Source organism: Podarcis raffonei, chromosome 2 (assembly GCF_027172205.1).
Source record: "Podarcis raffonei isolate rPodRaf1 chromosome 2, rPodRaf1.pri, whole genome shotgun sequence".
Classification (NCBI taxonomy): Eukaryota; Metazoa; Chordata; class Lepidosauria; order Squamata; family Lacertidae; genus Podarcis; species Podarcis raffonei.
The window spans coordinates 72289537-72506489 of NC_070603.1; the positions used below are offsets into that span (position 1 = coordinate 72289537).

General features: G+C 41.8%; 1 protein-coding gene across 2 annotated transcripts; it reads left to right on the forward strand.

The window, feature by feature from the left end:
- Positions 1-3114: 3114 nt before the first annotated feature.
- On the forward strand, positions 3115-213143 carry BSN (bassoon presynaptic cytomatrix protein). 2 transcript variants are annotated; one of them, XM_053377413.1, is made up of 13 exons: positions 3115-3449; positions 27845-28244; positions 52598-53434; positions 175359-175787; positions 180578-187423; positions 203352-205506; positions 205882-206717; positions 207311-207407; positions 208124-208264; positions 209110-209164; positions 209570-209668; positions 211732-211796; positions 212264-213143. In XM_053377413.1, exons 1-10 carry the CDS (start codon positions 3259-3261, stop codon positions 209148-209150), a joined length of 11973 nt encoding a protein of 3990 aa, XP_053233388.1. In that variant the 5' UTR covers positions 3115-3258; the 3' UTR covers positions 209151-209164; positions 209570-209668; positions 211732-211796; positions 212264-213143. The 2 variants fall into 2 exon arrangements, with proteins under 2 accessions (XP_053233388.1, XP_053233387.1); XM_053377412.1 differs by lacking the exon at positions 211732-211796.
- Positions 213144-216953: the final 3810 nt, after the last annotated feature.

Genomic DNA, 216953 nt, shown 5'->3' on the forward strand with positions numbered 1-216953 from the left:
AATGAAAATGCAACAAACTAAAAGCAATCGATACCGTGAAGCTGTACCAGCACAAAAATCAGCACAAACAGCTCTGCATTAAACTACACAAAGCATCTTCATTTGTAGTGGAGCTGTATTATCCTTGGTGAACAATCTTTCCCTCTGGATCATCAGTCTTCCAGATTTTCTATTTTTGCTAAAAATAAAAACACCGTAATGAACTGGATGAGAAAAGAGAGCAGCTAGATGGATCAATTCACACAGAAGGAGTGTTCGAGTACAGAGAAGCATCCAGTTTTCTGACACTGAATGCATACAGGTAGCGAAAATTTAGAGAAAAGACAAAATGATTGATAATAGTGGCATTAGGTATACTCAGCTGGCAGTTTTCATCCCGGGAGATTGGAAGAATAGTTTGTTGGCAAGATATTTAGATGTGGTGAAAATGTGGCTTTCTCCTGATTAATGATGTTAGTCACTGAATCACCAGGTTTCCAAATTAATTAATTGATTATCAAATACTAGGGCTGTCATCCCATTAAAGAAATCTTAACTGATTAAACATGAGAGTTTTAACTGACTGATTAGTGAATTAAATCTGCATATATCTGCATTTGAAAATGATAAAGGATTATTTACTGCTGCTTAGATAATGTTCAGTTGGCAGTTGTCACCCATTGACAATCACAGCAGGCCCTTGTGTATGAGGGAGAAGAAAAGAACTCCTGCTTAGATTCCCTCATCATAGCTCAGTTGGTTAGAACGTGGTGCCAATAACACCAAGATCACAGGTTTGATCCCCATATGGGACAGCTGCATATTCCTGCATTGCAGGGGGTTGGACTAGATGATCCTCAGGGTCCCTTCCAACTCTACAGTTCTATGCTTCTATCTACCCAACTATTAAAGGTACAGAGTCCTGCCATATTTTTACCTGGCCACCCTAGAGAGGCATGTACACCTCTTCTAAGCATTAGGCTACAAGTGTGTCTTTGCATCTAAAATACAGTACAGGTTTTTGACATGTGTATTCCATCAGCTGGCAGGGGGCTGATAATTTACAGGATTGGAACAGGCATGGGTTCCCTGCTTGCAGTACTTAGGAAAATCCTTCATCGGAAGTTAGTAGGGGATTCTAGGGTGGTGAAAATCCGCCATTGTGGAAGATGGTGAAGTGTTAGCAGGCAACAGAGAGAAGCCGAAACTACTCAGCTTTTATTTGGCCTTGGTTGGGTTTCTTCCTTCAAGGGAGATTGTATTTGGCCTGGAAAAAGGTGGAAGCAGAAATTTGAAATCCAGGATATGCCAGGATATGATTAGAGAATACCTAGCCTACTTTAAATGCATTAAAGACTTGGAGACAGCTTAATTACACCCAAAGGTGCTTGCAGCCATTATATCAGTGCTGTTGCCAATATATAATCTTTGAAAATTCTTGGAGAACTGCTGAGGTACTGGAAGACTGGAGATGGGCAAATATTACTCTTATCTTCAAAAAGAGGAGAAAGGCAGATCTGATAAAATATGGACTGGTCAGCCTGATGTCAGTACCAACCAAAGTTCTATGTAAAACATATTAATAAGCTGTCTAGGAGCATCTAAAAAGAAAAGTGTTATTGTTACTGTAATTATACCCTGCCCATCTGAATGGGTTGCCCCAGCCATTCTAAGCAGCTTTCAACAGAATATGAACAGGAGCCTGCACAGATTAATAAAGAAAAAAAGTTAGGACAGACCAGCAGTATCTTCTTTTTGATCATGGGAATGTTCTGGGTATCATATATCTTGATTTCAACAAAGCATTTGATAATTTCCTTCATTATATTGTTAAAACATGCTCTGCTAAAATATAGGTCTATGATATATGGCTGATATATGGCCGCTTCTTTAATACTTCCCAAACTTTTGAGTTTCCCCCGTTTTTTGCTTAGCTCCATTGATTGGTGTTAGTCTCTTAAAATGGAGACATTTAGGATTTCTGAAAATAGGTTAGTGTTGCATGATGAATGGGATGGTTATTTGTCACTGATGTCAGAAACTTACTTCATAAGAGTTATCAATATTTCTTAGCCATTAGCAGTTATTGGCAACTAGTAATTTTGGATAATGGTAATCCTAGTGGAGTCATCTAGAACTGGTGTCAAAAGTTTCTGATAGTTATTGACAGAAAGGTATCAATTCTATGTACCAGTAAGAATACCCAGTGCTTACTTACTATTAATAAACAATTACAGACCAGTAATTCAGAGGTTGCAATGAAAGTGAAATTCTCTGGAATGCTTTGTTCTATATAGCTCAAAAGTTGGTATATAATCATTTCCTTTCTTGCTAATTGGATGTGGGCATGCATAGTTGGCCTGAAGAAATATATTGAAATAATCATAGAAATAATGATGCTACTACCTACTTTTATTGATTATTTGTGCTGGGGAGTGACACAAGTCTGTGTCTCAACACACATAAGATGGGCACATGCCTTTGCCCAGCCCTACTAAGAATGCATTGGCTGGGCAAAGGGGCCAGGCTTCAGGATAAGGAGGCTGCCTTTGATATCCTTGCAGCTGCAGTTCCAATGCACTGGTCAGGCCAAGGGCAAAAATAGCAGGTGTACCCTCCCATTGGTCAGCTCGGGAGCGGAGGGAGGGAAAAGGCGGCGAAGCTGGCGATGGAGAGCAACCTTCAGGGCGGGGCAAGGGAAGCTGGCCTCCCATTAGGCGAGCCGTGCATGTGCGGAAGGATGGAGTAAGGAAGAGCGTGCTCCTATTGGCCAGTTAAACGGTGGAGGGAATGGGCGCAAATTCCCATTGGTCGGGAAATAAAGGGACGGCGAGGCGTTCCGTTCGGGGCTTTGCGCCTTCTGAAGGGGAAGGTTTTTCTCTCGGCCGCCTCGCCTGGACCGCAAAAGGGTTGCTCGTCGCCGGGTTTTCGTCGTCCGGCCCTGCTCGTGCACGCGCCTGGGTGGAAGGGGGGAGGGAAACGAGCAGGGCTCGCTCGCTTCCATTGGTCGGGCCGCGCACGTGCTCGCGGTGGGCGGGCTTGAACTCTGCGCGAGCCTCCATTGGCCTCGGGGTGCGCGCCCCCGCGCGCGCCCACACGGAGCGCGCTCCTTCCCTCAGCTGTGGGAGGGGCGGGCGCCTGGCTCGCGCCCCGGCGAGCGCATGCCCAGTGCGGATGGGGCAGGCGGCGATGGTGGAGCTAGGCTGATGGCGGCGCAGGAGGCGCTGCGCTGAGGACGCTCCGGGAGCCCGTCCCCATCCCGGCCGCCGCCGCCTCGCCATGGGCAACGAGGCCAGCCTGGAGGGCGGTGGAGCCGAGGGGCAGCTGCCCCCCGGCCCCGCCGCCGGCCCCTCCACGTCGCCCGGGGCTGCCAAGCCGCCTTCAGCACCAGGCAGCGGAGGACAGCTCCCTCCGGGCAGGGCTCCAGCCGCCGCACCGGGCCCCGCGCAGCCGCACGGACCCTCCGCCAGGTGGGAAGCGCAGACCGGCTGAGCCGGGCTGGAGGGGAGGGGTCGCTCGAGGGCAACTTGGTCTGTCAGGGCCGAGGAGGAGGAGCAGGGCTGGAGGGAGTGGGGATTAAGGGCGAAGTGCAGCTGGGGAACCCTCTGCTGCGGGGTGCCCGGTGGGGCTGGGCATGAGCTGGGAGTGCGAGAGAGGAATGGGGCAGCAGAGGGCAAGGCTCAGCCTCTGGAGACGGCCAAGAGAGATGGGAGAAAAAGATCGGGTGCAATCCGGAGGGGTCGCCAGCTCTTGTGGGGGAAGGCTCTGGACATGAGTCCTCTGTCGGAATGAGTGGATGTGGAGAAACAGAAATATGGTTGGGCCTGGCTGGTAGCTTTGCCATGTGTGCATTATGTTAAGGGAAGCCCCTTGTTTTCAGAGGCACTCTTTCGATCCCAGAGAACGCTGCATACTGATACCCCTTATTTTGGGAATGCTGATCTCTGACCAAGCTCTGTGATATAGTTTTGGTGGTGTCTGAAGTGGAGGAAAGGCTGTGTTGGGTGCCATTTGAGACTCATCTTTTAAAAGAGAGTATGCAGGAATCTGCACATATTTGATGCAGCGAATGAGATCCATCTAGCTGGATGGTGCTGCAAAAGGCATCGGATGGAGGACCAGATGGCACATGGGCACATACATGCATAGGATGCAGACACTTCCACAGAGTGTCGTAGTGCAGGCTAGTATCAGGGAGAGGGGAGCAGAGAAACATGAATGGGATGTTGATTACACAGAGGATGGGAAAAGTGACATGCAAAACAGAAGATCATGGTTTGTGGGTAAAGAACTAAGCAAGCACCCTTTTTCAATGTGTGTGTTGTCAAGACTTCTGGCTTAAGTCATCTACAACATCTACAGACAAACAGGTCGCCCTTCTCACAACTAAATCATCTTGGCCAGTTACATTGCCCTCATGCTTGTTTATAATGATACAATTGATGGTGCTTAAGGCCATTATGTTGAGTATAGTTTATATACCCTGCATGTGGTTGTCCTAATTGCAGACTGTTTGAAATATATATAAAAAGAAAAATAATAATAATAGTAGTTATGTAATCTCTACATCAGTGTACAGAAATAATAGAACAAAAACATCAGTGCTCTGTGTAGTTTCTCCTAAAAAGGAAAACAAAACGTGATAGGGTGAGGGTGGAGAGTAGTATAATGATTAGTTATCATGCAGCAGAACACTACATTTAGAAGAAATTTTAAAAAATAACATTTGCTACCAATAAATGTAGAACTTTAGTGTTAGAAAGCAGATAAAAATAAAAAGTTAGTAAAAAAATGAGAGTAATCTTTTCAATGTTTTGTAGCAAGATATTGGATATATATCTGTGTATGTGCTAATAGGTACTGAGCCATTTTTGTTGAAAAGCTGAGTAGAATACACTAAGAAGTGTATCACCCTTGTTCATATGTTTAAAAAGGGCTTGCGCTGTTAAATGCGCCATTATTACAAGGAGAATGCAATAGTAGATTCTGGAAGAAATCAAATTGCTTGTTTTTCTGTATTAAGGCTATGTTGAAGCAGGAACCTTCTTTATTGCCCTTTAATGCCAAAAGTAGTAGGTCCTGCCTGAACTTGGATGTTTCTTATCATTGGATTTTTGTCATGAGTTTGTAGAAGAAATCTATTAAACTATGCTGATTGATGTTCTGTATTGATCCCTTTACATTTTTTAAAGGCAACAATTATCCATCACCTATCTTCAAATTGGTATAGATATGTTTTAATAGTATCTTTAATCCTAAATCTCTTCTGAAAATGTACATAATCTGTTTGTAGAATTGTCATTTGCATGTAGAGGAAATGGTGTCGGAATTGTGATGTGGCAGTTCTTTCCCTCTTGCAGGGTAGCCTTTGCACATTACTCCTCAGCTGAGTTTAGGGGGGATGTAGGCAAAGCAGTGGTGCATATGCAAGTTGTATATACAGGCATGAGAGTTAATGGATGTTGAAATAATTAGGCAGAATGAACTTGTGTAAGATTTGGAAGGAGTGTGTGTAGTCTGTAGCTAAGCTAGCTAGCTAGTTGTTATGAAAAGGAAAGAAGTGTGTTTATGTTGGGACCTGTAGCAGGATTATTTAGTTTCTGTGGCCTGGAAGGTTTCTTTAAGTCTGCAGTTCAGGTTCAATTATGCACCATAAAAGTGTTACTGATGGAGAGCTGAGTGTTTTGAAGCATCTGCGCATTGAGGCTTTTCCGTGACACTCCTGCCATGGTGTGTCGAAGAACAGAACTGGGAAGCTATCCAAGTACTAATACATCTGTGCAAACGTACTAGACACTCTTCCAAACCCACACAACCAGCACAACCCTGTTCTCTCAAAACAAGCATCCTATCATATCCCTGTCACGACTAATAGATGCTTATTCTGTCAGCCTTATAGTCCTTTGCTTAGGGAATGCGCAGGAGTAATCACGAATATGGGCAGTTTCCAGAGTGGTAGCCATGTTAGTCTGTTGCAGCAAAAACAACAAAGGCTAAGGATGTTAATTAAAAGCACCTTATCCAATATTAGAAATTTCTCTGTGCAAAAAAAAGGTGTTTGTACCTGACTTCAGTTTTAGAAAGGTTGTTTTGCTTAATGAATAATAGAGCCTATTAGGTCAACTTACTGCACAGTATAATTAAGATTCCACATGTTTGCTACCTATAAGTGTTTCAGAAGCAGGTGAGCCAAATCCATATAAAACATAGGAATGGGAAAATATACTATTTCAAAATTATTAATGTTGGGTAATATCCCTGTGGATGGTATCAGTACCAGGCTAGGGCCATAGCTCAGTACTAGAGCACATGCTTTCCGTGCCAGAGGTCCCAGGGCTTAATCCAATAAGGGCTGGGAATAAATCTTGTCTGAAAACCTAGAGAATCACTGGAAGCCAGTGTAGCCAATACTAGATAGAGCAATAGTCTTACTTGGTGCAAGACAGATTCCTATATTACCTCCTATATTGCCATGTGCATGATGCATCTTGGTGTACCTGTTTGAAGTTTCACACTGGTCCTTGGGTTGAAATCCAGTGTGTATTTACTTGGAGGTACAGGTATTTACTTGAAGTTGCTTGATCCCTGCTCCTGCCAACCTAGCAGTTTGAAAGCACGTCAAAGTGCAAGTAGATAAATAGGTACCGCTCCGGCGGGAAGGTAAACAGGGTTTCCATGCGCTGCTCTGGTTCGCCAGAAGCGGCTTAGTCATGCTGGCCACATGAACCTGAAGCTGTACGCTGCCTCCCTTGGCCAATAAAGCGAGATGAGCACCGCAACCCCAGAGTCATCCATGACTGGACCTAATGGTCAGGGGTCCATTTACCTTTAAGCACCATGATTGAACTCAGTAGGACTTACTTCTGAGGAAACTTGCATAGAATTGCACCATAAAGCTTTCAGTTAGGTTCTTTGTGAGTTCCGAATTGTACTAATTCTCCCCTCCCAAATATTCAATATGTTTAGAACCATGGATTCAGCTATATCTGTTTCCCTTTTGATAGGACTATAGGCCAAGATCTTCTGAACGATTCTCAAATTCAGCATCTTAACAAAATATAGCAGCGGTTAATGTGGGGCAAAATGTAGCCACATGTAAATATTTATTATTAATCTCCTCCCATGCATGTCTCAAGGTGATGTACAAAATAAAATCAGGGAGCAAGCTAGTCACATACAGTATAAACCTTTAAAGGTCTTACTGACTTTCTTTTAACTCAAGTGCTTTCCAGATGTTTCCTTTATCTCTTAGCTGCCTTTACTTTATCTAAAAGGCACCTTGAGTCCCAGTCTGGGGAAAATGTGGAGCCTAAATAAATATATAATAATACTTTTTATCAGTGAAGCTTTCGAAATATATATATTTCCCCACTCTCAGTATACAATCTGGAAAGACACAACACAAAAGGAAAAGGGTTGAGGAGGGAAGAATGAAAAGAGGCAAACTCGGGCACCAAATTCTTACTATCACAAGGTTATTATAATAACCAACTTGAATGCAAACAGGATGCTCATGGTTCAAAAACAGGCCTTGGCATGCCTCTGATAATAGTCTGGTGACCCAAGCTTCTTAGAAGTGGCTGTACAGTGGTACCTCGGGTTAAGTACTTAATTCATTCCGGAGGTCCGTTCTTAACCTGATACTGTTCTTAACCTGAAGCACCACTTTAGTTAATGGGGCCTCGCGCGGCCGCTGCACAATTTCTGTTCTCATCCTGAAGCAAAGTTCTTAACCTGAGGTACTATTTCTGGGTTAGCAGAGTCTGTAACCTGAAGCGTATGTAACCTGAAGTGTATCTAACCCAAGGTACCACTGTAATGCATAACTGGAAGTTGTTTGTCCTTACAGGTGCGGCCTTGACCTTCTGGAAGCTGCAGCCTTCTTGTCACTCCTGCTGTAGCAGCTAAGGCTGTTTGTATATCTATCTATCCATCTATCAATTGTTTCATAATGGGCTAAACATGTCTTTCCCCTGCCTCTTGGCAATGACACTCCCCAGCTTGAGCTGGTGCCATGGAATGGGGGCGTGAGGGCAGATGGCTGGAGGAAGAGAAACACAGAATTCATTGGGCTGAGAGGGAGGGGTTTGAGGAAAGGATGAATTGAGGTGGCTGCAAGAGAGATGGAAGTTAAGAACAGTAGGAGCCAAAGGGGGAGTGGGAGAAGAGCTGAGTAACATGCTCCTGTTACAAGCTCCCGGGAATAGGCGGGGAAAGGAGCCAGCGAGTCAGAGGAGACTGATGGGATTGTGTGGTGCCTATTTAATATTTTGATTTGAATAAACCAGGTTGGTTGCAAATCTCTAGTTAGTATCTAATTCAGGAGTCAAAAATAGTTGATGCATATCACTTCACAATGAAATGGATACAGCACATGTTTGGGTCATAGTCTTGCCTGTTTCTGAAATCTCAGTTATAGATCACTTGTAAGACATACAACTGCACTTTATGTATAAAACTCAAGTGTGTCACTGGGATTAAAATGCATTTTCCAGTTTCTTAATGCGTTTTACTGTTAAGCTGTCTTTTCCCACATGATCAAACCTATCATCTCAGTAGTGTTCAGCAGTAATCTTTAACCAAATGCTTTTCTGCCCTCTTTCTTTTTTAGGCATTAGTTTTTATTGAACTTTTCACTATAAAAATACAACTAATAACAGCAACAAAAGTGCAGATAAAACAAAGAAATAAACCGTCAAATATAAAAAACCTAAACCCTCTTACTTTTTATAGGTAGCAGGGGAGAAGTGCAGTGTAAAATGTTAGATGAACATGGGAAGTCTTGTTGAAATCCCTGCTTACCAGGGTTAATGCGTGATTTTTGATCATTCACTAACTACAGTGGTACCTCAGGTTACATACGCTTCAGGTTACATACGCTTCAGGTTACACACTCCCCTAACCCAGAAATAGTGCTTCAGGATAAGAACAGAAATCGGGCTCTGGCGGCGCTGCGGCAGCAGGAGGCCCCATTAGCTAAAGTGCTGCTTCAGGTTAAGAACAGTTTCAGGTTAAGAACGGACCTCCGGAACGAATTAAGTACTTAACCCGAGGTACCACTGTATCTCTTACTGTACCTAACATAACAAAATAGTGGAAACCCCAGTACTTTCTTGGTGGAAGAACAGAAATGTAATGGATAAATTGGAACATACTTATTTTGAAATGCAGGTATAAAATATACAAGGCTGTGATGATGATTAACAAGCATAAACTGCATATCATGTGTTTAAAGCACTTCTTAGTGAAAACAGCCCTATAAGATGGGTTGGTAGAATTAGCTGCATATAAAATGTTGAGTTACCAGTTCGTGAATATGTTTTTATAAACTTTTGAAACAGTTTTTTGGGGGAAAGTATTTGGAAGATGGTTGGAAGAGAGACATCGTGGAAGAAGGAATTTGGCATATTATAGAGGACTCATTCAACTTTGTGCGCTGCAGTTTTAGTCTTTATAGCTAAAACAGCAAATAGAAAGCAGATAACTTTCTAAGTGATGCTGGACACAATTCAGCCATAGGTAAAGGTAAGGGGACCCCTGACCATTAGGTCCAGTCGTGGCCGACTCTGGGGTTGTGGTGCTCATCTCGCTTTATCGGCCGAGGGAGCCGGTGTACAGCTTCCGGGTCATGTGGCCAGCATGACTAAGCCGCTTGTGGTGAACCAGAGCAGCGCACAGAAATGCTGTTTACCTTCCCACTGGAGTGATACCTATTTAACTGCTTGCACTTTGAGGTGCTTTCAAACTGCTAGGTTGGCAGGAGCAGGGACCGAGCAACATACATGTGCATTTAAAGGCACATTGGTTTTAATGACAGGAAAAGATTTAAGAGCTGGGTAAAAGACTTAAGAACAAAGTGCTCTGTGTCAAGAGTGTTGCATTACCAATAAGAAATGTGAATTTACATAACCCCAATAATCTTTGTAACTTTTTGAAGGCTATTAATTTCATTTTCTTCATGGCTAGTGACTTTGTAGAATATGTGTGTTTTTAAAATGCCAATTATGGTTATATTTGACAAACTGTCTGGTAAAGAAGAGATTGGAGGGAGACATAGGGTAAAATTCAACCTCATTGGAGGGAGACATAGGGTAAAATTCAACCTCACACTATGTTGAACGTTCCATCTGTGCAAGCATTTTGACTTGCCAGATGGAATAGTCACCCTTCCCTTGAGTGTTGTTCTGTAGATTCTCCTGAACCTCCCATAGCCAATTGTGGGGCGTGTGCAGGGGATGGGGGTGGGGGGAGGAAGTCATGTTGTGCAAGCAGAAGCCCCTCGACAGGGCTTCTCCTGACTGAGTTCATTAGTTAAGTTCTGTCCAGCATCTTTAAGCTGCTGTTTTCAAGTTCCAAATCAGCGTTATTGAGATCTGAGATGTTTAAAACAATGCAGCTACATGCACATCTTTTGGAAGATCATTTATGCTTTGAGAAGCAGAGTTTAGGCATATTTGCGGAACAAATACTTAACAGGTAGGTGTTAAGCATGATGCTTCAGGCATCCATGCTAATACCTAGACTGAAACTGGCAGTAGTTGAAAATGGATGCCTGCTTCATCACAAACCTGGATCTGGCCCTTGTAGAATATGTGGTTTATGAAGTTCTGCTGTGATACAGGATGCTTTTCACTGTTTGCCTCAGAGATCCTGCTCCCTAAAAGTGGAGCTTGTCTTTTGTTCTAGTTCCAGAGAGCCCCTTTATAACCTTAGGCAACCTCCCTCCAAACAGAAAGTAATTTTGCAACTTGGAGAGCTTGTGCCATATATATCATATATCACAATGGGGGAGGAAATATGCACTGGTCTGGACCAAGAGTAGTCAATGTGGGTCCATCTAGGTGTTGTGGACTGCAACTCCCATCAACCCTAGCCAGCTTGGTCTGTGGTCTGTGGTTATGGGAATTGTAGTCCACAGATTTCTGGAGGGCAGTCTTCTCTAGAGAACCACTCTGCTGGTGACTTTCCTGGAAAGGGACAGCTTGGTTACTGTGACACATATCTAGACTACTGCAGTGTACTCTGCGTGGGGTTTTTCTTATTTCTGATCCAGAGGTTGCAGCTGGTGCAGTAGCGCTCCTTATCAGGCACATAACATACCAATGTTGAGGTTGCCTATTAGCTATCAGGCCAGCTTTATGTTACTTACATATAAAACCCTAAACAACTCTGGGTCAAGTTTCCTGAAATACCAAGTTCCCCTCCCTTGCCCTATAAGGGCAGTAAGATAAGCAAATGGAACCCGATTAGCCTTGCTGCTGCCCAGTAATTATTACCTTGTGGTAACATGAAGACAAGCTTTTTCATTGATTGTACCTGGTCTGTGGAGCTCTCCCTGTTGAAATTTGAGAGGCCCCCATCTGTATTGGCACCACTTTACACAGGCATTTTTCACTTGGTGTGGGTCTAGATCTCCTGTTTTTACTGTTGTATTGCTTTTTGATGCTAGTTACAGATTTTAATTGGTTTTGTATATTTTGCTTTCATGTTTTGTGAACTGCTTAGAACATTTGGACACTGAGCAGTATACAGGCCAATAAAGAATAATAAAAGTGGGTTTTGTTCCTCCTTCCATGGACACAGTGAATGACATGACCATTTTGGAGCCAGCTTCCCTTTGCACATCAAGCTAACACTTTCTCTTTCGCACCTTAATATCTAAGGCCATTTAATGCTCTTTACATGGCAGGGTATTTTGCCATATTTGTGCCATGGTTTGGAGCAGCAGATTGGAGCAGCTCACTGACTAAAGTACTCTGTACTGTATGTCTGTTGTGGATTCACAAACACACATTCAGCTTCACGTTTTACAGGGTCTGCTGATCCAAATACCATTGCATATGCAGCAACATTCTTAATGTGTAAACTCTCAGTGCCTTTCCTAGAAAACTGCTTTCTCTTGTTTTTTCCTGAGCATTCTGCTGCCAGGTCCATTCCCTTTCACATCACTAAGATTGCAAACCCTCTGGACAGGGGCCATGTCACTTCTGTGTTCTGTGTGGTAGCACTAAATAAATGTAAAATAGTTGCTGCTGCAGCACTACTTCAGTAGCAGGCAGAAATAGAGGTGGTTGCAGAAAGTACAAGGTGGCAGTAGAAGAATCAGTCAGGTCCAGATGGCTGACCAGATTAAAACGAATCTGCAATTAATCTATGATCAAGTAATGAATCAGGTAATTGCACAGATTAGTCGATTAATGTTGTTAGTCCAAGGAAACACAATAATTGCTGCTCATCTTCCTATTAGTTGTATTATCTTCATTTTCTTCAAATCCTAGGCGCTGACATTCTTTTCACTTTAGAAATTAATTGGGTGTTGCCATGCATGGTTCCTGTCTTCCTTCTTTTCTAAAGGCTTGTTTTTCCTTCCACTCCATAATACCATTGGGTCGCTTGCATTAATCAGGGCCTTCTTGAAGGATTACCTCGGGCCCTTGTAGCAGGAGAAGACAAGCTTTGATAAAGTTTGTGACAGTGTTTTAAATACGGATCTTTAGAAACTTGCTTGATGTGCAGGTTGAGCACAGCTCTGAACAGTTTACACTGACTCAAAGAAGTAGCTTCTTGTTGTACAGTTAATTTCCCAGTCTACAACTTCAAAGTCTACCTGGAGATTCAAGCCCTCCACCTGCCACCTGGAGGCAGGCAGGCAAACCTGCAGACTCCAGGTCAGCCCTGGAGGTCTGGCAACCCTTTTACTAGTACAGTGGTACCTTGGGTTACAAACGCTTTGGGTTACAAACTCTGCTAACCCGGAAGGAGTACCTCGAGTTCAGAACTTTGCCCGAGGATGAGAACGGAAATCGCATGCCAGCGGCAGCGGGAAGCCCCATTAGCAAAAGCGTGCCTCAGGTTAAGAACGGTTTTGGGTTAAGAACCGACCTCTAGAACAAATTAAGTTCGTAACCCAAGGTGCCACTGTACTAGTAATAGGGTTGCCAGACCTCCAGGGCTGACCTGGAGTCTGCAGGTTTGCCTGCCTGCCTCCAGGTGGCAGGTGGAGGGCTTGAATCTCCAGGTAGACTTTGAAGTTGTAGACTGGGAAATTAACTGTACAACAAGAAGCTACTTCTTTGAGTCAGTGTAAACTGTTCAGAGCTGTGCTCAACCTGCACATCAAGCAAGTTTCTAAAGTGTGAACTCAACAGCAAAATGTTGCAGTGTATTTGCAGTCCCTAATGAGTGTTCTTGTTCAGGGCTTCACCCAATCTGAGAAGAAAAGGATTGTTCTACCATTATTTGGACCTGCCAAGGTGAGGTGGTGCTTTATAGCACTAAAGAGATCCAGTATTTATTTTATTATTTACTGAACAACCAGGTTTGGGCAGGGGCACACTACAGTGTGGGAAAATATGCCATTTCCCCTATCCTGAAACCTTGTCTAATACCATTGTTAGCATGTTTGTTTGCTGTTTTATTCCCTATAATTTATACACCGCTTGATTGTTTAATAAAAAAACCTCAAAGTGGTTTACAAACAGATAAAACAATAAAACAAAGAAAAAATTACAACCCTACTTTAAAACATACAGTACAAAGGTAAAAAAAAAGGGAATAAAATTACTCCAACTTTCTAAGCCTCTGGTTAGGCTTGTCTAAACAAGAATGTTTTTAGCATATGTTTTGTCTCCTTTAGTATAGACATAATGACTTTATGTATTATTTAAAAATTCTTATTTAGCAGAATTATATTTAGAGTACAACAAATGTGATGGTTTAAAGAAGCCATTGGGCTAGAAGGCTTTAGTTTTGAGCTCTTTGGTGTGTATGTAAAACATACGGCTTCCCCCAAAGAATCCTGGGAACTATACTGCACCTCCGCAGAGCTACAATTCCGCTTAAGAAACTACACACCCCAGGATTATTGGAGGGACGCCATGTATGGTGTGCATGATATGAGCCACTGCTCACAAATCACTGGAATACAGTGTGCCTGTGCATGCAGTTGAGGTTCTCTCATTGTCCGCTTTCCCTTGGAAGGCCTTGCCTTCTATGTCCTTGCATATTCCATTTCTTGTGTGGAGTCCATAACCTTCTTTGACCAGTGTCTGTTGAGTGTTTGTGTTTCACCAAACCGATCGACTGCCTGCAAAATAAGCACACACATGTATTAAAACTAGAGTTGATGTGATAAATGACCATCTTAATCTAATTTGAGCTTCTTGTCCTAAGGGACCAACGTGTAAATGGTGCATGGATTTTCTAGCTGTGGGTATTTCTTTTAATTGAGGTTTTAAAGACTGATTTTCTTATTGTGGTGTCAGCAACCCTGAGCCCCTTGGGGGTAGTCAGGTTAAAAAAGAAGAAGCAGAGGAGGGCTCAGAAACATAGGTTGTGTGTCAAGTAACAATTGATCCTGGGAGTGAACAATGCAAGATGTTGGAGCATTGCCCTGCTTCTACTGGAGTCTGCAGTTCCTCTGGTTCTTACCTGGAATGTAATGGCCATGGAGACTTGGGGGATGTTGTGCACCTTCATGGGGGCTAGTTGTTATTTGGGAGGAGCAACAGCTGCTGTAGCAAATTGGCATTTTAGAAGGATTTTTAATATGCAACTATCAAGCCCTGCTACAATTGTCCAGCTTCGCCATCTTGAGGTACATTCGTTTTTGTAGTGCAAATGCACATCCCTTACAGCAGCCCCAACAAGCATAGCCAATGACCAGGGGTGATGGGACTTTTAGTTCAGCAGCATCCGGAGGGCCAAATGTTCCCCACACCTGCCCTACAACAGCTGCTATTTCTCCTTCTCCCCCCACCATGTTTTTTTTTGCTATCCTATTTATATAAAAAGCATTTATAAACCACTTAATTTTTAAAGAATCTCTAAGCTACTCTATTTTCACAGTCAGGTTACTCTAATTCTTACAGAAAACTGCCAGAGGGCATTGATAATTAATCTGTGAGTGCATCTAAAAATTACTCGAGAAAAGAAGGCCCATGAGCTTGAATCTGACTTTTACTAAGGCTTTATTTATGAAGATGTAGCAAATTATTCACATAGGGCAGAACAGCACGAGCTTGGTAATTTGTGTAGAAAGCAAAATGTGGACCCTTTTGCCAGCACAGCCTTCTGTTTGAAATGGGTCTTCCTGGGTGTAGTTCCACATGTGAGAGCTCTTTGAGAAGTTTTTCCCACCCTGCTGTAGTGGTGACAATATAGGAAGGGGTGGAGGAGCCCCTGGAGCTGAAGTTCTGAAGTTCTGAAAAGGTGTTAGAAATTTAGGAGTTTATGTACTATGTATGTGAGCAACTAGTGGATGTACATGTGACCTAGACTTTTTATGTTTTTAAGCTTCATGATATGAGGAGAAAATGGCTCACCCCATAATTGTTGTGCACTGCAATAATAGTCCTGCTACAATACCATGGTGCATGAAATTTTACTCTCAAAATACACATGGCAGAAATCACAGAACTCTATGAGCCAAAAATTGGAGAGAAAAAAATAGCTGTATTCTAGTTATGTGCTCTACTTTGCACAGCAGCCATAATCTGCAGCTACTGCAAGCTGATGCGGTTTTTAAAATTTTACTGCTACTCTTTATTCTCTGAGAAAGGCAGCATAGCTGTCAATTGTTGTCAGTCATTACGTGGCATTTTGCTATATTGGTAGTAGTTTACTTGTACCCTTTGAAAGATGTCTATGTTTAATGTAGACTAGTAAGAAATACATGATGGGTGGTGGTGGGGAAATCAAGCATTATTTAACTCTTTCCTGAGTTACATTCTGCACTAGGATTTTTTGTTTTATGCTTTTGCTCCCATTAAAAGAGGATTATTATTTTTTAATGACATTAGTAAAACTATTCTGTTCTATAGATCTGTAAATATTTGTCTGGCTCATTCAAACTAACATCAGCCAGTGCACCCTGGACTACAGTTCTGCAGCCTCCCATCTTGTCAACACCATAGTGCTCCTCCTGTCCCCAGGCATCATGTGCAGTTTTTTATAGCCCAGATCTTTCTGCTTAGATCTCAATCTCATTTTCTCATCTCCTTGCCTCCATAGATTCCTTCCTCTCCACGCACCATACTTCTGCATTCACCATCCTCAGTTCTTTATAGTTTCCTGTTGTTTTTTTCAGGCCACTGACTACTGTGTCCTACTTTCCTCAAACATCAGGATTCTCAGCTCCCTTCACATTTGGCTCTCTGCTCCTTTTGTTTCCCTGCTTTCCTTGTTCTCCTCAATATGTAACACTCCAGTGTTGCTTCTTCCTGCCAGCAGCATAGAGAGAGCTTCTCCTCTACTTTCCAACTTCGTTAGAGTGTTTTTCTCCTTTTCTTTCTCAGTAATTCATTTCCTTAGCTCCCTATCTCCCCTGTGGCTGATTTCCTCAGGCCCTAAGGCAAGTGAGAAAGACAGTACTGGATCAGACCAAAGGCCTGTTTGGCGCAGCATCCTGTTTTTCTTGATTGTCAGTCAGATGCCTGATCGTTTGGGTGGCCCTTTACTACAGCTTTTCAAAATCCACGATACCTCTTTTGAGATGTAACCAGAATTTACACAGTAATCCAAATGTGGAATACTGATATTTGTGAACACTCATCCTTCACCTCTTTCTCAGCCCTCTGCCTGCCTTGTCTTCTGCACACCGCTGTTCCCTAACATGACAACAGCTCTGCTAGTGACGGGGTTGGGGGCAGGCTGCTTGTGTGCACACCTGACAGTTTCCCAGCTATCCATCCAGATACAGAGTAGTTGGATGGGTGGTTTCCATAAAACAGGAAGTACAATATTATTGATACCATGTACTCCAAGCTATTGATGCCCGAACTTCTCCAGGCCTTCCTTCAGACAGGGATTTGAATCCTTGGCACAATCAGCAACAATTATGAGTGACAGTGGTCTCCAAAGAATAGCAGTGCAGCAGCAGCCAGACCAGAGTAAGAGCAAATCATCTGCAGTCTTTTCTCTGGGAGCCTGCGGACTCACCTGCACACACATCCTTGTTGAATTGCACTAAGCCAAGGTTTGATTTAGTGTTGTATATGAACTGAGGGCTTATCCACACTTCCTCTTGTCCCACTGCTTCTCCCCCACCCGGGGGAGGGGGGAACTGCTCTTTAACACCCAGTCTGGGATTTCCCGGATTGCCATTTGTTCCAATCTGTTGCTAAAGAGGGGGTTTTTTACCCTTGGAAAGGAGTGGGGCAAGGGGGACACCGCTCAGACCCGTGCTTTCTAGGCATGGCACAAACGGAAGTATGGACAAGCTCTGAGTCAGTGTATCCCTCCATGAATACTGTTGATGTGAAAAACAAGATGAAGAGGGGCATTCCATAAGCTGGATAAAATAAACATAGAGACCTAGTTGAAACAGGCACGAACAGATTTAGTTGTGGAGCAGGTTCTATCAGCATTACAAAGGAATGGGATTGCGAGGCTTTTTGTTCTCCTTACAAGAAAGGAGATTCTGACGAAACTTAGGAAGAACTTTCTGATGGTAAGAGCTGGTTGGAAGGTGGTGGACTCTCCTTTAAAGAATGGTTGGGTGGCCATCTGTCAGGGCTTCTTTAACTGCAATTCCTGCATTCAGGTAGGTAGCCGTGTTGGTCTGACGCAGTCGAAATATATATTAAAAAATTAAAATTGTCCAGTAGCACCTTAGGGACCAACTAAGTTTGTTCTTGGTATAAGCTTTCACGTGCATGCACACTTCAGATAGGGTCTGGTGACTTCTGTTTCAGTGCATCTGAAGAAGTGTGCATGCACACAAAAGCTTATACCAAGAACAAACTTAGTTGGTCTCTAAGGTGCTACTGGACAATTTTTTTTAATTTTTTTATATATTTCGACTGTGATTCCTGCAGTGCAGGGACTTGAACTAGATGACTCTTGAGGCTCCTTCCAGCTCTGCAGTTCTGCAATGCTTTGCCTTAGAGGACTAGCAGGTATGGCTCTCACCACTACTGTACACCACTTGCGGCACATGACTAAACACACTACATTTTTGCCTGTCATGTTGTCTGGAAAGGCTCAGGAGCCCTGGCTTCTGCTGGTCACTACTGCTAACTCTAACCCTTGTCTTTGTGCATGTTGAATGGCTGCCTGGTGGCCTGCGGAGAGACATGAAGACAGTGATAAATAATAGATAGCAGCTGCAACGGATAGTGCCTGTAACTAAGTGATCATTAGGGTTTTTTGGGGGGGGAAGTGGCTGATAAAGTGATGTGGATGTTGGGAAGTGATGTAGATGCTCTTCTATTCCACAGCTCCACCCCCCACTAGCTCCTTGGCAAATATACCTATTTGGAGAGGTTGCATTCTGTTTGTGTTGTGTCATGTGCCTTGACTAGCATGTTACACTGGAAGCAGGGCAAAAGTAACCTCTAAGCAAACATAGGACTCTCAGACTACACCTAAGCTCACCTTAGCAGTTTCAATCACAGCAAGGTCATTAATCCCCAATGAAGTTCCAGTCACATTTGCACACTGTTGTAACCACATCAGAAAGGGACAAGCATGCATGAACTGTTTGGTTTACTGAATCCCAAAACCACCCAGAAACACACGTGCACTCGTACTCATCTGTGCATCCATGGCAGCTGCTTCAAATGTAGACATCTGATTTAAGTATGAAGTGAATGCAACTTAAGTTTTCTAATTGGATTGAAGCTGGTTTAAGAAAAAAAAGACACATCAAGCAACAGTATTTCTCAAGAAATTACAGGATCAATCTCGCTAGCATTGTGTGTACGCAGCTTGAAAAAGTAGAAGTGGGAGTGCACCGGTGCAGAGTAAGTGGTAATGTGTACACCTCCTTAGCTTCACTCTTCTCTGCCATGCCTCCCAACTCTGTATATCATTGCACCTTCTGCTGACACTGTCATGACCTCACAGCAGCTACATTAGCATGAGATAACCCTGGCACAGCCATAGGGCAATGCCAGCCAGCATGAATTGACTAGGCTTGCTTACCTTCTGTACAAAGGGGCTTAGGAGCAACCCGATTCTCTTCCAGTGGACATAACGTATGATACGATTGCACTGTTAAAATAACTGCATACTGCCCAAAGTCTTGTCACCTTACTCTCTCTCTCAAGGCAGTACCAACCCTTTGAGCAGAACAAGAAAGAGTGTTGCCAGCTTACCATCTTCCCTTAAACACAGTTCATTTTGGAAGGCTCAAATGGTTCATTTATTGACTTCAAGAGCCACCTTAGGAGTTAGTGGAAAAGAACTTGGGCATTCGTCCAAAACTCAGCGAGTACTTCACCTGTGTTTGTAATATGTCTTTGACTCTTTATTAATAATTGATAGGAAACTTCACTCTTAATTGGCTGCAATATTAATAATTCCTTTGTTAAGAATTTTAAGCGTTCATGTATCTGTTTTAAAGGAATTCTACTTATTCCTTTGGTCTCCATTTTGTTCGTGACAGTATATCTCAAATACATTTAAAGTTTAAAAAAGATTAATCATTGCAGTTTTCTTTGTTCATTAGTTTCCATGACACATAGTTTCAAGAACTTCACCTTACTTTGCTGAAGAAAATAGACTTCTGGAGTATGGATAAAATAGTGAAATTAATCTGATATACTTTGTTTTGTCCTGGTGTGAATATGAGGCTCTTCCATGTTTTACACTGAAGTACCCATAAACAGCTCTTGAGGGTTCTGGTGATGGGACAGGATGAATCATGCTCTTGGTTTTTAAAAAAGGAGGGGAAGGTTTTATTTGATTTTTAAAATAATAATAATAATAATAATAATAATAATAATAATAATATGCATCTCTTCTGATTTTTTTTTTTAAACCTGGCATGTGACTCAGTATCATATACATTGAGTTAAATACTACTGTCCTCTGTAAACAATGAAGCATGGGTAAAATATTTGCCTCCTTGCGAAACAAGCATTAGAAATATGACACAATAGAAAATTAGTTTGATGCTGTGAGCCAGGGACTGGCAGAACTTCAGATCTGTTGGGACCTTTCTCCTAGCTTAAGAAGATGCCAAATTGTATCTTGCCAGGACCAGTCACTCAGCCCACCAAAATGTTTTTTCATTCCCATTTTATGCCCTCTAACTATTTAAATGCTGCAGTTTCCCCAGTTTTCAGATGAATATTTATACCAAACAAACAACAAACATGTTCTTCAATCATCAAGAGTTATCAGCACATACAAGCAGCCTTTTCCACACATTGCTGCTGGGGATGTACATCTGGATATGCAATCACCCTTGCATTGCAATACTCATACAAACTATTTGGATTGTCTGGATATATCTTTGGATGCAGTATTTGTATTCACCTGTCTGGTTGTCCATAACTTCAGCAGGATTAGAACCATTAAGGCTTGCTTCCAATTTTCCACCCAGTGATAACTAGCAATGGCTGGGCATTTGACCTGGACGTAAATGCTTCTGTAAGGGTTCTTGCATGGAAGGTAAACAGAAATTATGTTTGAGAGAAGGAAACCCACACTTCATTCTTTCTTGAAACTGATTTCAAACAAATGCCTTAATGCTGCTTGATGTAAATCATATGCAAAGAGTTAAGCTATTTATTAGATGTGTTGTGTATTATTTCCTAAGAGAGTAGAATATTGTTATAGATTTAATAAATAATATGTAGTTAAGTATACCAGCCTACGCTGTAAATTACTATAAATGCTATATTTACTTGTGAATCAAGACAGTGCCTTTAGGAACTACCTGAAAAGGGGGAATATATTTTGGTGATCTTTTATGGCACAGGTAATTTTGGACATATTACTGGAAATGCATGGATACTACAAAAAAATGCAACTTTGTGTCTCCTCATTCTCTCTGCCCAGCAGGTCAGGGGAGTAGCTTGGAGTAAACAAACCAGCTGGCATGACTAATGATCCAGAAGTTTTGGTACTACAGTAGCTTAGCAGCAAAGCGCTTGTTTTTCATGCGGAAGGTCCACACTCTAACAAACTGAGCTATCCAGGCTGAGCTGCTATCAATGGCCAAGCTTCAGTTTCTGGCATCTCCAGGGAAGGTTGAATAAGATCCTGTTTAAAATTCTGGAGTAAAACTGCTGCCAGTAAGTGTAAAACTAAGTTAGATGGGCTACTGGTCTTACTTTTTATAAGGCAGCTTCCTATGTAGTCTGACCCTTCTCTTCTCACATGGAGATGCTTTGAAAATGAGACTGCTTGATGTGTGGAAGTGTCTTCAGAAGCCAGCACTGGACCAAAGACAATCACAAGTGCTCTGTCAAGCATTGCTCATATGCTTATCAAAATGTGAGCACGTTTGTGGACAATGAGTGTTCTGCAAGTAGCAGCCAGTAGAGTAGAGTGGAGATGGGGAAACTTGGGGAGCCATGGCATCACATCCTGTGTTTATGTTTGACAAATTACGAGAGGAGGTAGAGATGCAGGGCTGCTGTTTTCAGTTGCAGCCATGTAACTCCAGTAAAATGAAGCTGTAGGCTTACGTTGCATTAATTTTAATTAGTCCCTCAGTCTTCTAGGACAGTCTCTACTATCATCGGGAAAACCTATTGGTGTTCTCCTTATACTTCAGTGAATTCAGTTTTATGTTGATTTTTAAGGTCTTGACAGCACAATTCTATATATGTCGACTAGAAATAAGCCCAAATGAGTTCAATGGAAATTACTTCCAGGTAAGTGAGTGCAGCATTGCAGCCTGAATTATTTAAATCTCAGTCCCAAACATTTTCACAGGCAAATTTGTTTAAAGTTCCAGAGCACTTTTCCTGCTATGCTGTTGAAATGTTATGGGTTGTGACATTGTGCTGCCATATAGACCCTTTGCTTAACACTTATTTTGTTGTGTAGCCAGTCCTGAAATCAAGTGATTAGTAATTAACTAATATATTCTTTCCTATTTCTGCTTCCATATTTTTTTGTGCATATTTTTATGCCTATGACTAGATACATATAATTAAGGCTGGAAGAAATCCCAGATACCTAATCATCCAGGCACCTAGAAGCTTAATATTGGTGCTTTAAGAGTTTGAATATTTTTAAGCCTTGTTATTAGATAGTAATCCTGCTGGGTTGGATTGTTGTAAATTTATGTTCCTCGCAAAGTGCTTAGTTCATGTTAAGCACTCTTGATAATAAGTTATCAATGATGACGATTCCTAGAAATGCGATGAAGTAATTTTGAAATATGTCATGTTTATTCCCCCAAATTCTTTGAAGAGTCTAGGCTTGTCCTATTGACCTCAGTATGTCTGGTGAGCTCCACTAGAGCTCTTGCAAGCTCACTTTGAATTACCTTGTGCATTATCCAAAATCTTCAGAAAACATTTGGAAGCTGTCACATAATTTCTCCGAGTCTTCTAAGGGCATGGAAGAATGCCCTTGTAGTCCTCAAACATCTCTCCATCAATCTTCCCAAACCACTCACTAACCTACTGCAATAGCAGCAATGATGGCGTGCCTGGGGAGAGGAGTCAGTTTCCTCCCTTTTCTGTTGCTCTAACATGGTGGGTAGTAGTGTGCTGGTGCCAAATCCCAGGGGATCATGGGAGATGTAGTTCTCCCATGGGCCTTTGCAGTTGCAGTGGAGCACCATAAAAGGAGGGAGGGAAAGGGGGAAATAGTCTCCGCTCCCCATGCCCCATCGCCCTGCTCCTATCACTGCTTGAAAGGTGAATGCAGCAGATGGAAGGAGGAGTGCATTTGGGAGAGTGGAGGCCAGCTGGGAGGGCTTCCAGGGATCACAAGGACTGGCAGAGATGTGTGTGAATCTCTTCTTCAGCTTGGATTTTAATCCTAGCCAGATGATAATGTCTAGGGTAGTAAAGTTTGCCTCTCCTTTGAGGTGTTTGTTTGTTTTAACAAGGCCTCAGAGGTTTATTTTTGAGCCAGAGGTCAGAGAACTTTGCTGACACCCCAATATATTGAGTCCTAAAAGTTGGCTTATGGAAGAACAGAGTTCTTCTTTTGCAATCCTCTTGTGTTCTTTTATCCCCTGCTTTGAGCCATACCTTCCTGCTAGAGCATTCCCATGAAACTCAGCTTCGTTGCCCTTGTCACGTCTGGCTTATATTGCAACTATTACTTCTGGGCAGTCTTCAGAGAGCTTCCCCTCAGAGCTGTTGTTCCATTTTGCTTCCCTTTCATGCTCTGCTGTGTTCAGAACATCTGGGTGTGATGAGGTCCCTTTGAAACTTGGTTTCCACAGAAAACATTTCCTCATTTTTATATAATAAAACTGATTTTAAATCAGTGTAACCCCTTGAGATAATACAGTTCGTGCCAATTCACAGTTTATGCCAATACTGAAATGCTTATGGAAATGCAGTTTTGGCGCACTCTTGAATTAAGTGTGGTGGATCTATAGTAGCTGGTGTGATATAATTAAATCTGAAAAATACCCTTGTTGAGAAGAAGCACTACATTACCTTCTTAATGATAGTTGGCAAACTGAAGATAAGTAATCAAGACTTTAAAGTGCTTCTCTACAGTGTATTAGAACCATTCAGTGGTTGCATGAACACTGATAATAAGAACATAATTTAATCCAAATTCCAATTTAATACCTAAAATATATAAGGGTTAGATAGGCCAAACTGGAGGAAGCATTAATGTTTAAGGTGGAGTATGGAAGTGTTCCCCTACTACCTGTGTGACTCTTAAACGGCTAGAGGGAAACATGTTTTCAAAAATTATTATTTTAAAGTGCAATTCAGTACACATTTGGGGTGTAATCCCTCCTTGAATTTAGTAAACATACATAAATTGTAACTTTGAATTTCTTGCAATTGATGGGCAAATTTTTATTTTGAGTTCATTAATTTATGTTGCATTTTTTGTTCAGATTTGAATGTTAATGTGCTTTTGATAATATTATAAAGCATATTACTTTAATCATACCAATAATTTCATATACTTCTATTATGTCCTTCCCTTTGCTTATATTTTTCAGAGCTAAAACATTTCCTCACATAAAAGTTATGCCAGCCCCCAGATCATATTGGTTGTAATATGCAGGGTCATGTTTCTTTCACACATTTTTATGGACATGCACATGATGCCATCTCCCAATCACTGACATCTTCTATTGCCCACCTCGTTCTTCTGTCTTTACTCAGACCCCAGAAAGCCTGACTTTTTCTAGAAGAACAGAACAATAGGGTCATCTCCACAAGTATAGATGCCTTTGGTGTGCCTCTTCTGTCTTTTAAAAAGGGTTAAAAAGGGTTTTGATTTGGAAAGTGGAATGTAGGAAAGTACTGTACTTGTTAAATTCTGTACTTGTTAAATTGCTTTTTGAACTGGTTTAGAAGCACAAGTCTGTATAGACACTTCTCATTAAAATCCTCCATTATTCAGGACTAGCCCTTCTATTAGGCAAACTGAAATTCTTGTCTAAGGCAAGAGATTTATTACACTTTATCAGGTGTTTTTTTTTAATGAAAGAGATATAGTTCTATAGCAACATACCGTATTTTTTGCACCATAACACTCACTTTTTTCCTCCTAGAAAGTAAGGGGAAATGTCTGTGCGTGTTATGGAGGAAATGCCTATGGGTGGCATGCCTACGGATTTTCCTCCTCTAAAAACTACGTACGTGTTATGGTCGGGTGCGTGTTATAGAGCGAAAAATACGGTAACCCAGTAGTTCTATAACTATACTACAGTAATATTGTAGCATTATGCAATTATAGTGCTGTTCCTCTCTCTTATAGACATAAAAATATTTTAGTGATAATTAAGGATCAATTAAAATAGCAAAAATAGTGCCTTAAAATGGCACCTGCTACAAGTGTTATAATGAATATGTTCTGAGCTGTGATAGATTCACTTTGAAAGTGGCTAGAGAGAAGCTTTTCTCCCTCTGTCAAAATGCTAGAAACAGGCGATCCAATTAAGCTGAAAGTACTTCTTGACTTGCATCATTAAAACCATGGAATTTTCTATCACAAAATTAAACAATAGCCATCAACTTGGAGAGTTTAAAAGGAGTTTAGACAAATTTATGGAGGATAAGGCTGTTGCTGGTCATAATGCCTGTATACTATCTCCAGTATCAGAGACAATATGTCTCTGAATATCAGTGGCTGGGGATCGCAGTCAGTATGTTTCCAAGCACAATTCAAAGTGTTGATGCTGACCTTTAAAGCCCTAAATGGCCTCGGTCCTGTATACCTGAAGGAGCATCTCCACCTCCATCGTTCAATCCGGACACTGAGGTCCAGCGCCGAGGGCCTTCTGGTGGTTCCCTCACTGCGAGAAGCAAAGCTACAGGGAACCAGGCAGAGGGCCTTCTCGGTAGTGACCATTTTACAACATAATAAAACAGAGGGTTATCATATGTTCTAACATCTTTTGCACAAGCACACACATACACCACACAAACAATTTTAAAGATAACTTGTCATTTTCATCATCAGTTCCTAATTATTATTATTATTATTATTATTATTATTATTATTATTATTATTAATATATCTTACTGGGTTGACCCAGCCACTTTGGGCTGTTCCCAACAAAAAGTAGTAAAAACACAACACAGCATCACACACTAAAAACTTCCCTGAATAGGACTGCCTTCAGATGTCTTTTAAAAATCGCATAGCTGTATGTTTGACATCTGCTGGGAGGGAGTTCCATAGGGCAGGAGCCACTACCCAAAAGGCCCTCTGTCTCTACCCCACCACTGAGCCTTTCTGGTAAGCGGCAGTGACACTGCTGCTGTGAGGATGGCAGTGTGCTGCTGCTCTGTCTCCCTGCCAGCCACTATCACTCAGAAGTCTTTGTGAACGATCCTTCAGATTATCGGGGAAGACATGAGGCTGCCTTTTCTTATGTTTCTTACAATGTGTAGTTCTGCTGTGAGAGTCACAAGGAATTGTATGGTCGGAACAGCATGCATGCATTAAAGCAATCTACTTGAACAGTATGAAACAGTGTCATTGATGTATTCTAAAGATTTATAGTGCTTATTAAACATTCATGAAGACTTTGGCCTTGTCAATGCCAAATCTATGCTAGGAGCAAATAATATATTTTTGCCTTTGGACACAAACCACTGCATATCTGTGGGTTGGATAAGGTGATATTCCTACTCTGATAATAGCTTCCCTACAGAAAAACAATTCATACTGCAGGAACATGCAACATGGACAGTAGCTTGTTTTACCATAGGTATGCCTGGCAGGAATCCATAGGCAGTGACAACTTCCTGTACAAATGGTGGACAAAGGTGGTGTGTGTGTCACTGTGGTGTTTTTGCAAGGTTTTATTTTGATTTCTCTGTAGGTATCTTCAAATATGCTGAGTAGCCATGTGGTTTTGCTCCTTTCCTTACTTGTCCTCTAGCCATGGATAAGAGAGAGCACCCAGGCATAAATCGTTGGATACTTGACTCAGAGAAGATCAAGCCTGATTCAAACGTTACAGTTGCAATGGTGGCTGATGTTCCTATAGTTGGTTCACATATCATTTGGGCAGCATATGAGTTGTCCAGATAACACATCGTTCCTATCCTGCTTCCCCTTGATCAAAACCACTAATGCTTACATGGGAAACACCCACATTATTTTGTCAAACCATACTCAGATGCTACCAGTGCAATGGGGAGCTGACTAGAGGGAAACGGCAGATGACTCAGATGCAACTTGAGCTGTATCAAAATTCAAAGTATATTTAAATGAAAGAATGATTGAGCCTGAGGATGGGTAAATGTGTTTCAGCTAAGAGAGTCACCTTCCCTTGTGGCCATCACACTCTTATGATGGGATTATGGAAAGTATGTTCAAAACCAGTCAAAACAAAATATTGTTTGGCACACACATATTACTGCATTATTTATTTTTGTTTTTGATGTAGTTCTGGTTACACAGGAATTCAAAAAAGTATTTGGGACAAAGCCAACATATTTGATCTACAGGACTGAGCACTGAATGAATAGTGCAGAGTTTTCTGTCAGTGTATGATAGGGAGTTTATAAATATTACTCAGACATGAGAGAATATGAAATTGCAATATAATATCCTGGTGAACCTCAGAAGGTTAAATTCCCAAAAGACCAGGACTATGTTTGATCCTGCCCTAGAAACTTGGAAGAGGATGGGTGAATTTAGATATTCTGGTTTGGAATATTCCTTAATAAGGGAAGCCGGAATGAATGACAATATATATACATGCTTGTGTGCTAAAGAAGAGATGTTCTTGCAGTCGGCTGACCTATTTTTAAGTTAGAATAGAGAACAAGCAGCAGCTCTTGAAGTCTATTTTAAACGCCTTTCCATTTTTGGCAAAATAGAAAAACTGCTTTTTATAATGCCATGTAGCAGTTGAATTGTCTACCTATCCTCTATCATAGAAACAGCATAATTGGATGGGATTTGTTTCTTCTAGCTGGCTATGAGTTCCTTTGCTTGCATGAAGACTTGAGAGTGGTATTGCAAATGACCACACAGCCTTCTCCAGTAGTGGGAATATATCCAGCTGGAACTGAGTATGCCTGATTTCTGTTGGTTCTAATTTTTGTTTATTTTTATTTGTATAAAAATGTATGCCTCACCCTCCATGTCCATTACGCACTGCTCACTTGACATATAGCCCCACCCCTTTCAGATTATAGCCTTTGGGGAAAAGAAAGGACACGTTTTTAGTTGTTTTGACTTTAAATACAATTGAATCTTGTATTTACAACTTGTTAGATTGCATCTTGAAGAAATATCCATGTCTTGTGGTTTTAAGAAATTGGTGGAGGTAAAGATGGCAATCATTTTCTCTAAACATCTATTTACACTTATTTTCTTCCCTTTAACTTTGAATCTTGGGGATTCTCAAATGCATTTCAAAGTATATCTTGAGGAAATAGTCAAGGCATTTTTGCCTATTATCTTACCTCAATTCTCTGCAACCTGGTTGACATCTGCATTTAATGTGTTTCAGCACACCAAGAAGACCAGATCAATCGGACCCCTCCTTTGGACAGAGAGCAGCTTCCCCATCCCTAAAACCGGCTGCTCAGACCAGCGAAAGCACAAGAGAGATGAGGAGCCATGGGCAGACCCCCCAACAGGCTGATGGGCCAAGGAGGACACTCCAAGTGGACAGCAGGAGCCAGAGAACAGGGCGTTCACCGTCTGTGTCACCGGATCGAGGCAGCACCCCTACCTCACCTTATTCTGTCCCACAAATTGCACCCCTTCCTAGCAGCACACTCTGTCCTATATGCAAGACAACAGAACTCACCTCCTCTCCCAACCAGCCAAACTTCAACACCTGTACACAGTGTCACAACAAGGTCTGCAACCAATGTGGATTCAACCCCAACCCTCACCTGACTGAGGTAATACATAAACTGAACATTTTGATCAAGTTACTCAATTTCTGTTAATATGTCATAACTCAGGTGAGGGCCTCCTTGCACTGTGTGATATGAAAAGGGGAGTTTGGAATTCAACCTTTGAGGATAGTTATTGAGATCTGAAACACTGAGTGATGCGTGTATGTGATGAAGTTGGGATGAGAATGGTTTAGAGGACTGGGGAACTATAGTGCTTGTAGTAATGTCATGTCATCAAATAGAGCATAGGTGCATATGCAATTTTGTTGAGAGCTTGGTTGTGTACACCTGGCTAAACTGCAACTAACTTTTCTAAATGAATTCTGTCAACCAAAACATTTTAGCTCCTTCATCTGATACTCTTCTTGAATCTCTTTTTAAGTTTTCTTACGGTGAATCTTTTTCTACCTTTTGCAATAAGAATAAAAGAAAGAGTGAAAGTATGAAAGGGAAGGGAGAAAATGTGATACAGTTTTGCTTCAGTCAACAGGCTTGTTACTAGCTAAAGATTGCTAACACTTGCATGAAGCCTGATATACTCAGATTTTTGTGTGTGAATGGGGCTCAGATAGCTTTGAGGCTTGATGGTTGTGAAATTCAGGAGCAACAGAAGAGAATCTTTCCATTGGCTGTTGAGTAGAACAGGGAATAAAACTAAGCATCTGAAGAGCTCAGATGTCATGTTATGGTTGATTTGGTCCTCTGATGTGACATTTTTAGAGAGTGGTTTTAAATTATGCTTTATTGTGAAATAAATCTGGAGTTGTTACTTATTCATGGTGAGGGATCCATAGATCCTTTCTGAGGTTATCTCTTCTGCTGCAGTGATATCACATTTTCCTAGCATTCATTCTGCAATATTTGGTACTGGGGAAAATTGGTTACAATCTCTTGTGTTGACAAACCTCCCCTGAAATACCTTTGATTTTCTCCTTGTTAGGTATGTGGCACTCAAAAGACTTGTCTTCAGCTTGCAGACAGGCTAACCAACTGTAGCAGTTCCCAAATAGTTCTTGGCCACATTCCCTGGACACCAGTCCTTTGATTTGTATGAAAAATACATCAGGGTTGCATAACCAGACTTTGGGCCAAGCTAGACAGTATGTGAACGACATGATTGTAATTCATGTTCCTTAATTCTAACCCCTTAAATTTGATAAGATTAAGTTAGGGTACTCTTAAACTGGGGTACTTCTTACTCTTCTATACTTTAAAACCAATTAAGTATTTCTCTTTGTTCAGGTCTCTAGCACCTAAATGTGTGGGATAGGATATAGGGTTGGTGAGAGTGCCCTTTAATTTTCTAGCCTGGGGAGGTTCTCCTCTGACTCTTATCATCATAATTATTTATTAAATCAACGTGGTGCTTTTGTTATTAAATGGTTTTGCTTACTGACTGATATATGGTATTTTATTGTATTCTGTTGCATGTACTACATTAATGCGCTGCTCACTGCTTGGCGGACATTTGCATTGAAAAGCAGCATATAAATAAACTGCATCATCATTTTTATGTTATTATTTTCCTATTGTGTGATAGGAGAGAGGCCACAAGTATTAAAACTATGGCATGCAGGAAGCATGCGGGTAGTTAACCCCTTTGCTGCACTTCCAACAAATCTAGCATCTCCTGTGCCAAATAGCAGGTTTTTTAGGGTAGTGGGCTTTGACATGGGCAAGGACATGGGTCCCACCCTTCACATTGTCTTGATTGCCTCCGTGGCTGCTATTTAATTAAAAAATACCTAAATATATGAAGAGCAGTCACACAAACATAGGTGTATTTCCTTGATACAGTGGTACCTCGGGTTACATACGCTTCAGGTTACATACGCTTCAGGTTACAGACTCCGCTAACCCAGAAATAGTACTTCAGGTTAAGAACTTTGCTTCAGGATGAGAACAGAAATCGTGCTCCGGTGGCGCAGCAGCAGCAGGAGGCCCCATTAGCTAATGTGGTGCTTCAGGTTAAGAACAGTTTCAGGTTAAGTACGGACCTCCGGAACGAATTAAGTACTTAACCCGAGGTACAACTGAATATTATTGTGTGAAGCCCACAGAGCAAATCATTCCATTGCTTTGAATCCTTCAATAGGTGCAAGGGATAATAGAGTGGGCAGAGAATGTGAGGTAAGTTGATCGAGGCAGGGTGGAGTACGCCATTTTGTTAAACTAGTTCAGTATGGTTCGCCCACTGGTCTGAACATGAGTACGATAGCCCAGCTAACAAGATTCTCTAGTTATACAAGTTCCTTATATAATGTTAACTCACTTGAGCATCTCTCAAGCAGAGAGATAACATAATACATTATCCTTCATCTCACAGCCTTTCATTTGTGATTTAAACTGGATGAATTATTTGTTGCAATGTTTTGCTATCTGCCCTTTTTCATTTCAAAATTGTTTACATATAATTAAAGATGCATTACCCTAACCACTGTTACTGCTCAACCTCCATTTATTTCAATGGAGTTTGAAATTAATGGAGTTTGTGCAGCAGCTGCGCTTGAATTATGTCCCGATTTTGTTAATGCATATTTGCCTGAGTACTTTATGTGAAATATATTTTGCAATGAATGTTCATTATACTTTTCCATTTAGATAAATGAAACTGACTTTTCTGAATAGTATTAAACAGTATGGAAAGGTTGGGAATACACAAAAGGATCTATAAATCAAATGACATACCGTACTTTTCTGTCTATAAGACGCCCCCCCCCCATGTGTAAGAAGCCCCCTATTTTGGGGGACTCTAAGAGAATGTGGGGAAATGGCACAGAGTTGTTAAGCTCTTTTTGTGGAGGATACCCCTGAGTTGTTGAGCTTTTTTTGCAGAGGGTTTTAGGGGGGTTGCTCACCTGCACGTCTTGTAAAATCCGCCTCCCGTCTGTCCCCTCGCCGGCAGAAGCTGCCAATTGCCTGCCTAATTGCCGCAGTGTCAGCAAATCAACAGCACCCATTGACACAGCAACCAATAACATGCACAATAGCGGCTAACAGCCGCAGCAGCAATCAGTCAAACGTTCACCCTATGCACTACCCATGTATAAGACCCCCCCCCCATTTTGGGGGCATTATTTTTAAAGAAAAAAAACCTAGTTTTATACATGGAAAAGTACAGTATTTGTCGGCATATTTCATAATTTGCCCATTTTACTTTTTGTTCTAGCAAGGCACAAAACAAATCAGCTTGGAAAACTTCTGCTTCCTTTCTTTGTCATTTAGGAGGATTTATATCAGGGGTGAAAAATCTCTGGCCCTCCAGGTTCTGACCATTGGGCTTTCTCACTGGGGCTGATGAGAGTTGCTGCAGCAACCTCTGGAGAATCACAGGTTCACCCGTTTAAATGAAAATTAGCAAAAAAAACCCAAAAAACCCCCCAGCAAATCCAGGCTGGTGAACTATATGAGTGACTATTTTAGATAAGGAAGTAATCCTAATTGTGGAATATGATGCTTGTGAATTTGAAAGAGACCAATTTGAAGGGCTTTATTATTGTTTATCATGTGAAGTGTTGATGCCACAGAGGATGTTTTGAGCAGCCACACTGAGCAGGCCTCTGATTCCATATTTTGACTGTACAAGCAAATAAGTATGTTAAGCTGCCTTTATCATAAAATGCTTCAAACCTGTTTGTTTGTTTGTTTGTTTGTTTAACAAATATACCGTCTTTTACCCACAGGTCTCAGGGCAGTTCACAGAATAAAACTAGAAAATACATAATAAAAACAACAACAACCCAATAACCCCCCCTCCAAAAAAAACCTCCACATGTCAAAAAAGGCATCAGCACTGTAGGGATGTTGAACTGACATCATGTCAGCACATGTGTTTATTATTGTAGTTTTAAAGCCACAAAGTAATTTATAGGGCAAACCAGAGACAATATATTGTTATGAATGCAATTTTTACACACACACACACACACACACACACATGCGCACAAAAACACAGTCACCGACGGAGGATCTATTAACAATGGTCTCTTCTGGTTTACTACCCTGTAGAGTTGCGATACTTTGAAGAGCAAAAAAAGAGGATGCTATGGCGACTCTCATTTTAAATACCCCTTCTATATGTAGGCTATAGAAGCTGTGATACATTGCTGAGGGGGGCCAGGAGAAGAGAAGATGAAAGCAAGTCTTCAGCCACCAGTTATGTCTATGTCTCATCCAGAAAGTATATCCAGAGACATTTTGGCAAATTTAAAAAATCCACCCAGACAGAAAAAGAGGACATGTCCTGGAAAAAGAGGACACATGGCAACCCTACTACTCTGTCACTTTACAAGGTGGAAGAATATTAACTGTTAATATCCAGGGACAGAATGCAAGGGCTAACAATGAAGGAGAAATCATTTTCTGAACAGTAATATATTTCTGTGGTTTCTGTTATATAATGTATTTGGGGCAAATCTTCTTCAGATGCCTCTTATAATTCTCGCCTTTGCAAATGAATGACTTGGTGTTAAGCCAGAAGGCTATTTTCAGGAAATTCTTTTCCTTAAACGTCATTTGTTGAACGTTAGTAGTGCTATCATTCCTTTAGCTTTCTGATTGACTGACAGGACGAAAGCTTTGCTTCTTGAATTTATTGCTGCCTTTTTTTGTAGTGGAGATAATCTGTAGGCTCTTTTGCTTTTTAGATTCCAGTGAACATTTAGGTGGATAAAACAAAGTTGCTAATTTACAGAATTAGTCCCCCGCCTCCCTCAACATATATCTCAATAGATTTCATTTGCTTATCTGCTTAAGTCATCATCTGCAGTATATGTTTAAAGCAGTACCATACCACTGCTTGTTAGGGGTGCTGAGAATCATTAGAAGACCCCTATTCCCCTTGGAAAGCTGCAGTTCTCAATAGTGGTTTTAACAACCAATCTCTCTCCCTTGGGAACTCTGGGAATTGTAGCTCTGTGAGGGCAAGAAGGATCTCCTAACAACTCTCTGAACTACAGTAACTGCAGTTCCCAGGATTATTTGGGGGAAGTCATGGTTTTTCAATGTGGTATTGTTGTTGTTTAGTCGTTTAGTCGTGTCCGACTCTTCGTGACCCCATGGACCAGCGCACGCCAGGCACCTCTGTCCTCCACTACCTCCCGCAGTTTGGTCAGACTCATGTTTGTGGCTTCGAGAACACTATCCAACCATCTCATCCTCTGTCGCCCCCTTCTCCTTGTGCCCTCCATCTTTCCCAGCATCAGTGTCTTCTCCAGGGAGTCTTCTCTTCTCATGAGGTGGCCAAAGTACTGGAGCCTCAGCTTCACGATCTGTCCTTCCAGTGAGCACTCAGGGCTGATTTCATTAAGAATGGATGCGTTTGATCTTCTTGCAGTCCATGGGACTCTCAAGAGTCTTCTCCAGCACCATAATTCAAAAGCATCAATTCTTCGGCGATCAGCCTTCTTTATGGTCCAGCTCTCACTTCCATACATCACTACTGGGAAAACCATGGCTTTAACTATACGGACCTTTGTTGGCAAGGTGACGTCTCTACTTCTCAAGATGCTGTCTAGGCTTGTCATTGCCCTTCTCCCAAGAAGCAGGCGTCTTTTAATTTCGTGGCTGCTGTCACCATCTGCAGTGATCATGGAGCCCAAGAAAGTAAAATCTCTCACTGCCTCCATTTCTTCCCCTTCTATTTGCCAGGAGGTGATGGGACCAGTGGCCATGATCTTCGTTTTTTTGATGTTGAGCCTCAGACCATATTTTGCGCTCTCCTCTTTCACCCTCATTAAAAGGTTCTTTAATTCCTCCTCACTTTCTGCCATCAAGGTTGTGTCATCTGCATATCTGAGGTTGTTGATATTTCTTCCGGCAATCTTAATTCCAGCTTGGGATTCATCCAGCCCAGCCTTTCGCATGATGTATTCTGCGTATAAATTAAATAAGCAGGGAGACAAAATACAGCCTTGTCGTACGCCTTTCCCAATTTTGAACCAATCAGTTGTTCCATATCCAGTTCTAACTGTAGCTTCTTGTCCCACATAGAGATTTCTCAGGAGACAGATGAGGTGATCAGGCACTCCCATTTCTTTAAGAACTTGCCATAGTTTGCTGTGGTCGACACAGTCAAAGGCTTTTGCATAGTCAATGAAGCAGAAGTAGATGTCTTTCTGAAACTCTCTAGCTTTCTGCATAATCCAGCGCATGTTTGCAATTTGGTCTCTGGTTCCTCTGCCTCTTCTAAATCCAGCTTGCACTTCTGGGAGTTCTCGATCCACATACTGTTTGAGCCTTCCTTGTAGAATTTTAAGCATAACCTTGCTAGCATGTGAAATGAGTGCAATTGTGCGGTAGTTGGAGCATTCTTTGGCACTGCCCTTCTTTGGGATTGGGATGTAGACTGATCTTCTCCAATCTTCTGGCCACTGCTGAGTTTTCCAAATTTGCTGGCATATTGAGTGTAGCACCTTAACAGCATCATCTTTTAAAATTTCAAATAGTTCAGCTGGAATACCATCACTTCCACTGGCCTTGTTATTTGCAGTGCTTTCTAAGGCCCATTTGACTTCACTTTCCAGGATGTCTGGCTCAAGGTCAGCAACCACACTACCTGGGGTGTACGAGACATCCATATCTTTCTGGTATAATTCCTCTGTGTATTCTTGCCACCTCTTCTTGATGTCTTCTGCTTCTGTTAGGTCCTTACCACTTTTGTCCTTTATTATGGTAATCTTTGTACGAAATGTTCCTTTCATATCTCCAATTTTCTTGAACAGATCTCTGGCTCTTCCTATTCTGTTGTTTTCCTCTATTTGTTTGCATTGCTCGTTTAAGAAGGCCTTCTTGTCTCTCCTTGCTATTCTTTGGAAATCTGCATTCAATTTCCTGTATCTTTCACTATCTCCCTCGCATTTTGCTTGCCTTCTCTCCTCCGCTATTTGTAAGGCCTCGTTGGACAGCCACTTTGCTTTCTTGCATTTCCTTTTCATTGGGATGGTTTTCGTTGCTGCCTCCTGTACAATGTTACGAGCCTCCATCCATAGTTCTTCAGGCACTCTGTCCACCAAATCTAAATCCTTAAACCTGTTCGTCACTTCCACTGTGTATTCATAAGGGATTTGACTTAGATTGTATCTTACCGGCCCAGTGGTTTTTCCTACTTTCTTCAGTTTAAGCTTGAATTTTGCTATAAGAAGCTGATGATCTGAGCCACAGTCAGCTCCAGGTCTTGTTTTTGCTGACTGTATAGAGCTTCTCCATCTTTGGCTGCAGAGAATATAATCAATCTGATTTCGATACTGCCCATCTGGTGATGTCCATGTGTAGAGTCGTCTCTTGTGTTGTTGGAAAAGCGTGTTTGTGATGACTAACTTGTTCTCTTGACAGAACTCTATTAGCCTTTGCCCTGCTTCGTTTTGATCTCCAAGGCCAAACTTGCCAGTTGTTCCTTTTATCTCTTGATTCCCTACTTTAGCATTCCAATCCCCTATAATGAGAAGAACATCCTTCTTTGGTGTCACTTCTATAAGGTCTTGTAAGTCTTCATAGAATTGGTCTATTTCAGTTTCTTCAGCACCAGTGGTTGGTGCATAAACTTGGATTACTGTGATGTTAAAAGGTCTGCCTTGGATTCGTATCGAGATCATTCTATCATTTTTGAGATTGCATCCCAGTACAGCTTTCGCCACTCTTTTGTTGACTATGAGGGCCACTCCATTTCTTTTACGGGTTTCTTGCCCACAGTAGTAGATGTGATGGTCATCCGAACTGAATTCGCCCATTCCCGTCCATTTTAGTTCACTGATGCCCAGGATGTCAATATTTATTCTTGCCATCTCATTTTTGACCACCTCCAACTTACCCAGGTTCATGGTTCTTACATTCCAGGTTCCTATGCAATATTTTTCTTTACAGCATTGGACTTTCCTTTCGCTTCCAGGCATATCCGCAACTGAGCGTCCTTTCGGCTTTGGCCCAGCCGCTTCATCAGCTCTGGATCTACTTGTACTTGCCCTCCGCTCTTCCCCAGTAGCATGTTGGACGCCTTCCGACCTGAGGGGCTCATCTTCCAGCGTCATAACTTTTATATGCCTGTTGTCTTTGTCCATGGAGTTTTCTTGGCAAGGATACTGGAGTGGCTTGCCGGTTCCTCCTCCAGGTGGATCACGTTTGGTCAAAACTCTCCACTATGACCTGTTCATCTTGTGTGCCCTGCTCGGCGTAGTTCAATGTGGTATAGCAGTGCTTTAAATGTGTAGTGTTGATGAGACCATAATAACCAGTACATTTTTTCTTGCTCTGAATCATTTATGCATTGTTATGCTTGATGATCCCAGTTATGCTTTTATAAAGTCAGTTTGGATCTCTTTGATTATAATATACTTTTAAAAATACACATGTTGGTCCAGATTCTTGAGTGCAGAAGTTTTGTATTCTACTTTGTTTCTCCCCAAAAAGGCTCTAGTGTGGTTCTAATACCATAATTTGTATTTCCTTTGCCCCCTCATCTTCAGTCTTCTGGTGAAAATAATTCTAAATAAAGTACGAGCCTTTCATGTGTGTTAGTTTATACATTTGCAGAATGAGTTTGCAGAAGTAACAAGGAGTAATTGTAAAATTTAGCATTAATTAGGCCACACTGGATTAACACGTCCAATTTAAGAAGCATGCTAACAAGCCGAAGAAAACGGCACTGTGGAAAAGATTTAGAAACATTTAGGGATCAAGACTATTTAGGCTGTGAGAAAAGGCAGTTAAATGACTACTTGATCCTTAAAGGTGACCATAAAGATGATAAAGAACAGTTGTTATCCACTGCTACAATCCACAGAGTTAGAGGCATGGATTTTTGTGGCAACTTTGCTTCAGTTAGGTGGTTAATTGAAAGAACAAGTTTCCTAGATACTTTTGGAACCACCTAAAGGCCAAACTAGAAGCATCTCATGGCCAAACAGACAACGGTGCCCCTAAATGCAGGGTTTTAAAACATAAGTTGCCAGCGTAGAGCCCCCAATCCAGAACATGGGGCATAAAGTTTTAAATTATTTCTGCCAGGGAAGAAATAATTCAGATGGGAGTGAGTTTTACTGGTGGTTTTCATGGGTGGGTGGGTGGGTGGGTGGGAGAAGCTCCATCTAAAGCAAATAGGAGTCTCTTTGAAGAGGAGATGAGGTTTGAGAAATCATCCTCTACTTTTTCAGCTGATGGTAGGACTAGAAAATTATTGGGATCCTTCCCAAACTTGATTCACTGCTTGTTTGAATAGCTCAGATTCTGTATTCCAGTCTGTGTTAAACACAGTTTAGCAAACTTTTTTGCATCCATGGAAGTATGATGAGTTGATTTAAATTGTTCCACAAGTGCATGCTTTAAGTGCTGTGTTTACCAGGTTCTCCAATGCCTGATAATTAATCATGATGCTTGAGCATGGATTTGCTTAGGAGTGTTAGCAAGGTTATGAACATCCTTTGACATTACTTTGCTACTTGGAATGTTGATAATTTAGGGAACTACAAATTAAGTGCAATCTTCAAGGTATTTACACCCACTTGGCATTTAATTTTTCTTTGCATGAGAGGAACCATATTTTCTTTCATTGCTCTGTGCTTAGAGAGTTGATTAATCAAGCTATTGCTCATTCTGAACCCAGGTAGAATCTGTTTTCCCAACTATGGTAGCATCACTTTTGAATCATGTCAGGCTTAATTGTTTTACTTTTGAGAAGAATGCTGCTGACTCTTATATCTGTTCAGTTGAGGCTAGGACCCGAACCAATAGGTTCAAGTTACAGGAAAGGAGATTCTGACTAAATATCAGGAAGAGCATTCTGACAGTAAGAGCTGTTTGACAGTGGAACAGACTCCTCTGAGTGGTGGTGGACTGTCCTTCCTTGGAGGTTTTTAAGCAGAGGTTGGATGGCCACCTGTCATGGAGGATTTAGTTGAGATTCCTGCATTGCGGGGGGTTGGACTAATGACCCCCGGGGCCCTTCCAACTCTATGATTCTATAGCTAGCCATACTAGTTAGTGAATGAAACATCAGCCTTAGATGCAGCCACAGAATGTAAAAAAGGAAGAGAACAAAAAGTGACATTTTTGGTTCAGTATAAAGAGGGCTTTTAAATTTTATCTGAACGTTTATATCCTGTTTTTCTATAATAAAATCAATGTAAGCTGGTTTAGAAGGAAAGTACAATAAAATTGGGGGAGAAACCCAAAAGCAGCACACATAGTCATAAAAACTACATCAACAGCAGAAGAAACAGGGGTGCCACCCATACTGTTGTTTAATATGGCTAGTCAGCTTTCTGTACCTTCATTAATTCTCCATTGTCCAGAGGCAGAATGTCATATGGGCAATGGAGAATTAATGGAGATTTAGGAAGCTTGCTACCCACATTAAACAACAGTATGAATGAACCTGATCTTTTTAAACCATATATTCCTATAGTTGCATATTTTTTCTGAATTTCTTATAAAATTGATTTCAGATCACTTTTTGTGTGATTAAAATAATAATAAAAATAATCTGAAACATGCTTGTTAAAATTTGTTTCAAGGATTAAACATCAACTTTGATGTTAGGCCGGGTTTTTGTGTTTCTCTGTGTTATAGCAGTTGACTGCAGCGATGATAGGTTTTTATGCAACTGAAAGTGTTGTTGTATAACTCTTTATTCATTCATATGGGTTTGGAACATCTCTTTCCTTCTGTAAATGGAATAGCATTCACTTTTACAAAATGGCTTTTCTGCCTCCCGCTTCGCTTTGTAGCACATTGTGCTCCACAGAAATCTGCTCCTGGGGGTTAGGGAACTCTCAGGAAAGGATGTTATGGGGGTGGGGCTGTAGATAAGGGGGGGGGGGTTGATAGAAATCACTCCTTTCCTTGTGTGAATGGAGGAGCAACTTAGATCCAAACTATTGTCCTCTTGATGTGACTTTTGGCCAGTGATTATTTTTTGTTTATATTCAGAATTAACCTACTTCAACATAATGCAGCAAAGGAGAATGTTATATATGTGGGCAGAATTTTATCCCCTTAAAAAGCATGGTTTATGGCCTAAGCGTACCTTGATAATGCCCTACCCTGCTTCAAATTGATTATACCCTCTTTACATCCTTTATCAAACATTTTGTTAAAAGTTTTTTCTTGACTGCTGCCCATAGGTAATGAGGAGACTACCATGAGCCTGGGTGTGGACAACACATTAAGCCAACCCTTGGCTTAGTTCAGCATGGCAGCAAAAAATGGTCAGGATGAGCAAAGTTGAAGTGAGCTCCTCTGCAGGAGCTCACCCATTCACACCATCTTGGTAAGACATAGTTTGCCTTACCGGTGCTGTAATTATAAACTATAAACCAGTCTGAAAATGTTTGTGAATGGTTTTGTAAGTTATACTAAACCCTTTTCCCATGCTGCTTTGAATTCCAGAGGGCAATATCCGCTAATTGAGATTTCATCTTGTTGCATTTTCATCTTCTTACTCTTTTATTCAAGAAATAAATAAGCATCTGGTTTTCTTTTTATATCTGCTGCAGTATCTGACTTCTAAATATACCTGTTCTTTTAAGTCTTCTCTAATTCGGTATTTATTTTCTGTCCCCTCATTTTCATCATCTCTTTTATTGAGAAGGAACTGCAGGCTAACAAGCCTTTTACATAATGGCATATTTCTCAACTTCATTTCTCTGACTGCAATGCCATACACCCAGATACTTGGCAGTAAGTTTCAGCAGAGCAGGACTTATTTCTAAATAGAGAAGTATAGGATTCTGCTATCATTCTGTTAAAGAGAAATAACAAGTTATCCCCACTAACACAGTGTACAATTGTTCAGAACCTTTGATAACATCTAAGGTTGCTTTATGTGCAAACAGTTCCAATTGCTTCTTCCTCTCCTGCTCTGGTTCCCTCCTCTCATTTGCAGAGTGGGGAAGAATAATGAAAGGAGTGTTTTAACTAAACAAAAAGATGAAGCAAGTGCTAATAAAAATGTGTTGGATACATTATTCACAACGAATAAGGCAATTAGTTCTACCGACAGTCCTCTTTAGATTGTGTCATCCACATGTTCTGCCTCCGATATAAGGAGTGAGCAAGACTAAGCAGGAGTTCTGCAACGTTTAAGAGGTATGATAAACAGTATGGGCGTTTCAGATTGAAACATTACGCTTTCTTCAAAGGATGTAGGCGTGTGGCTTTCTGTGTGGGAGAGGGAACATGGGGGTGAAAAGTAATTAAAGCAGCAGGTAGCAAAGGCAACAACTTTGGATGTATTAAAAACAGCATGCTTTCGTCTTTGCAATTGCTGCTTTGCCAAGGGCAGCGGGAAGAGCCTTGAACAAGGATAGCCAGATGTGCCAAGATTCCAAATGCATAGTTTTAGGCAGCTGTTGAAGCGTGCATTTGTGATATCTGCCCTTAAAATTATCCCAGTTGTTTCTAATTAAAAGCAAATTCATATTTGTATCAGCAGAACCCCTAATGTCAACCATTGGCACTAGTGACTTGAAAACTGAAACCTAGGTGGCTTTAACTGACAAACCGCAATATGTTCAGCTGTTTTAAGGCTGACTCCATAGCGACGGATTCACAGGTGAGCCAGTGATATACGTATCTACTCTAGTCATTGCACCTCTAGTCATTGCACCTCTGCAAACTAAGTACATTGGTGTAGAATGGTGTGAATCAGAGTTTCTGCAAGGCATACCCATATACATACTTGGATCTGCAAATAGCTGCTTGCACTGTAAATCCACCGTCCAGTATTTCTAGTGTTCTGAGGTGCAAAAAAATAAAGAGCTCCAGATGCATACTGCAATATAACTTAAAATACTAAGAAATGAAATTTGATTTCTACAAATGCAAAGAAAGCTTACTATATTTTGGGCATGTTATTTGCATTCTCAAATCCTGGATAAAGTTCCTTGTTTCCCCTCAACATACTGTAGCTCTTCAGTGATTTGTTTGTATTGCTTTTGCAAATCTTGACAGTTTGTAACTTGAAATGTTTCATTTAAAACACTGGGGAAGAAAGAAAATACTCTAAAGAGCACATTACATGAAAATGTACATACAAAACTCCAGCATTCTGGAGCCCCATAGCGGGGAAATTAACTGCAGTGGGGAATGGCAGCAGAATAATGTTAGACAATGCATCTGTTCCCCCACTCCACATTATGTGGAGATACATGGCCTACCACTTGTGTGCCAGCCCTGACCCATCTTGGCTGAAAACATTTGAGGGGCAAAGCCTGGTAGGGTGTCTAATGGTTCCAGCAACCTGAAAGGAGGAAGTAGTCTGATCATTGTAAATAATTTTTTCTTGGGATATAAGGGGAAAAACCTTTTCCATAATCGCTTTTCATTACAAGAAGAAGCTGCTGAAGTATTGTTACATGCAGTTGTATGTATCTGTAGCTTGTTCCCCAGAATTCTCACTGAAAATCATTATTCAGTCTCGGTTAAGCTATTACTCTCAGCATATTTTCATTAAGAAGGAATGAGATATTAATACATTCTACAGGTAGAGGCAATTGTCTTACCCTGTGCCTCCATGTCCAGGGCACTAGACTGATTTAAAAGCATCTCTGGCATTGTATTAAGAGAACTATTTATTTTCCTTACTTCTTGTCTGCGAAACTGAGCTGTTTTTCTTCAAGCTTTCAAAAAAACAGGCAGAGATTAAGTATGTTGAGCCAGCAGAAGTAGTTGTGTTAATGAGCAAAGCTATAAGAGAACAGAAAATCGGGAATTATATTAGGCATCTTAGACTAAAACAGATGACATTTCCAGTTGTATTCACTAGTCATGTCTGAGACATCTGCCTTTATTTCAAAGGAGTGTTAAGTGGACTATAAAAACAAGAAATTTTAAGCTTTGATTTTGAATTGTCATTTTTATACGTCCTGTGACTATTTTGAATCAAAAATAGCCTAAAGCAGGGGTAGGCAACCTAAGGCCTGGGGGCCAGATCCAGCCCAATCACCTTCTCAATCCAGCCCGTGGACGGTCTAGGAATCAGCGTGTTTTTACATGAGTAGAATGTGTCCTTTTATTTAAAATGCATTCCTGGGTTATATGTGGGAATTTGTTCATTTCCCCCCAAAAAGTGGCCCACCACATGGTCTGAGGGATGCTGGACCAGCCCACAGCTGAAAAAAGTTTTCTGACCCCTGGCCTAAAGGATGTAGGTTTGTACTACAAATTTCCATATGAAGCCAGTGTGTTCATCTTATTTATTTATGTATGTTACATATTTCACAAGATTTATATACCACTTGATTGTATTGCATTTAAGTTTATTACAAAAAAGAAATAAAATTATCATTTAAAACATTCAAAAATAGTTAAAATCCACAATAAGCTTAAAATCCAGATTAAAACACATGCCAACATTCTAAAGGTCTGGATGTCAAAAGGCCGGGAGTTCCAAAGTGTGGATGCTGCTACTCTCAAAATCAATTTCAATTTCTTACAAGCATAGAATGAGTATTATGTGGCATCTGTAACAGTGCCAGTTACACAGATCAAAGTGGTCAAGTGGGCATATATGAGGTGATCTTGCAAGCTGAATCAACTCTTTCACTGCTGTTGTTAGTCTTTGTTTAGATGGGCATAGAAGGCTTAAATAAAACAATATATGTAATGTAAAAACTCAGACAAGTGCAGTGCTAAGGCATGAAGATGGCATGGTTCGCATTCCTAATTTCATTAACCAGCATGATAATTCTTGTGCAGCAACAAGAGGTTGTAAATGGATAAGACTGTAGTGACAGATGAAACAAAGTAACTGTGGCATTTGAAGTGCTTTGTAGGAGTCATCGCTGTGTGCATGGCCCTTGCTCTGTTCATTGGTCTTTTTCTCCCTTCTGCATCCCCCAAGAGTTCTAAATCTCCTATAATTGCCATCCCTTCTGAATATGCACATACATGGAGTGGCTCTACACTGTGAATGATTGTCTATCTCCACATGAGTCTGTCTGTACTTGGGCATTTGGGCTCTGGTGGGTCATTGGTGGATAGTGGGCGTTTTCAGTGGTGGAGCCCTGGCTTTGGAACAGCCAGAAGATCACCTGGCACCCACAGTGATGTCTTTCTGTCACCAGGCAAAGACCTTTTATATTCCTGGCGATCTCTTTTACTTGGATTATATTTTATGTTGCTTTTATAGATTTGCTATTTTTAACATATTTTATGTATTATTTACTTCATATTGTTTTTAATATTTTATGATAAGATGCCCTGATACTTGAAGAGAGCGGAATAAATCTTGAATAATAAATGACAAATAAATAAATACTGAGTGCAGATCTCTCTGCCCCATCATAAAAAGAGCACCTTGTTTCTGACGAAAGGCTAATGTGTTTGGTTGAGGCTGTTTGGGGGGGGGGAGACAGTGTGAATAAAGTTGATTGGGAGCAGATTTCTCCCTCTGCCAAAAGACTAAAACTCAGGGTCATCTAATAAAATTGATTGTTTAAGTCCTTGCACTCTGTGCTTCCAGAAAACAAAACTTTTATAGGCATCTCAGTTAGAAATGCTGCAATGAGGAGGCATAATCTCCTAGTGCCTTGCTGCTGCTATGGGGAATTAATAGTAGTGCATCTTTTTTCTTCCAATTTCTGGTGCATTTTCAAAGTACCGTATTTTTCGCTCTATAACACGCACCCGACCATAACACGCACGTAGTTTTTAGAGGAGGAAAATCCGTAGGCATGCCACCCATAGGCATTCCCTCCATAACACGCACAGACATTTCCCCTTACTTTTTAGGAGGAAAAAAGTGAGTGTTATGGTGCAAAAAATACGGTATGTCTCTTTCTGGTTTTAGAGTGTGTCCATAACCTTGGGTTGCGGAACGGGTATTTTAAGTAAGTCCAAGCTGAAGTTTCCCTCCTTGTATAAACAAAATTAAAGAAATTAAGCTTGAACCCCTTCACCTCTCAAGACTAGGATGAGTAACTTCTAGTTTGACAAGTAATTTACCATTGGCTTTCTGCCACAGCAATGCATATGTGCAGAGAGAAGCACAGTGGATAGTAGAAAGAAATGTTCTCCTACCCTGTTTCTTGGCAATTCCTTCACTTCTAATGGATATGATGAATGGTATTCTCTCTCTCTCTCTCTCTCTCTCTCTCTCTCTCTCTCATACAAGCCAGAAACAGTAAACATACCAGCTTTAATGTTGAGCAAAGACGAGATTATTCAGGAACATCTAATGTTCTTATCAGAGTGGCGCAGACACTGCTTGCATCAGTCACGGTTCTGGCCTCTGCATCATAGTCAGCTACAGAGCTCTTTCAATTTAATAGTCACTACCAGGCAGCTACTAGAAACACTGTCCTGATAAAGCAGAAGTTCTTGTCACTGTACATAATTCAACCTTGCAGAAAGAATCAGGATTTATAAAATATATTACCTGAGGGAAGCCTTTTTAAAGAGGGCGAGAATGAGGATAGACACAGGTAGCAGACGTAGGCAGTGTCTTTGTCCACCTTGCAGTTTTGTTTGCATATTATCATGTGCATATTGGGAGAGGAATCGTTCTTAACAAGAAGATGCTGTGTGGTTTGTCCATATGATGCAATAATTTCCACTACAGAGTGGCTGGCTGTAATCCTTGGAAATGTCACACAGAGTACATTAAGAAGCTCTGCAGGAGACTGAAAATGGTGGCACTCCTGGGTTTACTAAAGCAGCTTGCCCAAGTGAGGCAGCTGGTACACAAATTAATAGGTTTCCCCTGACATAATCTTTTTAGACCCAGTTCTCATGTTACTTAAGCATATGTAGGTTTCGATCTCGGGAGGGACGGGTGTACGGCTTGGTTGTATTGTGTATAAAGAATGGCTGCGTGCACAGTATACCTTCAAAGCACATTTCCCACCTCAAAGAATTCTGAGGGCTGTAGTTTACCCCTCATAGAGTTACAATTCCCAGCAACCTTTAACAAATTACAGTGCTCATAATTCTTTGAGAGGGGAAATGTGTTTCAAATTTGCTTTAAAAGTATAGTGTATACACAAAGCACCTGTTAGTTGTGATACAGATTTGGATGCCTGTATCATTGTGATTTTTACCTTACTTAAAATAAGATTTATTATAAGTCAACACAAGTTCTGCTTAGGTAAAGCTAACCTAACAATCAGCCTTTATAGGCCTGAACAATTTGGAAAGCAATAAAGAAATTTAATGATATTGATGATACGTTATTTAGATCTTTTCCAATCCGATTCAGGCCTAGCTTGGGACCGAAGCAGCCTTACTTTGGTGGAAGACCTCTGCCATGAGCCAGACAAAGAGACTGCATCCCTGTTGGCTTTTCTGGCCTTTGATACCATTGGCTATGACATCCTCCTTGGATTTCTGACTGGTTTAGGGTTAGGAAGTACTGTGCTTTGACTGGGTGTTTCCAGAAGGTAGGTGTGGGGCCACTGCCTTATGAGGACCCACAGGATTCTATTCTTTACATCATGCTATTCCGTATATATATATGAAACTGCTAGCAGGTCATCGGAGGTTTTTGGTGATGTGTCAGCTGGGGATGGAGAAGGAATTTGTTTGTTCCACTTTTTGCAGGTGACCAGCTTGATCTGACATTCCCAAATTTGTTTGTGGATTGGAACACAACTCCCAGTCAGAATACTCACTTCTCCAGATTTTGGATGTTTCAGGGAGCAAAAATTATGCACGACAACCTGTCATTCATTCATCAGTCATATTATACTAGCCGTTGATAAAAGTAGATAAAGGTTCAGTATAAAAGTTTCATCACAGAAATTACATTATAGGGGAAACATACTAAAATATAACCGTGTGTGAACAAGGGAGGGAGATCTAGAACAATAACATCTCAATTTAAACTGAACCAAACAGATTTCTTATCTGCTTAGGAGTCCCCTACATTAACTGCCCTGATCTTTTCCATTTCTTCCACTTGAGATTTCCTTGCTGCTAAGGCATGCAGCACTGACAATTATTGACAAACCTTCTAATAAGCAGATGATTTATTAATCAAAATAGGTTATTTAAGCTAGGTTATTTCTCAAGTATTTCCCCTTGACCAACCATATGAGGGATATTTCAGTACATAGTGAATTACATTCTCTGTTTGATTCAAATTACAAATACAAATCCATTGGGAAATAGGAACTTGTTTGTATGCTTGGGCAACTTTGAGAGATTTCTAATTCAGTCGTATGTGAACAGATTTTTGTTGTTATCAGGGGCCTCTCTGTGTGATCTGACCAAAGTTCAGTTAATAGCCAAAAGAAAAACTTGCATTTTAATGCAACCTATAGAGAAAGAACTCTTCCCTGCTCTCTATTTTTTATTATTTTTGTGAGGTTCTTTTGCACATTTTGCACAAAATGATTTTTTTAGCAGGATGCTGGATAACACAGTTTGCCTGTGCATCCCATGCATCCATAGATTTACTGTACAAATTTCATGCAGAAATACAGTTAATGTTGTTATCCAGTAGTATAGATAATCTTGTTTAAAATCTCTGGCATATATTTTTGTTTCAGTACTTCCTCAGAAGCTGTTGTTTGGATGGCAGCCAAGATTGGCTCTTCCCAAGATACTACTGAGTACATAACAACATAACAATGCAATATTAAAAATAGACAATAGACAATGTTATGAACTTTACCTGTAGCCTTCCAACAAAATTTCAAAGCTGAAAACAATTCTCTAAGGGAATAATTATCCCTGAATTTATAACTGGAAGAACTCTATATGGTAAATGAGCATGAGGAAGAGATAATCTGTAAACTGGAAGCTTCAGCCCTAGACATGTTTTGCTGGCCCAGGCCCAGTGCAGATATGGGTGGGACGGGGCAGTTATGATATTAGTTGCAACAAACCACAAGACAACAGTATTGGGATTTTACAGGCCACAACTTTATTGATTACAGCTGTTAGCAGGTTTTGGCATCAGCATTGAGTGTGTATCCTAACATCGACCAGCCCAATTGCTGACAGATGCTTGACAAGGTTAAGGGTCACCCTATCATGTACATCAAATCAGGGTGGCCCCACCCTTAAGACCACCATTTTGGGGAGCTATGGCCCATCAGTCCCTTTTTGGACATCAGGACAAAGCACTGCCCCCAGGATCCCTTTAAAGGGATACCGTGATCCCAACGTTGAACTGAGGCTAGGTTTTCCCTCTGGTTTGCTCCCAAGCCACAACCTTTAGCTTGCCCGTGAAAATTGAGAGGTGTTTTACAATGTGTGCTTTTCATGTTAATAATAATCTGTATGGGGGGATGGCTATTGTTTTGTTTGTTATTACGTTGTGTATTTTTGCGTTTTTATACTGTAAACTGTCCTGTGATTCTTAGTTGAGGGACAATATTTAATTTTAATTTTAACAAAATCAGTTAATGGTTGGCCTCCAGCTCTCAGTAGCCTGATATTAGCTATGTTAATGTATACAGCTTTATGTGGGGAAGTACAGCAAGGTGAAAACAATAGTGCGCCCATGACGAGGCAATGAGTTCAAATTCTAAGATGCATTCAGTTTTCAGGAAGGAGCTGCAAAGCAGTCTCTGTCAGTACAGTACATTGCACTGCAGTAGGCCGGAAGCCTTTTTGCCTGTACGCTTAGAAGTAGCAGCATTGTTTGTAAAAGGAGGCCCTGAAGAGACTTGTGTTGCGGCCTTCAGCTTGGGGGCGATGTGTAAATATGTGGACCCACACAGGCTAACACTGTTTTGTGTGAATATCTTGATGCCGACATGCGCTAAGGTTATAAAATGTAAGTCTGTTTACTCAGAGCGGTTTGCTCTTTCTAGTATAATATCTATTGTGTAAAGCATCAGTATTGTACCCTCCAGCTAAACTCCCTCCCCCCCCCCCCTGTACAAAAATCCAATGTCTTTATGTGTTTGCTTCTGCTTCAGGCATAAGGTACCAGTGAATGAAAACAATTTTGAGCACCAGTGATCCTTGTTGCCTTCAGGCCACCCTCCTCCCTCTCAAGTTGCTATTTTAATTCTGAGAAAGACAAAGAGTGACTAGCCAGGGCCCTGAGGCTTCTTGTTTATTCACGTGCCTGTCCCATGGCCCTTTTCAGCACAGCACCAAAAAGCACCCTAGATGCTGTTGCCTTGATTGAGAGGGCTGATGTTGAAGGTGTGCTGTGTTGGCTGCAATTTTTTTAAGACAGCAAAGGGAAAGAAGCCTAGAACTGCAGAGAAAACATCTACACTCACTGTGGGCAGACTTTCCTACATTTCTTGCTTGCAAAGCAGGGAAGAAAGACCTGTACGCATGCACGTGCTCAGACCTTTTGGTCTTTTCCAGGAGCCAAAGGACAAAGAACATCTAAATGGGATCTAGTGAGGCATCAAATCACACAAGAAGTATTTCTTAATGAACTGGAAGGGTTGTCCTTTTGCCTTGGGCTGGGTTGCTGGAGGAACGTTTTGCCGGTTATAATTGACAGCTCAGTGTCTTGATTGGAAGACCTGCTCTCAGATAACAGAGGTGTTGTGCTGTCTAGTTTCTGAATGTGTGTGTGTGTGTGTGTGTGTGTGTGTGCGCGTGCGTGTGCAGGTGGGGGGGCATTCTTTATTAGCTCTGTTTTCTGGAAGTTCCCCCTGTAAAAGTTCAGCCCCTATAAAATTGATTTCTGTTGGTTAGTGATTATAGGATGGGGAAGCTGTAGCAGGAAGCCAGGCCTTTAAAATCACTGGGACTAGGATGGGTTTAATTCTGCTTTCAGAGTTATGGAACCCTCTTACATACAACTGTATATCATGGTTAGTAGCAGTGCTTTTTTCCTGGGGATACGCAGGGAAACGCCTACCCCTAAACATTTTGTGAATCTAAGTTTGGCCTCATTAAGGGGCAGTATTTCAATATGAGTAGGAAACTGAGAGTACCCCTAAACTTTTTTTTAAAAAAAGGAAAAAAAACACTGCTTAGTAGGTATGATTTTCTGTGGATACTTTTTTTTTGTAAATAGTGACTTAATTTATTGGACAATTCCTGCATTTTTTCATAAGTCACACAGTTTCTCATCTTTGGACTACAAATGGGGTTGCACAGAAACCTAAAGCCTTGATTATGTTTTAAAGACTGTTTAGGTTGCAGTCTTAATGCATACTGACCTGGCAGTAAGTCCTGTTGAACTCAATGATCCTTCCAAGTAAACATTTATAGGAGTGAGTTGCCAGTCATGCAAAAGATGTCTGTATTGTGTTCATTGCAGTTGTGCCATTTTAAGATACTAAATCAATAGAATGAAGAATGAATGAAGTTAATAGGCTTGCAGGAGGTGGGTTGAGGGGCCAGTATTTTTTTTCTTCTGGAAGCCTTATCAAGGTAAACAACACATCACAGACAGTTGCATTTAATACAGCCTTTTTAGTCAGTTTGTGATCAGTAAAGTTTGACTGGAGATGCAGCAGGTGAATAGGGGTACTTACCCCTTTCCTCCCCACTTTTTCTGCACCAAATTCTCCAATCCATCTCTAGCTTCCTTTTCAAATATAGACAAACCGGGCAGTTGTCAGGTACAGTTGGGTGGGGTGTTGCTTGCAGAGATGACAACACTTTGAGCTGGAACATCTAGTTCAATCTCACCTAGTGCTGCTGTCTTAGTGCAGCCTTTTCAGCTCTCCTGCTAAGTAAAGCAATTACTAACTGCTGCGTCAGCGGCACTGGAAGCATCTTTGATAAGTGTGCTATTTCACAGATTGGTATATAGCTACCAGTTGCTTTGCAGATGCTTTTTGACAACACAGATGTGGTTGGTTGAGTACTGAAAATCACAGGAATTTGGCTTTCTCCTTTTGCATATATCAAGGCAGAGGCTGTTTTGATTGATTATGAAGCATTTCCTCCAGTTTTTCTTCTCTCTCTCTCTCCCTTCCTGAGGCAGCCTATTTTTATTGTTGTGATTTTTGTACCAGTGTAAAAGGAACACAAGAAGCAACCGTGAACACAAGAAGCAATTGTCCCAGAAAGCAGGCAAAATTAATACATTCTACACACATAATTCACTGGCACATACAAAGCTGTTTTTCACTGAGACATTGGTTCGTATTGCATAACGTTGTCTGTTTTTACAGACAACATTTCAGGGTCTCAGGCGGTGGTGTTTTTGAGCATTCCTATCTGATATTTTAACTGAAGATTGAACTCAGGACCATTGTGCATACAAAGCATTGCTCTCCTACTGGGCAGCAGCCTTTTCACTACTGATGAACCATTTTATTAATGCAGTACTGCATTTTTGTAATAGTTGATGTTGAAAAATTATATAGGAAGTGAAGGATATCTGTAATTGTAAGCTATTTTGTGTATCTCTTCATCCATTTTCAAACTGGTGTTGTCGAATAAGTGTCTCTGGCAGGTGGATGAAAATGGCAGTCTTTTTTGTTCCTGACTCTGCTACTGCCTTATTGGTTTGTTTGTTTTCTCAGTGGTGAGAAAGGTTTTACCTCACCTCATTTTTGAAAAGTCTGCTTACAGCCTTTCAAAGCTATGAAATGTTGAAACTAAAATGGCTGTGCATTCTGCTCTGATTCACATAGCATTAGGTCTGTGGGTAAAGAACCAGAAGGGCAAGTTTCCCAAGGTTAAATGAAAAAGTAGATTCCATTTCTTTCGGAGTGATCAGTTGCAAAGATCGTCACGCTTGCACCCCTTGAAGTCTTAGTATCAGCAGTAGCATTTCAACAGTTCTAGAACTGCCAGGGCCCAAATCTGTGACTCCTCCAGCTCTTTAGCCTCAGAAGATGAACTGGTACTTAATCATGGGCTGAGGATCCTCAGTTTGGAAATAGTTTGGGACCAGGGGGGCTGGCAAGCAGTAAGAGTTCAGGGAGATTGGGAGGACAGGATTAAAATGGTGGGATTTAATACATGCTTTGGGCTTCTTGAGTTAAAAGAGCAACTATATGCATTGCTGCTGCCCTAACTGTCTCAGCCTTGCTCTGAAATTCTCAGCTATTATTTTCCTCTATTGTAAACCTTTCTTGACTGTGCTGCTTTTTAGGACTGCAATTGCTTGCCTAAGAAAATCTCCAGTTTATGAACTGTGATTATCCAACAGTATGTTATATATTAATATTTGTACAGTCACATGGTGTCCTGGGGATTCAAAGAATCAAAAGATTTGCAGCTCCCATAAAGCCTCTTTAATTAACTTGATTCAGATATTATTGTGTCACTGGGTATCTCTCTCATGGGGAGAATGTTTCATTTGTTAGTACTTAGCCAAGGCATGTCACAGTTTTCATTTTGTATCTAGGGGTTTCACATGTATTGAGTGAAAATGTGTCTTGCTTTCAGTCAACCATATATGTCTGGTGAGGAAGGCTGAACCTTTCCATCTTGCCTCTAAGATGCTGCTGTGTTTGCTTTCCAGAGCTTTGAAAGGTTGTAGAATGTAGTAAAGCTTAATCTTTTCAGTCAATGACCAACCTGGCAGCAGTGTGCATGTCATGCTGTCTGGGTATACATAGTACTACATGATTTTCACGTGCCACTGCCAGGGTTGGCCATTCATTGAACAGGTTTTCCCAGATAAGCCAGTGCATTGGAGAATACTGAGCTGAACAGTGCCACTAAACTAAGTCTCACTCATACTTGTAGGTGGCCTCCTTGGCAGCACACAGGGCTGCTGTGCTCCCGCTTAGGCTGTGTTCATGCTTGAACTCAGGGGCGGAGGAAGGGGTGTGCGGTAGGGGTGGTCTGCCCCGGGTGTCAACAATGAGGGGGGTGACAAAATGCCAGGCGACATTCACCGCAGGGTCTGCAGTGCGCGCAGACCCTCTCCTGGGAGAGATTCGGTGGCTTGGGCATACGCAGGCTCCTCCACGTGGGAGGAGACAGGCAGGCTCTGGAGGCCCCGCGGTGAGCCTCGCCCCTATGGACGGTGTACCCCAGGCGGCTGAGCTGCTTCCTCCGCCACTGCTTGAACTGATAACACCAGATGGAGGCCAGCTATGTTGCCACTGCCATTTGCCTAATCATACCAGCTTTAAAATGTTCACACAAACAGTGTGGCATGGCTGTGAAGATGTTGGGGGACTTACATGCTCCTCAGTCCCACATTCTCCTCGGATGCTTAGGCCGAGGCCTTCATCAGACATGAACTAGGTCATAGAGACAAATTTATGCTGGATGTATTAGAGACAGAGATTTCACTGGAGGCCTTCAAAGAAAAGAAATAGTTGACAGATGGACCCCTGATGTTTATTGAGTAGCAAAATATCTTTCTGGAGAAAGAGTTTTTAGACATGTACTGAGTCTGTTTTGTTCTTTGGGTAGAAAAGCAACATTCAAGAAGGGACAAAGGTTCTGTGTTCTCATGTTGCCAGTCTAGCTGTCTGATGACCGAGCTGTGGATGTATCCTTATGGGCTTTTCTTTGTTTTTGTCTTCTAGGTGCAAGAATGGTTATGTTTAAATTGCCAGATGCAGAGAGCTTTGGGGATGGACATGACCACTGCACCCCGTTCCAAAAGCCAGCAGCAGCTACATTCCCCGGCACTTTCCCCTTCCCATTCCCCAGCCAAACAGCCACTGCCCCATGTGGCACCAGGACCAGAGAAACAACCAGGAACTATGCAGCCAGGCCCCAGGCCAAGTGCTGGTGTCATGCAGCCTGAGACCCCCAAACCACCCCCCGCTTCAGCCCAGAGGGAACCACCCAGCCAAGCCCAGCCAAAACCTGCTGCTCCTCAGGAAGTGGTGAGGTCTTCCCCTCAGCATCAGCAAGCAAAGCCTTCGTCCACGGATCAGAGAAAGACTGTGGGAGACTCTCCAGCTAAGACTTCGGCCCCTGCCCCCAGTGCTGGGGCGCAAGAGCAGCCCCAAGAGGGCCTCACTGGTAAACTCTTTGGATTTGGGGCTTCCCTCTTGACCCAGGCAAGCACACTCATGTCTGTCCAGCCAGAGGCCACCCCACCAAGTCAGCAGTCCCCTGGCAAAGTGCCTCCGAAAATTGTCTTCAGCGATGCCAGCAAAGAAGCTGGTCCTAAAGCCCCAGGCACCACACCTGGAATGCAGGGTAAGGCTGGAACTGTCCCGGCTGCAAAGCAAGCAAAAGCAGAACAAGTAATTAAGCCAAAGGAAGTGCCGAAAGCAAGGGTCTTGTGCCCCCTCTGTAAAGCAGAGATCAACGTGGGCTCCGGTGAACCCTCCAACTATAATACCTGTACATCCTGTAAGCAGCAGGTCTGCAACATGTGTGGATTCAACCCAACACCTCATCTGGTGGAGGTAAGGCTCCTAATTTAATTTTTAACACAGTGTTGAAAAGCAGTGCATTTCCTGTGGCTGGTTTCAATATAGATAAGGATATGGTTGATAAGGATATGAATGGCAGTGCATGTTTTGATTGGTTTGATGGGGGATATTAGCAACTATTCTCATAGGAAAACAAATGCATAAAGGAATCTTATGTAGTTTCCCTCTTGCTCCTCCAAAATTTGGTTTTGGAAGATACTGGGGGGAACAAAGTGATCATGTTTTCTTGGCCTGTGAGAGGATGAGGGTCCCTGGGAAAGTAGCACTGTGAAAGCAACGGGCAAGTAATTTTTTATTTTGCTTTGCTTCTGAACGCAAAAGCATCAAGCCTGGGTAAGAAGGAGCTGCTCTGGATTTGGTTGCATTTGGTTTGGATACCAAGCTGAAATGGCAGAATGCTTTGCAACTTGCTGGGATAGATCCTGATGATAATTATTTGATTGCCAAAGAGTTGATGGAGTAACGGCCTTGTCTAGCGAGTACATGAAGGCTGGAGTTGACTTGATGAACCTTGTCCTTGTGGGTAAGGGCAGAAGAATGTACGTAGGGAAAGGTCTTAAGGTACCCAAGCCTTGTATCACCACACAGATATCTCTTTCCTGTTCTGCAATATGGAAATGGTTACGAATGCATATTCTGGTCTTGGGTTTCTGAAGTTTAAAGGAAATATGATAGTAGATGAGTCATCCATCATTTTATTAAAAAAAAGTCTTTGATTTGCACCTGGAAGATGTCATGCTGCTTTCATAGGTAATCAGTTTCAGCATGAACTGTAAATGGTGAATTTCCTAGGAAGATGGTGTAGTCATACCCTTTACATCTAATTGGAAATGTATGTGAAGTCCTCCAGTTCTGCTAGAATCTAATGGATCATTGCAAAAATCACCATGGAGCAATGTTGGCCCTTTCATGAGTCCAGACCAGAGGCACAGAACCTGAGAGTTCTCAATTAATTTACCGTCTTTATCTGATAATCCTCAGCATAGTAGGGAGCTTATAACTAGAGGTTATAACTACAGAGAACTGAGTCACATGGCCTGGATCTATTATCCACCCAGTCTCTAGTATGGATCATACATTTTTTGTTGGTGGAAATGGAGGTTGGAAAATGCACAGTAAGCACAAGCCTGTCTCTTAGTGCACAATATTAAGAAGATTGAATTATAGGATTTTACAAAAGTAATTTATTTGGAAGCAATTTTGTTTCTTCTAAACCACTTTTACATCTTTTTGGAGATATAAAAAAATTCCATTCTAAATCATAAAATTGGGTTAAGGTTGGTGTTATTTAAATCAGATTAAAAGTTACTGTGACATACACATAAAAAATCAGATCAGCGTTTATGGCACAGCAGTGCCTTTTGATTTTCAGGGCATTATTTCAGGAGATGGTTTTTGGGGCTGGTCCTAAAAGTCTTACTCTTTTTAAAAATTCTCTTCTGCAATGTAAAGTCAGGGATCTATGCAGTTCCTGGTGCTCTGGGAGCTGGAACTGATACCTGGGCAGCAGATGGCTTCTCAATTAGCACAGAAGCAGCACTGTGACCGTGTTGTGGGGTGCTGCACCGCTGTGGGTACATATGCTGCTTGGATGGGACATAAAATCCAGTCCGTGATTACCTGGCTCGAATCCAAGTACCATTTAGCCCTCCCTGCACCCTTCATTTCCCCAAAGGGGGAAAAGAGCTATCTTGAAATTTCAAGTGTATATAGATGTTTCTCACAACAACTTTAAGTGGCTTCTGGTTTACTTTAACTACTACTGTCAAACAGCTGTCACCTCCCACACAGCAAAAGAGTGCTGCATTTTAGTGGTGGCGTTGAAATGCCTGTGTGGGTGTGATGCTACCACGGAAGTTGCAAGACTAGTAGTGTACTGCATTATTATATAGCTCTATCCACAGGAAGCCCAAAGACCCCTTATTTTAACAAGCCAAGCTGCACCCCTAGATGACCCCAAAAGAATACACTAATCCTAAGTAGGAAGTTCAAGCCATCTACAACAAGAATGAAATTGCAAGCGTGTTTTTTATTTTTAAGCATCACACTAGCTTTCTCTGGGAACTCGCACCTTGTTTTCCTTGTCTGATAAAAAAATGGCTTAAACAGTGTAATCATGTGAATTGGGTAATGACATTTCTTTGCACGGAGCAGTGACTTTGTAACATTGGTGCAATGAAGTCAGCAACAGCTTCATAGCATTTGAATAGTAATGTCAAGGACTGGGGGACCCTTTTAAAACCCCACATAGCTCAATGTTGCATGTAAGAGCAGAAGAACAAGGAGCAAGAGAGGATGCCATATTCCATTTTACAGAATGTAAAACCTTGACTGAAGCAGCACAGTGCAGATTGGAACATTCCATAGGAGCAAGGTGCAGCCAAGTTCTGATGAAGGGATGAGCCATTGGTTAAAAATGGGGCAACAAATAGCAAGGGGAAGTAGGAAGGGTTTCAAATGTATATGGTTAGCTCCTTAGAGTAGAAGATGCCTCCACCTTCACCTCCACCTTGGCAGTTGAACGGGTGTGCCACCCCTTAAGGGGTGCTGCTTCAGGCGGCTCCCTCATCCTGCCTCATGGGCGGTCCAGCTCTCCTAACAGCCAATAAATCAGCAAATCTCTGACACTATAAAGTTTGGGGTATTCCCACTTCTGCAGTGTTTTGTGTAAACAAAATAACTCCATAGGACTCTGGAACTGCATGCCTAATGTTTGAAATAGGCTGCTACTGCCAAATTCTGAGTTATTTATGAATGCTGAACAAAAATGCAGGTTTTTAAAAGATGCAAATTCCACCAGCAGGTGCGGAGGGGAGAATTTAAGGCTTTCCTCCCCTGCTTCAGTCCTGAGGACAATCCTTTTACTAAAGCTAGTATTTGCTTTGGGGAAGAAATTCCCCATTGGCACCAAGAGAACAGGGATGAGTACTGTGCTCTACAAAAAGATGTATAAGCATGGTTCACTGAAGAAAAGAGGTGGGGAGTTAAACTGTATATCACTCTTGCTAACCTAGGAAGGTTGGGAAAGTAAGGAACCATTAAAGCTGCTTGCTCGTTGGATTGTTCATTTCACCATTCTCTCCGTCAACTCCTAATGAATAAGCTGGCAGAATAAAAACCTGTTCAGTCATATATTGATTAAAATTTACATTTGTATATTGTTTTCCTCCTTTAATAGAAATGTAGCAATTGGCCTGCAAAAACAATGGTGCTGTAGTGCCAGAATGTATAGACTCAGATCTTAGGATGGCAATTGCAGAGTAGGAGCATGTTTGATTCCCTTGGGACAGAAGATGGGTGTTCCCTGCTGCTGCCCAAACTTAGAATTTTTAGGGAGCAAGGAAGATGTTGGCCTTTCTATGCAGCACCCCAAGGACCAATTGAGTGGACCTGGAGCACAGCCATCAACGCTAAACTTGCCTTTTACTTATTTTATTCTTTGCATTTATGCCCCACCCTCTCCCAAAGGAACTTGGGAAAACATAAATGAGGGTTTGCCCCCATTCTGTCCTCACAAGAATCCTGTGAGAAAAGCTGGCCCAGGGGCTGACCCAGAGTCACCCAGTGATTTTCAGAGCAGAATAGGAGTCCAACTGCAATCTTCTTAACCACACTATACCACCCTAATTCTGGGTGACTCTGCCCTTCTTGCCAGGTATAGGATGAAATCTTTACAGCATTGGTGCAAATTATTTGTTTGTCCTGTGGAGAAGGTTAGAAGAATCTACACAGCTGACTCTATGATTTGTGCTTGTGGTGAGCTCTTCCGCTATATAATTAGTTGTGCTCAGAAGCAAGCTCACTTGTAGGCATGTGAACTTGCCCGCTTGCTAAAATCAAAAATTAATGTTCAGCAAACAGTTCTGTCAGCTTGTGTAGCTGCTTGCCATATAAACAGAAACAGAGAATGTTAGGTACACCACTGTGTATTTTTCTTTTATTTCAATATCTGCAAGATTATGCTAATTAAAGATTGATAAATAATAAACCAAAGACTACAGGCAATGTAAGTTTTCTGCACCAAAAAAGAAGGAAAGAAATGAAGGCAGTACTGTACTCCTGGATAACTTTTATTTAAATCAGTTCTCTATAGCTATAACAATGTTTGTTGTTAAAAGCAGACTTCACATTGTTCATGAAAGGTACAGCGAGACAAAATAATGCTTGCTATTAGATTTTGCCTGTCATGTCCATATAATTTTAACAGCTCAGTCCAGTGGTGCTGGGTATAGGGGGCGGAGGGGGCTTCAGCTCTCCCAATACTTTTTGGCAGGGGGTAGTGCCCCCCCAATATTGAGGGGGCTGCCACCACACACTGCCGCAGCTGCATGCACATCCCAGCGCCAGCCTCTGCCCAGCAACCCAGATTCTGGGACAAGAGTGGGTGGTCTTTGCTTCACTTGTCCCAGCCATACCCTGGCTCCTGGGCTGTGGCTGGGACAAGCAAGCGCGGAGATCACCCTCCACAGGTCTTGTGGGCAGCATCACGAGACGCATCACATGACCGCGCCCCCTTAAGGTGGGGGGCAAGTCGGCACCCCTGGCTCAGTCCTAACTATACTTAGAAAACTTGGACGTACTATTGATTTTAACTGCAAGAGAGGTAGTCATATTAGTTGCAGGAGAAACATAAAAGAGTCTTATGGCGCCTTCAAGACTAATTCATTTATTTTGGGACAAGCTTTTTTGAGCTACACCTACTCTAATCAGATACATGGGGCTTTTCCACACTGAGGTTTATTGTGTGTTTGCAGCTGTTTGCTTTCACATTTAATTTGTGTAGTCCACATGATGTTACCCTCAAACAACACCAATCTCGATGTTGAGTAAATTTGGCTTCACCCAACAATGGACAATCAGGTAAGTGGGGGGGAACTGGGCTCCAAGCTGTTCCACTTGGGGTTGCATACAATTTGTGTGTTTTGGGGTGAATAGATCTGTTGTTACTTTGTGCTATACCCCATTACATGGCAAAAGGCGCGAGAGGATGGTCTCTGGCCACACTGCAGTTTAAATTGCCTGCGGCCATGCCTCCTGCCGGCACTGATTGGATGGCGGGGCCACCCCTGGGCAGGGCCCTGCCCTTACTCCGACAACAGGGCCAGACAGCATCAAGGAGGCCGTCAGTCTCCACCCCCAGCCAGATCATTGCAGGGGCTGAGACCCAGCCACAACGCTACCCACCAGAGCAGACTTGTGCTATGCCCCATTACATACACACTGCTTCCTCAATGTTTTCATTTCTTTTCTGGCTGCGCTTGTAACTCTTTTCAGCTCGGAAGGAAGAAAGATTCATTGAACTCAGTGTATATAGCATTACATGCTGAATGTTTTAAAGAAGAGAAAAAATCTGATGGTGGCAGTGGGAGCCCTGTATATTAAATTCGGATGTCTGTTGGCTTCCTATGAAGCCAGAGAGCGGGAGGACAATTTAAATTGCAACATGGGGAGATGGAAGGAGTTGCTGAATGCTTCCACTGAAACTGCTTCTCCCCAGCTGTGTTCTTCCCAGTGAGACTCCCATGACTAGAAATAATCCCCTTTAGGTAAGACTGATATGTGACCCCAGTGTTAATTTGAAAAATAGTGGAAACATGAAAATGCAACACGTCTATGAAACACTGTTTAAACGGATGGTTCAGGGATGCGTTTGGTATAAGGAGTTCATCTGTTACATCTGAATTGAACTGAATAATGCTTTTTATCCCCTCCAAGTCAATTTCCATTATATTTTTTATAATATTGATTTTCAAAATCTCTTTGGAGGCAGCCATCTCCTTGTTCAAAGGACTTCAGTTGTCCATTTCTCTTGAATCTTATACTGTAGGAAACATTTTTACAGATTTTAAGCACGTTTTGCCTCCCTGAGCTGGATTGGATTTGCAGGAGATCCTCTAAGGCCTTTACTTGCTTTGCCAGAAGTGGAGGCATGGATTGCAGCTTTCACTTTTTCTGCAGGAGTGCTACGCTGCAGCTCCTTTTCCCCCTCTTTAGCTGTTCTAGCTCTGCAGTCACCAAGGTCAGCAGATACAACTCCAAACACTCCAGAGGACTGAACTACTGAGGAAGATGAGCCCAGTTTGAGCTGTTAAAAGATTATACATGCTCTGCTCCCAATGGAGGATGGATTCCTGTTTCAGAGGGGTGATGAACCCCTGTCTATAATGTACCTGCCACCGTCACTGTTGAAAAGCAGTGTTATAGTGTTACAAGAGGAGCAGCCCCAATTTCTGACTTCATGTGTAAAGTGGTGATATACACATACAGTAGGATCGTGTCTTGCTCAGGGTTTACTTTCTGAGGGAGTAGTACGTAAAGCCAAAGTTGTGTATATTCAAAACAATCCCCTGGAACTACCCCAGCACAAACAATTTTACCTTCCAAAGCCTGCACGAGATCTTGCAAGGGCTTCCAAGATTTTGTGAAGGCCTCCAGAACCCACAGGAGACCTTCCCAAGCCCGGTAAGCAAGGCAAGGAACTCTCCGACTTGCATACATTTAATATTAGTGTGATATCAGCTGGCCAGCCACCAGGCACGTCAGGTTGCAGTCGCACAAGTTAAATCAGCACAAGTTGTGATCCTACTGTACACTGCATATATGTCAAGGTTGCAGTCTTTTCCTGGGGAAGGAGGAACAGTTGTGGAGATATATGCAGTGTTACATAGTTTGCTGCGTGTGTGAAAGAAATTGTGCCATCTAAGTCTCCCTGCCCTAATATTCTGTACAGCAGAAAAATCCCCAGCAGATGCATATTCAAGCCCCAAAGGAGATTTCACAACCTCCCTCCCTAGACAGCTTCTTGTGTACAGCTAGAAAGTTGGCTGTTATTCAGATCTCTGGGGAGACCATTTCAAGCAGTAGAAGCAGACCTATTTCAGGGTTGCTTTCCTAACCCCTTTCCCCTGGAGAGAGAATCCATGATAGCTCCACAGCTCTCTCCATGGTGTATCACTATTCAGCCAATGGGAGGCAATGCCTCTCTTAATATATATGGCAAAAGGTCTGTCATTATTGTTGTTTATTAATTTTGCATAACTAACTATTATAGAAAATTAATTGAAGAAAAAATAGATGTGTCCCAGCTCTGATTGATTTAATATTTAGTTAGCAGTGCTGATACAGTCCCTTCCCAGAGCACTTATAGTCTATATTAAACTGGCTGACAGGGATACACAGAGAGGTCATGGTTTGACAGAGAACTAGAAATGAGGTAAGGAAGAATTTGGAGTACAAGGTAAGGTTAAGCTGTTTCTAGAAACACCCAGTCAAGCTCGCAACCCCAGTCAAGCTCGCAAAAATATATCATTTGCCCGATAATAAATGTTGGAAATGCAAAGAAACTGAAGGTACATTCTTTCACCTTTGGTGGACGTGCCCAAGAATTAAGGCTTTCTGGGAAATGATCTATAATGAAATGAAAAAGGTATTTAAATATACCTTCCTGAAGAAACCAGAGGCCTTTCTTCTGGGCATTGTCGGCCAATTGGTGCCAAAGAAAGACAGAACTTTTTTAATGTATGCTACATCAGCAGCAAGGATTCTTATTGCAAAGTATTGGAAGACACAAGACACTTTGGAAGAATGGCAGATGAAGGTGATGGACTATATGGGATTGGCAGAAATGACTGGCAGAATCCGAGACCAGGGAGAAGAGTCGGTGGAAGAAGATTGGAAGAAATTTAAAGACTATTTACAGAAATACTGTAAAATCAATGAATGTTAGAATGATGTTGGATTGAAATTAAGCGGTTTCCAGCTGTAATGCTTTAAGAGAATATGGAAAAAAGGATTACAAATAGGTAATAATATAATGGTAAGGATTTGCTGAACTAACAATTTGTGGTGGAATACAAAAAAGGGAGGTACGAGGAGGTCCGGGAAACAAGTTAAAGGAAAATAAGCAATTGAAAATTTATGTGTTTTTAAATTTTCTTTATTCAGTATTTTTATTTATCTGTTTTTTCTCTTTTTTATTTTATTGTAATATCTTAAAAAATCTTAATAAATATCTTATAAAAAAAATAGAAACACATAGTGATGAAGCTAGTCTTGAGGAGGGAAGGAAGTGACTTGATGAAAAAGAGAGGGGATATGATACAGTCGCTGAAAGTGTCATGGCAAGATTCACAGTGGAATGAAAAGCACACCAATAGCAGCTAATCTTGTTGGGATGTTGAAAGAGTGCAGGGGAAATAAGGAGAGATGTGAGGCATGGTATGTGGACAGAGATGTGGAGCAGCTTTGCAAATAGGGACTGGAGGGTTATAGAAGGAGTTATGTGGAAGTGTAAAGAGAGAGGAATATGATCATAGCAATGGGATGACAACCTGAAACAAAATAATAATAATAATAATAATAATAATAATAATAATAATAATAATGGAAGATGTGCAGGAGCGAAAGCCAGAAATGTGGAGATTAGAACAATTTAGATAAGAGCTGACCCCAGCATGGACATGCTGTCCAGGTTATTCAAAAATAGAAAAATTATGGTTCTTTAAAGGGAATTTAATATCATGTCATCTAAACAAAAATATTGGAGCATTAAGAGGAAGACGTTGCTCGTGGTGAGTACATATGTAGGGCTAATGTCTTTGTTGGATATTCAAATAGCAGAATGGGAGCAAATGAGTGGGTAATACATGTCATAGGTATTCTGGCTTGGGCGGGGTATAAATAGTAAATTATTATTATTATATCAGTAGGCAAAGCCATATTCATTTTTGTGGGGAAAGCAGCAGAAACTGTTTACCAGGAAAATATCCTTATTTAAGGTAGGCAGCCATACTCCTACTGTTTCTAGAGGAATACTGTGGATTGGGTGTTCTCTTTTGGTTGACAGAACATTTCAAGCCAACATTTGCAATGCATACTACAGTCTGCATAGTTCAGTCTGTTGGAAATCTGAACAAATAGGAGGCTTCCATGGCAAATGGAGTGACTGAATTCCCATACATAGATATCATCCAGAATAGCAGCTTTCTGAACAAATCATATCTTTGTAGATATCTACAAAGAGATAAATAAAATCAATAGAATAAACATGTGCTTAGAAGAGGTTTTAGGGATGATGACTGCCTAGCACTGCCTTCTGCATTGCCTAAAGTCTTAGACAACTTCCCTTTGGTTTTAAAGAGTAAATGAAAGAACATGCAAAAATAATCTGTGGCAGTACAGCCCTTCAGCTAATAAGATAAAGTGACATATGATTTGTGTCAAGCTTCTAGCAGAGAATATAACAGAATCTGAATCTGAAATAGTAAAGAGAGTTTGAAAGACAAGACACTACTGGTGTGTTCAGCACTGTTGTTTTAGTGATTATCATTGCTAAACGCATCTCTACATATTGTATGTACACATGGATTGAATCCTCTTGGAATTGCAGGATTGACATTTATTTATTTTAATTTATTTCCCTAACACAACAGACTGAATTTGTGCAGTAGCATTCATTTATTGCTATAAATGCAAATCAGTTTGATGTGCTTTGCCAGAACTGGGGGGTGGGTGGGGATTTTGATATGGACATGCGAAGTGACCTGGTTCCAGACTTGGAGGGAAATTGAATTTATCTTCTGTTGAAAAATTAAAGGAACAAATTAATGTAAGATTGCAATCCTAAAGACACTTACTGAGAGTAAACCACGTTGAACTCACTGGCATTTACTTTCAAGTAAACATGCTTAGTGTTATACTGTACATTTGCTAAAGATATCTACATACCTTGAATGTACACATCCACCTTTGTACTATGCTAGGAAAGGAATAGTGGGAGAGCTCTGTTCACACCAGTCATTGGAAGATTTTTTATCTTTTTAATAAGGTTGAAGTTGTTGAGGAGGTGATGACATCATCCCACCAACTCTCCTCCTCCCCTAAAGACAAATGATTTAAGTTAGCTGCACCTCAATCTCCCAATCTGAGATTCTGGATGCCAAGTTGCACAGGAATTGGACCTTAGATAATATTTTGAACTGCAGGAGTCAGGGAATCAGACCCAAATCAGGACAACAATTACAAAATCAATTAGAAAGCAACTCCACCCAGAGGAACGTTTCGTAACAATGTTCATAATTGTGAGTCAAGTCACTACCCCTCTCATGATATTTGAGAATTTAATAAACCAAACCACAAATTGGAGAAAAGGCATACTGTCAAATATCTAGAGAAATTTATTAGCTCAAACATTGGGAGCGCGTGACAGACTTAAAAGAATTGGGGAACATTAACTCTGGAAATTGGCAAGGTTAAGTGGAAAAGGATTTGAAGCAAAGCACTGTTGAAACAATTTCTGCTAGAGTCAGAGAGAACTCTTTAAAGATGGCATTTCGCTGGTACCTTATTCCTCACATACAAAATAGAATGACTAACACGGTTTCTCCATCATGTTGGAGGCAAAGTGAGAACTGAGGAACATTTTTCCTTATGTGGTGATAATGTGAGAGAATTGCAACATCATGAGGAGGAGTTTTCCATGGTACAATTGGTTATCAGTCATTGCTTCCAGACCCACAACTTGGCATTATTACATATATTTGAGGGGCTGTGCACAAAAAACTCGTAACATTCTTACTGATAGCAGCTAGACTTGTGATTGCTAAAAAATTGAAGGTCTTGCAATAATTCCTTTCTGGATAATTGGTACCAGGAAGTATGGAAAATGGCATTGATGGAAAAACTTGTGCATCAGACAACTTTCAAGCTGGTTAGTATTGCTTCATTACGCATGCAAATATGCCAGAGCATGGATTCAGTCACCAATTATCCCTGGACAACTTTGGATAAGCAATCTTAAGACCTGTGAATCCATAAGTATAATATCAAACATGGACTCATTCTGGACCTGATTATTAAATTGATATATTGGTAACATGACTCCCACTTAATTAATATTATTCCTATTAATACTAAATACATGATTTTCTTTTTCTAAAAAAGAGAGGTAGAAGTTTTTGTATAACCTACCTCCTATCCCATATGCTACGAAGATGTGGCAATTGATCATTGTAAATTCTATATACCAGGCATAGGCAACCTCGGCCCGCCAAATATTTTGGGACTACAATTCCCACCATCCCTGACCATTAGTCCTGTTAGCTAGGGATCATGGGAGTTGTAGTTCCAAAACATCTGGCAGGCCGAGGTTGCCTATGGCTGCCATATAGCTTACACGCTCCATGCAGTTTTCTCAAACCATGCAGAATCCCAGCAGTCTGAACACACCCAAAGACATTTTTCATCTTTATGGCAGTTCACAATATTGTAATTACTCTTTCTTGTTTAATTGTTTGCGCCTATATGATAGGCACTGGCATCTATTAAACTGCCTTACGGAGCAGTGCCAAGAGACGTGACCTTTGGGGTGATGTGCAAATTTCAAATGGGGAGACAGCTTGTATGTGGGGGTGTGGGGCAATGCAAAAGTTCACTTCAGACATGGCAGATTGCACTTTCTCTTCCCCTCCCCACCTACTTTGACATCCAAAATAGCCCTCAGTTGTGATGTTGAATGACTGACATTCAATTCTGTATAGTTACTGTGGTATATAGCTTATAACACCATTGGTTTGTTTTTACACTGTTCGTCCTTAATATAATAATATGCAATTCTAGAAGCCTAATGTTTGCATGATCACTTCCCATATTTTCAAATAGAGAGTCTTAGCATTCAGGTGACAAAATGAAATAAGTGACAGGGCTGGAGAAGGTTCCTATAGATGGGAAGGAGTCCTAAAGCTTACAGGAAAATACGATCTCAAAAAAACTGCCACCTCTCTCCTGAAAATCAGAGGGGACTGAGAGCCATGTATGTACGGTGCCCTCCTGATGCCAGAGAGCAGATGCAAGCTTTAGCTACCAAAATTGGGAGTTGGACCCAATACGCAAACTATGATTTATTTTATTGTATTGCATACTTATACCTTCTGTCTCTGTTTCTTCATAGCATCCTTGCTTCTGAAACATTAAGGAGAGGCCTCTGAATACTAACTGCTGGGAAGTGAGTGTAGAAGAGTGCTATTGCCTTTATGTCTTGCTTGCCGGCTTCTGATGAACATCTGGTTGGCTATTGTGGGAAACAGTATGGATTCCTGGATGAATCTATGGTTTAACCCAGCAAGGTTTCTGTTATGTTCTTAAGTACTTTGGTTTTTATTTTTCTCTGAATAAATTCCTATTGATTCTAGAGTTCCCATTCTCCCTGGTAGTGACTGGATACTTGAGTGTGAATTTCCACACAGTCATGAAGCTTGCCAGGACACCTTAGGTTAGTTATTATCCGATCCACTAGTCAGTTAGGTGAGCCACCTAACCTACCTCACAGGGTTGTTGTGAAGATAAAATTTGGAGGGGGACCAAGTACGACATTTGAGCTCTTTGAAAGATAGGTAAGCTATAAATGTAATACATAATAATTCTACATCTACACATTACTCAGAATTGTGCAAAGTTCTTGCTGTGGCATTATATTCTCATTACAAGCTCACATTTCCAGTGTGTTCAGCCCTTTATTAGCAAAGTCCTTCTCTGCCGGATTGCTAATATTCCTTCTGTGCTTTGTTTGAGAAAGAGCATGGGATCCAGAACGTCATGCTCATCCTATTGAAAGCTCTGTGTTCTTTAGTTAACAATCTTTCTGTAACCCTTTAATCTTTAGAAGCAGTAGTGGATGGCATTGTAGTTCTCATTATCTGGACCTTTATCATTAGCGGAGATTATACAGATCTAATGGTAGACTATCACTAAGAATTGCTCCTTCCTGATCCACTTAGCATATATTGTTTAATCAGCCTGTCTGCCAGTTCTGGTTGATTCCATTCAAACAGATTTTTGAGTTTGCGCCCCTGTGCAGGTGTCATCTAGGCTTACAAAGGTCCTGATTTCCCATCAAAAACCAATGATTCATACCAGAGTTCAAAAGAATTAGTCATATAAAAAATGTAGAGAATGGCCCTGCTTTATATCACCTACTGGAAAAATGCACTGTAACAGTCAGGTTTGAAGTTATAATGAAAGGAAAAGTGGGATTGGCGGGGGGGGGACGGGACTGAAGCACAGTCTGTCCTACTTCCAGTTTTTGCATTTGGCTGTTATGAATAATGCTTGTAAATTATATAAAGCACTCTGATAGCTCAGCAGTTGAGAGAGAAGCATGTTACATCCCCAGGCATCAAAAGAACAGACAGAAGAAAGGGGCGGGGAGAGAGGCATTAAAGTTTGAGTTCTTTTAATTTTTGCACATGTGCTTTTGAAAAATCAGTGTGTAACTCAAAGCTGCTGTCATAAGCAAGCAGCTGTACAGGGATTTATCCGACCCCTTCCTAATGCTTTCAATTCTTGAGCATGTCTGCGCTAGGTGCATGAGGTGGGTGTATTTGTGTCTGTGTGACAGACAGACATTAACCGTTTTACAATTGTTTCTGAAGATGGAAGCAGCTATATGGGGAATCCCTTTTAAGAATGTTTGCCTTTTCCCCTTTGTCAAAGCACCTTCTGCTGCCTTGGAGATGGGCACATTGGTCCCAGAAATGTAATTATTTAGTAATTCTTGGCCAAAGAGGATTAGCAGGTTAAGACAATTCCAGCAAGGTAGTCCCACTTTCTGGGACATGTATGTATTAGTTCTTTTGAGAACAAGGAGACTCAAGAAGGAAGAGAGAGGACTAGATATTTGCGGGCCCAGGCACAGGAAGCAAGCAGCCCAGTGCAGGGCCATCTCAGGTAGAAATAAGACTCAGGACATCAGTCTTAGGTTGAAATAGGCTACAACTTTTGTTCTTCACATATGTAAATAGGCTTTGGCGATGGCATTGGGTAAGCATCAGGTATCAAGCAGCCCACCTGTTGGTTGATAAGAGGTTGGGTCAACCCTGTATAGAGGGTCGCCTTATGACATACACCAAATCAAGATGAGCCCAATAGGGCCACCACTTGGAAGGGTGCTATGGCCCATTGGGTGTGGACTTCCGAACAGACACCCCTTCAACAATGTACTCAATAAACTACAGATACAACCCAGTGCCTTATCCGCCATACAATTTCTTCCCATTCCCTTATAAAAGTGGGAATGTGGGGGGCGGGTGGTTTCTACCCTTTCCCTGAAGAGGAGAACTCATGAGGTCAAGCACTGGGATGGAGGAATGGATAACCAGACCTTGACCCAGATATCCAGAGTTTCCATCCAGGGCCCTGTCTAAAATGTTTGGAGATGTTTACAGAAACATACTTGCTATAGTGGGTGTACAGATCATGCAAGATTTACAGGAACCAACCTGAAATGCTGTTAGACCTGAGCAAGCAGCATTCTGAGCAGTGAATTGTTAGTCTGGGCACTCCTCAAATATAGAACCAAATGAAAGATAGTAGATACATGCTGGTGTGTGTGACAGTTGTTTCAAGCGGTGTTAATTGTCATTAAGAATCTAGCAGGAGTATTATAAAACCAATAACTTAACTTAAACCAGCTTTCTTTCAGCTTTTAACTCTCTCTGACCATCCTGCTCTCTCACTATACGTTTTATGCTGAGTCACTTCCGATCCCTTAACTTGTTCCTTCCCTCTATGACTGCTGTCCTAACACACTTATTTAGTTCCACAAATATTGATACAATGGTGGAGGAGGAAACTTTAGAACTGCAGACCCTCCAGGTATTCCTATTTTCCAGGGACACCCCTGATATAGAGAAGCCATCCCGGTTTCTGATTTGATCCCAGAAAGACCCACTTTTCTTTAGGATGTCCCTATTTTTATTGGAAAAATGTTGGAGGGTATGGAGTTAGCTGACCCCCAAGTCGTCTGAAGGCAATACTGTATAGGAAAGGTTTTTTTTAAAAAAAAAGTTTAATGCTTATTATGTTTTTATATATGTTGGAAGCTGCCCAGAGTGGCTGGGGGAACCCAGTAAGATGTGTGGGTTATAAATAGTAAAATTGACATTATGGAATGTGAAGTCCCTATTTTCATCAGACAAATGTTGGAGGGCATGGAACTGGTATGCTGAGATACAGAAAGAAGTCTGCTTTTCTGTGTGACATGCTGCCCCAGGAACTACTTCCCAGAAACCCTTTGTTCCTTCTATCATTTCTTACATCAGGTTGAGCCAGCAGGGTGTGGCAGCATGAAGGATGGAAAAGTATCATGATAATGAGGGTTTTGAAATCTCAGTGATGTTGTGAGACTGAATTAAGTAAGCCACTGGTCTCAAAAATGCTTAGAAAAACTGTCATTAGATCCCAAGGATGTGGAATAGCACCTAAAGAACATTGTATTCTTTATATACATACATATATATATATATATATATATATACACACACACACACACATACATATATACACACACATATATATATATATATATATATATATATATATATATATATACACACACACACACACTGTACTAGCATCCCTGACTACAACTTAGCCAAATTAACTAGCCAGACATGTAAGAAGCTTAAACAAGGGGACCTAATAAAACCAACATAAGACACCAATTGTCTGATTTTTCAAAACAGGATTTTTCAGGGGGTGGCAGAAGGTGGGGACTATTTTAATAAGCTTGTTCTGAGTCTAAATAAATGGTGCCTGAGCATTCCAGAGGAGTAAAAAAGACAAAAAACAACAACCAAAACACCACCCCACCTTCCCTTTCATCACTGTGCTTTACAGCTTTAAGCAGGCTTCCTCCCAACCTCGTTCTAATATGCAGGTGAATGGTGTTTTATGTGCTAATACCCACATATATACATTATTTTATTTGTATGCCACCTTTCCACAGTTCAAACCATGCTCAAGGGAGGTTACAACATGAAAATATATGTAACTGAAATGTAATAAAAATAGTCATAAATAACAAATAACACAAAAATACACAAGCAAACTGAACAATTTCCATCTAAATCACAACAAGCTCTAAAATAAAGATACAAAAAACCGAAAGCAGGCCAGGTGGGAAAAGGCCTGCAAGGCAGGGAGCAGGTTTTCCAGGACTCACAGCCAAGATGATGTGAATGTGAGTAAATACATGTGGGGCTGCCCCTTACAGGTTGCCTGTAGACAAACCTCCTTGGTCACTCTCTCCTGTCATATTCATATTACTGTGAATTTTCAACTTTGTCTCCTTGATAATTAAGATTATGAGATTGTTTTTAAAATTGCTTTTCTGGAGGCAAAATGAGAGGCAAAATAACATCCCTTGACCGTTTTGTTCATTTTCATCTTCATCCTGCGCTTAGCCACATAACCATGCAAACAGATCCAGGACCAGAGCAAGTTCAAGGGTTGTTAACGCTAGGATAAATGATTATGGAAATAAACCGTTAAGAGTCAAATGGCTGCAAAATCTTTTACTAACCCCATTCCTGTGCCCTACCCCACTTAAAAGCCTATATAGTAAAAGAAGACTGAAGTATTTGCAAGATTACATATGAGCCACAGAGGCTGGATTAGAAGGAACAAACTTTACTTAGCAACATGCTGCTACTAAACTATATACAAAATGGAACTAGTCAGATCTTCCCCTCCCTGCTGGTGTCATCCAGAATTGATTCCCTCCATACAGTCGTTTGTAAATCACTTTAGTTCCTGCTCTCATTACAAAGACAGTCAGTGGAGATAACCTAGTACGGATGGGGATATTGCATTATAGCCCTTCAGGTTCTAAACTTTGCACAAAGAAGGAATTTCAAGAGAAAGGTGACCAGTAACGTCTTTGCCATGAGGAACAGCCCTAAATTCCAGATCTCATAACTGCTCTCCAGTCTTAGTTTCCTACAGCTTTTGTTTATAATCTGATTTTTAAAATAATCTTACAATTTAGATTGATCCGCCTTAAATCCAGGGTGAATGTGATAAGGTATAGACTGAATATCATAAGGCCTCAACTAACTTCATTTTGAAACCAAACTTATAGGAACAGGAGAAACAAGAAAGCTGGCTTACTGTTCTCTGTCAGCTGCAAACACCACTCACAATCTCCAAATTTTGAAACGGGAAGTTTCTAACAACTGTTCAATGCCCAGTGTTACTCTGTTTCCCAGGGCTTATGGTACTATCACTTTTGAGAGTTCTGGTGTGGCATAATACAAATTTATGCTAGGAATGAGTTGTAGCAGTAGGGTCAAAGAGGCTTGCCATCTACATCTGTTGCACAAGATCATGCATTGTTCAGGGACGTAAATCTGACTATTTTGTAGTAGCTTCTGTTTGCTTCATACTGGCTGAGGATAGACTATGTTGCTGCGGAGAGCAGGACAAGATTCAGTGCTTCATACCTATCCCTCCTTCACTTTCTGACAAAGGCTGTTACAGGAGAGAAATGTGAATACTTTGCTTATAATGTGCTTACAACGTCCCAATAACCTCTGAATCTTTGTCCATGTTATCAGAACCTTACCAGTGTTCCTTAGTGTACAGTAATTTACTCACACTGTGCTGGCTTTATTTTATTGTTTTGAACCCAGCATTTGAATTTATCAGGTTCATTTAGAATTTCAGTTTCTGTTCTTAGTCCATATGTTGCAGTTCCCCACAGTTTTGTAGAAACTAAAGTTCAGTCCTGTTTATCGATTTTGAGTGGAATCAGACAAACAGAATGGCTGCTAACAAGCTGATTTCTGATAGTACTATGTTACTGGGAATTGCAGCTGCAGGTAGCTTTGTGCCTTACTGCATTTTGAATTCTGAAATAAGCTCAGTCAAAATCCTTGCATCTTTTCAGAGCTTTCTTTATGAAAGATGTATTTTTTTCCTTACCAAACGTGTCCCTGTTGTGCAGAATTTTGAAGAATCTCTTCTTCCTGCGATTATGCAGACTGGCAATTTTACCCAGTTACTGTTTCAAGGGTCAAATGCAGAATGCTGCTAAGTCTATAAATGAATGGGTAACATAGATTGTAGCTCTGAGGGGATTATGGTGTTAAGGGATACTTATATTTGAAGCCAGACTAGAAATAGTATTTGATTTTTCCAGCATATCCTACAGTAAATATTAAATCAACAAAGATTCTTTGAAAGGCATCCTGAATCTGTGAGACTGATTTACATGAGCTTTCTAACTAGGTTAATTGGTATTTAGTGGTGTGAATTTAATATAGGTTAGTTAGTCATTATTTAAGACTCTGTATTGACTCAGTTCTTAGAAACCATTCTTAACATAGCATGTGTCTGCTAGTAAGTTAGTATGCGTTACCAGCTCATATCAATAGAGAGTAGGTGAAATTTAAAATTTCACATACTTGAGGCTAGGCTTCTGCACCCTAAAAGCAAGGATTAATAGTGTCACTCCTGTGGCATCTACTTTATTTGTGGTGCCATGACTGAGTTCACAATCTTTTCACACACAAAAACACTCCTGATCTCCACCCCCCTAATCTTTCTTTGTTTCAGCATCCTAATTTAAGACCCCACCCCAAGGCGCTTTGTTTTTTCCTATCTTTAAATGATTAGGAGTCAGAAAACGCTGAGCGATCCACTACAGATCACCCGTTTACATTCTTTACAGTCTAGCCTTAACAACTGTGTGATAAACCAAGTGAACTTTCCCCAATAGCTATGCACAGAACCAGTTAGAGTTTGTTCTGTCATGCAGTTGTTAAAGGCAGTACCAGAAATTAAACTTGAGCAGGCTAACAAGACAGTGACACAGAAAGAGATCCTGTGACGTAATTGATGTAAACTCAGGCAGAGTTCCATTTGGGATTGACACAGCCCCCCTCCCCCCACTGCTTAGGCTTTGCTAAAGAAGGGATAGCCGGATTCTTCTGGAAGAAGAATTTCTACGTTGTTCCTCCCCTATCCTATAAGACAGGGGGCACATATAGAATAATAATTAGGAACCCAAAGTGACAAGTATGTGCAATCATATCCCAGCTGTCTTTTAGAAACCTGGCAGAGGTAATATATATATATCAATTAATAATTTTTTAAAACCCAGGGGGTTACTTTCAGCTATCTCTTGTATGTGCTACAAAAGAGCAGAGAATCTGGGAAATAAGTGTAATTAATTTATAAAGGCTTTTGTTGGTTTTTGGAGCCTTTGGCTGATGGAGAAAAGTTAATGTTCCATTTGGTATGTCTTTCACTGAAATATCAGTTTAGTCCCAGAAATATACGTGCCATAATGTTTTTAGTGTTCAGAAATAACCATTTTGCTTTTCACTTCCTTACCTTATTTGTTCCCGAAGTGATAACACTTTACTTTTTAAATAACACATCCGCGCTTTATTTTTAATTTACTTAGGTCGCAAGCTGAAAGTACAGAGAAATTAGCAGCACTTGAAAAGAGCTGGATTTCTGAATTCAGTTGTCTGTGTTATATGCAGCTGGAGGCTTGGCTTCTATTTCAAAAGCTGTTTGTACTCCAGGCACAAACAGGTGGCAGGGGGTTATAAATAATTGGTAGCATAAGCCCAAGTCAATATCACAAAGTCTTTAATGACACATGTTCCTTGAATCTGGCCTTTGTCTGCATGATCCTTCAAATCCTGTTATGAATCTTCTGTAATTAACAGCTTTCAGTAACATGAGAATATTTTGGGCTTTCATGTCTGAGGTGAGGAAGATTGATGCTCACCGTATTTTACCTGATTTATTTAATTTATTTGCTTACTTACAGGGTTGATGAACTGCCATATAACAGACTCATTATGGAGGCTCACAATAACAATATTTAGAAATGTCAGAAACCACAAGAAGTCACACTGCAATGAGACATGGATATAGTCATGGATTTAAAAATACATGTTTCAAGACCAAATGTCTCAGACTGTTCTTTGTCCCTGCTTTTCTAAGGGCCAAACTAGTTCAGACAACATATCATACATGCATTTAGCAACGGTGTGAATGGCTTTTCTAAAGTAACCAGCAACTGCAGAGATGGCATAATCTGGAATAAGACCCTGTTGTGGGTGGGTTTAGAGGACTTGGACCCCGTGGTGTTCCTGACCCTTTGCCTGCTATTTTCATTGGGAAAGAGCTTCCATGAGTGTAAATCAGAGCTTTCTTTTCAGTGCAAATAGCAGGTATAGTTCCACACTGGAGAGCAAAGGCTTAAAGTCCCTTGCCAGGGATAAGATTGCCCCCCACCACATTCCTGCAATTTACTTAAAAAATAAATATGCAGTTGCTAGTGACATCCAGTTTATATGTCATTCAATAGATTATCTAGAACAACATGACATGAGTGTAAGTAATTACATTAAAATTACCGATTTGCATTTTTGGACTTATCCCCATTCTGGAATCCCTCACTGTAAGTGAGAAACAAAAGTTCAGCTATGCATTTGTAACTGACCACCTAAATAGGCCTTCTGGATTTGAAACTGCCAATGCCAGTGGAGCACTACAATTGCTAAAACCTCACGCTGTATTTTCCTTGAGCTTTTTGACGAGACCAATTTAATTCCCCTCTTCCCTTGGCAGGTGGCAAAGTCTTTGAGTTCCCTTGGGAGCCATCTCCAGGACTGATTGTATGTCAATTCTATTTGTAGCATGATGTTTCCTTACAAGCACATCTTAGCACATCTTCCTGCTCTCCCCTATACTTTACATCTCCGAACTACTGCGTAGTTTTGTTTTCAGAGAGGCACTATACCAAAACAGAATCATTGTCAAAATATTTAGAAAAAATATTTCTAAACTGCCCACTCATATAAAATATTAATGTGGCTATGACAATATATGCAGATACAAGGAAACACGAGATACCTTTAGAATGGTACAAAATAATAAATGACTCACACATCTTGAGAAAATTTAAACAACTTAATTTTGGATTGAGGACTTCAGCAGGACTCCACTCTAATTAAATATATTATGGTCTAATGTAAATAGTTAGATCTTTTTAGATGTAATTAAGAACCCGTTATTGTACACAAAAGTACACGTTTTTGAAAATGTGCTTACACCCCCTGCTGAAAGCTTCCCTTCTAATCAGTCAGTCCACAATTCTCTCTCCCTTGCATCTGTCAGTGTTTGCATTTGCAGTCCCCTCTGCATGCTACTCTCATGAAGTCAAGTTACTACCCTTTATCCTTACTCCCAGATCACTATCACTCTTGCACGTGCACACAAATCCCCTGCTCTATTAAATTAGGTAAATAGCTGGCATTTCATCAGCTGAAAGCAGCTCAACATGCAGTGCAGGTATAAAGCAGCCATAGAAGTCCCACTGAGTAAGCTGAAAGCAAAGCCAGCCTAGGCTACATATCCTTCCTTCACCCCATGGTTTGCTACTAAATGCCAGTGTTCATTCATAGGTTTTGATAAATACGCTACTACATATAGCCAGTGGTGAGGGAATATTGCCAATGGCACTTTCTTCATTTATTCCATACATCAGGAGGTTGGTTATTCAAGGGAGCTGTAACTCTTCCTGTATCACACCAATACTACTGCTGGGCTGGCAATAAAATGCATCCATCTTTGGTATGAATTACTGTGGAACTTAATCCAGTTATATTTCCCCCCTCTGCTAAGCTAAAGGTATTTGCTTGTGAAGGAAGGCAGTGTTGGCAGGAGTTGAATATTATATCAAGTTGGACTCAAATGGGTCTGGACTCAACTCAAAACGGGATGAGGCTCTTTGAATGGAGGGGGAGAGCTTGCATCCAGAACCTCCCAGTATTGAGTATACAATGGTACCTGTGGTTACGTAATTAATTCGTTCCAGAGGTCCGTTCTTAACCTGAAACTGTTCTTATCCTGAAGACCACTTTATGAAGAATGCAAAACTGTAGGTGACTCAGAGATTGTTAGTAAGTTTGTGCTCATGAATAAGTCTTACAAAAATGAAAAAATACAATATTATATATGATTTTTATTAAAGAATTTTTTATAGCCACAAAAACATAACAATACAGTACGATAAACACAACAAATACACAAACAAAAACAAAAACAAAAACAAGTACAATTTCAGAACTTAATTTCTTGTACCTTTCTTCTCCGACTTCCTCGTGCCCCCCTTTTCTGTATTCCAATTTCTAATCAATTATTCAGCAAATCTTCCCTTATTTTAATTTAGTTTAATCTTCCTTATTCTCCTTATCTTAACCATTACTAATAGTAACCATTTATTTTCTAGTCCAACATCATTCTAACTTTCATTAATTTTGTAATATTTCTTTAAATAGTCCTTAAATTTTTTCCATTCTTCTTCCGCTGCTTCTCTTCCCCGGTTTCGGATTCTGCTCGTCATTTCTGCCAAACCCATATAGTCAATCACCTTCATCTGCCATTCTTCCAGAGTGGGTAGCTCTTGTGTCTTCCAGTACTTCGCAATAAGTATTCTTGCTGCTGTTGTAGCATACATAAAAAAAGTTATATCCGTCTTTAACACCCCTTGGCCGACAATACCCAAGAGAAAGGCCTCTGGTTTCTTAGGGAAGGTATATTTAAATACCTTTTTCAGTTCATTATAAATCATTTCCCAGAATGCCTTAATCTTCGGGCACGTCCACCAGAGGTGAAAGAATGTGCCTTCCTTTTCCTTACATTTCCAACATTTATTGTCAGGCAAATGGTAAATCTTTGCAAGCTTGACTGGGGTTATGTACCACCTATAGATCATTTTCATAATATTTTCTCTTAAGGCATTACATGCCGTAAATTTCATCCCGGTGGTCCACAACTTCTCCCAGTCAGCAAACATAATGTTATGACCAATGTCCTGAGCCCATTTAATCATACTTGATTTAACCGTTTCCTCCTGTGTATTCCATTTCAGCAGCAAGTTGTACATTTTTGACAAATTTCTAGTGCTGGATTCTAACAGTTCAGTCTCCAATTTTGATTTTTCCACCTGGAAGCCAATTTTACTGTCCATTTTATACACTTCATTTATTTGATGATAGTGCAACCAATCTCTCACTTTCCCTTTTAGTTTCTCAAAACTCTGCAATCTCAGCCTGTCCCCTTCCTTTTCCAAAATTTCCCAATATCTTGGCCATTTAGACTCCATATTTAACTTTTTAACTGCCTTAGCTTCCATTGGCGACAGCCACCTTGGGGTTTTGTTTTCCAACAAATCTTTATATCTAGTCCAGACATTTAATAGTGCTTTTCTGACAATATGGTTTTTAAAACCTTTGTGTGCTTTAACCTTGTCATACCACAAATATGCATGCCACCCAAAGATATTATTAAAACCTTCTAAGTCCAAGATATCTGTGTTTTCAAGAAGTAGCCAATCTCTTAGCCAGCAGAAAGCTGCCGCTTCATAGTACAGTTTAAAGTCTGGCAGGGCAAATCCCCCTCTTTCCTTTGCATCCGTTAATATCTTAAACTTTATTCTGGGCTTCTTGCCCTGCCAGACAAATTTAGATATATCTTTTTGCCACTTCTTGAAACAATCCGTCTTATCCATTATTTGCAATGCTTGGAACAGAAACAACATTCTTGGCAATACATTCATTTTTATAACTGCAATTCGACCTAACAAGGAAAGCTTCAAATTTGACCAGATCTCCAAATCTTTTTTCACTTCTATCCACGTTTTTTCATAGTTATCTTTAAATAAATTCACATTCTTAGCTGTCATATTTATCCCCAAATATTTCACTTTTTTAACCACAGTCAACCCTGTCACATTCTGAAACCTTTCTTTTTCAAACTGTGTTAGATTTTTCTCCAATACCTTAGTCTTTGACTTATTCAATTTAAATCCTGCCACTTGACCAAACTCTTGAATTATTTCCAAAACTCTTTTTGTGCTAGCTTCTGGCTCTTGTAATGTAAGTACCAGGTCATCTGCAAATGCTCTCAATTTATATTGTTTAACTCCGACCTGAACCCCTTTAACCAACTGGTCCTTCCTAATCATATTTAGCAAAACCTCCAGGACCGATATAAAAAGTAGTGGGGAGATAGGGCACCCCTGACGTGTCCCTTTTTCAATCATGAACTCTTCTGTAACCACATTATTTACAATTAATTTTGCTTTCTGTTCAGAATATATTGCACCTATACCATTTTCAAACCCTTGGCCTACCCCCATCCCCCGGAGGTTCTTCAGCATAAAACTCCAAGATATATTGTCAAAGGCTTTCTCGGCATCCACAAATATCAAAACTGCCTTAGTGTTTATATTCACTTCCAACTTTTCCAAAATGTCAATTATATTCCTTACGTTGTCCGACAAGTGCCTTTTCGGGAGAAAGCCCGCTTGGTCCCCATGAATCTCCTCCATCAAAACTCTTTTCAGTCTCTTTGCTAAAATATCAGCAAAGATTTTATAATCCACATTTAGTAGCGAGATGGGTCGGTAGTTCTTGAGTTGGGTCTTTTCAGTCTCTGTCTTTGGTATAAGTGTAATGTAGGCCTCCCTCCACGTGTCGGGTGCCCTTCTCCCCTCCATAATCTCATTGCAGACTTCCTTCAAGGGTTGTAGTAACCCTTCCTTCAAAACTTTGTAATATTTGGAAGTCAGCCCGTCCGGTCCGGGAGATTTGCCCAACGTCATACTTTGAATGGCACCTTCTATTTCTTGTGCTGATATTTCCTGATTCAAAATTATCTTACTTTCCTGAGAGATCTTTTTCAGCCCATTTTTCTCGAGGAATTGTTGTATATCCATTTCTTTCTGCGGCCCTTGTGTATACAATTGTCTAAAGTAGCTCTGAAAACAGTTCCTAATCTCCACTGGGTTGAATATGTTCTTTCCATCCACTTCTAAGTTTGTTACCGTGTTGAGTTTTTGTCTCTTCTTTATTTGCCAAGCTAGTAACTTGCCACATTTATCAGCAGATTCAAAAGTCTTTTGTCTCATTTGTTTGATTTTCCATTCTACTTCTTGATTCATCAATTCCATAAACTGTGTTTGGTATAATTTAATTTCTCTTAAAATCTCTTGCGATTTTGGTTTCGATCTTAGTTTCCTTTCCCCTTCTTTTATCTTTTCCAAGATTTTCTCTTTCCTCTCATTTTGACTTCTTTTCTTTAGTGTATTTTGTTGTATCAAAAATCCTCTCATCACGGCTTTACTTGCGTCCCATATTATTCTTTTTTCTACTTTAGTCCTCAAGTTGATTTCAAAATAATCTTTCAAAGTTTTTTGGGCCCTCTTACAGATCTCCTCATCTCCAAGTAAGGTGTCATTCATTCTCCATCTGAAGGAGCCAGTTGTTGTTTGCTTCATCACCATCTTTACTGCGTTATGGTCGGAGAAGGTTTTTGGGCAGATTTCCACTTTCTTTATATTTGATGCCAAACCGCTAGTCACCCAGATTTGGTCAATCCTTGTCCATGTCATTTTGGCTTCAGAAAAGAAGGTTCCCTCTCTTTCTAATGGGTGTTTTGTTCTCCAAATGTCAATCAAGTCCATATTGTCAGTCATTTCAAAAAAAGTTTTTGGTAGTCTTCCGTCTTTTGTGACTACCTGTCTTTGTGATTTGTCCATATTTGTTGAAACTACTCCATTCATATCTCCCATCATAATTAAGTTGTAATCCATGTAGTCCATCAAAGTCTCGTGCAACTTCTTAAAAAACTCAGCTTTCCCCTCATTTGGTGCATAGATTCCCATTATCAAAAACTTTTCTCCTTGAGATTGAATTTCAATTGCCAAATATCTTCCTTGGTCATCTTTAAAAATTAGTTTCGGTTGCAATCTTTCCTTTGCATAGATCACCACTCCTCTCTTTTTTACTCTATCTGATGATATAAATTCTTGTCCCAATCTTTTATTTATCAATAATTTTCTATGTGCTCTTGTCACGTGGGTCTCTTGTAAACAAATCAAGTCCAGTTGGTCTTTCCTTAACGCATGAAATATATTTTTCCTTTTTCTGGGGATATTTAGTCCATTACAATTCCAGGTTAGAAGTTGCAGAGCCATGATGGGGCTATTTACTCTTTCCTCCTACAGCTCCTAATTGTTGTTCCTCTTTTGTCGGTGATTCCATATCCGTATCTAGTGGTCCCTTGCTTGAAGGATGCCCTCGTCCCGGAAACACCTCCTTCTGTAGGTCTTCTTCGTGTTCTCCTAAAAACTTGTCTTTATCACTCACTGTCTTTATTCTTCTTTTCTTCCCCTTGTATTTAAAAGACAAGCCTTGAGGAAACTCCCACCTGAATGGTATGTAGTTCCTTTTCAGCAGTATCACCAAGTCCTTGTAAAGGCCTCTTGCATCTAAAATATTTTTGGGAATATCTTTAAAAATCTCAATGTGAAAGTCTTCAATTTGAAGGGTTGTTTGGTAGTGCAGGTTCAATATTTTATCTCTCTCCTCCTTTGATCTCAAGGTTATTAAACAGTCTCTGGGTCTGTTCTTCCTCTGCCTTGTTCCCAGTCTGAATGCGCTCTCTATCTTAAATTCTTCCTTGTCCAGCTCCTGCTTCCAAAAGTCAGAAAATTCTTTTGTCAAAAAGTCCACCAAGTTATCTCCTTCCTTTTCCGGCACAAGTCTGATCCTTAAGTTCCTCTCCTTCCGTTGCATATCCTGCATAGAAAGTGCCAAATCATGCTCATCTAGTTTCTTAAACACCGGTGGAAACTTTTCCTCAGCTGCCGTTGCAATTTCTTTAGCTTCCTCAGCTATCTGTCGTGTAGTAGATGATTCCTCCAATAATTTCCCAATTGCTTCTGCATTGGAATTCACTTTATTTCCAAGATCAGTTATACTTTTTGTATTTAAATCAATTTTCCCAGAGATTTCTTCAATTTTCTTATTTGTTTCAGCAACTTGTACTTTAGTTTCTGCTCCTTGCTTTTTTAGTTCCTCCAAAGAGTCATTTATTTTCCCCAATACTTTAGCAAGTGCTTCTTCTGAAGACATAGTTTTCACTTTTGTCTTTGGGACAGCTGCAGTTCCAGACGCTCCTGATACAGAAGCCCTTCTTTGCATAGAAAGATCAACTTTGTATTGTCTGCCAGATCTCAAAGTTGTTTCTTGTGAGTCCTCTTTCTCTTTACCATCTGCCATAACAAAATCTTTCACTCAAGGTCATTCCCACAGTCTTAAGCTGTCAAGCAAAAGTTCTCAAGTTTTAAAGTCCACTTGTTGCTGAAACTATTCACAAATCCTCTAGAGGGCGCAGAACAAATTCTTTGCCTTCAAAACAGTCCCACACTTTCCATAAGGAGAGAAAACAAAACAAAAGCCCTCCAAGTCTTCAAAGTCCCTTTCAAATATTTTTAAAACGATCCAGAACAATAGTGTCCTGCATGTAACTTTACAGTGCAACAAAATAAAATGTTTCTAAGTTGAGAGTATCCAAAGTCAATATCTCAGTTACTTTTTTTACCTTCATGTAACAACAGTCCTTAGCCGGTTTTCTTTTCTCCGGCAGTCCGATCCCAGGTTTAAGAGCAGCGGTAGACAGTCCAAATTCTTTTTTAAACAGGCAGGAAGATACTGTAAAAATTTTCTTTCCCCCCCTCCTGCCTTCGGGGAGGGAGCTCTCTTTACTTTGGTGATGGATTCCTTAATTCCCACGAATCTCCTTTCAAAAGTTACAGCTTGAATGCCTTTTGCTTTGATCTTGCTACAGAACGGAAAGCAGACTTCCTTTTTAATGCTTGTCCGTCTCGGTGCCCAATTTCTTTAATTTTAGCGTCCAATTAATCTTTAAAGTTTAGTCCTACTCACGGAAAGTTGTCTCTTATTAGTCCAATTCTCAGGAAGAAATCAGCGCTCTCCACTAATGGCGACGCGGCTTCACTTCGCAGGCTGGGTGAAAGCGACTCTCAGCACCGCTCCACACACCCTCAGCTGTTCCGTAGCCTTTAAAAAGGCTCCTTCACAGCGTCGGGGGGGCGCAAAGGTGCCCGCCGAGTCTCCGGTTCACAGGCTACGCGCCTGTGATTTTTGAGGGTCCCCGCTCCGCCGTAGCAGCCGGACCCGAACCCACGAAGCAGATCTCTCTCGGGAGCTCCGGGAGAAATCCGCCATTAAGCGCTGGCGCTGACCGGAAGTGGAAAAAATACAATATTATATACCATTAAAATTAGACATGTAAGGAATAGGTAGCACAAAAGATTCAAAACATGAGCGAGTTTTAGGAAAATGTATTTCAAGAACTATTGTTGAATGTAAGAGCTTAGGATCATTCACAAAAAGGGAAAGTCTGCATACCTGAAACAGAAGAAAGACTTTGTCACAATTCATTAATGGAACACAGTGCCAAATGAAGCTGCTGAGTCACAATTGAGAGAGTTGTAGAAAGATTTGGAAGAAACTAGCTCCAAAGCCCATTTAATACTATCAAATTCTATAACATAAGAAAGCTATATTTTCCTGGCAGAAGTTAGGTATATTGTTTTACCATATACTAATGTCTTTGGAATATTAAAAGAAATGAAGAACTGGAGTTAGCTACATTTTCAGAAATGGGAATAAAAGGAAGATTGTCTAAATATAATCAAATGTTGCAGAATGAAAACAAACCCATAATGGTAAATGGGAAGACGATTTCAGAGTAATGGTAAAATTGTCTAATTTCTCTACATGTGCACGACAACAGCAATATTTGAATAGGTTGTTCTTTAAGTGCACAGGGGAAAATATACCCCATCCCCTACCTGATGCAAGTTTCTAAAAAATATGTCTTACTTACCTTGTCAATTATACCCTAAAGAGTATTGGAGGAAAGTTATTAAGATCATTTATAACAAGACATAATATTTCTTGTGACCCACTGGTTGTTATTTTTTATTGTTTAGACCCTGCTAACCAGTACCAGAGGAATAGTGGCAAACAGAGGGATAGACAGAATCCTTCAATTTTTTTATTCAGCCTGATGATTGCCTGTTCCTGACCTCTATTATAAGATATTTAGCCTTTTCAAGTTAGAGTCACGATGAGTTAATATTAAATTTATTGAGTTCGGCAAGATTATTAGTTGAAAATCAGGAAAAGTCGCCCTCTCCTTCATTAGAAGGCAGATTTCATGAAATTTGGTAGATGGCTTTAATGGCTAAATGTCCACTGTAGCAATTTGCAGAAAGGTAAACAAAATTATGATGCAATTTTATCAAAATGGAAATGTTATCTGTATTTCCCTGGAGCCCTGAGGGAACTGAATTAGAATACCTAAATATGTGTGCTCTGTATTCTGCTGTTTATGAGTATGCATAAATTAGTATTTTTAAACAGCTGAGCACATTATTCAACATTTGGGTAGTGTGGGGGTTCTTTGTTCCTCATCAAGGTGCTCCATGTATTGAATAACTGTAATTAACATTCATGCCCAGACCACTGAATTTATAAGTGAAAGCATCCAAGATAATCACTGTTCTTTCCTGTGGAGTTCTGCATTATCAAAATAGAAGATCCCCTTCCTAGTACAAGGAAGCAGCCTTATGTGGAATTAGACCACTGCTTCTTCTAGTTCTGTAGGGGTGGCTAACTGGTATGAAGGCCTAATCCAGCCCCAAAGCAAATTTTTCTGGTCTGCCATGATATCACTGATTTTAATGGTGGAAACAAAAAAGGAGGGGGAAATTGTGGGCACAGCACTGGGGTAGACAGAGCCCAGCACTCTGATGGGGTTGCAAACCACACCTCCCCAGTCATCATGATGATACTTTCATGAGTAGACTAGATGCAATAGCCCACCCTTCCCAATAAGGGGCATTTGTGCCTGAGTATATGTGAGAGTGTAGAGTGGCCAAACCCACTGCTGGCATGTGGCCCCAGAGGTTTTGCGAAGGATGAAAGTGGCCCTTGAACCAAGTAAAAGGATAGTCACCCCGGTCTACACATCTGGCAGTGGTTCTCTGGGGTTTCAGATAGGAAACTTCCCCAACCCTACCTGGAGATAGCAAGGACTGAAGCAGCACCTTTTGGAAGCAAACATGGATTCTGCCACTAACTCCTCCCTACTGACATGACATTAATATTTCCCCCAGAAATTGAAATTATGGGAGGGGAGATATTTGAGAGTTAAGCAGGTGATTAATCTTGCCTTGGGTGAACATAGATTTGAGGTGTGGCAGCATAGTAAAAACTGGCAAATATTTATTATATTATATTTCACTTATGTTTTAATTACCATCACATCACAAAAACTAAAATTAGCTTACATTATTCTAGGTTTCTTGTAATTTTGCACAATTCTGTTGCTGAACTTGAATCCAACTTGTTCATCTTAAGCTGCATCTTGTTCTTATATTGGAATACTGATTAGTTAATTCACATAATCAAGCAGAAGGTAAATTCTGGCAAGACTGATACTATGGTTCTTTGGCTCTGACTATGATTTCACAGCATGCATGCACCCATCAAGAGTCTTCAGTTGCAGGGTTATCTGAGGATGTAATATGTATAGGCCTAGCCCTTTCTTGAAGATGAGCTTAGTATTTGACATAACTCATCAGAGTTGTCAGTCCGTGACATTAATCATCACTGTAATCTCTTAACAAAATTACATTGTAGTTGAAGTGTGTATTAATGTTTTAATTTCAGTTCAAACATCCAACCAATAATTAAATTGAATTTTTTTTCAACTAGGAAATGAAAACAAACCTGTGACTAGTAATCACTGGGATGTTTTCTGTGTTTGTGTTGAATTATTTGGTTAGTGCAGTGAATATATATTGCTTTATTTGTTCTGTATTTCTGTATGTTCTGTATTCTGTATTTCTTAATCTTTGGAAGCAGCATAGTATCAACAGTATGTACTAGAGCAGATACAGAAAGCTGAAATATTTTGTGGTCAGATGCTATAATTACTCAAAATAATATAATCACCAAATGGCACGATCAGTGTTTGATGGCTTGAACCTATGAAGGAGCAGGCAGATGTAGTGCTGTAGAGGCTGTTTGCTTCTCAGGGGTCTTTTGAATGGAGTCAGTTGTCTCTACAAAGTGCTTGTAAAATCCATTTAGAAATGCTGCAGAGGCATCATGTGCAGCAGGAACTGCAGAAGCAAGACAGTTACTGTGATTGCCTGAAGCAGATCAGAATGTGATGGAGAAAGTGGGACAGTGCAGCAGAGGAAGGCGTTTCATTTGTCATTATGGGTTTCCAGATTCCCTGGTATGTCCAATTCCCTACACTGCATTGATAAGTGTTCTATTGGTTCTTGGTAAAGCTCTCTTGATCCATCTGAGGAGCAATGTGTTAGCACCCCCTACCCCCACCCCTTGCCTCACCCAGGTAGAAAGTGAATAGTGCACTTAGCAGCTGCTGCCTGCTTGTTTCTACCTGTAGTACCCTGGCAGGGCAGTTTGGCTCTGCAAGACAATTTGTCTTCCTAGAGGGGCCAGCCAGTTTCTGATGGCAGATGCCCATGTCTGACTTTACTAGCTGCCCCACTGGGGTTTAAAAGGAGCATTGCCTTGGGCAGCAGGCCTGGCAACACGCAAAAAGGGAAGACACCCTTTTAGTGTTGTTGCTGTGGGAACCACTAGGGCAGGTGTGCCCAAAGTCTGTTTTGGGGGCCTGATCCAGCCCGCTGGTTGGTTTAATCCGCCCCCTGTGGCAGTTTATTTCCTGGGGTAAAATCCTAAAAAATGCCCAACAACTCTGGGGTAAAATGATAAGAAAAGCTCAACAACTTCAGTCCTAAAAAAAGGTCAACAACTTTGTTTGGCTCTTTGGTTGGCCCCCACGGCCCTTCACTTCATCAAATCTGGCCCTCTTTGAAAAAAAGTTTGGACACCACTGCAGGCAAGGATGCTGCCCTCTGGTAGTTTGACTTGTTGATTGGGTTGCTTTCTAGGTGAGAGACAGGAACAACTGTGAGGGGCTGCATATGCCTAGCCCATCCTCTTAATCAGATTGGACTACTGTGGTGCCCTCTTTTTGGGGCTTCCCTTGGGATTAGTCTGAAAGCTGTAGCTGATGCAGAATGCTGTGGCCAGGTTGTTGAGTGCAACACCTGCATGTGCACATATTACATCTGTTCTGAGGAAACTGCACTGACTGCCAATCTGCTATGGGCCATGCTCACAGTCTTGTTGTTAATATATAAAGCCATGAAGAACTCGTGGCAAATTTATGAGAAAGACAGCCTGCCCCTGTATAGACTTGTGGAAATTCTACTCATGGTACTATACCGTATAGAATATCATAGGGCAGCAACCCCAAAATGGGCATTTTCCACTATTGCCTCTATACTATGAAATACTCTTCTGTCTGCCATACAAGAAGCGGCAAATGTGAGTTGCATCAAACGTCTTGTAGAGACAGACTTTTTGCCCAGGTTTTCCCTGACCCATAGATTAGAACCTAATTTTCACTTGTTTGAATTCCTGTTTTTAATATGCTTTAGTACTATCATTTTACTGCCTTTATGCTGTACTCTGGTTTCAGTGATAATGTTGTTTTCATGGTGTATACCACTTAGAGGTTTTAAAATATTAAGCAGTTTATAAATGCTTTTAACTAAATAAATAAATTGCTTGTGATAGTGATCAGTTGATAGTAAGCCATGACACAATAAAACACTTAAAGATCCCAATCATTTTGAATAATAGAGATTCATTAATAAGTATCTTAGGTATGCTGTAGTACTCTGCTTATATCTAAAGTAGCCACTGTTAATGTAAAATGCTGCATCTCAAGTCACCTAAGGCTGGGAGTACATGTCCAATCACATTAGAAATAAGAAATGTATTTGGGGAAAAAGTGCCTTGGGGCATATCAGGACATTCTTGACAAAATGTGCATTGTTAGCACTGTGGTAAGGTAAGGCTCAAGAACTGAAAGAATGTAGTCATTTTCTTGCAGTGAAATGCCTAAGGGACTCTCAAAGAAAACACTCTGAGTTGAACATAAATCCTTTACATCCCATAATATCTGACCCATCCCCAGGACACACAGGTTATGGACTATCTTTTAAGCAGCATCCATTACTTCTAAAAGGAAGAGTTTTTAAGGCAGTCATAATAGTGTTTTTCTCAATAAAGAAGGTGCTATCCTGACAGGGAGAGACAAAAGCAAGGGGCTTTGCCTCAGTATAAGAAGGTAAGATGCTTATTATTTGGGAGTGCCTGTTGTTATGATCTTCAAGTGCCCTGATGTTTTCTGCAGAACTTGTATTGAAGTTACTTCCTTTAAGGTGGGTGACGGGAGACTCAGATCTTCTCAGTTACATGTATGAAACATTTGGTGGTTAAGATGTGTAAGAGAATGTTGATTATTCTGTTTCCTTTAACTTACAGGAAAGCTGTTAAAATAAAGAAGACTTTTCAAGAGGCTAGTTAACTTAGCCTGGCCTCTTACGGATTTTTCTTGCCAATGTCAATAAAACTGACCTCATTCTGATTATAATTCTATGTTTCATGCTAACGTCCAAAGCTTCATCTGCTTTCTGTTTCTGTTACCACTTTGCTGGATGCCTCTTAGGAAAGACCATGTTGACCTTATGCACTGTCAATTTACTCTCTCCTCCTTGTTAAACTAATCTACCCCTCGTCCCTTCTTTGCACAGTATCCCTGCTGTTTCTTTTGTAAGTATTTCAAGCTTTCACATCTTTCTCCCACACAGTCCAATATCTTACACTTCTGCAAGATGCTTAGCAAGATCCAGTATAGGTTTACATCCATCTCCACGTACCCTGCCCTTATCCTATGTCCTCTCTCCCTCTTCCCTCACCTTGCCCCACCTCTGGGTCTAGAAAATTTTATATTCCACGTCCTATACCCTCCTTCCTTCCTTACATTTCAAACCCCGCCTTCACCGTCGATTATCTCAGACTGGGGTATAATAAAACTCAGTTTAAAAGAGCCACAAATAAATTTCAGTAACAAAATAACTGAAAGCTGATAATGTACATAAATACATCTGACAGTCTCAAAACCACAAAGTGACTTCACACTAAGCAACTAATATCCTGTGAATTTCTAAGAAAATTAAGACTTCTAAAGTTGGTGCCAACCATATAACTTGGGAAGGGTGTAGCACAACTGGAGTACCACAACAACCTCTGCATCTTTGCCATCTCCTGCATCTTGAATTCACTTTTCTTCCTTTCTTTGTCCACCCACTTTATCACCTAATGCTAACCATTACACCACCAATTTCTTTAAACCTTGTATTGACACTCTGTCACTCCTCATGAAGGACAAGTTTCTATAGGCCATACTTTAAAAGCTCCCCACTCCCATCCACTGCCTCTTTGTACCATCTCTTTCTTATCTCATAATACCACTTCTTGCTACCTCTCTCAGGATCCTTCATATTCCGTCAAACTTGCTTTTATGTCTTCCTTCTACTCTGACCTTACTTTCTGTGATGTGCTTCCTGTGCCTGCTGGAACAACATCTCTGTTCATCAAGCCTACTCCCCTTGACCTTAAATCATTTCCCAAGACCCACTTCTTCAATAGTGGCTCAATTGAATCACCCCTAACCTTCCACTACCAACCAATTCCCCTCATCCTACCCTGTCATCACTATTAAGCAATCTTGAATTCTCACTCCAACTCATCTCTTTCAAACGTAGATTTTGTACATCCTTTGGTCAGGGATTCTGCCACTTTTCTGTGCATCATTTGCCAACTGTATGGGCTCCAAACTATGCTTAGTGGCAGCAGCAGGGATAGTAGATAATCTTTGTTCATGTGTGACAATTTACTTCACTGTTTCTAAGCATGCCCTAATAGTTTAACTGGCAGTTGTGTGCCTTATTCAACAGCTTGCATAGAGTTTTAGTGTTCTCTGATGATATATGGGGAGGCATCTCTAGCATATTAACACTGCAGTGCAAATGGTAATTTTTCCATTGTTCACCAGGAATGACAATTTTTTGTAGATGGGGAACAGCCATAATTCTGGAATAACTGGCTGGATCAATTCATTTTGCCTCACTATATTAGCTCCTTGCTTTTCTGCTCCTCAGCTTTTGCCAAGTGGGAGTAGAGATCTGGATTAAGAGTCAGTTGGCTCTGCTTCATAATGGAAAATACAGAGTTTCTGTTTGTTGGCAAGAGAGACTGCTTAGGAGAATTGGCACGGTCTAAGACAAGATGGTTCTAAGGATCTTGCTTTTTCATTCTTGCATCCAACAGATGTCTTTATTAAATTTAATTTTGGCTGAAATAAAATTTATGTGTCTTCTCTGTTGTTGTCCTATCTTAAATAATTTTTTGTGTTGTGGTATTATAGAATGACTTTTCAAATGCCACATCTAAACCCAGAAAGGGGGAGGGGATGTTCGAGCTTCAATTAGGATTCTAGTCCTATTTTAGTTAAATTTGTTTCCTGTTTGAGAGGGGTAGAGTGTTGGGTCTGGGTTTAGGAAGTCCCTGGTTGTCTTTCAAATTTTCTGAATGGCCTTGAGCAATTTACTGGCCTGGTTCTCACATAGCAATAAACCATTTTTATTAAACTATGGTCTATTAGACCATGGCTTGGCATTATGTGTAAATGCAGTCCAGCTGCCGTTTTTAAACTATAGTTAGGGTTGCTTGTTAATGAAGGTTTACAGTTGGTTCATAAACCTTAGGTGATATTAACCAGAGATTAGTGTTATGTGCAAACTCAAACCACCTCTTTAACAGTGGTTAAGGAGTCATCATCACCCTAAAGCTATAGAACCACGAATGAAGAGCAGCAAGAAATTCTAACTGCTCTCAAAGTTCAGCTGCCCTCTCTGCTGAGCACTGAATTTCTCTAGTGTATTGGTTTCTTACAGACTTGAGGTATGCTGAAAACTGGAGAACAGTCATAGTTGTATTAACAGTTGTATGTACTAAATGGAACAATGGTTGTGATATATTGAATGAATGTGCAACGATAGCTACATTCATCGTCTTTGGCACAAGGGATGTTTTTGCACTCAGCCGAGGGAACCCATTTGCTTAACAACAGAATGAGAAACTTCCAGGGTCAGCAAGGTATCTACATACAATGTTAGGAAATAGCATCTTAATGACATCTCTAAAGCTGAGAGAACAAAATGAAACAGTAAATAGAAGAGTTTACTAGATGGAGTAGGAACGCAGAGTACATGAGGTGACAGGTGCAATAATATAGGTAGACAGCTGAAATCTGAAAACTGTAATGGTCTGACAATATGTGCAGGAAGAAGGGCAAGAGGAGAGTCTGCTTTGATTCTTCCTTCTCTACTTCCCTGGTTTTTGTTAAAATCTACTGGAATGGAAAAGTGTCTTTAAATAGAATCAGTGGGGAAAAGGCATTAGGATCTACCTGCAGATAGATCTTGTCAGGATAGTAAAATGATAGTACTTGTCTAGATAGTAAACTGAAATGTTTGCCCTTTCTCTGTATGTATATCACCTTGAGATCTCTGGAGGAAAGCCAGGGTATAAATGTAATACATAAGGCAACTGCAGAATCTTGCAATATTGAAAACAAGCAGAAAGTCTGCGTACTGTCATTGGTGGTATGTAGCAGTTGTGGAATGGCCACAGCTGGAAGGGCGATCCATCATGTCCTCTGTCAGCCACAGGAGCAGCTAGAACTCACCCACAAAATTTAAATTTAAACTGGTCAGTTGGAAGCAAGGTGACTGACTTCACTCAGGTCCACCACTACATAACTTTTAAAAGATGGCTGTGCCTGCTCTCAGCAGCGCATTTGTCGATGGACTTCCTACCTCCCCCCCCGCCCTTAACTTATTGTTGGCCCTGCTTGAAGGTGAGCAAGCAGGGCATGCTTAGAGCTTGTGGTGGATTTATTTGGGCACCATATTCAGAACCAGGGAGGAATTTGCCTGCAGACAAATTGGGCTTGTGGGGGGGGGGAGAGATTTCATTTCTCATAGCAACTGTCACAACTTGCGTGCAGTTAATGCACTGAGTTGGATTCCTAGACTAAGCGGAGGGGGTGGCCAGAGCTCTAATTCCCTCCCCACTCCTAGGGATTAGGGTACCCAATTAAAGGGGTCCAAGTGGGGCTGTTGTTGTTTAGTTGTTTAGTGGTTTCCCACTCTTCGTGACCCCATGGTCCAGAGCACGCCAGGCACTCCTGTCTTCCACTGTCTCCTACAGTTTGGTCAAACTCATGCTGGTAGTTTTGAGAACACTGTCCAACCATCTCGTCCTCTGCCGTCCCCTTCTCCTTGTGCCCTCAATCTTTCCCAACATCAGGGTCTTTTCCAGGAAATCTTCTCTTATGAGGTGGCCAAAGTATTGGAGCCTCAGCTTCAGGATCTGTCCTTCCAGTGAGCACTCAGGGCTGATTTCCTTAAGAATGGATAGGTTTGATCTTGCAGTCCATGGGACTCTCAAGAGTCTCCTCCAGCACCATAATTCAAAAGCATCAATTCTTTGGCAATCAGCCTTCTTTATGGTCCACCAAGTGGGGCTGCTTCTGTCCAAATGCCAAGACAGGAGATAGTGGCCCATAGAACACCCACAAATGGCATCCTGTAGGGATCGCTTGGATTTGATGTGTGTCATAGGGCAGCCATTAACCCAGGAACTACTCTGAAGGAATAATCAACCAGCACCTGTTTGATTCAGAATACAAACCTTTTTTTTTTAAGGAATATTTATTAAATTTTCCAATTTTTTAAACAAACAAACAAACAAAACAAACAGAAACATTAAACACAGGCATAAAATTCATAAACCATACTTTTAAATAACAAATTTCTCAGACCTCCTCATACTTCTCCTTCTTGTATCCCAATTAAGATTATTTGTTCAGCAAATCCTTCATTTAAAGCATTACAGCTTATAACATTACCTTATTTTTCAAACCCTTTCTTTTCCCCATCTATGTTCTTATATATTATTGCAGCTAGAAACCTCTCAATTTCAATCCAACACCATCTAACTTTCTTAAATTTTACAATGTTTCTGTAAATAGTCCTTAAATTTTTTCCAGTCTTCTTCAGCCGACTCTTCTCCCTGGTCACGGATTCTGCTCGTCAATTCTGCCAGTCCCATACAGTCGATCAGATTCAGAATACAAACCTTAATGCCTGAGCCAAAGCCCACTGACATCTAGAATCAATAAAGTTGTGGCCTATTAGATCCCAAGTTGCTAGTCCTGTCATTATTACCACTACCCTGGTTCTACCTTGACAGCCAAAGGCTCACTGCTCCTGGGCCCACAAATAGTCTTGCAAGTTCACTTTTAATGGCACCCACTTTCATTTTCATGCTCAATTTCATTTTTACACCTGTTTGGTCCTGGTTTGTTTTAAACAGCTAGCCATAGAATAAACTATGGTTCCCCAGATTCAGACTGGGAAGCTGTAGTTTAGTTAAAAGTGTTCCCTCTCCATCTCTCATGTATGAAGCAGTATGGGCGGGGTGTGTGAGACCCAAATTCACCACAGTTGGTTTGTTATAATTTAAACCATGTTTTTGATTACCGTCTAAACAGAGTCATTCTCTCTTGATTCTATCTGGGTTTGATTTGAGTTGGTGTTGAGCCCCAGAACTTAGTATGAATGTCAGGGCTCAGCCTTGAATGTGTAAAGTAATAATAATGAAGAGAGTATGATGGCTTTAGCATCTGCAGTGCCTGTTCCTCATTAGTGGGAAGCTACAAACAAGAATCTACAACTTGTCAGAGATAGGATAAGGGCTTCCAGGGCAGAGATCATGACTTCTGGGCAAATATGAGCCCCAGCGCAGTTCATTTTATACAATCTCAAAGTACTCCCTCTCAGATATTCCATTACTAGCTTCCCTGAAAGCAGCCTCTATAGCATGGCTTGGAGCAGTAAGTAAAGTTAATCATGTGATGTCTTATAGTTGAAGAAGAAACTTGATCGCTTACTTAGTGTTCATAACCTTCAGCTAGATAAAGCAGGTCTCTTAATATTTAATGCTGAAAGAGACCACTTTCTCTGGCTCCCCTTAAAGCCAGTAGTCAGTGAGTAAGAATTTTTGAGGACAAAAATAAGTTTTAAAACAACAATATAGTAAAAACCTTTGGAAACTTCTCACTGATGATCTAGATCAGTAGGCAACTAAGTTCTGTTACAAGAAAAGGAAGAAAATAGAAAAATGTGTGCATGGATTTTGTCCTCCATTCTATTTAACTTCTACATGAAACTGCTGGGTGAGATCCTTTAGGGCAGGCATGGCCAAACTTGGCCCTCCAGCTGTTTTGGGACTACAACTCCCATCATCCCTAGCTAACAAGATGAGTGGTCAGAGATGATGGGAATTGTAGTCTCAAAACAGCTGGAGGGCCAAGTTTGGCCATGCTTGCTTTAGGGGTTTGATGCTTGGTGTTCCCATCCTTTTTCCATTTATTTGGCAATGTGTCTGTTAGACTGTAAGCTTATGAGCAAGGAAGAGATCATTATTGATCTTTTATGCAAGCCTGTGAGCATTTTTTTCAGCTGAAGAGTAGGGTAAAAATAGCTTAAGATAAACAATATGTTCATGTCACCCAATCTCTCATTTCCTTCTAAATCCAAGGAAGCTATTCAAGCTTTCAATACGTAATGGATTGGAAGCTTAATACAGACAAGGCAGATTTTGGCATGTGAGGCCATTTCCCCCATGTCAGGCCCTACTGCCCATCCGCTGACATCATCAGTGATGTCAGCGTATAGTTGGGAGGCTAGATTTTAGCCCTGCGTTGGTTGTGTGCCTTGTTTGGGGCAGGGAACAGGATCACACAGCCAAGACAGCAGGATTTACTCCCTGCTCATCAGCTCATGAGCGGAGATTAAAGCCTTCTCAAAATCTCAGCTCTTGCACTACCCCTGTGAAGCGGGGAAGGTGGGGAGTGTCTCCCCCTGCCTCACCACTGCTTCTGACCGCCCACTTGCAAGAGAAGCAGGCTTTAAATGTAGGAGAGTGGTGTAATGGTGATAATGGATTTCCTAGTCTTACGATTTCAGTCTGTGACTGTTACATTTAATAGTGCTTAAGATCAGGAGAGCCTGGTGAAAGTATCTCATCTGAACACTTGATGAATAGCATACTGTTTACTTTCATCCCATTATCACTAAGTCACTAACTTGTGTTAGACTAAAGCTACTCCACTGTGATTTCTCTATTGTGATTCGTAAGTTGTTATTTGCTTAGGCACAGCAAGGAATCCTTGCTGAATATGGAGTCTTTTCACAGGCTACTTCCTATTCAGTTCCTTACAGTCATCAGAAGCATTGGACATTGAAACATGTGGCTTTTCCGAGGAAATATATTGATGAGCTAATGGCACATATAATGTCGAAACTACATATGCTTAACTCCTTCCTCTAATTTAATTTTTTATCATTTAAGCCATTTTGAGAGAGTTTTCCTCTGCAGCCTGTAAATATTAAATAAAAATAAATTCCTGGGGGAAACCGTAAGCCTAGATGAATGGGTAGGGTGTGCTAGTGGAAGGGCTGCTTCTACAGGAAATATCAATAAAATATTCCTCATGTTTTGGCCAGTCAGAAATAGTGCACAAAAGGTTTACATACTGATGCAACATCCAAAGGTAGACTGTACTCTGTAGCCAAACCAGCAACATTTCCTATGTGGGGAATTCCTTGATAATAGAATTTTGCAGATGTGTCAGAAGGAAAGAGGAGACCAACAAGTCCAGAGATGGAAACTTTGATAGAAAAACTTCGGTAATTCCTAAGACTGTTTACATCTGTATTTTGCCAAGGAGGAAGCATTAATTGTGTTTGGGCGTGTGCCGTGTTCCTACAAAAAGAATTGCTCCTGAAGACAGAAAAAAACCCCATTCTGAAACATATTGGACATTTATTACTACAATAAACTTTTTGGAGCACTTTGAGAACAATTCCCTCTTTCGCTTTCTCGCATCTTTTTGAGTTTTTTAAATTTTCCCAGCCTTGTTGACAAACTCGCTTTGTTTGGTTTTTTTATTCAACATTCCTGCATGGGAAGCACTGCATGAAATGAAATGGTATGAATGAGCTCCTTAGTATTTGCAAAGGCACTGTTGTGGTGAAGATGCAGATTGACATTGCAGTACAGGGCTGTAAGTCCACGATTGACAAGTTAGAACTGCATATTTGAAAGAAAGCACTGAGACTTTTAGTTAGTCTTCTGAATAATAAATGTGACTGACTGCTCAGAGCCATGTTACGTAACCAATTTGTATCTTGAGTTTGTGCACTGGAATGGAATAAGTCTCTTCAAAAGCTGCCTGTAAAAGTTTTGTATAGCAAATATTAATCAAAAGAACAAAGGATGCTTAAATAGAAATGCAGGTGCCAACAAAATAAAGTGAGTTTTATGCTACTGTAGGCATCTTTTCTCAGGCCAACAAGCCTTGTGATGTACCAGCAAGCAGCTTGGAGGCAACTTAACCAATGGCTTTCCTACTGCACTTTAAAATTTCTGCTTTCAGTGCTGATGGGCTTTTGTTTACCACCATTCATCTCGGAAAGAAACACAGGTGTTGCAGTGATCAGTTTTATCATTCTCTAAGCTAGAAACCAGTGCTGGCAATAATGAAATTCAGTTTGAATATAAATACTTGGTTTTCTGCTTTCTTTCTTCTCTGAGCCAAGTGGGTCTTACAGCTCTTTACTTATTTTTGCTTGGCGCTACACTGTCCAGGGGTCTGAAGGAAAAGACCAGCGGACTTATGGGGGCATGTAGAATAATCTAGCAGGCCTGGTTCTACCTGTCGGCTACCAGTTGGCCTTCCCTGCGGTAATCCATTCAAGCTGCAGTATTTTACAGCTCTGTGACAATAAACTGAATTCCTGAGTCCTGAATTCTTTCCTTGGACATTTGTTTGATAATGTTCTAGGTGACCACTGCAGCTGTTCCACCATGTATGCATTCCTTCATTAATATGTCAATTAGGCAATCCTCACATCTGTGTTGTGAGAATGATGAGAATGACGAGATTCCATGAATAGTATTGTATCACTATAATTTATGTATTAGGCTGAATTATTTCATCTCCCTAACAACCTGCCGCTCATAAAATATTATCTTTGGTTTTTTCATTATGGTGCAAGAAAGGAAATTATCAATATCTGCCTGACAAGCAGAATATAACTACTGTAAATAAATAAATAACATTATTAATATGGATATGATGTGAAAATACGGTAATCAAAATATGGATTCAGCGAAGGATCTTTCTTGGTTTCAAAATGGCTCCCAGGTTTTTTTCTTTAATACAGTATTGCTTTTTTCTTTTCTTTTCAAAAAAGGGTATCTGTTTGAAACTACGTCTGTTTCTGTCGTTGCTAAAGGATGTCATATTTCTTTTAGTTATTTATTTTATTTTATTTATTAAGTATTTATAGACCTTTTAGGTCAAGCCCTCTCAAGGCTACGTGCATTTTTGAAACCAATTCCAGTAAACTACAGTCACATTCAAATATTCCAAAGGCCAGCACTATAGTCATATAAAATTATATTAATTTAAACACAAAGATGGAATAAAAAGCTAGCCATCAAATATTATCCCTGAGTTATACATATTATGATACCTTTATTTATAAAAGTGAGTTTGTGTCAATCACACTACCTTTTTTAGCTGTATACTTAAAAAAAATTAGACGCACACTTAAAAATGTTATGAATGGGATGGCCCTTAGCATAAATACATTTCTTGTTTTTCCTAAATATAAAGCTTAACCCTCAAACTCTGTGGAAAAATGGACTTCAGTCCCTCCAAGCTACTGTAGTTTATTGAGATGACTGCCCTCATTCTTAAGTGGTAACATTAATGGAGTGGGAAAGTCAAGCTGCCTGAGAAATCTTTGTTCAACTCTGTGTTGAACTTTAAATGAATTCAGTCAATGCCCATGAAAAATGAGGACTGAACTTATCTTTAGACAACAGGGATAAGATGCATTGGTAAATAAAGTTACTTTTTGAAGGAGAAGAGTTCTTTTGAAAGCTTCTTACTGGGCTAAATTGACATATACAGGGTTCCACATGCAGTTTATTTTTAACATGATAACTGATTCTAGTTAACACTTGCAATAAACACTTAAAAGGTGAAAAAGCTGTTGGAAAAGGTGCGAAGTTAAATCTTAAACACCTCAAATAAGTAACTTATTAAGGGAAGCACCATTCATTTTAACACGTCATCCAGGTACCCATAAATAAATAAATAATATGGTGGTTAGGGGCTATCTTTGCAACTGATATAACCAATGAAGGTATGATTAAAAATATGGATGATCAGTATAGAAGAGCTCATTTCCATGACATTAAAGAGCAGCATCTATTCAGCAAGCCTTTGGATAAAATAATACAGATACAACTTGCTTGCTTTCATCTCACCTTTGCACAAGCAAAAGAATCAAAGTCTGTCCTTGACAATCTACTGCAGAGATCAGTTCTACAAGTGTTGTTTTATTTCCATTCTGTTCCATTATGCCAGATATTTATTTTAAGGTGACCTGGTGGTAAGCTTGAAGATAGTGTTTGGATTGCTTTTCATGTTGCTTTTGAGAGCCGTGGTTCACATTCAGAGGACTGGACTTCAATTTATGCTGCATCTATCTTGGATGAAAGTGATTGCAAAATCTCTTCTGGAACTTATCTCTGGACTCACATGTATTATAGTTAAGGCATTTTGTACTCACAGATCTTAGTCATGGAAGATGCTTCCCAAAAGCTATTGCAAAAATGAAGTGACAAAGAACCCTTTTTTTAAAAAAAGCAAAGTTATTAGCATCCAGTCATTTGGTATGCTTATGCCACACAAAGCTGGATGGAATTCATGGTTCAGGGAAGCACCTGCTGCTTGTGTCAGTGAATTACTGGAATTTTTTTCCTTTGGGTGCATGTTTGATACTTCATGGAATTTAGTGACACTGCACAAACCATTTATGCTAATGTATAATTACAAGATGCAAGTAATCTCTCAAGTGCTCTGCGTGGGCTGGTTTCAACTAGAGAAACAAACTTATGGGATTTTAGAAATAAAAATAAAATAGTTTTGTAGCTTTCATAAAAAATGTACAAATAAACAATTAACCAAACTAACATTGTACACATGTATATAATATTCAAGCAATTCAGATAGTTTAGAGCAAGAATTCAGGGTATAACAAGCATATTCTACTCTCAACTAAGGGCTGTTGTTGTTGTTTAGTCATTTAGTCGTGTCCGACTCTTCGTGACTCCACGGACCAGAGCACGCCAGGCCCTCCTGTCTTCCACTGCCTCCAGCAGTTTGGTCAGACTCATGTTTGTAGCTTCAAGAACACTGTCCAACCATCTCGTCCTCTGTTGTCCCCTTCTCCTTGCGCCCTCAATCTTTCCCAACATCAGGGTCTTTTCCAGGGAGTCTTCTCTTCTCATGAGGTGGCCAAAGTATTGGAGCCTCAGCTTCACGATCTGTCCTTCCACTGAGCATTCAGGGCTGATTTCCTTAAGAATGGATATGTTTGATCTTCTTGCAGTCCATGGGACTCTCAAGAGTCTCCTCCAGCACCATAATTCAAAAGCATCAATTCTTCGGCGATCAGCCTTCTTTATGGTCCAGCTCTCACTTCCATACATCACTACTGGGAAAACCATAGCTTTTACTATACGGACCTTTGTTGGCAAGGTGATGTCTCTGCTTTTTAAGATGCTGTCTAGGTTTGTCATCGCCTTTCTCCCAAGAAGCTGGCGTCTTTTAATTTCGTGACTGCTGTCACCATCTGCAGTGATCATGGGCTATCATGAAATTAATGCAGGAGAATATCTTTCCAGACACTCAGGTGGGTTCCCACCATGTGTCCCCCATGCATATATGTTACAAAAAGAAACGAGATGTTAACAAAATGGTCAATCTATGCCACTCTGTTCTGAACATCCTTTTTTCTGGTAATGCAGGCTGTCATACTTTAACTAGCCAACCCTTCTTTGTAAAGGAGGGCTGAGAGCAATCAGTGAGCAATGTTCAGGTAAAACACAGCCAGGATAAATACTACTAGATCAGCATGACACAGCAGTTCTGCAAAAATAAGCAAAAGGGGATCAGGAGCCACCGGTTGGTTTATAATTCCAGCAAAAATCTCTGACTAGAATGTGCTAATCCAGGGACAGCTCCATCACAAATGACATAATGTCCCCACATTGCCACATTCTTGCCAATATCATGGAGAGAAAGTGTTTGTTTATGTGCCATAAACTAATGGGATTCTTAGAGGGATTGATTATAATGGAATTCACATCACATTACTTGTATTGTTTTGGTAAACTACCTGGGGAAAATAATTGAAGAGGTGGTATACAATGCTTCTACTAAACAAAGTGATAAATATCGTATTTTTCGCTCTATAACACGCACCCGACCATAACTCGCACACAGTTTTTAGAGGAGAAAAACAAGAAAAAAAATATTCTAAATGAAACAGTGGATGTATGATTTTTGTGGTTCATGCTGTGGCCACAGACATGTGATCTGACGGTGAGTTTGGGGTAGCCCAGTGCAAAAATCCTGAGGATCCATGTAGATCCATGCTTTGTAACCACATTTTTGCACCACTGCGGCCCCAGGCAACAGTGGGTGTGTGATTTTTTTGGTGCAAGCTGTAGCCATGGACATGCTATGTGATCTGATGGTGAATTTGGGGTGACCCAGTGCAAAAATCCTGAGGATCCATGTGGATCCGTGCTTTGTAACCACGTTTTAAGTGGGGAGGGAAGGAAAAGCACTCAAGGGACAAGGAACACGCGTGGGATAGGTGGAGAAGGATGCTGTTAATAACGCAGAAGAGGGGTATAAGAGGCTCTTCTCTCCTGCTTTGCTCCTTTAAAGCAAGCAGGCTCTCTGTCCCTCTCTCCTCCCCACTCAGCGGCTCTTCTCTCGCTTTGCTGTTTCAAAGCGAGCCACGGAGGAGGGAAGGAAGGGGAACCATGGATCCTCTGCTCACGACTGCAGCAGATCCCCCCGCCATCCATAGGCATTCGCTCCATAACACGCACAGACATTTCCCCTTACTTTCTAGGAGGAAAAAAGTGAGTGTTATGGTGCAAAAAATACGGTAATTTGTGGGGCCCACCCTAGTCTAGCTTGCATCAGTATCCAAGTCAGAAAAGGGCTTTCACCTTTGCTCACCTGACTCCCTCAAACCTAAATTCACCTTCTTCAGTCATCCTGCTAGTTAGCTGCAGGTGAGGAGTTGAGACAGTGGTAGAGAGCATGGCAAAGGGAGCTCGCCCCCTTTCATCTTACTTTTCATTGCCCTGACATGTTCTGCAAAACATCAGAACTGGAAAAAACCCAGTGACAATTGGGAATTGGAAGCTTCCCACAGGCTGCCACAGTGCCAGTAGCTTTTGAGAAGGCACTGCTGCTTTTTTTTTTTTTTTTGGGTTCTGACACACTGCAGAGCACATCAGAATGAAAAAGGGGGATCGTTCTCATTGCTTGCTGCTGTTATATCCTCCCCATCCTTCCTTCTCTTCCAACTAAGTAAGGAAAAGGATGGGAGAGTGCATTTGGAGGGTCTTCATTTTCCAAAACTGGGTTGTTCAGGAAGTGAAATGACTTGTTTCTGATTTGTGGGGGAAAGAAAACAATTTGCCTATCCTTACCTCAAGTTTCTATTCCTTGGACTGCTAAATTACTCACTTGATGAAAACAGTTATATGGGAAAGATTGCTATGCTAGTGCCTGTTGGAAAATCAGTCATGAAGGTACCAAAACTCTAAGACAGGCATGGCCAAACTTGGCCCTCCAGCTTTTTTGGGACTACATTTCCCATCATCCCTGATCACTGGTCCTGTTAGCTAGGGATGATGGGAGTTGTAGTCCCAAAACAGCTGGAGGGTCAAATTTGACCATGCCTGCTCTAAGATGATATCTCCATGGCCATCAAATAGATCCAGCATAAACCCTTTCCACATTAGGATTGTGATATGGTTTGCTGCACTCTGAACATGGAAAGTGGCTTAATACTAGACTTGAAAAAGAGGCTGAATATTGAAAGATGATTCCAGTTTATGTTGCTCACCGCTTTCCATGGACTTTCCCTCTCTTATTTGCTTCATAGCAAAAATGTTTAGGATTTTGTAATCAAATTTATCACTTATTATTGTTACAGTTTTTAAGCTGTTTTTATTATGTTTTAAACATCACCTTGGGATGTATGTGTAAGGTGATTAATAAATAACAATAAGAGCAATAATAAGAACACAAAAAAGTCTTGAGTTCCAGCTGTGCTCTGTTAGTTAATGTGTAGTATACTCTGCCCAAAGCAGGCCTCTAAACAGGAAGGTAAGGGAAACTTATTATGGTAAAGTTTGAGTCTGACATTTTCATGGTGAAACCTCTCTATTCCCTGGCAAAGAAGAGTGTGCATTAAATGGGTTCTTTAAGATTCAAATAGCTTCTTTTGGAGTGGGAGGTGAGTGAGAGCATGTAGGCTGATGCGACGAAGAGAGATTTTTGCAGTCTAAATGTGCCGCTAGCATTAAAAGCTCTTTTAGGTGCTTCTGGAAATGAGTCTACAACAAAGCAAACAGTTTCACCTAATTAAGAACCTGTTTCATAAGCTCCAGATAATACTTTGCAACTTAAACAATTTTCCAGTGGTTTTGGAACAGAAATAATTTTAAAGGAGCAGCTGCTGCTATTTACCAACGTGAGGATGTGTCATTAGAGTAATTGCTAGATTTTCTTTTTTTTGGTGCTTCATGATGTGATCTGAGACAATAAATAGGGCCATCTGAAGGTACTGCAGCTCCAAGAGTCTGTGCAGGCAAAAAAGTTCTATAGAGTTCATGCTGGTGACGCAAGGTGGGAAGGTGGCCCTATCCCAGCCTCAAATAGGAAGGCATATAGTAGTTTAATGGTCTCCCTCCCTTCCGCACAGAAACATGCACTTATATCCCAAACAGATAAGGCAGACCCCTGTTTACATTCGGAGGTACATTGTTGAAATCACGTATAATTGCAAGTAATTGAAAAAGCCTGAACACCTCACCCCTCCCCACTTCGCCCCACCCCTGTTCCACCCTTTTAGTGATAATTCAGTGATGGTTTTGTGACGTTTCTAGATCACTTCTGGGTTCACTGTGTTGGGATTTTCCATTCCACCTTTAGTTGCAGACATGAGATTGTTACATGTCACATGTCTGTTTACATTCCAGCACAGTTTGCTGGTGTAAGCGGAACGTCCGTTGTATTGCTTTTGCTTTTGAATCTTCTCTCCGAGGAGACGGCAAGGAGAGACGACATGTTTCTCTGTTTTGAGTTATGTTTAATAAATCTGTAGTTAATAGTATGTATTCACAAGCCTCAGTCTCTTCCGTTGTGCAGTTACACTGCTAAGTATAGTGTGCCCAAGGCTTGGGTCACTGATTTATGTTGATGGATCTTCGCAGTGGCATGGCTGGAAGGAGACAATCCAGCTGGGGGCTAGCCAGCTGGCCTTTCGACCCCCGGATGCCGACCCACTGTGATGTGCATAGACACGATCACACACAAATTGAACATTTGTAATTGGGGGGCTGCCTGTACTGTTGTGTGTCTTCTGTGTTTCTGTGGCCTTGTCTTGACCCTGGACAGCAGAGATTGGAGTTGTCCTTTTCCTGTGTTCTAGGCAAAAGAGATAATCCTTTCTCCTGCTCACATGTGGCATGACAGGCGAGCACACTATTTCTTTGGCAGTGGGGTCCATTATAGTGGTCCCTGAGACAAAGGAAAGAGAATACACTGGCACCAGAGGCCAGTGCTAAAGTGATTGGTGGGGGTAGGAACCCAATCTGATCCGATGTTTGATCATGGATGCTCGCAAAGGAACTCACTGCTCTCAAATTCAAAATGGCACAGGGAGAACCAGAGAACTGTTTGCTTCCCTTGTCAGGCATTCTATCCGGTAAGAAAACAGAACAACCTTTCCTGTGAACTGAATGGAATACAACTCACGTTGTGGAATTCCCTCGCCCCGATGCCCCTCTTTACCCTGGCCATTGACACCTGAAGACCCATATTACTCTTGCGACTGCAATTTTGTTTCAAACTGTCCTTTATATTGTACTTTAGAATGTTGTAATTCACTATGGACGTTGTTACTATAGATGGGGGAGAAATTTGATTCACTTTGCATTTAAAGGCCAACCTACCTAATTCACATTTTCTAAAATAATATGCAAGCTGACATAGCCATTCTTCAAAATTTGCAATACTCTGCATTTTCTAGTGCAGTCCTTCAGCCAAGCAACGTATACAAAAAGGCATATACTAAGGCCAAATGTGCATAAAAATGAATATACTACTGAAACATGCATAATATTAGGGAAAATATAAATATTAGGAAAGCTATGCTTTTTGAAAATGTAATTAGTAGAACTTAGCGCTAAAATGCTGGTTAATTTTCATAAGGATAAAAATATTTTGTTGGGCTGGATTCAGCTAACCAATACCACTAGCAGAAGCCCATACAAGCGATTCTCTTAGCACTACTTTGAATTCCTCCAGTGGAAATGTGGAGAACTGAATTTAACGTTGGAAAAATGAGAAACTGAGAGAAACAGAAATAGACATATTTCCTCATCTGCAGTAGTTACTGACAGTTTTTGCCATTTAGCATGGCTGTACCCCTAAGTTATACACATAGTGAACATAGGATATTGATGGGTACACTAGAATTGAACACTCTGGATATTTACTTGACAACAGCATGCCCTGTGTATTTGTTCATATGGAGCTTTTTCCAGACTCTCTCATTGATGGATTGTGATTATTTGCATATCATGATGACTCTGCCATGAAGAAAGCTGGGTCCAGCATAATATATGAATTGTCTATGCTATAGCATTCTGGCATGACTCTTTCCTGCATTTCTGGCTGCTTGCTCTCAAGTGCCATCTGCTGGCACACTTTCAACAAGTACTTCCTGTGGTTTCTTTTTCCGAACGAAATAAACACTTCTGAAGAAATGCGCCATTAACCAAAACTAGGACAAGTTAACTCCTTAAACCTGGAGATCTACAAGAATATGCTGCATGTTGTTTGAAAAGCAGAGATTTGGTATAGCGGTTCCCCACTGTGATAAGCAAAGGGTAGAAAACACCATGATAATTTCGTGCCGGTAGAGAACAAAGTAACTGTTCTCACTGTGCCTGAAAGAAGTCTGTGACCTAGTGCAGGTGACTGAGAACTTTATGGATGTTTTGCATCCAGTCAGAAGGGTGGTTTGATGGTGCAGTGAAGTGATAAGAAGCATACTGTGTCTGCAGACATTTGGGGCAGCCTTTCCCTCCACTTTTAAATGAATGTGTTTGAAACATCGATTATTTAATATGTAATGGGAACTGAAATGGGAACTACTGTTCATTTAATCATAAATGCATAGCTTTTCCAAAATACCAACTCAGAATGTTTTACTATGATGCTTCCTGCTTCTTGAGGTTAGATTAAATGTGCAAACAAGAAGGACAAACATGAAACTTGCACCACATAACAAAAAAAATCATTGCACATTGGTTATACGTGTTTTGGTGATGACTTAATGGGAGCATAGCAGTTCCCTAAGTAAAGATGATTGTTCCCTAAGAAAAGATGCAAGTTAACATGATTATGACTTGTATATGTTTCCAGAGTGGCAAATGTTATTGGCTGACATAAGATGTACACACCAACACTGTATATCCCCAGCAGCCCACTATCTCTGCCAGCAAGCACACCACTAAGGCCATGTTCTCCTTCCATGTTCTCAGTTCCTCCAGCCATGTGCTTCATTCAGCCCCTTCCCTGCACACACCACTATTTGTGGTGGATCTTCCCTGGTGTTCTTGAAGCTAGGTTAACTAAACAAGTAAACGTTTTTTATTGCATTATAGGGATAGTGTTTAATCTCAAAGGCTACATCATAGGCAATTTAAATGCATCCATTGGTGGGATATGGATGCCACAGTAGCTATGACAAATTTAGAAGCAGCCTATTCCATGGCTTTTCCTCGTTCCTAAGGAAAACATTTAGGCCAGATTAGAAGGCAGGCTTTTGCCATGGTATCAGTGTCAAAGGAGAAGAGGATTAATGTTCAAGCTGATGTGGCTGAGATCCAGACTCTCTCCCTTTGGCATCCAGATGAAGTTCTGAGATCTGTTAGTTAGCCAGTTTTTAATCCATTTAGTAGACATTATGTGACAATTTCTTAAATCAGAACATTTTGAAATATTAATCCAAATTCTATACAATAGTGCATAGGTTTTGTCCAACAGGTAGAATATAATATTTTCATTTATTAATGTTAATATGCTGTTGGTGGTATCTGTCTCGAGACACAATGTACTGTGCTGTTGGGGGTGAAGTCAGATCACTGTGTTAGCAGCACCTAAGTGACCTCCCGGGGACACAAGCCTAGGCAGTGTGTATGGAGGTCCTGGACTGCCCAGATGAAAGGACCCTCCTCTCAGCTTTGCTGATGTGGCACCAGCTTGGCTGCAGGAGTTCCCAGAAGGAGGTGTACAAGGTGCCATCCAACCATCATAGGAACTCCACTGCAGAATTGTGTAGGGTTTATTCCTTAGCCTTTTCTCCTCCCCAAGATATCCTGCAAGGCAGCAGAGGTTTAGGATCAGAGTACAGTTGTACCTCGGAAGTAAAACAGAATCTGTTCCGGAAGTCTGTTTGACTTCTGAAACGTTTGACTTCCAAAGCACAGCTTCTGATTGGCTGCAGGAAGCTCCTGCAGCCAATCGGAAGCTGTGGAAGCCCCATCAGACATTTGGCTTCCCAAAAAACGTTCAAAACGTGTTTATCGGGAGACAGACAAAGCAACCAGCACAGGTTCAGATGATATGCTAAGCCAAACCATGACTTAACTCCCCACATCAGAACTGGAGGAGAAGTAAAGTAGCTGCAGTCTCCTCTGTGGAAGCTCACGTGTTCATGCCAATCCATTGTTTGGTTTGGAGTTACTTGTGAACTGACCCCCTTATATGTCTCTGATAACTAGTTTATTAGGCTTCCCTGCTCTGATGCTGAAAGTTTACTGTGTCAAAGCTAACAATATGTCTGCAGTAACCAGTTTTCACACAAGTTTTACTATCAACGATGCTCACAGCTTTCTTCACAGCTGTGTCTTGTCCAGTTTGTGCTTCACTTCTGGATTTTTATTTAATGCCTCACTAAATAGGTTTGGGGAAATCCCCTTTCATGCTAGCAATTACTCAGATAAATGTTCGCCATCATCCCTTCTTTCCTTTTCAACTTTTATAAAAGCATTTTAGCTTTTTCTTCCTTTATTTTTTCAAATTGAGTCTCATTGTGGGTTCATCCTCCTATTTGAGATAGAGTCACAAAGAAGTGTTTCAACTCTTGCACCCTTCCCTGTAGCTCTTTGATCCCTTGTCCGTTCCATATTTCCACAGTTGTCTCAAGTGGTTCCCCCCATTACTCACACGTTTAAAAACGGTAAACTCCAGCATAATTGGCAATGTGTAAGCTGGGTGTATATCTGGCCTTACACAAACTTGTCATTAGTACAACATAGAACAGTGTGGAGCAGCTTAGCAAGCCAAGGGCCACTGAAAGGCATAGCTTGAGATCTGAAGCATTTATCATTACTGACATTGATTGGAATGCGTGAGTATCTTGAATAGATGAAACCACACAAATTTATGTTTGCTATATATTACAGCACTATTAAAATCTCACAGCTGTGCAATATTAAATTGGGGTTTTTTTGTATATCTTTGATGGATAGGTGAATTTTGGAGCCTTATTACTTATTATGTGTAATATCAGCAAAGATGTACATGGGGAATACTGTTACTATGTGGTAAATTCTTACATTTCCCATGACAGCAGAAAGCACTTCAGAAGAATTCTAGTGAAATACAACCATTTTGATACAACATTCTCCTCTACTGTGTGTTGGAAGTAAATTTATAGACCCGTAGTTGCCTTCCGTATGTGATAAGCGAACTGATACTTTGCATATTTATATACTGTTTGGGTCCAAACCACTAGGGAAATATCTGTCCAGCTTCCTGTTCTTAATATGCTAACATTGCACACATGCTCCATTAACCAATCAATTTAATAAGTGTATTCATTCAGTAAAATATCAGGGTTCATGCTGCGAGAATGTGAATTCCCTGCTGTTTTCTCTTTTCAATTATTAGCAGTGGCTCATTACATTGCAAAAGACTGGGACATGCAGTCTTTTGGCTTACAGAGAATGTTGGTAGAGGAAGTTATTGTGAAATTTTCTTAGCCTAGCATCGGTAGGGTAGGGTGTAAGTTCTGGCTAAAGAAACCTGGTGGTGGTGGTGGTGGTGAATTCAATTTCTATACCACCCTTCATCCAATGATCACAGGGCAGTTTGCAATATAAAAACACGAATATACATACCACAATAACATCTGTACTATCAGCATTTTCTCTGTTGTATGTGGTCTCCATAAGCTTTTTGCTTGGGTGTATTGCTGTGGTTTCTCTTCAGTTTCTGTTCTTGTTCTTTTAAGAGATGTATCAAATTCTTTCCCCCCTTTTTGCTTCTAAAGTTAATCCCTAAACTGAGATGATCCTCAACTTCTTTCCTGGCAGGCTGAAATAATTTCTTTCTGGGTTTGAAGGGGTGTTAACACTTCGTTGCCTGCTGTCTGACCTGCGGAACAGAAAATAACTCAAATAGTGTTCAGCTTCCCTTTCATTGAAAAATGGAAGCTTCAGCCCTTCTTATGGTCTTCAGTCACAGGAAAGCTCTGTAAATAACCTGCAGAAGTCTCAGCAGACCTGTGTCTGATTCATGAGTAGATGCAGTCATAAATCCTTCTTGCATTACTTTTGTCTCCTATGGGGAAGCATTCTTCCGAACAAAAATTGAAATGTAGGAAGCAGCTCTAAAAGAATGATATTCGTTTAGAAAGAGGAGAAAAGAGATGGAAAGACAAACAAGGAGGAAACCCTCAGGCCACAGCCCATAGGGAATCCTATGAATAGCTCAGCACATCCAATGTGGGTGGGTTTTCTTTTTTGCTTTTGCAAATGGCAAACCGGTAGCTGCAATATATACACGTTGCAGAAGTTTAAAAAGCACTTTATAATGTGACATGGTGTATGGCATTTAACACACACAAAAAGGAACGGGAAGAAGAAATAGTAGAAGAAATATGAATAATTCTGATAATAACAAAAAATACCACCAGTTCACATTTCATATCTACTGCAACAAGTGTGGAGATCAAGCTGTCCATCCCTGCACATCTCCCAAAATCAAATATTTGTGTGCTGTGCTAAAATTCTCATTCCTTTCTGATTAAAATCAGTGGCTGAGCTAATTAAAAGATTAGGCTGGCTTGGCAGAAGTCTTATAAAGAAGGTTGCTCCTGCAACTCTTGTATCTGCTCCTGTGTTTCAAATTCAATTTCCTGAAACTTTTTGTTTCTTAAGACTCCCTCTGTTTCTCTTGCTATCCTATTGAACTGTGAGTCTGATCAGAACATTACCATCATTTAAAGTGTGTGAGCCAAATAAGCACAGAATATTTCAAATGTAATTTTGCTTAACCCACTCTTACTTTTTTTCGGTAAATTGAGTAATATCTGTTGAGGTCCATATGTCCATATGGCCACTGGAGCAAATTCAGCAAAAAATCACTTTTGACTCTTGTAAATCTTGGAGGGGAAAGTGTGTATCAAGGAAACACATAAAGATTATTTCAGGACGACTTGAACTGAAACAATGGAATGAAATGAAAATGACAAGAGTGTTGGTGCAGACAAGACTTTAGACTCCAAGGATTTTGACAGCATCTATGAGAATACCAGTCTGTTCACAGCTTCACCTGCATGGACAGTAATTGTCACAATATGGGTCCTGGACAGCTGTTTATGATATAACATTTATATGTGTGTAGTTTAGTAGAGGAGGCTAAAAAACTCCCTCATCTTAAAGAGGTGGAACAGTTATCTGAAACAGTGTTTTTGTATACTGAAGTAGCATTGTGTATAGTTCTACAGCAGGGACATTCAACATGGTGCCCTTCAGAAGTTGTTGGACGACAACTGCTATTATCTGTGACCTTTGACTGGGGCTGATGAGAGTTGGAGTCCATCGGCATCTCGAGGGAACCAAGTTGTCCATCCCTCTTCCTATGCAAGTGTCATAACTTCAAAATATGCTCCTCCTATTTGGGTGTACCTCTTGCACTTAGAAGCATGATGCTTAATTTACAAACAAGATTGAACTCTGGCTCATCTCAGTCTAGCAGCTGGCGAATCTGAGCACCTTGATTTCTCCCTTCCCAAAGAAAAGCACTCTGAATATGCTTAGAGACGCTCTTTATTATACTTCCCTAGCATTTAAAAGAGGTTGTGGGGCTGAGGCCTGGCAAGACTCAACCTCAAATTGAGCCCAGTTGCACAAGATGTGCAGCAATGATCTGTGTCACCGGGAGATGCTAAATGGGTCTTTAGTGCGGTTCAAGATCCAGGCGGTCATGTTTATTCTGCAAGTATTACAGTACTAGCAATTGCACAACTGACAAACTACATATTTTCAACAGGCTGCTGAGCATTCACGGCACAAATGCTATACCAGCACCAATGTGGAAGCTTACCCTAAAGCTAAGCATATATTTTAATTAATTAAGAAAACCTCTTGTGTTGTTTAGTTTAGCTCGAATCAGCCTAGACCTGTACAGTAATTCAGTTTGTGGTTAACAAGATTTATCCATGGCAGCTGGCTGGACTTTTCTTTAATAGTAATTGACATCAAGATTAATTTTCTAGTCAATGTAAATGGTAATAAGACTTCAGCCTAGGCTCTGTAGCAGCAGCTTTGAAGGAACACCTCGAAATGTTCAGTGTATTGGGATTGGCAGGCAAAATGATCTTGAACACTGTAATAGAGGTTTCAATTTTTTATTCTGAAGTGATGTGTTTGTAGTGCATTGACATGGCTTATGTGGAGAAATTCTACCGCATTTCGTTTCACAAGACAATACAGGCTTGTTCGCATTAGTTATTTCCTGTAGAAATGCCACCAGAATGATGTGTAAAATCCCCCCCCCCATTACTTAAGGGTTCACACTTCACCAGTAATAAGTGGTGTTCTGGCAGTGGATCTGATATGAAAGCCATACTGAAGATTTTGATAGTTTTAGAGATCAAGCTGTGCCTCCCTGGATAGATCTGTAGCATGAGAGATCCACGTGTGTAAGCACCATTCTGTGCATGTTGCCATGTACATTTCCATCTGCAGCATCATGCTATTCATCCAGCCTACTGCAGGTAACCAACCTGGTACCCTCCAGAGAGAGGCAGAGGAAGGGGGTGCGGTGGGTGCAGACTGCCCCGGGTGTTACCACTGAGGCCAGGTAGCACTCATCGCGGGGCCTGCGGTGTGCCCAAACCATGCGTCTCTCCTGGAAAAGATGCAGTGGTTTGGGCACGCACAGGCTCTGTGCTGCCCAAACGGTCCGCCCACTGCCTCCCCCACAGCTGTAGGGGGGCGAAGAGCAGGTGGGCGCGGGGCTGGCACACGTCCCGGGGCATGGTCACGTCTCAGGGGCGGGGCGTGCCACCCACAGGGGCATGACGTGCGTCCTGGGGGCAGGGCGCACTGCCCACAGGGGCATGGCACGCGCCCTGGGGGTGTGGCGCCCAGCGCAGACGGAGGGGCAGCTGCGATGGCACCCCACCGGGATTGCGCTGCTGGGGGTGGTACGCTCCCCCCGCACTCCTCTTCCTCTGCTAGTGGCTGTAGGGCGGCTGAGTGGGAGGAGGCAGGCAGACTCCGGAGTCCTCGCAGTGCGCCCCACCCCTGGTTGCGCCGCCCCAGATGCCCAAGCGGCTTCCTCCGCCGCTGCCTCTAGATATTGTTGGAATTTGGCTCCCATCAGCCTCAGCCAGCACAGCCAGTATTCAAGGATGATGGCAGATGCATTTGCATCCCAGGCCCACAAGCCGTTTGTGATTAGTTGCTTTTGAGTACACTACGGTCAAGGCCATGGGTTTTCTTTTACAAAGGAAGAAATTTCCAGATTTATTTAAGGCAATACGGAAAGACTGCTACATTCTTTTCATCAGCAAAGCAGAGCGGGTCTGCTGAAGTTTAATTCCACAGAAGTAGCAGGATGAACTATGTATAAATGAAGCATATTCCTCTTAAATTAATAGGGATAGATGTTGTTGCCATTTGAGGAAATTAGTGATAGATTTTACATAATTGAATTAAGTTGGTTTAGGGTTTTTTTTTAAAAAAATAGTTAACATTAATCACAGCTTGTCAGTTCTGACAACACAACAATCTGTAGTTAAGCAAAAGTGGAAGGGAAAGCTTCAGAACACCCCCTTCTGGACACTGTGGAGGAAGAAAGGGAAGGGAGAGTATGTAAGTCCACAGTGGGCTACTATGATGTCTAAATACTGCTGCAATCTCCCACAGGAAAAGGAACACAGTTAGTGACAGAGCATATATCACTTTTCAGAGGAAACAAAATAAGAAACAAATAACTTTCTTTCACCAGCATACATTCTTAAGGCTGAAGCCTTGGAATTCGCACTACCATTTTAACCTGGTGGGAGGAGTTCAGCGTTCCTTGAAGCTGAAATGTAAGTGAAAGGGGAAGCTTATGAGGATGAACAATGCTGGGTTGGAATCTTCTGTTCATTTAGGGTTTTCTCCTAGCTTCCAGCACAATCTTTGCAGAAGAAGTAAAGCCATTCCCATTGGAGAGCACCAGGTGACTCTCTCCCATGCTGCTTCCCAGTCACATCCAAAGACAGGATAGCAATCAGTTCCATGGCCAGTCATGGCACATCATCACAAGCCAGCTGCTCTCCTGAACAGCTTTGCCACCTTCTTCCTCCAAGCAGAGTGGGGGAGAAATTTGCTTTGTTCACATTTTAGTGCAAGCCTACCTTCTTCACACTTCCTGACACACTATGTGAACTGAAACACAGCTGTCCTCTGAATTTTACGATGCGATTCTTCTAATAAAAATGTGCACAAAAATTACTATATTGAAGGGGGAGTGCATAAAATGGGGGAAATTGCTTGAAAAAGGCAAAAATTCATTTAAAACGTACATATTAGAAGAAATGTGAACTTAAATACTGATGAATTTTCAGGACTTTTTTTGCAAACTTGTGCAGATATTGTGATCAGCTGAGCTTAAAATTTGAAAAATTGGAAAGTCAGAGAAGCAGGAATGGACAGAATCATTTGTCCCTGCTTCCGAGGGCTCCTGTACCTTTCAAATGCACATGGTGGATTGAAATGAAATAGGTGCAACTATATCCAGCATGGAGGTGCAGTGATGGGGAAATGCTGCACCTGTTACTGCATTGTTTTCTGCAGCTTTCAAAGACATAGGAGCCATGCCACAACAACAAAAAGGCTAGCAAACTCATTCTTCTGTGCTGCTGCCGGAACTCATTCCAGATGCATCCAAGCATTATGAGTAGAGCAAATTAATACTCTGAAGCACTTAATTACCAACTTTGGCTGACACTACCACACAGAAGCACAACTAGATTATGCTGGAGTAAGTGCTGGTCTAGTGGCCGGTAGCATAGCAGGTACCATGTACATTAAGCAAAGAATAAGCTATCCTATAACTATACAAACTCTTGTAAATATCCCGCTTTGTCACATTAGAGCACTCTTCAGTTGGCTGCCTCTGTAAGATTAATGAGAACATATTCATCCTAATGGCCAAAAGGAATCATTGTAATCTGTTTCGTTTGGGAGATGTTATATCATCTTGACACAATGCGTGAGCCAAGGGGTCTCGCAGTTCAGTGAACTTGCATAACCTTGTGCCCACTTGTGACTCCTCAACCTCAGCTTCACATATCTCTGAAAGCGCCATGACATGCAGATACCGTGTCCAGTTCAGACCAAGTCGTTCCTAGAGCTTCACGAAATGATGCCTCATCATAATTTGCTTCAGTGCAGGATTATCTCACATAAATGTGTCTGAGTCAGTGACAAATTGGGGGCAGTTCTGGCATAAGGGTTACTATGTTAGGCTGAAATAAAATGGTTTGCTGGAATCCTAATTCTGCTAAGGGAACAGTAAGAAGTGGAAGGATTTGACAATCTATAAATCTTGTGTCTTTTTCTCATGATTGGCTGAATCCACCTAATTAAGGCAGACAAATCAATAGGAGTTTTTCATAGATTTGAGGCATTCTCTGTTATGAAGTGTGTACATAGATCCATAGTAACATCTTAATCAATAGAGTTTTTCTTCAATATTCTGATGTACAATATAAGGTTGAAGGTTTACATCCTTAAATTATTTTTTGAGAATGGATTAAGAGGAAAAACAAATTTAAAACTGGATAACAAGTGTAATAATTATTGGCTTGTGATGTATTACCATCGGATTAAGTGTTGCATATATATTAAAATAATAATAAACTTCATTGGGCATTTTGCAAGAAAAAACCTATCTTCCCATTTGATTCACAGTTTCAACAGTAAAGAAGAAGAAAATACAGTTCCCTTGAATTTCATAGGAGGGGAGGTTAAATTAGGAAAAGAATGTACAGATCTCTGGGGCTGGGGGGTAATAGTTAGCCTTTGGCTAATTAAACAATCCATGGCCTTTTAAATTTGGGGGTCTTGTTTTTGTTTGCTACTATGGTATGTTTATGTTTTTATATTGTATTTTTTTTTAATAAAGATTTTTATTGGAGTTTTACAGAAAAGAAAGATAAAAATTCACAGAATAAAAAAACCCTAGATTACAGAAAAAAGAAAGAAACACCAAAAAATACAAAAAGAAAGCACAACTAATTAAGAAAAAATTAAATTTAGACATAAAAAAGTTAAAACCAATCCATTTTTCAAATAACCTCAATTTCATATGCTTATGTTCTTGACCTCCTCCCGCCTCCCCCCTTTTGTATTCCCATCCAAATATTTAATTCAGCAAATTCTTACCCTTTTTCAGATGTTAAACTTTATACCATAACATATACTATATCCATATTTCAAGCATATCAGTACCTATTTTTTTGCATAATCTTATTAACTTTTATCACTAATTACCACTTATTGCCAATCCAAGCACAATTTTAGCATTCATTAATTTTATAATATTTCTGAAGATAGTCTTTGAATTTCTTCCAGTCTTCTTCCACCAACTCTTCTCCCAGGTCTCGGATTCTGCCAGTCATTTCCGCCAGTTCCATATACTCTATCAACTTCATCTGCCACTCTTCCAGGGTGGGTAGCTCTTGTGTCTTCCAATACTTTGCGATGAGAATTCTTGCCGCTGTTGTTGCGTACATAAAGAAATTTCTGTCTTTCTTTGGCACCAATTGGCCCACCATGCCCAAGAGAAAGGCCTCTGGCTTCTTAAGGAATGTATATTTAAATATTTTTTTCATTTCATTATATATCATCTCCCAGAAAGCCTTAATCTTTGGGCATGTCCACCAAAGGTGAAAGAATGTTCCTTCACTTTCTTTACACTTCCAACATTTATTGTCAGGCAAGTGGTAGATTTTTGCGAGCTTGACTGGTGTCATGTACCACCTGTATATCATTTTCATAATATTCTCTCTTAGGGCATTACATGCCGTAAATTTCATACCTGTGGTCCACAACCATTCCCAGTCAGCAAACATAATGTTATGACCAACATCTTGTGCCCATTTAATCATAGCAGATTTAACTGTTTCATCCTGCGTATTCCATTTTAGCAGCAAGTTATACATTTTTGAGAGTGTTTTAGTTTTGGATTCTAACAACTCAGTTTCCAATTTAGATTTTTCCACCTGGAAGCCTATTTTTTTATCCAAGTTATAGACTTCTCTTATTTGAAAATAGTGCAGCCAATCTCGCACCTTATCTTTTAATTTCTCAAAACTCTGCAGTTTCAGTTTATCTCCTTCTTGTTCCAATATTTCCCAATATTTCGGCCATTTGGCCTCCATATTGGACTTTTTCAATGCCTTTGCTTCCATTGGTGACAGCCACCTTGGGGTTTTATTCTCCAGTAAGTCTTTATATCTTAACCAGACATTTAACAATGCTTTCCTGACAATATGATTTTTAAATGCCTTATGAGCTTTAACCTTGTCGTACCACAAATATGCATGCCACCCAAAAACATTATTAAAACCTTCTAAATCCAAAATGTCTGTGTTTTCAAGAAGCAGCCATTCTTTCAGCCAGCAAAATGCGGCCGATTCATAGTAAAGTTTCAGGTCTGGCAGGGCAAAACCACCTCTTTCTTTAACATCAGTTAATATTTTAAATTTTATTCTGGGCTTCTTGCCCTGCCAGACAAATCTAGAAATATCTCTCTGCCACTTCTTGAAACAGTCCATCTTGTCCAAAATTTGCAAAGATTGAAACAGAAATAACATCCTTGGCAGTACATTCATCTTTATAGCCGCAATTCTACCCAACAAGGAAAGCTTCAAGTTTGACCATATCTCTAGATCTTTCTTCACTTCTAACCAACATTTCTCATAGTTATCTTTAAATAAGTTTAGGTTCTTAGCTGTCATATTAACCCCCAAATATTTAACTTTCTTTACTATTGTTAGGCCTGTCTCCTTCTGAAACCTATCTTTCTCAATCGGCGTTAAATTTTTCTCAAGAACTTTAGTTTTAGACTTATTCAACTTAAAACCAGCCATCTTTCCGAATTCTTGAATCACTTCCAAAACTCTTTTCGAACTAGATTCTGGCTCCTGTAATGTTAAAACTAAGTCGTCTGCAAATGCTTTCAGTTTATATTGCTTAGCTCCGACCTGAATGCCTTTTATCAAACGGTCCCTTCTAATCATATTCAATAATACCTCCAGGACAGTGATGAATAACAATGGGGAAATTGGGCAGCCTTGTCGTGTGCCTTTCTCTATCTTAAATCCCTCTGTCACCATATTATTCACAATTAATTTAGCCTTTTGTTCTGAATAAATTGCACTTATACCGTTTTCAAACCCTTGGCCCAACCCCATCCCCTGAAGATTTTTCTTCATAAAATTCCAAGAAATATTGTCAAAGGCTTTCTCCGCATCTATAAAAATTAAAACTGCTTTAGTGTTTATATTCACTTGCAGCTTCTCCAAAATGTTAATTATATTCCTCGTATTGTCCGACAAGTGTCTACCCGGGAGAAAGCCAGCTTGGTCCTTATGGATCTCTTCCAATAGTACTTTCTTTAATCTATTTGCCAAAATGTCCGCAAATATTTTGTAATCCACATTAAGAAGGGATATGGGGCGGTAGTTCTTAAGTTGCGTCTTTTCAGACTCAGTTTTTGGTATGAGTGTAATATATGCTTCCTGCCACGACTCCGGCGCCTTTTTCCCCTCTAATATCTCATTGCACACCTCCGTTAGTGGTCGAATTAGCCAATCTTTCAAAACTCTATAGTATTTGGAGGTTAAACCGTCTGGTCCTGGAGATTTGCCCAGCTGCATATTCCGAATGGCGCCCTCCACTTCCTGTTCTGTAATTTTGTCACTCAACATTATCCTCTTTTCTTGAGAAATTTTTTGTAGTCCATTTTTCCTCAGAAATTGGTCTAACTCAACCTCTTTCTGTGGCCCTTGTGTATAAAGTTGTTTGAAAAATCTCTGGAAGCAGTTTCTAATTTCCAATGGGTTCTGTATAATCTTTCCATTTACCTCCAAACTTGTAATAGTATTTAATTTCTGTCTTTTCTTCATCTGCCATGCAAGCAGTTTCCCACATTTGTTAGCCGATTCGAAAGACTTTTGTCTCATCTGTTTAATTTTCCATTCCACTTCCTGGTTTATCATTCTCATATATTGTACTTGATATAACTTAATTTCCCTCAGAATTTCTTGGGATTTTGGTTTCGCTCTTAATCTCTTCTCTCCTTCTTTTATTTTTTCCAAGATTTTATCTTTTTTCTCATTTTGGATTCTCTTCTTTATTGCATTCTGTTGAATCAGAAACCCTCTCATGACCGCTTTACCTGCGTCCCAGATTGTTCTTTTTTCCACCATAGTGTTTAAATTTATCTCAAAATAATCTTTCAATGTTTTTTGGGCCTTCTTAATCACCTCCTGGTCTCTAAACAGGGCGTCATTCATCCTCCATCTGAAGGAGCCGATTAGCGTTAGTTTCATCTCCATCTTTACTGCATTATGGTCGGAGCAAGTTTTAGGGCAGATATCCACTTTTCGAATCTTAGGTGCCAGTCCTCTAGTTATCCATATTTGATCAATTCTTGTCCATGTCATGTTGGCTTCAGAGAAGAATGTTCCCTCTCTTCCAAGGGGGTTCTTAGTTCTCCAAGTGTCAATCAAATCCATATTGTCAGTCAATTCAAAAAATGTTTTTGGTAGTCTTCCATCTTTAGTTATCACCTGTCTTTGCGACTTATCCATATTAGTAGATACCACTCCATTCATATCTCCCATCAAAATGATGTTATAGTCCATATAGTCCAACAATGTCTCATGCAATTTCTTAAAAAATTCAGATTTCCCCTCATTTGGTGCATATACTCCTAGAATCAGATATTTTTCACCTTGTAGTTGAATCTCAATTGCAATAAACCTTCCTTGTTCATCTTTAAAAACAAATTTCGGTGATAGGCTCTCTTTAGCGTATATAACAACTCCTCTCTTTTTAACTTTATCAGATGAAATAAATTCTTGACCCAACCTTTTGTTGATAAGAACTTTCCTATGGAGCCTTACCACATGAGTTTCCTGCAGGCAAATTAAATCCAATTGTTCCTTTTTCAATATATGAAATACTTTCCTCCTCTTCTCCGGAGAATTTAAACCGTGAATGTTCCAACTTAGTAATTGCAGAGACATAGTGTATTTATTTTAGTTTCCTCCGGCCGCTCCCAAAAGCTCGTCAAGTTCTTGCGGTGGTATCTTCTTCTTTTTGTCGAATCCCAAAGGTGGTAGTGCTATGTCAGCTCCTGGTCTCAAGGCTTTTGGCAAATCTGTCGCTTCCTTTTGTAAATCTTCAAAATCTCTCAGAAATTTTTCCTTATCTTCCACTGATCTAATCCTGTACTTTTTCCCCTTAAACGTAAAGGACAGTCCCTGGGGGAACTCCCATCTGAAAGCAATAGTGTTCCTTCTCAACAGGGCCACCAAGTCTCCGTAGTTGGTTCTCAAATCCAGAAGATGTTTCGGAATATCTTTAAAAATCTCCACTCTGGACTCGTTAATCTCTAGGGTCTTCTGGAAGTGAGCACTCAATATTTTGTCTCGTTCCTCTTTCGATCGGAGGGTCACCAAACAGTCTCTCACCCTGTTTTTCTTCCCTCCTCTTCCAAGTCTGAAGGCGCTCACTATCTTAAAATCTTTGTCCAGCTCCAAGTTCCAAAATTTCTGAAATTCCTGTGAGAGATAGTCATTCAGATTGTCTTTCTCAAGTTCTGGCACCGCCCTGATCCTCAGGTTCGTCTGCCTCTCTCTCAATTCAACCATAGACAATAAGGCCTGGTGGTCCCCGATCTGTTTACGTATTGGTTTAATTTCTTCCTCCACAGCCACGGCTTTTTCCTTTGCCTCCTCGGCTATTTTCCTGGTAGTCGCAGATTCCTCCAACAATTTTTCTATAGCTTTAGTATTTGAATTGATACTAGCTGTGTTCCCTTTAATTTCAGCTGACTGATCTGAGACCTGTTTACTTAGGCCTTCCAATTTTTCATAGATTTTATTCAACACAGATGTAAATTCCCCTTCTGAGGCCATTCCTTTTGGCTCAATTTGCCCTGGGTCTTCCTCCTGAGTCACAGGGAGGCCAGGCACAGATGCCCTACGTTGCTGGGAGACTGAAGTAGATTGTTGCACTTTGACCTTAGATCTTGTTGCTCTTTGGTCAGTCATTCCCCTTTATCTTCAGTCAAGGTCAATTCCCACAGTCAAGCCTTGCAGTGGAAAGTCCCCAAAGTTAGCAGTGGAAAATTCCTCCAGTCAGATACTAACTTCAATAGTCCTCTAGGGGGACACAGTAGCCACCATAAAGTTCTCAGTAACCAAACAACAAAGTCTTTTGTAACTTTCCGTGTCCCCTCTTTAATTGAAACTAAGTATTCAGCCCAAATAGAACTCAAGATGCAACTTTCTGCAGAGTTAGATCTTAAATATTTACTGTATCCACAGTCAATGCGAGCTCAAGTGTAGCAATCCTCATTAATCTGACAGTCCGTTCCCATGAGAGTTCGAAAAAAGTCTATTTAAATTCCCAGAAGATCCCCAGAAGAAATACAGTCACTTTCTTAACTTCCCCCCTCTCCACTAACGGGGGAGTTCTTTCTTTGGTGCTTTAGAGTTAAAGTTTTACAGTCCACATTGAAGTAATAGCACAAAAAGGTCTTTGCTTTAATCTTTTACAAAACGGAAAGACGGACTTCCTTTTTACACCTTTCCGCTTCAGAGCCCAAATTCACAGAATTTTTTGTTCTCAAATCCGAGTTTCTTAAATCCCCCTACTCACGGGTGTTCTTTTTTAAAGCCGAATTTCAAAGGAAGAAGGTCAGCGCTCTCCGGCAACAGCTACGCGGCTTCGCTCTGTAGACGCAGCAATCGACCCGTAGCACCGCGCCGCTCCCGCTGCACACCGGAGCCCCTTACGGAGCTCCCTCGCAAAAAACGGGGGGCGCAAAAGGTGCCTGCTGGGTCCCACGCTCGCAGGCTCTTTCTGCCTGCGATTTCAAGTCGGGTCCCCGCTTCGCCGTAGCGGAACAGACCCTCTTTCTACTGAGCTTCTCCTCCTACTCAGAAGGAGACCGCCATTGCCGTTGGCGCCGCCTCCGGAAGTCTATGTTTTTATATTGTAAACCACACTGTGATCTTTGGATGAAGGGCAACATAGTGGTGATGATGATGATGATGATGATGATGATGATGATGATAGATAAATAAATAAATAAATAAATAAATAAATAATACACAGCTTGTATTACAGGTTACATGAATTAATATTATAATTTTATATTAAAAGAAAACAAAAGGTGTGTGATGAAGTGTGATATGTATTGATTTTTAGATAAATAGTTATCAGTAGAAGCAGAAGGCATACGTTAGGTGCAATTAAGGGCCAAACTAGATGTGATGTGGGTTTTCCATGTTTAGAGCTCCCAATGACTTTTGTTGTTGTTGTTCACATAGTAGCAGGAGGGGAACCCAGTCTGGATCAGGGCTGTTAGCCACGGCCAAGTTGAATCTATGAATCATCATCAACAACACCCCTCTCCCCCTGCTGTAGCCTCCACTGCTTTTTGGACAAGAAAAATATACTGGAGCTCTGGTCATGGAACATCATCATGTGTAGTTTGGCCCTTAGGAAAGGGATGCTAGTTCTGGAGCTCTATGATTGCTTGCAAACTTTGAGATAAGAACGATATATAGGAAAAGCTTTGTAGACCTGAAAGACATAATAGAAAAAGGACATAATTATATCTCCAATCAAGTGTACACTTAATGTTTTTGAAATTATATACTTGGTGGGTTTTGTTTTGTACATTTTGTCTATTTAAAATCAATAACATTTTTTTAAGGAAAGGAAATGTTCTAGCATTCTAAAATAAAAGATAAACATTTTGCATAAAGTCTTAGTGAGTCATTGTACAATAACACGTAACATTGCTTCTCAAGTGCCATTTAGCATTGCAAAGGAACATTGGATATAATATGTTTGAATGATTATTAAAGTTCAGAAGCTGGACTATCATCCACCCCTCAACCAGCTTAGTTTCCAGTCTTCCTACAATTCCCCAGTTCCCTTTCATGAATTCACAGTTCAGCTTTATAAATAGCCTCTCTCCACTGGCTAGTGCTTCCCCTCTTTGCCATGGCTGGGACTAATTAAGTAGTGATCCAGTGTTTGGGCTGCTAACCCTAACATCTCTATCCCCAACAGAATGTTCCCTGTGAGTACTTAGGGCATGCTCCATTGCGCTTGGCGTACTTGTAGTTACTGTTTGCAAAAGAGAGCAATAATTTCCTCCCTATAGGATGCTACGTTCTGCATACTCTGTGAACAATATATTGTCATAATTTGTTATCTTTTTCTGCTTAGGTTCTTTAGCCATGTTCAGTTGAGTTCTCTCTTGAAGTTAAAATAAGAAGACAAGATATTTAAGAGCTCAGTGAGCTGCTGCTGGTGGGGAGACTTTCTTGATACCTCTCACCATCCTGCTCCTGTGTGGTGTTTCTTTTTCTCTTTCTCTCTTTTAAGTATGAGCCAGACCCCAAGGAAGACAAGTTGTATCTACTTTGCTAGTATCATCTTCAATAGCCCACACACGGAAGTATTTGTTTTACCTTCTAAGTTTCCAGAGCAGAAGAAGATAAGATGGTCTCCTGGGATCTTGCTGGCATTGTATCTTTGTCCTTGCCCTGTTTTTTTCTGCTTTCAAAACTGCTCTAAATTCCCTAACTTCTTCTTCTTCTTTTTACCATAAGAGATATAGAAAGGCATTTCTCATTTTGCAGTGTGAGAAAATACTTACTTTCTTCCTAGGTACTGATACTGTGTTGTGCTCCATCAGGTTTTTTAAATCGCTAAAATGCAAGGTGCACAACACTGTGCATGACGGCATAACAAACATCTTCTCACTTCTGTGGATTGGCCTTGTGTGCAGCCTTGCTGTGTTTACCCTAGTGGTGGCATAGGCTTAATTGAAATTCAGGATACTGCCTGTGTTGCCTTTCTTTCCTGGCAAACTGTATTATTCCATGCTGATAACTATTTGAGAGGGCAGCAGTTTTGTGAAGAACTTCAGGAATAATTTGTGATGTTAAAACAAATACCATAAATTCTAGAACAGCAACAGAACTGGATTAATATAGTTCTGTAGAGTGCAAGTCTGTAGCCAGTCTTCCCACTGTTTTTTGTTTTGCATCGCCTGTATTTTTGAGATATATGATTATGGTGATCATCATCTTTGTTTGGTGCTGTAAATCCTCCTGAAAACACTTGTGATAATAAACCCTGTACTGGGAGACCAGAAGCCAAAGTACATAACAAGAGCCCTGCTGGATTAGACCAAGAGCATCCTGTGGCTAACCATATGCATATTACTTCATAATATATGTTATTCGATCCCACTCATTTCTTTTTTTTTTTTAATAATATTTTTATTAAGGAATTTTTTATAACCACAAAAACATAACAATACAATACAATAAACACAACAAATACACAAACAAACAAAAACAAAAACAAAACAAGTACAATTTCATATCTTAATTTCTTATACCTTTCTTCTCCGACTTCCTCATGCCTCTCTTTTCTGTATTCCAATTTCTAGTCAATTATTCAGCAAATCTTCCCTTATTTTAATTTAATTTAATCTTCCTTATTCTCCTTGTCTTAACCATTACTAATAGTAACCATTTATTTTCTAGTCCAACATCATTCTAACTTTCATTAATTTTGTAATATTTCTTTAAATAGTCCTTAAATTTTTTCCATTCTTCTTCCGCTGCTTCTCTTCCCTGGTTTCGGATTCTGCTCGTCATTTCTGCCAAGCCCATATAGTCAATCACCTTCATCTGCCATTCTTCCAGAGTGGGTAGCTCTTGTGTCTTCCAGTACTTCGCAATGAGTATTCTTGCTGCTGTTGTAACATACATAAATAAAGTTATATCCGTCTTTAACACCCCTTGGCCGACAATACCCAAGAGAAAGGCCTCTGGTTTCTTAGGAAAGGTATATTTAAATACCTTTTTCAGTTCATTATAGATCATTTCCCAGAATGCCTTAATCTTCGGGCACGTCCACCAGAGGTGAAAAAATGTGCCTTCCTTTTCCTTACATTTCCAACATTTATTGTCAGGCAAATGGTAAATCTTTGCAAGCTTGACTGGGGTTATGTACCACCTATAGATCATTTTCATAATATTTTCTCTTAAGGCATTACATGCCGTAAATTTCATCCCGGTGGTCCACAACTTCTCCCAGTCAGCAAACAAAATGTTATGACCAATGTCCTGAGCCCATTTAATCATACTTGATTTAACCGTTTCATCTTGTGTATTCCATTTCAGCAGCAAATTATACATTTTTGACAAATTTCTAGTGCTGGATTCTAACAATTCAGTCTCCAATTTTGATTTTTCCACCTGGAAGCCAATTTTACTGTCCATTTTAAACACTTCATTTATTTGATGATAGTGCAACCAATCTCTCACTTTCCCTTTTAGTTTCTCAAAACTCTGCAATCTCAGTCTGTCCCCTTCCTTTTCCAGAATTTCCCAAACTTGGCCATTTAGACTCCATATTTAACTTTTTAACTGCCTTAGCTTCCATTGGTGACAGCCACCTTGGGGTTTTGTTTTCCAACAAATCTTTATATCTAGTCCAGACATTTAGTAGTGCTTTTCTGACAATATGGTTTTTAAAACCTTTATGTGCTTTAACCTTGTCATACCACAAATATGCATGCCACCCAAAAATATTATTGAAACCTTCTAAATCCAAAATATCTGTATTTTCAAGAAGTAGCCAATCTCTTAGCCAGCAGAAAGCTGCCGCTTCATAGTACAGTTTAAAGTCTGGCAGGGCAAATCCCCCTCTTTCCTTTGAATCCGTTAGTATCTTAAATTTAATTCTGGGCTTCTTGCCCTGCCAGACAAATTTAGATATATCTTTTTGCCACTTCTTGAAACAATCCGTCTTATCCATTATTTGTAATGCTTGGAACAAAAACAACATTCTTGGCAATACATTCATTTTTATAACTGCAATTCGACCTAACAAGGAAAGCTTCAAATTTGACCAAATCTCCAAATCTTTTTTCACTTCTGTCCAAGTTTTTTCATAATTATCTTTAAATAAATTCACATTCTTAGCTGTCATATTTATTCCCAAATATTTCACTTTTTTAACCACAGTCAACCCTGTCTCATTCTGAAACCTTTCTTTTTCAAACTGTGTTAGATTTTTCTCCAATACCTTAGTCTTTAACTTGTTCAATTTAAATCCTGCCACTTGACCAAACTCTTGAATTATTTCCAAAACTCCTTTTGTGCTAGCTTCTGGCTCTTGTAATGTAAGTACCAGGTCATCTGCAAATGCTCTCAATTTATATTGTTTAGCTCCGACCTGAACCCCTTTAACCAACTGGTCCTTCCTAATCATATTTAGCAAAACCTCCAGGACCGATATAAAGAGTAGTGGGGAGATAGGGCACCCCTGACGTGTCCCTTTTTCAATCTTGAACTCTTCTGTAACCACATTATTTACAATTAATTTTGCTTTCTGTTCAGAATATATTGCACCTATACCATTTTCAAACCCTTGGCCTACCCCCATCCCCCGGAGGTTCTTCAGCATAAAACTCCAAGATATATTGTCAAAGGCTTTCTCGGCGTCCACAAATATCAAAACTGCCTTAGTATTTATATTCACTTCCAACTTTTCCAAAATGTCAATTATATTCCTTACGTTATCCGACAAGTGCCTTTTCGGGAGAAAGCCCGCTTGGTCTCCGTGAATCTCCTCCATCAAAACTCTTTTCAGTCTCTTTGCTAAAATATCAGCAAAGATTTTGTAATCCACATTTAGTAGCGAGATGGGTCGGTAGTTCTTAAGTTGGGTCTTTTCAGTCTCTGTCTTTGGTATAAGTGTGATGTAGGCCTCCCTCCACGTGTCGGGTGCCCTTCTCCCCTGCATAATCTCATTACAGACTTCCTTCAAGGGTTGTAATAACCCTTCCTTCAAAACTTTATAATATTTGGAAGTCAATCCGTCCGGTCCTGGAGATTTGCCCAACGTCATACTTTGGATGGCACCTTCTATTTCTTGTGCTGATATTTCCTGATTCAAAATTGTCTTGCTTTCCTGAGAAATCTTTTTCAGCCCATTTTTGTCGAGGAAATGTTGTATATCCATTTCTTTCTGCGGCCCTTGTGTATACAATTGTCTAAAGTAGCTCTGGAAACAGTTCCTAATCTCAGCTGGGTTGAATATGTTCTTTCCATTCACTTCTAAGTTTGTTACCGTGTTGAGTTTTTGTCTCTTCTTTATTTGCCAAGCCAATAACTTGCCACATTTATCTGCAGATTCAAAAGTCTTTTGTCTCATTTGTTTAATTTTCCATTCTATTTCTTGATTCATCAATTCCATAAATTGTGTCTGGTATAATTTAATTTCTCTTAAGATCTCTTGCGATTTTGATTTCGATCTTAGTTTCCTTTCCCCTTCTTTTATCTTTTCCAGGATTTTCTCTTTCCTCTCATTTTGACTTCTTTTCTTTAGTGTATTTTGTTGTATCAAAAATCCTCTCATCACGGCTTTACTTGCGTCCCATATTATTCTTTTTTCTACTTTAGTCCTCAAATTGATTTCAAAGTAGTCCTTCAAAGTTTTTTGGGCCCTCTTACAAATCTCATCATCTCCAAGTAAGGTGTCATTCATTCTCCATCTGAAGGAACCAGTTGTTGTTTGCTTCATCACCATCTTTACTGCGTTATGGTCGGAGAAGGTTTTTGGGCAGATGTCCACTTTCTTTATACTCGACGCCATACCGCTAGTCACCCAAATTTGGTCAATCCTTGTCCATGTCATTTTGGCTTCAGAAAAGAAGGTTCCCTCTCTTTCTAATGGGTGTTTTATTCTCCAAATGTCAATCAAGTCCATATTGTCAGTCATTTCAAAGAAAGTTTTTGGTAGTCTTCCGTCTTTTGTAACTACCTGTCTTTGTGATTTGTCCATATTTGTTGAAACTACTCCATTCATATCTCCCATCATAATTAAGTTGTAATCCATGTAGTCCATCAAAGTCTCATGCAACTTCTTAAAAAACTCAGCTTTCCCCTCATTTGGTGCATAGATTCCCACTATCAAGAACTTTTCTCCTTGAGATTGAATTTCAATTGCCAAATATCTTCCTTGATCATCTTTAAAAATTTGTTTCGGTTGCAATTTTTCCTTTGCATAGATCACCACTCCTCTCTTTTTTACTCTATCTGAAGATATAAATTCTTGTCCCAATCTTTTATTTATCAATAATTTTCTATGTGCTCTTGTCACGTGCGTCTCTTGTAAACAAATCAAGTCCAGTTGGTCTTTCCTTAAGACATGAAATATATTTTTCCTTTTTCTGGGGATATTTAGTCCATTACAATTCCAGGTTAGAAGTTGCAGAGCCATGATGGGGCTATTTACTCTTTCCTCCTACAGCTCCTAGTTGTTGTTCCTCTTTTGTCGGTGATTCCGTATCCGTATCTAGTGGTCCCTTGCTTGAAGGATGCCCTTGTCCCGGAAACACCTCCTTCTGTAGGTCTTCTTCGTGTTCTCCTAAAAACTTGTCTTTATCACTCACTGTCTTTATTCTTCTTTTCTTCCCCTTGTATTTAAAAGACAAGCCTTGAGGAAACTCCCACCTGAATGGTATGTTGTTCCTTTTCAGCAGTATCACCAAGTCCTTGTAAAGGCCTATTGCATCTAAAATGTTTTTGGGAATATCTTTGAAAATCTCAATGTGAAAATCTTCAATTTGAAGGGTTGTTTGATAGTGCAGGTTCAGTATTTTGTCTCTCTCCTCCTTTGATCTCAAAGTTATTAAACAGTCTCTGGGTCTGTTCTTCCTCTGCCTTGTTCCCAGTCTAAATGCGCTCTCTATCTTAAATTCTTCCTTGTTCAGCTCCTGCTTCCAAAAGTCAGAGAATTCTTTTGTCAAAAAGTCCACCAAGTTATCTCCTTCCTTTTCCGGCACAAGTCTAATCCTTAAGTTCCTCTCCTTCCGTTGCATATCCTGCATAGAAAGTGCCAAATCATGCTCATCTAGTTTCTTAAACACCGGTGGAAACTTTTCCTCAGCAGCCGTTGCAATTTCTTTAGCTTCCTCAGCTATCTGTCGTGTAGTAGATGATTCTTCCAATAGTTTCCCAATTGCTTCTGCATTAGAGTTCACTTTATTTCCAAGGTCAGTTATACTTTTTGTATTTAAATCAATTTTCCCAGAGATTTCTTCAATTTTCTTATTTGTTTCAGCAACTTGTACTTTAGTTTCTGCTCCTTGCTTTTTTAGTTCCTCCAAAGAGTCGTTTATTTTCCCCAATACTTTAGCAAGTGCTTCTTCTGAAAACATAGTTTTCACTTTTGTCTTTGGGGCAGCTGCAGTTCCAGAGGCTCCTGATACAGAAGCCCTTCTTTGCATAGAAAGATCAACTTTGTATTGTCTACCAGATCTCAAAGTTGTTTCTTGTGAATCCTCTTTCTCTTTACCATCTGCCATAACAAAATCTTTCACTCAAGGTCATTCCCACACTCTTAAGCTGTCAAGCAAAAGTTCTCAAGTTTTAAAGTCCACTTGTTGCTGAAACTATTCACAAGTCCTCTAGAGGGCGCAGAACAAATTCTTTGCCTTCAAATCAGTCCCACACTTTCCAAAAAAAAAAAAAAAAAAAAGCCCTCCGAGTCCCTTTCAAATATTTTTAAAAGATCCAAATCAATAGTGTCCTGCGTATAACTTTGCAGTGCAACAAAGTAAAATGTTTCTAAGTTGAGAGTAACCAAAGTCAATATCTCAGTTACTTTTTTACCTTCATGTAACAACAGTCCTTAGCCGGTTTCCTTTTCTCCGGCAGTCCGATCCCAGGTTTAAGAGCAGCGGTAAACAGTCCAAATTCTTTTTTAAATAGGCAGGAAGATACTGTAAAATTTTCTTTCCCCCCCCCTCCTGCCTTCGGGGAGGGAGCTCTCTTTACTTTGGTGGTGGATTCCTTAATTCCCACGATCTCCTTTCAAAAGTTACAGCTTGAATGCCTTTTGCTTTGATCTTACTACAGAACGGAAAGCAGACTTCCTTTTTAGTGCTTGTCCGTCTCGGTGCCCAATTTCCTTAATTTTAGCGTCCAATTAATCTTTAAGGTTCAATCCTACTCACGGAAAGTTGTTTCTTATTAGTCCAATTCACAGGAAGAAATCAGCGCTCTCCGCTAATGGCGACGCGGCTCGATCCCACTCATTTCAATGCAAAGGAAATGCAATATAAATTGGGAGTGTGGTATGTAATAAATTATATATTGTTTGGGACTGACAGCAACGACAGTGAATACCAGTTGCAATCATTGGATCGATTTCTGCTCCGGACATGGGACAAATAACTGCACATTCAAACTTTCTACTCCCATTTCCATTTTTGTTGGAATTCTCCAACATCTCTAGTTGTAGGTATTAAAAATATCACACTGATTTACTTTCCCACTGTTCTAATTGTGCATCATCAGAAGATAGTCAGTATATAACAAAACATTCAAGTTTGAAGAAATAGATTTTTTCACAGTGAAAACGTTCAGTATTGATCTCAAGTCTGAGAGCTGTGAGATGATGTCATTTAGCGTCTGCTAATAACAAGGCTTGAAAGATGGAGCTACTTAGAAGGAATTTCCAGTCTTTATCAAGTTAAGCCCAACAGTTTTAAAGACTGGCAATAAATATATCGACCAATGCACCATTCCTGCTGTCCTATTTACTGATATAGTTCATAACTCTGTGGCAGCTCAACTTTGATGTTGTAAACCCAAGGTAGAGATGAACTGTTGCAATCGTTTCTTTTTAGCAATAACACCTACTTAGTTGATGTTATGCTGATTATAAATAGTGTAGTGAAACAATGTTACTTGGTAATATTCTTGTAGGGAAGCTAAATAGAAGCATGACTTTTACTGTTATCACTGCTTTGAGATATGACTTCCTCAGTCATGTACAGTTATAGAACAATTTAATCGTCTTCACAAGTTATAGATATCTGCTCACCTACCTTTCCATGGCTGTGGGTTAACAAAACTATACAAATAAAAGCCAGTAGCCTATGTCAGAAGCTCCCCCGCCCCCGACACCTAAATTCCTATCCTTTAAATGCAAGCACTTTTGGGGGCCCCTCTGAATTCAATGAAAGTCCTACTGGTTCATATATTTTGACATTCCATCTATCAGATTTTTGCATTAATTCTTATAATTACCTGGTACAATCTTTTATCAGAAGACCTGCCTGTAAACACTGAGATTTGGCACTGAAGACCAGCCTCAGCAGTGATTTCTAGATGAATTATGTGAACAATGATGAAAGAAAGTGGATTGTCATAATGAGTTAACAACATGGGCTGTTAACAGCAAGGACTGTAAAATTAAATGTGGCATAACCATGGATGAGGAAGCAGCACAACAGAAAAGAAAAGAAAAGAGGGGAAGAAGGTCTGGGCTGTGGAAACATGTATGGACAACAGCAGAAATCCAATCTTTAAGCAGAGTTGAGAAATCATATCTTCTAATTCGGAGGCCTTGTAGATTTCTTTATCTTTATCATAGTGGCCAGTATCCCAAGAATCCCAGTGTGCAGCAGTGCCCCACAGTTTATGGAATGCCACAACAGTGGGCCCCTAGCCTTTGGGGCTTTGAGGGCAAGTGGTGGGAAGGAAGCTTTAAAATTCCCAAGAACATGCAGTAGATTTCAGACAACCTTTTGAACCTAGCTAATGGGATGAGCATCTCAATGAGCCATTGGAGCGCTGTGCACTGGCAGCATCAGAGTCAATTGGATTAATCCCAAGCATTATTATTTTTGCTTATTGAACATTTGGTGAGCACAGCAATTTAGGGGAGCTTTCCTTATCCTAGTACTCTCAAAATGTCTTGGACCACAGCTCAGCCAGTAGGTCCAATGGTCAGGGATGATGGGAGTTGTAGTGCAAAGTTTCCAGAGGCACTGGCCATAAAGCAGGAATTGGGGGGACACACTTTATATCAAACCATATGGGGGAAGGGAACAGAACCTTATACCGCCACACACATGCAGCAGTACAGTGGTACCTCGGGTTACATACGCTTCAGGTTACATACACTTCAGGTTACAGACTCCGCTAACCCAGAAGTGATACCTCGGGTTAAGAACTTTGTTTCAGGATGAGAACAGAAATCGTGCTCTGGCGGCGCAGCAGCAGCAGGAGGCCCCATTAGCTAAAGTGGTGCTTCAGGTTAAGAACAGTTTCAGGTTAAGAATGGACCTCCAGAACGAATTAAGTACTTAACCTGAGGTACCACTGTACCGGAAATGAACTGAGCTGAGAAGAAGTGCCTGAAGGCAGTTATAGATAAGGAGGTATGGTAGAGGGGGAGGTGAAGTTTGGCTTCTTTTCCCACATGCTCAGCTCAATATAAAGAGTGAACACCCCCCCCCAGCTTTTTAACTACAGTGGTACCTTGGTTTTCGAACGTAATCTGTTCCGGAAGTCCATTCAACTTCTGAAACATTCAAAAACCAAGGCGTGGCTTCCGATTGGTGCAGGCGCCCCGGAAACAATAGCCAGGAGCCACATTCAGCTTCCAAAAAACATTTGAAAACTGGGACACGTACTTCCAGGTATTCGGTGTTCGGGAGCCGAAATGTTTGAGTACCAAGGCGTTCAAGAACCAAGCTTCCACTGTAAATGGCTACCAGTATGCATTTATTATGATTGGCCACAGAGGCCCTGCTTTAATATTACTGCTACTAATAATAATACCAATTTCTTAGATCTCCCATTCAATGACATTTGTGGTACCATTTACACAGCTGTATTTCTATAGCACTGTATTGACTTGCTAGTTGATTATATGTGTGTTTATAACCACTGTATACCATTCTTTCCATTATTGAGTAATTTTCAAATGGTTGCTAGCTTTTAGAATCTGAACTTGTTTATGTACCTGTCATGTCAGCCTGACATGTTGAAATTAATCTGGTGAAGTTTTGTGTTTCTCAGAGGTAAATGATGGCAAAAAGCTACAGTTCTTGACTTAGTATATACAGTGGTACCTCGGGTTACAGACGCTTCAGGTTACAGACTCAGCTAACCCAGAAATAGTATCTCGGGTTAAGAACTTTGCTTCAGGATGAGAACAGAAATCGTGCTCTGGTGGCAGCAGGAGGCCCCATTAGCTAAAGTGGTACTTCGGGTTAAGAACAGTTTCAGGTTAAGAATGGACCTCCGGAACGAATTAAGTTCTTAACCCGAGGTACCACTATATCAGGAGCAGAACCAGTCAAAGAAGTTGGCAAATGTACATGTCCAGGGCAGATTATGTGAACGTTATGCACCCACAGACCACCTCCCTGCTACCAGCAAGTTGTTATTTTAAAAAAAGATAATAGGGAAGACACACCAGTGTATTCCTGAAATGCAAAAGTACATCTCTGTATTCTGAATCTTTGTCAGCTAAGGTCTTATCACCAGTTGTTTGCTAAACCAACAATTGTGGCTCTGTTCTGACAGCTGATAGCTGTTGCCTCTGCTGACTCTTCCTATAAAGCTGATCTAACACAGCAAATCTCAATTCTTTGTGGCGTAAGTCCTCATGGAAATGATCCGTTGAGCTGTTTAAGCTTCTGTCATTTTGGGGTGGAAAAGAAACTTCCATTGCCCTTTGGTCTTATGGATACAGTTAAGTCAGAGTAGGGAAAAGGTACAAAGGCCTGCAAAAATTCTTCAGAGCACTTTCCTTTGCAATTTAGAAAATGTTCTCAAAGCAGTAGAACTGTATGCAGCAATTTTCTGTCTTTCATCCTAGAAGCTGGTGTAGCTGTCATTCTGTTTTCATAATCTGGAATAAAGTACCCAGGGAAACTGATCGTATCAGCTTTGTGGAATAAGACTGTCATTTCCACTTTCATGCCTGAGTTTTGTTTCAGTGTCTAATGCCCGAGCAGAATAGCTTGGAATGATAATTCTCCTGTAAGCTTAGCCCTGTATTTTATTTATTTATTTTTTTAACTTCAGTTTAAAGAGGATCTGTGCAATTTGGCAGCAGGTCTCAGTGGGGAGAAATCAGTTTATTCTGCTTTTTTCAGCTTTCCTGTAGTTTTGGTTTAACACCCAAATACGCAGTCGGGAATTTTTAGCAATGTGATTCTATTTTTGTTTCCTGGGGAGTAAGAGGTACTCCCATTTATTGTCCTAGAAACTGCAAATAAATATAAATGGCAAAGAAATAGATAAATTCAATCAGTTTATGTTTTTCCCTACTTCATAATCTTAAAATCAACAATGCCATGAGGAAAATTCATGGGGGATTTATGGACACATAGGAGACAGGAAGAAATAAATGGACAGCAGGGAATGGTGGGTTTTTCCATGCTCTTCATTCATTCATTCATTCCCCCACTCCAAGCAAACCTGCCATCGCGTAAGTGAAAGCAGAGTAAGTTGCAGGTTTACTGTTTATCATTTGTCCAAGCTGTATAAGTGCTTTCTTGCCTCTTCAGAAGAATCAAATGTATGCAGGAAGGGGGGAGAATTGGACACAAGACCACAACTGCTTTGCAGAGCAATCCATCACTGACTGGGGCACCAAAAGCGGTAAAGCAGAGAAAACTGACCTCTTGTCAACCATCCAACATATTCTTCCTTCGAAACATGTTCTTGCTACCCAAGTTAGTGCTGCAGTGAACATTAGAAATCTGTATATTTGTGTATGAGAGTGTAAAATACCCTGTAACTTGGACAGGGACTAAAACTGCTTCCTTTCTCTTTGTTTCAGGATTTGTTTGATGTGGGAAGGGCATTTTGTGCAAATCTCACGATAGGAAAGCAGGACAGCATAAATAACTGTTCTTCACACAGTTTCAGTGAGAGGGAACAGGCTTACAGTGGTGGTAGTGGGTTCTTACCCTTTCTCCTCTTCCTTTTTAAAAAAATGACTGAAACTTGCTGGCATCTTTGACAGCTTGGTAGCAGCAGAACTCTGTAACTGGCCCTCTGGGAAGGAAGCAGGAGGGTGGCCAGAGCTCTGCTATTGCTGCCATACTGCTGAACCCAGCAGCTTTCACATGAAGGGGCAGAAGAAGGGAAAAGGTAAGATCCTTTGTAGACATCACTGTAAACTTTTCCTGACCCTGCAACCATATCTGGGGGTTGAATCATGGCTCCCCAAATGGCTTGCCCCCATAGACATTTAAATGGAATGGTGACTGGCAAGAAGAGACCTGTGAATCCCATGAGGTGGCAGATTGCTCCACTTCCTAAAGATCTTTGATTCTTGTGAGTGTACACAAATGGTTGCATGGTTGACACCATTGACAGGCTTCCATATATCAAATGCTGAGTGAAGGGACCAGAGTATAAGAGCTTTAGACTTGGAGGGTGGTGGCAACCATATCACTCAGCTCTTTGGTACTTTTATATAGGAGGAAGGGGACCTTCAGTTGTAAATAGCTATGGAGAGTGAGAAGGTAAAGCAGAAAACAAAGCAGACAGTGGAAGTGAATGACCAAATAACAGAATGAAACAGCTCTTGCCAAAGCATAATTCCAGTGTAATAAGATTACGGTCTTGCTCTTTTGCTTTTAATCACATTACTTGTAGTGTGAAGACCTGTTGTACATCACTAGCACATCTTAAATAGTAACTGGAGAGGTTGTAAACTTCATCACTGAAAGGGAATTGGCATGAGCAAGCTGCCCCTTAGAACTCACAGTCATATGTCTAACTGTGAATTGGGGGGGGGCAGGATTCCTATTGACATATTGACTCCTTTTCTTTGCTAATCTTCTTTAGTAGATACTATGGACTGACATTGATAAGACTGAAAAATTTATACATTTCATCAGCGATGTACCACCCGGTTGCCTTATATGCTAACATTTCTGGGATCACATCATGCAAACTTTTTCTTTTAAACAGCATATAAGTTTACATTGTTTCACAGAATGCCCTGTTTTTATTTCTAAGGGACAGAACAATCAAATTCTGTTGGCAACAGAACCTTGCAAAATAAATAGATAACTATTAGGAAGTTATTGCGAGATAAAAGATAAACCCTTGCAACCTTATTCTACACAAATTTATTCAGAAGTAAGCCCCAATTACATCAACAAGACTTCCATAAGCATGCCTGCAATTATAACACCAGTCTCGTTTTCCTTCTAGTTCTGTACAAGTGCCATAATCAGCAGCCTACTCTCTACATGCAGTTCTTTTGCATGGCCTTCACCTGAACGCTAGAAGCCTGCCCTTTTCAGCCCCTCCCCACTTCTAAAGGGTTTTTTTTATCAACATCCTGCAGTATTAGTAAAAACGTTTCTCACACAGAACATAGTAATTGGTTTCCTAGCAGAGAGAGTGAGGCAGCAGAGCATCTGTCTAAGTCATTTAGGTCTGAAATGGATTGTCTTTTATTCTTGCGCAGTTTAATGTAACTTGCAGCTGAAGCGGGTTGATAGTAAGAGTCACAGGAAGGACAGGTTTAAAGGTGCTTGGATTTCTCCCAGAGATTTAGCTCCCACTGTAAAGGCTTTTACATGTCATCAGCTTTCCCCTTCTTTTAAAGTCTGCACCTGTGGTAGTAGCAAAAGCCCCTGAAAGGTCCAGCTCTTCTGGACCTAGGATATGATGGCAAGATTGTTTAAAAGAAACCATTATATCCCATGGCAACTCATGCCCTGTCATAATTCAAGGACAGATAAGATCTGATTGTCACCTACTCTTTCTCCAGAATGCTGAGATGCTGAAAACCACAAATATTATTTGCAGGATTCTTGATTTGAAAGAAGATCCTCAACACACTAGAGTTCAATTCCTGGGGGCTGTACATAATTAACTACTTGCTTTCTCTTTAAAGAACTTGCCAACTCAGTGTACTCCCCCCTCCCCCACATACAACCTCTAATATCTTCCTTCATTGGGGTCATATTAGTGCTTATCTGATTCGTCTGAAAGCCACTTATCAATGTTGTTTGAGGAATCATTTGGAAATGGCACATTGAGAAAAGTCTTCAACCCTGCTATGGGAGGGTGTAACCATTTTAAGATCCATGCCTCTAGTTAAGGTCTTGCAGCCAACAATAGTTGAAGCACCTGAAGCCAAGCAGGAGTTCTAAAGCACTAGTTAATCTGCTATACAAAGCTGCTGGACAGTCGACGCAGAGAGTCAGAGCTGTTGCCTTTGAATCTTGGCAGGGGTGCAGAGGCACCCTGGCACAGGCTAGTCAATTCACTTTCTAAGACCATTATTGTGTCATGGCTAATTTAATTATGAGGATGGTAAATATTGTTCAGATTATACGGAGAACCTGATAAGTTTAGAAGTATAGAAAAGAAAGAGATGGACTCATTCCTCTCAAAGAGAAAATGTTGCATTTAATAAATGGGGGGGGGGGGAGGGAATCTGGTTTCAGCAATAATCAACCAATAGATTAATCATAGTTTACACATCTTGGCAGAAATCTACTTAGAAGAGAATATAAGCAAGGTGTAACTTGATTTCAAAAAAGGACTTAGAGAATTAATTCCAATTGGCTTAGCTGTTAGCCCTGTTATATGTTATTACAGGATCATGTTTAGAAGCATTCTTAGGGCAAGTTAACACCATCCTCTCCTTCCCTGTTGTAGGAAGTTACAGCTTCTGCATTCTCTTCTTTGCTGAACATAATAACCAATGCTATTTTATTCATTTTGCTGATGACTAAAACTTTGACAAAATTTCAGTCGGGCCAGTTAACATCAACTTCATCATTTAGCTTAATAAAAAAATAGAAGAGCAACCTAAAGGTTTAGTACCCTGAATGTAAAGGGCAAACATGGCATTAGATTTCACCTACTATATCCAGGTTCATCGCATACATGTACACATACACTTGATTCTTCTGACAAAGTGCCCATTGCAAGCATCTCGGGTGGCAGGAACTGAGCCACAGCATTCTGGAGCTGTGCAAATGGGTTAGAGGACTGAACCCAGCATGAGTTCAGAGAAGACTGAGAAAAGCTTATATCCACACTACCACCTTCTCTGAGTTTAAGACACTTCAGGCTGCCTTGGGACTTCTGCTGTACTGGGATTCTCTATGGGGTCTCATGGTTCTTCCTCAGAGGTGGTTCTTCTGGGTTGGGCAGGATCCTGATACAAGCCAACCACTTGCACAGCTTAGACAACTGATATATCTTCCAGTGAACCCTGTCGCTCAAGAGACCCAGGCTGCCCAAGCACTTGTCATTTCCCAAAATATAGGAGTCTTCATAGTTTATTTCCTTTCAATTACAGTGTTACCTCTGGATGCAAACAGGATCCGTTCTGGAGCCCAGTTAGCATCCTGAAGCAAACGCAACCTGTGTCTGCGCAGGTCGCGATTCGCTGCTTCTGCACATGCGCGTGACGTCATTTTGAGCATCTGCACATGCGCGTGTGGCGAAACCTGGAAGTAAGGCACTCCGTTACTTCCGGGTCACCACGGAGCATAACCTGAAAACGCTTAACCTGAAGCACATTTAACCTGAGATATGGCTGTACTCTGTCTCACATCTGAGAGACAATTATCACTAAACCCAAGAGAAACATCAATTATTATGATTTGACTGGAAGTCTTATGGGTCTTGTGGACAAGATCTTGATTTGACAAGGCTTGTTACATGTATCTGTAGCCTTGCACATATACAATGGAACTTATTTTTTCCAGCAGTAGCTTCCCCTGTGCTACACTGGAAGTTGCTTCTGATACATTCCACCTCTCAAATATGATACGAGCGAAGGCATGGAAAGAACCAGGACTGCATTTTGGGAGTAGAGACCGTAGCAAGGATTTCGCATGAAGGTTCCAGGTTCAGTTCCTGGCATTTCCAATCCAAAAGCATCAGGTGATGGGAAAGACCCTTCTCTGCCTGAGACCCTAGAGAACTGTTGCTAGTCAAGGTAGACAATACTGAGAAACCAGTTAGACAAATAGTCTGATGTGGCATAAACTGTTATACTGTTTTCATTCCAGACTTCCCAGTGGCATGCTAGTCTGTCGGACATGTGTGCATACCCATATCCCAAGTAGACACCATAGATCAAGGAAATAAACCCTAATGGAACCGGCTAAGGACCCATCTAGTCCAGCCTCCTGTTCTCAAGGTGGCCAACCAGATGCCTGTGGAGAGCCCACAAATTGTTTCCACAAACTGGCATGATCACATAGTATAGCAAGTATTTCCAAGAATTTGCTGGTATATGGTTATCTATTATTAGAAAAATCAGTGGTATGTGTAGCTTCATTTCTATTCACGGAAGACTTTGCTCTGTATTATATAGATATAATATAAATTGTTAGATCTATTTTCTTGGAATAAGGCCACAGCTGCTGCCACATCAAGACTGCTTAGTCACTTTGGGTGGGAGGCAAGTGTTGCCCTTCTTCCCCAGAGAACTGCACGCCAAGTCATTTTTGGACACTGCTTTTTATGTTAAAAAATGCTAAGTGCTTCTAAGTTGCTGATTAAAAGTATCTGATTTATTGACGCAACAAAACCCTGAGTGACAATGACAAATGACAAGGAAAAGTAATGAACTAAACTGAAAAGCCAGGATGAAGATGCTGCATGTTGTGGGAGTAAGTAGAGGTGGTGCAAAATGTTTGGAAAAACATAATAAGGTATTGCAGTTGACAGCTTTTGAGGTTTTTTCCTGAAAGCTGAACTGAATGAGAAGTTTGATAAATGTACACCTCACACATTATTTTCAGATGTCTCTGATGCTGGCTTAACTTCTGATTCAGACACAAAATGTGCTTCCTAGGCACTTAGCACTGCAATGAGCACCAGACTTGTGTCTATTAATAAATTACTTGAAATGTTCCATGAGTTCGAAATTTTAATCTTGACAAGTATAATTTAATGCAATTCCAAACATTGCTGCAGTCAGCAATGCTATCTGGAAAACAGGAAGCCCAACGGAAGTCTCTCATTAAAGAGGAGATAGCAACAGGGGTTTGAAGTGACTCGCTATTTTTATTCGATGGCAGCACTTTCTCCCTTTCTAATCCTGCTCATCTGCATGGCCTAGCAGGAGATAGCCTCTCTGAGTTGCATATATCTTGCAGGTAATCAGAACTCTGATTGGTGCTTCCAATGTATTTATGTAGGAGCTTGTTTAAAATGCAGAACATTTATCGTCATCTCTGTATTTTTCAACTTCTTGTTCATATTGCAATCACATTTTCAGAAGTTTGTACTGCTGATGCTGAGAAAGCATCCTAAACATGGCAAGTGGTTCAGAACTCTGCAGCTCCACCCCACCTGCCTTTGGAAAATGCTTTGATTCCTCAAACGCCGTTTGTTTGTTTGTTTGTTTGTTTGTTTGTTTGTTTGTTTGCACAATTTATGTGCCATGCCTTTTTTTTTGCTACTAGCATAGCTAACAGAGTTGTAAGATACAATTAATGTACAATAAAAACAAACCTTTAAAATGTAAAGCATACAAAGTAAAACAACACACTAAAACAGCAACAGTCTGTTCAAATGGACAACAAAGTCAAACGTGTTCTATCTATATTTTAAAAGCTTCAGCTCTTACAAGTCTCGGAAAACAAATATTTGTGGCCAGTACATAAAATGATGGTTGTGAAGGTAACAGATCTCTCTGGAGTAGACATTGAAAAGACTCCCTTTCTCAGTAACAGCACACTGCACTCCAGATCGCACCACAATAAAAGGTGTCAGTTGATAATCTCAGTGGATTAGAAGATGTTGGGAGAAGACACTCCAACAGGTATTTGGGTCCTAATCCATTGCAAGGCCTTAAAGATTAAGACCAGAACTTGGATTTGTGCTCAAAAATTTACCAGGAGCCAGTGGAGTTGTTTTAATATAGGCAAGATACAATCTCTTCATTTGGTCCCTATTAGCAACCTAGCAGCAGCCTTCCAGCCTAGCTACAGGTTCCATTCTGTCTTCGGTGGCAGCCGCATGAAATACACATTGCGGTAATCCAGTCTACACATTACCAGGCACTGGTAACTATGGCCAAACTACTCATGTCCAAGAGGGGGTTGCAGTCAGTGTATCAGCCACAACTGATAGAAGGCCCTTGGAGCCACAGAGGCTACTTGAGTCTCGGGTGAGAAAGATAACTGAAATAGCACTTCAAGACTGTGAACATGATCCTTCCAGGAGAGTGCAGCCCCATCCAGAGCTGTCTGAACACCACTTCCCTGGGCATACACTTCATCCAGCCCATTACTGCTTTCAAACACCTGATCAGCATCACCTGGCTCGACTGGAAATGACAAACGAAGCCTTACTCAGTGACTTCATGTCAGTATTGAATAACATGAGGACTTTTGAACAATAGAATGGACGCCTGAGTCCACCAATACCATCTTCTGGAATTTCAATGCAAGGTTGTATCTGTTTAGGGAATCCTTGAGTCACTGAGCTTTAGATCCCAAACAATGAGCCATCAAGGTGGAATTTCATTTAGTTCCAAGTGTGCATAGGGAACGAGGTCTGTTCATGCAATGAGATTTTTCCCCTCCTCACCTTGACCCACCCCCCAGCTCCTCCAACCTTCCAGAGCAGATTTTGGAGACATGGGGAGGAGAGAAAGGAAGACTATTGTGTTAGGGGACCTTGTTTCTCACATGCAACAACTTAGTTGAATCCCAGCCTTAGTGTCCTGCCCAGTGCATGGAAAGCTGGAGGAGTGGGAAGTGCTGGTTCAGTAGCACCAGAGCTGTAGCTATAGGGGGGCTAGCTGTGTTTTTTGCCCCTTGTGAAGCCTCCAGAGGGGTGCCCTTGAGGTTCCCAACCTTTGTGGTGTGTACGCAAAAGTGTGTGGGCTGTGCGTGCCAAACTGGGTCTTTGACCTGGGTGAAATAAAGCTTACTTTCATCCCTGAGTAGTACCATCCCTAGCATGAGGATTTTGGTTCCAGTACTGAAGCAAATGGTGCCCACCCTATGGAGCACCCTCCCATCAGATGTCAAGGAGATAAAGAACTACATAACTTTTAGAAGACATCTGAAGGCAGCCCTGTATCAGGGTGTTTTTTAATGTTTGATATATTATTGTGTTTCGATATATGCTGCCCAGAGTGGCTGGGGAAACCCAGCCAGTTGGGCAGGGTATAAATAATAAGATGATGATGATGATGATGATGATGATGATGATGATGATGATGACGACGACGATGTGGGAAGAGGTTGTGCCTATGTTCCATTGCTGACACTCTGTCACCTAGGCCGGCAAATAGGACTGGGCCTCTGAAAGACTAGATGATGTTTGTCATGAAGGAAAAATTCCTAGCAATTGAACAAACAATGAAATCTGTGAGTAATTCTTTATTGTGTAGGGAAGGTGTAATCATTGAAGCAGGCTTTCTACCTGCCACTCCCATGAGTCGATGAATAGTCAGAAACTCTTCAGATTGGAATATGGGGGCATTAGTAAAACCACAGGAATGGGAGCTGATGAGACGAATGACAAGCACTGAGGATTGGAGTTGAGAGGAAACCTTTTAGTAGAAACCAATAATGCAAGGGATGCAAGTCAGATTTTAAGAGGTTGTACAGTTGTACAGTGGGACGCGGGTGGCGCTGTGGGTAAAACCTCAGCGCCTAGGACTTGCCGATCGCATGGTCGGCGGTTCGAATCCCCGCGGCGGGGTGCGCTCCCATTGCTCGGTCCCAGCGCCTGCCAACCTAGCAGTTCGAAAGCACCCCCAGGTGCAAGTAGATAAATAGGTACCGCTTTATAGCGGGAAGGTAAACGGCATTCCGTGTGCTGCTCTGGTGCCGGTTCGCCAGAACAGCTTCGTCATGCTGGCCACGTGAACCGGAAGTGTCTCCGGACAGCGCTGGCTCCCGGCCTCTAGAGTGAGATGAGCGCACAACCCTAGAGTCTGTCAAGACTGGCCCGTACAGGCAGGGGTACCTTTACCTTTACAGTTGTACAGTAGGAGATAAAGTACCTAATAGTGTTTGCTCTCAGTATTTTTGGCTTTGAGGTATGGTTTGCAGTAGTATGCATTAGATTCACTTGTAAAATCTAATTCCCCTGAGTTGGTAAGGCACAAAACATTGACACAAAACTGAGCCTTTTGTGTCATCCTGTGGAATGCTTTTCTAACAGAGATTCAGCAAGTGTTTTTTATTTACGGTAACCTTCAAACATTTGCTGAAAACTTTCCTATGCTTCCAGGCTTATGTAAACAGTTAAGAAAACACATTTTGTAATAGCTAGTGGTCTATTATTTAAATTTCTCAGGTGGTTTGTACTTTTGTGAGTGTGTGTCACACACACACACACACACACAAAATTGTTGTAAACCACAGTTTTTTAAAATGAAATTGCAGAATACAAGTTTGTTTGTTTTTTGGCGATAACATGGGTAAATAAAATACAGGGCTAATACAGTCCATAATATGGCAGTGCATTTGGATCTAGCATTTAAGTAATGGAGCAATGATGTTGATTTAAACCTGCAGAAGCAGTTTTTTTTTAAATTAATTACACATTTTATTTGCCATGCATTAGTAAATTGAAACAATTGCTGAGTCAGAACCCTCTGTTGGCTACTGCTGCACAGGCTAAATGCAAGAAGAGCCAACCACAGACCATAGCTTAGATCTCGTAACTAATGACCCAACTGCCACTTCACAGCTTTTTCCTGGCACTGGCAGCTGGTTTCAAATTAATTTCAGAGAAGAATAATTGAAAATAAGGTGGTGAGAAATGTGCTTTCCTCAGTTGAACATCTCTCTAGGCACTCTTCTGAAGCAGCATCACACTGCTGTTCTGGGATTGGATGTCACGGTAGGTGTAACTGGTACTCGCTCAGAATATAAAATGTTCAAAATCCAAAAAATAAATAAATGCAATTTCTATTTTACTAAAGATATCTCTTCTTTAGTAAGTGATAGACTGTACTGTGATTGATTTTGATCACATATACTTCTAGTCAGAAAGCAGTACATTCCGGTTGTGTCCTGTTAACTCACTTGTCATCAGTTGCCTCTTTTCTTTGGGAGAAAAGAGAATGTCCCCTCTTCTCAAAGGCACACCCTCTTCATATCAGGTAGCACAAAGTAAAAAGGGGCAAGTGAGAAGGGTTAATTGCTTGTGTTTGGTAGCAATACTGTTTTTGAGGAGCCCTTGGCTCTCCGCTTCTAAATCCCATTTAGAGTGATCCTTTGGTAGAAATAGCTGCCTACTTTGGCCCCCATTACATGCATGCTTCCCAAGTGCCCAGAACTGCTTCAGCAGTATCCTCTTGAGAGATAAAGGAGACAGAGCTATACCAATATGCTGCAGGTCATCTCTGGTATTGTCATAGGATGCTACCAAGTAGGTCAGTGTGACCACCTGCTTGTTGGCACAGTGACTCACAGATTTGCTATTTAAAATGGTTCCCACACGTGTGTGATTTCTCCCATGTGCTCCTGCTAAGCATGCTTTACTCTGCGTCACTTGTGGCTTCCTCTTGTTCTCTTCCACGTCACTCTTTGTAACAGCTCTATTATTCCTCAGCTAGCGCCTGTGCAATGTTGTTCAGGCTTTTTTGCCTTGTTCCATTTCATCTTCGGTACTTCAAAAGCACCTTGGGCTCATTGTGTCCTCTTCCTCTCCCTACCCTGGTGGACCATCAACTCCTTTCACGTGTGCTTGCCATTCAGAGTTCCAGGCAGTGTGTTTTCCGCTGCTTCTAAAATATATCCTGCCTCGCCTCCTTCCTTCCTGCCGCTGACACAGAGTTGAGCATATTGCCGTCAATCTATTTGCGAAAGCTGCTATCAGACATTGCTGCAATTTTTGTAGCATTTGTATGCTCAAAGTAGTGTCCCTCCTCATTAAGATTCATGTACAATAAATATCTCATCATTACCTGCTTTGCTTTTCCACTTTGCCTCCTGTTATTATGAGCACTGTGGAAATTAGTGTCTTTCCTTTCTGATTGTAATTCTGAGCACACATTTTAACAGTGTGTGTATTTTTCTTATTGTCCAATATACTAGCTTCTGCTACTCAGGCAAATGAGAGCAAATGAGGCAAGTAGCAGAAGGTCACACTGTGTCTTCACTATATAGTGAGGTTTACACAATCTTTGCAGCTGACTTCTGGATACACTCATAGGAGGAGTATCGTCTCATTGCTCTATGATAAGGTGTTTCTATCTGCAGCAATAAACAATCAGAGCTATCTATTTTCAGCTGTACTATCGTTCTGAAATCTTTTCTACGGCTGTGAATTGCAAATGCTTCCTAGCTCACCAAAAGTACCTCTTCAAAAGATACTTCTCTCAGCTAGCATTAATACAGGATAAAATTTCTTCCTCTATATTCTGCTTTGTCCATATTTGCTTATAAATGATTTGAAATATAAAATGCAAATAATTCTGACTACTTTCTAACAATCACCTTATCCCTTATATACCCAACTGATCACTGTGCTTTGCATGTGAGGGCCTCCTGCAGATACCATCTTATATGCTCTGATTTGGATATGTAATCCTATCAAAATACCCTTTCATTTAAAGTACATGGTATGTAGAAAAGTTCTAGTTCTTGACAATCCTGTGCAGGCACATATGAGAGCAAAATACCACAAAAAATATATATGCACCAATGAATTGAATAGTTATTTGCCATCAAACATGTAGACATCATTCATATTAATCTAATGGGACACACCCACCTTGAAAAAATGAGGAGTATTCAACTAAATAACAGCTTGAGCAAAACGACTTCCCCTTTTGCAAAAGGACTTCATTCCTTCTCCTCCCCCTTTTAGCCCCCTAAAACTCTTATGGGGGTTCCCCCAATGCTCAGAAGCAGACTTGGAGACAGTGCAGAGCATGCATTGGGGGGAGGAGAAAGGGGAAGTCCCATTGTACAAGTGAAAGTTGTTCCGCTTGCACAATGATTTAGTTGAATACTGCTTTGTGTATTTCCTGGGATATTCTTAGCAGCTCTGTCACAGTTCAAATGCAGCTTTATTTTTTGCCCTTTGTAATAGCTGCCCTGCCAGCTCCTGAACAGAATGGCTCATTAATGAAAGAAGCTTCGTTTAGCATATGCATTTCCAGCAAATCTCGATAATCTCTAATTAAACGACAGAAGATCCCCTTCATTTACATATCAATAGGAACCTAAACACATTCATTCTTTATGTAAATAGCCTTCTTCCCGTCTATCCACTCCCCAACCCATTTAGAGAAGATGGTGCCAGAAATTTCTCAAGGCCACAATTTCCTGCAAAGGAATCCTTTTTCAGTGCCTTGAACCACCATTACTGCCTACCTGCCATACCTCCATCCTACTGGCTTCCTTCAAAGCTCGCTTTGCTGACAGCTGGTTAGCCACAATAGCATTCAACTCTGCCTGCTTTAGGCCAGACTAGATGATAAATAAATATTTGCATTTAACATGCATGTTTTTTTCAAGTGCAAACAGCAGGCGTAGAGGCTGGGGTTGCAGCAGCCAATGAAGAAGTTTTATACAATACTATCCTTCCCTACTGTAGTCCAGACGAATATAGCCCCTCAAAAGCTACTATTTTAATTTTATTTTCTTTATTAATTTTTCATCCCTTCCTTCCAAAGGAGCCCTGGGCAGCAAACACCAAATAATAAAACAATTGAAAAGAAATGTGTTTCTAAAAACAATTAAAAGCATCTAAAAATATTGAAAACCCCTAAAAAAATATTAAAGCATAGAAAACAGGTCAGATATCCTTACTGCCAGATGGGCGGGGTATAAATAATAAATTATTATTATTATTATTTCAAGGTTGCCAGGATCAGTATCTTTCAGCCGTCAAAGGCTCAGTTAAGCAGAGATGTTAATAATAAGGAAGACATATACACCTCACCAGGGTGGGCATTCTGTAAATGGGGAACTACATTGGGAGGAAAAACATGCTGCAAATACAGTCAAATAACCATTATTGTCAATACCACAGAAGGGGAAGAAAGCTTTAAACTTCTACTCCATATCTGCTGTAATCCCACTAATGATCCCACATATCCCACCACCTCGCTGCTATTTTAAAACATTCATGTTAAATTTAAAGATGTTTGAAAGCCCTGCAGTTAACTTTGAGGTACCAGAGGTTGGGGCTTGAAAGGGAAGCATCACCTGATGTCACAATGATACCAGGTGACTGACTTTGGCCCCTCCATAAAGAAAATATTTTCCACCCCTGTGCTATTTAAGCCATGTCCTTTGTTCCTCTGAATCTTCATTGGATTCTTTTCAACCTTGTGCCTTGATTTGGTTGTTTTAAAAAGCTATATAAAACAACTCCATTTTGGAAGCGAAAGTTCCTTTGCAGGTAATATTCCTGTAGGAAAAGAATAGTTTGTTAGTGTAGCAGGAGTTTGGGTAGGTGACAGGAAGCTTATACATCATCAGATGCATGAATGGGACGGGTAGGATGGGGTGGGAGCAGAGGAGGTTAAACCTCTCCATAATGACTATGTGCATTTTTGCACATCCCCTCCCATCCTAAGTACACAGTATCGCTTGCTGTCAGGCACAGTAATATGGGCCCTGTTATGGAATTTCTTGGTTTTAGTGATTATCCTGTGGATAAGCAATGCAATAACTTCCAGGGGCTGGGCAGACTGAGTTGCAAACTAATGGACCTGCACAGATAAATTCTCAGCCTGAACAAATCATTCTCCTTTTTTAATATAGTCATTGTCATGTATTCTCTGTGGATGAGGCCAGTCAGAATACATATTAGGCTGTGTTCTCATTTTTATATATAATTTAACCCAAAATTACTTTATGTGAAACAGTATCCATCCTTAAGAGATTCCAAAACCTGATAGCTTACCTTTCCCATTGGAAAGTTGGAAAGGGTTAAGAGAAATGGGAATTTTCTGTTTCTTATAGGTACTTTTCTTCATAGTATCTCAAGCTAAAATCATAGCTCAGTGAATATGTGTGGAGCTTCAGAAATTTCAGCACAAATGTCTCAGCCACTTACCTCCCAGCAGTGATGGGAATGTAATAATGAATGCTTGTGCTATGTTTTGAAAATGTTAAATACAAATTAGTGCTAATTGTTATCGCTATCTGATCTTCATCTTAATGTGGGTTTTAGCTGCTGGCAAATGAACTGGACAGTTTGTACTTTCCCCTGAAGCAGCTTATGTTGTTCTTGCATATGGTGAAGATCTATAAAATTTTGCCATAAACATAGGAAGATGATTTTTCACCTCCCAGAGATGGACTTTGCATTTTGAGAGTTACATCCCCTGCAGCCACAATGACATTTGGCTTCAATTGACGCTTCTTACCTAGTACACCACCAACGTAATGAATGAGTCTGCAAAATTAATAACTCCTTCCTTCTGCCCTCCGCCTACCCCACCTGTGTTTTGCATTTAAAGTGTTGGGCATATCTGCATTATAAGAAGCCAGGCTTTAATTTCTCAGAAAGCAGAAGCACCCACTACTTCTTTAACCCGGGACCATAGGTGTGTGTAACATGATACATATGTTATGTAGCAGGCATAGGCAAACTCAGTCCTCCAGATGTTCTGGGACTACAACTCCCATCATCCCTGACCACTGGTCCTGTTAGCTAGGGATGATGGGAGTTATAGTCCCAAAACATCTGGAGGGCCGAGTTTGCCTATGCCTGATCTGTAGCATCTGGGAGGGACTTATAAAGTCTGCAATCTACATCGTGTAACCAAGTCTACAAGCTGACCTCATGACTACAACAACTTATTTTTTGTGCTTTTTTTTGTTTCTTCTCATCCCCCTTGCTCTGTGTGAAATCAGCAGTAGTAGTAGTTAGGTGGGATTCACCTAACAACTCCCATCAGGAGAAGCCATGCTCAAGGACTTCCACTAGTGCCATAGGACTGTCGCTTCTCTTGTCTCCCTGAAACTGAACCAAGGGAAGCCACAGAACAGTGGAGTGGGGGGAAGGATGGGGGATTGTTCCATCAGTCTATTACCAAAGCCAGAAACTGATCCAGCACATCCTCTTCCTCACCTGTCAATGTAAACCAAAAATAATTATACACCTGTGTATCATCAGCATATTGGTGACAACACACTCCAAATCTCGGGATGAACAGGTAAGGTTGACTCCTGTGGAACCGCACATTGAAGGCTTCATGGGACTGAGCAGTATTCTCCAAACACCACTCTCTGGAGATGGCTGTATAAATAGGATTACAACAACGGCAAAACACTGCCCCTCAGATCCAGATTGGACAGCCAACAATGGTTGATGATATCAAAAGCCTCTGAGAGATGGCGAATCGGCAACGTAATAGTCACACTCCCTCTGTTTCTTTTCCAACAAGTACAAGCCAACCAAGGCAGTTTGCTGATGTGTTCTGGGGAATTTGAAAGCTTGCCACAATTTTGTGGCAATTTAGTTGGTCCAAATTGGCTAACTATGAATCTTTGGGGTGGGGAGCGTATTTCTGTCAACATTTTATGGGTTTGGGAGTTTTGTTTTGTTTTTTCATTATTGACCAGCATGCTTTTTTGACCTTGATTTTTTTTCTCTTTGTAGTTTTGCAATTTGGATATTTATGCCTTGTAAGCTTGCACAACAGAAGAGAAAGCCTAGCTGCACCAGAAATGGTGCCGATAAAATAGAATTTAAAAATTGCCCCATTTATCACTTCACCATTTGTTATAGCCTGCATTTTTTATTTCAATTTGGTGTAGGGGAACACCTACCAATGGATCTTCTTTTCCTAGTGGTTGAAATTACTGAGTGACAATCATTTCTGTGACTGAAATGTCTCCTCACAACTGTTCTTTGGGCATACAAGGTTCTGTGAGTACGTGGAGAAAGCCCTATGTAAATCTATGGCATAAGGACGCATTTTTACTGCATATGTGTTGCTGCAGTCGTCTGCAAAACCAAACCTAAACAACAACCCCTGCCTCCTCCAACTCCATACTTACAATAACTATAGCTATAACTTTTCCCAAAGCAGTTATATACACAGAGACTGTTTGCATGGAGAAAATGTGGTAGCAGATGACTGGGCAAACTTGCCCTAATTTTAGCAGTAATCTTGCTTACAAAAATGAAGCCTGGATGAGCTGTTCATTAAACCTGCACAATATATATCACAGCTGGCATGGCCTTTTGGGCATAGCACTGAAAAGAGAGCTTCTGCAACAGGAACACATTATTTGCAGTAGTGTTCTGTTTTGAGAAACAGGACAGCAGTGTCAACTTCAGGGACACTTTTAACCAGGACAGATTTATTAGGGAATTCCTCTGGGACAATTCCTCTGAAATGATCTGGCAGTAGATTTCATAACTGCTGTAGTCACCGCAACAGGCAAACAGTTAACTGAACTGTGGGAGCCCAGTGGCAGATAAAAGGCTGTCAAGAGCCTCCCACCTCCCAGACATCAAGGAAGCAGCCATCTTAAGCATCTAATACAGGAAAACAGAAATCAGTATCCAACAGCTGTAAAGCAGGTCTAAAACTGAGAGTGGCTTAAGTCGCTAAACAATTAGCATGAGGTCTGACATGTACCCTTGAGGGATGGTATGGTTGTAGTATGATGTTCCAGAAGGCCTTACCACACAGTCACTGGAAGCATGCCACAAAGCACCCTGCAGCCCAAGAATAAACAGGGCATCTGTAGTGGCAGAGAAAGGAACTTGACCCCAGTGACTCGGCCACATGCTCATTCATCCCCATATGGCAAACCTCAGCAGAAAAAGGATTGTCAGTGACATTCCTAAGAAACTAACTGTCACACCACTTTCTTAGAAATGTATTCAATTTGTGACAAGCAATTACATTTTCTTTTATAGTCTGAAATAATTGCATTGCTTTCTGTTGTGTGAGAGAAATCTGATTCAGAAGCAAGCTGATGAGAATGAGTTCTGAAATAAAATAGACAAATGCAATCATTGCAATATAAAGGGCTGCATTTGCCCTCTAATTAGACTCTTTTTGATTAAGCAGTAATTAAATATAGCAGTGCTGAAAGGGATTTTATGGCCAGCAAAATCAGCGCCCTTCTTAAGATGTTTATGTGATGAAGCAGCAGTGTGCACTCTTAATACAGCTTTTTATTTTCATGAGTCACATTTGACTATTCGTTTACTTAGACACATATTTAAATTAGTTACCACTGAAGAGTTTAAAATACTTTTAATTTGCTGTTTCTAGAGCTGTTGTGAATTCAGCTTATTCACAGTGGCTGTGTTGGATCTAATGTAAATTTGATAAGTCCTGTTCTGGGTGAGTGAAGGAACTGGCTTATATCCAGTGTGATTCATAGATTGTTACAAAAAAACTTCAAGCCATTTTATTTAGTTCTGTTATGTAGTGGATGGGAGAAGTAGATAGATTCCATTTCTTTAAAAGCAGTCAGACTAATTTATGTGCAGATATAAAAATTGCCTTACTGTATCAAACAAAGGTCAACATTTACTTATTTAATGAATTTATATCCCACCCTTCCTAGTTTTGCATTATGTTTCCAGTAAAAGGCAACAGGGAAACTCCACAAAAAAGTGCAGTTGGTTACCCTTCTTAGCATATGTTTATCAAAAGTATACTGCTTCTTTGTGTAGAAATTATATTTAAGCTGTTGGGTCTAATAGCTGTTGGATATCACTTTATACTGTGAACAATTCTCTGTATGTCAGGGATGGGGAACATGTGGCACTCCAGATGTTGTTGGATTCCAGCTGTCATCAATGCCAGCCAGCATGGCTAATGGTCAGGAATGATGGAAGTTCAACAATATCTAGCGGAACAAAACTTCCTCATTCGTACCATAAGTGTGTGTGTTTTAACAGCTACCTGGCTCAGTAAAATTATACTGGCCTTGTTTGCACATAATACTGAGCCAAATGGTGGTACATTTAGAAATTTGTGAGTATTTTGCTTCTCCTCCACTCATCCTTTTGCTTTGCTGGGAGCAAAACCATGGTTTGGATTAGCATTGCATCCAAACCCAGGCTCGTAGTTTGTGTCTCCCCCAATAAGTACAGTGTAATTTACTCTTGGAGCCAGTTTCTTTTAGTGAAGCATAACTTGGATGTAGACCTCCAGCTGGGTCACAGGTAATCTTTCATTTATGAATGAACTTCCTAGCAGGGAGGTCTATAAAAACAAGTGAGGAGTTATTAATGGTTTCTTTTCCTTTGCATGTAATAATAAGGGGTGTGGGCATGGTATAATCATGACTCTGGATGTTGGGATAACAGCCACTGACCCACAGGTTTTTAGGACTGTGGCCATCAGGTAGTCAGGAGCTGGCATAATGAAACTAATTTATCACCCTCTGAATCTTGATTGAATAAACTAGCCCTCTGTTTTGATGGGGCAGGTAGCATGATCAGTCTGGAAGTCTACCATTAAAGTCCATCTTATGATAGAGCAAGCTTCCTCAACCTTGGTCCTCCAGATGTTTTGGGACTACAATTCCCATCATCCCTGACCACTGGTCCTGCTGACTAGGGATCATGGGAGTTGTAGGCCAAAAACATCTGGAGGGCCAAGGTTGAGGAAGCCTGTGATAGAGAGTAAAGAGAATGGAACTGGGGGAGGTTGGTTTCAGAAACTGTAGAACTTTTTTCAGTCATAGAATCATAAAATTGTAGTTGGAAGGGATCATGAGGGCCATCTAACCCAACTCCCTGCAGTGCAGAAATCTTGGGGCTTGAACCCATGACCCTGAGATGAAGAGCCTCATGTTCTACCGACTGAGCTATCCCAGCTGGGTAAGGAGGACAAGAAGCACCTTTAAGCTAGAAGCAAAACCCACTTTGGGGGTGCTGGATTGCTGTCATTTAAGTGGCAGGTTCAGTGTCTTCTAAAATAATAGATTCACAGAACAGAGAGCTATACAGAAAATAGCTTTCAACTTGACAGAGAAGGGAAAGGACTTTAAATGGTGAAACATCAAAGGGGGATAAAATGTCAAGCCCTTTCTTCCTGGACACTACAGTGAGGGTAAAAATAGCCCTTTCAGTGCTGTTTTCTGATCTGTTAACTCAGAGCTGTCATTTTAAACCCTGCAGGCTTCTGACCACATGCATCCCTAGTTGCAAGTAGCTCTTTCCTAATAGGCCAGGTCAGAAAGCGACAGTTCTTACTGCATGTGGTTTATACAGTGTGCCATTAAGCGGGCGCCTTCAATTATTCTGTTACTTGTGTCCCTCCCCCCCCCCCCCACAACATCACCTAAGGTTGGAGGAGAACTTTGATTCAAATCTGAAAGTATCAAAGTTGCACTTTCCAAAACAATATGCAAACCAAAGCATAGCTAGCCTTCAAAAGTCACACCTATCTGAATTTTGCAATGCATTTATCAACCAACCAGTGTTTATCAGAATGCATATATATTAGGAGAAAGTGCATTAAAACGAAGATGAAATAACATACAAAAATGCATTCTATTAGGGGAAATCATTTGCAAAACATGTGTACATTAGTCAAAATGGCATGTAAAAAATAGCTGATTGGAAGAAATTTCCACTAAAACGCTGGTGAATTTTCATGAGGATTTTTATTTTTTGCAAATTTATTATCTGTTTCATAAAAATTATACACTGCTTGATTGTAAAAAGCAAATAAACTCAAAGCAGTTTACAAATTGCTATAAAACGTCAAGAACTGAATTACCAGTTACTGCTTGTGGATTCCTGTATGTTAGATAGCTACCATTCTAGAACAGGACTCTATAGAGCTATAGAAAAATATATTTGTGTTGTCCAGTAGAGATTAAGGAAAGGACACTGATTGTGGTGGGCAGGAGGCAGGAAATACACTGCAAGGAGCAAATACAAATACAAATACAAGGACCTCTGGAAGCACTGTGGTGCCTCTTTGTGCCCTGGTCCATATGGACCTTGCCCCCAGTGTCAGTGATGCAATACAGATTTGTTCTTTGATTCCACAAGTACAGTGTTTTGCAAGTTCCCATGCGATGAGCTGTTATTAATGGTTACTGGGAGTAGATGATGAGATTGGAAAGGATTGGTGTAAAACGAGAAGGATTATAAATCTAGTGCTGGTCCAGATTATTCTTCAGTTGGTATAACCAGGCATCCTACTTATCTGAATCTAAATATGGAATGTGGAAGATGCAATTTCCCTGAATTTTAGGCAGCTATATGAAACTTGGGTAAATTTCTTTCATCCCTGGGCATTTAAAACTTATCCCAGTACTAGGCCTGAGCTGGAATAGCATTTTAGCTATGCAAGACCACCATTTTATGGTGCTAATGAATTGTCAAATAACTCTCTTTCATTTCACCCTGGTGTATTCTATAGCTCTCTATATAGGTAAGGTAACATAATGCAAGATTTCTACTTCATATTACTGATGTGTTGCAAAATCTTCAGAAAAAATCTCTACCGTGTTTGCTGTTTCTTTGCTTCATGAACTCTCATGCTAGCTGGCAAGACTTAGCAAGGGCTGGCTGGCTATAAAAAGGCTATTCAGGTAGCAGTTCCTTGGGTCTTTAGCCAAAGCCAGAGATTTCGAGCTTAGTCAATATACAAGGGTGCATACAGGTTAGTTTAATAGCTGCCAGTAAGACATCCAGTAAAACTCTGCAGAAATTAATAGCAAGAGCAGCTCACCTGGAAGTGGTATATTGTACTGCTCCATAGAGCATTAAAATATGTATTATGAATGTTAACTTATCTGTCAAGCATATTAGGGTAACAGGGCACACTCATTCACAACACTTTATGTGGGAAATTTCTTCCATGCAGGAAAGCCTTTGTAATGTGGAAGCAATTTTGTGCTCCCTCTTTGTGAAACGTGTAGATGCTGCTGTACTGTGTTCATGTATTGCTTTGCTACAGATGTACAATAGGTTTTACAAGTAAACATGGCAAGCCTCATTCCCTACGTCTGTCTATCTGTCTGTGGTCTAAATGAAATCTGACATGCCTTCAACAGGAGATGGAGTTTGTTCCAGAGGAGCAGCTATACCACTGGCATATAAACCCTTTACATGTGCAGCAATTAGGAGCTGCAATCTGATTAAAGAACATTTAATCAATTGCCAGGTTTTTAGTTTTGCAGATTAAATATGCATAGTCATAAAACAAATTAACCATTTTTATTAAAATAAATGTAACCATGATACCAAGTGAACACACTAGGTATTAACATCCATCTCCACGTTTGAAGTATGGAGGCTGTTATAATACCAAGCATGCGTCATTCTCTGTAGCTTCTCCCAGCAGCTGGTATTCTCAGAAGAACATGGACATACTACTTTCAACCATCATACCTGGAAGAAACCAAGGGTTGTACCTAAATGTAAACAGCCCAGAACCCTCATTGCCTAACTGCCCCACCCCCCCGCCACTACTGATATTCAGCTGCTGTGCTTTGCCTGTGCGGGGTAGAGAAAGAAAATGCAGTACTGCAACCCTCATCCTTCTGACTCCCCTGAATAGCAGTCAGTGCTGAGATCATGAGCCCCTCCTATCTGCACTCCCCCCCCCATCCACATTCTCCTTCCTTCCCAGTGTGGCAGCTTCTCAGCATGTAGACTGCCCTGGCCACCATGTGGTTGTGCTGAAAGGGACCCAGTTGTGTCAGCAGTGGATCACGTGCCCGTACTGAACACCAACTGTGTTGGGGAAGTGGCGGTGGCAGAGGGAACTCACGCACAGGAGTGGAATGGGAATGGAGGAAGGATGAGGAAGCCACAGCTCAATGCTGGAATAAATGCTGCCAAGAAATGAAGAGAGGGAGGGAGGGAGGGAGGGAGAAAGAGAGAGGTGGAAGTGCTGAGCCAAATGAAGCATAGAGCACTTGATTAATCAGGGCTGTGATTTATCAAGGCATAATATTTTAATGGATGGATGGATTGCGTTGATTAATATTGCAACCCTTGGCCAGCCAATAAGGACATAAGATGGATGCAGCTGAAGCAGTTTCTTGCTGGTACCGGGTTTTGTTTAGATGAAACAACAGCAGCAACAGAACTTCTGCTAGCCAGCAGCAATAGATACATAATTGAAAAGGTGGTTTGATATGCCTTTGCAGTAGAGTTTGCATGCCAAAGGTTTTTTTATCTGTTTGTGTGTAGATCGCCAAAATCTATAATCATTTATCATTAAAACAATCTCTCTCTCTCTCTCTCCCTGCATTATTATCAGATTGCGGAAAGTTACTGATGTATGCATAATGAATGTCTGCCTGGTTGCCTTTAGGGAACGAGAGAAGCATGGCTACACTGAGGTGTCTTGGGCAGTAGCTGCAACATAAAGGCCTTACATCCAGATGTTTGTCACTTGTTGACTGAGAAAGTGAAAAAGAATACCTTGGCCTAGCTCCCCTTCTCCCTTTGGCATCAGGGAATTCCTTACACATACGTTATCAAGAGACATTGCACTTCATCCCAGAATGCTCCAGTATGCTTCATCTGCACTTTTGGTCTCTCTAGCTTCTAGAACTTTGTTGTTTGTACAAAGTGCCCTTTCATTTATCGCCTCCCTTTTTGTGCTCCTAGTTTTGTAGACGTGACTTGAAACAAGAAAAGCACCATGTAGATGTCACCCCAGCTCCAGTTTACTGACTTATCTTTCGGGCTCCACAAGTGCAAGCAGAATTAGGAGTAAGTAAATCCAGGGTTAGGATTGCTATTTGTTTAATTGTAGAACTCAATGAAATATTGGAATTAGTGTATAGCTATTCATCAAGGGCTATCAGCACACTAGAAGATTTATTCTTCTTAGATTAATTCAGGGTTCAGATTATTATTGAACAAAAATTTCAAGCACTTACCTCTTTTACAGGATATTGAATAAAATTCTTTGGATGTTCTCAGTTCGCTTTATTTATAACTTCTCTCCTCAATTAATTTTATTACAATGTAGTGTTGTCTTTTTTAAGCAACTCCTGAAGCTCTGAAGGAATATTATCATTCAAGGACTCTGTCGTGGCTCTTTTCTCCCATCAAAGGAGTGGTTTTAATCTTTTGTAAAAGGCAGTAGTTGCTTAACCAATCACTATTAAGGAGTTATAAGAAACTAGAACTTAAAATGAAAGATAATCATAATAATAATAGACTGCATATACTGTCTGAAGCCTATGAACAGCCATATTCTTGCACACTATTAAACAATGCAGGGCCTTTATTATATTGGCTTCAGCATATTTGCAAGAGAGTAAGCTCAAGAGATTTGATGCAGCAATTCACCTGATCCTGCCTCTTTAAAGCTGATATAGTTCAGTGGTTAAGTCATCTGAACCAGAATGACCCTGGTTCAAATCTCACCTTCACTCATTTTATCTCCTTAAACACCTGCTTTCCCTTCCACTCAGCATCAGACATGAGGTCAGCAGCAGACCCAGCCTCAGATGAGATGAGCCTGTAGTGACTCTACCATCCTTCAGATCACCTAGTCTTCAGTAGGCAGTATGGGCAATGGCTAAGTTGACTAAGCAGCCAGTGAAGAGATGCCAACCAATGGCTCTGACAGCCACATTGGATTTCAGGCTTTATCTTCTGCTGCCAAGAAGGGCTTGGTCCTTGTCAGACACTCCAACTTTTGTTTAAGATGAAGAGAAGTCTTGAATTACAGTCTTCTTTTTCTGGTGTTAAGTTACCAAAACATAGAGCAGACAGAGGCTCCACCATCAGATGAGTCCTACCATAAACTTGTATTATATGTGTCATAGGCTTCTTCCCAGAGCCACTAGGCCATAATGGAGAACAGTGAGCCAGATGGTTCAATGGTCTAACTCAATATAAGGTAGCTTCCTATGTTCCCTGAAATTTCTAACTGTAAACAAAGCTCTCCTAAAGTAGTCTTGTCCAGACACAGACCTTCTCTCTGTTCTTTATTTCCTTTCTGCCAGCAGAAAGTTGAGAAATAGGAGTCCTAACCCAACAGATTTTGCTCTGCTTAGCATAAGAAATTGTGCCCTTGCTGGATGCAGACCACCCATTTGTATAATTAAGCAGGTAGCTCTGGAAGAGGAAATTTACAGTTAAACATCTTTTTCCTAAATGCATTGTACTTCTGCTTATTGAGCTTGGAACACTAGTTGAATTATTTTACTAAATGGTAGCTTTAGCACACACTTCCAGCTATTTGTCAGAATAGGTATAGCCCTCTATTGCAGCTTTCGGATTAATACATCAGAAATTCAGAAAATGCAGTGTTGTTGTTGTTGTTGTTGTTGTTGTTTTTGTTTTTAAGAGAAAAAAACGCCTGAAAAACTGAGCATTGTCCCTTTAATGCCACACTTGCTGTGTCACTTTAGTGTTGTGGCTGAGCCTGGGCAGACTGTGGTTTGTCTTGAGTATGTTTTATTGCAGGGAACTAAAGACCAATGGGCTGGATCCAGCCTGCCAGCCTCTCCTTTGAGACCCCACTCTTCTTCTTGGCCCTGTACCTCCTCAGCATCAGCCCAAATGAGGTTGGAAAAGTACCATTTTCAGGAGCCACCACTTTGAACAATAGCTGAAGAGAGTGGGGGCAGGATATTACAAGAATTTGAGGAGAACAGGAGAACCATTTGATGTTTCCCAATATCCTCCAATGCTTGCAGTGCTCTGTCCACCTCTTGCTTCAGCTGTTGTTTCTGAAGCTTCCAATAAGGAAGGTTGAAATGTGAGGGAAGTGTCACAGCTAAAAAATGGCTGCTGTTTCTTTAATGCTAAAAGAACTAAGTCAGCATGAGTCAGCGGCCTACAATAACTCATGCAACCTTTCACCAACTTATACCTATATATATATAGACTGGTCAATGTTAGTGTGTGGTGTGGGTTGGTTGGATGGTAGAAAGCTGGTTGCGTTTGGTGTGTGTAAAAGCTGTCGGTCGTGGTTGGAGAAGGAGACTTTTTAAGAATAAAAGCAGCATTCTGCAAAGTACTCTTTCTTAAGGACTCTTTGTGCCAACTAAAGTCTGAGGACTAGGCAAAGGAGTAAAAAAGAGGTCAGAACCTTTTCTTTTACAAATACTGACAGGAAGCTGATTCCATTGGGAGCTTCCATCTCAAGGAATTGGGAATATTTTCAAGTGCTGCTTCTCGATTATTTTCCTCACCCTTCACTTTTCCCATCAGGAAAGGTGACCAACTGCTTCAGAAACCGCCTCCTCAAGATACCTGGAGCCTCACCCTCTTGCCCACTTGATTGGGAAGCACAAAAGCAGCAGCAAAATGAGAACTGCCCTTTTGGGTACCATATATATATATATATATATATATATATATATATATATATATATATATTGCAAGTACCAGTTTGGTAAAGCAGTTGTAGTATGAGCCAACACTGATGCTGGTAAGCAACAGCCATAAACAGGATATTGCAAGCAAGACATGAGATAGTCTGCATAAGTCTAATTAATCCTCAGGGACCAGGTGCCATATCTAATATGGGTAATGCCTCTAATCCAGCCATTAATTTTCCTTTACAAGTAATGGATTCCCTCCAGCAAGTATATTCCACCCTAATTAAAGCAAGCACTCTCATTTTCATTTCCTGAAAAGACCTTTCAGTGGACCCTTTGAAAAGGTGCTCTGATTGGCCAAGTCATCCCTTGTAACTCCGTCATAACTCTGTGGCGGGAAACTTAATTCCTATTACTCATCACTGGGTCCTTTGTTATTAAATGCCACTGATGCTCATCCCAGACATTAACAATATCACCTCACAAATTTAGATTAAAACCTGCTTACCTGATAATTTCCATGTTTTGTGAGTTCTTTTATACTATATAAAATCCACTTCTGGAAATTTAGTGGAATCTAGTGAAAGCTTCTTGCATATTTCCATGTACCTTGCTTCCAGAAAGAAATCAATTAGCAACTCTGTTAACCAAAAAAATCATGGGAGTTTGGGCCTGTAATTTCCCCATCGTTGTCATGAATCATACCATGTGATGAAATTTGGGGTGGTATTCTGGCATACAGTTCTTTCCCACCATATTTGTGGGTGAATTTTTGGGGAACAGAAGCATGTGTGCACGTAAAGGGTAGTGACATGTCCAGGGACATCTGGTGTTGTGCCACACCATGGTCAGTGTTGTGAACAAAATCTAGTGCAACATGGCGGAATATCGATAAAAAAGCCACATTTCCATAATGCATCACGTAATACAGCATAAAAGAAACATTAGAAACCAGAACAGAAGTGCTAGCATTATGACCGGGGAAACTAACATAACAATCCCTATTTCTGAATTCACCCTTTAATGCCCTGCCCAGAATCTTATGTAAGACATATCTCTGCTTATCTTTATATCTCTATTGGAAACTGCTTAAATGTATGATTCAAGCAATGTGGGGTGAGTCAACTGTGTAATGTGAGGAGAGTGCTATTGTGCTCCTGACCTGCTTGTGGGCTTCCCATAGGCATCTAGTTCAGAACTACATGCTGAACTAGATGGGCCTTTGGTCTGATACAGCAGGGCTCTTTGAATTGTTTGTTATATTTGACCATTTTATTTTATTTTTCATATTTTTGTACTGGTGCTTCAAGCGACAGCCATTTTTACTGTCAGCAGTTTTGTATAAATACTGTAAATGTGTGTGTTTTTGTGTGTGTGTGGTGTGTGTGTTTTAAAGTAATTGTGTGATTCTTGCTAATTCCCATAAACCAAGGATTCCCAAACTTATGTTTCCAGATGTTGTTGGACTTTTGTTGTATCGTTTAGTTGTGTCCGACTCTTCGTGACCCCATGGACCAGAGTACTCCAGGCACTCCTGTCTTCCACTGTCTCCCGCAATTTGGTCAAACTCATGTTGGTAGCTTCAAGAACACTGTCCAACCATCTCGTCCTCTGTTGTCCCTTTCTCCTTGTGCCCTCAATCTTTCCCCAACATCAGGGTCTTTTCCAGGGAGTCCTCTCTTCTCATGATGTGGCCAAAGTATTGGAGCCTCAGCTTCACGATCTGTCCTTTCACTGATCACTCAGGGCTGATTTCCTTCAGAATGGATAGGTTTGATCTTCTTGCAGTCCATGGGACTCTCAAGAGTCTCCTCCAGCACCATAATTCAAAAGCATCCATTCTTTGGCGATCAGCCTTCTTTATGGTCCAGCTCTCACTTCCATACATCAGTACTGGGAAAACCATGGCTTTAACTATATGGACCTTTGTCAGCAAGGTGATGTCTCTGCTTTTTAAGATGCCGTCTAGGTTTGTCATTGCTTTTCTCCCAAGAAGCAGGTGTCTTTTAATTTCATGACTGCTGTTGACATCTGCAGTGATCATGGAACCCAAGAAAGTAAAATCTCTCACTGCCTCCATTTTCCCCCTTCTATTTGCCAGGAGGTGATGGGACAAGTGGCCATGATCTTAGTTTTTTTGATGGACTACAACTCCCATTATTCCTGGCTAGAAAGACAAGTGGTCAGAGATGAAGGGAACTGTAGTCAAAAAAACTGCTGGAGACCCAAGTTTGGAAAATGCTGCCTTAAGCAAGCTGAGCAATATTGGCATTTATTTGTGATTGCTAAACACAATACAATAATGATTGTTTCCTAAGTTTATTTTTCCACTGCAGTACTGCCTGCAGCACACAATCATCTACAGAAAAGATCTCCAAATCAATAGTTCTGTGAACATGCATGCAGGATATGAGTCTACGTGTTACATGTGTATAAACATGCAAGCAACTCTGGTAATGCTGTGGCTAGTTGGAAATGGAAGCCAAACCTTCCAATCTCCTCCTCTGGGAGGCAGGAAGAAGGGATGGAGGAGAACACAAGCTCAACACTTGTGCACATAATATAAGACTTACTCACTTGTAAAAGTGTTTCAGATTTTAGCCTTTATTCTAAGAAGGTGTAGTATGATGGATGAATAGTGACATTTTCTTCCATCTTGTATTAGTGGTATATACTGAAGAAATTATTCTGCTCCCAGGCAACCTTGGGAAATTCTCTGCAACAGCTCCTGAAGGAAACACTTGTGCTGAAAAGTGACCCTTTGCTGTTGTGCATGGGAAGCTGAAGTCACATGTCAGTCAGTTCTCTTTAATCTTAATAGCGCATTGTAGATTTACTATACTACAGCCTGCTCTGTACAGCGGAGTGTATATATTAGGTATAGTTGAAGTAAGTCAGGGAATATGGAATGGAAAGTAGAGTCACGGAAGGAGTTTAAGATGTACAAAAGTGAATCAACATATTTATATATTATGCTGTTCTTTTCATTTTACGCCAGTTGCAGAGTAATGCTGAAAAAGGTCCTGTTAACTTGCCCTATCCACTGACGTACTGGCTTCCCTTTCAATAGTTGCAATTCATCAGGAGTGAGGAACATGTAGCTCTCCAAAATGGTGCTGAAGTACAATGTGTGTCATCCCTGATCATTGGCCATGCTGGTTGGGGCTGACGGGAGATGGTGCCTGGCATTCACCATTTTCACGTGCAAAAGCTATGAAAAAGCTGTTATATAACTCGGTTATTTTTAAACAGCTCTATTTATATATCTTAAGAGTACATATGATATCATCATGTCCATATGGCATTTCTTCAAAAAAGAAAAACAATGGCATACTGCTATTTAACAGGATGCATTCACATGAACATTGCTGAACAACATTAGTAGAAGTATTGTTTTTGTATTCTTCATACATATCAAGAACAAAAGCATTTTAGTGCTGTTCTTATTCAGTGAAAATCACATGGAGATATTCCCAGAGTTCTTAACTATGTTTTATGCTAGGCGTCAGCAAACTTTTTCAGCAAGGGGCCGGTCCACTGTCCCTCAGACCTTGTGGGGGCCAGACTATTTTGGGGGGGGCAGATTCCTATGCCCCACAAATAACCCAGAGATGCATTTTAAATAAAAGGACACATTCTACTCATGTAAAATCACACTGATTCCTGGACCATCCACGGGCCGGATTGAGAAGGCGATTGGGCAGGATCTGCCCCTTGGGCTTTAGTTTGCCTACCCATGTTTTATGCATTTCAAATTGCTGTATTTTCTGTATGTGTTTTGCCTCTTTGGGAGGAAGGGGGAAATGTAAATTTAATAAATAATAGTAATAATACTTGGAAGTACCACTGTGTTCAATGGGGTTTAGTACCTAGAAAGTTGTTTAGAGGTTCAGCCTTGAGGTGTATTTATTAAACTGGGGAAAAACAGCTCATGCAAGCATGGTATCAGCAGCCACAGTACTTTTCAGCAATACAAAATGTGCACACAAAATTGTCATATGCAACACTAAAAATCTCCCAGTGAATCCGTTCTTACTTCCCTGCCGCCTTTGTTCAAGTCTCCTGGTAAGAGCTGCAAAATTTGTGTGTATCTAGGTAAACCTCTGGTTTGTGCCTTTTTCCTTCTGTGCTTATTGATTTCCATGCAAGCAAAGGAAGAAAAGAGGAAGATGTAGTTACTGTAATCATTGGACATAATGCACAAATGCATCCCAGCCAGTTCCGCTCTTGTGAGCGAAAAACAAGCCAACTAATGATGTTTGATAATTTACAGCTCAATCATTAGCACATTTACTCAGAAGTAACACCATTGATTTCAGCAGGGTTTACCTTCAAATAAACATGCTTAGGATCGCAATCTTAGCCACTAATTTATGAGAAGCCTTCATGTATCTATTTATATTTCCTCCATCGTGTACCTATTTTCTGGCTTGGGGGTACATTTTGTTTTGGCAAGCGCTCTGTAGACCTGTCGCATGAAAGAGCCTTAAGGTTATGCAATACATATCCATTAGGCACTGAAAGCATTTTCTTTCATGAGTATATGAAACAGAAGCATGCAGGAGAGTATGGAGATTTTCCACACCTTTTCTGGTTCATTTAGATGGTGAGTACTGCAGAGGCAGGCTGAATGCAAACTTTTCAGTGTAAGCTTGCACATCTAGGGATGGGGGGGACCTTTTTCCCCTCTGGGGCAGGGGCAGCCAGTGGGTAGGGACAGCGATATGCATCTGGCTTCCTATCAGCTGCGTCACTCTGCTTATCAGGAGGAGAAGGGGCAGCTTCCGAAGTTGTTCTGCAGGCAGCGGCCATACACTGGAAGAAAACGTTGCAAGACCTTACGGTGACCGATTTGGTTGGAGAGTGTTCTTTTCTATGTATCCTATTCTACAAGGAGAGGCTGGGCAGATGGGAGGAAAGGAAAGCAATGGCTTGACTGGAGAGGTTGTTTATCTTGTAAAAAAAGTGAGGATTATATATACTTTGGTGGCAATGGAGATAAGCATAAGTTTGACCCACAGGCCGGAAGTTCCTCACCCCTACTGTAATGTGTCTAGTTACTCACCCCTAACTGTAATGTTGTATTGAGCTTTTACTATTCTTTGCTGGAAGCCACCCAGAGCGGCTGGGGCAATCCAGTCAGATGGGTGGCATATAGCATTATTATTATTATTATTATTATTATTATTATTATTATTAAGCAGTCTTAGAGTGAACTAGGAGGCGAATCTACATATAGACTGACCTCTGGTGTTTGGATCCAAGGGTGAACCTTTACACAGAGCGAAACGGTGGAGCCTATATGAGATAACTTCCTCCTGTCTTTCTCCTTTGGTGAAGCTTTCTCTCTTGATCAGGCTTACATTCAGCTGCATCCTGGAAACTTGCTGGAAACTTAACTTTTTTTAGGTCACCCTCTGATATATTTCTAGCTTAAAATTTAATTAAAGAGGAAGTGGGTGGCCGAGGCTGGCTATTTATATAGCTCTCTGACTGGCACACATATTGCCTTCATGTGCTCCTTCCTGGATGGAGATTTTGATACTCTTGTTAAAAAATAATAAGTGACACATAGAATTGCAACAATATCCTTAGGAAGTTTCTGTCAAGGTGATGAAGTCTTTTCCATGCCTATGGGGAGGGCTGACTAACCTCTGCTGTGATAGGAATAGGGAGTACAGTCCTAGTGTGAGGCTTGCTGGCCCTCCAGAGCCAAAATCTAGCAACAGTTGACAAATGTGAAATCTAAAGTGCATGCCCTAATCCTCTGGTTGAAGTTAGGCGAGGAGGTTGACTTCTCTTAGGAGTGCTAATGGTGAGAACAGGTTCACAGGGTGAATGGAATAACGAGTCCTGAACAGACGGGTGAAAAGGACAAAGCACCAAAAATGACCCAAAAGCAGAGCAATCAAAATAAAAGGAAAGTGAAAGACTTCCCTTGTGTTTTTTATAATAATATTTTACCAGGGTTAATAGGCAGGTTCAGAAACACAGACCTTGTATCATGGCATCAGGCCATTGCATCATTTGTAAGAGAGCCAGTGTGGTGTAGTGGTTAAGAGCGGCAGATCGTACGGGGAACCGGGTTTGCGTCTCTGCTCCTCCACATGCAGCTGCTGGGTGACCTTGGGCCACTCACACTTCTCTGAAGTCTCTCAGCCCCACTCACCTCACAGAGTGTTTGTTGTGGGGGAGGAAGGGATAGGAGAATGTTAGCCACTTTGAGACTCCTTCGGGTAGTGATAAAGCGGGATATCAAATCCAAGCTCCTCTTCTCTTCTTGTAAGCATATGGATTTCCTCTCTCGCTACATTCACAAAGATGTCATCACTGGATGACACATACACCCTTCCTACCTCATCAGTCGCCTGTGATCAAATGTTCATAAGATCTTGTATAGCTTCGTGCAGGCATGTCCAACTCCCTAGAGACAGCGATCTACTCCCAGTAAAAAACAACTGGCAGTGATCTACCCATTGTCATTGGAGAGGGGGAGGCCAAAGTTGTTGAGATTTTTTAAGGGAGGTCAAACTTGTTGAGTTTTTTTGGGGGGGGGAGGCTAAAGTTGTTGAGTGCTATTAACAAGCGGATAATAAGTCTTTCATAGGCATAGCCAGGATTTTTGTTGGAAATCATGGGTAAACAATTCAATGCTTTTCAGTAATATTTGTGGATATTAGCTATGCCCAGTGTTTGTTGTGGGGGAGGAAGGGAAAGGTGATGGTTGGCCGCTTTGAGACTCCTTAGGGTAGTGATAAAGCAGGATATCAAATCCAAACTCTACTTCTTCTTCATACTCCATGTTACGCTATTAGAGTGTGTGGGACTGGCCACATATTTATTAACAAAAAGCAGCTACAGTGATCATTTGGATTAGGGTTCCATGAGACTGCTTTTTGTTAAGAAAGAATCATGGCCCTGTCCTAAGCGTACTATTTAAACAGACTATTCATGTGCAATTTGGCCCTAAGTGTTGTTGTTGTTGTTGTCATCGTCTTTTTCTTGTAAACGAAACCCCCCCCTCTCCACTTCATCAGACTATACTCTACCATGTGAAGCATGCCTGAACTTCATGGTCTTCCTTGGATCATCTCTCCAACTATCTGAATTTATGCACATAGTGACTGGAGAAAGACTTCCTTGGTCATGTTGGCCCATCTGCGGATTGTCATCCCCAGAGAGGTTTCCTGGTACCAACTTTAATGTCATTTTGGTGCCAGGCAAATACTTCTATTTGTCCTGGCATTTGAGCAGCTAGTGTAAGACATCTGTAGTTTTATCCATTGTGCTGCATATTAGATTTTGCTTTAATTGCTGTATTTAGTGTATGCCATCCTGACATGCATAGAAATTTTTCTTAAATGAAATGAATGACATCCTGAAAAGCAATTGAAATCCTCCCTTTGTGGCTTACTGTTTTTCTTCTGGTTTACCTTTTTTTTTTGTAAACAAGTTTCTAATAGTGCAATCCTATGCATCTTTACTGAGAAATATGTCCCATTAAAAAAGGGGGGGGGGAGTCAGTGGGACTTGCTCCAAAGTAAAAATGTATATTATTGCAGGTTAAAAGTTCTACCTTATTTCAATTCGATTATTCATGCCCTTGATCATGATCATTGTAGAACCTGGATGCTGAGATTGTTTGTATTCTAGTCCCTTTAACCCCTAGTAGACTATTTGATACACGATGTACCACAGGATCCCTATAAGGGAATCTCAGGGAATCTCCTGGACTACAAAATATATTATACTGTCCATAAAATATTATTCTATTAAAGAAAAATTGGGGAGGGGATGTTATCCAACACAATTCTTCTGCATAAAATCTTGGTCTATATTTTTTCCATGCTACTTTGGGGGGGGGGGCAGAAAATGTGGACTGTGTTTCATCAGGATATTTTCAGTTTTCAACCAGATTTTAAGCAAAGTTACTTATCAGCTGTGTGATTGAATGAAGCCAGAACCAAATGGTTTATCACATGCAGTGCTGCATAGTTTTGAATATGTTGGACGGATCTGTGTACAGATGGTTCAGCAGGTGATGACCAAGTTCAGTTGTATGCATATGGCAGTCCATGTACTGTATGGCTACAAAAATGGCACAGAGCACAGGGCTGATTACAGGAAGTGTAGCTTTTCTTTCCACTGCCTGTCCATCTCTGCATTTCTATTTTTCCAATCACCATGGCAACCCTCTTTATTTCAATGGGTTATTTTTACTCCCAGTTCCTGCAGTACCATCCATCTCCCTGAGGATTAGCACTTGCTTCTTCTCAACAGGAGAAGGCTATTATCATGCTAACAAACTTCACCACACAGCAGGAACTAATGGATCTTCCTGAAAAGTCAGAGTCATCAACAGCGTTAATTGCTCCGTTACCTGAAGTGTATAGTGAACACAAGTGGTGCAGCATGGAAGGAATATGCCTTGGGATCACCAGGGGATAGGCTACTAAATAAATTCATAAGTAAATTGTGGTTCCAGCTTAGGTCTGGGGGTGGGGGGAGGGAAGAGACCTTATTGCCAACACTCTAGGACCCCAGCGTTACAGGGGACATGTACTTAACTGACTCCAGCAGCAGTTTAACAGCTGTGGAGTATGAGCTCCAGATGGAGTCCAGCTAAATCCCCAAATGGCATAACAGCACACAGTTTAGGGGAGAGCTAGTAGAAGGATGTTGTAGGATCTTCGTGGTTGAAACTGAAATTTCTGGAAGCGGTATAGTCTTCTTGAGCATTGCTCAGAGGAGGTCAACTGCCATGTATGGGACTTCAGGTTTCCATGTGTGGAATTTACATGTTCTAGTACTGAAAGTGAATTTTAGGGCATAAAACACTGTGCAGATTCTGAGGCAATCAGGAGAAAAAGCTTGCACACAGTGAAACAATGTCTGTGATAGACCTAAAGTCTGGAGAGACAGCTGAGCTGGGAACAGAGACAGACTCTGTGGATCTCTTATGATGTAAAATATTCTGAAATCCTAATCTGGATTTATCTGAGTCAACAGTGCAAACACTAGTTCCTTGGTGACAGCAAACAGGATTTTCAGAAGTAATTAAATAAAATCTATGGGAGGCTATATGGATAATCTTTCAGTCCAAAGAGAAGCATGGCTTAGCAATGCTTGATGCATTGTTAGCATATCCATCAATTTATGGCAGTTGTCAGTGATCCTTTCAGAACTTTTAGGAAACTAAGGCATGTTTGGAAACTAATTTGACCTATAGGGAACAGAATATGAATGGGATTTGCACAGGATATGAAGGCACATCTTGCTAAGCCATATATTTGAACATTATGTATCTGAAAATAGCTCCCACAGCTTGATCCACTGATTCAGAAAACTTTTATAATGGGAAAGAAACTGAAAATGCTGCCCACTGACATTATTATCCTCCTCATCTACTGTGTTTCTTACTCATCTGTCACCATGAGGTTCCTGGGCAGGTACAATAAGTAAAATAAAGTTAATATTTAAAAAGTTAAAACCTAATAGGGTGGGTTCTAAAATATATATCTCAGGACTCAAAGGCCAGGGTAAAGATGTGCATATGGCAAAACCTATATGCTGAAGGTGCCAGTGCATAGCTGTCAACTTTTCCCTTTTTTTAAGGGAAATTCCCTTATTCCGAATAGGATTCCTCACAAGAAAAGGGAAAAGTTGACAGCTATGGCCCAGTGAGACTGTGGGGGAAGGCACTCTAGAGTTTTAGGGGCTGCCACAGAGAATGCCCTCTCCTGGACTGGCGTCTGCTAAAATTCTGAGGAAACTGGAACTACTAAGAGGGCCTCCCTTGCCAATCTTAACACCTGAGAGGGATGACCTTATTATCATTCAGATGATAAGAAATAACAGGAGTTGATTAAGGAAAAGCAACTTTCAAATATGTGGGGAAAATCAGAATATAAATAAAGAAGTGAACAGCTTTTATGGCTGATGCTAAATTTCAGAAATCAGCACCCAGGTTCTACATGTAGAACACATAGTGTAACAACTTTGTATCTTCATCCACAAATGCATCTATTGATGCATATTTCCTGAGGGAAGCAGTCAGGGCCAGTGCAAGAGATTGTGCTACCTGAGCCTCTGCAGCAGCTGCTGCTGCCCCTCTCGCACTCCTTCCCTCCTACTTTTCTTTTATGGTGGTGAGGTTTTCTGCCTCCATCTCCTTCCTACCTACCTACCTACCTGCCTTGCTCTCAGAGGTGGTTTGCTGCAGTGACCAGAATTGCTCCTAAACATTTTTTTGAAGTTTAAACTTATAGTAACATTAAGCTCCACACAGACTCCAATTTAGGCAGCTGTTTTAGCAGCGAGCCATGGCAGTGACACACAGCCACCGCACACAGAATGGCTCATTTGGACTGAGGACCCCCTTGTCCCTTCCTAGAATGATGTAGGGAGGGGAAGCACGTTGCCAGATGTGGTGGCAGGAATAGTAGCAGAGCTGGCTAGCAGATGCATATGGCGGATACAGGGGTGCATCAATTTGCTGACCGCCTATATCTCCAAGTGAGACAACTGATCCAGTTTGCTTAATGGGCGGGCAAGCTCTGACAACAGCTGGTTATTCAGCAAGCGCACCAATAATCTGAATGCTGAAATATTTCTTGAGGTTCTGAGTTATGCTTGGTATATTATTGTGAAAATACTTTATGAACTGCGAGCAGGTATTTTGATTGCTTATTGATGGAGCCTGATAGTACAGACAGGAACTTGACCTAGAAATATTGTATTTATGATATAGCACAGTAATAAAGGTTTCAGAAAGTAAATGTGATTGAAATATTCATTGCAGCATTGAATCACTTGTGCCAGAATGGAAAAATACATTAGGGCAGATTCCTAGACGAAGTGGATTAATATTGAAAGCCATTCTTCATATTAACCTCTCTGATTAGGCCATTTATTAATCTTTTCAAATAATTTATTAAAAGCATCTGCAAAAGCTGACCTGCTGCCAGCATGTGTCCTCCATACTATAACAATGTTTAGCCATAAAAGGAGATCCTGCTCTGGGCAGTGGGTCACCATCAGCAAGAAAACTCTTGAAGGGGTGACACCAAAAGAGTTTACTCGACAGCTGAAGACCACCTCTTTGCCTAGGCCTTTGGAAGGGTGGTGAGGATATACCAGCTAGTTTGATCTATTTTTATCACCTGCTTTAAAGTATGTTGTGATGATGGTTGTTTCAATGCTTGTGATTATGTCAGTGATTTTGTACAGATGTTTCATTTTATTCGAGTGAAGAATGCACCCAGCCCTCAGACCATTGGGTGAAGGATGGCTTTATAAACCACGTAAATGAATTAAGAAGATAAATTCTATAAGCAGTAGTGGGAGATAGAAGCATAGTTATCTCCATTGGCTTCAATCAGTCAGGGATCATCTCCATTTTGCTTGCTCTCTCCCTCAACTCTCTTCTAGTAGCATTTCTCCCAGCTGCAGCACAGAGAAAGCTTGGGAAATAGGGCTTACTCCATTGGCTTTGCTGAAAAACTAGCTGCCTTTGGTTTCTCCTGTCCCTCAGCTCTTTCCATTCCAGCTGGCCATTACACTTGACAACAGCTCATGCGTAAGAAGAGCTTTCCTTTCACCCTAGGTGCTGGTTTGCAGTAGGAATCTCTAGTATTACTGTCAGAAATGTGTTGCTTTTAGCTGACGCCTTTCTTATGTTTATTGGCTTTTATATGGTATTATGGTGCATCATGTGTTTACCTCTGTTGTAAGTCACTGTGTGTACCCATGGTGCATGGAAAGGTAGATTGCAAATATTACAAATACGCAAAAATTCAAAAACAAAGAATAAATGGTACACACTCTCACCACTTCAGGTAAGCAGCCTTCTCTGTCCGATCTTTGCTTGAATACTTGAACATTCCCAATGCATTTTATGACACAGCAGTGTAATATGTTTCTTTATAGTGTCATCTTAATGATTTGGCGCTCTTCTTGACAACAATTCCGGTTATACTAATTTGACTGATTGGCCTGGCAAGTCTTAGTTTCATAGCTAACTAAAGGGAAAGCAGCTTAATATCTTTGAGGCATGTCTAACAATGAGCACACAGGTACCACAAGTTTCCACTGAAGTGCCAAATCCGTATCTGCATCCTCTCCTCCCCCTAAATCTGCTCTAGGGGGTTCCCCAAATAAGGTCCAGCAAATATGTTAGTTTCAGTTTCTCTCAGTTTCCATTTCTCCAGTCTTAAAGTTCAGTCCTCCCCCTTTCCACATCAGTTTGCATAAAAAATCCTTATGAAAGTTCATCAGCATTTTATTGTGACTTTAATATAATATACATATTTTAATGCAATTTCCCCTAATATAGACATTTTTTGCAAAGCAGTTTACCCTAATTTATTTTTGTATGCTATTTTCACTGTTACATGTTATATTTCACCATTACATGTTATATTTCGCCTTGCCCAAATAGCCTCTTGTTCCACTTGTGCACAGATCATTGTTTGGAAGCCGCTAACTTTCAAAGGGACTGAGTATGTATGACTGACTGCCCATTCTGAAGTATAGAGAACTGCAGTTATGGAACTTTAGGCTTGAACTTTCCTGTATTCTATTTTCTTGGGGAACTGGGAGCTAGACAAACCACAGGGTGAACCATGCTACATGTTTAATTGCATTCTCTAGGCTTTATCAGTGCCTGGGACAAGCAACTTGTACAACTGTCACCACGAAACCATGACTTCAGTAGATGGATCATAGGCATTATGTGGCTTGCTGCATTAAAATGACATGGAGTCCTGGATTTTCTAGGTGAATTTACAAAGATACGTATACGCAGTGCAGCAACAAATTACTCAGCTGTATGAAGTTTCTATTTCCCCTTCTTGAATGAATCATAGCTTTCATTTTCTGATGTGTCACCGATGAGGTGGGTTGCGTTTGTGTGATCATAGTAGTACAAATCTTAGAGCTGAAATGAATTTGTAGTCAAAACTTCTCCTCAAACTTTTCTTCTGTGGATTTTGATGAATAATGTTCTTTGGATAAGTGACTATTTGGTGCCTGTTTGATGTTCAGCACCAACGTTTGACATCCAAACATTTTGTCGTAGCAAACCAACATTTGCCAGTATGTGGCAGCTACCATACAGTAGTAGTTACTTTTGAACTGTATCTAACACCTAGCAGTTAGTCTTTGACTGAAATTGGCAGCTTGCAGTAGAACTTAGGTCATTTTATATCAACGTCATGTACCCATCAAAACAGGCGATTTTCAGATTTTATTGCCAAATTTTAATTTTGAAATTCATTGGCAAATTTTGGGACCAAGGGTGGTATCCAGCTAAATATCTATGGTAATGCAACAACTTTTAGGCGCACAGCATAACTTCCCCATCCTCTCCTCTCCCTATGTTCCCCCTCCAGTCAGCTTTGGGTTTTCCCCAACCTATTTATTTGAACTTGTGACCTTTCAGTGATGTGCAGCCGTTATTATTAGCATTAATTGAATTTATAACCCGCTCTTCCTGAAGGAACCCAGGGTCATCTCTACCAAACTGGTTTTAACCTATTCTCCACTAGTAAGAAGGATGCATCATTTTTGAGACTTGGGATTGATTCCCGCACAGAGCCAGTCTATCAGACTCAGTAATATACAGTGGTACCTTGGGTTAGATACACTTCAGGTTACATACGCTTCAGGTTACAGACTCCACTAACCCAGAAATAGTGCTTCAGGTTAAGAACTTTGCTTCAGGATAAGAACAGAAATTGGGCTCCGGCGGCGTCGCAGCAGCAGGAGGCCCCATTAGCTAAAGTGGTGCTTCAGGTTAAGAACGGTTTCAGGTTAAGAACGGGCCTCTGGAACGAATTAAGTACTAACCTGAGGTACCACTGTACTTCCAGATGACCTGGAAACCTGAAGTTGTGTGTGCAGCACATACAGTCCACGACATCCTGATCTTGAATAATGTACCAAATTTTCAGATGTCTGAAAATGGGACATATTGTCAATAGTCAAAACTCAAAACATGACAGGTAACCTTTGTATTGTTTTAGAGTTTATAGAGCTGGGGTTATTTTAAGTTGTGAATCAACTTAAAACTCACATAGAGGAGGGAGAAAGGTTGTTTTCTGCTGCTCCAGAGAAGCGGACACGGAGCAATGGTTCCAAACTACAAGAAAGAAGATTCCACCTAAACATTAGGAAGAACTTCCTGACAGTAAGAGCTGTTCGACAGTGGAATTTGCTGCCAAGGAGTGTGGTGGAGTCTCCTTCTTTGGAGGTCTTTAAGCAGAGGCTTGACAACCATATGTCAGGAGTGCTCTGATGGTGTTTCCTGCTTGGCAGGGGGTTGGACTCGATGGCCCTTGTGGTCTCTTCCAACTCTATGATTCTATGATTCAATGCTCTACTTTTACTTTTATACTTCATTATTTTTACATTGTACACTCTATTGTTAGGTACTATCTTGTGGTAGGAAAAAATGGTCTATATATATTTGAAATAATAGCTGGCACTCCTAACACAAAGTAAATGAAGCTAGGAAATGCTACTGAACATGGTCTGGAAAAGTAATAGTAGCACATAAGCTTACCTGCCAAGTGTGTATGGCTAAAGCCCAAGGGAAACAAGCTCATTTCTCTGTCTGTACTGCTTGTTTTTCTCATAGACTCTCCTCTCCAGATGTGAGGAGGGAACCTAGGAAGGTGCCTTATACTGAATCAGACCACTGGTCCATCTAGCTCAATATTTTCTACAGTGTCTGGCAGCAGCTCTCCAGGGTTTCAGATGCCCTAACTGGAGATGCTAAAGATTGCACCTGGGACCTTCTGTATTCAAAATAAATGCTATACACCAAACTATGGCCCTTCTCCAGGGAGAAGTCCTTTGAGTTCTGAGCTTACGTAGTCATTTTTAACTTGTGCTTAACTTCCTTTCTTTGAGTAGTTTAGAATTGAGGCATTTCTCTCTTTGTACAGTCATGTTTAATGTTTGTTATTCTGTATAATTGGTCACGTGTGTTATAGAAGGGGGTCCTCATGACTATGGCTGGTTTTAGTTTTATCCTATTTATTTTAAACTCAGCTGTTGTCTAAAAGGATTGTTTATTTTGTGCAAGATCGTTCATAAGTATGTTTGCAAAACAGAAAAATGAAGTCAAGCCACACTAGACTTGCTGGGTTGTAGCAGTTTTCCTCTCAAAGCTAGAATCAGCAGCTTGGGTTTCGATTTCCAGTAGCAGTCAGAAACAAGCATCTGTGAGCATTTTGTGTTTTTATCTTGTATTTTTATGCTGTGATAATTAAATACAGTTGTATATTGGTTTAAGAACAGCCCTGTTTAAGAACTATTCGGTTTACAAACTCTGCAAAACCAGAAGTAGTGTCCCGGTTTGCGAACTTTACCTCGGTCTAAGAACAGAATAGTGGAAGGGCAACAGCGGCAGGAGGCCTCATTAGGGAAAGCACGCCTCGGTTTAAGAACGGTTTCGGTTTAAGAACGGACCTGGAATGGATTAAGTTCGTAAACCGAGGTACTACAGTAAATATTTTCCATGTGTGTAAGCAAGTTGAGGTTGAGCCGAAACGAAGTAGGGGAAGTTGTTTTCTCCTGTCACCAAGGGCTAGATGGGCAGTCAAACATCTGAAGGTATCACATGGTGACAATGGTGGTCTTAGGGTATATTCCATTAACATGTTGTTTCCTGTGTAGTTACTTCACTTGCTTAATGTACACTTCCATCCAGTTACCTGTCTTCTTCCTATTTCCACCCCCACCCCTTTAGCTGCATTGGGATATTTGAGCTGAGCCTTAGCATTGACCTGAATAAAGGAAAAAGCCTGTTACATTAATTATATAGTCCCCGAGGAGAATGAATGCAGCAGGATTTTCAAAATGACGCTCTCATCATTTTAACTATGCGTTTACCTTCCCACATGACAGGGTGATGGCAGGAAATGGCTTGTGTTATGTTCTCAACAGATTTGCCACAGAATCTCAGGGACATCCAAGCATGGCTTCAGCCCTACTCTTTATCTATTTATCCGGATAGTTAAAATGCTCAGTGTACCATTTCTAAATCACAGGAGTATGAAAGAAAGAACAGAAGCCCCGTATCAAAAGGCATAAGCCTATACATATCCATAAATAAACATGACAGGCATCCAGTCCACTGCTGCCTTTTCAGTATGAGAAAACTGAAAAGAGTACGGCAAGCCCTGCGTGGAGGGGAAACAGATACAAACAGATTGTAAGGGAAGACAAACAGGAGGAGAGTATCTGTACTGGATCAACATCCTACAGTCCAGTGTGTTTCCTTGTGAGGCAGACCATATCTTATGAGGTGGATGTGGTTTCCCTTCTGTAGTTCCATATGCCTCACACATCACAGTCAAAGAGCTGGCTTATTGGTTAAAGTGAACATATAAACACACTGTCCCATTGCCTTTTCACTGCTTCCTTGGGATTGCCAGCTCACAATGCTGCAGTAAAGACTGGTGGAAAATTATCCATCTAACTATTAAAGGGATTGGATTGGAGACTCCTCAGGGCCTAGACTCAGAAAAAAATAGGCTACCTAACTCCCCAGTCCATAGTCCCACAATCCATTTTCTCAGGCCTCTCTTTTTTCCCTCAGGTTCATGTAGTGCTCTCTATTAATTGCACACTTTTCCTGCGGTTAAAATGCACGAGGGTCCAAAGTGAGCCTTGCAGAATGCCATGCCATGTGTGGAGCAATATTCTGCCAGAACCATCCTCTGACCCATCAGGCAAGAGTGGAACTACTGGAAGCTAGTCGAGAAGGATTCTGTGGTCATTGGTACTGAATACCTCAGTATATGGTGTGCCAGAAGGTGTCATATGAAGTCAGATATGTATGAGAGAAATATATGGTTGTAAAATGAAATCTTGAGGTTGGAAAGGGCATGTTAATATTAATGTTGGGGACACAAACATCATTATGTTTCTCCACCCCTCCTATAGCCCATCATCCAGCAGACTTAAAAAGCCCTCATTATAGAGAATCATCCTCTTGGTAAAATACAGTTTAGCTTCTGCATTTCAGAGCTAAAAATAAAAGAACAAGAGAAGAATTTCAGCTGTTATGCATGCAGCAGATGCACTGCACACAAGGGAGCCATTATGAGTGGAATAAGTGAATGCAATTAACAGCGCTGAAGTGACTAAGCATTCCATATAAAATCACTATGGATCAAAGTGAAGCTACTTGTGCATTTGAAATGGCATCTTTAGCAACAGGAAACACAATACCAAGTAATTTTTCTTAATTTTAGGACATGGAGGGGGTTCCCTCCCCCATGTATTATTCTGAAAAATTATGCCTTGTCTACTACATGTTTTCAGAGAAAGACATTGCATAGAACCTCATGATTTTAAGCTGTTTCTGTTGAGGGACAAGATGCTGATTTCATATTAATATTATCTCTTTGATCACTGCGGTGTTTCAGTTAGCTTGTTGAGATACATCTTGAACTTGACCTGGTGAAAACATTAAACAAACATTTGGGTCCCCAACTAATATCCAAACAATAACTTTTGCAAATGCATATATATAGGATGGAGATAAAGCAGTTGTGAAATGCTGCCTTTCTCCATTACAAAGAGAAATCACAGCCTGCCAGACACATGGACATCGATAGCACCTTCCACAGAAGCAACCACTGTGATGCAGACAAGAAGAACCCAGAAACTGAGAGGCTGCAATGTTCCCCATAGATAGCTATTTGAAAGCTTTTGCTTCTATCTGCAAATAGCCATCCTTTTGAATTACCTATCAAAAGTGGGAAAAGGGTAGTCAGTGCAGTGTAGTGTCCAGGCAGCTTCTTTGGGAGGTTTCCCTGTTGGGGGTTTTCATACTGCTGTGGATATGCTGTAACTGGGTGCAGAGCTGATCTGAATCTTAAACTTTGTCATGGTGGTACGGGCAGAGATGGAGGAGGTTGTGGGAAGTATGATTTGGCTCTCAGTTGAGTTTGATGTGTTTTAACACGCACCGTCTCTTTTGTTGTCATAATGCCATGCTAACAACACTGCTCATCTTTGGCTCTTCCACTGGAAATGCACCAGTGTAATATTATGACATATCTCTGCTGTTATGCTGATGTCGGGTCCTTACCTGTATGAAATGTCTAATATCTGGTGTCATAGGTCATTCCCCAAATCCTAAACTCCCCAGCTTGCATAAATTGAACACAGAAGATAAAGCTGATAATTACTTTGTTGTAGTGTTGTTGTTTTTTAGCTGCAAAGCATTCCACAGGCAAACATATTTTTATATTTTCACAACTTGCTGACACATCACTTTTTGGTGCACTTTAATTAGACCAAATCATGCAAAATTTACCCCAATAGAACTGAGTCTTTGCATTCCTATTCCACCCATCCTCAGCAGAGAAGATCATCACAATGTAGGCTTTATTAAGTTTTCATCTCATAAGGAGTACACTCTTTACTCAAGACCTATAATGCATCCCATAATGCTTTGATGAACATGATTTATATCTGTACTTCTGGTTGACGTCCACATAGTTCAGAATCCATAAATACTTTGGGCATGGCACCATCAGAAATAACTTTTCTGTCTTAAGATTGTTTGGCTAATTTTGTTTGTTTCTTCTTTTTTACATGGTCTCTGGAGCATTAAATGGCTATCCTCTGCAGCCATTACCCTTCCTTTTGATGATAAAGGCTTTTCTGCACTGAAAAGAATAAGAAAAATAAATATTTGATGTTCATTTTCAGTTGCTGTTGTTAATAATAATCATGAATCCAAATAAGCCTTGTTTGTCCTCACAGCGATCCTGGGAGGCTGGTCAATGTTAATCCCATTTTAGAGATGGTGAATTGAGGCGGCCACACTCTGACTTGCCCAAGGCCTCCTGTCCATGACTGAGTTATAATTTGAACATCTAAGGCTGGGGGAAGGGTTGTAGGTTTGCATGCAGAAGGTCCAACATTCATTTCCCCAGCATCACCAGGTAAGGCTGGGAATGTTTGCAAGTCTGAAACCCTAGAGAACTGCTGCTAACTAAGCTAGATGGATCAACGGCCTATCTGTCCAAGGTTGTAATCTTATGTGCACTGACCTGGGAGTTAGCCCTACTGAATTCAATAGGATTTACATCAATCCATTAGACCATGGCAGTTTGGGGGTTACAGCAAAATCTGCTTTCCTCCACATAATGTAAAGTGGAAATAATTATGTTTAACTTAGAAGGAAGTATGTTGCATTCAACAGGAGAGGTATCTTCATGCTGATCTTGAATGAAATGTGGATTTCATTCCTGGTTTGTTTGTTTTTTCCATCTTATTTCAGAAAAATGAATGGCTGTGTTTGAACTGCCAAACTCAGAGGCTGCTAGAAGGAAGCCTAGGAGACCCTGCTCCAATGCCACTGCCTGCTCCAAAGCAACAGCCAACTGGATCCCCTCGACACCAACCCGGAGGAATTGGTCAGCAACAGAGAGGAGCTCCTCAGCAACCTGAAATGTCAGCTCCTCACGACAGGCACCTTTCACAAGCAAACCATCTCAGGACTTCAGAACCGAGCAAATTACCAACCGCTGTCCAAGACAGAAAGCCTCCTGCTCCATCAGAAGGAAAGCCACTGCCCAAACTACCCGAAGAGCCTCCCAAAGCTTCTGAAAGTCCATTGCCAAAGGGGAAAACTATGGCCACAAAACCAGAAGCGGATATCAAAGATAGCACGACCGTATCCGAGTCTCAGAAAACACGAGAACAGGAGGTAAGCATCGCTCCACTGGACACAATGGTTTAGTTATAAGAGGTTTCTTTTGAGTAGCTGATACCAAACCTAAAAGCCAACAGGAGGCAGTTTATTAAAGTGTTTTTAGCTGGCAGTCAGGCAGGAGATGATAGAGACATGGTCTGCTATCCAACAGGCCTCCTCGCACAAATGCACCATATTTGCAGAAGTCTCTTTTCGGGTTTTTCCCCCCTTGCCAAGATTCGTTCGTCCACTTCATTGCTTGCTATTTTTAAAAACATCCCTGGATTTTCGAAACACTAATGCCTCGAAGCATAACTGGATTGAACATATACTAGTTTCAAAAATGTATGGAGTTAATTTCAAGAGTCTTCTTAATAAATTAATGGAGAAAGCATTATTATTTTTGGGTGACATTATACTTTAACATCAACAACATAGGCTACCGTAAATGTAGCAACATAGGCTTTTGTGTGGTAATCAGAAGCACGTCACCAGATGAGGTGAAGATGAAGGTGCCGAGATGGTGGGGAGGTCAGCATAGTGCAAACTCATTGGCAGAGCCAATGTGGTGCTCCTGCTGGTGCATTTGCATCTACCCACTGCCTCCTCCTCTGCCTCCAAATAAGCCACAGTGGGTCACCTGCCAGAAGCTTGTGTAGCGGCTCTACCCTAGCTGGCAAGTTTCTTCCAGTTGTAATGCTTTAGTCCAAATGCAAGAACTTCCTTTCTGGATCAGACCAAGCAGGACATGAAGGTGCTTGTTATTTGTCTCCAGCATCTTTCATAAGTGTACCTCCTATGCACAGAGAGGTTTCACCTATCACAGCGCTGTTTGTTTGTGGGGCCAAGCACAGTAGGCCGGTGACCCTGCTGGGTGGTTTGTAACAGCAGAAATGATGACAAGACAAGAGTGTTTGTTTATGCACAGTGATTTAAGGCATGTTTTACAGAGAAGACCTTTCAGAGAGTCTTTTTCCTTCCTTCTGACCCTAGTGTAATGCCTTTGCAGCCTTAGGTTCAAACTACATGTTACACTCATATGTATGTAGCTGCATCCTAATAGACCTCTTTATGTTTTAAAAGCAACTTTTGTGTGGGTGTGTGGCGGGGGTTATCCAGCAAAAGCCGGTAGGAGTCAAAATGGCTACCTGTGAATAACATTTGCACCTGTGAAGTCAGTGTCTGTTCCTTTTTAATAGCATTCGCTATTGGGTAATAATAGGGGTTACCGAGCTCTAGCAGAGTTTAGCAGAGAGAATGAAAGTGCGAGCAGAGGAGGTGGAGTGTTAGGTGCCACCTGCACAGTGTGAGGCTAATTGTGAGATGCTCCAGAGAAAAAACAAAGGTGAAATTGAGTGCTTGAGGGATAAGTGAAAAGCTCTTGCTAGCAGAAGAAGCAGAAAGGTGGAAAGAAGGAAGAGAGAGTGCAGAGGGCAAGGCCCCAATACTCAGCATCAGAATGTCATTTTGAAGTTTCCTCTTTCCCCTCTCCTGGCTCCTCCCAGGATGGACAGCAAATATACTTCCCAGAGGACTTTACAGCAAGCTGGTGTTTCTGCTGTTCTTTATACAGACTCTCTTTGCTTCTGTTTTTAATCAGTTGTTCACATTGACTAATTTCAGTTTACTACAGTTGAAGGATCTGCCTTCTCAGCCCCCCTGAACTGCAAGTAGGGAGTAAGCATTAGCCTAGATGACATTTAACACTAATTTGGTTAGGGCTTTGTAGGAATCTGCAGTTATGCAATACCAATCCTGCTGCCAATGCTTTGATTGGGGTATTGATTAAAAACAAACTTTTATTTGTGCCACTGTCCCTTGCCTCAGTCTCTTGGGCTTTCTCTGCAAAATTGTCAACCCCTGAAATTAAACTCCACAGAGCGGTTGCTGCCTCCAGAGACACTGATTAGCTGGTCTTTTGTCCTCTCTTGTTATTTTGTCACCTGGTCTTGGCATCTGAAGTGCAGGAATTAAGATCTTCAGCCTCTTGCTATTCAGGGCATGAATAAAATTCCCTTCTTGATCTCAAATTCTAATTATAAGTTCCACAAGTTCTGTGTGAAGATTTAAAATATTCACTGCTGTATGTGGGATTTCAGTCACCATAAACTTTACTGGAGCCCTGGGAATAAACATAACGCTTAGCTGAACTTCAGCAACATTTCTGAAATGCCCTTTTCGACGCATTTTTGCTGTAAGGAATTTGTAGAAAAGAATGGAGGTGGAGTTTGTGCCACACAATCACAATGCCTTCTTTATCAAACAAAGACAAATGTCCATCAGGTACGTATTTGCATGGGTGGAGCACAAGGTGGAGCAAGACTGCAAAGGAGCAGAAGGGTAAGTGTTTTTAGGGGGGGCAGAATATGGAGCAGGATCCTCACTTCTGCTCTATTTATAGAGGCTGGCAGCCTGCAGGAAGCTGCTGAATTACTGGGGCAGAAGAGGCTCATTATATTTTATCCTAGGCATGAGCAAAGAAACCCTTAAGAGAGAGTGAGCAAAGGTGGGTGGTGTGAAAGGAAGAGGAAAGCTAATATTGAGTGATGCATATTTTTAGTTTTGAAGAAGCCTACTTTTCCAGCTCTTTGGGCAAATGTTTTGTTTGCTTTTGGGAGGAGGTGTCAAATCATGACTGGCTTGTGGCAGGTTTTGCCAAACACCTATTAAAAAAATCCTAACTCTGTAGTTGCTTGAAAAAAGTATATTGCTTCCAAATTACTCTAATTCTTTGGCATAAGAAGCCTCAGACTGCCTGCAGTTAGTCAGCATTGTCAAATCCTGTCCTGATTATATCAAGGCCCCATTGCCCAAATGCTCTGCACCCTATCCATGAGAATTACATCCTTTTTAAAAAAAAACAACACCAAAAACCTCCTCTGAAAAGTTTTGAATGCAATTTCCCTTTTACCCATTATTTTATGGAGAACAGTTGAAATAAATGCAGGAGAAATTGTAATCACAGGACTAGAACCAACAATGGCAGCTTAATTTATTTGCTGCACCAAGAAATTAACAGTGTTGTTAACAGTGCCACATCACTTTATAGTATATTAAAGATATTTAAATACTCTAATAGCCATTCTTCCACACCAGAGAATAATGATCTTTTGACAGCTGGCTGTCAAGTTTGGGATATCTTTTTTTACAAGTAATATTCTTGACAATTAATCTTCCAGCCCACATTTTCAGAGGTACACACCAAGCAAATATTTGAACAAATAGAGCTGAAATAGAGCTGTACACACAAATTGGGTAGTTGCTGGGGCCACGAACAATGGTGTTCCAAACTTCCCTACAAATGTTCACCAATCTGCAGATTTGTACATGAAAAGTAGTCAACGTAGGCATTAATTTTGAAAATAGTGCTTATTAACAACTGTTAGCCATGATAGCTGTATGGAAACTCTATGTTCAGAGGTCCTGTACCTCTGAGGACCAGGTGCTGAGGCCATTACAATCATACCTGACTTGTGAGCTTTCGGAGGGCCTTCCTGGCTGTTGTTGGTAATATATTACTGGACTAGATAAACCTTGGCTTGGTCCAGCAAGGTAATTCTTGCAGTCTTAACTTGTAGGATTTCAAGGTTTGTGCTCCTTCTTATCGCAAAAGGAACACTTATATTTTCACTAGACTTCAGGCTACAAAAAATGCTAGAGCATACAACTTTGGAGCCAACCAGCCTTGGGCAAACCAGATGGTCCTTTTTAAAAGGAAAGGAACCAGCCAATAAGACACTGTCATCTTAGCCCCTGGGTTGACAACAAGAGAGCACAGATTTACAAAACTGCAGAGCCAGCTATTTGGATTTTACAAATGTTTTGTTTGTTCCTAGGGACTTGCTGAAATCCAGACCTGTCAGAAGCAAACAGATGCAGTAAGGCTTAACATGTTGAAGACTTGGGCTACACTTAGACACAATTTAATTTTTAAAGAAATATCTAAGTGTATAACATGAAATAATAAAGATTTTTTTTAAGAAATAGATGTAAATTGATCATAATCAGTGCTGTTTTTCTAGAAAAAGAGGTGCTGGAACTCACCATGCCTACCTGAGAGGTTTTGGAATTGAGTTCTGGCGAGTTCTGGCTGGGGGGAAAAGCCCTGATCATAGTTAATGAATGGCAATCAGAGCAATCAAAATAATTCTGATTTTGTTAACACAGAGTTGAGGGGAATCACATTTCCTAGCAGCAAAATGTTTCAATTTGGGTTCTGGGAAAATATATTGTTTCTCAAAACCAGAAGTGCTTCCTGGAAGAATGACATCTGCAACAAATGACTAAGAGCTGTTCATTTATTAGATTGTAAATGGATTGCGTGAAAGGTCCTGTCCGTCTTGCTTTACTGTCATGAACTTGGCAAGAAGGAATTTTTAATTAAATGCGTCATGCAATGATACTCCTTTCATGTTAATTTGCAAGGGTGCCAGATTTTTGTTTCTAAACTTGATAGCTTTGCTTACATTCTTTGACATCTGAGTATTGAGAGATAGGGTGGGGTGCAAGCTTAAAAATAAATTACCGGTACTAGCTTATGACTCCTGAGTTTAGGAGCCCTTCCCTTCTTAATTTTTAAAATTATTATTAAAGTTAGGGATAACACTTTTGTTACTTGCTAAATTGTGGTTATTGTGTTGTAGTTGGTTTTTTTTTTTTCAAATTTTGAGGGTTTTATGTCCCTTCATGATGTCCAATTTAATTATAGCTCAGGATTTCTGCAAGCCTGTGTGATAAACTGAGTTGTGCTCATAAAAGTCTCTTTTAATGGCATCTAATGGAATTTGTTTTCTCTTCTTTTGTAGGAATCCAGTAAGCCTTATCCACCAGACCTGTCTCGTAGCCCTCAAAGCTTGAGTGACACTGGCTACTCATCTGATGGCATATCCAGTTCCCAGAGTGAGATCACAGGCTTAGTTCAGCAAGAAGGAGAACAACTAAACGAAACCGGAATTGTAGAGCCGAGCCCTCCAAGTCCTTCGGAACTCACTAAGCTGGAAAGCAGCATGCGGCCCCTACTGGAGTCCAAGGGGCTGGCTCAGGAGCCAACAGACAGAGGTAAAACATACCACGAATTACGAGAGGAGCAGAGGGAAAGGCAGAGGCCACGGTCCCTTTCTATCACCCCGGAAGCCTTTGATTCTGATGAGGAGCTAGAAGATATCATGGAAGAAGATGAAGACTCTCTAGAATGGGAGAACCAGAAGGAGCAGAGGGACAGCATGGAATCTTCAGATGACTTTGGCAGCAAGCTACGCCACGACTACGTGGAGGACAGCAGCGAAGGAGAGTTCTCCATCGTACCAACAAGGCAGAAAAGCAAAGAACCTGCAATGACTGACGAAGAGTTCATGAGAAGGCAACTCCTGGAGATGAGCGCAGAGGAAGATAACCTGGAGGAGGAGGAGGAATACGATCGTGTAAAATATAGTGTTGCAAAAAACGGGCACAAGCCTGACTCGGAGAAAAGCAGGGAGGCCGCCTTATCTAAGAGACGCCTGCCTCACAGCTCCGGCAGCATATATGAGGAGGAAAGAAAAGAGCTGGAAAGTACTGAGGGGGAAGACATGGCTGCATCTCAGGGAGGTTTGCGGCGTTTCAAAACCATTGAGTTAAACAGCACTAACAACTATGGCAGAGACATGGAGATCAGCCAAGAGGCAGACATCAGCCTGGACAGAGAACCAGAACTGGAGATGGAAAGCCTGACGGGATCCCCAGAAGACAGGTCAAGAGGCGAATATTCTTCCACCTTGCCAGCAACAACACCCAGTTACACATCAGGAACCTCCCCCACCTCCATCTCTTCCCTGGAGGAGGACAGCGATAGCAGCCCTAGTCGCAGGCAGAGGCTGGAGGAGGTCAAGCAGCAGAGGAAAGCCCGGCATCGCTCCCACGGACCTCTGCTGCCAACCATAGAAGATTCCTCCGAGGAAGAAGAGCTGCGGGAGGAAGAGGAGCTCTTGCGAGAACAGGAAAAAATGCGAGAGGTAGAACAGCAGCGCATCCGAAGCACAGCTCGGAAAACAAAGAGAGATAAAGAAGAGCTGAGGGCACAGAGGAGGAGGGAAAGGTCTAAAACGCCACCCAGCAATCTGTCTCCCATTGAAGATGCATCACCCACCGAGGAACTGCGTCAGGCTGCAGAGATGGAGGAACTGCACAGATCTTCCTGTTCGGAATATTCTCCTTCCATTGACTCTGAGGCAGAGGGGTTTGATGTCATTGCCTCCAAGCTATACAAGTCTGGCAGTGAGTACAACCTCCCAACATTTATGTCCCTCTATTCTCCAACAGAAAAAACTGCTGGCTCTGGTTACCCCTCCAACAAGCCCCTGAAAAGTGCGGAAGAAGCTTATGAAGAGATGATGAGGAAGGCAGAAATGTTTCAAAAGCAGCAACCATCCCAGCAAAGCGTCTCCTACAGCAACACCTTCCAGCAAGTAGGCTATCGTGGTTCAGAAGGCCAAAATAATTTCGAATACCAATACATAGACGACTACAGCTATGATGGCCGGAATTTAGACTCCTCTCAAGCAGACTATCAGAACGAACTTTCCAAATCTGGGGCAGTTTATGAAGAAATCCTTCAGACATCACAGAATATCTCCAGGATGCATCAATCCTCTTCTCTGGATTTGACCCTTGAACAGGAAGTAAAGAAGAAAGGGAGAGAAGATGCTTATCAAGAAAAGCAGTTTCTGAATGCAGAGAGTGCTTATGAAAGTGGCCCACTCACTCCTGGGACAAGCCCAACCCAGTTGTCTGCTCCTGTCTCCTTTTCCTCCACTGAAAGCAGCGCAGGCAGAATAATCCCTGATGTTCGAGTCACTCAACATTTCGCAAAGGAGAGTCAGGAGCAGCCAAAGCTTCATAGCTCACCCACAGCACCTAGTTCAGTTTCAAAGAGCGTAACAACGCCCTACACATATGCTAAAGGAACTAGCACCGTCACCACTGTTGTTTCCAGTCCTGTAAGTGCACCACGAATCTACAGCTCTCCGACTTCTCTGAGTGGCTCAGATGCACCATCCGTGTCCACTACTAGCCGAAGTTATACTCAAACAAAAGTAACAGCCAGCTATGGTTGTCAAACAGAAAATATTTCCAGGGTCAGGAGCGTTGCAGAGATTAGTGGGCCGTCAGCAAGAGAGAAACTCCAAAGCATGACTGACAAGTCCACTGGACCCATGTCGACACCTAAAACATATTCCTACTTCAAAAGCTCAAGCCCACCGCTTTCCCCTTCTTCTCCTACTCAGAGCCCCACTCATTCTGTTCCTAGAGCTGGGGTGCCACCCAGTTCAGGGATGGGGTTTAAATCAACTGCAGAGTTTTCCACCCAAACCCATAGCCCGGTTCTCGCCTACGATGCCCCCACGACTACCGCTATGTCAACCTCTTCTCCAATGGTAGCTCAAGGAACACAAACTCCCTACCGATCGAGTTCCCCTCGCCTTGCTCGGCAACAATCATCACAAGAATCTCCCATTATGGTCATCACATTAGCAGCAGATGCAGTCATTCAGACCAAGCCGATTGGTGTAAGTTCCTCCATTTCACCAGCCTCCTCTCCAACTCGGCAAGGCCGCCAGCATAGCTACAGTCAGACAGTAATCCATGCAGCGCAACTCCAACAAGAGCAGCTGCAGTCCACTTACACAAAGACCCAATCAGCTCTTGAAAGAGCCTCTGCTCCTAGTGCTGCAATGCAGAAAGTGCAAACAACTGCTGCTGACAGCATGCCTGGTGTGTATAGCTGGGGAACGCTGCCTGCAGAGAACATTTCTTTGTGTCGGATATCATCAATACCTGGGACATCAAGAGTAGAACCTGGACCCAGACCAGTTGGTAGTAATATTGTGGACCTGCGGACTGCAATAAAGTCAGCTCCAATCATTATAACAGACCAAGGGATGGATCTCACATCCCTAGCTACAGAGAGCAGAAAATACTGCCTCACTATGGACCAGTTACCGAGTCGGCAGTCCAGCACCATCCAACCCTTAATTATCAACCTTAATGCCCAGGAACAGCCCCATGCTATCATAAGCACAGCCACCACGGTCAGCATCACTGTTGCATCTTCCATGCTTGTGTCTCAGCCAAAGCATCCTGCGGTCTATGGAGACCCTTTCCAGAACAGAGTGGACTTTGGTCAAGGGACGGGGAGTCCTGTCTGCCTGACACACATTAAGCAGGTAGAACAAGCAGTTCAGACTGGTACTTTCAGAGGAGTTGGTAGCGGCACTGGAATTTCTGCTTCTGCGGGCCGTCCAGAAGCCGCAGGTCCCCAGCAAGCGAAATTTGCAAGATACAATTTGCCCAACCAGATGACATCCTTGATGAAAAAAGATGCCCTGATCACTCAGACCAACAATGCACAGAATATTGTGAGTGCCATTCCCAGACCGTTTCCTCAGGACCAAAGTTCAGAGGTGTATAGAGGGATCCCAGTGGAACTGAAAACTCAGACACCCCCAGTCACCATTGGGACTAAGAAATCCCAGGTTATGATGGTGCAGATGGATGATATTGCAGCAGGCCCTGTCACCAAACTCATCAAAGAGGAACCTCCTCCCAATGCCTTGGATCTCACAGGGATGAAGCCTGAAAGTCAAGTAGCATGCTGTGACGTAGTGTACAAATTTCCCTTTGGAGGCAGCTGCACTGGGGCTTTTAACCCTTCTTCCAAGGTGCCAGAGAAAAATGTTGGGGATGCAGCAAGTGCTGACAAACCTAGTGGCCAGTACTATGGCGGCAGAGAACAGGAAGTGGCAGAGGCATATCCTTATCGAGAACAAGCAGCACCAGGGCCTAATCCGTACGAGGAGCACAGATTCTACCATCATGGCCTGTTTGGGAGACTGTATTCCTCAATGTCAGATACAAACCTTTCTGAAATGGGCTTGAACTATTACCCAGTTAAGGGAGGGCAGCCCTTCAACACTCCTGCTGGGGATTCCGCTGTGGATCTGACAACCATGAAACCTCCGTACAGCCACAGCTTCACCGAGGGAGGCTACATGGGGCACGGAATGCAGTACGGCTCTTTCTCTGACCTCAGGCAGCCCAGTGACTTGCTGAGCCATTCCTACCCAATGCGGAGATATAGCTCAGCCTCCAATATCTACTCTGACTACAGGTATTCGCTAAGAGGGGACCTGGCAAATTTCCAGGAAGCCAGCCTGGCTCATTATAGCGCCACAACAGCTCGCGAAATCAGCCGAATGTGTGCAGCACTCAACTCTATGGACCAGTACGGTGGCCGGCATACAAACAGCTCAGATCTTCTCCAATATGGACAGTATGGGCCAGGAGGGGGCGGAGGCATCTCGGCCCAGCAGGGTGCCATGAAATCAAACATGATGTACAAGCCAAATTTCCCAGAGTCTGGCCAAGGCTATGGAAACCTAGCCCAGTACAACCTCTCCAGATTTGGAGCTGTCAGACAGGGACTCCCTTCCACAGCCACCGTACGAGCTGCTGATGGCATGATTTATTCAACCATCAACACACCAATAGCATCAACTCTCCCCATCACTACCCAGCCAGCTTCTGTGCTGCGCCCCATGCTCCGAGGCCTATATAGACCCTATGCCCCAGGCAGTATCACAGCTGTCCCTCTGGCCAGCTTGACCAGAGTTCCTCTAGTTGCTCCCAGGATCCCCCTTGCATCCCAAGGTCTGTATCGTTATCCAGTGCCCAGCAGACTCCCAGCAGCTCCCACATCTTCAGTAATGGAAACACCAATGTATTTGGGGAAGCCTGTTAGCACCACTGCAGCCAGCACTGCTGCCAGTAGCGTAAGCCCAGCACCAGCTTCCAAGCCCTCGGCTCCGACTGCTGTCCCCTTGCAAAGGCCTGAGCAGAAAGGCAGAGAGGAGGCTGCTGCAGTGACTTCTGGGGTGCAGAGTACTGTCAGGGATGCCAGCCAAGGACAGCAGCAGCAGCAGCCACCGCCACCACCGCCTCCACCACCACCACCACCACCACCAACCCAGAAACAAGCCGAAGCTACCCAGCCCAGCATTGCCAGCAAAGCAGCCACAGAAAGGGAAGAAAAGGAGAAGGAGGAAGAGAGGCAGAGGAAGCAGCAGGAGCACATCCTCCAGATTGAAAGGGAAAGAGTCGAGCTAGAGAAACTGAGGCAGATGAGGCTGCATGAGGAGCTGGAGCGGGAGCGAGTGGAGTTGCAGAGGCACAGAGAGAAGGAGCAGCTGCTGATGCACAGGGAGATCCAGGAGCTGCAGTCCATAAAGCACCAGGTCCTGCAACAGCAGCAGGAGGAGCGCCAAGTCCAGTTTGTGCTGCAGCGGGAGCAGCTGGCCCAGCAGCGCTTGCAGCTGGAGCAGATCCAGCAATTGCAGCAGCAGCTGCAGCACCAACTGGAGGAGCAGAAGAGGCAGAAGAGCACCTTCCCTCCCGTCTGTGACCCTTCGGGGAGGCTCCCTCCCCAGGCCGCGTCAGAGATGACCATAGAAATGCAGCGAACCCTTGCTCAAAATGGGCAATACTGGCCACCCATGAACCAAGCATTTATAGCTACTGCGGCCCCAGGGCAAGACGGGCAAGGGCAGCCTCGCTACCCTGGACTCCAGAGGCCTCTCACCAACTCAGCCTCTGAAATGTCCCTGCAGACGGAAGACCAGTGGGAAGCCGGTCGGGGGATCAAGAAGAGGAACTCCATGCCGCGTCTCCGGGATGCTTATGACAAGGAGCCAGGCCACGAGCCATATGTTGCCGTGAAGAAGATCACAGACAGCAGTGTGCAGACGGATGAGGAAGATGGGGAGGAGCGCTTCTATGCATCCCGCCGCCGGCGGACCCGGCGCAGCACTGACTGCAGTGTGCAGACGGACGAGGAAGACAACGGCGAGTGGGAGCAGCCCGTGCGGCGCCGGCGCTCCCGCTTTTCGCGGCACTCAGACTCCACCGCAGAAAGCAAGCCAGACTCTTCGGCCAAAGGCACGGCTAGCATAGCGATCCAGACTATCAGTGACTGCTCTGTTCAAACCGAACCTGACCAGCTCCACCGAGTGTCCCCTTCCATCCACATCACCACCCCTGACCCCAAGGTGGAGATCGTGAAATACATCTCTGCCCCTGAGAAGACCCAGCGAGGAGAGAGCCTGGCTTGCCAGACGGAGCCGGAAGCACAGCCACAGCCAGGCATCGTGATCCCCCAGCTCACTGTGCCTACGACGATTACGCCTTACTCCTCCAACATCCAGATCGTAAGCACAGGCCCCCTGGATCCCCATTCAGTCCGACAGCAGGCCTTGGGGAAGAAGAAGCCCGACCCACTTGAAATTGGCTACCAGTCCCACCTGCCGACAGATTCCTTGTCTCAGCTGGTGTCCCGTCAGCCTCCCAAGTCCCCCCAAGTGCTCTACTCCCCAGTCTCACCCCTGTCCCCACATCGGCTGCTAGAGTCTTCCTTCACAACCAGCGAGAGGCTCAACAAGGCCCACGTGACCCCGCAGAAGCACTTCACAGCCGACACCACCCAGCGCCAGCAGACCCTACCTCGCCCCATCAAAACCATGCAGCGGTCCTTATCTGACCCCAAGCCCATCAGCCCAACATCAGAGGAGTCTGCAAAAGACAGGTTCTCCTTGTATCAGCACGCGTTGCTTCCTGGTAGCCAGGTAAGATTGCTGCTTGTCTGATAAGTAAGAGAAGTCTGATGATATTTCTGCTTTTCTGTTTAAAGGCCCCCGCTTATCACGTAATCGCTGTATGCAGCAGGAATGAAGGAGAGCTGCTTTAAAGTCCCCGTGAAGATAAAACACAACAGGCTTATTGGTCACAGCAGGTCCCTCACTTTCCATGTAAAGCTTGTTTTGCAACTTTCTTTACAGACATGCAAGTCAAATGCATAATGCTCTTAATCATGCTCCTCTCCTTCAAGCAGAGTGCCCACATTTTTAAACCCAACAAATTGCTAAAATAAAACTAAACCATGAAGACACTGAAATAATTATAAAATTGCTTTAAGGATTGGTGAGGTAGTGGACATTGACCAGTAAGTACCCACTGCAGCCAGGGGCATAGGAAGGGGGGCGGTCCGCCCCAGATGTCATCCCTGACAGGGGTATCAAAATCCCCCCTAGGCAGATCACCACCACAGCGATCGCCCCCCCTGGGCGGATCGCTGCCATGCCAATCGCCCCTGGGTGCACGGCATGGGTTCGGGTCCCCAAGCGACTAGCTCTGCCACTGACTGCAGCCTGCTTTCACTTGACATGCTGAAAATTTCCAGAACCACTTTTTCAGAGTTCATTTCAAGACATTGAAAGGTATATGCATTTTCTATACAGCAAAGGCACTTCCAAACCACCTTCACTATACTTAAAATGATTCCTCTGTCTTAACCTTTAAGAAATGTATTCCCTCTTACTGGATGTTAATGTGTGGTTTGTATATAAGGCATGAATATATATACAAAGTCCAGGCTATCTGAAAAACTGTATTCCCTCATACGAACCTTCCAGATTCTGAGATCTTTAGGTGAGGCCCTTCTCTTGGTCCTGCCACCCTCATAGTTATGTTTGGTGGGTATGCGAGAGAGGGCCTTGGGTAATCCCTCCCTGGAGAAGTTATTATGCCTCCCTCCATGTTGTCCTTCCACTGGCAAGTGAATACCTTCTTATTCCAACAGGCTTTTGGGAACTGTCAGCTTTTAATGAAAGGGCAGGTGCTGTTTTTATTATAATTAGCTATATGTTTTTAATAGATCTCTGATAGATGGATGGGTAGACAGATATTTAGTTTCATTAATGTTTAATTGGTTTTAAATTATTGTATTTTTTTCTATGCTTTTGGCTATTTTTATTTTGTCCGTATTGAGTCCTTGTCAGGGAAATAGGCAGAGTATGAATACATTTATTATTATTATAATACCCCACAGCGTGAAAGAATCCACTGCTACTCCTTATGTTCCCAGTATGATATCAGATACTAGAACATCTTCAGGCAATCTACAGACATCTTAAAGAGGGGACCATCACATCTCATACAACATTGCAGGTTGACATGCTGGTCTTCAGGAGCAAAGTCTAGCTTTGAATTGCACAGCATCCTTACTGAATTTGTGCAAGAAATACATAATGAACTCCATTCCTAACATATTTTGTATATAAAGTCTTGTGCTTTTATTATACTTCTCAGCTTTTCCTACCTACCAACTGCAGCAATTCTTCTCATATAGGATTGCATTATGTCTACCTTCTTACAGCAATCTCTTTTGCTTCGTCTTTAATATATGTTTGATACTCTGTGGTGTGGTTCATTATCAGCAAGATACTGAACACACCCAAGTCCAAAATAGCAAGTGCTCCCTTTTCTGCATCCTAAAAACCCATGCGAGCAGAGAAGCTGTGTGTTCTCTCTTGTGCCATCTAGTGGCAATAAAGAAAAATAGCCTTTTGTGCTTTGGGAAAAACATGTTGTTAGCTGCTAAGGAACTCCTACGTGGCATCTCAGAGGAACTTTCCCTTCATTAGTACATATGAAAACAAGACATCCATGTGGGAATTGTCATGAGATCTTTCACTTTAGTACCTGCCAGGACAGCTGCGCAAGGGGAAATCGTATCACATTCCCTAAAATGTCCATCAACTCACCTTCGTCAGTCATATCCTTTTCTACACAGACATAAGAAATCTATATTTTGGAAAGCAGATAAATTGCAATGGAAAGGTGCTTCCAGACATTGGGGGGGGGGGTTAATCTAGGAGCATTCTAATTTTCTGGCTCTAGCAGGCTGTGCATCTGTATTCTTGCTCTGTCAAGCTATTGTGGTAGGCAACACAGGTTTTCCAGTCTTAACATTACAGTTTGCAGCTGTAAGAAACCGGTACAAGTGCTAATAAATGTTTTCTATTGCAAGTTGTCCCAGTCAATAAACCTGCTGTTACGTTTTGAACTAATTGCAGTTTTTAAACGACCTTCAAGTGCAGTCCCCAGTACAGCACATTGCAGTAGTTTAAAAAAAGACTGTGCCAAAATCAAGAACAACGATCTCTGGCTTAGCTTTGTCTCTCTGAGACCACTTGGGCCACTATGGATAAGACTAAATCTAATAGCATCCCCAGACTACAAGCCTGATTCTTAAGGGGGAGTGCAACCCCATCCAGAACAGGGAACATAGCATCTCCCATGGCAGACAGACTAGAATACTATACATTGTTGTTGTTGTTTAGTCGTTTAGTCATGTCCGACTCTTCGTGACCCCCTGGACCAGAGCACGCCAGGCACTTCTGTCCTCCACTGCCTCCCGCAGTTTGATCAAACTCATGCTGGTAGCTTCAAGAACACCATCCACCCATCTCATCCTCTGTCGTCCCCTTCTCCTTGTGCCCTCCATCTTTCCCAACATCAGGGTCTTTTCCAGGGAGTCTTCTCTTCTCATGAGGGGCCAAAGTATTGGAGCCTCAGCTTCACGATCTGTCCTTCCAGTGAGCACTCAGGGCTGATTTCCTTAAGAATGGATACGTTTGATCTTCTTGCAGTCCATGGGACTCTCAAGAGTCTCCTCCAGCACCATAATTCAAAAGCATCAATTCTTCGGCGATCAGCCTTCTTTATGGTCCAGCTCTCACTTCCATACATCACTACTGGGAAAACCATAGCTTTTACTATACAGACCTTTGTTGGCAAGGTGATGTCTCTGCTTTTTAAGATGTTGTCCAGGTTTGCCATCGCCTTTCTCCCATGGAGCAGGCGTCTTTTAATTTTGTGACTGCTGTCACCATCTGCAGTGATCATGGAGCCCAAGAAAGTAAAATCTCTTACTGCCTCCATTTCTTCCCCTTCTATTTGCCAGGAGGTGATGGGACCAGTGGCCATGATCTTCATTTTTTTGATGTTGAGCTTCAGACCATATTTTGCGCTCTCCTCTTTCACCCTCAATAAAAGGTTCTTTAATTCCTCCTCACTTTCTGCCATCAAGGTTGTGTCATCTGCATATCTGAGGTTATTGATATTTCTTCCGGCTATCTTAATTCCGGCTTCGGATTCATCCAGCCTAGCCTTTCGCATGATGAATTCTGCATATAAGTTAAATAAGCAGGGAGACAATATAAAGCCTTGTCGTACTCCTTTCCCAATTTTGAACCAATCAGTTGTTCCATATCCAGTTCTAACTGTAGCTTCTTGTCCCACATAGAGATTTCTTAGGAGACAGATGAGGTGATCAGGCACTCCCATTTCTTTAAGAACTTGCCATAGTTTGCTGTGGTCGACACAGTCAAAGGCTTTTGCATAGTCAATGAAGCAGAAGTAGATGTCTTTCTGGAACTCTCTAGCTTTCTCCATAATCCAGCGCATGTTTGCAATTTGGTCTCTGCTTCCTCTGCCTCTTCGAAATCCAGCTTGCACTTCTGGGAGTTCTCGGTCCACATACTGCTTGAGCCTTCCTTGTAGAATTTTAAGCATAACCTTGCTAGCGTGTGAAATGAGTGCAATTGTGCGGTAGTTGGAGCATTCTTTGGCACTGCCCTTCTTTGGGATTGGGATGTAGACTGATCTTCTCCAATCCTCTGGCTACTGCTGAGTTTTCCAAACTTGCTGGCATATTGAGTGTAGCACCTTAACAGCATCATCTTTTACAATTTTAAATAGTTCAGCTGGAATACCATCACTTCCACTGGCCTTGTTATTTGCAGTGCTTTCTAAGGCCCATTTGACTTCACTCTCCAGGATGTCTGGCTCAAGGTCAGCAACCACACTACCTGGGGTGTACGAGACATCCATATCTTTCTGGTATAATTCCTCTGTGTATTCTTGCCACCTCTTCTTGATGTCTTCTGCTTCTGTTAGGTCCTTACCACTTTTGTCCTTTATTATGGTAATCTTTGTACAAAATGTTCCTTTCATATTTCCGATTTTCCTGAACAGATCTCTGGTTCTTCCCATTCTGTTGTTTTCCTCTATTTCTTTGCATTGCTCGTTTAAGAAGGCCTTCTTGTCTCTCCTTGCTATTCTTTGGAAATCTGCATTCAATTTCCTGTATCTTTCACTATCTCCCTCACATTTTGCTTGCCTTCTCTCCCCCGCTATTTGTAAGGCCTCATTGGACAGCCACTGTGCTTTCTTGCATTTCTTTTTCGTTGGGATGGTTTTAGTTGCTGCCTCCTGTATAATGTTGCGAGCCTCCACCCATAGTTCTTCAGGCACTCTGTCCAGCAAATCTAAATCCTTAAACCTGTTCCTCACTTCCACTGTGTATTCATAAGAGATTTGGTTTAGATTGTATCTTACCAGCCCAGAGGTTTGTCCTACTTTCTTCAGTTTAAGTTTGAATTTTGCTATAAGAAGCTGATGATCTGAGCCACAGTCAGCTCCAGGTCTTGTTTTTGCTGACTGTATAGAGCTTCTCCATCTTTGGCTGCAGAGAATATAATCAATCTGATTTCGATGTTGCCCATCTGGCGATGTCCATGTGTAGAGTCGTCTCTTGTGTTGTTGGAAAAGTGTGTTTGTGATGACCAGCTTGTTCTCTTGACAGAACTCTATTAGCCTTTGCCCTGCTTCATTTTGATCTCCAAGGCCAAACTTGCCAGTTGTTCCTTTTATCTCTTGATTCCCTACTTTAGCATTCCAATCCCCTATAATGAGAAGAACATCCTTCTTTGGTGTCACTTCTATAAGGTGTTGTAAGTCTTCATAGAATTGGTCAATTTCAGTTTCTTCAGCACCAGTAGTTGGTGCATAAACTTGGATTACTGTGATGTTAAAAGGTCTGCCTTGGATTCATATCGAGATCATTCTATCATTTTTGAGATTGCATCCCAGTACAGCTTTCACCACTCTTTTGTTGACTATGAGGGCCACTCCATTTCTTTTACAGATTTCTTGCCCACAGTAGTAGATATGATAGTCATCCGAACTGAATTCGCCCATTCCCGTCCATTTTAGTTCACTGATGCCCAGGATGTCAATATTTATTCTTGCCATCTCGTTTTTGACCACATCCAACTTACCCAGGTTCATGGTTCTTACATTCCAGGTTCCTATGCAATATTTTTCTTTACAGCATTGGACTTTCCTTTCGCTTCCATGCATATCTGCAACTGAGCGTCCTTTCGGCTTTGGCCCAGCCGCTTCATCAGCTCTGGATCTACTTGTACTTGTCCTCCGCTCTTCCCCAGTAGCATGTTGGACACCTTCCGACCTGAGGGGCTCATCTTCCAGCGCCATAACTTTTATATGCCTGTTGTCTTTGTCCATGGAGTTTTCTTGGCAGGGATACTGGAGTGGCTTGCCGGTTCCTCCTCCAGGTGGATCACGTTTGGTCAAAACTCTCCACTATGACCTGTTCATCTTGGGTGCCCTGCTCGGCATAGTTCATAGCTTCTCTGAGTTATTCAAGCCCCTTCGCCACGGCAAGGCAGTGATCCATGAAGGGGAATACTATACATACCACACCCCAAATTTATGGGTGACTTTGCTCAGATGTTAACAGCACAGAATGGAACCTGGCAGAACACCAGAGACAGAGCTGCAGTCCCCAGCACCACCTTCTGAAATAGTATGGAAAAAAGTCCCCCCAATCTTGACTTCAGACAGCCTTTCCAGAAACATACCATGATTGATTATATTGATAGCTGCTGAGAGGCCCAGGAAAATTGACAGGGCTTTGCAGTATCCCAACCCTACACCCAGCAGAGTTCATTCCTCAGGACAACCAATGCTATTTCAATGACAAAACCAGGTCACAAAAAGGATTCGGGTGGGTCCAAAGAATTTGTGTCATTCAAGAATGTCTGCAGTTGCACTTAAGCAGCTTTCCCCTAATGGGAATGTTTGTGACCAGCTAACAGAGGGGGGGGGAGTCTTGTGGAGACAAAGGAGCTTTCTTAGGGAATGACCATGTGACCATTGTCTTCAAGGTAATCAGGATTGCACACACACCCCTCTTTTCATGGAACATTTATCACTTCCTGGAGCCAACTGGTCAAACCCTCTCCTGCTTGATATAGTAAGCAAGATGGTCGTACCTAACGGGTAACTGGCTCTGGTCCTTGTCTCAGCAATTGAAAGTCATTTCATAAAAAAGGAATAGATGGCACTCTGGATGTATTCATTGCAGATCTACAATAATGCAGAGTGCAGGTTGCCACAGATGCAAGCAATTTTATCCTCAGAGTACTTATTAGATGAGTGATAACAGACATCCAAGGACTTATCCCATCAACTTATGTCCCAGTACCTCCATTTTCTCCCTCTCCTGCATGCTTTAGACTCAGACAGTGTCATTTTGAAACACCAGCTGTATTTACTTGGCTTTTTGTGTCTGTAAGTTTGAGTGTTGCATATATCTGAGCAGACACTGAACAGGTCAAAGAGATATTAGTTGGGGACTTTTGGCCTGTGACTCTAATTAGGCCTGCCAGACCATTTTGGCCAAGCCATGCCCACCTCCCCAGCACCTGATGTCATATATATTGCATCAGGTGTGGGGCAGATAAAAGCGCAGTGGGGGTTTGCAAGGCACATTGAAGCACCAGCTGTTAGGTGGTTGTTGGGGCTTCAAATCACCACCTAGGGATCTCTACAAGCATCGACAATCAACTGGTTGAGGGTGCCTGAAGTACACAGCCAACAATCAGCTGATTGTTGGGAATCCAAAGCACATCTCTTACAAGCAGCAGGGATTGGCTGCACTAGGGAAGTCCCTATTGGGAAATCCATAGTGCAGTTGAGGAGGCTAGAGGAAACAGCTTGGATTCAAAATGCTGGAGGAAGCACTAAAAAATGAGGATTTATCCCTCTGCAAAGAAAGTGGTTTGGATTCAGAGTCCTTCATCCAGCTCTTTGAATCCAATTTATTTCTTCTGGAGAGAGAGAAATGTTCAGCTTTCAATCTTTCTCTTTCTCTCTCCAGAAGAAACAGCTTGATAAATCTAGGGCTTACATGCTAATTCCTACATGCTTCCCATGTAGGGATTTTGTAGTGTTTGAAGTGCCCTGCAATAGTAATGAAAAGCATTTGACAGTTACACTTCTGAAATGACAACTCTCCAGAATAGGCTTGCATATATGTCAGCCATGAGTTGTATTTGGATTTTTAAGGTGTTTTCTTGCCTGACTTGAAGATACTGCCTCAGTGTGTGAACTGATCATGATGCTCTTGGGCAAATTCTACTGATGAAACGAGTGCTGTTTACATTTTTGATGCAGCATAACGTGTTAATATATTCCTCCCTTGTCAGTCTTTGGGAGGTGTCCCTCAGTGCAACTGGAGGATTGCCTAAAGCAATGATATCAAAGTTTTGCCATTATTTCTCCATGTCTACTCTGCACACCTCTCTGCATATCCAGTATTCCATGCTGTAGAATAACCTGTTCTGCAGGAGAATTTCCCCAGCAGGTAGACTTGGACATTTCCATTTGATTAACGTTCCAACAATGAATATTTTAAAAGGCTGGACTTGGATTACAGCCTTGGTGTGTGCACATACACAATCATTTACAGATGCACTCTCAGTGCATCTCCCTGCACACAGTGCTAATATCTTCAGTTTCTTGATTAACAGGCTGGGGCCCAGGTTGACAAAAAGCCCTCATTCCCTGAACACCCACTCTCCAGCCCACTTAGCAAAAGATGGAGCCCTCCTGGGTGACAAAAAATAGGTGAAGGCTGTATTACATAACGGTTGCTTTAATTTTGGCATTTCCCTAGAACACTAGCACTAATTGCAGCATCAGTAAGGGCACAATAGCTGGGTTAGATGAAGGGTCCCTCTAGTCTATTATCTTGTTAGATGCTTCTAGGAGACCCGCCTGCAGCCTCCCCCATTGCTTCCTCCCTCTGCCCCCAGGAACTGGTATTCAGAGGTTCCATTTATTTACCATGACTGATAGCTGTTGATAGCCTTATCCTCCGTAAACCTGTCTAATCCTCTTTTAAAGTCATCACAACATCTTGCGGCAACAAATTCCATAAGCTCATTACGTGCTGTTTGAAAAAGTACTTTCTTTTGTCTGCCCTGAATCTTATCACCAATTAATGTAAATAGTGACCCTGAATTCTAGTTAGGAAGGGGGAGGGATCTCTTTTTTTTGTTATTTTCTCTAGACCATTCAAAATGTTTTTCTCCAGTACAACTTCCACAATATCCCTCTTGTTCACCTGTAAAAGCCTCAACTGCTTTAACCTTTCATGGTAGGGAAGGTGCTATACACTCATCATTGTGTGCCCTCTTTCAGCATTTGCTCCAGCTCTACAATATTCTTTACATATTCAAATATGGTTGTATTACGGCTTTGTACCAAACCATTACAATACTGACCACTTTATTATTTAGAATCTTGTAAACAACCCTTTATATGAAATTTGTTTTTATCACTGATGCCTCACAATGAAGTGATGTTTTCCACCCGGCATATATGTGGGTGGAATTTTCTCTCTCGGTGTTTATCACTTTTCCATTTTCAGTTAACCTAACTTGCTATTTTGTTTTGCCCATTCACTCAGTTTGCGGACACCCTTCAGGACAGGAGTAGGGACTCTGTCAAGAGTTCAACCGTGAGGGAGAGGTCAGCTTGGCCACCACACTCCCCGCAGGAAATGTACTAGGGAAGCACCACCCAGCAGGACTGAACTCTCTGCTCATCAGCTCATGAGAGGGGTGTTAAATCCTGCTGTTTTGACTGTATACCAGTTCCCTGTGGAGACCTGGTGGGCACAGCCAATGCAGAATTCAACCTCGCCCATCAGCTGATTGGCAGGTGGAAGTGCTTTGGGGAAAATTGGAGGTCAAATTGGACCCCCTGGTAGGCCAAGATTGGCCTGTCGGCTGTAGGATCCCTTTCCCTGCTTAAGGAGCTCTTCTCATTCTACATCAAGCCCCATTCTGATTGATATCATCCAAAAACTTGGCCACCTTACGACTTACTCCTTGACCTGATGTAAATAAGTTAAATCGCATTGGTTCCTATACATCAATCAATTTCCTTTATTTGACCGATAGTCAGAAATAACATTACACAATAATTATAAACTATAACATCATAGGGGTACATAAATAAGGTAGGGCCACAGTACTAGACCTCTCACAGATAACCCACATCAAAGCAATCAGTTATACGTTTCCGACACTTGAGTGCCAGGAAAAGGAATTTAGCCGCTGACAAAGTTGTTTTCCCAGAAGACTTATTTAGCAGATATGCTGTCTGCTTTCCTCTTTGTCGGGAACTGAGCTGGGGTAAGTGTGGAGTTATAAGGTACTGTCTTAAATCGTTGTAAATGGGACAGCTCAGTAAAATGTGCTCTGTGGATTCTACCTCACCCAATGCACAGTGGCATAATCTCTGGTCATATGGGACTCCTCCATATCTTCCCTTCAGAACCGCTGAGTCAAGAACATTCAGCCTAGCCGCAGTAAATAGTCTGCGGCATTCCACGTAGTGGATATCCGCCAGGTAGCGAGCTGGAGCAGCCCGATACAACTGCTCCCCCAGAAACAACCCAGGTTTCACACGGGCTATGTCCTCCTGCCTGGCAATATCCCTTAATCTTTGAGCGATCACCGCCTTTGCGTGGCTATACGTCATGGACTCTATATAAAGGGAGGACAACCCGCACTTTTGCACTTCCTCCACTATCTCCCCTTCCCATGGAGATTTAAAGTTATCCCTCAGAATTAAGGGGGCCAAACCCACCGGTCTGAAACAGAGCTTGAGCCATAGCCATAACTTTGCTTTCATGGCCACATACCTAAAGGCTTGACAACCGGTTTCCAATCTCATGATCGCGCCTGCCACGGAGGGGGGGGATCCTGAGTATGGCCCTGAGGAATTGGGTTTGGATAGATTCCAATTTTTCAAAGTCCCTACGTGAGCCCAAGGCAATGCCCACCAGCAGAAGAGGGAGGACTTTCATTTTAAAGAGTCGCAAGGCAACTTTGACAGTTTGTGCCTGTTTCTTGGAGTACAGGGTTCTAATCACCAAGGCTGCTTTGGATGCGTTCGAGGCTATGTATTCTCTGTGTGCCAAGAAGGACCTATTTGATCGTACAACCTGACCCAGGTATTTGAAGCAACTGACCTGCTTGGTTCCTATACATATCCTTGAGGGACTCCACTGCTTACTTCTGTCCATTGTGAATACTGTCAATTTGTTTATTCCTGTCTAATGATGCCTCTTTTTTAACCAATTATCATGAGAACGTGATGGACAAAGGTTAGACTAATAGATTTGTAATTTCCTGATTTTCTGCCAGCTTTAAAAAGTTGATACAGCATTATTTTAAGGAAATCAGTTTTAATGACAAAGGTCATATTTTAATTGGATGATCAACGATTTCATATTGGGTGTGTGGCATCTGGTGACTTTTTTGTGGTCAATTAGCCATAGACCTTCATCTCTTGCCATCTCTAATGAATACTAGTTCCTGTATCTTCCACAGTGAATTCATCCAGCTTCTCAGTAATCTTCCTATTCTCATTCAGCAATTCTTTCACACCACTTTTGTCTTAACAGTCTGACAGCTCCCCAGGCTAGTTTCCTCATTCTAAAGGATCAAAATAAAGCTGTATAGTTTTGAACAATATCTCCCTCAAATTTTATTCACTTGGTTTATTGTCATTTTACATTTGTTTTACCAGAGTTTAAGCTCTTTTTGTTTTCCCAATTTGGACAAGGCATCCATTTTCTAAAAGAAAGCTTCTTCCTTTTACTGTTTCCTTGAAGTCTGCTCATTAACTAGGTGGGCATCTTCCTGGCTTTGTTTATTCCTTTCTAATCTGCTGTATAGATTTTATCTGAGCTTCTAGTACAGTATGTTTCATTAGCTTCCAAGTGTTCTGAAGACATCTGACTCTCCCTTTCAACTTCCTTTTAACTAATCCCCTCATTTATTAGGTTGCTTCCGTCAATAACATTATGATTGGCATTCTGGTATTCTGACACTATTCTCATCTTGCTTTTGCCTTCAGGCTTTACACTTGGGACTTCAAGTCCTGCAGGATAGTTATTTATTGTTTGATGAACAGCTTGTGTTTGTTAGCTGACAGAATAAAAGATTAGTACCTCTCTGTGTATCAGCTACTAGCTGAGGATGCATAGTGGTAGTGATGTGTAAAATGTTCATGATATTCAATATTTTCATGCAAAAACCGTCATTTCAAAGGGTCCACAACTTCCCCTTTATTTCCATTTCAAGATTATATTCATGCTTCTTCCACAGCTCTCCTCCACCACCTCCACTTCAGCTCAGCACTACATGATGTACTTTAATGGGTTAGACACACATGAGAGATGACACATTTTACAAATGATGCAGACTCAAACTCTTGGCAGATTCATTTGACTCCTCCACGCTGTCATTTATCCTGGGTCACTACTGAAATTCTGTTGATTTCACCAGCACTAGACCTACCTCTACAGTATAAACACTTCTGATTGACATATGCACTGAGAATGTGTGGAACTCACCTAGGTATAGTCTGCTACTGTTTAGGCGACTACAAATTGTATGCAGTAAAAAAGGGAAAAATTTCCCCATTCTTCAGCGTGTGGCTTCAAAGCTGTGGCCTGCTTTATGTGCTGTTCAGTTCTTCGTGGAGCTGCTACTGCAGGATCTGCCGCAATTGTCTCTCCTTCTCTATTGACATCCTGCAGCTGAGGAGTGAGAGAAATCCCTGAAAATCAGCTGCTTTGACAGGCCAAGATAGCAATGACACTAGGGTCCAAGAGTGTTCTTTGTCAGCTCTAGAATCTGGAAGAAGCAGCTGATACCCACTGATACTTGCTGCCCAAATTTCAGCGGCAGAAATCTCCCTTCTGCAATTGGTGCTGGAGCTGTTGCATGGCTTTTAAAAGACAATTACCTAAGATGATGTTGGAATCCAAATGCTGCTTGTCGTGAGCCCTGTTGCTGCAAAATGGACTGTTGAGACATGTCCTCCCGATGCAGGAGTGCAAGGGAGAAGGCTAAATATGGCTGCATTATAAGTGCACTGTAAGTATCACAAGCTACCAATGCATTGAATAGGTGTGAGGCAGAGAGCAGTGGAACTATGTAAGCCTCTTCCTTTCTCACACTTTTTCCTTTCCTTATCATTCTCCGTATCCCTTGTTTCCTCTCTGCTCCCTTTCTCTAAGGGAGTCAAAATACTAGTTAAAAGTGCAATACTTCTAGATGGTTCAGGATATAAAGGAATCACGGGTTAAAACCTGCCTTGAAAATCTCAAAACATAGCAAGGCCACGTTAGCCTGATATATACTGAAACTTTATGAAGATCAAGTTATGTCTGGTGCCTGTACAAAGATTTTGGGGAGATCAACAGGTTGGTGAGATCCCAGAAAAATGAAAGTGAGCATCTATCTACTCTTTTGTTGTTTAAAGTTAAGCCTGCTACATCAAAACACTGGCATCCCCTATCTTATCATTTATCAGGGTGACTGCTGAAAGCAATAGAGAAGCAAGAAAGTGTGCTTTTGTGAAACTGCACCATTCCTCCAGGGCACAAGTCACCAACCTTTTTGGACTAGTGGGCACATTATGAAATTTCAGAGAGTTCCAGGTCTCACCATGACTGCCATGAAGGCAGGGGTGCCATAACACAAAATTAGATGCCCACCACTGACAACCTTATTCTTGCCATGGAAAGTCAGCTACATTCTGCTGGTCCTGATTATGGAGATCCAACACTGACAGATGCTGTTGCTCTCTAATAACAACAGGGAGCATTCCCCAGGAAAAAGCAAAAATATACTAGGTAGCCACACCACTCTCATTTTACAGAAATCACTTAGAAGGTGCCTGCAAATCTTACCCCATAACTTTCTTTCTAAGAAGGCTAGAGACACTTGCCCAGGGACATCACTGGTGACCTAGGGCTAGCAGGCCCTGTGTGGGAAAGCAGCTCTCATTTTTCAGCAATGAGAAACGAAAACTGGCTGCTATGAAAATACTCATGAAATGATCTCTGACTGCCCAAAAGCTAATTGTTGATATTTCTGCTCATCAGAATGTCTTCATGTCAGACAAATGACATTTTGCCTGCAAGGCATCCTTGCCCTCTCTGCTTGGCCCAATGGAAACCTGCAGGCTGCATGGCCCTTAGAGACCAATCAGAGATACTGATGGAATAGCTGTTATCCCCTCCTCCAAGATCTACATGATAGCTGTCTCTTTCTAGGGCCCTACTGATTCTGTATAGTCATTTCAAAATATGTTACTTGCATGACCTCAGATACTCTAACACTGCAAAATGTTGTTCTCTAACATTGTGAGGGTCTCATATTTCCACTGGTTATGTAAGATCTGCCAAGGTGGCAAGACCTTTGGGGAGATTTCCTTCCACCTGGATTTTACATACTGTTTGGCTTGGGCTTCCGCAAAAGCAAGGCCAAAAAACAAACAAACAAACAAACAAAATAAGAAAAAAATATCAGAATCATCTGAACTTCAAAGACTAAATAAGGGTGCCTTTCCCAGACAGACAAATTTTGCATTATTAGAAACTTGTTTTGCCTGCAAAAGCAGAAATCTTCCCAAGATAATCTAAGCAGAGATTTTTATTTTGACTTTTTTATTTTTTAAAAAAAATATGTATGAACCAGACTGAGTTGATTTTGTTCTGGCTCATTAGAGAAAAATATTCAAGCTGATTCCTGCTTCTTTCAGAACTTATTTGATCAGTGTCAGTAACTGTGGTGATTCATATAGTATAATATTGCCATTAACATCATTATTCAATTTAGCCTTTCCAATATTAAGAAGCAGTCCCCCACACACCTGCCCCAAATCATGAGAATTTGTATACAGTATATTTTAGTTGTACATTTTAGTTTTGAAGATAACCACCCAAAGGCTTCCTGAATTGGACATTCTCAGTGGGTGTTTTTTTGGGGGAGGGGGTAAAAGAATGAGGCGCCTCTACTCATATATTGATAAAAGTGTTGTGGGTGCCAGCAGAAAATGGCTGCCATGTGCTGCAAATGAATAAAATAAAAAGAAGTGCTGGTACTCTATATCCAGTGAGTACTTTAGCAGAAAGAGCCATGGACATGCTAATCCAGGGCGTTGCCAAATTTCAAAACCTCCATAGAAATACAATTCCCTTAAACTAATTTAATTTAATGTAATGGAGAGGGTGAAGCATCATTAAGCAGAATCATTACCATATTGGCCCGAATATAAGCCGCACCTGAACAGTGGCATTGCAAGGTGGGGACGGGGGGGTGGTGCGCCCCGTGTTCCCTGTCGGGGGGGTGACAAGGCGGCACCCCGCGGGGTGCTTGCCCTGCCGCCCTGGCCCGGGTGTGTCAGCACGAGCAGCCATCGTGCCGCTGCAGCCAAATGTGGAGGATCCTCTACTTGCAGCTGCAGCCGCGAGCAGAAGATCCCGCCACCATACATACGGCTCTTGGGTGGCAACAGCGGCAAACCGCTACATACAATGCATGCACTGTGTCGCACGCATTTGCTGTGCATACCGACGCCACACATGCACTGTACATAGCGGTTTGCCACTGGCGCCGCTGGAGCACTGTACGGACGCGGTGAGATCTCTCCGCCGCAAGTAGGAGTCGTTCACAGCGAGCTGGGGGGGCCCCTCCCCGCCTCCCTCCCTCCCTGCTCGCCTTTTTTAAAGAGAAATTCCCTTATTCCGAATAGGATTCCTCACAAGAAAAGGGGAAAGTTGACAGCTATGGGTGGTGGTGGGGAGGACCCCTCAGAAGGGGCCAGTGATTTGTGAGGTTCTGAGGAGATCGAGGGGAGTTAGGAGGAAGAAACCAGGGAGTCAGAGACGGGGAAAGGAGGAAGGAAAAGCTGGAAGAGGTCTCAGAAGCTGACCTTTGAGATCCCCTCCCTCCCCACCTCCGCTGTATCTCTGCTCAAGGAGAGGCTTGAAGTGAGGGGAGCAACTGGTGCTTCTGCACACCACATCAAACAAGGGATGAGAGGTAAGAAAGCAGGAAGGGGCGGGGCCACACTGTTGCTCCAACTCTCCAAGATAGAGCACCGTTCTGCAGAGGTACATTTCCTAGGCAGCTAGTTAGCAGGAAGGGGGGTGCATATCCCTTGCAGCTTAGCGGCTGATGTAACCAAGTGCTTTTCTAATAAAGAACTAAAATTCCTGTCGCTTGTCATCATTGGTCTGGCTGCATGTGGCATCCTTGTGACTCAAGTGCTTCTGAGTCCTGGTGAGTTTTAACAACCATTAATGTGCAAGGTTACACTTTGTCTCCATCACAAGATTAGAGCCAGTGTGGTGTAGTATTTAAAAGTGTGGGACTAGGACCTGAGAGACCAGCGTTCAGTTATCCACTCGGCAAAGCTCACTTGGGCCAGTCACTCTCTCTCAGCCTCACCTACCTCAAAGAGGATTGTTGGGGGGGTGTTAAATGAGGGGGAGAATCATCTATGCTGCTTTGAGCTTGAAAAGGGTGAGGTAAAATATGAGATATATATAATGGGCCTGTCTTAGAAGATAGGAACCCCAGAAGTGTGGGCCACTGTTGAGTAATACACCCACCTGGTAACTAAAAATGGAAATGTGTTCTTTCACACACATGGTTACCTACTATCTAAATTAAGCTTCCCATTACCTTCTAGATTTCAACCCTGCAGTCAAACACCCTCATTCGGAAAGTGAAACGGACATTGCCTAGCCCCCCACCGGAAGAAGCTCATCTCCCTCTGGCCAGCCAAGCTCACTCACAGATGTACATGCCGGGCCTCATGCAGAAGGGAGTGGCAGGGCCAGCCATTCAGGTGACAAAGGCCAGCCTCCTCAAAGACATTGACCGCGACTTGAAGCTAGTGGAGCACGAGTCCACAAAGCTGCGGAAGAAACAGGCTGAGCTTGATGAAGAAGAAAAGGAGATTGATGCCAAACTGAAGTACTTGGAACTGGGGATTACGCAGAGAAAAGAGTCTTTGCTGAAGGACCGGAACGTCCGTGACTATCCCTACCTGAGATGCTTGGGGGAAAACAGGGATTATATGTCTGACAGCGAGCTCAACAACCTACGACTCTCTGGCTATGAGAGTCTGACCAGGCCTAGTACTGCCCCTTCCAATCAGTACGCTGACTTTTCCAGTGCACAGTACACATCGGCCTCCTCTTACACCCCATATCAGTACTCCTCGGGACAAGCTGCCCCACCAGCCCCAGCCGCATTCCAGCAAGCAAGGTTTCAGCCTCCACACTACCCCTCAGCAAGCAATGTCCCTGCGCAGAACGGATTCCAAGCAAGCCAGATGCCGGCCTACCCTTCCCAAACGACATACCAGAGTCACAGCTTTACTCCAAGCACCGGGTATCAGTCTGAACAGGTTCTGCAAAGTCACCAAGGCTTCCGGCCACCTTACCAAGCACAGACCACGTATCCCAGTCAGACACCTCTGCAGCCAGCGCAGAGCGCTCTTTTCCAGACCCACGCGGACACACACACCACCTCCCAGAAACCGCGGCAGACATCGCTAGCTGACCTCGAGCAGAAGATGCCCACCAATTATGAAGTAATAGGCAACCCCACTGTGGTCATCTCAGCCGCAACTCCAGAAGTGACATACAGCACCACAACTGTGACCAGCAGCTACGACCAGTACAAGCCGCCAGAAGGAAGGCTGGTGGACAGGAGCGGTGTAGCCCAAAGTCCCTCGACCAGCTATTCCTCTGACTCCCTCTACACCAACCTGGAGCAGAACATTCCTCGGAACTATGTAATGATTGATGACATCAGTGAACTAACCAAAGAAAGCAGCTCAGCAGAGGGCCAAAAAGGAGATTCGCAGTTGCAGAGCAGCAATGGGCGATATATGAAAGAAAAGAGTGACTTCACAGACACAGATGTCTCCAGCAGGCCTTGTTGCTACCCAAAGGGAGAAGAGTCAGAGGAGGACATGTATGATCACCACGGCCCTGACCATCGTGGGAGAGGCTACCATAGGGGCCCAGAGAGCAATGGGAGGATGTCGGGTAGCTCCGGCTCCTACTACTATGGGGACAGTGATTACAGGCACTCCACTCGCCCAGACAAGCCTGGGTCCACCATGGGAGTGCAGAAGCACTCTTCCAAAAACTTGGCCCCAGCTGTCATCTCTTCCAAACGCAGCAAGCATCGGAAACAAGGTATGGAGCAGAAGATCTCAAAATTCTCCCCTATAGAAGAAGCGAGAGATGTGGAATCAGACCTGGCCTCTTACCCAGCAACCACGTCAGTCAGCAGCAGCAGTGTGGCATCAAGAGCAAAGAAGATGCAAGACGACATCACATACGGCCTCAAAAAGAATGTATATGAACAGCAGAAGTACTATGGTGGGTCTGCCAGGGATACGATGGAAGAAGATGACAGGGCATACAGTGGCGGGCGATCAAGATCGTCTGGCTATGTGTCGGAGAGAATGTCGAGCCGCGAGATCAGGAGCAGGTCCTACGAGAGAGAGAGCATGGAGAGGCCTCAGAGAGGCAGTTCCAAACCTTCTTCCCTTAGCATGAGTCAAAGTCGCGGGCGACCTCCAATTCGCACACAAACCTCAGAAGAAGAGAGCCCCATCAGTCCTTTGGGGAAGTCCATGGGCGTATCGCGGTCCTCAGGTGGGCCTCTCCCTCAGTCTGCTGGGGACAGCTGCTCTCAGTTCTGCTCCAGTCACTCATTGCCTGATGTACAAGAACATATCAAAGATGTGCCAAGAACCCACTCTTACAAGCATGAAGAAGGTTACATCATGGATGATTCACACTGTGTTGTTTCAGACAGTGAAGGTAATGGCTACCTGTGGTAACTTAACCCCAGAGCATGCCCAAGCGGGTCATATTTGCAAGGACAATACCACAGCCTCCGTTTCCTTGCCAGGTGCCTTTCTCCCGCATTTTGCTTTCTGTTTTGGTGGTTCTGTGTTAGCATGCTGCACTCTGCATGTCCTACTGGTGCTCTGCTCACTGCTTGTTCAGTGTGATACTGTGCTATGATTCCTCTTTATTTATAGATATCTATTTCCCAAGCGGCTACTGTGGCATATCCTGTGTGCATGCGATCAGTTCCTTGCTTTCTTTTAATCCATTGCATGGCTTCATCCTGGGGTACATTCCCAACTGTGGATGAGGGGATTGACTGTGATTTGTTTTTGGTTTCTGAAGCCTATCACTTGGGTCAGGAGGAGACAGACTGGTTTGATAAGCCGAGGGAACCTCGTTCGGAGAGGATGAGGCATTATGGTGGCCACTCCTCATCCTCCCAAAGGAGGGGTCCAGTTAAGCACACCTATCACGACTATGACGAGCCCCCGGATGAAGACATGTGGCATCACGATGACTACTCTCACCCGCGACACTCCTCTTCCAAAGAACACAGGCACCATGGAGACTACGGGAGGCATTCGTCCTCCTCCCGGCACTCCACCGATGACCTGCCAAAGAGGTCATCCAGGCAACATCCCAGAGATGCTGGCCGCCACGAGTCACGCGGACATGGGCAGCCCTCTTCCCAGAAGAAGGCTCAGCAGGCCGATATAAGAGCGCAGCCAGGTTATCCTTCCAGCTCCTCAGAGTACTCCCAGCAGTCTCGGCAGCCGTCGGGCTACCATCATACCTCAGAGTCCCAAAAATCGCAGAGGCAGGTGCAACATGGGCCGCCATCTCAGCAGCCAAAATCGGAGCCTCTTTCGCACCAACAGCAGCAGCAAGCGAGGCAGCAGCAAGTTGGGCAGCAGCAGCAGCAGCAGCCGTCATCCAGGCAGCAGCAGCCGTCGAGCAGACAGCAGCAGCAGCAGCAAGCAGCTCCCTCGCAACAATCTTCTCAGCAACAGCAACAGCAAGCTAGGGTGCAGCAGCAGCAGCAGCAGCAGCCACCGCCAGCAGGAACCCAAGCCCAGCCCTCCTCACGGCCAGCCCAACAACAGCCTGGCCAAGCCCAGCCAGCAGGCAAACCCCAGTCTGCCCTCCAAGCACAACCTGGCACTCATCCAGCAGGACCAGTAAGTACCTACGTGCCTTTGCTCAGGGTCAGTTATACAGTAGGTCCCTCAGAGCTGACGACAGCTTGTTTTGCCCCACGTCAGGTGAGAGGGCTGGGCTAAGCGATGGCCTGTTCTGTAGTACAGGAGTCGCGCTGGGATTGCCTCACCTTAGAATGTCAAAGCAAGGAAATGTGCATTTGTGGACTGACTAGGTCGCTGTGGAGAATGGAGTCTTCCCAGCAGAGTAGTGGTTCATGGAACTAACAATAGGCTGCAGTAAGTTATAGAGGGGGCAGTTCGGACACAGACAAAGAAGAGGGGAGAGGAGAGGAAAGGAATGCACTTAAGGGAATGGCCTTTATAGGAGCTTTATATGTAGCTTTCTTGATAGAGATCACAGGCAGTACTTCAGGAATCCTAGAGGGTGGGGAGTATCTGGTGGAGAATAGGGTGGGTGGATAAGGATTGCTGTGAGACAGCCAGGATGACCTGGCAGTTAAACTCTAGGAAGAAGGCTAAGAGAAAGACCCCAGGAGATGGGCTTTATTTTACCATTATTGGTTCTCATTTGCATTAAATAAATACATAAATCACTGTTTGCTATATTACAGTCTAAAGCAGAGCAGATGGATGCATCCAAACCTACCACAAAAGTGCCACAGGTGGGGAAAACACCCCAAACACAGCCACTGGGAGCAGCAGCAGGAGGTCAGTAGCTCCTTTCCAGCACCTGCAATTGTATGTGTTTTCCTTAAAAAGGGAGGCAGCGCCAGTAGTTCAGTAGGCTCAGATCTCTCTGAGGGACGATTAGATTGAAGTCAAAGGGAGTTCCAAGACCATTTACTATGGGGGGGGATGTCCTACCTGAGATTAAGAAGGCAAATGCTTTAGGTCATTTAGCCATGGTTGGACCCAGACTGTAGGCCAGTCAGCGTAGAATTAATTCACTTTCTGTATGTCATAGAAAAGATAAACACAAGTAGAATGCCCAAAAGCAGCCTCCAGCTTCATTCCACATAGGGTACAATAGGTTCGCTTTGCATAGCTGTCAAAAATAAAAGGCTTCCCACTCCTGTCTCATTAACCAATTGGGGAAATGACTGTAAGTTGAGTTGTCTCATCATTCAGCTCCAATTTAAAATATTTTTTTCACCAAGAGGTTTTAGTCGTTTCTTGTGGCTGTCATACTGATATCTCACAAACACATTGTGCATTTTGGTTAACACTCTTAGAAATAGCGTGGCCATCATTTTCTGGTGAAGGTGGTTAGACAGAGATTGGTTATGGCCTATGAATGTGGGGCGGGGGGATATGCAAATTGCCAGTTGGACCTACCCTTGGTGATATGGGAGGATATATATTTAAATAAATGCATATATGCAGCTAAATAAATCCATACAAATCAATTTCTTTCTCTCCAACAGGCATTAAGATAGGTTCCAAACCAGCAGGTGCTCCCACTTCTGCAGGGGCAGCGACTGGACTGCCAGGAGCTGAGGGAGAGAGCGTCTTCTCCAAAATCCTGCCAGGAGGGGCGGCAGAACAAGCAGGCAAATTGACAGAAGGTGAGAGGTTTCAGAGGCATCTTTCTTGGATGCCCCGTGTCAAAGCACGTGGGATTTGCTCCTGGAGACATCTCACCTGTGGATTTGTTCAACACTTCCTGCAGGACAAATGGCAGAACTACAGGGCAACTGCTAATTCAGACCACTGGTCTGTCTAGCTCAGTATTATCTACACTGACTGGTAGTGGCTCTCTGGGATTTCAGGCAGGAGTCTCCCTCAGGCCTCTCCGGAGCAGGCAGAAATCTGAACCTGGTACCTTCTGCACTCACAGCAGATACTCTGCTGCTGTACCACAGCCCTTTGTTCTAGTTTACACCTATGTGAGAATACAAGAAATAAGAAGCCAGCAAGAAAAGTAAAAGCTGTGAAGACGAAATCAAAACAAAGAAAATGGGGATTGGGTGGTAGAACACTGAAGGAAAAAGCCACATTAGCATAGCAGACCATCAACACGGCAGGCCATAAGTGCTCACTTGATGATGAGGATCCCTAAGGGCTAAAATAGAATTGCCTTATCCCAGTGGCCAGCAGCAGCTTTCAGGCCAACCCTTCTTTTGGGAGATCCTTTTTTACTTGAAATGCCAGGAAGTGAATTTCCTTCTATATGCAAAGCATGTAGCCATAGTCCCTTCCTGTGTCACAAACAGAGATGTGGGGACAGAGGGTGATAACAGGGCTGGCAATGTGAAGGCTGATAATATGGAGGAGGGGCTCTTGTGAAATAGAAGAAGGGCCCTAAAAACTGAAGATCCAGTGGGAAAGAGGTGAGTGGGGGAAAGATGCAGCCAGTCTTTGGTACCACATATGCTGATGGCATTTATTTCTCTTATCTTTACTCCCATAGCTGTGTCAGCTTTTGGCAAGAAATTCACATCATTTTGGTGAGAGAACATCGCTGGGTGAGTCGCTTTTTGTTGTGGTAATAATAATTTATTTCTTGTACCCCACACATCTGACTGGGCTGTCCCAGCCACTCTGGGTGGCTTCCAACAAAGTATATATACACAACCCCAATGACATTACAGCTGCCAAGCAAAACTCCTGATACATTTCATCTTCTCTGGCCATTGCAATCCAGAGAGGTCCTGGCATAATTTCCTGTTTAATAGCTTGGTTCAACTTCTGTTCCTCAACAGGCACCTTTCATTGCTGCAGCACCCTAACATCAGAGCTAACCTAGTGCTCGGTTAATCCAAGCGCCCCCTTCAGTTACTCTGACATTTTTCTTTTTTTCTGCACATGTATATGATTCTTTCCTAATAGCCATATCTTTTCTTATGTGTGTCTCTCCATCACCCCGGCAGGAGTTTGGGAGAATAAATGGAGATCTCATCATTGCACTGGAAAAACCTATGAAGAATCCATTGGAATTCAGTCTGCCGCACCAGACTCTGGGTATAACAGTGAGTGTCACCTCGTTGCCTCCATTCCTACATTCTTCTGAGGGTGTGGATGAGATCAGATACTTGGCTTTCATCAAGGCTCAGAGATGGCCCCCAAGATACAAAGCCCAGAGGAGATATTTCTTTTACCTAGTCATATGATATCCTGCTTAGTTTATGGCAATTTGCCTGATAGTTTAGGTAAGCCATGCCACTTCCAGTCAAGGGTATATCCTGTTGCTGCTAAATGTTTGTTTAATGTCCACAGCATGCTACACACTGTACAGACTTAAAGAAAAGAGACAGTCCCCATTCAGACTTCTTATAGTCTGTATTAGGTGGATATAGCTAGTGGGGGCAGGGGAGGGCAGGGACTGACACGGAGGAGGAAATGAAGGTGCAGGTCGGTGTGGCTAGGATGGTTTCAAAGAATCATAGAGTTGGAGGGGATCCTGAGGATCATCTAGTCCTGAATGCAGGAATATGCAGCTGGCCCTTAACGGGGGACCAAACTGCAGCATTGGCGTTATCAGCACCACACTCTTAACCAGGCTTTCTCAAACTCAGCCCTCCAGATGTTTTTGGCCTACAACTCCCATGATCCCTAGCTAGCAGGACCAGTGGTCAGGGATGATGGGAATTGTAGTCTCAAAACATCTGGAGGGCCAAGGTTGAGGAAACCTGCTCTTAACCATCTGAGTTTGGGAAATGCCTTGTTAAAGGAATCTCCTCCCTTAGAGGTTTTTAAGCAGAGGTTGGGTGGCCATCGGTCACGATGCTTTAGCTGACATTCCTGCATTGAACTAGATGGCGCTTGGGGCCCCTTCCAACTCTACACTACGATTCCAAAGAAGAAGGGCTTAAAGCAGGCTGAGGCACTAAATACTCTTATATACAGCAGGAAGATGTTCTAGACACAGAGGACAGCATGTCTGGGGACAGCAGTGGCAGGGAAAAAGAGATGATAAAGCATGATGGAGCAAAACAGCAGGTCGCCTGCTACAGCAGAGTTGCAATGCTAACTTCCTTGCAGCAGTGCCTCTGCTGCTTAACCAGGAGCGAGAGGGACTAGGCAAGAGGGAGGCCAGGATGGTGTATGCTCAACAATGGGGCTATTCCTTTGCTCCTGCCACGGCAGCCATGCCACACCAGCCTCCCCGCCATCCCTCCTTCCCCTTCTTCCTCCTCACATTAAGCAGCAGTGACACATCTGCCAGGATGTCGCAGCTGCGCCCCACTGGGTGAACTCTGCTACTGTGATAGAGGAAGCAAGAAAATTAAGGTGTGGGATAACACGTAGTTGGCACAATGTCCTATAACCTCCCTGCAAACAAATCAGTATGGGTGCTCCATAAATAACTGGTGTTGTCCCCGCAAACGCTGTGCAAACAAATCAGGATGAGTGGGCAATAAATAGATTGTCTGGAACCAACTGTAGAAATGTGTCCCAACTCTGTTGTCTGTAATGGTAAGGCATCAAAATGGTTTTGCTGTGGCATAAAATTTATTCTATCAGCCACATTCTTAAAGAATTAAGCCCCCAGACCAGCAATCCAGATGTAAAATGGATAACGGGGGGCATAAGAAGAAGACATGAGTGAGGATATTTGCTCTTTGCTGCTTCTTTTGACTAAGAAATACCGCTTCGCTCAGCACAATATTGCAGTGACTGTTTTGGGGAAAGCAGCTGTTATTAGCAGTCCTCTCACTGCAGGCAGCAGACAACAATCCTTTCTCTTTGCTCTATCAATAGAACACAGCAGCTCATCTGGAAGCGGGAGGGGAAAGAGCCTGTTTTGTGCATTGCTGTGCTAAGTTCCACCAGGAAAGCCAGTGTGCCATATGCAGAACACTCTTACCTTGGGAAGAGTTGAAATGAGGGGAAGAGGCAGAGAGACCCATGGCAGCTTCAGAATGTGGGTAGCAGCACAAGCCTGCATAGGCCCCAGGGCCACAGCCCTGAGCCACAAGCAGAGAGAGAATATTTTTGTCCGGCTGATTCCATCCCCTGGGTGTGCTCAGAGCTTTGCCACTTACAGCACTATCTCCTTTCATGGCCCTGTCTGTGTTTTTGTCCATTTTAGAGAGCTCACTGAAAGGACTGCATGCTTTTTGATTTGAGGGGGAAATTGAACTTATCCCAGCTGAGGTAAGTGGGTAGCTTCTTACACTTGCTGCCTCAGTCTGTACATTGCAGTGTGAGCCAGGTCTGCCCCCGGGTTTGAGTGGCGAGGTGAAAGCAAACAACAAATCTCTTTGGGGAAAGTGCTGGCTCTTTCAATCCTCAGTTTTAGACAACCCCAGTATGAAACAGTTGCATCTCAGTAAGCGTGGGCAGCTGATGTCATTATGTAAACTGTTCATGCTCTTTGATTGGTGGTCTTTTCTGGCTAGTTCTTTGGGTTGCTTTTGTGCTTTGGTTTTGAGAAATGAGAGAGGCACACTGCAGCCATAAACAGTACAGTACAGCAGAGCTTTCTCAGGTGGTGCTGTGAGTGAATATCCAGAGAGGATCAGGAAAATTTGTGCCAAACCATGGCATGGCAAGAAATTGTGTTTCTGTGAATGACCTCTTGTAAATATAATATTTCTGATTCTCTCTTTTGTCTCATCAAGCTTTTGAAACCATGGAAAACCACTAGGCTGCGAGATGGAAGGCGGAAGAGATCTTTATGGAGACATTTGCCAGTGGATCCCATAAGAAGCTCCTTGAGGACATCTGAGCCAACTGTCGCAAAAGGCTTTCAGAAGCCGCCTGCTGTCAACTCCACGGTGTTCGTTGCATGAGCCCCAAGGGGTGAAGGCAGACGCTTAGTCTGAGAAGATGTACATAAAAGACGTTTACAGAACATGGCCCGGTCCCAGCTTGTCACACAGACTGGCCACTTCCCTGATCCTGGAGGGGATGTCTGGGGCTCCAGAGACTACTCACTGCGGTGGTTCCATTTGTGCCTAAGGTCTAATGTTGGGAGCCATGGCCCTTTCTTGAGATTATACGCAGAGTTTTCTCTCTTACTGAATTTTAACTCTAGAATCTTCATAGGTTTTTCCCACTCTCCAAGATGTGCTTGAGTCGAGGGCTGGGAGCTGGAGGCTCTGCTCTTCACATTCCAGTTTGCCCTGTCGGTCGCTCCGCCTGCACAGTGTTTGTTCCCTCTCATCCTCCCTGCAATGGAAAGCATGGGATGAAGAGAACTTCGACTAGGACCTAACACTGTTTCACCACTGAGATAAGAGGCCATAGGACTCTGAAAGGCAGTGCAAACTGGCTGACTATTGACTGAAGCAAATGCTGGCCAGGCATGTCTATCAGCCACCCCAAAGCCATCCTGAAGCCATTCTAAAGCATTCAAATGGCAGTGCTTTCCGTTGTTAGTGTTGTGCATTGTTTTATGTATGCCTGGGGATTATTTTTATTTCAAAAACAGCCTTAATCATTCCACTTTTATTTATGCGTATACCTCATCAGCACCCAGCAACTGGGGGTTTGGATTTATTTTAAATTTTGTTTTTTTTGTGAGGTTCTTTTTTGTTCTCAGTTTTTTTTTTTTACTTTGTATCGAACATACTGTTTTTCCTCTTTGCTTTGTCCTGCGTTAGCACATGGACTGTTGTCGGTAGAAGCAATAGAGTGCAGAAGGCTACAAAAAAGAGCACAATCCAGTGTGATGAGATCAGGAGAGCTTGCCTCTGCCATCCTCCTTCCTATTACTACTGTGCAATTCAAGTCCTTCTTAAGCCATTACCAGTGGGCATGCTCAGAATGATGGAGGAGCTCCCTGGGGGCAGGATGTTGCTGAACCTCCTGGCACTGTTACCCGCGAGAGCCGATAGAAAACCCTGTGAAACGGCTCCTCTTTTCCTTTGCTGTAAAGAATCCAGCAAGTGTATGGATGCTCTGGCTCCCATTTGTCTGCGCTGTCTGTTTCCTGCCCGTCTCTCGTCCACACTGAGCATGCTCAAGAGCAACAATTCATTGGTGTGACCCATAGGAGCTTCCATTCACCGTGGGTAACAGCAAAATGATTCTCATGTCTAATGTTCTATGCAATGAAATAACAAAACAAAAAAAAGTTTAAAAAAACAACTGTTAATATTTAATAAGTTCAATGTTATGTATAAGGATTTAATTGCAAATGTGCTATTGAGAAACTGGATAGGTATCTTTATATCGAACACCTGTGCGTATGAAGTTTTCAATTAGTGGCATGCTTGACCCATCCGAGGGACACTTTTGCCAAAGGGTAGCCATAGAGCCGGTGACTGTCTCTGTCTGTTGTAGAGCATGGCTTGCTACTTCTCTGCACGGTTTCATCTATTTAGAATGCTTGCCGTTCTTTGCTTGAGGTTTTTTTTTTCTCTCTCTCTCTCCAGTTGGTTCATCATCACTTCTGAATGCCATTAGCAGATTTATGCACTTGTTATTGAAGGCCTGTCAGTGACACCATGAAGCATAATTATCCTGCAGAATGTAACACCAGATGTGTCCTGTGGAACTCCATTAACTATTGGTCCTTTGCCACATCCTTCCCTGGAGTAGCCATTAGTGTCCAGTTCAAGGGGCTTCCTGGGCTTTCTTGAGACCTGAAGCACATTCCTCCTGGCCAAAAAAATATGAAGCCCAAATTCTATCTTGGTTCAAGAGCACCACAGGCTGGGGGAGGTGTTCCAAGACTCAGTTACCCCAATAAATTCTGCATGGACAATTTGAGCAGTGTGGCATCGGCTAGTGCAAAGAAAGCACCTTATTCCCCTCCCCTAAGTTCAGAACCTGGGAAACAGCAGTGGTGTTTGCTGTTCCCACAAGCACAATGTTAATGAATAAAGACCTACTAAACAGCAGCTCCTGACAATGGGAGGCTGACAGCCACTGAGCGGTGCAGTTTAAGCTGAAGTAGGTTCCAGAATAGAGACCGTTTCAACTCACTTCCGCCATACCAAGCACCCTTGGTGCAATGATGGTGCAGGGCCTTTTCCTCATGGTTAGACTCAAAGGCAGAGCTCTGCAAAAATTGGAACAAAACTGTATGAGCTTTTTCTGACAGAGGAGAAGGGGAAAGGTTAAGAGGCAACTACCTCTCTTACACGAGAGGTTCTTGCAAACACAGAAGTTTGTGACATTTTTAAGAGAACCTGACAGATCAGTGAGTCTAAGGGCCACGTCACCCGTTTTGCAGAGGCAAACCTGGGTACCAACTGGACACTCAAGGAGCAGCAGCTCACCAGGACTCCTTGACTCGTATTCCTGGTTTATTTGATACTTAAAACACACTTGCAAATGTGTTTCATGCTTTCACGATTTTCTATTTTATGTGAGCGCTTAAAAAAGGAGCATGCTGAAAAAGGAATGTATGCTGTGGCCCTTAGGCAGCTGGGGGTTGGAATCACATGAGCTCTCTACAGTAATTAATCCAGGTCTGCATTATTTTGATATAAGCCTTAATGTTACAAGAGACTCATGTGAACAGCTAGCATATAGTGTGGTTCATCTTCTAGCTAAAAAGAAAAGAGGACTGTGACACTATAAGCAAAACTGTAAAGGCAGACATGCTTGCATGGTTCCCATGGAGTGCACTTAGGGAAGACTCACACTTTGCAACGTCTTTGGCCAGCAGTGGCCTCTCCTTGTCATCTTAGAGAGCACATTCACACAGCAATTGCCTGTGCTCCTAGTTTGTCACTATGGTGCCCAACTAGAGATCCGGCCAAAAGCCTTAGAAAAGGCAGGTCCCTTTTTGCCTGAGACACCTATGCAATGAGAACCAGTGTCTGCCTGAGGGAGACACAGTCATCCCCACCAGCTGTGTGGATGGATGAAGGGGACCAGGGTCAAAGTCTACAGGGTAGAAGCTACACGGGCAATGCAACTGCACCTGATACCCGAATGGGTCTGGTGCAGACATGATGTTGAGTTGCAAGTCTAAAAATATTAGTAGGAAGGTCTCTTGATGGTAGTTCAGCTGTTTGCTAAGAACCCAGCTTCTCAGTCAAGATGCAGATATACTGCCTACACAACCTTTGGCACTATCTTCCCCTCCTGCTCTGGTACCATTGAGTGACCTCTAAGCCTTAAGTTATTCCTTCCCATGGATTACAAGGTGGGGAAAGTTATCATATGTATGTAGACTAGAGGCTGTCTTCTAAAGTAGCCAAGCCAGGGTATTTTACCAGCGTGGAATGCTTTGTAGAACAAAGGCCAATCATTTGATACAGCAGTTGGCTTAGGACATGGAAATTCATGTAGGAGATAAAGGCAGAGGCCATGCTTTCAAGCTGGCTGTCTCTTGAATTCCTTGCACTGTTGAATTGGTTACTCTACTAATAAAAGCATAAGCAGGTACTTGGGCCCTACCTCACTGTGCTGTCTCATTGGAGGAGACCAGAAAATGTCACCTTAGCTTCAGAGAATGCTAGTTGAGTTTTCCATGGGCAAGGAAACTGCACACTCACCTTGGTGGCAATCACCCATGGTAAAGACCCAGTTTTGGCAGCAGTCTGCGTACCTGTTTGGTTCATCTTGGAGTTGTGGCCACCATAGCAGTTATGGAGTTCATGGATCTTTCTGATGATAGACAGACTGGAAATAATTCCAAGTAGAAGGGGTGGCAGCTACTCATAGTGGACCTACATACAGGATGGAAGGCTTGGTTGGTAAGCATATGTTCTTGGCAGCTGCTTCAGCTTGGATGGCAAGCTGGGGTAGAGACTCCCAAAATGGAGATTTGCTTCCAACTTGAGTCGAACAAGGCATTTGGTAGCAACAACTGCAAGTTTCTCCACCCAGCTCCTTCCCTGCCACTCAGGCCTCCCCTGTTCCCCTGCCCCCCCCCAAATATACAAAGGATTACCCACAATGACAAGTGCAAAATCTGAGGATGCTTCTTCAGGGCTCTAGGTTGAATTTGTGTCCCCTACAGGTTTTCTCAACAGTGGCTGCTACAACCTCCCTCCCTCCCTTCCATTGTAAATATTTGTACAGTGTGTAAAATAATAAAACTAAATTAAAAATCTCATGTGGTATGAAGAAAAACAACAACTCACAGGCCCCTTTTCGGGGGCTCCATCTCACCAACCAGCACACCTGCCAACTCTTGCTTTTGTGTACAAAAGATCAACAAACAAAGCCTGGTGTTTGTGACTGGCTCCTTTGGACTGTTCCTCTTCTTGCAAAGCATAGCAGAGTCTTGTAGAGTTGTTGTGGCTGTCACATGACATGTACCTTTCATGCCCTCGTCCTGCCTCCCATGTATCTTGAGTTGTTCTCTTATTCTTTTTTATTTTTATTATCTTGGAGGCAGGAGGGGTT

Excerpts from the sequence above, each read along its gene's own strand:
- BSN (XM_053377413.1), top strand. The coding sequence starts at position 3,259 with ATGGGCAACGAGGCCAGCCTGGAGGGCGGTGGAGCCGAGGGGCAGCTG. Across the intron at positions 3,450-27,844 it reads CCGCACGGACCCTCCGCCAG|CACACCAAGAAGACCAGATC; the intron begins GTGGGAAGCGCA and ends AATGTGTTTCAG. Across the intron at positions 187,424-203,351 it reads CGTTGCTTCCTGGTAGCCAG|ATTTCAACCCTGCAGTCAAA; the intron begins GTAAGATTGCTG and ends ATTACCTTCTAG.